Source organism: Rhamphochromis longiceps, linkage group LG19, assembly GCF_057381845.1.
Source record: "Rhamphochromis longiceps isolate RC_006_pf linkage group LG19, R_longiceps_female_GT1.1, whole genome shotgun sequence".
NCBI classification, from domain to species: Eukaryota; Metazoa; Chordata; class Actinopteri; order Cichliformes; family Cichlidae; genus Rhamphochromis; species Rhamphochromis longiceps.
In genome coordinates, this window is record NC_140575.1 from 2403314 (window position 1) to 2691671 (window position 288358).

At 41.8% G+C, this 288358-nt stretch overlaps 3 protein-coding genes and 1 long non-coding RNA gene across 10 annotated transcripts in view; 1 reads left to right on the forward strand and 3 right to left on the reverse strand.

Annotated features, from left to right (window-relative positions):
• Positions 1–9233: 9233 nt before the first annotated feature.
• LOC146646001 (uncharacterized) lies at positions 9234–12006 on the reverse strand. The gene is made up of 2 exons (XR_014908784.1): positions 11927–12006; positions 9234–11795 (listed from the first exon to the last, which is right to left on the reverse strand). It is a non-coding gene; the product is annotated as an uncharacterized LOC146646001 (long non-coding RNA).
• On the forward strand, positions 11581–21535 carry dio2 (iodothyronine deiodinase 2). The gene is made up of 2 exons (XM_085391477.1): positions 11581–11805; positions 18902–21535. The coding sequence occupies exons 1-2, from the start codon at positions 11584–11586 to the stop codon at positions 19460–19462; spliced, it is 783 nt and encodes a 260-aa protein (XP_085247603.1). The 5' UTR covers positions 11581–11583; the 3' UTR covers positions 19463–21535.
• Positions 21536–28899: 7364 nt separating this feature from the next.
• Positions 28900–234052, reverse strand: nrxn3a (neurexin 3a). Its single transcript, XM_085390811.1, is given in 27 exon segments — positions 28900–30973; positions 30975–31187; positions 31189–31331; positions 31334–31441; positions 42764–42851; positions 47525–47832; positions 48571–48660; positions 55931–56102; positions 56922–57103; positions 87157–87276; positions 93141–93314; positions 95227–95417; positions 95674–95934; positions 96020–96140; positions 96423–96542; positions 99804–99830; positions 101564–101767; positions 113982–114365; positions 114598–114745; positions 120971–121264; positions 144796–144957; positions 147534–147578; positions 147901–148202; positions 196335–196361; positions 197459–197482; positions 221397–222509; positions 233637–234052. Coding segments are annotated over 26 exon segments (5052 nt in total). The 5' UTR covers positions 222082–222509; positions 233637–234052; the 3' UTR covers positions 28900–30514.
• A 42443-nt stretch (positions 234053–276495) lies between these two features.
• adck1 (aarF domain containing kinase 1) overlaps positions 276496–288358 on the reverse strand; it is a 170823-nt gene continuing 158960 nt past the window's right edge. For 6 of the 7 annotated variants that reach the window (XM_085391119.1, XM_085391118.1, XM_085391115.1 and 3 more), the window contains 2 exons: positions 283077–283270; positions 276496–281896 (listed from right to left, as the gene is read on the reverse strand). In XM_085391119.1, coding sequence (XP_085247245.1) covers positions 281752–281896; positions 283077–283270 — 339 coding nt within the window. In that variant the 3' untranslated portion in view covers positions 276496–281751. Of the gene's footprint in view, positions 281897–283076; positions 283271–284856; positions 286064–288358 lie in introns of those variants that run through there. The other variant, XM_085391120.1, reaches the window with a different exon arrangement.

Here is a 288358-nt window from a genome sequence, read left to right on the forward strand (position 1 = left end):
GAAAAGCACTTTAATAAGAACCAGTCCATTTACCATTAAGAACGGGAAACTGGGGGATTCTTTTTGCCTTTTTTAAAATTATATTTCATTTTTTATTTTCATTATTGTTTATTTTTAACATCCTTTTTCAGCTCTGGGGAGAATACACTGTATTGAACACCTGTGCAATGACAAATAAGGCATTCTAATCTATTCTAACTCTCAGCATTTATAACATGTTCACCATTGTCTGACAGAAATAAAGTCAGCAGGCTGAATCTAAAGCAAATACCACTTCAAAAATATTTGAAAGGTTTCTTTTTGCTTGGTTTGAAGCAGGTGTTGAAGCAGATTTTCAATGCCCCTCTTCTTCTCTATTTTTCTTTCTCTCTCCATCTGTTCACTCTCTTTCAAACTTCTGTTTCCTTTTACAATCCATCCTGATTGTTATAACTTAAAAATTTTAAAAATTAAATAAAAATCGAATAAACTATGACAATCAAGTGGACAAACGCTGTAATGATCCACTTGGAAAAATAAATCTGTTGATCATTTTTCTTGGCCTTCAGATAATAGTTATGATTGCTGCAGTGCCAGACAGGACAACCAAAAAAAGAAAAGATTTGAAAGGTAACTCATATTTTTTAAAATGAAGCCTATTTAGCATGTGACTAAAAGACAACAAAACCCTAACCCTACCTCTAAGTGTTTCACCAGTGAGTGGATGCAAAGGGGTTAAATGACATTGATAAGAATCATTGACAAGGTCACAAAATAGCCAAACAAGCAAACATGTGAATGAACTCCAACTCAGTCTTTCGTAAAATTATATAAGATTACGCCACTTGCCCAGACTTACACATTGTTACATATTTGCCCAGTTGAGGCTTGAAATCCTGTTTCTGGTAATAGAGTTCAGCACACTGTGCCACATCTATTGATCTCTTCTCCTCCACGCACATTCTCTATGTGTGCGCAAGACTTCATAGTTTCCATCTGGGCAGTGGAAAAAAGAGAAACATACATAACACACTGATTCAGTATGAAATAAAGTGACCTGACCAATTTTTCTTTTTTAAATATACACTGGTTTGTTAGTATATGCTGTTTGTAATTAACCTTTTTAATTAGCCTTATTTCACATGAGATTAACGGTTGAACTGGTTGAACCTTACCTTAATTTTAGTGGAGCCCACCAATAAAGCCTGTAAATATACCACTGGGTTCACATAACACATGTTGCTCTTTATTCAACATTGCATAACCACACTGTCTAAACAAATCCTGCATATTTCTCCTCCCAATAGCAAAGACCAGTCAGTTGTACCTGACTCGGGAATGTAGAAGTGACACTGAATAGCAATGACCTTCTTCTTTGGAAGTTTTAATCCGATAACTTTGGTCTTCATGTGAAACTTCATGGTCCTCATTTAATAATTAATACTACCTTTAAACAATTAGGACTTTTTTGGGGGGAGACATTGTTTGCCACAACTCACACACATTCAGTATATCTGTCTGACTTGTAGCCGAGTATATTAAAATGCTAACCCAGTTCTGTCCGTCTGTAAATTCCATTTAAAGGGGTAGAAGTGAACCTAATCCTACACATGATGTTGAGGGGTTAAACAAACAGAGTGAGATGTTGTGGTTGGTTGCTCTTGTCTGGCTTTAAATATATTTTTGGAAGACAGTCAAACATTAACTAATAACAGCTGAGTAAACTTTGTTTTTTTTGGATTCTACTCATGCAGCATTGCCTTTATGTTTCTCAGTATTATGACTAACACTAAGGCCCAGTGCTTAATATGGGGATGAGTGTATTTTTCACATTATTATCGTACCTGGTGGTGTATTCTGAAAAAACAACATTTTGCATGCAACGGTCGACATTTTGGTGAGTACTTGATATACCAGCACAGTCAGTCAATGTCTGTTTTTACCCTAATAGTGGCCTATGACCTGTTTACTGAGTAAACATCTGGCTTTGATATGGAGGTTTGTGCTCTAGAACATTCTAGTTAATGCATTCACAGAATACTGGGAACCTGAGCCATACAAGGAATGGGAAGTTGACACAACAATAATTTTCATCTTGATGGTCAAAAGGGATGTAATGATTGGAATCTGTGCCTTTCAAATCTGGTGGTTGAAAAACATGCTTATACCAAGTACTGATCCAAGCTGTGTTCCTCACTGGAAGTAAAAGACTGAAGTCATTTGTTTTAGGCAGCACCAGGTTCAAATTAAAAATGAAGTTTTGAGCACATCTGGATTTCTAATATGCTATTACAAACTGAGCAAGAATTGCTCTATTCGCTATTTAAAAAATAAAAACAATGGGACCATACACAAAATTAAACATTAAAGAGGCCAATAAGTATTACACCAAAGATAACTAGAGTGAGTGTAGGAGCAAGAGACAGAGAAGCATCTGAGCCTTTGAGTTGTATTAAGTGGATTTGAAGTGTGTGTATTAATGTGCTTATAGAAGAAATGTTAACCACACAGCTGCTCAGCTAAGTTACACATTACAGACTACAAATTTAAGCTGACATTTACCACAGTCAGCTGACGCCAGAACTCCTGTGAGTCTGAATCCAGCAGATAGTAGAACAGTGCATTGACTAGTAAGGTTCATTTGTTCCTGAGAGATACAACAATGTATCTTGGAGGTCCATGTTATATTGTGCCTTTAAATGGTAACTAGACTGGTTCTTATATAGCACCTTTCTCCTCTGAGCATCCAAAGCACTTTACACAACTTGCTCCATTACTTTTTTAATAGTTTTTTCTTCGCTCTGTGTGCTTTCTAACATTCACGCACATTAATACTTGGGATACATGGTGGACACACGGAGCAGCTTCTCTCTGTCCCGACAAAACAGTGTTCCCGTCCTTGTTATGCGCTTTTTCTTGTTCTTTTTCACAAAAACACTCATACAGTTGTGAGCTCCTGCTCAAAATCAACAAAAGCAAATCCACCAACTTTTCATACGTGGACGAGCTACAAATTACACTAAGGAACTGCGAACTGCTTCAGAGACATTTACCACAGTGGAAATGTCTCAGGCGGTGCAAGAGGAAACAGAAGAGGGGTAAATGTGGAGGCATCCAGAGCAGGCTAGCGGCTAATCCACACAAACCTGCTATTCCCACCAACCTACTGTCCAACATGCGCTCCCTGGACAACAATCTGGATCATGTATGGTTACTTTGGTCCACTTTGAAGTCAGCGAGGGAGTATTGTGTCTTCGTGTTTGTAGAAACATGGCTTAATAATAGCATTCCTGACAGCGTCATTCGAGCAGACAGAGCTCTCACTGAAGGGTGTAGGACTTGCAGGTGCCTGGTGTCATGATGCTGTTCTGGCTTGCAAACACTGTTCACCTCTGCTGGAGCTTATGATCGAGTGCAGACCGTTCTACCTACCGAGGGAATTTTCAGCATTACTGCTTGTTGCTCCAATAACAACAATGGGAGTGAGGCACTGAATGAACTATATCAGCATGTCAGTGAGCAGCAGACGGCCCACCCAGATGCTTTTCTCATCCTAGCGGGTGATTTCAATCATGCAGACCCAATGACTGTGCTTCCCAAACTGCACAAACACATTATGAGGTGAGCCTAAGAACAGCATGGGCAAAGCTGTCACGTGGCATCAGAGAGGCAAAAAGGCAATACTCCAGGAGGATTTCGCAAAGCTTTAGCGACAGCAGAGATACTCGGAGGGTGTGGTAAGGAATACAAACCATCACAGACTACAAGCCCACACTGCAGACCACCATCAGTCCCATCTCTCTACCAGATGAGCTAAACAAATTCTTAGCTACCTTTTAGGCACAGAACTACACCCCCACACAGAAGACTCCACCTTCATCTCTTCCCTCCAACCTGGATCCATTTCAGTTCGCATACTGGTTCAACTGCTTAACCAATGATGCAATTTCAACTGCCCTTCAGTCAGCCCTCACACATCTGGACACTACAGACTCATACGTCACCATTCCCCAGCAACTCATTAACAAACTGGATCTGCTGGGAATCAGCACCTCGTTGTGTAACTGGCTGCTGGATTTCCTGTCAGGAAAACAGCAGACAGTACGGGTCGGCAGCAACACCATCATCACAAGAAAACTGAATACGGGGGCTCCCCAAGGATGTGTGTTGAGGCCCCTTCTTTTCACTCTGCTGACCCACGACTGCACACCATCACACAGCTCCAACCTTTTCATCAAGTTTGCAGATGACACAACTGTGGTTGGTCACATCAGCAACAATAATGAGACCTACTACAGTGAAGTTAACCATCTGGCCTAGTGGTGCAGCAACAACAACCTTTCCCTGAATATGGAGAAGACTAAGGAGATCATCATAGACATCATAGAACTCGCACCCTGCACACCCCACTAACCATCAATGGTGCTGCTGTGGAGAGGGTAAGCAGCACCACGTTCCTGGGTGTGCACATCTCAGAAGATCTCTCCTGGTCAAAGAACACAGCTTCACTGGTCAGGAAATTTCAACAGCGACTCTACTTTCTCAGTAAACTGAGCCTCAATCCCCATTATGAGCACCTTCTACAGAGGCACTGTTGAGAGGATCCTCACCAGCTGTGGTGAGAGTCATACCACACAGGACCCTGCACTGGGTCCTGCCAGAAAAAGCTACGAGTAGTGAGAGCAGCGGAGAGGATCGTGGGTGTTTCTTTTCCCCTTACTCCAGGACATCTACTGCACCTGCCTCACCCAAAAAAGCTCTCTGCATTACAGGTGACTCCACTCATCCATCCAACAGCTTTTTCAGTTTGCTGCCATCGGGAAGGAGACTGAAGAGCCTCCAGGCTAGAACCAGCAGACTGAGAGACAGCTTCATCCACCAGGCTGCCAGGATGCTGAATTCTCATCCTGCTCTGTCCCGCTCGACTCTCACACACACAAACTCAACCAGGGTTGTACTAACGAATAAACTCAACGATCCAGTGTCGACTGAAGCTTAGCCGCACAGTTAAGTAGGGAGGCTTTTGGCGATGAAAATCAGCTTACAAAAGCAAAACAAAACTGAACATGCTGGGACATGGGACCATGACAGACATCTTGCCCAAGTATACTTTAACATGCAGAACGGAGTAGCCAGGAAGCAAACCACTGACCTTCCAATTGGTATATGACTCACTCTAGCAAGTGAGACTCTTATGACACATGTTATGCCTGCAGATGAGAGAATATATTCTCTTTCAAAATTTCTTGAATGCCTTATTGCCAGCCCACCCAACCAGGAAACACCAGGTGTCAACCTTGACATAGAGTAGCTTGTATAAAAGGTTCATGTTAAGGATGGTATAAAGTTCTGAAAAAGAGGAAAATTCAAGGGCCAGTTGAGAGATATAATCCCTCCAGCGTGTACTGGGTCTGCCCCGCGGCCTCCTCCTGGTGGGACATGCCCGGAACACCTTGCCTAGGAGGTGCCCAGGAGGCATCCTTATCAGATGCCCGAACTACCTAAACTGGCCTCTTTCAATGTAGAGGAGCAGCGGCTTTACTCTGAGCCCCTCAGAGTACCTGAACTTCGCATCCTATCTCTAAGGGAGAGGCCAGCCACCCTTCGGAGGAAGCTAATTTCCTCCGAAGGGTGGAAATTAGGATGGAAATTTCTGCCACTTGTATCTGCGATCTCGTTCTTTTGGTCACTACCCACAGCTCGTGACCATAGGTGAGGGTAAGGACATAGATCGCTCTGTAAATAGAGAGCTTCGCCTTTACACTCAGCTCTCTCTTCACCACGATAGACCGGTACAGCATCCACATCACTGCAGCCACAGCACCAATCCGTCTGTCGATCTCCCGCTCCCTTCTCACTTGAACATGACCCAGAGGTACTTAAACACCTCCACTTGGGCCAGGAACTCGTCCCTGACTCAGAGTGGGCACTCCACACTTTTTCAGCTGAGAACCATGGCCTCAGATTTGGAGGTGCTGATTTTCATTCCCACTGCTTCACACTCAACTGTAAGCCATTCCAGTGAGGCTGGAGGCCATTGCCTGATGAAGCCAACACAACCACATCATCTGTGAAAAGCATAGATAAGATTCTGAGACTACCCAAGTGGAAGCCTTCCACCGCTTGGCCACGCCTAGAACGAAACCAGGAAACTGCATTGTTCCTCCTGTATCCAAAGTCCAACTATCGGACGGACTCTCCTTTCCAGCACCCTGGCATAGACTTTCCCAGGGAGGCTGAGGAGTGTGATTCCCCTGTAGTTGGAACACACACTCCAGTCCCCCTTCTTAAAGATAGGAACCACTACCCCGGTCTGCCAATTCAGAGGTATCGCCCCTGATCTCCATGCAACTATAACACAGAGAGCCTTCAGGAACTCAGGGCGAACTTCATCCACCTTAGGGCCTTAGGCCCCTGCCACCAAGGAGTTGTTGAACTGCCTCAGTGGCCTCACCCCTGGAGATAGATGAGTTCTCCCCCCATCCCCTGCTTGCTCCATGGAGGACATACCAGTGCAATTAAGGTCTTTAAACTATTCCTTTCACAGCCAACAATGTCGGGTGTATCTCTTTGAGGCAGTCTTTTTCCATGGCCTCTCTGAACTCCTGCCACACCTGAGTTTTTGATTCAACCTCAGCTGTGCTCCGCTTGGTACCTATTGGCTGCCTCCAAGGTCCCATAGGCTAACCAAGCTCAATAGGATTCCTTCACCTCTGGTGTCCACCATTTGGTTCAGGGGTGACACCAACCCCAGGCACCAACCACCTCTGGTGTCCACCATATGGTTCAGGGTTTACCACCACCTCAGGCACCAACCACATTGTGCTACGTCTGTCCAACATCCTCCCCCGCCACCACGTCAGGTGGCAGGATGGTGATGGACTGTGCTGTCAACTGAGGTGGTAATCAGTTGACAGCTCAGCGCCCCTCTTCACCCGAGTGTTCAGAACATATGGCTGCAGATGTGATGATACAATTACACACACTGGTGCCACCCGAACTTATGGATACCCTTATGTTCGAACATGGTGTTTGTTATGGAAAAACTGTGGTTTGCATAGAAGTCCAGTAAGAGAAGAGGTTTAGATCTACCAGGCCATTCCTCCCAGTCACGCCCCTGCAAGTCTCACTGTCATTACCCACATGACCATTGAAATCTCCCAGTAGGACAACAGAGTCCCCAGGTTGAGCAACCTCAAGCACCCCACCCAGGGACTCCAAGAAGGCTGGGTACTGTGAACTGTCATTCGGCGCATAAGCGCAGATGACAGTCAGAGCCCATTCCACGTCCCGAGCAGGGAAAAGACCCTCTCGCCTACCGGGTGAAACCCCAACGTACAGACAGCAAGCTGAGGAGATACTAAGATACCCACCCCGGTCCGCTGCCTCTCACCAAGGCCAACTCTCCAGGAGACTGGTTCCAGTGTCCAACCCATGCGTTGAGGTGAGGTGAGACTATATTTAGCCGGTATCTCTCAACCTCAGGCAGGGTGAACTATTCCCTCGATCTTCTGCTCATAGGGATTTTTTTGTCTGGTCTCTCACCCATGACCAAAAGCCCCCGGACACACAAACCCCTCCACCACGTTAAGGTAGCAATTCAAATTTGTTTTTACATTCCAGAAAAAAACTAATTTCTCATTTGATTCTGTCTTGCCACTTCCTGTCATTGCAACCCTGTTCTCCACCACCTAAGAATGTCTGTCTTACTACCACTACGTGAGAAGCTTCCATGTTAAATATAGTGGTGTGAAAAAGTGTTTGCCCCCTTTTTGATTTCCCCCTTTTTTGTATGTTTATCGCACTAAATGTTTTTGATAAAATCAATTTAAATATTAGACAAAGATAACACGAGTAAACACAAAATGCAGTTTCTAAATGAAGGTATTTATTATTAAAGGGGGAAAAAAATCCAAACCTGCATGTGAAGTAGTGACATGCTGGCTCCTTTTGCTGTGCTTCTGGTCTCCCTTGATACTCACCTTGTGTTTCTTCTTGCATTCTTGTATTGCTCTTGCAGTTTTTCACTTGAAAACCTCACTTGGAACATGTCTGTTTGGAACGTCACTTACATGTAGCCTTTGGATGCCTCCTTTAACTCAGCTACCTGCTGCAGCAAGAACATTCACTTGCCTGTTCATAACCTGCCTACCCACTCTCCACCTGTCAGCTGTCTGGAACTCTCTTGCTGACTGTGTACTTTCTCCATGCTCAGCTGACCTCTCATTAAGTAAGACAAAATCAGGTTAATCTACAACTAAACACTACAATACCTACCTGTTGGATGTTTGCTAAATTAAACTCTCTTCTCAGGCAGAGCCATTGTGATTCCTTCTGAGCTGAGGTAAATTGTAACTCCCAGTTACCTGTTTGCTGAGAATTCTTAATTTTTCAGTAGAACTTTGCTCCAAATCTATTCTTTGGGTCCTGCCAGAACCAAACCATAACAATATTTAATTAGCAGGGGAAATTCTCAAGTGTGCAGGGCTATACTCCTTGCTCGGATCTATCTACTTAGATTTTTTCCTTATTTTTGCTATGTTTTTGCAAATTTTCTATACTTTTAACATTATCAAATTATTTTTAATATTAGACAATAAATAAATAAATTAGCTGTTTTCGAGCATGATTGCATTATTAAGGGAAAATGGCTATCCAAACCTACCTGGCCCAATGTATGAAAGTAATTGCCCTGTAAAAATGGTAATTTGTTGCGCACCCTTTGGTAACGAATGGCGAGAATGCCAACGAAGCATTGGTAATAACTGGCAATGATTTTTGTTTTTTTACATGGCTGTGGAGAAAATTTGACCCACTCTTATTGTTTTGTCTTTTTGGTTAATTTGACCACATTCAAGGATTTTTGACTGTTAACTGTCATGACACCAAGTTTGCGATGACTCACTGGCAGGACGCAGACCAATCAGAGTTTACAGAGTTTATTAAACAAGTTTGGAATCAAGGTAGAAAAAAATGAGTAGATTGAATGGAGGCTAGCGAGCAGGGCTGAGGCAGGCTGGATCACAGGGACTCACTACACAAACACAGTAGCTTGGAAGGCCTCCTTTACGCTAAGCAGCCTGCACAGAAGCACAAAGAAATAATCCAGGAAAGACCAAACATGAAATTGACAGCAAAGCTACTGAACCTGAGATGTTTCCACAGGTGAAGCAATGACCTGGTGGCAACTGAGGAAAACCTTCAGCCTTAAGCAGACTAAAGAATTCATAGATTACACATGAGCAAGGTGAGTAAATCGGCCTAATCAGTAAATCAAGTTTTCTCTTTTTGCACTTTTCATGCAAATAAAGCAAAATGGTACCGCTAAGGGAGAACACAGCCACCCTACAGAGGAAGCTCAAATCCGCTGTTTGTATCTGCGATCTCCTGCTTTCCATCACCAACCAAAGCTCGTGACAATAGGTGAACATGGTACATCTGAAACGTTATCGTTGTTTACAAAATACTTGTGTTATCACTCACAGTGTAACGTCTTGGCACTCTCCTGTGGATGCTGGAGAGTCTGGATGTTTTTTGTAGTGAGTTTCTCATCCAAGGTTGACAGATCACGTGTGCCTTGTCCTCCACCTGTATTCTTCTTTTTCTTGTAGTCTGTTAGTATTTTTCACTTTATCAACTTTGATTCCAAACTGACACGTGTTGAAATGATATTCACGTCCACATCACTTTGTATTTATTTATTTAGACTGTCATTTTTGGAAAGCTGTGCCTCTTCTGGCTTCCTCCTTGGGCCTCAGACACAGACTACAGTCAGACTTTAACATTATCTTTTGCTGTCGAGGTGCAGGCTTCTGTCTTTTTCTGTCTCCACCGGGAGGTAAATGTATCTCCTTATACAGAGAAACTGGGGTCCGGCAGTATGCAGATAATATGGAAACTGTTTGCACAAGACTGTTGCCTCAGAATAACTCCGATTTACTAACATTATTACTAACTTGCGTGTGGTGGTGAACAAGATAGGCCGTACACACGTTTCATAAATCTGACTGTGGTTTTGCAAACTAATTTTTTCACAGGGTAAGTTTGATAAAACTTGGCTGAAACTGGATCAAACAGTAGGATTGAAAGCAGACATGCGAGTTATTCAAAAGAATTAAGGTGTTGCAATGCCCTGTCAAAGGCAATGACTCAGCCTGACTGAAATGCTCAAAAACCATAATAAACTGAAACAATGTCTCAAACAAGAGGGAGGAAGTTTTTTCCATAAGAGCTCAGGATTGTGGAGTCACGATTGCAATGCAAGCCCACATTTATAAAGAAACAGACATAGAGGTTACTTTGCGGTTTGAAATGAACAATGGTGAGTTGCTCAGTTCTAAAATGAAACAGTCATGCATAAAACTGGAGAAAAGCCCCTTTGGGAATGTGGTGAGATTTTTGTCCTTTCCAGCTTGGAAGCAGCAACAAGGAGATGAGATTGTGCAGCCAACAATGCATGTCTTGGATAAAAGTTAGAGGAAGAAGCAAAAACATCACTTTCAATCACATTTTGAAAAATCTGTTGTGTGACCGCAGCGGTTTTACTGGTATGCCACCATTACAGCAGATTTAACCGTTAAGGTTACATGTTATATGGGTGTTGCTGTGTTACAGAGCTTAGATGTGGGCGTTATCTTGACTGTAGCTTGTGGCAGCATAGATAGAACGACAGAAAATATTTAGATGTGTTTGTTTGTTTCTTTTTTAAACAGTTTATGAACTATGACAGTGTGATCCTGACCGTTACGCTTCTGGCACACATCAAACTGTTGCATGGTTAGAGGCTGCATCGCTAATGCAAAAATGTCTTTATGTTTTCAGAAACCAGCTTATGAAATGCAACAGTGTGATTGTGAATGGGTACACAGACATTAGAACATTATTTAAATTGTATTTATATAGCACCAAATCATATCAACAGGGCACTTTCTGCTGTAAGGTAAAGACCCCACAATAATACAGACAGTCAGCAAGCCCTTGGCAACAGTGGGAAGGAAAACTCCCTTTTGACAGGAAGAAATCTCTGGCAGAACCAGACTGGCTGGAGGAAGACGAGACAAAAAAGAGAGCAGCAGATTAAGAAGAGAGATTAATAATAAGTAATGAGTAAATGCAGAGTACCCACATATTGAGTAAAAAAAGTTCCCACTTCTTTAAAGCATAGTCACAACCGGATCACTGGAATACTCTGGAAGAGTATGGAAAGTATAAACATTTCATATTTAGTCGATGTAACATGGTAAAAACAGTGAAAGCGTCGATCTGCAGCTTAGTGCAGCCGCTACGCACGAAGCTGCGGGGGAGAGGAAGGAGGAGGAGGAGACAGCGATTGCTCTATTTCTGACGTCAGAATCTTGCCGCAGAGATAAGCCGCGAGGCTTAATATTAACTACAATGTTCCTTCTTTCAAAAAGAGCGACAGCGCGCCAAGGGATTGTCGAGCTGATGAACAGAGACGCTTTGCGAGACGCATTCCAAACACTTTTCTCGTTCTGCGCACCGACTCTGGCGCAGTGCACGAAACAGAGCCCAAACTATGAGCTGAGCAGATAAGAGCTGTGGTGGAGGAATTGGCCAGCGGTCGTGTAAACGCACAAACGGAAGATGGGAACGGCGGGCGAGGATCTGCTCGTGACACTCCAGATACTACCCGGTTTCTTTTCCAACTGCCTCTTCCTTGCCCTGTACGACTCGGTGGTTCTGCTGAAGCGCGTCGTTTCGCTGCTCAGCTCTCGGTCCGCCGGCTGCGGAGAGTGGCGCCGCATGCTGACCTCGGCGGGACTGCGCTCCATCTGGAACAGCTTCCTCCTGGACGCCTACAAGCAGGTAAACTTTTTATTTGGGTAGGGTCTAAGTGCTTCGAGTGCCTCGATGCAGTGACGTCATTCAAGTGCACTCCAAAGTGGTGTAAAAGACAGGAAGTGTTTCTTAGCGTCTGCTCGCTCACCTGCCTACACGGCCGTGTGCACGAACGTTTGCGGCACGCCCTCGGAAAACTTGGTTTTTCATTGTCTTCGCGCAGATGGAGCAGAACTTGTTTTTCGCGTTTGGAGCTGTGCGTGTGTGTGCGTGCGCGCGGAACAATACAGTTTACACAAAGGGCTGGCCAGAACGAGAAGCGTTACAGAATCGCGTGGCCAAATAGTTAATGTTTTATCACTACAATACTGTGTAACACGAGTATTATCAGAGCAAATACAGGTTATCACGTTAATCGCGTTGGATAGAAACTGGTTGCAGTTCATGTGGAGGTGCAGCAGATGGCCCCCGTCCTCACAGCTGTGTAACTTTCTGCTGTCAGGAGGCTGCTGCTACAAATTCGCTGCTAATGTTTCAAAAAGCTGATTTTGTTACGTCCTGGTGATACTGTGGCGTTTATACTACAGAGATATGTGGATACATCACAACCTGCAAAATGAAACAACATCTGTCGTTCAGCTGCTCTGATCAGACAAAATTACCAGAAGACAAATATTTTACCCACAAATTGTGTTTTTGTTTTGTTTTGTTGTTTGTTTGTTTTTTGGGGGGGACTCCATAGTGCCCAGTGTCTCACCAGTGCCTCCTGTGGAACGAGAAACCGCAGAGTGGGAGTCTTTGATTATATAAGAAGTTCTCTGCATATTAATTTATATTACAGTTATTAATAAGCTCACACTATAACAACAGCTCTTGTCTAAAACTGGTTTAGCAAAAAAGTTCTGCTGGAAAATCATTAGTTACTGTATTAACTATTCGTATATGTCTATATGTCTATACACAAGTGTGTGTGTGTGTGATAGCCGGACTATAGTGTGTGTCCCTTGGCTTTGTGCCTTGGACCCACTCTTTTAGCACAACAGCCTGGGCCTGTGGGTATGTAGGGGCCCCTTCTCATGTTAGCACACATCAAAAAAACGTTGTATCTGAAATGAACTGTGCACTTTTCAAAGTGTACAACTTATTGTGCTATTGTAATGTAAAGTATGACAGAGGCTTAGCGAGGACCCAGGTTCCTCTATGCGTCCACTGTGCTATTAGTTAAAAAAGAAGCCACTGACAAATCTCTGGGGATTAACATGTTCTGTTAAGCCTCCGCACAGCTGTGGCACATCCAGGTACCACGGCTGTGTGCAGTTTTCCTTTCAGGCCTTCGTTTACGATTACGCAGTCTACGCCTGACTGGCATCTGTCAGCGTTTCTGTGAACTGTAAAATGTTCAGGAATCTCCTTTAAATCTTACGAATAAGGAATTAATAAAACGTACATGTGGATACTGCACAGCACGACAGCTCCAGCCTGAACGTCATGATTGAGGAGTTCCTATTGGCAGTATTCATTCTGGGAAATATGTCACAAGAGATTAACTTTGGGTCTGTCTCCGTACCCACATTTTCCATCTTGTAACTGCCAAAGGCCCACTATAAGACCTCGAAGCCTGTTTTACCTCCAAGCAGTTCTTGGCAGATATGCCGCATGGTTCGTTCCTGCAGTAAAGACAAAAAAAGTACTTTTCCTGTGCCAAAGCAAGAACCCAGTACGTAAACATCACAGTCTGTCTATCTGTCTGCCTACATGTTTCTTTCAATGTTATTACGTAAAAACTGACAGGCCAAACTTGGAGAGAATGTGGTGTGCAGCACGCAGGGATCGGGGTCGGCATAGTGCACGTGGTCCAAGGAGCTCTTCAGAGAAGCTTCTTCAGAACTGAAGAAGCTTCTCGGATGAGAGGTGAAACGTCTTCAAGCAACTTAAAAAAGTCCACATATGTATTTTAGCTTGATGACAGTATAACAAACTGCTTAGTAGGGCTGCACGATTTTGCATAAAATGAGAATCACGATTTTTTGGCTTAGAATTGAGATCATGATTCTCTCATAACAATAAATAAACATAAAACAACAAATGTCTCACGTTTTGTTGTTGCAGCAAAATGTTGTCCTGCTTGAAATTCCGTCTCCACCGTTGCTCGACGCTGCGTGTATAGAGCAGGTAGTGCAACAATAGAAAAATAGTTGCGGGACGGCACTGTGTAGCATTTGTCTAGGGTGTTGATCATTTTCCCAAATCCCTCATTTTGCACAGTGTTGATGGAGCCATATCTTTGGTCAGGTGATAAGTGATGGCCTCCGTGATTTCTTTGTGCCTGCGGGAGGTCGACGGGTATAGGGAAGCGCTGTATAAGGTTCCCGTTATTGATGTTTGGGTGGTTGACCGGGACTGATTTTCTCCTGTCACTTTCTTGGCCTTTACAGCTTCGTCATCTCTCACGTGCTCTCCGTTGTTTTTTTCCTGCTAATTTTAGCAGCAAGCTGGCTTCTGTATCACGTGGTATAAGGCTCCGCCCTTGTCATTTGTTGAGCAGGAAGAGTGAGCGCTTGTTTTCATGCAGATTACGTCCCGGATCAAAATGCGGTACAATCGTCAACTTTAATTATTAAGTAACGCGTTACCTTAACTACGTTATTATTGTGGTAACGAGCACGGTAACTAGTTATTATGCCAAAACCAGGAACGCGTTACTCGTTACTGGGATTTAGATAGGCTCGTTACTCGTTACTTCATGTGGTGGCATCGCGGAGCTTCCACAGATTCAGTAACATTAGCAAGTGGTGGAGGCCAGCAGGTGGATGAGGGAAAGGGGAGGCAGAAGGAAAAGAGACCTGAGGCGGCCGCCGGTCCAAGTGTGAACTGAACTTCAGGTAAGAAGTTATGACCTGCAGTCTCTCTGGGTCAGATATGAACCAAGTTTAGGTGGAGTTTATTTTCGTTGTGCTGACTTTTTTGTACTGCGTGCTAGCTAGCATGACGGAGTTTCTATACAGCTGGGTGGTGCTATGATGTTACTTTATTTTATTCATAAGGTTCGTTAGTAGAGTTTCCAACCATCCGGTAAAAAACAGAATCGTCTGGTATTCAGAGAAAATATTACGCGTTTCTTATTGAGGTGAAAAGGAACAGTTTGTCCCGGACTTCAGCTACAATGAAAAAGGCACAAAGCTGCAGTTATTCTGTGTCTTTGCTGCACAGCTGCCTCTTCTCCTCTCATCCTCTCCCCTCCCTCTCCTGTTGCTACTTCAATCATGAAACTGATCAATGATCAGCTGATTGTCTTTTCTCTCTCGTTTGTTTATCGCCCACTTTGCACTAGAAAGAGGAAACCAGCGGTTGTCGCGCTAAACAACAGCAGCACGTTTAAGCTTGATCAGCTGTTGTTAGAATTTATTTAATATTAATTTCTAGTATCAGCTGATGTTTGCTGGAGCCACAGCTGTAAAGCTGCTGGTCATGATGTTGGTTTGGATATGTGGTGAGAGGGAAACATGAAGATGAAACCAGGAGATGTCCTTACTGGATCATCAGAGCTGTGATGGAGAAACAGGTTTACCTTTTAGGTGACATGGATGAGTTGAAGTTATGAACTGTTTCTGAGAGACAAATAACACCAGGATCCTTTTCTAAGTAGCTGACAGCTGGTAACTGTGCAGGGGCGGGTCTAGCAAAGTGTTGCCGGGGGGGGCAGGTAGGGCATTAACAGGGAGAGGGGGGCACAAAGACATACTTTTCTTTCTTATTCTCATTTAAAATGTCTCGCTGTTATTAAATAATTATCTGAATCTTACAACAAACGATTGATAGATTGATGCATATATACTAGAGCTGGGCGATAGAACGATAACGATATGTATCGCGATATAACTTTTACTCGATAGAGAAATTAAGCTATCGCGATAGACCTCGCCGCTCTTGTCCTCTTAAAAAAAAAAAGAAAAAAAAAGGTCAGCCAATCCAAATTAAGTAGCGCAGAGCCGAACCAATCACAGCCGCAGCGTCACGTCGCGTGACTTGTTACGTACAGCACAAGTGCCAAGCCGCACGTGTGTTTGTTTGGGAAGCAGCCAGCGGGTAATGGAGGAAATGAGTGTGCCGACTAGAAAAATCAACCGAGCGTGACCGAAGAGAAAACAGATGATGGTTCCAATGCCGGAGAGATTGTCGAACGGAAGAGCCAGAGAAGTTCCGTAGTGTGAAGGTATTTCGGCTATTTCAAGTCTGACAAAAAACAGAGTAGCGTGCACTGTAAATTGTGCCGAAAGCAAGTCTGGAAATACAATAAACTGGTGCATGCGTCACACTGTGCGCCACGTTATTGTTTCGGTGAAATGAATTTCTACAATACTGTTAATTCTACTCTCTGCAGTGTTTAAAAGCTTACATATACACACAGTTACTGTCCCTCCACACATACGACTCGGTTCTGCTTCTATGCCCCAGCTTTGTTTACTTTTTCCCACCGAGGCTTCTAGACTTCTGATTGGCCAACATTTCTGCACGGTTAGGAATCTAGCGCCACCTGCTGCTTTGGCATGTTCATAGCAGCGTTTTCCTTCATTTCTGCCTTTATGTGTGGACGGGATTATTTTTTAAAACGAAAACGGAAAATCTCCGTTTTCAAAAATACCCGTGTACGTGTGGACGTAGCCTCAGTCTCTGACTGGAAGCGCTAATTCGTCATTCGGCTTTTGTCAGACTAAAGTAACTGTTAAAACTGTTTGAAAAGCTCAGCTATACAACAAGGAGAGATTGAGAATTTCCTTTTAGTTCTCAGTTTATTTGATATTGACAAAAGTTAGTCAGTTTTGTCTGTTCTTCTGTAAAACAAACTAAGATTTATTTTTAGAATTAATATTTTGTTTCTAAGTGGAATTGACAGTTTAGTCTGTTTCGTTTGTTCTATTTTGAAACTTAAACGCTTTAGCGGCTGCCTTTTGTGTAGTTTGCAATATTTGCCTTTATTTATCTGAAAAAGTCTCATGTTCCTTAAGTACATCTACCCTGTTGAACTTATTATGGGAAATAAATATTTAAATCAAAACAAGCTGCTGATTATTTCACATTTTACTTGTGAGCAACGGCACATTTAAATCTTACAAATATAGTTATTTGGCTTATATCGTGATATATATCGTTATCGCCTGAAATGAAAAAAACATATCGTGATATGAAAAAATCTCATATCGCCCAGCTCTAATATATACCATCAGAACAGTGTACATCACTGTCACAACAGTGTTTGTTTTCATTCAAAGGCTTTATGATATTTGATATAATGGTGGGCCAGTCTCTAGTCAAAACGCCCGGGCCAATTTTTTGTCCCAGTCCAGCCCTGTATGCAGCTCAGCTGCAGTCTGGTGTTACCTACATCTTCCTATTCAGAAGGCAGAATTTCTGAGTTCTGAGTACAATCAAAGCACCACGACTGCAGTTTTTGTGTTGGATGTAAAAGGCGCACATGACGCTGTGACATAGGCTAGAATCATGGCGGCGGTCAACGACGGTCCAGGCGTGGGACTTCTCTCGTGGAAATATGCACATTATCTTTTCCTTTCTATTGGTAGGTGGCACAGTGCACTGTGGTAAGTAAGCAAGCTGGAAGACTGGCAAAGTTATGGAAGCAACACATTAACAAGAGAATTCTGAGTAAAACCAAAGTTACTTTCCCTAGTAACTAGTTACTTTGAAAGTAACGAGTAACTTGAAGTAACTGAGTTACTTTTGATAGAAGTAACTAGTAATGTAACTAAGTTACTAATTTTAAGTAACTTACTCAACACTGGACATACTGGATTCATTTTGAGAAAAGTGTTCTGTGTAATACATTACTTTTTTTGAGTTACAACCCCAACACTGGTCACAACAAAGTGGGAAATGAGCTCACAGCAGGCGATTAATCTGCACGAATGTTGATTTGCTACTGACAGATGGGAGGAACTCTCAAAGCAAAGCCAATGAGAATCAATAGGCAATATCAATAATGGAATTGGAATCACCAAATTCCTATTTTAATTTTCTTTGTTCACTTACTCAGCAGTTTTAAAGTGTTTATTTATTCATCTTTCTTTATCCATCCATCCATCTTCATCCGCTTACCTGGGGCCGGGTCACGGGGCAGCAGCCTAAGCAAAGAAGCCCAGACCTCCCTCTCCCCAGCCACCTCCTCCAGCTTATCCGGGGGAATACCAAGGCGTTCCCAGCCAGCCGAGAGATATAATCTCTCCAGCGTGTCCTGGGTCTGCCCCGGGGCCTCCTCCCAGTGGGACATGCCTGGAACACCTCAGCTGGCTCCTTTCGATGTGGAGCAGCAGCAGCTCTACTCTGAGCCCCTCCCGGATGGCCGAACTTCTCACCCTATCTCTAAGGGAGAGGCCAGCCACCCTTCGGAGGAAGCTCATTTCCGCCGCTTGTATCCGCGATCTCGTTCTTTCGGTCACTACCCACAGCTCGTGGCCATAGGTGAGGGTAGGGACGTAGATCGACCGGTAAATTGAGAGCTTCGCTTTTACACTCAGCTCTCTCTTCACCACAGCAGAGGTGCAGCGTCCACATCACTGCAGCCGCTGCACCAATCCGTCTGACGATCTCCGGCTCCCTTCTCCCATCACTCGCGAACAAGACCCCGAGATACTTAAACTCCTCCACTTGGGCCGGGAACTCGTACCGGGCACTCCGCATTTTTCTTTATTTGTGTATATTAGCTTATTTAGTTGTATTTACTCAAAATTACTTCTGTAATTTTCTTTCTTACAGGCCAGTGGGTGCAAAGTCGACTCTTTGACTTGTTTTAAATCACAGCCTCCTATTTTCAATACCAATGCAGAAATGCCTAATCATAGGCAGATATATATATATATATATATATGTGTATATGTATGTGGGTGTGTGTGTGTGTGTGTGTGTGTGTTGTAGACATAATTATAACATACTGTCAAATCTAAATCAACCCCATACTGAAATTCCAGCACAATGCCAGATGCTTTGCAATAGCAACAGTTAAACTACACCAGGCCCAATATGCCAAAACAGCAGAAATGCAAATCCCAGTTCTCCTTCTTCATGTGCACACAGTCTACATTAAGTGTTCGTCTCTATTTTACCTCTTTAGGTGAAACTTGGCTGTGAGGCACCCAATTCCAAAGTGGTGAAGGTACCTGATGGCCCTCGGTGGAGCAGCACCATCAGAATCCAAAATGGGGGTGAGTGCAGACTTCTGGATTTTGAGTCATCAGATCGCCCCCTGGTGGTCAACTTTGGCTCAGCCACCTGACCCCCCTTCATCAGCCACCTGCCGGCTTTCCGGCAGTTAGTGGAAGACTTCAGCGATGTGGCTGATTTCCTGTTAGTGTACATTGATGAGGCTCATCCATCTGATGGCTGGGTGGCCCCTCCCATGGGTTCTTGCTCCTTCAGTTTCCGGAAACACCAGAACCTGGAGGAAAGGATGGGAGCGGCACGTCAACTCACTGAGCACTTTTCTTTGCCGCCGCAGTGTCAACTAGTTGCTGACTGCATGGACAATAATGCTAATGTGGCTTACGGTGTGTCCAACGAACGGGTGTGTATAGTGCAACAAAAAAAGATTGCTTACCTGGGGGGCAAAGGGCCATTTTTTTACAATCTGAAGGATGTGCGCCAGTGGCTGGAACAGAGTTATGGTAGACGGTAGGAGGATTAAAAGTGCCTTTTTAAAATTTTGAAAACAGAGATTATTTGGTTTTGTAAGAATGTGTTGTGATGGTATTCTTTACCATAAAGCTGTAACAAAGGGTCCCTTTTACCAAAAAAGGGGGGGAAAGGGCAAAGGCAAGAGACAACTCAACCAGCATCTTAATCAAGTCAACCTCACCCTCCTCACCTCAAGCCTTACCTCCTGAACTAAAGTCAAGTCTTTTCCATACAAATATTGTGCATAAACGTGCGTATTTATTTCAGATTTTGTCCGAATTACTTACTGTCAGCAGATCAGACATGCGACCCTCCCGTCCCCAGACAGCTGACAAGAGCAGTGAAACAACAACAGCAGTAGCTGGGATGACGTTATTCCAGCTACACACAGAGAGGAAAGATGCTGAGTTTTAGTATTTCTTAGTTTGGTAAAAATGTTATTACATCTCACCTGATGAATGTGTTATTGAGACTGAATCTCTAGAAGACTGTGAGTCAACTGCTTTGAAAACCTTGAGATAACAGCCACATTAAATCTAGTAAATCTAATTTGATAATGAGCACTGAACGCAATCCAAAATATGACGTGTAGGCACAGTGAATAAGTACATACACAGATTATTGTTCAAAGCATCGGATCACGACTGCACATGTACTTTGCATGTAGACACAGACTGAAGTGAGCCTTGTAAAAATCACATTTAAAGTTGATTTGCATGGTTTGCAAAGGAAGAAGCACTTTTGTTGACTTTATGACCAGATCTTTTTCCAGGAGGTTCCGTGGGCTGGACTGCATGGAAAACTCTAGGCAGACGCTCAGGGGGATGATGGGTATTACCAAGTGCAAAATTTATTGTCAGTAAGTGAAGCGTGTATCTTTCCGAATGTTGTGTACTGAATGTTCGATGGTTTGGCCAAGTCTTGTAAAGTGATGGTTTGGTTAAACTCTTATGCCACGAGTAAACTGCTGTGGGTTAAGGTTAGGTTGCATCTAGCTACATGCTCAACATTCACAATTTCACATGTAACTGGAAGTCATTACCTTTCAAACCAAGTCTTTGCTTTTGGCTCTTTGTTATAAGATATCCATTTAGATATGTAATAAAGATGAACAGTTCAATAAAGCGGTACTAGTAAACCTAACCCTAGCCCCATACTTCTCATTGGTGGCTCTGTGGATGTTAATAGACCTGCTGTTGCATCTATGTCACTTCCTTTAAACACTCTGAGAAAAGGCTTAAAAGGGTGATCAACTTTTGGTTGAGCATTTCATTTGAAGTTAAATAAATAACTGGCAGTATTAATGGAAATGCATCAGACTTTGAGCACATTACAAACGTGGATAAAATGACTGTTATCCAGCTATTACTCTGACAACAGGGGAGATGCACTGGGAGCCTTTAGCTGTGTGTGCCTATAAACAAATCAGTCACCTAAGCTTTGTTCATGAACTATCAAGTGATCTGCACCTTCGGTCAAAAGTACACCCCCTAACTAACAGAAGAGCTCTGTTTTTGTTTTTTAATTAATATCTTTTCAAATATTCATTGATAAAATACAATTTCTTCACATTAGCACAAATGTTTTGTTTTAGAGTCAGATCTCTCCTGCATACAGCTCTCTCTCTCATGTCTTGTGAAGAATTCATTTCATGAAGATTTCATTTGTAAATGCATATTTAACAGCTAAATGTAGATGTAATTTCAGATTTAAATTCATATTTCTCAAAATATGAACAGTGGAAGTTCAGTAGCTGTTCGGGTGATTCTTTTCAAATGAAAGCTCCTTCGAACAGATGCTTTGTTCTGGTCACAGTGACAAAGGTGTGCAAATGAAAACCTTTGACGAAAGAGTCCACAGCTCAGTCTCTGGTTGGATAGAGAGCAGCACCTGGTCAACGTGACGCAGATCCAAAGCATCTGTTTTCATTGTCACTTTGCTAATGTCTCAATGACTGATATCAATAGCTCTATTTTCCATTCTCTTTACTGTACTTTGCCATTATTTGAAGCGTAATGTATATTTTTATATGTCGAAGGAAAAATAAGTGGAAAATAAACATGAATGTGTTTGTGTGGAATTCTTTTATATGTTGTCTCTGCACCCAGTGCACAAAAAAGTCCTTTGCTTCAGCATTTCAAATAAACAGTATAATGTGTTTACTGCAAAACTTCAAAAAATAGAGTAGTTTACATCCAGGGATCGAAGATGCATCCATCACTTTCCTCTTATCCTCGTCAGGGTCGGGGGGTGGGGAGCATGTCCCAGACAGGCTACACCCTGGACGGGTCGCCAGTCTGTCCCAGGGGTGGATCGAAATTCTCCTTTTCCAGAAATCCAGAAAGGACATTTTATAATGTTTTATTTACTTTCAGTGGGACTTTTTTTTACTCTCCAAAAATAAATATGAATTATGAACTCGTACTGTGAAGCTGGCCATGCAGATAAATAACTGCAGGAGCCATTTAAAAAGTCCACACACCAAGAAAGTTGTTAGACAGAGGGGATTTTTTTCAAACTTCTATTTCCTAATTTATTGAGGAATCTTAGCAAACGTATTAACTAAAACTAAAAAGTAGATGTGTGATATGTTGGTAACATGCAGCAGGTTTGCAAAATGAGGTGAAATCTTGCGGACACTCACCTGATCTACTAAAGCACAATCTTGAGAAGTCATTGATCCACGTTCTTCAAAACACTGTGTGCAAATCAACCTCTAATATTCTCTTCTGATGATAATGAGTCCCTCTCAACATCAAAAGTACAGCTTCATTTGTACAGCTGTCGTCAGCAGCCTAAAGTAATAATTATAAGAAATGCTTTCATATAACAGCTGCTCCACCACATACTGCAGTTCTGGTTTTGTAGGTCAGGTACAACACTGACACCATGAGGTCAAGTGGGGTCATGTACAAACCTGGTTGTTTTATTTTTGTTTGATAAGAACATTTTCTTAATCTTTGTCATTTCACCATCTGACAGAAGTTTATTTCTTATAAAGGATGTTTTACACCTATAGATGAGCACAGCCAGGTGTCAAGAATTAGGAGTTTGGTTGTTTCTGCTCTTGATTCACTTAAAGCTTGTGTGGTGAACATACAAACCTGACAAGCACACATTGTTTGGGCCTTTTAAGAATGTTGTTAGCATGTTTGGATAAATGTCAAAGACTTCAAAGACCGGGCTCTAGGCGTCAAGGTCAAGGTCAAGGTTCTTTATTTGTCACATGCATAGTTATACAAGTATAACACACAGTGAAATGTAGCCTGACACGCTCCTCGACATGTGCAAAAAAATTGGGGGGGTGTAGAGGAAAAACATTATATATATATATATATATATATATATATATAAAAAAACACACCCAGCACGCCCCTGCGGGCGGTTTATCCTTCAAGCTCGGGTCCTCTACCAGAGGCCTGGGAGCTTGAGGGTCCTGCGCAGTATCTTAGCTGTTCCCAGGACTGCGCTCTTCTGGACAGAGATCTCCGATGTTATTCCCGGGATCTGCTGGAGCCACTCGCCTAGCTTGGGAGTCACCGCACCTAGTGCTCCGATTACCACGGGGACCACCGTTACCTTCACCCTCCACATCCTCTCGAGCTCTTCTCTGAGCCCTTGGTATTTCTCCAGCTTCTCGTGTTCCTTCTTCCTGATATTGCTGTCATTCGGAACCGCTACATCGATCACTACGGCCGTCTTCTTCTGTTTGTCTACCACCACTATGTCCGGTTGGTTAGCCACCACCATTTTGTCCGTCTGTATCTGGAAGTTCCACAGGATCTTAGCTCGGTCATTCTCCACCACCCTTGGGGGCATCTCCCATTTTGACCTCGGGACTTCTAGGTTATACTCGGCACAGATGTTCCTGTACACTATGCCGGCCACTTGGTTATGGCGTTCCATGTATGCCTTGCCTGCTAGCATCTTGCACCCTGCTGTTATGTGCTGGATTGTCTCTGGGGCATCTTTACACAGCCTGCACCTGGGGTCTTGCCTGGTGTGATAGACCCCAGCCTCTATGGATCTTGTACTCAGAGCTTGTTCTTGTGCTGCCATGATTAGTGCCTCTGTGCTGTCTTTCAGTCCAGCTTTGTCCAGCCACTGGTAGGATTTCTGGATATCAGCCACCTCCTCTATCTGCCGGTGGTACATACCGTGCAGGGGCCTGTCCTTCCATGATGGTTCCTCGTCTCCCTCCTCTTTCTTGGGTTTCTGCTGCCTGAGGTATTCACTGAGCACTCGGTCAGTTGGGGCCATCTTCCCAATGTATTCTTGGATGTTCCTTGTCTCATCCTGGACTGTGGTGCTGACACTCACCAGTCCCCGGCCCCCTTCCTTCCGCTTAGCGTACAGCCTCAGGGTGCTGGACTTGGGGTGAAACCCTCCATGCATGGTCAGGAGCTTTCTTGTCTTTATGTCAGTGGCTTCTATCTCCTCCTTTGGCCAGCCTATTACCCCAGCAGGGTACCTGATCACGGGCAGGGCGTATGTGTTGATGGCCCGGATCTTGTTCTTACCATTCAGCTGACTCCTCAGGACTTGCCTGACCCTCTGCAGGTACTTGGTGGTTGCAGCCTTTCTAGCGGCCTCTTCATGGTTCCCATTTGCCTGCGGGATCCCCAGGTACTTGTAACTGTCCTCTATGTCTGCAATGTTGCCTTCTGGTAGTTCAATCCCCTCAGTTCTGACTACCTTCCCTCTCTTTGTTACCATCCGACTACACTTCTCCAGTCCGAACGACATTCCAATGTCATTGCTGTATAGCCTGGTAGTGTGGATCAGTGAATCGATGTCTCGTTCACTCTTGGCATACAGCTTGATGTCATCCATGTACAGGAGGTGGCTGACAACTGCTCCGTTCCGTAGTCGGTATCCGTAGCCAGTCTTGTTAATGATCTCACTGAGGGGGTTCAGGCCTATGCAGAACAGCAGTGGGGACAGAGCATCTCCTTGGTAGATCCCGCACTTGATGGTAACTTGTGCTATGGGCTTGGAGTTGGCCTCTAGTGTTGTACGCCACATCCCCATTGAGTTCCTGATGAAGGCTCTTAGGGTCCCATTGATCTTGTACAATTCTAGGCATTCCAGTATCCAGCTGTGGGGCATTGAGTCATAGGCCTTCTTGTAATCAATCCAGGCAGTGCACAGGTTGCATATATATATATATATATAGTATATACACTGGGTGAATGTGCAGTAGTAGCAGCAAGCAGGTGAATTCTGTACATTAATATGAATAGATATCTGACTATTTTACAGGATAGACAATATAAACATATTTAAAATTAAAGGAATTGAAATGTACATTGTGCCTTGGTTTAGTGTCTGGAAGAGTCCTGACTCAGTCAATTATAGATGATGTGAGAGGGCGGGTGTGTGTGTTTAGGGCACGGATGGCTTGGGGATAGGAGCTCCTCTTGAGTCTCTCTGTCCTTGCCCGGAAGATGCGGAACCTTCTACCAGATTGCAGAAGTTGGAACAGTTTGTAACAGCTGTTGGAACAGCGTGTGACAAAAGCTGCAGTCAAGACTAACTGCTTACAGTGAGCTTCTGTGTGTACACTCACATCTATTAAAGCACATCCTGGTTGAATCAAATATTAATGATCCTGTTTGTTCAGCTTCACTTATTCAGTATTATTTAGTAGCATCTCCTTATTTTCTTTTCTCATTTCATTGTATCTATAGTGACCCAAATATTCTGACGAAGCTTACATATAATGTCATAGAAGTCCAAATGAATATATACTGATTATATACAGGACATATTGTGTTTATATATTGGACACATTTATGGGCACACTGCTAAAAGAATGTGGTTGTATACGACTCATAGTTTTAGATTAAGATTCAGGCTTTCATGGTCCCGGGTCTTCTCTTGTTTTCTTGCTTTTTCTCCCTCATGTCTGTGTTGTTGCACACGTGTTTGTTTACAAACGTTCCCACATCCTTATTAGTTACCCACCTGTCAAAAATCAGCTGATTAACTCACCTGCTCCTCATTGGGTCGTTGTGGCAGCTATTTCTATTGGTATTCTATTGAACACGACACAAAGCCATCTTTGACAGGCACGTTAGAAGCATCTCGACCTACTGTGGTTTTGTACAATCCATCAAATCCACCAAGTTTTTATCAGAAGCGATTTTGGTTGAAAAATGATGTCCTGGTTCAGCCAAAGAGGATAGATAACGTTTGTTGTACCAACTCTTTGTAGCTCGATCAAGTCTTAAGGACTGGCTCTGGCAGTGATTCTCCGTGGATTGTTTCCTCCAGCATGGTGGTAAATTGCCTCCTCTTGTTTGATGTTTGCCTTCATATGTTCTGCTTGGTTTTCATCTGGTCTCTGGTTGACTATAGAACTTACCTGCCTTGTCCCATGGCAGTTCTGTTCACTGCTAGACCCAGTCCTTGTTGTTCTTGCAGCTATCCACCTCACTCTAGTAGATACTACGCTTTGGATAAGCAGTAGAGAGTGAGCACTGACAGTCCTCTCCCTCTCAAGTACCCTCCCTGGACCTCAACCTCAGACTCTTCATTTATAGTAACGGAAGCTGATGAAGGCCTCAAGTATAGCAATGATTTAGAAATACCTTAGCTTTCTCTTATAATGAAGAATGCATTTCTTAAAAATATGACTGTTAGCATGTTGTATTTCCATAAAAGCAGAGGTTAAAGTGGACCGGCACAATCTGGAACAGCCTTCCAACACATTCAGGTAATGAGCAATTAAATCTGATAGGCAGGTGAATGCATACTACTATTGAATTAATTTTTCATGTGCTGCAGCTTAGCAGCCCTTCCAGTGATAGCACTGAGATACATCCTCTGTAAATAAGAAAGTAATGACATCCCACAGCTAGCTTACACGTCCAATGCACCCTTTGTTCTTCCCCCTGAGGTGCAGATATAAATAAATTTGAAGTCGGAGTATTTCAGCATTTAGCTAGTACTACAAAATAAGAGCAAACATAAGCAGAGTAACATTTTTTTTAGAGCGTCAGGTAATTTCAAATGTAACTTTTCAAACATCTCAACAAATGCAGCCAGTTTGGCACAAAAAGTATGTGTTAGCCAATGTTTAATGCTGCTCGAAAAAAAAGTGCAACAGTGAGAGATGAAGAAAGACAGGACAGGACATTTACTGCAAGCTAAAGTGGTTAGTTTGCATTACTGTGGTGAAATGCACAGCGATGTACTGTGATGGGACTGGAGCAGGAGCAGGCTGTGGCGTTCATGGTCAATATTAAGTTACATCACGGATAACAGAAATCAATTTATACTTAAGGTAAAGACCAAGATGATCCAAATGTTACCTCTGGTAGTACCTTTATGCTCTCGGAAATCAGTCATAAACTCATGTAACATGTGGTTACATCTTGTTCAATTCACTTGCTTGAATCCACAAAGAGCAGTGAGACGGGAGTAACAGAAAACTGATCACAGCGTGAACACAAAACTCTGCTTAATCTCACAAAGAAGTTGTTAGGACTTAATAAATGTGACGGGTTTTGCCCCCATGCTGCACTGCATACCCAATGTTAAGGTTAAACAGGTAAAATGTTAAAAACAAGCGACCTATTCTCCAACGATATCTCCAAGAAGTTTCACCCTCAAAACAGTGATTAACCTGCAACACTGAAGACACCATGAAATAATAAATATGGAGTTTTCTGTGAGTTGAATATGATTCGACCTAAAGCCACAGTTGAGTATCTGTCAGCACATCGAGGGCTGATCACCTTTAGCGGGCCCGCCTTGAGACTTACTGGGTTGTAATTTTCCAAAGGCTCATATGTCTACAACATGTGGATATTGTACTGTGTACCTGTCTCACGGTCTCCTGGGGCCTGTACTGATAATTATAAGTTTTTCAGAGGAGAACTGCAAAAATGATTTGGTAAGCATACAGTTAAAGGTTTAGTGTCATCACTAATGATCAGTTAAACTGTGGGTTTTTTAGAGGTAACCAGAAGGTGTTAATTTTAGCTAATAGAAAAATTAAAGATAGATTCCTTGTCAAAAAAAGAAAATTACAGACAAAAATGACATGAATAAAAAATTTTTTCGATGCCAGTAACTTCTTTCAGCATTGTTGTCATGACAATTTCAGTGTCAAAGAAATGAAACAAACAAAAAACCAAAACAAATATACAACATAGATGATGATTCACATAGAATGCTCAAAATGCGTTGTCTCCTTATTTTGCCAGGCACTTTCACAACCTCAGTCTCAGTTCTAATTTCCTATTCGTCAGAAGAATGTTAAATGCTTATTGACAGTGGACTCATCTCTGTGCTTGTCCTGCTAGACCTCAGTGCAGCGTTCGATACTGTCGACCATAATATCCTATTAGAGCGATTAGAACATGCTGTAGGTATTACAGGTACTGTGCTGCAGTGGTTTGTATCATATCTATCTAATAGACTCCAGTTTGTGCATGTAAATGGAGAGTCCTCTTCACACACTGAGGTTAATTATGGAGTTCCACAGGGTTCAGTGCTAGGACCAATTCTGTTTACACTATACATGCTTCCCTTAGGCAGCATCATTAGAAGACATAGCATACATTTACACTGCTATGCAGATGACACCCAGCTCTATCTGTCCATGAAGCCAGATAACACACACCAATGAGTTAAACTGCAGGAATGTCTTAAAGACATAAAGACCTGGATGGCCGCTAACTTTCTGCTTCTTGATTCAGATCAAACTGAGGTTATTGTACTCGGCCCTGAAAACCTTAGAAATATGGTATCTAACCAGATTCTTACTCTGGATGGCATTACCTTGGCCTCCAGTAACACTGTGAGGAACCTTGGAGTCATTTTTGACCAGGACATGTCCTTCAATGCACATATTAAACAAATATGTAAGACTGCTTTCTTCCATTTGCACAACATCTCTAAAATTAGAAATATCCTGTCTCAGAGTGACGCTGAAAAACTAGTTCATGCATTTATTACTTCCAGGCTGGACGACTGTAATTCATTATTATCAGGAAGTCCTAAAAACTCCCTGAAAAGCCTTCAGCTGATCCAAAATGCTGCAGCAAGAGTACTGACAGGGACTAGAAAGAGAGCGTGTACATCACCCATACAAGGCCTTGTCTAAGAGGAATAGTGCTGTATTAGCCCCACAGAACAGTTTACTTGTGGTTCGTAAGACATTTGAAAGTAGAGGCAGAGCCTTCAGCTTTCATTTGAGGAGAAAAGCTAAAAGTTTTTATAGTTTTTAAACTGTTTTCCTCTAAGAAATAGTATGCCTGATTCTGTGATGAGATTTGTGGTAAATGTCAAAACGGTACAGTATTTTAGTGAAGACTAACGACAGTGAAGACTAACCATATTTACCCAACGAGTACAGTATAACGTCTGAAGAAAAAAAGTTTTATTTGTTATCAAACTGATGGAAAAAGGTTATGAAAAGTAACAATTGTGACAAAAATGTGATTTCTAAGAAAAAGACTGCACCTGGTGACTTAATGACAATGACAGGTAATGGAAACATAAAAGGACAATTGAGCAATGATTTATGGTCCCACAGAATTTGTCTTTCCAAACTTTGAAGGCCCATTCTTTTGTTGTCTCTTTGTCATAAATCTGATGTTGTTCTCTCCAAAAAACTTAAAATGAAACTAAACAAATCAGTACTGTCACCCAGAACAAGAAAGTCATGGTACAGAAGAAAGGGCACGTTGTATTTGTCGGACAGTAATTAAATATTCATGCAACTTTAGAAACATCTCTTTTTAGATTTCTAGGCTAACAATACATTTTATTCTTTATGAATAGCAATATGATTCTTCACATTCTCGTTAGAGTCTTTCTCCATGTAAATTAATAACAGTTAATAAATTTCTCATGAAATCTGTTGATAAACCATGTGTTTAGTCTGTACAATAGTGGTACTAAAAATTACAACTGTCATGGTATATGTACAATTTACTACCTACAAAGTACAACAGATAGCATGTAATAAAATATGTAAACAAATTTCTTCTTTTTTGACACAGTTGACTGCGATAGCAGATAGAATTCACACTTTCAACATTAGATTTATTTCTGTATACACATTTGTTAACAGTGTTGTAGTACTGCATTTGTCTTCTTCCTGACACCTCCATAAAAAAGAGAATGATACGCAATGAACCAACACACAATTTTGCAAAGAGAGAAGACCACCACTAGCTATGCGTCGATATTAGACCTTTTTCTTTTGCAGATTTTTCAGCAGTTTTCAGGGGCTCAGGGCAAGTCCCAATCTAATGATGACGTTTTGGCTTGTGCATTAAAGAGAACGTGGTCCAAGTCGAACACTGCATACTGGACTTGTGCTATACCATATGAATCAGGATGGCATGCATTTTACAATCACGTGTTTCTTACCGAGAGAACTGGCAAGCTCTCTCCACAAAGCTTCACTGTGTCAGCCAGACAATGAGAATAATTGTGTTCTGAGGTATGCCCTCTCCATTAGTTTATACACAGAAATCATTTTCTTTTCTTGCTGTTCTTTTGTTGGTTTCTCATTAGCCTGGAGCAAAAATAGTTAAGACACAGCACTTATTTATAAACCATAAAAATTGGTAATATTTTGATACAAGAGTCCTTTATTTTTACAACCATTGTGTGCCTGACCCCCTCTTGTTAAGCACTATGTTGTTTACATGCTGAAAAGGTGTAATTTTATGAGCCTTTTGTAATTAACAATTTCACAAAAAATTGTTTAATGCCAAGGATCACGTAGCTCTAAAAGTCACTTAGGAGAATGATGCTGTGAAGTATTTCTCTACCAATAATGTCTCTGACCAGATAGAAGAGTAAGGTCTCTAAAGTTGCTATTTAACCTTGTCATTAAGCTTTTGCTTAATAGTAAGTGTGCTTTATGTTACAGTACATATCATCAGTTCAACTACTCAGCACAGTATAAGAATTTTCAAGTTCCATATTATACCATCATTTGTCATAGCTCCTCACGAGGAAACTGATAAGTAAAAGTTCTCTTAGTGCTCTCTTTCTTCGCTCTCTCGTGTACACGAAAGTCTCACAGTCACACATAATACTCCTTATCCTTGTTTTTCTGTCTCTTGTTGCTGCCTTTCAAGCTTTGCTGTTTGTCCTTCATGACAGCGCCATTGCTCTGCACAGCCGAGTTGGTTATGTAGTTCCTGCTCTCGTCCACCTGGTAGGAGCCTTCATCCCTGTTCCTGTACTTATACATGGCATATAGAAGGATGAGGATGCACAGGGCAGCGGCCGCCACTATTCCGATGACCATCCCGGTGGTGCTGCTAGATTCGCGGACCACTTCCGAGGGCCCTGGAACTCGCCTGACGCCTGGCTCTGTGGGAAGTGCTGTGGGTATATTACGGAACATTGGGGAGGTTATTAATGGGCCCCTCAGCTTGGTGCTGTCTACCTCAAAGGATGTGGGCAATGGAAGCAACGCTAGGTCGGGCCGGGGTTTTAGCTCGCGGTTATTCGTTTTGCCAGCTGGCTGTTTGGAGGGTTGCGGTGGAGGCAGAGGTGGTGGTGGTGCGGCTCTGGTCGGCGGTTCGTGCTATGGCGATAGTGGTAGTCCTACTGCGTCTGGAGATGGAAGGTTTGTTACGTATAAAAGTCTTGGTTGCATTTGCTTTGTAGTCACCTTGAAAGCCTGACGTGGACAAGGTCTTATCTGTTACCAAGAAGAAGGTTGAGTAAAAATCTTCATCATCAGTAGGGTGGCAGCTTAGACTTGAACGCTTTCCCAGAGCCATACCCCGATATCACCAAGCCATCATCATCACAATCATCGCTGCCTCGGTCCGACAAGCAAGGTAGCCCCGCCTCAGTGGCCTTGGACAGGGACTCTTTGGTGGTCTCAAAATGGTGAGGAGTGGGTGGTGGGTTGAGGGAGTGGGAATGAAGGGTGTACAAGGAGCTACAGAGGGGTGCACTAATGGATCCTCAAGTATTTTGACGACTAACTCATCTCCTGGGGTTAGAGACACACATGTAGACACGTTAGAGGGCAACGTTTTATTAAGACAGTGCAATGCATTTGACACACCTGGACTCACAACACCTCATCTCAAATCAATGATCATGACTTGGCATATCGGTTTCTAATAAATCAGTCAAAAGTGATGCACATTTATCTTTGAATCCTGCTCTAAGTTCCAAAGGAAGTAAAAATGCATGACTTATCTATCTTTGTTTAACAAACTGAAGAACAAGTTATTTCTGCAACAAGAGCAGGTAGGTGCTGTTTGACGCATATACATAGAAGATACCGTTAATAATGTGTCCTCAAAGGTGATTTCTGTCAATGGAGAGAAATGATCCACTTACTAATAGGGATGGGTACCGGTATCCGGTGCCATGATGGCACCGGTTCTGACATAAACGGTAGTAACCAGACCAAAAAGCAGCGCACATTTCGGTGCTTTATTTCGGTGCTTTTTTTCCCCTGAGACGTCACACACTTTAGATTCTAGCCAATCATTTTACCTTTGCAAGCGTAGTAGGCGGGCCCAGGTATGTACGTTCTTTTAGAGCAGAGCTACAGATTAAAAATGCCCAAGGCGAAGCGGTCAAAGTCTGGCTGTACTTCACAGCAAACGATGCAGACTCAGCACCCTGCAACAAGTGCTTTAAGGTGATACTGTGCAAAGGAGGTAACACCTCGAATCTGATGAAACACCTAGCGATGTATAGCGTTTTGTTAAAAGCCGAGAAATGCGCCGTATTTGATAGCTTGAGTGCGGGTGTGGTGCCTGTTATCAGACCCGGAGTTAGCAACATCTCCCAAGAATCCGAAGAGGAGAGTCCTGGCCCCTAGCCCTGCCAGTGTAGCAGAAATGATGAGGATGATGATGCAGCAGCAGCCGTTCTTCTCTGCATGAGTAGCTTAATGTTGTTCGAGTGTAATTTACGTTGAGTAGGCTAACCACGTTATTACATTAATGCATGTAAGGTGAACTAGCAAACACCATCATAGCTACATGCGGCTGTCTTCTTGTTTGATGGCAGATACTCCCTTCACCCTGACTAAAAAGGCTAAAATGACCAAAGAAAAAGAGGGAAACAGCTAAACATGAGAGGTTTTTAGACAAAGTTTGTGTTTTTTCCATTGTTTAAGCACCGATTCGAGCACTGTTTAAGCACCGGTATCGGATAAAACCTAAACGATACCCATCCCTACTTACTAACCACATTTAACAAACTCTCCGGTCCTCAGATGTAATCCATTACATTTTGTCATGCTAAATTGTGCTAAATGCAAATTACTTAAATCATATTTAGTTGAGTCGTTTTATAAGATACAGTTTTTTCCTAAAGAAAGTAAGGTAAACTGATATATCAAGCCAAAATCATTTTATCGCACATGCAATAAAAATAATTTTGATAAAACAGATGATGCCACTATATTTCCTCCTGAAAACATTGGGAAAGGCTGAAAAATCTAAATAAAAACACAGTACAATGATTTGCAAATTATTTATAGTATATTAAAATATTCACTTTGAATTTCATGCACTTCAAGATTGGAAAAGTTGTTGAACAACAACAAAAAACGAAACAAAAACACCTAATCAGGTTATCAAGTAACATATGACTGTGTATGTAAATGACTGTCTTGGGCCCACACTCATTTGAAATAAATGCAAAGTGGAAAACTGTGCTCTGGCCTGACTGCTTAACAGTTCTTTTTGGAGAGAGAGGCCATCTAGCTTGTTATCAAGCACAGCTAAAAGCCAGCATTTGTGATTGTGCAGGCATTGGCATTGGTTACTCGCACTGTAAACATGTTTACAAGGTATGGCATCAACCAGGCAATATTTATTACAGGAAGTCTTGCTTATTTCAACAAGTCAGTGACCACACACCTTGCACGTTTTGACATGGTGTACCAATTTTCAAGAACGAGCTGATGAAGCTCGGCTACAAAGTGGGGTGAGGATCAGTGAGAAGACCTGAGGTATTTAAACTAACCTGAGGTGTTAGTATTAGAAAGAAGAAGGAAAATGCCAGTTTAAACTGTTTGTTTGTTTGTTTTTCATTGTTGTTGTTGCAAATCATTGCATTCTGTTTGTAGTTACATTTCATACAGCATCCCAACATTTGCAGAATTGAATTTGTACAAAAATAGGACTGATAATATTTTACACTTTGTATAAAAGAGTTTGATGTACTTATCATAGTCTGTAATCTAAAGCTGGCAACAGTCGGAGTAAACATCGAAAATGCGACTGTTACACTGACATAAAAAGTCTCCATGCAGTAGAGCACCTGTATACAGTTGTTGATGCACATACCAAATTAGATGTCAACTAAAAGCAGCAAGTATGCAACTCACAAATAATCACAAACACAACATCCACAAGCACAAAATTTAAGATGATCATTTCTATAAAACATATCCAGGGTTAAGAGATGCAGTTTGCAAGATTTTAAAACCAAAACCTGTCCTTAAGATCATTAGCTTCTAAAAAGTGTTACTACTGTATATATATTACATACACATATTCACCACTAATCAGTTATTTCTTTGGATGAGTAGTAGTACAATACCTGCATTTTAAAAGTCATTTTAAATTTATTAACGCTTATTCTGCATGAAAGTATTCTACAACCACGAGGATATTAACCAAAAAGGGAAATTTACACTAATGTGAACCTAATGCTTTGACTCTATCCAGACGTGAGAAGTAATAAAGTATACCATTTTGTTACTGTACTTGAGTATTTATTCCTCTGAAACATTTCTGAACACTTTCCACATTTTCAAAACAGGCTTGTTACTTTTTGTTTAAGATATCTGAAGGGTTTTACTTCATCAAACAAACTGGTGTGAGCCTAAACCGTTAATGAAAGGCAGTCTTTCATGTCACGTCATGTTATGTCAGTTAGACTAAGTGTGTGTGTGTGTGTGTGTGTGTGTGTGTGTGTGTGTGTGTGTGTGTGTGTGTGTGTGTGTGTGTGTGTGTGTGTGTTGCATGTTAACAAGTATAAGTGGCTTTTACGGGGCATCAAAATAACAATCCAATATGGCTACATATAAAAGGCTGTTGTCATAGTTTAATTTACTTATATCCCTAAAGGATATATATCGAAAGGTTTCTGAGAGCAAGTGCCGGCATAACAGCTGATCGATACTGTAATGCAGAATAAGAAACGAATAAACTCTTTAAAATGACTAAGATAGGATAACCTTTATTAATGCCACACGTGGGAAATTTGAAAGAGCCAGTAAGCTACTAATACGGATGGAAGAAAGCAGCTAATTCCGAGTATATTAATGTAAAATGTCACCTTGCCAGTAGTCTGACACACCTAAAATGAAACATTGGGAAAAGCCTCACATTTTACAAACTGCATCTTTGAAAATCAGTGCAAGGAGAAAACGTACAGACTGGATATCGTCAACTTACATCAACAAATTGCCCACGTGAGTTAGGCATGAGGAAAAGAATTTACAAAGGAAAAGTTGGGTAAGACTGTTGGATAGCCACTGTTAAAGGTCATTTTTATCCATTGTAGATTGTGTTCTATCTTAAAACGTGACGGTACAGGGAGGCAACAACACATACAACCACACCACATAACATAAAAAATAAACACCATAATACTGTTTTTTATCTTTTGTTTTTTCCTGGTAAATAAGTTGTTTTGTACAAAAAAATCTGTGTATCTTTTTTTCATTGCAAGAGACTTCAGTGACACCTAAAATCTATTCATGTTATAGTTTTTGCTTAATTTGACATATGTTCTTTAGAATGGATGGATGACTTTATATTGTAAAATCTCTAAAGACAAGGGAAAGGGTGAAGAGGGATTGGGACCTACGAACATATTACATAGGAAATGAGGATGATGAGGGTGACAGTGTAAGTCAGTTGCCATGTCCATGTAAAGGCAGTACGAAGCGGTCGGGCGGCATTAGAGCTTTGGGCTGTAAGGAAGGGATGGGGATATACAAACAATGAGCAATATACATGCCCATCTACAGAAAAGAACAGAAAAACTCTAACACTGACATGTCTCACAAACCCTAAACTGCAACTTCTTAGCCATGCAATTCATTCGTTTGTTTGTTTGTTTGTTTCATTACAGTCAAAATATTCTTTCTTTCTTTTTTTTCCCTCTTTTTTGTGAAAAAAGATTGTAAAAAATCTGAAAAATGGAAGAAATGTGACAAGTGGATGTGGAACTGCTTCACCTACTAATTTGTGAGTTTCTGAACAGGTTCAAACAAGTCGGACTTTTTTGCCATCTTTTGAATGTTGCTTTCATTGTGACTTAGGAGAGCTTAGTGCTGAAAGTAAAACACACAAGCTAGTCGCTGTGAAGGAGTTCCAAAGCCCAAAAAGTTAAATTATATGGAAATTGTTCACAAAATAGTAATTTATGTATTATCTGATTTCAAAAAGAAAAACCATAAAAGAATAGAAAACAGACTTGTAAAGCCAAAAACATATTCAAAACCAATTGGATAAACTACCAAAAATATGACCAGTTAAAAACTATCAAATGAAAAATGTTAAGATGGAAGAACGAAGCCATTTAAAATTTTGCACACACTACAACCAGATGCACACAATAGAAAACAGACACTGCTGAGAAAGGTGCTCGACTGGACGACGGGCTCCTCTCTCGTGTGTTTCTTGATGACAAATCTATTTGTAATGTTAGTTTTTAAACATGAACCGGCCGTGCAGTCTGGGTGTACATCGGAGAGCGATGGTACTGGCTGAAAATGGGTTGTTATTAGAACTCTCCTTTGGTTTCGTTTTAGTTGTACTGCAGGATGTTGATGCATGCTTAAAGTAAGTTGCATTTAGGGAAAGTAGAAAAGAAACGACACAGCAAACTGGGCGCAGGTAGGACTGACCGATGTTAGAAGAACAGGAGACAGACGCTGTGTCCCAATCTCATAACCAGTGAAGTTTAAACAGGAGTTTACACTGAAAAGAAACGTGTGCTGCAAGGTTGCACACAGCCAAGCTGCAACTTTGGAAAGCCATTAGCAGTTCCCCGATGTCTGTTCATTCAACGTCCAATGTATCCAGGACGCAAACTCACATGACGAGTTTGTCACTTTAAACAATCCCAATAGCCCCACCCCTCCAATCACCAAAGAAAATAGTTGTATAGAGTATGCAATTGGGACACAGCTCACGTTGAACTAACAGCAGTGTGTGAGAAACAGAAACAAGTAACATAAAACATACATTAATAATGTTTTATTAAATGTGGAATGCATTTCATTAGAATTTAAAAGACAAGTATAAAGCTGATATCCATTAGACTGTGCATGTTGCAAAGGTGTTCTCCAGAGGGGGAGTTTGGGATAAATTGCTGCCAAGCCAAAACTTATCTTATTAGATCAAACAAGGATCTTAAAGTAGCAACTTGGACAACTTTGGTCCATGCTGGGTCAGCACTCCAAATGTTCTCGTGAGAAAACAGGTGAATTCCTCAGTCTAGTTTAGGAATTCTGCCTCGAGTGGAGGACTTCAAATATGTCTTGGTTAGCTTCATGAGGGGGGGAAGAAAGAGCATCTGTGCTTATGTGGACACTGTAGCAGACAGGTGTGCAGAGAGAGCCAGGCTTTTGCACGGTTTTTGATTTAGAACAGATTCATGTTACACTCGCACCTATGTCCACCAGCTGTGACTGAAAGAATGCAACTGTGGGCACATGTGGCAGAAAAGGATTTCTTCCAAAGGGAATCTGGCCTTTTATAGAAGCGCGAGAAGCATGTTGAAAGGTGTGGTCATTCAAGCAAACACAGCTCCTTTTCATTAAAGCAAGAGCCGGTTGACGTGGTCCAGGCATCTGACTAGCATGCTTCCTACTCCTTGTTGAGCTGTTTCATTCATTTTCTATTGAGACGATAGGGTGGTGAGATTATGTCTGACAGCTGGCTTGGGCCAAGAATGTAAGGTCTGGGAATCTCTGATTAGACTGGTGCCTCTGTGACCCAGACCTGATGAGGATGGTAAATCAATATATGAACAAAACACTATGCATAACTTGTCTTCTTCCATCACGACTTTTTGCTGCACTCACTGTGAGTTTAAACTGTAGAGCATAATGAAAGTTGACTTGTTGTTCCTAGAGTATTTAAAAGTAGAATGGGAGGCAGAGCCTTCAGTTTTCAGGCCCCTCTTCTGTGGAACCAGCTTCCAGTTTGGATCCAGGAGACAGACACTTCACTGTTAGGGTTAGTCACTCTTTCTTATTCACTGTGGGTTTATACAAGACTTTATTCATTTGTTATTATTAATCTCTGTCTCTCTTCCACAGGATGTGTTCTTTCCCGTCTTCCTCCCCTCACCCAAAATCAGTTGGGGCAGATGGCCCCGCCCCTCTGTGAGCCTGGTTCTGCCGGAGGTTTCTTCCTGTTAAAAGGGAGATTCTCCTTCCTGTGGCCAGGAGCTCGTTCTTAGCGGAGGTCAACTGTGTTCTCTTTTCTATGAAAAGTCAGCTCATGTTTCCCTGCTTTAATGTTTTCAAGATGAAGACGCAGCAGTAGGAACTCTTTGGTTTACATTAGCGTCAGCAGTAACTTATTTGCTTCTTTCTAGTTGTGTTGCTTTTGACAGACAGATTGTACTGCCGCAAATATAAAAGCAATCGTTTCATCAGTGAGCTTAAGGTTTAGTTACAGTTGTGTTACTTCTAGAGACTTGAAACAAAAATCCTAGAAACTGTTACTTTAAACCTTAATAAAGCATAAAACTGTAAATGTTACTATTGAGAATAGTAACATTTACAGTTTTATGACTGCAATCTTGGTTTAAAACTTTATTTATTTAATGAACGAAACCACTTGTTTTAATTGGGATATAGTTTTTGTAGTGTCAGAATGTTTGTTGTCCTGTATCAATATAACTACAGTGAAACAGAAAGTACAATATGTTTCCGTTTTAAGGTTTGATATATCAAGACATTAATATCGTAGGTCTGTTCTGAATTATCCCCATATATCATCATACGGTCCTCAGTAGATTCTAAAATTATTTAAAGTCAGATGCACAACAAAACGTGACATATTATACTGTGCTATTAGTTATCAAAAACTAAGCAAAGTGCAGAAGCAGTGTGTGAAAAAAGTACACCCAGTGATTCAATACACCTTCAGTAACAACTTCCTGTGCAGCTTTATCAGTCTCTCATATTGTGATGGAGGAATTCTGGCCCATTGAAGTTTTTAAACATTAGTTTATACATAAATAGTGTGTGAATGTGAGAGTGAATAAATACTGCAATTGTGAAGCGCTTTGAGGGCCCCGAAAAGCGCTTTGTAAAAGCAATCCATTATTATTGTTATTATTATAAATCTCTTGGCACAGCCTTTCAGTGAGGAGTTGTGGCGTTACGCTGGGCCGATTCGAGACCTTTGTTCCCATCTTCTGTTGAAGGAATACTTCATTTTCACACGCTGCTTCTGCATTTTAGCTCAATTTGCACAAAATAAACAATGATATAGTGTAATATGTCATCTGATGACATTTATGTCTTTCACTTCTACATATCGTTTTACGTTCAGAAACATCCTATTGTCATTGAATAATTGCAGCATTTAAACATATATAATTGTAACTTATTCTACAATTCTCATAAATAGAAATGATTATCATTTGATGATACAAAAAATAAGGATATCAGCTTTAAACCTGTAGTGTCATCTGATATATGAGTCAGTATTATAACTACATGTTTTTCCATGTAGGTCAAAATTGAATTCGACATGAATTCCATAAGATGGCAAATCTCTGATTAGCCTGAACTAAATAAACAATGTCAGAGGTTGTAGGAAGTCAAAAAAAAAATATTATCATGAGTCACGCTTCAGAAAATGGTCAACACCTTTCTGTGTGTGATTTGTGTTTGAGTGCACATCCAGCATATAGTCTCTAAACCCCTCCCTTATATAATAATTTACTTTAAAATGAACCCTTTAAAAAAAGGAAATTATCATTATTATTGTTAAATTTATGGCTTTGCTTTTATCTGTTACTTTCATTTTTATCACACTGGTTGATTATGGGTGAAATCCATTGCATAGGTTGCTAAAACCTATGTGGAGCCACAGGATAAGAAAGTAAAGTCACTAGAATAGCAGTTATCTGAAGACCACGAGAATTTCCCAAAGATCCTACATTATACTGCAACAACTACCCTAAGGAAAGATATTTTTCTGTTCATAGGCCAAAGACGACTTCATCCTGGTAATAACTGACAAACCTTTGTGATAATCAAATTAAAGAGAAGAAGGAGCCTAAATATCCAAAAGCAAGTTTGATGCAGCCAAGATCCCCCAGATAATCAAAACATCAGAAGAAAAGGAAATGCTTAAATTGATAAATACTGTCTCCAAAGGTAAAACCCATCGAGACTTGCTGGGATGTACGGTCTTAAAGTACAACCTATTTTTGAGCCAAACTTTCCTAAATGTGTTGTATGTACAAAAACACTATTTAACATTTTATTTAATATTATTAAATAATACTTAAGAGTCAAAGAGATTTTATTCTGTATAGTTCAGTAAAAACTAGAGAAGAATAAGGAACCCTATGACAGAATGTAAATGCATCTTTAGCCGAACCCTGCAATCACAAACTAATATTATATGATCCAAGTTATTTTTTCTCTACCCTGTTTGATAAAACAATTATTGTTGCAACATTTTTGGCATTTTTCATAAGAACAACTGGACAATTAACTGAAAATGCTTCTCAGATTTGATCTAGTTAGACATGTTGAGTCAGAAGTTTATGTTTGTCTCTAGTGCAGTCTCATCAGTGAGTGATGCTAGCATCTTACAGGATTTAAATGAAGGATTAGCACAATATTTGTTACTGGTTGTTGGCCTTTTTCATGGAAAAAATGTAACCTGCTTATTTGCACACTGAAGGTTTTTAATAGTTTGCAGTAAAACCATTTAAGAAGCCCTTTTAGTTGCCATCTTATGAAATCAACTGAAAGAAAAAAAGGAAAACGGAAAATTTACAACAGAGAACAGAATCACTTGATAAATTCTCTAAACAAACCAGACAGACAACAGCCACACGAAGAAAAGAAAAGGAAAGAAAAAGAAGAAAAACACTGCGTTGAGTGAGAAAGATGACCATTGATGATGATGCAACCACAAAAAATGGCTTCCAACGTAAACAGAAATGCAAACAAAACAACCAAGTTTGTGTAATTGCAGGCGCATGGTATCAGTCAAAACACATGCAAGAAACGATCTTCCTGAAGTCAATGATTTTTAGAGTTTATCATACCATGATAACAATGATCGCTTAAGAAAAGAAAATGAAGAAAGCAGAATTTGTGGCAAAAAGTCCTTTTTTGCCATCAGCACCAAAACATGTTCAAATGTAAAGCAGCTTTAGAAAGGAAGTCAAAGCAGGACGGCAGACTGGTTCTGCCGTCAGTCTCGTGTGGACCTCGGTATGTTCAGGATTAAAACGTTGATGGCAAGAAAAGTTTCTTTTTTCTGCCTTTGTAGCTGCTTTGAAATAATAAGGTGATGTGTGTGTGTTTTCTTTTTTCTTTTTTTTTTAACAGCTGGAAACAGTTGTCACCCACCAAAACGTCATGCCACACATGATGAGGCCAAAATACAAAAATGCATTTTTAGACAACTGGCGAAAAGGCGGGAATGAAGTCTTGGCAACAAAACTTTAAAAAATGCAAAACAACCAGAAAAAAGCATCGACTTAGAAAAAGGAGCAAAAGAAAAGTAAAATCAAAGCATGCAGCTGTCAACGTCAACGTGATGTCCGGGTTAGAATGATGTGAATTTCTGTGTAAACATATGATTGGATGACTGGGGCCCTGTCTTTGTCTTTCTTCACAAATCCCCCTGGACCTGACCGTTTTAAACCCATTTAACAACAATATTTCACATACTCTGAAAAAATTTGGGAATGACCTTCAGTAAGGGCATATGTTGTGATGAACATCATCTTTCCAGATTAGGAATCACACTATATCCATTTCCCTAAAGGGAACTTAAGAAACGGCGTAAATGTTTCTTTATCACACTATCACCTCCAACATTTGTGATTTTATAGATATCTCGACTGTTTTGGAATTTGAATATTTTAACATGCAGTTCACACCCATAGCTCCACTTTGGTGGCATTACGTTTACTATTTGGGTGAAAATCAACCTTCGCATCGACGATTGTGCTGTAAATGAGACACAGAACCTCCACCTATTTACATCCACCAGATGACCTGTTTGGGTGTTAAAGGTAGAGTCAGGTTTAGTGTTACAATAAATCTTATCACAGAAACACTTTACTTGAAAAGCAACGTCTTTTCCATTTCTGAAAATACTTTTTGGTGTGTGGCTAAGATGTAGCTTACCCCAACTCCTGAGTGACCTGGTGGATGTTCCTGTGATCATATTAAAACTAACAACTTTCAACTTTTTATCTACCTAAGAAATACGTGTCTATGCTTTTGTGCCATAGCAAAAATATATCTGTTAACTGTCCACTACAAAAACTGAAATATGGAAATTCCCAAACTCTTTCAATTTGAGTGTTAAGTTATCGCAACATTTTATTTATTTAGTCGTTTATTTTAAATATTTAGGTACAAAAAAGACAGAATAACAAGTACACCTAAAAGCAAAAGTGTAACCCAAAAAAAGAAAAACCTGTACACAGAAATTCAATGATATCTGTTCTCTAGCACATGTACCAATGCAAGCCTCTAAATCTGGGAAAGCACAAATAGAAACCAAAATTAAAATACATTGATGTAAACTAGACAACACTTTAGCTGAACACAAAATCTAAAACCAAAAACTGTTCAAATGTACTGTTTGAAACTTAAAATCAACAGAGCAATGAATGGCAGAAGCAATGGACTCAAACATGATGTTATAAGTTCAGCATCAGTACAGAGAACATGGTTCACCATCATACAAACTCGGCATACTGGTGATGACATGGACTAACCCTCATTTTCCCCCTTAGCAGACAACAATTGAATGTACATTGGTGACCATGTTGACTACTTTGTATAACCCCATGTGCAAGTGTAGCTCATGACCTTGATACATTAGCACTGTGCTAAATTAAGATTCTGAATGTACAAATACATTTGAATACCCAGTTTTCTTACATTAAGTATTGCTGAGGAATTGGGCTTAGCTTACTGTTACCACCTTGGCCATTTATTAAGATACACTTTGACTGACCATGGGGGCGTGATGCTTTAAGGATACCTCGATCCTCTATTGCAGATGAGTGACAGCACATAGAAAGCAAGCAAATGCAAACTAACCTAGCCCACCTGTACGGCTAGTTTCACACTCCTCCTCATCTTCATCATCACTCGAACACTCGGCAGATGACCCAATGTCCTCTTGGTGCTTCAGGGCCAGAATGTTGGTCATCAGAGACACAATATCCATAGCAAATATACCAAAACAGCAAAGAGCCACCAGAAGACACAAAGTAGCGCATAAAGAGAGGAGAAGAATATTTAAGACAAGTTAGAAAGTGAATGCCAATCACAGGAGCACAACAACGAGCAAAAGATCTTAAGTCAAGGTTCATCGTTTTTCAGAGCTTTCAGTTTGTTATAGTTTTTTCCATGGCTCAGCTGTTATTTACACTATTTTGTTGGTGGCGTTCTAATTAAGATGGTCTTTGGTGTCGAACGCAAATACCCTCTTTCATACTTCTCCAAACATCTACTGTCTCCCAAATTTATTTGGACTTTTGATGACTTTAGGGTCTGCCCCGTCTATTGAATGCTTTGGAGTTATGCTAAGTCTACACTGGGTGCAAAGTCCTCTGCTATTAGGTCAGGCAAAGTTGCTAAATGTTATTTACTTTCTGTAGGCTCTGGGTGTTATATACCTGACATATACACAGAATGACCTCAGCTGGTGGTTCCACACTTGAACCTTTCTTCTGTTGCCTGCTTGCCGGGTAATATAACTTCGGAACTGGTTCAGTGCTAGGACCAATTCTGTTTACATTATACATGCTTCCCTTAGGCAGCATCATTAGAAGACATAGCATACATTTACACTGCTATGCTGATGACACCCAGCTCTATCTGTCCATGAAGCCAGATAACACACACCAATGAGTTAAACTGCAGGAATGTCTTAAAGACATAAAGACCTGGATGGCCGCTAACTTTCTGCTTCTTGATTCAGATCAAACTGAGGTTATTGTACTCGGCCCTGAAAAGCTTAGAAATATGGTATCTAACCAGATTCTTACTCTGGATGGCATTACCTTGGCCTCCAGTAACGCTGTGAGGAACCTTGGAGTCATTTTTGACCAGGACATGTCCTTCAATGCACATATTAAACAAATATGTAAGACTGCTTTCTTCCATTTGTGCAACATCTCTAAAATTAGAAATATCCTGTCTCAGAGTGACGCTGAAAAACTAGTTCATGCATTTATTACTTCCAGGCTGGACGACTGCAATTCATTATTATCAGGAAGTCCTAAAAACTCCCTGAAAAGCCTTCAGCTGATCCAAAATGCTGCAGCAAGAGTCCTGACAGGGACTAGAAAGAGAGAGCAGATTTCTCCTGTTTTGGCTTCCTGTTAAATCCAGAATTCAAAATCCTGCTCCTCACATACAAGGTCTTAAATAATCAGGCCCCATCTTATCTTAATGACCTTGTAGTACCATATCACCCTATTAGAGCACTTCGCTCTCGCTCTGCAGGCCTACTTGTTGTTCCTAGAGTATTTAAAAGTAGAATGGGAGGGAGAGCCTTCAGTTTTCAGGCCCCTCTTCTGTGGAACCAGCTTCCAGTTTGGATTCAGGAGACAGACACTATCTCTACTTTCAAGATTAGGCTTCAAACTTTCCTTTTTGCTAAAGCATATAGTTAGGGCTGGACCAGGTGACCCTGAATCCTCCCTTAGTTATGCTGCAATAGACGTAGGCTGCCGGGGGATTCCCATGATGCATTGAGTTTTTCCTTTCCAGTCACCTTTCTCACTCACTATGTATTAACAGACCTCTCTGCATTGAATCATATCTGTTATTAACCTCTGTCTCTCTTCCACAGCATGTCTTTATCCTGTCTTCCTTCTCTCACCCCAACCAATCACAGCAGATGGCCCCGCCCCTCCCTGAGCCTGGTTCTGCTGGAGGTTTCTTCCTGTTAAAAGGAAGTTTTTCCTTCCCACTGTCGCCAAAGTGCTGCTCATAGGGGCTCATATGATTGTTGGGTTTTTCTCTGTATCTATGAAGCGCCTTGAGGCGACTCTTGTTGTGATTTGGCGCTATATAAATAAAATTGAATTGAATTGAATTGAATAGATGTTGTAATGTACAGATGATCTGAGTTCAACTGAAAGGCTCTGCAATAGAACCTTGAGTTGAGTTTTTTTTGGTTTGTTTTTGTTTGTTTTTTTACTAATAAACAAAACTCATATAAACATTTGAAAAATAGTAGTTCTACCAATATTATCTAAGGGTTCCTAACATTAAATACATTCAGATGGTTTTACATTTAATATCAAAGAGCAGCTATTCCATTTGCATCAGCTGACATAAACCCAAGCAGGGCAGTAAGAGCAACAAGCAAAGAGTAGTTCGGCTGTTATCCTTGCCCCAGTTTCTTTTTAATCTTTTACACCTAAATTTGGCACAAAAGACTCTGGAATCTACCAAACCATGCCAAGCTGTGAATGCCCACGTCTTTAATATTGTGTAACGGTAAACAGATACTTTTAACATAGGTTAACTGACAGATGAGCTCTTTGCATTAATGCAGTTTTTACTTTTATTTCTATAGTGCTAAATCATCACAAGTAATCTTCACAGCAGTTGCTCTGAATCATATTAAATCATTAATTCTTTTTCATCAGAAGAAAAATCCTTTAAAAATATTCAATATTTAAAAATATTTCATATTCTAAAATCTGTCAAGATACTCCAGTCGGTCTTTCCCTTCTCTCCCTAAAATGGGAACAGCAGATACACAAGCGAGATAATCTGATACTACAACACAGCAATGAGACATTCACTTTCAGCTGCTACTACTTTGTATTAGGTTCAGATAACGTGTAAAACCTTTGAAATTGTATCCAGACTATAAGCTGCACATAAAGCATGAATATAGATTCGAGTCTGTAAAGTAAAGCCGGTGGAAATGCAATAAACCTACATTCTTTTTAATGACCAGTAGGCGCTGACTCTTCTGGTTTCAAAAACATTAATAGTTGTATGATATCTATGGGAGGTGGGCTTTTGACTTTTTTGCTCTGTGGCCTCAGTTAATATTTTCCTTATGTTAAGTTTTCTTCTTCCAGCTGCACCTTTTAGTGGTTGCCACAGTGGATCATGTGTTCACCTGCCCGTTTCATAGTTATATTGAATCTACCTTTTTAAAAATTATGGTCATTATTGGAGTTAGACACGACTACACTGCTATAGTCGCTCGTCAATAAGCATTTGATTTTTTTTAATAAGCATAAATAGAAGCAGCTTGCAAAGAGTTGGCTGGCGGTACGTGGCAGACTGCTGCCTACATTCTACTCTAACTGCTAACTTTAGCCACCATTTGCATCCTTTTTGGCCTCATAGAGCCATGCTTGCATAAACCAACGGATTATACCAATACATTTGGAGTCAAACCCATATTACAGCAACTGCTGCAGGACTGCAAGGTATGTAAAACCTTTTTTATTCCTTAAGTTATATTTAGCACCATGTGACTTGTAGTTATTAATCTATGTTACATACTGTCAACTTACACCACTAACAGAGTAGCTAACAGCAAGTTAGTAGCTAATGTTAGCTTAGCTAATAATACTTAGAGTAGTTCTAAAAACTAAGGTTGCATAAAAGTGATGCTGTCATGAAATAAGCTGATCATTAATATTGTAAATATGGACAGACAACTAGATGTGGTTAGTTATACTTTCAAATAAGACATAGTCACCAAAAAATAAAGCACTCCAGTTTTCAACAGTTTAGGGTGGTTTAGTGTACTCAGAATATAGCTATCCACCCCCAGCTAGATCTATGGATGGCAGTGCAGGGCGATGGTGTTGCGCCCCCCCCCCCCCACCCTGAATTGTACAAGCAGGGGAAGATGGATGGCATCTTATTTTTGTATACAGGACATTTTAAAAATGTGCTCCACTTTCTTTCCTTCTTTCCTGAAATAGATTGACCGTATTATGTGTTGTCATCCATGTGAAAGAGCGTTATCTAAACTCCAATACGAGTCTAATGTAATCATATGTGTTATTCTTTTAAACTGAATTATTTGCATTTTGCACAAGTGTTTCCGGTTCATTACTTATTTCCTAATGCTTGTTTTAATTTACGATCATGACCATGGTATTAAACTCCTGCTTGTTACACAAAAGCTTCCACAGGTGTTTCCTGGTAGTCATTACTATTCTTTAAGTTTGCTTTAAAAGGTTATTACATGGTTATTAATATATTATTAAATGGAAACAGGCAGTTATGCATTTTGCAGCGCTGTTTCCTGCTTATTACACAGAAACTAATAGCAATATTTCCAGGTAATAATCACACTTCTTTAAGTTAGCCTTAATGGGTTATTCATATGTAATTAATTGGAAACAGGTAATTTGCATTTTGCAGCTGTTTCGTGCATATTACACAGAAACGACCATGGGTAATTGAGTGTTAATAACCACACAATTGCATTCTTGTTTCTTCCCTGATACCTTACTATTACCACTTTATTACCGAGCTGTATTTCCACATTATTACCCTCAGCTTTTGGGCTCTTATCATCCAATTACATAAATTTGCATGTAATATTACTCAGTGTGAACACTGTTGCTACCAGACTAATATTACTTGGATACTAAGTGGTTATTACTTTGGCAATTGCATGGTAAAAACTTAGAAATTACCACATTATTACGTTCTTGTTTCCGCTTTGTTACCCTACTATTACCACTTTATTACCGAGCCGTGATAGAAAGTGCAACCAAATGTTAATGCATCAAATCATGAAGGTTGAAGAACAACAAATATGACTCTTGCTTCCTGTATGTATAGTCATAAGAACATACATACCTGTACAGTTGAGGAAGATCTGTGTTTCCGTGTGGTCGTAGTGGACATCATGGTAGTAGTCTCAATGAAGGACGTTGTCATCTCTGGAGACATGGCTGTGGTCCTGGCTGAACCTGGCACACTAGGTACATCGCCTACCAGCCTTACACTGCCATTAATCTTGATGTTTGGGTTGCCTTCAGCTGCCATGTTCAACACCTTTAGGCCATTGTAATAAAGGCCCGAGAGCTGACCTTGAAAGGGCCGGCCACGATCACTACCACCAATTGCCACTGTTGCTTGTGTGTTGAAAATTGTTAACTGCCGCCCTAGAGAAGACATCCAGAGTAAGATATTGTCAACAAAGAAAGGACCTTTGAATAAAACAAAAATGCAAACACCCAGGTGCAGTGCCACTAAAACCCAATACTAAGCAAACTGCAACAGTGCGCACAGTAGCCAACCTCAAACATTACACTACACATATTTAGCTGTTGATTCCACCTTACAATGACAAAAGTAATTCATTTATCTTGACAGTGTGAAGGACAATACATAATGTATTCCTTTATTAAAACTGAATGATATTATATGTACTAAACTGAAACATAGATTTCTCACACAGTGGCATAAAACTGCATGATGAATTTTACCAACAGAACATAAAAAGAACCATTAACAGCACATCATTTGGTGAAAATAAATTAGTAAGGAATGAATCAGATGTGCTTGATCTCACTACTGCGTAGTGGAGACGCTGAAAGGCAGATGTGAGCTGCATAAGTGCAGCGGTTGTAGGGAGATGACATCTCCTCTGTGGACGAAGTTTGTGTACACACTCGCTAAATTAAAAACACAACCTTCACAGTTATTGCTGCTCTGTTTCTATAACTTTCAGTGACATTGCTTTTGTACAAATTCATTCACTTATCTAGTTCTTTGGTGAGTTCTCATTTTTAAGCGGTGTGTGGGTTCACATTCATGTTCAGAGGTTTTCATGCTATTCTAGAGGTTACAGTTAACTTTACATTAGCACAATCAGATACATCAGGTTGATTTGAAATTACCTTTCTCTTGTAGCCATTCTTCTACTGGTCTGGCAAATTTAAAAGGAATTTTCTTATTGGCCATCTGATAGCGTTCAATGTCGCTGTTCCCTTTAAAGTTTAAAAACACATGTATTAAACACAGATCGATGACCGGAGTCACATCATGAAGGAAATATCAATTTCTAGCTACATTTACAAAATAAATCTGAATTTAGCAGAAACATTAATTTTGGTTGAAACTGTTGTTGGTTAGAGGATGCACAGGGCTCATCATCTTTGGCTCTTTGGCTGTTACCAAACATTTTGTTTACAATCCTGACTTTTTTCTTCTTCACATTGTGTAGAGCAGTGTCTCCGACTCCAGTCCTTCAGAACTGCTGTCCTGCAGCTTTTAGATGCATCCTTGTTCCAACACACCTGAATCAAATGATTGGCTTGTTATCAGGCCTTTGCCCAACTTGATGGGATGCTAAAGAGGTCATCTAAATATACCTGTTGAAGCAAAAATGTGTGTGTCTGGTAAATATCCAAAGAACTGTGACTTTAGCACCAGACAGCTAAAATTAATTGACTTTGGCCTCCTGCAAGCTAGGCGCTTAATATCTTTGTATTGGAAGAAAGTGGATGTACTCTCAAGTCATATGTGGGTGAAGGAGATGGCATCATGTATTGTATTGGAACGACTTACTTATATTGTCAGAGGAAAGGGAGTAGATTTTGAAGAAATATGGTTACCTTTAACTGAGTTTCTGAGACATTATGAAGGGAATTAATTTAGAAAGTGATACTTGGTGCTGAGTTTTGGGTTTCTTTGTGTGTGTGTGGTTTTTTTTTGGTTTTTTTGTTGTTTTCTTTGTTATCTGTTTCTTTGTTTTTGTTGTTTTTATTTTTCGTTTACCCATGCTGTGCATCGGTTTTGTTTTATTTTATTATTTATTTATTTTTATTATTATTATTGTTGTTTCTTTTAATTTATATTTGTTTATTTTGGGGACTATGTTCTTTAATATAAATCTCATGTTAACTGTACTGTTATTCTTTGCTTGTTCTGTAATATAAAAGTCAATAAACATAATGTTTAAAAAAAAAAAAAGAAAAAAAAAGAGGTCATCCAACCATTTGATCCAGCTGCGTTGGAGTAGGGATGCATCTAAAAGCTGCAGGACAGTAGCTCTTGAGGACTGGAGTTGGAGACTCCTGGTGTAGCGTATGCACTGATGTCACATTTAATGCAAGATTAGTTTTCTTACTATGGAAATCATCACAAACACTTTAAAAACTTGCCTAATCCTATGTGTTCCGAATACCAAGTTATATTCTAATGAAACTGTACAATCCCTCCTACCAGTCAGGTTTGCCTACCTGGTAGGTAATGTCTTAGGGGTAACTTTTTCATGCAATGAAATTCATTCATTATCACTTTTTGTCACTGGATGTATCTTCACAAACCTTAAAAAATAAGATCTTTCAAGACTCGCTAGATTTCTTTTAACAGCCTGTGACGTGAAAAACTCAGGTAAAAATTTCCTACAAAGGATGTAATAGATGCTTGCTCCAGAGCAACTTGCCTTACTCCTTTTACACTTACAACATCAACAGTAAGTAACACTACCAAACATTACATTAGAAATTGATAATAATCAATCACTAAAATTCAACAAATGATCATCTGTAGACATGAAAGACTAAATGGGGAAAAACTGGTTATTTTGCAAGTCAAAATGTTGTTAAGCAAGCAAGTTGAGATGAACCTGATAGCTGTTATGTAATAGCTAGCCATTTAGTTACACAGCATGTACAGTATCTGTTTGCTCTGTTGTCATGACTGATACTCAGATATACAGTAAAGTGGGATTTTATGAAAGTCTCAACACTATTTAGGCCCATGCAAACTCAGGCACATTTAAGATTACAACAAGCTGTGTGGAAATGTGAACAAGACTTAGTGCTGCTGGCCTTTCTCTTCCACTGCTTCTTGCAGGTGACAGCAAGCAGTGTCTCATCTTAAACAATCAAGAGTCAGTGTTCAGAAAGCCAGTGAGCCTGATGGCATACCTGGCAGATTGCTAACAGATTGTGTTTATCTTGACTGACATTTTCAGGCTTTGACTCAGTCAAGTGTACGATCCAAGGTTAAAAAGGCTACATTTATTGAATGACCATAGACGAGTTGGACTGATTTCTGTGCTTTGAAAAACTACGTCACTCAGCAGCCGTGTGTCATCATTGAAAACGAGTTCCCTTAGGTTATGCAGAGCTCATTCAAAGTTCTTAAAATGATCACGCTCTTCTCTGACAATATTAGCTTGCCCCAAATCTTCATTAAATATACAGCACATATGATGTTTACACAGAGAAATCCTCAAACTGCCTTCCCACTTCAGTAGCTGATGTGCATGTTTGTGTTTATTCCAACTTTCTCCACATGTATTTGTTGCTGTGATACCAGAAGACTTTTTAAAATAAAATGTTTCGATCTTTTCATCACTTTCTATACATTTTCACTAGGATTTGTAAACGTTTTCCTCTTGTACAGGTATAAATAGTCCTGTTATCTAAAAGTAACCCAGCACCCAAAGCACAAAAGGTGGTGCCATATTACAATTGTGAAGTTGGATCTTTCTGAAAAAATAAACTTGGAAATTATCTTTAATAATATTGCTTCTATTTTTTCACCTTCACCTGTCTGTTACAAATCTTCAACATCTCAGTTTGACTTGACTCAATTTTAACCCCTAAATTGTATGATTCATCAAATGCACACTCTCTGTGGCTAGACCAAGCTTATTTAACTGATATGAACAGTGCTTTCATTCAATCATGCTAAAATTACATTTTAGTGACAATCAAAATGATTAGATATATCTTCACCGTATAAGGTAACATATATTTCAGCCAATACCAAAGAGGATGAGCCCGAGTAAAATGAAAATTTTTCAAAAGACTTCTGGGCTGTCATTAATGTAAAACAACAAAGTAAAACAGCATAAACCACAAAAAAGGGCCAATCCAAACACAATGTGTAGTTCACTGGGCAGTAGAGGTGCAGCGGATCACGGTTGATCCGTAATCCGATCCCACTCCACGGTTCGGTGCGCGCGGTCAGTCTGTCAAGCGATAGTTATGGTCAGCGCTAGCGGTCCAAGTGGAGGAGCGGAGGAGTTTTCGGTATTTAAGCAGCCCTTTGCTGCCCAGTCCGACCGGGCTAAAGCTATTACAGAAGCTACTGGGGTGTTTAGCTGCAGACGTTGTGCAAAACAAGAGGTTTAAACTATGATGAACGTGCTTGAGCCACGCTATGATATCCCGTTCGCGTCCACTTCAGTGGCAAGATCGTTCCAAGCATGTATGAGCAGGAAAAGATTTAAGTTATGGCTGAACTGTCCCAGGCATCTTCTGTTGCCCTAACTGCTACAAACGGGCGGAGCTCCAGGGCAACGGAAAGCTACGTGACCGTGACCGCTCGTTATATCACAGCGGAGTGCGATGTAATGAGCGGTGTGTATTATTGTAGGGTCTACCTTACAATATAAAGCGCCTTGAGGCGACTGTTGTTGTGATTTGACGCTTTATAAATAAAATTGAATTGAGTTGAGTGGTAGATACAAAGACTGTACTGCCCTATTATATTTTTTTAATAATTGTATGGAATGAGTCTTGAGTTGAATGTTTTTAACAGGCAAAAAAACTTCAATAAGTAAATAAGTAAATAAGTAAATGTTACATTTTTGTCTTTTTTCTTTTTTTGCTGATCCGAACCGTGAGATTTTTGATCCGTTGCACCACGACTGGGCAGCATGTGTAATTATGGACATCATATTTTAAAACTACACAGGATTATGTAAATGACGGTTTAAAATGAGGACTCTTAACGAGAGATTTGCAGTATGTCAAATCTATCTTGTTCATTTACAAACAAGCTATCATTCTCAAAAGTGAAGGGTGAATTGGCCACTGTGGGGTGGGAATTAGATTCTGGATGAGGACATCAAATCATGGGTCTTATCCATGATCGGGGGAAGAACAACGTGGATCATGGACAGATGGATGGGTACAGCTTCTGTTAAGCAAAGCTATTGCTCTGTGTCTACTTTCACTTATGGCCATGGACTCTGTCTTGAGACTGAAAGAAAGAGAAAGAAGACACAACCAGCAACAATAGGTTTACTGGTGAGGATGCCTGGCTTTCCCTTTGACATGCATTATATTGCCAGAAGTATTCAATTCAAGACAATATTTTTATGGACCGGCCTTTAAGATGTCGCGGTTTATTCAAAACACACGGGAAAAGACTGTACTGTCAGACACTAGTGCTCAAAGCATAAAGACATGGAAGAGCTGGTGTCTGAAGTCTGGTGTGGAAGAATCTGCCTGCACAGAGTCTTGGCATCAACTCAATACAACACCCTTGTGATAAGAGCATCATCACAAACAGCAGAGACTGCAAAGCAGGGCTTCTCCTCCAACATCAGTATCTGATCCCACAAATGTGTTTCTAGGGTGAAGAATTCCCATTAACACACTTCTAAATTTTGCGAAGAGCCTTTCCAGAAGAGCTGAAACTGTTATAGCTTCAAATAGTGGGCCCTATGGATTAAGCATGGAATGTTCCTCAAGTTCATATGTGTGTGAGGACAAATGACCGAATAGGTCTCCTGATAAGCTCAGAGAAACATTGCAGACACTGGTTACACATAGATTACCCTCCAGCAGAGTTTATAGATTATAAGATATTACCCTTCATATAAACTGTCTTACATAAATCTTATTCTTATATCTAATAGAATAAAAAAATTTAACAGTTTAAAATATTACAATTTGAAGAGATGAGTTTATAGGAACAGGCACAGGTTTACAGGACAAACTGAAGGCCCATCCCTCAGCACTGCACCATTCTTTGAACACCTCACTGCTCCACTACTGCAGCCTTGTGAAAAGACTGTGGAAGGCTTGTGTACATCATGTATCCATCCAGGGCAAGTGCCAGGAAGCGCTGCCAAATAGTTCAGTACTTGAAAGCTTGTCTAACAAAGAGTGCCACACTGAATCACAAAACATTATACTCAAAGACCCTTCCTGGAGGCAGAAATGTTGTTGGCCAGAACAGCAGAACAATTTGTCCGTTACACTTGCCTCAAACACACTGTTACCAAGACTCCAGGGTGCTGGTTACCCATGGGAAACTGAATCAATGATCGAAAGCACTGAAGCAAATGATGGCGCAGGCTAGTAGAGGAGGGTGCCAGAGTGGATTCTATTTGACTTAAGGGATTTTGTCTTGGACATGAACGTGATGGAAATTGTTCTGCAGTCTGCACAAGGCCCTGCAGCCAGACGCTCTCTAGAGTCTGGATTTAATTTGTCTGTAGTTTCTGGGGTAATAGTGACAATTTTGTATGTTAATATAATGTCACACAAAAACAGTCATCATCCAGTGACAACCCCAGCTGACAAACCTAGCCCTATGTGACTTAGACCTCACAGAACAAGGTCCAAACATGGTTACACACAATTAATGGGCATTTCTATAACACGTTTTAAACGTGATGTTCAAAGCTCCACATGAAAGCTCTGTATTATATCTATATCTGTTTCCACCTTACCACCACTTATCACCAGTTAACCCTGTGAAGTCAAAGTCATCGTCAATGATGACCCTAAACATAACTGTATGCTTTTACATGTGTTCATTTAGTTCCCACGTGAAACTGTGCTCCAGGGTTAACCTAACCTTCTGACTATGGGAGGAAACCAGAGCAATGAGCCAGGCACCACTAAGATTCAAACCCAGAACTTTCTGGCTTTTCTAGCTGTGTGCTTTCATTTCGTTTAGGTTAACCCTGTGATGTCTAAGTTCTCATCACTGATAGCCCTAACCTAATCATGTGTGTCAGACAGGCAGATATACCGGACATATCTCCAGAAGGTAGGCCAGGTACTGAGACTCCAGCTGAAGTCTGCCACAGTTGACAGGAAGTTACAGACTGACCTCAACTACAGAAGGTATACCACAGCTGTGATGTGGAAATCCCAGTGGATAGTAACTTCAGGAAGAAGGAGTACAAAAAATACATAAGTACCAGGGCCCGAAGGAATAACTGGAGCAAATATGGAAGGTAAAGTCTAAAGTGGCCAAGTGGTAATAGGACCAGTAGGAGTTGTGAGCCCGTAACTGGAAGAATGGCTCCAGCAGATTCCAGGCACATCAGAGGAACAGCTAAGATACAGCAGAGCCCTCAAACTCTCAGAGGACCCAAGCTAGAGGAACAAATACCAACACCCAGGGGATGAGGGCAATTATTTTTGTCATTATTTAAATTTCTCCCAAGTCTTTTCAGCTGTGAGATTCTGTATGGACATAGATGGAATTTACCTCATATCTCTGGCATATGAGGTGTGGATGTGGTTCATGCAAAGACTATTTATTGATTCAATATGTATCAGATTTTCAAAACACAACTGATAATATACCTTCCTTACTGTTCAAACTACTTTGACTACAGGATAGAAGAGACACTGAAAATACTTCAGCTGACAGACTTAACCCCTTAACTTCCACCAGGTCACTAGTGAGCCACATAGGTGTACAATTAATGTTAGGTTGCATTTCTGCCACATCCTAAACAAGCACAGTTTCAGAAACTAGAACATGCTATCCTCAATCTATCCATAACAGGTCACTGGTCAGAAGACTTTATGTTGACTCTTACAGCTTTCTCCTTCCTCTCAGTATTTCCACAAACACTTGATCCTCATTGTGTCAGTATGATAAAGTCACCATAGTTCCATTATACCACCCCATGGTATGTGGGTGTGTACTGGGTTTCGACAGGCTGCACGAATCACAGCAATCATCATTTGCCAATCTGTGCTTTTTCAAAGTGCGATCTGGGATATCAAATTATCTCAGACAGTTGGAGCAAACACAGGAATAAAAAACACTACTGCTAACAGAGTTCTGCTCTTCACTCATGTAAAAGGGTTACAAATGAAAGGAGATTTTTGTAAACCATCACAGCAGCAGGGGCCCTGAACTTTAGCACTAATACAGCAATCCTCCGAAATCCTGATGGAGGCTTGGAACATCATTCTTTTTGTCTTTACTTTTAGGACAACGCGTCTAACATGTCCATCCAAAGTCTACAGAGTTACATCGTAATCCCTAATGCAGTATGGTAGTACGTAATGTGTTTCGCTCCTCACAGATAAATCCCACTATGTTAGACACCGTTTTATGCTAGAAATTAAAATCTGATGTTACTGAAGCACATGCTGCCCAGTGATCTCGTATCATAATGACACAACCCCACTGCATCATTATTACCAGTTAATACCAGTTGTTTTTCTTTAACAGCTGACAGATTTATTAATACTGTACCTGGTGGGAAATGTTCATTGATAGACCAGTTATCCACCTGCAGTGTAGCATTGCCACCATTTCTGGTGAAACGGACAACGTGATACTTCCCATCATTCACTGGGGTGCTGCTTTCCTGCACGCTGATATCCACTGTGCCGATGTTGAAGGTCACTCCAATTTTGCCTTGTTGCTGAAATGAGAGTAAAGAGTTATTAAACAGGACGTGAAACACTACACATATAAAGGCTAATTTACATCACGGACCCCTGCTCTCAAAATCTGACTGTTTGGCTAGCTGCACTCCAACGGTAAAATCCGCCTGTTAGCCATAATGTTTGGGTTTGTAAAGCACTTTATGAATGAGGACTGTGTGGAGGAGAGCCTGTTTGAGCCAAACAGTACTACATAACAGGTTACTACATGCATATCACACCAAAGCTGCGTCTTACCAAAGACGACTGGAAATCCTAACATTCCATCAACATGTCTGCAGGGGAAAAAGTCTCCTTGTTACAGTCGGGCTTCGGATTTCTTAAATTGTAATGAGAAGTAATCCAGTCAGTGAGATGACGTGAGGGAGGAAAGTGCGGCATCTCTTCCTTTGAGCCTTCTCTTTTTTTTGGCTTGTGTTTTTGGGCCATTGCACACATTGACCTATTTTCCCTGCTGACATACTGCTGATGGGATTCCCGGTCCAGCTTCACAGACAGTCTTACATCTATGTCAGTTTTTGAGAGCAGGGCTCAGTGATGTTAATTTCTATCAGTTTAAATATTTAGTGTTTCATTGTCCTCTGTGTCCCTCTCTTTTTCACAAGTAATGAGTTCTTGTATACATAGTCCTGTGTCCTTCTCTCTAAAATCCACATATTGTGACAGCTGAAGCCCGTGGAACATGCTGGGGGATAAAACTATGAATCTACTTTACTGTAAAAAAAGGAACCAAAAACTCAATAAAAGGACAAAAAAATCACAAATTATTCAAGGACAATATTTTGAGTTGAACTTACTATATGCAGCATGAGATAGTCCCCTAGACCAGGTGCACTGTCAATTCTGACTAAGATGCCATCTTTCAGGGAGGTGCTGAAGCCGACAGTCAACCTGTCCGTCCTGGTGCTTGGTCTCTCATTGGCTGGCCAATTGAATGTAATGAGGCCCCCACCTTTGCCAAAGATGTATGTTGTCCCCGCTGAGCAAAACAAGGAGAAATCATGAATTAGAAAATAAAGACCTGCTAACTGTAGATCTGCATCTTTTCACTAAGTGTTGTAAATTGTATCGTGGTAGCTTTGAACAAGAAGTTGAGGTAACTTAATGACATGTTTACACTAAATAGAAGCTCAGCTTCAACGTGCTTACTAATGTACAAAGAGTGCCCACAGGTTTGATTGTCAGGTCGTTCTGTCACAGTCTGGCGAGAGCAGACTGTATGAATTGAGAAAAGGACCCAAAACGCAGACTCCAAGGAACAGGGAACAGAACTTGAAATGTTAACAAAAGGCGAGCCGTTTAATATGGCTGGTAGAAAAGGTACAAACAAAGGGCAAGGCAAACTGAAGCAAAATTAACACAAACCTAAACTGGGGAATCTAAACAAACAATAAGAAAAACCTAGACAAGAAACTTGGAAGCATGGCATCGGAAACATGGCATGGACAACAGACAACCTGACAATCACACACTGACAACAGAGGACTTAAATACACAGGAGGTGATTAGGGGAAGTGGAGACACATGAGGAAACAGCTGACTAGGATAAACATAATGATGCACAGGCAAGAGTAAAACTAACCGCATGAGCACAGAACACAAGACCCCTCTTCAAAATAAAACAGGAAACATGCAGACTTAGACACGACAACCAGAACTTGACAACGTAAGACACAGACATGAAACGCATGAAGAGCAGGGGAGATTTAACATGGTTGGAAACACGAGGGGGAAATAATAAGAACTAGAAACACTTAGGCATGATAATACAAACTTGATAACATAAGACACGCAGCATGAAACACGAAGGGTGAGGGGAAGCTTAAATACAGGGGAAGAAAACACAAGGAGTCTAATAACCAAATGAACTTAGATAACCTAATGAACAAAATAAACTCAAACTTAAAACGCTGGGTCAAAAGACCCAGGACCATGACACAAATGCACATAAAAACACTGTCATGTCAGGCTGGTAGTTTAATTGTGTAGCGTGTACTGAACTTGCGCTTTGGCTTAGTGAACCACAATTTCATCATCTCGGCTTGAATTTCATAGTCTATTTGAAAGTACAGTATTTGCTTGTCCATCTGTTGTGCTTCAGTCATACCAGATTAAATCTAAGACAGTGTGGTCTGATTCAGACTTGCTGTGATCATTAAACAGAGTAGCGAAGGCAATGCTCAGTGGCAGACATCCAATTGTCCAAGAATTGGACAGCACCAGGCCCTGACATGGTTCACGTCTACTGGCTGAAGAAGGTGACTGCACTCCATGACTGTCTGGCAGTACACATGAACCAGCTGCTAGTCAATGAGAGACACCCAGAATGGCTAACTGAAGGCTGGATAATTCTGATTCCCAAAGACCCCCAGAAGGGACCAGTCCCAACAAATACCAGTCAGTAACCTGCCTCAGTACCACATGGAAGCTCCAGTCAGGCTGCATGTGCGCCAAAAAGAACAGGGAGACACGTCAGGGACAAGAGGAGAAAAAAGAACTCTTTTCGACTCCTGACTGGGAGACCAGTTTGATGACAGTACAGAAAAATGCCTCTGCACAAAAACACACTGCTCATGCTGATGTTAATTATACAATGTGATTTGACCATGGTATTCTACAGGAAGAAAACAAGTACTTTTACTTATTGAAGACAAATTCCTAAATCACATATTGCTCAGAAAAATAGCGATGACGATAAAGTGGAAACACCTTTGTCTATCTCTTTCTTCGTTTTGCATTTGGCCGTGTTTTCTGTGATGTCTGACTTCTGTGACAGGGGATGCTGAAGTCTTGGACCTAACAGTATATTCTGTATGATGTACATGACCTTGGTATGTATTTGTGGATAGAGATTTATTTATAACATTTGTGCAAAAAAGTAGCTAAGCAACAACCTAATGTGCAGCTTGTTATAGATCTTTGAATTGTATTTACACATTTTTAATTGTGAGGCTTGAGGAAGTTTTTTTCATGTAGGCTGGAAACCTGAGTGTCCATGATAACAGGAAGGAGAACAAGAACTATTCACTATACTGCTAACTGATGGCAGCCGTTCATACTAGAGTTTCACATTTTTACTAATACATTTGAAATTGAATTCCCTGTTCTTTGAATGTTATTGTGCTGTTTTTTGATACTCACTGTGACCACCCTTTAGCAATAGTGGAGATCTATATATGGAGACGGGTGAAGTGGAGTGGTGCCTTGCCACCTCTAAGTGTAGCTCCTCGGGGTAAGCAATCAAGCCTTTTTCCACCCGAGGTCTGGTGGCGCTCCTGGAGTTCTCTAACCTCCCTGATGGGGATGAACTGTGTTTGGAAGGTCCAGCAATACATCCCAGAATGAGCCATCCTATCCAGGCACTCTTATAGAGAGCAATTAGTCCAGAGGCTTGGGATGGAAACCTTTTAATGGGACCCCGCGAAGGTAACAGGTCAGTGGGGCACATGATTCCAAACAGTTCACGTAGACATAAACTGAAACACGGCTCTAGACAGCAAAACTGTCATGACTGAGAAAATTTAAAAAACTAAAAGACGATACCTCACTCTCAGATCTTTCAAAAGACATCTGAGAGATGCAATTGGTTGACCTGAGAAAAACAGTCACAGAGAAACAGTTTTAATCCTCAAATGCAGCAAATAAGGACTCAAACGAATGCAGATAAGTTGATTCTGCTGATCTGGACGTAGCGTTTTCAGTGGGAGAAATGTTTCGTTACTCATCCAAGTGAGTGACGAAATGCAAATGAATATCTTTTGCAGCCTCTTCTGAACGCAACTTGCAGATTAGCTTGTGCAGCCCTTTTCCAACTCAGCACCTGCTCCTCATGTGCTACACTTTAGTCACTGCCCATCTCTCTGACTATCCCTTCATCTCTGCTTTTTCTCTCGGAAAGGAATTTCAAAGTCACAGAGAGAAAGAGAACTGTTCCCTGCCTCTTGATCTTCTCCAGTTTGCAGAGAGATTTGGTCATGTGTGGTCCTCTTGATTTTGTTTCAGTTTCCTTTCCTCAAAGATTTTGTGTCCAATAAATTACAATTTAAAGAAGAAAATCCTTTCTGCTGTTTACCATTGTCCATCTTAGTGTGGACCCTTCATTGATATTTGCCTTTCAGTGAAGGCGGCAGCAATGATCTGTAATCTACGTGCCAGAGCATCCCAGAGTGAGAGAGCGAGAGAGTGAGTGAAAGAGATAAAGAGGAAATGGGGTGGAGGTGTTGGAGGGGTGGGTGTTTTAGAGGTGCTGAGAGAGATAGCAAAATTAAAAGAGAGGTAAAAGAGTGATGTCAGGACAAGAGCATGTGGAAGCAAATGCAAATATAGAAGTGAACAGCCTGTTGTAAATATTGACAAAGGCCGTAAAAAGAGATAGAGGGTTGAGTTGGAATGGTAAAAACACAACAGCAAAAGGCAGGGAGTGTTTATAGTGAGGCAGAATGTAAATAAAAGAATGGCAGGAAGGCAAGAAAGACAGACGTGGCAGAAGAAACATAGACAGGGTAAAATAAGAGAGACTGTCGAGATTCTAAGAAACCCATTCACCTTTAAATTTATGAGTCACTTTTACCACCATTAGCAAGTACTGACATATAGATATTAGGGGTGCAACGATACACAAAATTCACGGTTCGGTTCGGTTCGATACTTTGGTGTCACGGTTCGATGTTTTTTCGATACAAAAAAAATGTTCATGCCTTTTTAATTTGTCATTTATTAAAATTATAAATATATATTTTAACTCAAAAGTACAGTTTTTAAATTTAACCCTAACCCTTGTGCGTGTTTTTTATTTTGACAGCGAATGCGCACCTGCGGACCACTTATGTGCAGCCCTGGTTATTTAGCTCATCATATTGCAGTCCATGAAACAAAATAATGTCGTGGCGATCGTGGCTCAAGAGTTGGGAGTTCGCCTTGTAATCGGAAGGTTGTCGGTTCGAGCCCCGGCTTGGACAGTCTCGGTCGTTGTGTCCTTGGGCAAGACACTTTACCCGTTGCCTACTGGTGGTGGTCAGAGGGCCCGGTGGCACCAGTGTCCGGCAGCCTCGCCTCTGTCAGTGCGCCACAGGGTGGCTGTGGCTACAATGTAGCTGCCATCACGTGTGTGAATGGGTGAATGACTGGATATGTAAAGCACTTTGGGGTCCTTAGGGACTAGTAAAGCGCTATATAAATACAGGCCATTTACCATAAAGCTGCACTTTCTTTTTGTCTGATTTGTCATAACTTTTCCGTTTTGTGGTAAGCAGAGAATCAGCGATTCTCTGCTCGATCAACCTCTCACATGTTTAAGCTGCGGGAGATTTCACTTGTCATGTTTGCATAGTAAGCTAACGATTAATAAGACAACGTCAGAGGAATTGGTGCACAAATTATCATCACTCACAGATCAGTGCTGTCGCTCTCTATACACAGTTCGTGCGATTGCAAAGTGAAAGCAAAAAAGCGCAAATTCAAACGCGATTTCAATATGTCACATAATGACAGTGGCTCACCGATGCCAATGACATAATTACACAGCTACATTTCTGAAAGAATGCAAAAGCATTGACATATATTTTTCCTTCGGGCTATTGTAGGAAGTTTAGAAATGACCTTAACGCCACAACACGGCAAATCTCCGTTAACGAGCTACCCCTGATCGCCCCGTGCATGGGGCTAGACGGCCAACACGTTAACGAGCTAACTGCGCTAACACACTAGTTCCCACCCATGTAATTGAGCATTGCGTGGCACATCCAACATACTGTTTTACTTTAGTCCATGACGCGCTTACCTTCAGGGTCATACGTCACATGAAAACCAAAATAATTCCAAACGCCAGATCTGAATGAGGGTGGGGGAGGTTCAATTTGCCATGTTGCAAGGAGAGCTTAACTTCTGTCTCGCTAGCTTGCCCTGCACTCTTCCTTCTGACGATGCTGTCTGTGTTGAGCGCTCAGTGGATCTGCGCTCGACAGTGCAGCCTAGGTGGAGTAGTCGAACGCAGATCCACTGAGCGCTCAACACAGACAGCATCGTCAGAAGGAAAGTTGATAAAATAAAAATTTTGTATTGTTCGATACATATGCGTACCGAACCGAAAGCACTGTATCGAACGGTTCAATATCGATACGAATATCGTTGCACCCCTAATATATATATATATATATATATATATATATATATATATATATATATATATATATATATATTTATTTCAGACCACCGCTGCAGTCTCTTCACCACCAGTTCATCAACTTACCCACGTTAGTAACAGGCTTTCATGCTTCATGTTATTATCCCAAACCTTTGTATTTACCTCGTTTTCTCGTGTTACAGTTCTCTGGTCAGCTCGCCCCTCGGACACTGAGCTATACTCACTACTGACTACACTCACTACTGTTCATGCTCCATCTCCTGGGAAGGATTCCAACCATACACCTGCCTGCCCTCTTGCCACCACTGCACACAGTGGTGCCACCCTGCCTTGGAACTCAGGTCATATCTCTACTCATCTCACTCGGACCTTCACCTTCTCCTCTCAATGCACCCTCTGACTCCACCTGCAACATAAGCCATACCCCTCTGTTAAATCCATGTACACCTGGAGGAGTTCTGGAATACGCCAACCCCTTGTTTGTCCTCTCTCCTCAGCGCAACCACTCTTGTATCCAGCCATGCTTTGTGCTTGCCCTTAGACCTCCATGCTAGAGTCCCTAGGCATGAATCTCATGCTGAGCAAAATTGTATTTTGTGTCATCCTAAACATTGTGTCACGTTCCCGTGCCAAGTTGATACTTTGTGCTTTGGCACAAAGATTGCGTAAAGTTAACTGTCTCCGCACCTTTTCCAGCACTTGAGCCATGTTTTGGTACAGGCCAAGTGCAAGATGGACTCAGCGGATTCTGTGCGGGCGGCAATCGCCAAGCAGGTAGCAGTCCTGGGGAGTCACGAATAGGAGTTGCAGGCTTTAGGCGTTCAGTGCAAAGCCATCAGTGACACCCAGTCTGACATCTTCTTGTCCATTCAGGCTATTCAGGCTAGCTTACCTCCCACGCATGTACGCTCCCTTCATACTCCAAATATGTGACCCCGACAACTGCGACAGTTTCCCTGCCGTCGTTCCAGGTTCTGTCTGTTCCGGTAGGGTCGGTGTTTCATGACGCTGCGTTCCTGGATCCTGAACCGTATTCCGGTGCGCAGGGTCAGTGGGGGACCTTTATATTAAAATGTTCACTCATGTTCGCCCATTCTCTGACGTTTTCCGGACCATTTTAGGTCAAGGTCAAGGTCAAGGTCAGATTTATTTATATAGCACATTTCCAACAGCCGATGCTGCACAAAGTGCTTAACAATAACAATAAAATTAAAAACTACAGTGTAATACAATAATAACAATAGAAACAATAAAATAGAAGAATTGAAACAATACTAACTAATTCAGATAAATCCAAAATGCTTGGGTCATAATGTGTTAAAAGCCAGAGCGTAAAAGTGTGTCTTTAGTAAAGATTTAAATTGCTCAAGAGAGATTTTAGAACCACTCAATCCTCCCATCCCTGTCACCACATGAAATAACCAAGTGTCTTCACTTATTTCTTACCAAACTGGCCCCATAACTCTCGTCACGTCAGGTAACCACCATGAAATCATCTCCCTCACATCTCTAGACTCACCCCTAATTCTAGGTTTCCCCTGGCTAAAGAAACATACCCCCCATAATGATTCTCTGGTTGCCAGTTGGAGTCTATTTTGCCTAGCTAACTACTTCAACTCAGCTCTTCCATCTGAACCCATTGAAACTAAGATCACCGAACCAGTTCTTCCTGATCTCACGACTGTTCCTCAAGAATATCACGACCTGCAAGAAGTATTTAGTAAGCACATAGCACTATCACTTCCACCCCATATTCCTTATGACTGTGCTATTGATTTCCTCCCTGGTGCCCCTTTGTTCTTGTCTGCTGTTCAACATCTCTAAGCCTGTAACAGAGGCTATGGAAAAATATATCAGAGTCACTGGCCGCTGGAATCATCCGGCTGTCCCTCTCCCCCGTGGGTGCTAGATTTTTTTTATGTGGCTAAGAAAGACAAAACCCTGGACTACAGGGGACTAAATTAAATAACAGTTAAAAACAAGTACCCACTTCAATTAATCAACTCCGCTTTCGAACCCCTCCATGGCACCACCGTTTTGACGAAGCTCGACCTCCATAATGCCTATCACCTGGTCGACATAAGGGAGAGGGGTGAATGGAAAACAGATCTGCTCCGGGTTCCTCATTTCCCTGTGTGTGTTGTTGTGTCAGTTTTGCTGCCCCACCAGGCCTGGAGAGTCCCTGCCTTTGAGCCAGCCACACCTGTGATAATCACTCACCTGTTTCCGATCTGTCTAATCAAGGAGCTCTACTTAAGAGAGCAGTGGAGCAGCAGTTGGCGCGGGATTGTTAAACTAGAAATAGAGTTAGTGCTCAGCTCGTATGGTCGTGTTTTCAATTACTCTCTTGTTGGAATGGTTAATGTGTTTTGTCGGCCGGTGGATGGGACGGTACGCATTGAGGCATCCCTTGTTTCCATGGTGATTACGGAAACATGTGGAGGGAGCAGTACACTGTTGAACACAGGCACCGAGGACGACGAAACACTAGCACGCATCATGGAAAGGAATCACGGCACGGGGAATTGGGAAAGCACAAACTGTGGACTGTTGGCACAGTTTTCTCTGTAAATAAACACACTTTCTCCATTCTAAAAGTCCAGCATTTGGGTTCTCCTTCAGCCAACCTTGACATATAACCTGAAATGTCTCATGGAATACCGGCTTTATGTATAGGCTGAAAAATGTGAGTTCCACTCTGCTTCTGTAACTTTAGGTGGGCAGGTGAAGACCTACCCAGGTAAGGTTCTAGCTGTCAAGGAATGGCCAATACCCTCATCCTGCAAACAGCTCCAACTCTTCCTTGGCTTCACCAATTTTAATCACCATTTCATACGAAACTACAGCCAGGTAGCTGTTCCACTCACCACACTCACCTCCACCAAGAGACACTCTCACTGGACACCTGAACCTGAGTCAGCTTTCAATATGTTCACCTCAGCTCCTGTTTTGGTTTATCCTGATACCACTAAACCGTTTATTGTGGAGGCTGATGTGCCTGATGTTGGGGTTGGAGCGGTGCTTTCACAATACTCTGGACCCCGTGCTGCGCTACAACCCTGTGCACTCTTTTCACGCCGTCTGTCTGCTGCGGAAAATAATTATGATGTAGGAGACAGAGGACTGATAGCTATAAAACTAGCCTAAGAGGAGAGGTGTCATCTCGAAGACAGGGCTGAACATCCATTCACCATAGTCACCGATCATAAGAACCTCACTTACCTTAAGCCAGCTAAGCACCTGACCACCACCAGGCGTGTCTCTGCCCTTGGTGTGTATCCCTGACTGTATCAGTGGCATTTTTGCCCAGCATTCTATGTGTCTACATAGCAAAATTGGTATGGCCCAGATCTGGCCCACATAATGTGCTTACATATGGCCCACATACCGCAAAGAATGATAGCCCTTTGGTGGCCCAGATCTGGTTTTCCAGAGAGGATCACACATGTGTTACGTTTCGGTGTTGTCAGTGTTTTGTTTTTGCGTGACTGTCATGTGTTTCCTGTTTTACTTTGAAGGTCTGTTGTTATCTTAGTGTGTTCAGTTTACGTTTCCTTGTCTCGTCAGGTCTAATTTGCCCCAGCTGTGTTTCCCTCCTGTGGTCCATTCCCTGATTGCTCCTTCTATGTATTTAAGCCCTGTGTGTCAGTTGGTCATGGTCGCAATCTCCCCCGTGTTGTAAATAGTTTGGTGTTTTGTTGTAAATAAATAGTTTGTTGTAAATAGCTGTAAATAGATTTGTCGATACTTTCATTTTGGGATTTTGGTGGTGAGCTTTAGTGGGGGTTTTTTTGTGTGTTTTTTTTTTCTTTATTTTTACTTTTTTCGTGTTGCACTCCGGTTGCCTAGGCCGGGGTGTAACACATGGGCCAGCATAGGACCACCAGTGTGTCTGCAACTGGCCATGTGCTGGCCCATGTGTGGGCCACCTCTGGCAAACCTGATCTGGGCCACCAAAGGGCCATCATTCTTTGCGGTATGTGGGCCATGTGTAAGTTGTGCGCAGCCACGGGCCAGTTGCAGACACGCTGCTGGCCCAGAACAGTTTAAGTTCTGGCCCCAGATGTCAGCCTAATGTGTACCTTAATCAAGCCATGTAGTAACAACATGTGCCGCAACATAATAGTGCAAAACTGGGTGGGAAACTTCACTAGATTTTGGATAAAGCATATACTCACAACCCTGTCAAACCTGCATTTGAAACGTTGGCTACCATAGCAGTATAGTATTGCAACATGGCATTTGGGTCTTCTAACTAATAGGAATACAATAGGAACACAAATAGTGCCATCATTGGCATACACCCTGCAATGACACCAGTCAGTCAGAAGTGCCAGCTTGATGCCAGACCAGGGCCAGACCTGTTTTCTATGGGCCTGGGCCACATAAACCAAACCACAATCAGGCCAGATGTGGCATGCCATCACATAGACAGTGCCATCTATGCCAGGCCTGGCCCATATCTGGAAGACATACCACTTACCATGCCAGAAGTCAGCCAGCAGTGCCGGCTTAACACCAGATCTGGGTCAGACCTGTCTGCTATGTGGCTGGTAGATCATATTCTCACAAAATATAAGAGTTTATTCAGTAAGCATCAGAGTCCAACAATGTTATGGTCAGCATTTCACTTTTCGGTCACAAGTTGTTAAGTAAGTAACATTTATTTATTAAGCGCTTTTCATAGACAGGCAGTCACAAAGTGCCGTACACGAAGGCTAAAATAAACAGACAATATAAACAATACAAAAGGTTAAATGTAAATAAAAGTTTAAGATAAATAAAAAGAAAATTGGATAAATAAAGTTTTAGTATGTTAAAACTTTGTATGTTAAAACAAGAATTTTAAAATTAATTCTAAAATCTATTGGGAGCCAATGTAAAGAATATAAAATAGGAGTAATGTAAACTTGCTTGGCTGCTGCATTTTGTATAGCTTGGAGGTAGGGCTGGGCGAAATGGCCTAAAATCCATATCGCTGTATAATTTGAAGCATGTGCGGTAATGTTATATATCGCGATATAGTCTTTTCTTTGGTATACTGTATTTTCCGCACTATAAGGCGCACTTAAAATCCTTTAATTTTCTCAAAAATCGATAGTGCGCCTTATAAAACGTGCTTCGTCTCTTCACTATTACTGTCACCTGGCATAATTTGTAGATGTTGCTTGCATTTTTCATTTTTTTATTCCATTACACCTAAAATGAGTGACAAAGATTATGAACTAAGAATCAGAAGTCCATGTTGCTAATTACACCTGATAATGGAACAATGTCATGAAATTATAGTGTTTGTTTTTGGGGAAGTCTGTGTGATAGGGATGTCCATGATTATGTCTGTGATCAAAAAAAAATCCAAGGACGTCCTGTACTTCTAATTCAGCGTGGTTAAAATATCAGAGGTGGCTGTTGATACAAACAGGAAAGTTCCATTAAAGAAAAATGAAGAGCCACAAAGATCATGCCTCAGCAGGACTATACAGCATACCCTGTCCCATTAACATAAAGCATGGTCCTGAGAAATTATAAGCCTCCCTAATTTCAGGAACACTCAGACACAGCATTGCACTGTTCAAACGACCTGTCCACTGTGATGCACGGTTGTTTTTTTCCACGCCAGCTCCACCACCACACACGTCTTTATTTCTCCACATTCTTTATTTCTGTCTCACTCTTCTTGCACAGAACACATGCAAGGGAGAGCAGTGAAGGACATAGATGACACAAACAACACTCATACAAGACCAGTAAGATGAAGGTCAACAAACACATCCTCCGCTTATCAAGGGTCTAATAACACAGCTTTCCCCCTACTGCATTATACTGAAACAAACTAGGCCAGCCTCACCTATCAGCACCAGCAAGGGAGGAAGCAAAAAGCTGACACCAATATAATGACATTAACTCTTATTTTCTGCAGTTTTTCAAACTACTGACACTCTGAAACCCATCCTATCAGAAACAGCAGGAATGGATGAAGAGCTGTTCCAGGATGTAGGCTGGGGCTACTGGGCAACTTTATGGCATGCACATGGACCTGATTATTAGGGGATCAATGGGAATGATCTAGCACATAGCAAGATAGATATAAAGATCACTGAAGGGAAAAATAGAGTCTCTCTCAACCTCTCTGATTTGCTGCCAGATTGCTCAGTTGTGACCAGCTGGCAAATACATGCAGAGTGATCACCTGTGAAACCTTCCCCAGTGGATCTGCCCCAAAGATATACAGGCTATGTTTCTCATTCATTGACCAATATATTCCAAATCTTTGTCCTGCCAAATTACAGCTTTGGGTGGACAGAATTTCTCCAAAAGCTGGATTTCTGAGTCATGTTAGTTAAGAAAAAAAAAAAATATATATATATTCCATCTGCAATAATTCATATTTGGTTCAATAGCACTATGTCTTGGGACCTCCCCGCCCTTCCATGTGCATATACGGGAAGCTAAAGACCAGAAAGAGCAGAGGGGGGCAAAAAAAGCATGGATGGATTGCAGAGCAACTGTGTACACATTGAAACTTGAAGTAACACTATTTTCAGTTTGATGGCATACTGAGTGGATACTCAGTATCAGTATCATTCATGCCATCATTCTTTAACGTTTGTTTATATCTACCTGATTATATTTGCTGACTTAATACTAAATAACTAAAAAGCAAAGACTACAAAACATCCATGATAATTAGCCGAGGTTACAGCCCGCCTGAAAGGGCCCTATTCTAAGATTTCCCATTAGTATTTGATTTTCCAGTTGTACTTGTAATACAGTTAATTGACTTATTTACTTTCATCCTCAACACATCTCCTGACGCCCTGCTCCCCTACACAAAAAAAAGTTCCATAAGGAAAAGAATGATTATGAAATGGAAGTTATATTGTATTGATTAATTCTGCAAATAATGTCAGAAATACTTACAACCTACCATAAAAAGTAACATAGGTTAAAAAATTACAGAGGCATTGTACTTCTATATGCTATATATTACAAACCAGGGTGTCACCAAAAATTATTTACTATTAGCCCAAAATGACAAATGGTGGAGGAATGTCTCAAAACCAAAACACAATGAATGTACCTCACTACACATGAAACTGCATTATTGGAAAATCGCAAAAGTACTGCAAAAAACATATTAAAATAAAAACAGGTATTCATTAGAAAAACGTTCCCCATGAGTTTCAAATGGATTAATATAACTGCTGCATATGTTTAAGACTGAGCTCATTTTAAATGCATTGAATACGGTTTAATGTCCTGCATTGTCCAGCATTCAATAAAGCATATGTTTGCACCAGCAGAGAACCACACATCTACAGTGGGGCAAAAAAGTATTTAGTCAGCCACCGATTGTGCAAGTTCCCCCACCTAAAATGATGACAGAGGTCAGTAATTTGCACCAGAGGTACACTTCAACTGTGAGAGACAGAATGTGAAAAAAAAATCCATGAATCCACATGGTAGGATTTGTAAAGAATTTATTCGTAAATCAGGGTGGAAAATAAGTATTTGGTCAATAACAAAAATACAACTCAATACTTTGTAACATAACCTTTGTTGGCAATAACAGAGGTCAAACGTTTACTATAGGTCTTTACCAGGTTTGCACACACAGTAGCTGGTATTTTGGCCCATTCCTCCATGCAGATCTTCTCGAGAGCAGTGATGTTTTGGGGCTGTCGCCGAGCAACACGGACTTTCAACTCCCGCCACAGATTTTCTATGGGGTTGAGGTCTGGAGACTGGCTAGGCCACTCCAGGACTTTCAAATGCTTCTTACGGAGCCACTCCTTTGTTGCCCGGGCGGTGTGTTTTGGATCATTGTCATGTTGGAAGACCCAGCCTCGTTTCATCTTCAAAGTTCTCACTGATGGAAGGAGGTTTTGGCTCAAAATCTCACGATACATGGCCCCATTCATTCTGTCCTTAACACGGATCAGTCGTCCTGTCCCCTTGGCAGAAAAACAGCCCCATAGCATGATGTTTCCACCCCCATGCTTCACAGTAGGTATGGTGTTCTTGGGATGCAACTCAGTATTCTTCGTCCTCCAAACACGACGAGTTGAGTTTATACCAAAAAGTTCTACTTTGGTTTCATCTGACCACATGACATTCTCCCAATCCTCTGCTGTATCATCCATGTGCTCTCTGGCAAACTTCAGACGGGCCTGGACATGCACTGGCTTCAGCAGCGGAACACGTCTGGCACTGCGGGATTTGATTCCCTGCCGTTGTAGTGTGTTACTGATGGTGACCTTTGTTACTTTGGTCCCAGCTCTCTGCAGGTCATTCACCAGGTCCCCCCGTGTGGTTCTGGGATCTTTGCTCACCGCTCTCATGATCATTTTGACCCCACGGGATGAGATCTTGCGTGGAGCCCCAGATCGAGGGAGATTATCAGTGGTCTTGTATGTCTTCCATTTTCTGATGATTGCTCCCACAGTTGATTTTTTCACACCAAGCTGCTTGCCTATTGTAGATTCACTCTTCCCAGTCTGGTGCAGGTCTACAATACTTTTCCTGGTGTCCTTCGAAAGCTCTTTGGTCTTGGCCATGGCGGAGTTTGGAGTCTGACTGTTTGAGGCTGTGGACAGGTGTCTTTTATACAGATGATGAGTTCAAACAGGTGCCATTCATACAGGTAACGAGTGGGGGACAGAAAAGCTTCTTACAGAAGACGTTACAGGTCTGTGAGAGCCAGAGATTTTCCTTGTTTGAGGTGACCAAATACTTATTTTCCACCCTGATTTACCAATAAATTCTTTACAAATCCTACCATGTGGATTCATGGATTTTTTTTTCACATTCTGTCTCTCACAGTTGAAGTGTACCTCTGGTGCAAATTACTGACCTCTGTCATCATTTTAGGTGGGGGAACTTGCACAATCGGTGGCTGACTAAATACTTTTTTGCCCCACTGTATAAATCAAACAACGGTTCAAGCCACACACATGATTTTTCAAAAATGATATTAAAATAAAATTTTAAAAAAACAGTTGAATTAAAGGCTTGAACTGTATTACATGGTTAGCTGTCGATATCTACGGCAGGATTAAAATATGAAAAATGAATGCAGAGACTTGGCAAGACAGCTGATTAAACATTTTACATTCAGATATTTTCATACCGTAGATGCTAATCTGAAAGTTATGATGGAATATAGGGTCACATCAAGAAAAATAAGTTTTGATCATGTTGAGAATAAAGTTGAAACTTCAAGATTAAACTATACTATTCTGAGAAAAAAAGTTAAAAAAAAAAAACAATTTTGAGAATAAATGTCAAGATTACAGTTTTGGTTTTAAGTCAACCAACTGCCTCATACCAACTTTACAGAATGCTTGGTGTTGATGAGTTAGTGAAACAACTTGATCAGCTGCCTTATTGTGTCTTGTGATGCAGCATATACCCTCTTTAAGCGTGTAACCATCAATATCCTTGAATCCATTGATAACTATTTCATTTTGCACAACTCTTCCAAGTTTGCATGGTTTTTACTTCTGAGCAGAGGCACCATGTCTTCAACAACTTATCTACACTATTGTTTAATGTGAAACAACAGCTTTAATCTCCACCGTTCAACTTTATTCTTAAAATATTATTTCAACTTTAGTCTTGAATTTTCCTCAAAATAGTATTTCAAGTTTATTCTTGAAATTTTGACTTTATTCTGCTCCATTTCTCTATGCAAAGTAATAAATTATTCTACTGTAGTGCCACATTCACTACTAAGTCTGGTTGGGTAGCCGTCACGAATTTGTCCGTCTGTATCTGAAAGTCCCACAGGGTCTTAGCTCTGTCAGTCTCGACCACCCTAGGGGCGTCTCCCATTTTGACCTCAAGACTTCCAGGCCGTACTTGGCACCAGAGATGGGCAGTAACGTGTTAAGTAACATGTTACTGTAATCTGATTACTTTTTTCAAGTAACGAGTAGAGCAAGGGATTACTATTGCAAAAAAGTAATTAGATTACTGTAATTAGATTACTACTTTCCCATAAGCACGCTGTTACTGCATTATTAAACCATGATTTTGTTTGTGAGAGTGTCTCATGACAATGACGTAGCAGCATGTGACATCTGTGGTAGCAACAGACACGTGTGTAATATCAACAACTGATAATATGGAGTGTGGGAGAGAGTACGGCCATGCAGCATTTAAAGCTGGGAAGTGCTGACATTAATTTGTGTTTCATTGTGGAAAAAGTGACAAAAACATTAGCGTCCGCTGTTCACTCCTTGTGGGAAGAAAAGTTCTTTCTACAGTGAAAAATTCCACTTCAAATCTGAGCACACTGCCACGGGAATGTGAAATTCACAGAGAAACCCACTGACATAACCACTGCGGCTACCACATCCACTTATACTGGACAAACATGCTAAACAGGTGAAAACAGACTAAAGAGCAACAGGTCTTAGTGTTGCTGAACTGAGGAAGCTCTTTGCTGGCTATATCACCAAGGAAATGTTGCCGATTTCCACTGTAGACTCTGAATCATTCCGACGCATTGCAGAAAAAATACAGACTAAAAGCGGTGTCAAGCAGTCCCAGAGAAAGTAATTTGTAGGATACCTTGAGAGAGAATACAACATGGAGACTCTGCTGGGCCTTCTTTAAAACAGCCGAGGTGTTTGAGCTCCATTGGAGGTCTGTGTCTATGTGCACACCAAGGAACCTGGAACTGGACACCCTTTCCGCACACTCCCTGTTAATGCTGACGGGCTGCAGCTCAGACTTCCTCCTTCTGAAGTCGACTACCAGCTCTTTTGTCTTGTTGGTATTGAGGTCCAGCTTGTTGACTGCACACCAATCTGTCAGCCTTTTAACCTCAGCTCTGTATGGCGTCTCATCTCCCCCAGAGATGAGCCCCACCAGTGGGTACTGACACAGTCATGTGTGTACAGAGTGTACAGTAGGGGACTCACTACACAGCCTTGTGGAGAGCCGGTGTTAAGGAAACACTGAGGAAAGATGAGGGCCCACTCTAACTCTCTGTACACGATCTGACAGGAAGTCTCTGCTCCAGCTGCAGGTGGTAGAAGGAAGTCCGATATCCAGCGGTTTTACTATTAGTCTGTCCAGGAGCATCGTATTGAAGGCAGTCAGCAAAGTCAGCAAAGAGCAGCTTGGCGTAACACCCCTGTTGTTCCAGGTGAGAGATGGTGGTGTGGAGCGTTGTAACAATGGCGTCGTCAGCTGATCTGTTAGCTCTGTATGCGAACTTGAGCGGGTCGAGTGTTGGTGGCAGGCAGGACATGATGTGACGCCGGACCAGTTTCTCGAAACGCTTCATTATAACGGGTCTTAGAGCAGCTGGTCGTTGAGGCTGCTAATGTTTGTCTGCTTAGGCAGTGGGACGATTGTGGCCGGCTTTAGGCACGGCGGGATGCAGGACTGGGACAGTGAAGCATCTTAGTGAAGACCCCAGCCAGCTGGTCTGCACATTTTTTAGGACCCTTCCCTTCACCCCATCTGGACTGGCAGCCTTCCTGGGGTTCCATCCCCTCAGTGTGCGCCTCACCTCATATTCCTGCACCATGAAGCTTAGCCACGGCTGCCTCTGGCCCCTTCACCTCAAAGCGTGCAAAGAAGTGGTTGTATTTTGCCCCTCTGGTGTTCCTGCCCATTCCTTTATGTCCCCCACTCATGTGCTGAGCCCTTTTTCTGTTCACCTTAGCCACTATGATTCCTGAAAGCAGCTTCCATGTTGTGGTATGAGGCAGGTTGCTGGCCAGCAGTTGGTTGGGACAGGCCCCCCCCTCTGGATCCTTCCATAATCCATTCTGGGTGTGTCTCATCCATTAGCAGCTGGTTCATTTGAGCTGCTCATAGAGTACATGAATCATGTCAGGGCCTGGTGCTGTTCAATTTCTCATGCTTGAGACTCTTTCTTGGATGTCTGTCACTTTGATGGTTACTGGAGCCTGTCCAATGAAGTTGGTCTGCTCTTAGATCCACTAGCCACTGAGCATGGCTGTTATGGGTTGCATCCTTCTTCCATATGCTCTTCCAGTATTGCACCGTCTCCAGCCTTGGTGATGCTGTTCTCATATTGTTCCCCTGCCACTGAGAGTACACCTTGGACAGTTCAGTGGAGAACAGCTGGTTAATTCTCCTGACCTCTCCTCTCTTAGAGATTCTCCTGAAGGCACACATCAGCAGACTCCTCTGGAGGTGGTGGAGATGACAGGACACCTCAGATTTCTTGGCTGAGGGCCGATGACAGTGACTAGGATCCTCCAGTGATGTAGCTCGGGGCTGGTTAGAGCAAAAGATGTGGATACCCTCAGGCTCAGACAGCACGGTACCCTCACGCTCAAGAAACAACAGGCACACTGACTTGGTCCACCAGCCACTCAGGTGGCACAGGCTCATGCTTGGGCTCAAGTGACACAGGATACACATGGGGTGCAGGATACACAGCTAACTCCAGGAGGCTGTGGTGGCTCAGCAAGGCACTCAGCAAACAGAAAGATAGCAACAAGTCCTTGCATTAATGTTTTCTATTATTCTTCGTGTGGCAATAATGAACCTAAATAAAATACGATAATGCTGTAAGTAGGCAGTGGCCCTGCTAACGAGATATTTATTGGTATAGTTAGTTGGTATGTTGGTAGAATTATCCTGTCTTCATCCCCTAACCCAGGGGTGGGCAATCTCAGTCCACGAGGGCCGGTGTCCCTGCAGGTTTTAGATCTCACCTTGGGTCAACACACCTGAATCACATGATTAGTTTGTTACCAGGCCTCTGGAGAACTTCAGGACATGTTGAGGAGCTAATTTAGCCATTTAACCCTTTAAGACCTACCATAGAACCAAGTCCGCCAGAGCTTACTTTATATTTTTACATGCTGTAGTGCCGTTTTTGGGAGCATTTCAAGTTGCTATACATCAATACAACCATTATAGCCCAGATTTTAATAATATGTCTGCATTAAGTTTAATAGTTTAATAGTTAAATTATTTATATAGCACATTTAATTACAACAGGAGCGTTGACCAAAGTGCTGTACAAGAATACAACATACATAATAAAACAACTTAGAGTACTAAGTGCATAGTAATTACATAAATTGCAAAAAAAAAGTACCTGATGGGTGAGTAGAGGGTCTCTGGGTCGTTAACCCTGACCCTAAGCCTCGGATAAGCTGGAGGAGATAGCAGGGGAGGTCTGGGATTCTATGCTTAAATGGTCCGGTTCATATAGAGCTTGAGGGTCCTGCACAGTATCTTAGCTGTTCCTAGTTCTGCGCTGTTCTGGACAGAGATCTCTGACGTTGTTCCTGGGATCTGCTGGAGCCACTCGCCTAGCTTGGGAGTCTCTGCACGTAGTACTCCAATTACCACTGGGACCACTGTTACCTTCCCCACTGAGAATTGCTGTTATGGTCTTCCAGTATTGCACCATCTCCAGCCTTGGCGGTGCCGTTCTCACATTGTTCCCCTGCCACTGAGAGTACATTTTGGCCGGTTCTGTGGAGAACAGCTAGTTTATTCTCCTGCCTTTTATCGCTCTCGTGTACCTCTTCAAGCAGCTGGCCAAGGCTGTGAGTCTTTGCTTGGCAGTTCTCAAGGCCTCAGGTATGGACAGTTTGCTGTAGTTCTTAGGCACCTTCTTTGTTGCACCTTTCTGCAGCTCTGATCCCTGACCTTGATCTGATCACTGCTGCCGTGGTGTAGATCAGCTTGTTAATCTCGGTAATGGTGGCGGCGTCCGTAGTGCTGCATTCACATCATCTAGTAGATCTTCTGAGGGTACTTCACGTAGTCATGGTAACTGGAGGATAAGGAGGCAGCGGAGGATCCAGGTTTCAAGCTTTGCCATGATTCTGTCTTTCAGGTCAGTTCCTCCCGCATTCAATGATCCTTCTTCTATTGCACTTGGGGTTAGGTACCCAATCTCGGGTGGGGGTGACTAGACAACACTAGAGGCCAACTTCAAGCCAATAGCACAAGTGACCATCAAGTGCGGGATCTACCAAAGAGATGCTCTGTCCCCACCAATGTTCCGTCTAAGCTGCGCACGTGCACAATTGCGCCCTGATGGCACGGTCTCTGCGCAGAGAAAATCTGCACACAAAAAAATTCTAACCTGAATTGAAATTAAAGTAAATATGTGCCGACACCGGTGCTGATGTGGAGTGAAGCCACGTTAATGACAACGTGTACAACCATTGGAGATGTGAGCAGGACAGACGGAACAACTGACGGGAAAAGTGTGGACTTTATACCAGTTTTTAAATTGTGTTGATCGGCCACGTAAAACCAGAGTTATGATAAAATATCTGCAATGTTTGGTTTTCTTCCTGAATACTGTCGTTGTTTATAGTTACTGCAGGAAGAAACGGTAAAAACGGCGTTTTATAAGAAAAATGCTCGAAAGCCTGTGAGCAAAAACAGCCCCCCTCCCTCAGCCTTTCCTATTGGTGGAAAAATGTACCATGTCGACCAATCAAAACATGATATGGCAACATGGCATTTAGTTGTTAAGGGAGGGGGAAGTTTTAGGAGTGACGGCGGTGTTTTGAGATATTGTGAGAGATTTCAGACGTTTCGCACAAATCTTGTGTAGTTAGTGTGTAGTCTAGTCAACAGTTTTGTTGTGTGTGTCGACTGTTGAGGCGACTGCTGAGTGTTACAGGTGTTACAGCAGTGACACATCTGCTGCTGTCAGGCCTGCAGGTATCAGGCTGTTGTTCTCCTTCATCTCATAGTGGACAGAAATTATTTTTTGGAGCGGCACAAATAATTTGTGTGGCATCAGATTTGATGCAGAACAGCTGATTGTTCTGTAAATAGTTTGTTTATTTAAAAAACGCCTTGGCTGCATTTTTAGGTAAACAGCTGCAAAACACTTTGTTTGCATAACTCAGTTACTTTTTTGAAGACGTAACTATATCATTAACTGCCCAACATTGGTCATTATTTACTGTATTTTGCAGACAGAGTTACAGACTCTCTCCCAGACCACAGACTCATAATACAAGTCAGAGCTTTATGAAAAGAAAAAAGAAAGTTGTGTTTTCAAAATTGGAGTTCAAGTTATTTTTACTTCCAATAGTGTTAACATGCTGCACAGGTCATGAACAAGATTGTTTTTAATTTTCATTGTAAGTGGGCTAAAGCAGTTAATTAAAAGTAGTCTAACAGAAATGTAAATGCTGTAATTTGATTATTTTAATAAACATGTAACTTGGATGGATTTGATGCTGGCGTGACCACAGTGCACACGTCTGCTGTCGCTCACAGTGGTCCAAGGGACGCTCAGGGAGTTTGTGTGTTCGCTCAGACACATGAAACATTAGAGGGAACACTGGTCGCCACTGCTGTTCTGCATAGGCCTGCACTGGCCTGAATCCTCTCAGTGAGATCATTGACAAGACTGGCTACGGAAACTGACTGAGGAATGAAATTATTGTCAGCCACCTCAAGCTGTATGCCAAGAGTGAACAAGACATCGATTCACTGATCCACACCACCAGGATATACAACAATGACATCAAAATGTTGTTTGGACTGGATAAATGTAGTTAGATGATAACAAAGAGAGGGAAGGTAGTCAGAACTGAGGGGATTGAACTACCAGAAGGCAACATTGCAGACATAGAGGACAGTTACAAGTACCTGGGGATCCCGCAGGCGAATGGGAACCATGAAGAGGCCGCTAGAAAAGCTGCAACCACCAAGTACCTGCAGAGGGTCAGGCAAGTCCTGAGGAGTCAGCTGAACGGTAAGAACAAGATCCGGGCCATCAACACGTACGCCCTGCCCGTGATCAGGTACCCTGCTGGGATAATAAGCTGGCCAAAGGAGGAGATAGAAGCCACTGACATAAAGACAAGAAAGCTCCTTACCATGCATGGAGGGTTTCACCCCAAGTCCAGCACCCTGAGGCTGTACGCTAAGCGGAAGGAAGGGGGCCGGGGACTGGTGAGTGTCAGCACCACAGTCCAGGATGAGACAACGAACATCCAAGAATACATTGGGAAGATGGCCCCAACTGACCGAGTGCTCAGTGAATACCTCAGGCAGCAGAAACCCAAGAAAGAGGAGGGAGACGAGGAACCATCATGGAAGGACATGCCCCTGCACGGTATGTACCACCGGCAGATAGAGGAGGTGGCTGATATCCAGAAATCCTACCAGTGGCTGGACAAAGCTGGACTGAAAGACAGCACAGAGGCACTAATCATGGCAGCACAAGAACAAGCTCTGAGTACAAGATCCATAGAGGCTGGGGTCTATCACACCAGGCAAGACCCCAGGTGCAGGCTGTGTAAAGATGCCCCAGAGACAATCCAGCACATAACAGCAGGGTGCAAGATGCTAGCAGGCAAGGCATACATGGAACGCCATAACCAGGTGGCCGGCATAGTGTACAGGAACATCTGTGCCGAGTATAACCTGGAAGTCCCAAGGTCAAAATGGGAGACGTCCCCAAGGGTGGTGGAGAATGACCGAGCTAAGATCCTGTGGGACTTCCGGATACAGACGGACAAAATGGTGGTGGCTAACCAACCGGACATAGTGGTGGTAGACAAACAGAAGAAGACGGCCGTAGTGATCGATGTAGCGGTTCCAAATGACAGCAACATCAGGAAGAAGCAACACGAGAAGCTGGAGAAATACCAAGGGCTCAGAGAAGAGCATAAATGATCTTTAAAAACTGATTATGAGAACATATTGTAATAAAAGCAAAAGCTGACATCAGAATGTTGTAGTAAAAAAATTATAAAACAAAGTTATTGTATACTCATTGCCCTCCCTTAACCAGTACATTTTTGAATAGTTCAACGAGCCCTGTTTCAGATGAAATGATAAAATTGTGGGATTTTATACAATGTTACCACCTTGAAAAGGCATAGAATAGTAGTAATGACTCAGCACTACTTTAACTTAGCACAAACCTATAAAAAAACTATGCAATACTTTTCCTGACAAGCAAGCATCCAAGATGGGGAAGTTCTTCCACCTTAGGAGAAATTGCTCAAACTTCTGGAAGAGGAATTTAAAACCAGGTTAAGGATATTCAAGATTTAAAAAGGAAAGTGCCACTCTTACACAACTGACAAAACTTACAACTACACTTTAATATAATCAAGAGCTGAAGTACTGAAAAAAGAAACTCAATTCAAAAAACAAAAAGAATAACCTTCATCACTGAATTTAACCATAATGATCAGCAACTTAAGGATATAGTTAAAAGACAATGGCAGATTCTAATGGCTGAATCATCTGAAGCAAAACTACAGATGTGACAAATGCATGCACATAACAAAACTGTATATTTACTACTATTACTATGTGTTTTTTTTACTTTTCCACACAGTGGTAAGAAGTTTCCTGTTAGACAGTTCATAAACTGCAGCACAACATCACAGTCGACAAGCTCAAATGCCCCTGTGCTCAAGGTTATATTGGACAAATAAAGAGAGCACCTAAACAACCTCTTTGAGAAGACAAAAAAGTGTATGTGACAGCCAAACACTATCGTGAAGCTAACTATGGTTCTTTTGCCACTCTGAATTTTATCGTTTTTTAACTCAATGCAACTCAGTTCATCTGATTTGATCTCTCATGGAGAGATGCTTTGGATTTCAGTGCTCCATACAGTGACTCCTGCTGGCCTGAGTGAGGTTTTTCTTGTAAAATGCATTTTTGTGAACAAGCTTATGATAAAACTTGAGAGAACACTTCAATTGTAAACACACTAATCTGTTTTTTTTTTTTTTTTTTTTGAACTTTTAATTGCAAAGCAGGGAAACAGCAGTGACCAGCATATACACACACAGGACAAAGATGCATCTACATGTATAGCAGGACGTGGGAGGCAGAAAGAGAAAGCCAACAGCAATATTCATAAACAATGAAAAAGGTTAACAATCGTCCCTTTGTTGCCAGGCTAAATCCCATAAGCCCGATTTCAACCTCTGAGCAGAAGGAGTGTTCAAGTGGGCCAAAAAAGGGTCCCATATGCGATAGAAAAGGAAAGGTTTGTCCTTAAGTGCTGTAGAGAAGGCTTCCATTGGCATGATACATATCACAGACTGTAGCCACTGGTTGACAGATGGGGCCTTATCAGAAATCCACAGTACCATAATGCACTTTCGAGCGTAGTGTAGCAGTATGTGAAGGAGATCTTTGCTGCGAAAGCCGGCAGGTAGCTCATCGTTCAGTCCAGGCAAGTCCTTGGACCCAGATGCAGTCGGCAATTAAATATAGTACATAGCTTGTCTATGAGTGATCTCCAAAACTGTAGAATAACAGGGCAGCTCCACAGACAATGAAAAAAGGAACCAACAGCAGACTGACATTTGTTACAGAGATTAGGCAAAGCTGGAAACATTATGTGTCTCTTCTCGGGTGTAATATAAAGCCTATTTATAAGTTTAAACTGCCTTTCCCAAATAGAATTAGATGCCAAGGCTTTAAAAGGACGACAACACAACTCATCCCAAGCTTCAGCATCTATAGCGCCTACGTCTGATTCCCATTGGCCCTTGATTTTGTTAGAATTATCCATTCTAAGATCAGACAGAATGTTATAAATCTTTTTAGTGATACATTTTAGTTGGGTAGTTTTTACCATGAGTGATTCTATAGGGGAAAGACCAAACCCTCCATTCAAATCCTTCAATTTAGAAGTAATATAGTGCTTTACCTGAAAGTACTTCAAAAAATCCTTATTGGTCAGACCAAACTTGCTTTTCAGTTGATTAAAAGTAAGAAGAGAGTTCTCATGAACAAGATCACCCACTGTATTAATCCCTTTTTGAGACCAGTCCTCAAAACCAGCCCGAAGACCAGGTAAGAAGTCAGGGTTTTCATGAATAGGAGTAAGAAGGGAGAAACAATTAAAATATCCTTCCAGGCGCCTGACTTTGCGCCAAATAACGAGCATATTCTTTAGCACCATATTATCTTGTGTTAGAACTGTGGCTTTACCTGAGGAAATATATAGCAGGTTCCGCAACGGAATGCCCTTTAAAGAAGTGGACTCAGCGCTGAGGTAAATGGAATCTGGATCGTCCATAAACCATTCTGTAAGAAATTTAAACTGTGCAGCCAAGAGGTATTGTGGGAAGGAGGGAGCGGCAAGACCACCTTTCTGAACAGGCAAACACAGAAAACTGTATCTCAGCCTAGGTCTTTTCTTATGCCATATAAAAGAAATAATTGAACCATTTAATTTTGACAAAACCTTTTTGGACAGAGCAAGCGGTAACATCTGGAATAAATACAAGAGGCGAGGGAGGATATTCATCTTGACCAGATGAATACGACCTAAGAGAGACAGAGGGAGGCTGCACCACCTACCCAAATCGCGATTGATGGTCTGAATTAAAGGGGTGTAGTTCAGACTATCCGGTTGTTCAGTGATGACGCGACGAATCCTACTTCCGGGTCTAAAGTAGCCTGTGTTTAATATGGCTTTTGTGTTGTTAACATGTTTAATGTTATGTATTTTCTTCTATTTGATCTCAAAAAGCTCCTAAAACAGTCAGTGATCCCTGTTGACCTCCCTCGGCTTTTATTACCGCTAATCATTTATTTAAGCTCAGTTTTTAAAACCTTAGGATGTAACTACAGCCCAGCCCATGCAGCAGTATATGAATGACTAACCTCGTATTGTGGATGGATTATCTCAGTTGTTCTCCTGGCTGAAGTTTGGTCCTTTTACAGCATCCTGCCATGCGATTACATTTGTTCCTGACCACCGAGAACACTCACGGTAACTTTTATCGAGTGGAAAAAAAAGTTAGCTTGTTTATATTATGCTAACATAGCTGTTTCGCTAGCAGTCACGTAGCACATCATTATATACCAGCTAGCCCAACTTCAGTAACCCTACAAACGTCACTGCTGTTTAGTTTTCTGTCTTCATTTATGTTGGAAGTGATAGCAGAGCTGTACGTTTTAATTTGTTTCCAAAACCCCGCAGTCAGGACATGCTATATTGTATTTAGATAGAAGCTAGCGAGCTAACTCCCTGCTAACTTCTAACTCCGTTAAATGTCATAAATTCCGTTTTCATGGATGCCTGGATGTTAAACTCAATTGTTACACCTGGTAGAGCAGAACGCTGATCATTTTATTAAAGATGAAAGACTTTAGACAGTTTTTCAACTCTCAGTAATGCCATAGTGATCGTTTGATATATGGACCTGCAGCGGAGTTTAGACCCAGACACGGCTAGTGACGTCAGACTGAACAACCGGATACATTTCTTTTAGATTCGGTGAAATCTTTACCCCTAAATAAGTGAAACCGGAGGGAGACCAACGAAAAGGCTGAGAAATGTTTGGATCAACCTCATTTAGAACAGAGAGGGGCATAGCCTCACTTTTAGAAAAATTGATCTTGTAGCCTGAGAAGGAAATTAACGCAACTAATCTAGGAATTTGAGTGAGCAGGAGAATTTAGAAAAATTAAGACGTCATCTGCATAAAGTGAAATCTTATGTTGAGAATTCTTCAAACAGAGTCCTTCAATAGCAGCATCCTTCCTAATGGCTGTGGCAAGGGGTTCCATAGCCAGGGCGAATAACAAAGGGCTCAGCGGACAGCCCTGCCGACTGCCACGTTCAATACTGAAATTGTCCGACCTATAACCATTGGTAATCACTGCCGAAAGAGGGGAAGTATAAAGGATCTGAATCTATTTAACGAAGTTGTCACCTAAACCAAATTCTTGAAGTGTGAAAAGAAGAAACGGCCATTCCAGACGGTCAAAGGCCTTTTCAGCGTCAAGTGAGATGACTAGAGCCTCAGGGTTAAACAAAGATGAGTGCTGAATAATGTTAAGTAGGCGCCTCACGCTATGTGTGGAATACCGCCCTCGTATAAAACCAGTTTGATCATTCTCAACGATCGAAGGTAGTATTGGCTCAAGACGTACAGCCAGGACCTTAGCAAGTATCTTCAAATCAAGATTTAAAACAGATATAGGCCTATAGGAGGCGGATTCTTCTGGAGGTTTCCCCTTCTGCAGAATTAGCGAAATATTAGCCTCCATTAAGGAGGGGGGGAGAGTGCCTGCCTCAAAAGAGGACAGAAGCATCTTATACAGTGGGGAAGTCAGAATCTTACTAAATTTCTTAAAGAATTCCCCCGTGAACCCGTCTGGACCCGGGGCTTTGTTATTTGGAAGCATCTGAATAACTTTCAAAATTTCACTTTGCGTTATAGGTTTACATAAATCATCCCTTTGGATTTCAGTAACTTTAGGTAAATTTAGTCCTAAGAAGAAGTGATGCATACCTTGTTCCAATGTTGATTTAAACTGGGAGGTATATAACCGCTTATAAAAAGTTTTAAAAGTATCATTAATAATTACATTGTCATATTTAGGTAAACCAGATGAGTCTCTAACACATGGGATATTACAACCAGCACCCTTATTATGAAGAAGATTGGCCAGATAGCGGTTAGGTTTATTAGCAAACTCATACAACCTCTGCCTCATGAAGAAAAGAGATTTCTCAGCCTTTCTTGTCAATAGTGCCTCCAAAGCTGTTTTAACCACCTGAATTTCATTCCTTAATTGCTCTGAAGGTGATTCATTATGTTTAGCTTGCAGTTCGTGCAATTCCAGTTCTAATATCCGTTGTTCCATCTGATTTTTCCGCTTCAGGCCTGCTGAATATGATATAATCAGTCCACGGGTGTAAGCCTTCAGGGTGTCCCAAAGCAGGCCTGGAGAAACTTCAGGGGTTGCATTGACCTTTAAAAAATGTTCAAGCTGATCATTTAAAAATGTTTCGAACCTTGGGTCGTGAATCAAAAAATTGTCAAATCTCCAGGTATGAGACCGAGGGACAGGATTTAGATCGCTTAGCTGAACAAAAACCGGCGCATGATCTGATATAATAATATCGCCTATTGTACATCTCAAAATGTTTCCCAGTGATCGTTTGGGGGTGAAAACGAGATCGATCCTACTACTTGTTCTATGAACACCGGAAAAAAAAGTAAATTCTTTATCGTTAGGATGAAGAGTCCGCCAGGTATCAACCAGATCAAGTTCGTTACAAGTATCTAAAAGTGCTTTGGCCCTTGTAGACATTTGAATTTGTTTAGGAGGGGATCTGTCCTTAGTTGTAGAAAAATAACAGTTAAAATCACCGGCTATCACAGAATTATCACAAACCCAATCAGAAAAGGAAGAGAAAATATGAGCAATAAAGTCGCTAGACTGTACTGGCGGAAAGTAAATATTCAGAAATGACACCGCCTGACCACCTAGGGTGCCTTTTAAGGAAACATATCTACCAGACTTATCACAAATTGTTTGGTCAACTGTCAGCGGTAGGTGTTTATGTATTAAAACGGCTACACCGCGGCTCTTACTCGTAAAGGAGGAACTAAAAACTTGACCGACCCAATCACGTTTCAGTTTTAGATGCTCCTGAGGAGACAGGTGAGTTTCTTGCAACAAGGCAACATGTACATTCTCCCTCTTAAGAAAGCTCAATATTTTTTTCCCGTTTAATAGGGTTATGTATACCTCCTACATTCCAGGAACAAACATTTAACATTGAATTATCACTTATCATACAACATTTTAAATAAGCATGGAACCACGCTCAGGTGACCAAAGCATAGCTGATATGTAGGGCTCCCAAACACTGCTCTACAACACCAGTGGCAAGTAAAATACACATAGAAAAACAAACGTACTGCTTTGCTAACAATTAACAAAAAACTATTTACAAGAAACAGAACCGTCAAGAAACCAGTGAGTATGGAGGTCAGACAAAGGTCTCCAACGCCCAGCAGGGGGCGCAAGCAAACTTTCCAACTTGGACATAGAACGATGCTGGACCAGAGTACGAGTCTTTTCTCAATCAGTAACGTGAAACAGTTGCCCGCCCGCAGCTAAAACAAGGATTCGGATTATAAATGGCTAAATAAAATAGTCTATGTGTATGGGGTTATTATCTCCACACAGACCCGAAAAGAAAAAAAAGGAACCAAACAGAAAAAATAACAATAATAATAAACAGGGAAGGAAGAAAAAAAAAAAAAAAGGAGGAGGAGGAGACGAGGGATTGGCGAATGCCTCAGGTATGGGACAGGAGCACAGATCAACAGTCCACTGGAGCCACCGAGGATGAGCGCGGCCCCGCCCCTTGAGGTACGTTATCCAGGTAAGCTGAGACTGCTTCTGGAGATCTAAAAGATTTCTCCTGGCCATCGATCTTGATCCTAAGGACAGCCGGGTACATCATAGCGAAGGGGACACCCATCTCTCTAAGGCGTTGTTTGACGTGGTAGAATCCCTGGCGTTTCTTCAGAACAGCGGCGGAGAAGTCCTCGAATATCATAATAGGAATGCCATTATGAAATAAGGACTGCTTCCTCCTAGCCGCTTGCATGATCCGTGCTTTATCCTGGAAGTTGTGGAGCTTTATGATGACCGCGCGGGGTCGCTGGGCACTGGAAGGGAGGCGTGCAAGCACCCGGTGGCAGCGATCGATTTTAACAGCGCCGCCCTTGAAACTCACAGCCACCAACTCCGGTAACCACGTTTTGAAAAAAGACACAGGGTTGGTACCTTCACTGCCTTCGGGTAGCCCAATAACACGTATGTTACACCGTCGGCTCCTGTTCTCCAAGTCATCAATCTTATCCAAAGCGGCCTCCAGCTTGAGCTCCACTTCAGAAATCTTGGCGCCATATCCCGCTGTAACATCTTCCTGCGTTGATATACGTGCCTCTGCCTCCTTCATTTGAACATCCAATGCAGAAATGTTAGCTGCGCATGTTTCCAGTCTTTTCAGAACTGGATCAATCTTCTTCTCAAAGGAGGCCTCCACCGCCCTCAGCACCTCCACCGATATCCTCTCCACCAATTTGTCGACGTCCATTCGGTCGAGAAGTGGGAGCGACTGGGCCTCCGCCATAACCGCTACAGCATGATCGCTGAGCGGAGGGTGATTTCCTCCGGATTTGCCCGGTTTCGACCCAAGGTTGAGCTTCTTCTGGGTGCTTGGCATCGTACGAAGTTTAAAAGTCGAAATAAACAGAGACTTTAACCAAATAAGACATATAAAGGCCTAAACAAATGCCAAGCTGCGGGAGCGGGCGAGAAACACAGCTACTCCGCCATTGACGTCACGTGACCCCCCCACTAATCTGTTTTAAGATTAATAAGAGAATTAGCAGCAGACTATTTGGTTTCATACTGATATGTTAGCGTGTTTGCTGGCACGGTCAGATGCACTAGTGTGTTTGACAGTTTTGTTCTGTACCCTAGCAGCACTGGAGTTACATTATTTTGGTTTAGCACCACGGATGAATGTATTGGGAAAGAACATCCTCTTCAGAGACTGAATGAGTTTTTTTTTACAACCGACTCTTTCATCTATTCACCACTTGTGAACACAACTACAAGACTAGGAGTTTGCTCTACTCAGCTTTTCTCAGCAGCTTGGAAATTGTTCTTTGTGTCTCACATCCACACAGATACTGTTCAGCAATTTCACAGAGCTTGTTGTGGAAATGTCTTCCCAAATAATTTTGCTTAATATCTTGCTGCACATCAAGCACACACGCAAGCCGGTAAACAAAGAAACATGTCCACACAATGTTAAATCCTTCATTTTTGTCCATGATTTTTCTTTGTAATTGGAATCCATAGCTAGGAAGACTTAATACTAAGCATACATCAGTGCCACTCACCACCACTAAGGTTCAGCTAAATTAATATTTAGTGTATAGGCTACATATTTCTAAGAATATAAAGCTGACTTGCAACATGTGTATTAATATGCAGTCAACACATTGAATGTTCTCCATTTTAATTTTTTTCTTGAATCTCACATTTGTCACTCACTGGTCACAAAAAAGTGATATTGTATGAATGTGACATTAGATTTTACTCACGGTCATTGCATTGTGTGCCGGTGTATGAAGTCATGGAGCAGTCGCAGGTGTAGTTCTCCCACTGTTGAATGCAAATGCCCATGTTGGCACAGGAATCCTCTTGGCAGGTAGTGCTGGGTCCTGGGGATCAGACAAAAGAAGCAAACACAAAACTGGCAAAACTGGCTTCAGTTCAGTGTTGCAGCTCAAAATATGTATATGATTCTCCTATACTAAAGAATGAGAGGAACGGTTTATGATCAGGGTACAGAAACAGTGGTACTGAAGAGGACTCATCTTCTTATGGCCACTGACAGAGGACTCACCTCTGTGCGTGTGCTGCCTCAATGCAGCATTCATTACCACTGACCACAATACTTTAGTACAGAGATTTGAAGCAAATCTATTGAATAGTTTACATTTTGTACATGTAAATGGGAAGTCTTCACACACTCAGGGTAATTACGGAGCTACTCAGTGTTTTGGTCCTGGGTAATTTAAGAAATACTTACATTAAAGCTATGTATCAGTTAGTTTTGAGTTTAGTAGTCCATAGTTTTTTCATTTATATTTTAAGTTCTTGATTCTCTTCCGTGCCCAGTCTGTCCCATTCTTGTCTTTGTCTCATCATCGGTGTCTCCTGTGGAAGTGATTTGTGTCCCCATGTCTCTCTGGTCTCTCCCTGTTCTCTCTCCATACTTATCTAGTTCATAAGCCTTCCTAAAAATCCCTACAAATCTTAGAAATGTGGTTTTTAAACAGATACATACTTGGCATTAGGTTTCACTCTATTATTGCTGGGTCTTTATCTTAAAATATACAGTGATCAGGCATACCATTATGATCACCTGCCTAATATTGTCTAGGTCCCAGTCCAATGAAATGGTGTGCATGGTCTGCAACAATGCTTAGCAGGACCCAAGGTCTCCCCAAACATTGCCCAGAGTATCACACTGCCACTGCTGGCTTGTCTTCTTCAGCTGTCAGGTGTTCCCCAGGTAAGCAACACACGCACCCGGCCATCCATGCAATGTAAAAGGAAACATGATTAATCACACCAGGCTACCTTCTTCCATTAGTTAGGGGTACAGTTCTGATGCTCGTGTGAACATTGTTAGTGGACAGGGGTCAGCATGGGCATGGGTCTGCAACTATGCAGCCCCAAACACAGCAAACTGCAATGGACTGTGTATTCTGACACCTTTCTATAATAATCAGTGTCATTTTTCAGCAATTTGAGCTACAGTAGTTGATCGGTTGGACTGGAAAACATAGGCCACCCTTCATTTTTCATGCACATTAGAAATATCCTGTCTCAGAGTTACGCTGAAAAACTAGTTCATGCATTTATTACTTCTTGGCTGGACTAATGTAATTTATCCTGTATTGGCTTCCATTCATTGGCCCCAGATCTAAATGCTGCTCCTCACATACAAGGTCTTAAATAATCAGGCCCCATCTTATCTTAATGACCTTGTAGTACCATATCACCCTATTAGAGCACTTCGCTCTCGCTCTGCAGGCCTACTTGTTGTTCCTAGAGTATTTAAAAGTAGAATGGGAGGCAGAGCCTTCAGTTTTCAGGCCCCTCTTCTGTGGAACCAGCTTCCAGTTTGGATTCAGGAGACAGACACTATCTCTACTTTCAAGATTAGGCTTCAAACTTTCCTTTTTGCTAAAGCATATAGTTAGGGCTGGACCAGGTGACCCTGAATGACCCCTTAGTTATGCTGCATTAGGCTCCTGGGGGATTCCCATGATGCACTGGGTGTTTCTTCTTCACTCACTATGTGTTAACAGACCTCTCTGCACTGAATCATATCTGTTATTAACCTCTGTCTCTCTTCCACAGCATGTCTTTATCCTGTCTTCCTTCTCTCACCCCAACCAATCACAGCAGATGGCCCCGCCCCTCCCTGAGCCTGGTTCTGCTGGAGGTTTCTTCCTGTTGAAAGGGAGTTTTTCCTTCCCACTGTTGCCAAAGTGCTTGCTCATAGGGGGTCATATGATTGTTGGGGTTTTCTCTGTATGTATTAGGGTCTACCTTACAATGTAAAGCGCCTTGAGGCGACTGTTGTTGTGATTTGGTGCTGTATAAATAAAATTGAATGGAAATTGAATGCGCATCACTGAAGTCTTGGCTGCCCATGAACAACCTGTCTGTCACTGCTGTTCCTTCCTTGGAAAAACTTTTGATAGATACCACTGCAGAGTGAGAACAAACTACAAGAGCTGCAGTTTAGGAGATGCTCTGACCATATCATCTAACCATCACAATCTGGTCCTTGCACTTGCTCCTTAAAATATTATCTATATATCTCTCACTCAATAATAGGTGCCAGAATAACGTGATCATCAGTGTTATTCACGTTACCTGTCAGTCATCATAATGTAATGTCTTATGGCTGTTAAAGTCCATGTGGTGACTGTTGTTGTATTTGGCATTATATAAATAAAATTGAATAAAACTCAATACTGAATTTTGATTGGACTGAATTGGTAAAAGATCATTCAACTGCTACAGTTATCCCTAAAAATCTTTTTCTCATTGGAATGTGGCAAAATGTAGTTATTCTTTAAATAAACTACACTATTTTATATTTGAAATGAAGCATAGTACATTTCAGTTATTTCTGTTCAGACTTTCTGTTTGGCTGTTCTCTATGCATCAGTTTTAACGGCTGAGCTAGTTCATGTTTACAGGAGAGCTGAAGCCCATTCCAGCTGCCATGGTAGACGCGTGTGGACAGGCCATTAGTCTACTGGACTAACGTGGAGAGACAAACAATCATTCATGCTCACATTCACACTGACAGCCAATTTAGAATCATTAATTAAACAGGCATGCATGTCTTTGGACTGAGAGGAAGGTGGAGTACACAGAGCAGGAGGAGAGGCCCAGCCAGACCTTTGTGCTGTCAGAACGCGACTGTGCCACTATAACAATGTGTCATCGATAACTCTGTGAATGTTAGGATGATAATGACAAATAAAGAGCAACGAGACGTTTTGTTAAACTGCTTTGTGTGCTGTTGTTTGTATACTTTGGTTACTCACACACATTCATTTGTTTGGGAAATTATTGTTTATTTTTTATAACTTGAATGGTTGGTTTGCAATGATACTGAACAAAAACTTATTGTTATTCGACCTCAAATCCGGAGACTTACCTCGTCAAAGGTGCTCAGTTAAAGGAGGTATTCGGGACAAAGTCATGTTGACCGTCGAGGGGGGATTGTTTTAAACGTTAGCTTATAAGAAAATCCTAAAGCTCAGTTTTGATGCTTATTTGCTGTTTGTTAGCAGTGCAGCATCGCCCTCTAGTGACGGCAAAATGTATTGCTGCAGTCTGAACTCCCTAATTACAGATGGGCTTCGATATAGGCAACAAACTTACAAACAAACAAACAAGAAAAACTTTTAATGTGATGAAAGCTTGTAATGAAATTACAAACAATGAAATTTCAAACAGTTTAAAAGACTGTTGAGCTGATCGTGGTGTATTGCAAAAGAAAAAGAAAACCATACAAAAATCATACAAACACACAAAAATGCCATGGACAAGACCAACAAACTGCGATTGATGAAATTTTATTTGGAAAAATAAATTAATCAACCGATACTTTCTTGCGCTGCATACAGTACAATGAAATAACATTGTTTTCATTCTGATTCAGATTGTTATACCAAGGACATATACCGTTTCTTTTCTACTAAAATGAAATGTCAGCTAGCACATTTATTGGTTTAACATGGGGCTCTTTAAATAAATGTTCCATGAAAAACAAAAAGTACAATACATACATTTCCAACTCAATGATATGGCAGGCATAAGAAAAACTGCTGTATAGAAAATGATGTCCATGCAAACAGATTGTGGAAGATGGCCCATAAAACAGCAACAAATAAATAAGTGAATAATAAAAATGCACAACTTTTACAGGAAGATGGAAACATTTTGTCCACAATGACATTTGTTTTCTTGTGCAAAATGTTTCAACGGCCCATTTTGGTGTAGCTACACAGAACATGTTAAAACCTTTGGCAAGTTTGTCTTTGTGAACAAAGGTCTGTGTGAACTGAATACCAAATATAGCCTGATGCAGAAATAATGGCAAGATGTAAAACTGCACATCCTACAAATAAAGATATAAACTATTTTTTGAAGTAGTTACATTGTTATTTGCTTTGTACTTCTGCAGCTGACCATTTGTAAACCCCGGCTACCTCAAACAGCAGTAGTCTAACAAAATAAATGTAATAAAAACAGTGATTCCCATCGAAAGTGCCAAATATTATTCAAAAGAGTCACATAAATTTTGAGCTTTGATTTTTATAATAGATATATAACAGCTTGATCTCTTGGTAAAGTGTGAGAGTCATGAAAAAACAACTTAATGAGAATGTTTTAACCAAAATCAGGACATTGTTACTACGCAACCACAGCCAAGATATTTTCAGTCCAGTTGCCACAGGTGTATCTAATCAAGCACCAACCATCAGATCTGTATTTACAAACGGCAGTGAAAGAATGGGTCATTCTGACAGCTCACCGAGTTCAAGCATGGAAATGCAATCGGATACGAGCATTTGAAGTCAGTTTGTGAAATTTCTTCCCTCCTGGATATTCCATAATGAACTGTGGTGTTGTGATGGTATTATTCCAAAGTGGAATCATTTAGGAATCCTAACAAGTCAGCCACAGAGTGGCAGATCATGTAAAGGTGCCATGCATTGCTGCGTCGTAAGTGTGTAAGAGTCTCTGCTGACTGACTAACAGTTTCAGCCTTGCCCATCAACATCGGCACAGAAACAAAGGCGCTTCATGGCATAGGTTTCCATGACCAAGTACCTCCTGTACTTGTAATGTGTAGCCGCCCCTGTACTTTTCTTCATATGGTCTATTTACATGTTCATGGCAGAACATACACAGTGCAGACATAAAATATGTTTTCTTGTTGCTTAAGTTTCAAAGGCATGTCGACTGTCATATAAAAAAATCTACTTGGGTCCATGTCCAATGTTTCGCCTAATGCTATTCCAAATATAACATTTCCTTGTAACATACTCATTTCAGTGCAGTAATGGGATACATTACTTTCTGTTGTCCTATCTTGTTTGGTGGCCCCAGTGAGGATAAAGATTTTTGCAGATGTAACAATAACCAGGGCAAACACAAAAGTAATGATAGTTATGGTTACTGTAATGAATCATCTATAGAGAGTACAAAAAATGAATAAAGTAATAGAAATGATGATAGTTAATGACCTCAACAATGATGTACACAAAGAAATAGTTGTCATTTTGTCACCATTTATGACAGTGCTCTGAGACCAGAGAGAACTTTATTTACTGTGTAGCATTGTCTCATCTGAATCCATTACTCTGTGGGCTTTAAAGGTTGAAATGGATGTAAACAATGATCCACTCAGGACTGACACATCATTGGCATCGTGACACAGGACAGTGTTCAGCATATGTAGTCAGAAGCATTGTAGCCAACTCTCAGAGTTAGTGTAAGTGAAGAATAACGTGAGTATGTTGAAGGAAATGTAAATGTAGTGACTCTCTCTGTCTTTTGTCCTTTTACTGACATACCTGAGCCAGCACCCATTAGAATCTGTTTTTGTTTTGAATCAGTTATAAAACTTAATATTCATATCATTCAGAAAAAAAACTTTACAAAAGCATCATAGATTAAAAAAAATAAGAGAGGTAATCTTTGCATTAGCAAAGGCTGCATAAATAGTGATGATGAAGGCTCTGTAAGGAGGCGACCGATGTGGCCGATAACTTGGTTTTGTACGAGGAGCTGATTTGATCAGAATTCTAACAGTGAATAAGTGAGGCAACAAATACAGTTAATAAGACGAAGCGCCTTCCATATGGTCTCATGGATGCAGAGCTACTGTTTGCATTGAGCAGGAAGAAAGGGCTGCTGGAGTTGGAGTTGAAGTTTGTGTTGTAGTAGTCTAAATCAGGCTGAGATTTGAGGGACGGTGTACCTTCACATCCACGTTCAATCTGCCCGCTGCGAAACAATGCATCGTTGAGGAGATCCGGAAGACGACCATTGAGGTCCACTGACGCCAAACAGCCCTGGAAGCCGTCTCTGGAAGCCACCAGTTTAGGCAGGTTGCCATACATGCCTGGACCCAGTCCAGCAATGAACAGATCACCTGGGGCACAGAAAAAATGTAAAAGTGCAGGAGAACATTATCTTTAAAAATATTATGGATATTTATAGAAAGATTTGTGTTGAAATCTTTTCAGATCTAAACGACATCAGGACAAACAAAACAGAACTTTTAATTAATCACGAAACCGAACTAAAGAGAGCGCACATATCACACAGGCTTTTCCTCTTGACAGCTGTACACGTACGTGGATTTTTATTGTTGTTGTTGTCTGAATACAACGCTGGCTGATTTGCAAATGTATGCTAATTATTCACCTTCTTATTGCTTGAGCACACAAACTATTTTACTGTTGCATTACTGGGAACACCAGAAAGATCCGTCTGCACTGTCTTGTTAAGTCTGATGCAGTTATTGGGGGAGGTTTTAAAAAATAAATTTCCTCTATCCAAATCGATTTTAGTTTAAATAAAGTGAGATCGATTCACTAAATCCTGAATCAATATTTCAATATAAAAGTATTTTGTCAGAATCTCAGGTTAAAGCTCACAAAACTATTTCAACAACCACCAAACAGCTAAACAGTAAATGAGAGCAGGTAAACAGATTCCACACAAAGATGTAAAACACAAAGCGTGGATCGTTCACCCGACGCCACGTACACCGACATCTCACAGATTCTGAAGCTGCAGGTTTCGTCACTCTCTGACCAAAACTCGCTGAACCATCAGCAAAACAAAATGATCAAAACTACGCTTCATGCATTTCCTCGTACTTTTGCTGTTTTGCTTCCACCACGATAAAATTGCACTTCAGCTTTCTTTCAGTGTACTCACAGACCAGTTTACCATCAAACGTCTCTGTTGTCTCCATCATTCGCTTGCTTATTACGCACCAGTCTGCTAGTGTGTACAGTGCTGCCGGCCGCTGTTTTTTTTTTTTCCTCAAAAATAGCCTCAGGTAATGTTCACATGTTGTATCATAGTTTTCTTTAGGTTTTGTTCTACTGCAGAATATTTTTAAGGTTATAGGCCAGAAAAATCTGCTTGTTTTTCTGTTTTATCCTCAGTTACTTTGACACAAAGGCCTCTGCTGTGATGCTCACACCTCTGATGAAGTCTCAGCTTTGTTTTTATACATAGATATAAAAATATGGACATGTGCTGATAAATCATCAGAATTCTAATATTTCTGACTGTCTGAGTCAAAACTGAATCGAATCGAATCGGGACCGTCGAGTCAGTTATAGAAATCAAAATCGATACCCAGCCGTGGTAGTTGTTCTCTTCAAAAACCAACTCCTTCATTTCACAAATGCAAACCGGCATCAAGGCACGACTGGGGAATAGTCCTGAAGTATTTCAGTGTCAGTATATTGACCCACACTTCCTGCTGACAACGTCACGCCTAGCATCCATGAAAAGATTAAAGGTAAGTTAGAAGTAAGTAGTAAGCTGGCTGACCAGTTGGCATCAAAGGATGTACGCCATGAGCCCATCCTCCACACAATTAGTCATTAATATTTGGCAGTCCTAAACTTTAACTTCAAATTTAACTAAGTCAACAGTGATCATCGTCATCGTTCTGATTTATATCCCCAAGGTTACAGCATGCTCCACAAAGTGTCAAAAACTGGGCTTGAAGGCGCGCTGCACACACAGCTAAGAGGATTGTGCATCTATAGTCCTGAAATTGAAGCAGCTTGAGTAGATCGTAATAAAGTTTATTCATAATAATGATAATAATAATACATTTATTTATAGGCATCTTTTAAAACCCTCAAAGGGCTTGAGGTATGGTTTGTGTGTCTCCTGCCAAAATGAAACCAGGAAGCTTTTGCATGTCAGGTAAAATGTCTTAACCACTATACCACAGAGCGAAACACTCGTTTCTTATCAGTGCAGCAAACAACCACTATATCTAAATGAAAAACTGAGTCATATCTTGAGTGTACCTTTAAGGTCCAGATTCTTGGCACCATTGATACTCTGACTAGTGGCTGTAGCATCTACTTTCAGCGTATGGGTGTTGCTGTTGTCTCGGGTAATAGCCACATTGTGCCACTGATTGTCATTTAGTGCCCTTTCACTTTTTCCCTTGATGAGGTTGGGCCCATTTCCAAGGTCAAAAACATAGTGTATGTACCTACAAGAGAAAAATCACTAGTTATATGGGTTTAACAACAAAAACAAGTGTGAAATAGCAATACAAACATCTGCTATTTGCAAATTAGTAAAAATATAACAGAAAGATGAATTTTATCCTATAATGAAGGTTCGGCCATGATCAGGATATCAGACTTTTGACAAAAATGTGTTTGTTCGTTATTCTTATTGGAACACAATAAAATCAACCAACCATTAACAAAAGTTTAACAGGTATCCTCTAAAGGAAAGTTTACCCTTTAACTAGTTCCACAGCAATGAAATCATTGCCGTCTCCAGAGTTGAAGAGTATGAAGCCATCTGGTGAAGTGGTCTTGAACTGAAAGAAGAGGTGCATGGACGTGTAGGCCTGTAACGTGGCCAGGCTGAGATAGCTGCTCTTGGATTTGAAGGTGACAGGGTCAGCGATAATGGAGCGAATCCCAAAGCGGGCATTGAGCTCACAGTAATCAATGTCACCATTCTTGCATAAGTCAATGTATAGCATGCCGTTAAATCTGAGAAAAAGAAAAGAACATGTGGGCAAAAATAAGGAAACATTTTTAAAAATCTACAGAATATTCATCTTAGAAGTAGAAATACCTTAGGCTCTGGAGGTGACCAATAAAGCTGGATGGGATGCTAGAAACAAATCGGCGCTCTGTCATTATGCCTGTTTCGATGTTATGGAACTCCAGACGAGTGTGGTCACCCACCATTTGGCCTGGAGACGGGGAGGGTGGAGGGGAAGGGTTGAAAGAAAGACAAAAAACGAAAAGAAAAGAGAACACCGTCTGACACTAACACAAAAGGGCTGATTTAAGGAGAAAATTACATTACACAGTATTAGATGAATGCAAACTGACACTAATGGGTACATGTGTACTTGCTTTTTTGGAGCAGAATTACACACTGACTTTAGTGTTTATGGCGAGATGCTGTAGCATGGTGGAATAACACTGACAAAGACATACTAAGAATATTTCCAGTTGATGGAGGCAAGTACCTTCTGCTACATCATCGTCAACCGTTAGCTTGTAGGTTTTGCCACGACGCACCACACGCACTGTATGCCATTCATTATCATTGAGCTTTTGCCCAGCATACAGGGTCTCCGGTCCCTTGCCTGAGAACAATGGTCAGTCACAAAGTTAAGGACATCCTGAGAGCCTAAAACCAAACCTTTGCTTCCCACCAGTGACAATAGGAACATTTACAGGTCTTCCACAACGTGGTTAGTGGTTTAAAAATGAGGGAAAAATTGGATTGAAATTAGATCTGATGGGAAACAAAGGTTTGATATAGTCATTCATTTATTTACACAGGGTAAATGATATGAGCACAGATGTCAAACATCTGTGCTCATATCATTTACCTGACTGCTAAGCAGTAGAAATAATTGCTTTTACTCATCATAGAGTTAAAGAAATCTTCCTGTCATTCCTTCCATGTTCTGCACTGCTTTTTTATCTTCATTTCTTAATCTCCTGCTCCAATAACAAAATGCTATTAACATGACCAGTGTTATATGTTTGTGTTCAGCAAACATTAGGGCTTTATATCAGTGGTGCCCAAGCCCCGGGCCACGGACCGGAGTCGTTTGGTACCGGGCTGCCAGAGTCGAGGCTCAGGTGCGAAATTCATGCTTTTCAGGGTTTTTATCGTTTTTTATCGTTTTCAGTGTTAACAGGGTTTTTTCCCGTGTGAATCAATTTTTTTTTTTTTTTTGGTAACAGTACTGGTTTTATTTTGTTGTATTTATACGCAAAACCTTAAAGGCCGGTCCGTGAAAATATTGTCGGGCATAAACCGATCCCTGGCACAAAAAAGGATGAGGACGGCTGCTTTATATTATTGGAAACCATTTCTTCAGCCACACCTGATCTCAGGGCAGGAGGAGAACTATTCTTTCCTTTTAGAAAAGTATGAAACTACTTCAGGTTAGAAAACAGTCATGAGATTTAAAAGAAATTAGCACTGATGTGGAAAACAGGTTGGTCATACAGTTTTATTCATTTATCTTTAAATTAATTTAAGCATTTTCTTCTTTACATTTACATCATTTACATCAGCGATGCCACACATGGAAATGCAGAGGAAAGTGGGGTAAGGGTAAATTGATGCACCACCTGTATTTTAGCAATCACAGGCAGATTTTATAAAAAGATGTGTTGCATCATAACAATCCAAAACTAAAATTAATATTTTGTATGCATGTGAGACATGGTGGCATTTATGTCACCAGCATATGTCAAAGTCTGTAATTATAGAACTATTTGCAGTATTTTGTGGCAGTCGAGGCGGTGCACTGAAATGTAAAAAAGAAAATTAAAGAAAAGTTTAACTTAGTTTGAGTCTTCAGTCTTACTCTTTCACAACCGTAGACGAGAAACGTAATTATATTTTTCCATGGTTGCTGGACCAACCTATCCTTTGCTCAAGCAGCTCCAAGAATTTGGTGGACCTCATATATTTAATTGTTTATTTGAGTGACTGGAAGTGGATAGCTAACATCCCATCAATGTGTTTAATGCATGGTGCTACAACTTTTGGTATCGATCCAATACCAAGTAAATACACAAGTAATACAGATGCCAACACTGTGAACCTATAAAGACAGATTATGTAGGCAAGTTGGCGAGAAGTTGATGAGATTGATCATCATCAATTTTCAAGAAGCTGTCTGAAACGTGGGAAACAATTGTGTAATATTATCAATATTAATATTAGTTTTTAATATGTACATTCTTTGAGTATTTAAATTAAAATCTAAATTGGGTTAAATCATTTTGATTACATCTTTAAGCTGATCGAATCTCCATTACCCCATTATGAGTAAAAGCAATCGTAGTGATCTTGGAAATGACTGTAAAACAGCAACAGACACACTATAAGTAGAAAGAGCTTAATGATTCATCACAGCTAGCCTGAAAAATGCTTAGAAAGTTCCCTAACATGACAAACTATCCTGCGAACTAGTTTCCTCTGAAAAACACGCTTTCTTCAATAAATAGTCAAATATTACATTTAATTAAAAGACTGTTTGATTTTTCAGTCTTTTGAATCTGGGTTTGTGTTAGGAGTGTAAAGTACACCCGTTGTCAGTCAGTACTCAGCTAGTTGTCATTAGCATGCATATTACTTATGGAAACACAAATTTCAGTTTAAAAAACTGTCTCGTTGTACAGAAAAAGTAATGGACTGAAAATGTCCACCTGATGAAACAACATGTGAATTTTTCCTTGGATTTATATTTCTCTATTAGTGTGCTTTGAAAAATAAGGAGTGATAGCTCCTAGTTCTACATGGGTTTTATCATAGCATTATTATGGATATTATCAATGTTTTAACAAACACTCAAATTCAAAATGATTCACAAAATTCAATTTTTATGGTTACATCGTTTAGCTTGTCAAGTTTTCCCCTGAAATAAGGCTTTAATATTTGGTGTTTATAAATTCCTCACATAAAATCAAAGGTAGTTCATGAGCACTCATGTGCTGGGCATGAACGCTTACACACCTAATTACTTTAGTCCCTTTAGTTTAAATCTGAGTGCTTTCAGTCGTGTTCCACTGAAGACAGAGGCTTGTATGATTTAGTCAAGTTCATCATTTTGGTGCTAACCAATAATGACAGATTAATAATAATCGTTTAATAATAACTTACCTTGTTCAGTGTCATTTACCTACATCAGTGTTAACTTCAGGCTATTACTGCACTCTTTAGAGAACAATATGTACTAACTTACAGCTAAAGCACAAGCTCTACACCAGCAATTTCTATTGGTTTGCTACCACAGAACATAACAGTTACTCATCCTTTTCATACATTCTTACCAAATTTCATATTTATCTTCATCTAATTTTAATTTCCATCTTGTGAGGTAACACCAAAAGGTTGTTCATCTACCGTACCAGTGTCTCCATTACTGAGGCAATATGGTGCCATAGCGCCAAACTGGACGACAAATGTCAGTAGTACTCTGCTAGTATTGGCTCTCAATTATTATTTCCCACTCTGTACCAAAGAAGGTGGCAAATATAGTGAAATATACTGTATTTACTGTATATTCACGTTTTTTCTCCTAAGGAAGGTAAGAGTAATTTAATCTCATAAAAGCTTCTTTAAATATTGGTTATGTAGAGTATAGAGGAAACAGAAGACTGATTTTATCTGTGATCCTCTGGCATATATAAAATGAGGAATTATGTCATCACCATTTAATTTCACTGAGTCTGTTTCTACTGCTTTATGTTGCTCAAACTCACCCTTCAAATAAGAAGATGTTGGATTTTGAAAAATTACATTTCTTTCTTCTTTAAAAAACAAAAAACATCGATATCATTAACAAACAAAACAAAATGAAACTTGAGTGTTAACTTACTGGAGTTACAGTTTATCCTGATACAGTCTAGATGGGGAAGAATAAATGACAGATGAAATTGCATCCTTCAAGGTTACTGCTGCAGACATCCAAAAACAAAAAATCCACCCTTCCGGGGACGTACACATGCAGTAAGGCAGCCATTTCATCCCATTGGTCTATCTTTAGAATGATCTCTAAGTCAAACAATCATGTAATAAATATAACATGTCATTACTCAATACATTAATTTCTGCTCTTTTGTTAATCAACAGTGCTGTAATTAATAATTGTGCTATATTTACATAAAAATGGCCACTTGTAATACCAGCTACATGGGTTTTCCGACCCAACACTATTTGACTTTGCATTTAAATCAAAGCCTCCGCACCAGTGAAATTGCCTCAGTTACTTAATAAAAACAAACAATAATTATAAATGGATCTGATATTCAAACAGATTTTTTTTTAAATAAACGTTTGTAACTGAGAAAAAGCAAGTTCATTATCTGAACTAAGGCCAGAATAACTGCCGCACACTGCGACAGCGAGGGTTGGTCACCATGTGGCTGGTGGTTTCATGTGTCGTCAACCGCAACAGAAAAGTGGGAGCAAACAGCCACGATCCAGTCAGCACCAGCACCGTGCAGAAGCACAGGAACCCCAAGCATCAAAACTCCTGCTATACTGTTCCTGCATGTCGCTACGCTCCATCAAAGGGTCAGGCTACTAACATTAACACTTAGTACAAAACTACATGGATTAATATGGGATAGAAAGTCATATAAAGTACTGACCAATTGGCGCTTCATTTTTGAAATTAAAAACAAGAGTATGCCTCATAAAATTCATCTAAATGGTATACAACTTCCACCGTTAATCAAACAAGACAAACTGTATGTACGATATAGAACAGACAAAATGCAGTTTGTGACTCGTGTTTCTTTGCCATTTCTTCTTCTTGTCTTTTCTTTTTAACATTGGGGTTGCAGCTAGCTGTAGGTTTTGCTGGGCTCTGTTCTCGGGCTGTTCGCCTGACGGGCCGCAGGCTTAAGGCCTTTGAAGGTGTGAATACCATCTTTTGACAAAGCATGATGGGAAATGGAGTTGATGGGAAAACAAGCAAAAGGAAGACGCTGAAAAACCACAAAATTTAATAACAAAAAGAAACTATCATGAGCAACAAAAAACAAAAAGACACCCAGAACAACAGCAGGGTGACACAGAAATTACCTGATGTCAGACACAAAAATGAAGGTCGTAGAAAGAAAACTTGTTCCTTTTATATCCTATCCTGCTGAATGATGGATCAGTGGTTATTCTTACTACGGATTACATCTGAGAAAATCTCAGCACAGTCTGTTCTTTAAAAAAATAGATAAAATAAAAACAACAAAATGAAACCAGATATAGAACCTGTTTATGATGTGTATTCTACTTATTTTGCTTTTACTGTCTCAAAGGTTCTATAAACAAAAGTGAGTACACGTTTCTGGTTCAAAGGTTTCCAAACATATTTAATAGTGAAGTAAAATGTATGTATTTTTAAATGTTTCCAGTAATTGCTGTCTGGTGATTTATGCACACATTAACAGCCATGCAAAAGAGAACTGATTGCTGTTCTAAAGATGGTTGAAATCTTTGAGGGATCACTGTGATGAGTAACCAATGAAAAGACGAAAAAAAAGAGAATAGAAAAGGAGAAGTTACCGCTCGACGGTAAACCATCTCACAGTGAAGGTGGAGGTGTAGTGGCAGATGGCTGGGTGGGGCATACGATACCTAGATTGACCGTGAGTTTGACGCGACTCCCGTCCAACTCCAGCCGTAGCGTGTCGGCTGAGTCTCGGGAGGTAGTGGCCATGAGGAGACCATAAGCCCGCTGGGAGCGAAACCGCAAAGACACATCCTCAGCTTCAGTATGCATGATGGTCGGCATCACAACCTTCATATACATGCTGCCATCATAGGAGAGGATTGAAGCCTCTGGAAGAGAAAGTCGGGAACAGAAGTAAAATACATTTATGTGTTTTTTTTTCTCTTACTATTGTTCTCCCACAGAAAGGAAGTATGATAAGTCCTCGCCATCAAACTGGTCCTACAAGAGAAAGGCACTGGCTGGAAGGAGCATGCCTTTGTAGTACAGACAGATCCCAAAACCTTGCATATCCCCGGACTGCAAAGTATTACAATGCTCATCGGGCCAGGTGGATATTATCCACCTCTACCAGATTTAACCTCAACATTAGCTATCGACCAAGGTCCTGTAACATCAAACCTGATGTGCTGTCCCAGAAAGTCTGGTCCCCTTTCACTGGACTGCATCATTGGTTCCCTGAGTTGGGAGATTGAGTCCCTGCTCTGGGATGCTCAGCTGGATAAGCCTGACACCAGAAATGGGCCACCCAGCTGTCTCCACATCCCTTTAAGGTTTATCCCCAGGTAACACACTGAGCCCATCTGGTAACACTGTCATCTTAACCATCATCAATCGCTTCTCCAAAGCTGTCCATTTTGTTGCTCTCCCCAAGCTTCCTTTAGCTCTAGAAATTGCCTCGCTGCTTACTGACCACATCCTCTGGCTTCATGGAATCCCCTTCGACATTGTTTTGGATTGTGCGCCTCAATTCACCACTCGTGTTTGGAGTGAGTGGTGCACAACTTTGGGAGCACAGGTTAGTCCCTCTCCTGGCTTTAACAGGAATTTGAGCTGCACAGGGGAACCAGACAGGGATGTCACCTGACTCCTATGCTTTTCACTCTGTATATTGAACCACTGGCCCAAATGATCAGGCAAAGTGACTTGATTACAGGAAAAAGAAATGACCAATCAGATAAATACCATAAGCCTATTTTCAGATGATGTTATGATTTATCTGTCAAACCCAACAAACTCCTTTACTCGGTTGGTCCAAGTATTAGATATATTTAGCGAGTACTCTGGCTGTAAGATAAATATTCAGAAAACCCACATTTTCATGTTCAACCGCTTACCAGATCAGGAACTTTAATATAAAGTAAATTGGGGAGCTAAATAACTTAAATATTTGGGTGTAGCTATAAACGAAAACCAGACAAAACTATATCAAACCAACTATGACTATAATGATGGTAACTTTGACATTGACAGATGGTTTTCCTACCAATTCAGATTAAATGATAGAATAAGGGTGATAAAGATGAATATACTGCCACAATTACTAAACCTATTTTCATCAGTGCCAATAGAAGCACCAAAAATTAAATTACAAAAATGGGATGAACTCATCTCCAAATTGGTATTCATTCAGCTCTTGTTAACATATTTGAATATACAATTTCCACGGTCATTTCAGATCCTATACTTGGGTCATCTTAAAGGAAATGTGCATCCAAAGGACGAATACCTGTTTAAGATTCTCCTGGTAGCGGCAAAGAAAACTAATTAAGAAACTATGAAACTATGAAACACAGAGCTATAGAGAATAGGTAACTGTGGTTGAGGAGATCCTGGTTATTGACACATTCACATACAGACTGGAAATAAAATAAAAATACTTTCTAAAAGACTGAATCAAATGGTTGGCATGCAAAGTGAAGGAAGGCCATAGGTAATTAAAATTATATATACATTACTGATGAGTGAGAGAGAGCTGCCTAATGTAGTGGGGGGGATTCAGTGTTGACCAGCCGCTTGAAGATTTGTACCAGACAGATAGAGACCACCAGTATACACCAGCTGTACTCCACCGAATCGTCCAAGGCGTATTCTCAGTGGCAGGGGACCAATATGAGAACAATCCCACCAAGGCTGGAGACGGAACAATACTGGAAGACCATATGGGACAAATGCAACCCATGACAACCATGCTTGTGGAGCTAAGAGCACACAAGGTCCAGCAACTATCACATTGGTAGACATGTCCAGAGCTGGACTGCACCAGGCCCTGACATGATTCACACCTACTGGCTAAAGAAGCTAATTCCACTCCATGAGCATCTAGCAGCACAAATAAACCAGTTCCTAATGGACAAGACACACCTGAAATGGCTAACCAAAGGCTAACCAAAGGCTAACCGAAGGCTAACTGAAGGCTAACCGATGCATCCCCAGAAGGGAATGGTCCCATTGACCTATCGGCCAGTAACCTGCCTCAGTACCATATGGAAGCTCCTATCAGGCATCATCGAGGCTAAGACGAACAGGCACATGGTTCAATTCATTCATTCATTCAAGACACTAGAGGGGCAAAACACAGCTACTGGCAGATATACTGGTGACTCAAAACTGTGAGACCAGACTGACCAACCTGTGCACCACCTGGATTGATACAAAAAAGTTCTAGGAATACCAGTAACTTTACAAGAAATGAGGAATTTGATGGGGATGTGTTGACAAGCCAGCTCCAAACCAATAACACAAGTCACCATCAACTGCAGGACGCAAAAGGAGATACTCTGTCCCCACTGCTGTCTTGCACAGGCCTGAACTCCCTCAGTGAGATCATTAACAAGACTGGATATGGATACCAATTATGGAATGGAGCAATAGTTGGCCACCTCCTCTTCATGGATGATATCAAGCTGTAGGCCACAGTTGTTTATCAAAGTCCAGTGTTGTACTTTATGGTTTGCCTCTACGTATAGATAACAGATATATCCTTTTTACAAAAATCAACTGAAATATCTAACATTTTGTGTACATGCATTCCCTTTGATTGCTTTATTAGTAATATTACTGAATATTTGTAGTAATTTGTCACTGCACAGTCAGATTACATTTAACTTCAGAGTCAAAGTGTTTGAAACAACCAAATAGAAAAACTGTAAAGCTAAAAAAAAAAGAATTTAAATTGCCTAGTTTCACACAACTCTAAACCTAATCTAAATGGGCCACCAGTGATATCATTCTTTATTTCTCTACCTAAAGAAAAATCCATTTCATTGAGCTCACTTTACACTCTTGCTTTCTGTAGTCAAACCTCTCTTTCCTAAACCCTCTAAGGCTGATTGCCATTTTCTTGCATTCTCATTGCATCAATCAGATTACGGTGATTATTTGTCCTGTCACAGTAGCTTAATTTGATAAATGATCTGATAATATGCTGAAGCATTTCATGTCCTCTAAATGCCCTTTGTTCAGTTTATCTGCGTGACTGGGATGCTGTAGTTCTATCACATGGCCACAAGGTGGAGACACAGTCCATCTATCTGTTGGAAAGTCCTGTAGGTAAATTAGGGTGGGTGTGGCTCACTGAGAAACAAATGTGTAAATTAAAATATGGATAATGATTGGATAAAGCTAAGCTGAGGAAAAGTAAAGCTTGAGTAGGTAAAAGGCATGTGCGTCCACACTGATGGAGTCTGAATAAATCTGCATATCACTTACTAAGATCTGATAAAATCAATTACTTTCTCATCTCCAATAGTCTCATGCACCACCTTACTTTTTGCAGATAGGTCAGGGTAACCAAGTGCAATAACAGCTACATTCCCCCATATGCTTATTTTATGTTTATGTTAGAATGTTGAGTCTCTAAAGCCTAAAACATTTCCTGTGTTGTTCCACATAAAGTTCAATTTAAGTTTATTTCTATGGCACCAAATCAGAACAAAAGTTGCCTCAAGGCGCTTTAAAGTGTACAGTAAAGCCCTACAATAATACAAAGAAAACAGAGAAAATCCCAACAATCACATGACCCCCTATGAGCAAGCACAGTGGCGTGAGTGGGAAGAAAAAATATGCATAATAAAGGAGTGATAGACATACTAGTGCAGACCCAGAAGAAGAACTGAAATCATCCTCTTTTCCTTTTTCTTTTTGACACTGGACTCTAGATGAGTTGCTTTACATTATTCACAGTTTTAAAAATGTCTTGCCGAGCACACCCACAAGTTCATCAATTATGTGAAATGAGTTGTTTTAACTCGTGCCTTCTCTGAAGCCAGTTTTCTTCTGATATGCTAGCCCACATTTATACATTTTATTGCCGGAAGTATTTGCTCGTCAACCTTCACGTGAACTTGAGTGACATCCTTATTAATTCATAGGGTTACATATGAGGTCAACCAACCCTATGCAGATATAACAGCTTGAACTCTTCTGGGAAGGCTTTCCACGAGGTTTAGGAGTGTGTTTATAGGTTCCTCTTTCAGAAGCACATTTGTAAGGTCAGACAATGATGCTGGATTAATTCCAGCATCATATTTTTTGTTCCTAGGTTTTGTCCTATATTCTGAGTTTCTGTGTTCTTTATCCAGTTCTTATTATCTGAGTTCTTATTATGATTTCTTTCTTGGTCCTTGTGTAGTTTCCAGTATTTCCTAGTTTAGTAATTCATGTTTCTAGTTCTTAGACTCTTTTCTTAGGTGGTTCCCTTTTTGGCCTTGTTCTTGTTCTTAGCACTGTTTATATAGTGTCCTTTCAAGCTCCCCTGTATATAGTTCTTTATTTCTCCATGTTTGTGTGTTTTACTCTCCATCTGTGTTTATGAGTTATGTTCAGTTTTGCATCCTTTCCCTTTTCACGTAATGAAACAGTGTCCACTGGCCTACAACTAGCTCTTCTGCGTTGTGTTTCCCCGATGTATAAATCATGGCAATCCTCCTGGCACTTAACAGCATACACTACAAAACTCTGTTTGTGTCGGGGCAACCAATTTTTGGCGCAGTGTGTTTTGGGGTTTAAAAGCCAAAGAGATGCAGTGTTTATAGAAAATGTGTCTCAACTGTTACTCCTGACACGTACGGGATCACTACAGGTTTTCTCTTGGGCAGCGGTTGTCCTTCTCTCCTGGATCATCTGCAGCTTTCTTTAGGAGCCTTCCCAGCTTTGACAAAAGTCCAGCTGAGATAACCACATTTACTCAGGGCCTTCTTGATGTTCTTCTGCCTCCCTGGCTGCTGTGTCTGTGGGGATGGTGTTCGCTCTGTGTTGTAGCGTCCTGATGACTCCCAGTTTGTGCTCCAGTGGATGATGAGAGTCAAACCTTAAATACTGATCTGTATGTGTAGGTTTACTGTACACATCAGTTTTAGATGTCCCCCATTACTGATGGAAATCTCACAGTCTAAGAAGGCTAACCTGCCACTTTTCATATCCTCCCTTTGATGTCTTGGTCCACCAAGTTAATGTGATCAGTGAAATTTGGTACGTCCTGAGATTTGATTTTCACCCAGGTGTCATCCTGATACCTGGATAGGGTAGCAAAGCCCTCTTTTCCACTTCTTCCATGTACAAATTGGCCACAATGGATGAAACTGGGGAGCCCATGGCACACCCATGTTTCTGCCTGTAGTACTGACCCTTATATGTGAAATAGGTGGAAGGTTTTTGGGATGTTCCTTTCGAAAGGAGCCAGTTGAGGTGGTTCCGCTGAGCGCCTCCTGGGTGAGGTGTTCCAGGCGTGTCCCACCGGGAGGAGGCCCCGGGGCAGACCCAGGACACACTGGAGAGATTATATCTCTCGGCTGGCCTGGGAACGCCTTGGTGTTCACTTGGATAAGCTGGAGGAGAAGGCTGGGGAGAGGGAGGTCTGGGCCTCTCTGCTTGGGCTGCTGCCCCTGCGACCCGGCCCCGGATAAAGTGGAAAAAAATGGGATGTGGTGTTCAGAGTAACCTACCTACTGGCTGATGATTGAAGCCAGACACTGTGAGATGTTATAGGTAACCGAGTTGAACATTCAGACTTATGATCATTTGAATGGTACTCATGACCAGTCATCAATGGCCATTGCGTGACAATTTGAAGATTAATGATCAAGGATCTGACCTCACAGCCACAGTTCATTCAGTGGGCTGGTTCAGTCATTGTGCAAAGGTGTGTTTATAAGAGTGGGGAAACCTGCAGTCAGCTGAGACTGAAGAAGTCACTTGGATGAGTAACGAAACGTTTCTCCCACTGAAAACGTCCAGATAAACAGACTTTTTGGGATGTTCCTGTATACTTTGCCTGCTGCTTGTTGATGGCCTTCCGTGTATGCCCTGCTTGCTAGGATCTTGCTGTTATATGCTGGACTGTCTCAGACGCATTGTTGTACAGCCTGCACCTGGGTCTTGGATGGTGTGGTAGACCTTAGCCTTTGTGGCTCTTGTGCTTAGAGCTTGTTCCGGTGCTGCCATGATAAGTGGCTCTGTGCTATCTTTTAGTCCAGCATTGTACAGCAACTGGTAGGATTTCTCTATATTAGCCGCTTCTATCTGCCGTTGGTTCATCCTGTGCAGGGACCCGTCCTTCTATAATGGTTCCTCTTCTTTCTCAGGTTTTTGCTGCCTGAGATATTCACTAAGCACACTATCAGTTGCTGCCAGCTTGATGATTTACTCATGGATCTTTGCTGTTTCATCTTGGATAGTGGTTCTGACACTCACTCGTCCTCTGCCTCCTTCCCTACATTTGACATACAGTTTCAGGATTTGGGTTGAATCCCTCTATACAGGGTAAGGCACTTTCTTGTCTTTATGTCAGTGGCTTCTCTCTCCTCCTTTGGCTAGCTTATTACCCCACCAGGGTAACTGATGACAGACAGGGCGTAGGTGTTGATTGCCTGGATGTTGTTCTTCCAATTCAGCTGACTCCTAAGAACCTGCCTTATTCTCTGCTAGTATTTGATGGTTGCAACTTTCTAGTGGCCTCATGATTTCCATTTGCAATTTGCGATTCCAAGGCAATTGTAGCTGTCCTCAGTGTCTGCAATATTGGCTCCATGTACCACAGTCCTCTCAGTTCTGATTATCTTCTCTTTGTTAATATCAGAGTACACTTCTCTAGTCAGAATGACATTTTGATGTAATTGTAATCGTATCATTACATACAGCAGTGGGGAGAGAGGGATGCCAGTGCAGATTGTCCGTGTGTGGGATGTGATGCTCCTCAGCCTTGCCTGCTTCTTCCTGTCCATCAGGAACCTGGTGATCCACTGATAGGTGGAGCCGGGCACAGTACGTTGTGTGAGCTTCTGGTGGAGGATGTCTGGGATTATGGTGTTGAAGGCCAAGCTGAAGTCCACGAGTATCCTTGTGTATGTCCCAGATTGATAAATTGATGCTGGAGGTAGTGCAATTCGATATTGGCTGCATCCTTGGATGGTCTGTAGGCCCAGAATGCAAATTGCAGGGGGTTCTGCGGGGGTCTGCGATGTTCTACAAGTAGCTTAACACCAGTCTTTCACTTTATGACCACAGACGTCAGGGTGACAGGTCTGTAGTCATTTAATCCTGTGATGGCGGACTTTTTTGGGAGCAGGATGATGGTGCATTTGAAGCAGGAGGGCACTTCAAACAGCTCCAGCCTTTCAGACAGGAAGGGGACATACTGTCAGATCCCAGAGCTTTCCTGGTCTTCTGTCTTTGGAAGAGCTTGCACACATCTTCCTCACAAATCTTTAGTGTAGGCATGGGGTCAGAGGAGAAGGAGGTGAAGGCTGCAGGTATTTTTGCCTAAGAGTGAGGTGCAGTGGCGTGACCAGCGGGGGTGGCCTGGACCAGACTGGCCACCCCAGGTGCCACCCCGAAGCTAAAACAATAAAATTCAATCAAATATCAAATGTACGATTTTGTTTTCACGGTGAAGCTCAGATATCCGAGTGTAAGTGAATGCAGCATCGGCTTCTGCACTATGAGCATCACGTTAGCAAAGGTAGGAGAGCCAAGCACGAAAGAGGCAGAAAACAATTTTTCTGCGAAAGAAAATGAGGAGAGAATAAATGTCCCGGTAAGTAATATTAAGTTTGTTGAGTTTAGTAAACTTTAAATTAGAATACCAAGGAAAAAATAACACTTAAAGAATTATTGCAACCGTCGAATATTTCCGACAGTAGGCTGCTGGGGGGAACTAGCATAAGAGTTATGAGTTATAAGATATAATCCAAGTCGTAACATTGCTGTATGGAGCTGCAGATTTGGTTACAGGTTAACATAGCTGGACTGGCCATCGGGCATACCGGGCATTTGCCCGGTGGGCTGATGACTTTTTTATTTATTTTTTTGTAACGGCATGAACAATGAGAGGTGGTGGATTGGCCAGATGCTGGCAGATGTGTAAAATGTAAAAATAACTCGGTTGTTTGGTGGTGGCTATGGCGGAGCTTCCACAGAGGCCAGCAGGTGGATGAGGGAAGGGGAGGCAGGAGGAGCAGAGACCCGAGGCAGCCGCCAGTCCGAGTGTCAGGTGAACTGAACTTCAGGTAAGAAGTTATGAGCTGCAGTCTATCTGGGTCAGATATAAACTAAGTTTAGGTGCAGTTTATTTTCGTTATGCTGACTTTTTACTGTCAGTTACAATAACTCGTACTGCGTTCTAGCCAGCTTGATGGAGTTTTTATACAGCTGGGTGGTGCTATGATGTTACTGATAGTGAACTTTATTTTATTCATAAGGTTAGTTAGTAGAGTTTCCAACGGCTCCTTAAAAAAATGGAATGGTCCCTCATTCAGAGAAAATATTACACGTTTCGTATTGAGCTGAGAAGAGACGCAGTTTGTCCCGGACTTTAGCTACAATGAAAAAGACACAAAGCTGGATTTATTCTGTCGTTACGCTGCACAGCTGCCTCTTCTCTCATTCTCTCCCCTCCCTCTCCTGTTGCTACTTCAATCATGAAACTGATCAATGATCAGCTGATCGGCTTTTCTCTCTCGTTTGTTTATCGCCCACTTTGCGCCAGAAACAGGAAACCAGCGGATGTCGCGCTAAACAACAGCAGCACGTTTGATCAGCTGTTGTTAGAATTTATTTAATATTACTTTCTAGTATCAGCTGATGTTTGCTGGAGCCACAGCTGTAAAGCTGCTGGTCATGATGTCGGTTTGGATATGTGGTGAGAGGGAAACATGAAACCAGGAGATGCCCTTACTGGATCATCAGAGCTGTGATGGAGAAACAGGTTTACCTTTTAGGTGACATGGATGAGTTGAAGTTATGAACTGTTTCTGAGAGACAAATAACACCAGGATCCTTTTCTAAGTAGCTGACAGCTGGTAACTGTGCAGGGGCGGGTCTAGCAAAGTGTTGCCAGGGGGCAGGTAGGGCATTAACAGGGAGAGGGGGGCACAAAGACATACTTTTCTTTCTTATTCTCATTTAAAATGTCTCGCTGTTATTAAATAATTATCTAAATCTTACAACCAAAGTTTTTATCTGACGTAAAATGTATAGAAATCATACATATACCAACAAGACTGTACATCACTGTCACAACAGGGTTTGTTTTCAGTCAAAGTCTTTATGGCTTTAATACCTGGTGGGTCGGTCTCTAGTCAAAATGCCCGGTTTTTTGTCCCAGTCCAGCCCTGCAGGTTAATACTGGCAGTGTCACCGTGTCAGCTGACTGTATTTCATCATCAGCCAGTGTTGTTCTTGATCAATATTACCAAAGTTTACCATAAGGCAGCATAGAAAGTATTTACTTGCTTTCAGGTTTCATTCAAATATTAGTCTTTTCAGTTGTTTCTCCACTTTTTTCCTGTTTCAAAATCAAACACCAGTTTGTGAGAAGATTATCTTCTTTTTTTAACAGGCAGATAAAGTTTTGCATTGGCTAATTTGTCAATTGTTTGTTAAAGATGTTCGTATTTTAATATTCAAAAATGTTTTTGCCCAAAACATATGTGCACTACATGTCAGTAAAAATGCTATGAAAATATTGATGTCCTTGAATGCTGAGTAAGCACTGACAAAGCACTGATTGTATCTCTTGTACTTTATCAACGCAGTATCTAAAAACTTTGCACCGTAGTGGTTAAAATCTCATTCTAATAAGAGTTAAAAGTGCATTTGGTTATTCGGTTTATGGGGTTATTGAATTATGGTTAACGGTTGGTAGATTTTTTTTTAACATTATCTGCCAATTACATCTGCCGCCCTTCTGTGTCCCTACCTGGCCCCCCAACAAAAAATTTCAAGACATGCCACTGGTGAGGTGAGGGCAAGCAGATGGGAGGTGTGAATGGTTGTCTTTCAAATCTGCAGTAAAAAGTGCTTAGGTCATCACTCAGGGTCATTTGTTGAAAAGCAGTTTTTTAGCTCTTCGCTGTAGCTCCTTTTTCCTACCCTGATCTTCTTGCTCTGTTTGTTTCTGGCCTGCTTGTACGGGGCCCAGTCCTCGCTGCTCGCTGCTGTAGGCCTTCTCCTTAGTTTCATTTTACTTTCTAGTTCTTAGGTTCTTGTTCGTTTTGGTTTGTTTCCTTTTGTGGGTCCCTGTTAGTCTGACATATCTATGATGTATGTTAAGTTCTGTCTCCCAGTCGTGTCTCTCCCTCTGTCACTTAGTGTGTGTCTCATGTTTCCTGTTTAAGTTTGTTTTAGGCTTTTAGGCTTTTGTTTCCGTTGTATGTTTCTTTCACAGCAATAAAGCTGCCTCTTTGAGTTTATCCTGTTGTGTTTTGACTCCTGTGTTTGGGTTCTTATCCTGTCTGCCACACAGCACCCCGATGACACTAGGAATACCACTAATGGTTTTAAATGTCTTTTATGTACAGACGATGGGGACTCACTGAGACTTCAATGCTGCAGAAAGTTTTCTGTACACTTTCCAAGATCTCTGCCCTTCTCAGATGTTTACACACAATTCCTTGGGCTTCATGGCTTGGTTTGTTGCAACTATGCAGCTATGGGGCCTTATAGACAGGTGTGAAATTTTCATAACCATGTCCATTCAACTGAATTTTCCACAGATGGACTCCAATCGAGTTTTAAAAACATGTGACAGATGATCAGTGATCAGGATGAACCTGAGTTCAACTTTGAGTTTTGTGGCAAAGGTGGCAAGCTTTGGGAGAGCCATGCCCAACTTATGTTAAAGATGTCACAGTACCATATCACCCCAATAGAGTAGGTTGCTCTCAGACTTCTGGCTAACTGGTGGTTCCTGTGAGATTTAAAAGTAAAATGGGATGCAGAGCTTTAAGCTTTGAGGCCCCTCTTCTATAGAACCAGCTTCTAGTTTGTATTTGTGAGACAGACACCCTCTTTACTTTCAACATTAGGCTTAATACTTCCGTTTTTGATGAAGCATATAAAATGATCTTTTGATTTGGTGTTATATAAATAAAACGAGCTGAAGAGCTGAAAAACTTTGTGTATGTTATATTTGAGTGGCCCTTGAAAATATCTAGAAAAGTATTTAATATATGAAGCTAAAATTTCACAGCAATCATCATTTGAATCATAACTCAGTGCATATACACTCCACACTGATGTCCTGCAAGCACTTCTATAACTAAAGATATAATCAGAACACTGTTCACTGATATGCTAAAAATCAGTTCAAGCTAGCAGTTTGGCTAGGGATGTGGAAATTAGTTTTCATCTCCAATTAGTCTTTATTAACCTGTCTGAACACCATGATGGAAACTGGTCAGAAGGGCAATAGTTTTAATATTGTCTGAATAAAAGTTGAATATTGTTAATTGATTTTTCTGTCACAAGAATTTTGACAGTCTGTCACACACAAAAAGAAGCAAGACAGGAGATAAGGAGAAGGGGAAAGCCCCAAGTTAGTTGAACACCCTGCATCAAATGGTAACTAATTCGGTTTAAATAATTAAACATACAGTAATTATGGATATTAAAGGTTCCTCTTGGAATTCAGTGAGCATGTTGTTCTTTTATGCTAGGCTCAAAGCTACTAAATGCAGGAATCCTGCTAATGCTGCAAATATCTTTGGGCTATATTCAGTTTAGATGTAACAAAGTTCATCTGACTGTTGTCCTCTTTACGGGTAAAATCAACAACATTTTTGTTGATGGTATATCAATAAGGCTAATTCTGCTGGAAATATTAAAATAAATCTCTCTTGTTTGCTCTTTCTGGTTTTATGTGATCTGCTCTACATTGACTGTCAGTTTATTTTCTCATCTATTTAATATAAGATACTAAAACATGTGTCATACAGTACAGATGAGACAAAAGATGGAAATACTCAAGTCAAACTCAGCTGGACTCAGTCCTGCTTATGTTGTTGAAAGTGAAGTTATGCCTTGGTTCAGGTCCAGCCTAGTAAGACATCTATTAACGTAACTGATTTATCAAATGGAATGGTGTGAATCTACCAATCTACCAGCTTGCAAATCTTGCAATCAGAACTTCCTTTATAGCTGTCACAACGATTGTCCTGCTCCAGCTAGCTCCATCTGTTCAGATCGCAGTGTTACAGATAGTATGAGTATGTAAGGCTTTTGGAAGAGGACCGACCGTGTGCACATCTACACATCCACACTTACCTCTCTCACAGGTGCGTGACCAGTAGCCAGTACCAGTGCAGTCACAGATGAATCGATTCCAGCCTTCTTTGCAGACTCCTCGGTTCTTGCATGGGTAGCTCTCGCACTGCTTGCCAGGTTGTTTATTGCATGATGGTTTAATGCCAGCCCCATTTTGTGCCTCAGCAATCTGACGGATGTCCTTGCTTCGACCATCAATGAAAAGGTCACGAATACAGCCCACATAGCCATAGTTGAGCATTGCTGTCCAGAGCTCCGTGGGCAGGATGAGGTTGGTGCGGTCAGTTGGAAGCCCCCCCAAATACATGTCACCCTCCAGGTCCAGAATCTCACTCTCACCACTGGCTGTGAACGGAGTCCTTCTGCTGTTTACAGAGATGGTGCCTGAAGAGAAATTTGCAAATTTCATCATAGTGCTCCTACTCTTTGATCTTATGAGATGTGCCACCAATTTTTATTGATTTTGCCTTTCATTATAAAGGTTCCCTCACTGACATACTACTGGAGTAACAAATTCTTTCCGATTCTGATATTTGAATTTTACATTACTTCAAAAAAGATTTTTTGTATTTGTAGTCCAGTAGACTGTATACCCCATACATCTAGCCTCACTGACCTGAGCGTCCATCCCTCTGGATGTCGACATGATACCAGACCCCATCATTCACCTTTGTTTGGGTGGCCTTAACCTTGATAGTCCCAGAGCCCATATCCAGCAGCAGGTACAGGCTGCCATCCAACAGCTCCACAGCAAAGAAATCCACCTGAGCAAGAGAAAAAGAAGCTCCTTATCTGAAAAAATTAAGACAGTTACTTTTTTCTTTGGGTGCTTCTTTTTCATTTTCCTAAAATCTAAAATCTGTGTGTCAAATAATCTGACAAATACACAAAACACTCAGTTTTGGTACACTCAGGTAAGCATGGATAAAACATGAAGCAACTTCCCAAGTTTGACCTATAATTAAACCATAATTCAGTTTGTGATACCAAGAAGCAACGTTACGTAAATCAGATTTCCTACAGTAGTTTTTCTTTCTTACCCTGTTGCAGTCAGTACAATGTGGCATCACTGTTTAGTTTGGTCAGTACATTTTAAACCACACTCTACCACACCCAGGTTATGTTTAGTGACAGGTGAAATTAACTTAAAACTTCCAAGCAGAAAATTGAAGCTAAGGTTAATCATGGAGTTACACAATGTTCCACGCTAAGGCCAATTCTGTGTCCTGTCATCCTGTCCTTAAAAACGCCTTGAAAGGCCTTCAGTTGATCCAAAATGATGCAGCAAGCGTCCTGATATATTGACATCTTCCTTTGGAAACAAAGCATCCCTCTTGACTTGTCTAAAGTATCCTGAAAATTTAGTTGGGTATTTGGTATACCTAGTGCAAATGTTTGAACCCAACTTATCTAAACCACTTGGAGCATCTATCAGCGCACACATTGTAGTCTCAAAGTTGGTTATACTGGAGCATGAGATATTATGCCTCTAAGTATGAGTATATTCTGAGTTTATGTCAAAAAAGTGATACCAAACGCTTCTGTAGACGCTCATATTTGAAACTAGTATGTAATTGCTCTGTCAGTACTAATTATGTTAGCAGGTCAAAGGGAAATTCCATTATATGTTAGCATTATGCTAGCGGGATGAACGCTAAATCTTTTTTCACTTATTTCTCTTGGTTATACCAGCTGTAATTTCAGTTACTAGCGTCAGTCTATACTGTGTAAGATGAGAAATATATTATGTTCGAAATATATGTTGTAATATACTTTTTTGTTATGTTTGTAGTCTTACAGCGCCTTCATTAGGGAGACAAATAAACCCTGCAATGACAACTGGAAACTTTTGCCTCTCCTTTTGAAGAACTCTTTATCTATCTGTCAAACTGGGCATCGACGTACAGGAAGGGCAGAATAGTAAAACGCTTCATTCTCATGAATCGTAGTGAGTTCTGTAAAAGAAAAGATGGACGAAACACTGGAAATGTCCAGTTCTTTATGCTCCAGCCAGCTTACATCATCATCTACTGCTGTCGACAGAGCATGAGCAAAAGCATAAAGCAGCTGCAGCAGCATTAGCTGAGGCTCAAGCTTGGGAAGCGTCTGCGCTGAGCATCCAACTGCGCTGCCACACCTTTGCCAGTCTTCTGTGCTTTGAGCCCAAAGAAAGAGTCTTGCAACTGGAGTTACGGAGGACAGCCAGCAAATAATGATCAATTTCACCATTCTCAGTCCAAGGTATGGACACCCACACCTGTAAGTGGTAGTCATTCAATTCAATTCAAAATGTATTTGTATAGCACATATAAAAACAACAGAGTTAACCAAAGTGCTTCACAATCATTTAAGAACAAGAGACTGGATGTAACGTCACAAGAAGAGCTAGATCTGCTTTCCAGAGTGTGGTAGTGAAAGACGCCACAGCACTAAACCCCAATCCTCATCCTCAAAAAGCAGAGAGCCATGGGCTAGTGAAGGGCATGTCGGGGAGGAAAGAGAGTCAAGTGTGGCTGATGTTTCACCAAAATGCACAGAAATATGAGGAGACTCGATCAGTTCAAGTTCATGGTCCTTAACCCGACTGCTGTATCCTGCTGTACAACCAGAGAAAGGAGTCGAGATGTCTGCTGTTCTAGATGAACAAAGCAACCGCTCCTTGGCAAAACCATACTTTTTTGACATTTTCAACACTGAAGGACAGCTTGAACCGTGTTCACTGAAAACATCCTCAGGTGCTGTGGAGATAGCAGGGAGGCGAGCCCATCTATTTCATTTTATAGTCCTTTGATGGTACCACTCAGCTTCCCCTGCCTACTCTTACTGAGTGTGACATGATACCTGACAAAATCCCAGAAATTGATTCAGAGGCCAATTTCCTCCTTCTCATTGGCAGAGACATTCTGCATGCGTACAAAGTCAGAGAACAGCATAATTGTGTCCATAATGAGCCACATCATCAGCGACTCAACCTTGGTTGGGTGATCGTGGGAGAAGTGTGTCTGGGAGAGGTGCACAAGGCAGCCAACACTAGTGTATGCAAAACCAACATTCTACCAAATGGATGAGCTTCACTCTTGAGTGCATGTCCAAACAATATGCAAGTCAAAGGTTTTCACACCTCAAACCTAAGTCTTCAAAGCTCTGCACAACACCTGGAAAGTAAGAGAAGCGATCTTGGCAGTCAGGTCTCCAAAAGTTGATTCTGTTCATCTGGACGTAGCGTTTTCAGTGGGAGAAACGTTTCATCACTCATCCAGGTGACTTCTTCAGTCTCAGCTGACTGCAGGTTTCCCCAAATCTTATAAACAGTACATTTGCATAATGACTGAAACCAGCCCACTGAAGGGACAATGGGCTGGGAGGTCACTTCCATCATCATGATTATACAAATTCTCATGACCATTGATCAACAACCACTGATCAAAGATCAATGGCCATGAGTCCCATTCACAGAGAGTTGGGGAATGGCTGCAATCACAGCAGTGTAAGTTGGTGACAGATGTACCCTTAGGCCCCCTCCTCGATTCAGAGATGGTCTTTCCCTTTTCACGTAAATGGCCTCCTTGACTCCGCCCTCAAACCAGCGTTCCTCCCTGTCCAGGATGTTACATCCTCATCATTGAAAGAGTGTCCACTGGCCTGTAGGTGTGAATAGACTGCAGAGTCCTGGCCTGACGAGGTGGCTCTGCTGTGTTGTGCCATCCTCTTAGCCAGAGGTTGTTTGGTTTCCCCGATGTATGAATCCTGGCAATCCTCCTGGCACTTAACAACTATGTTACTCTGTTTGTGTCGGGGGACCCGATCCTTGGGGTGGACCAGTTTTTGGCGCAGTGTGTTTTGGGGTTTAAAAGCCACAGAGACCTGGTGTTTAGAAAAAAATGCTTCTCAACTGCTCCGATACTATGAAAATATTGTTGGGCATAAACCGGTCCGTGGCGCAAAAAAGGTTGGGGACCGCTGTTATAGGTGACCAAGTTGATCATACAGACAATTGGTCTTAAAGGTGCACCCTGATTATGTATCTTCAGTAAACCATACAGACTTGGTGTAAACTCCCCTGGGTACAGCCTGTGGTATGAGGTCCGGTCAATAGCCTTGTCTTGTTCTAACCACTTCAGACAGTCTATCACCCACTTCCCGTAACCACTTCCTGGGTCTCGTTTCAGGGGCTCATAAGTATTTCTGTCACTGAGCAGTGACAAAATCTTCTCATGACAGTTTTTCTGGTTTAGCAATACTGTGCACCTACCCTTGTCTGCCGGAAGGATGATAATGTTGTTGTCATCACTAAGTGATGTGAGTGCCTTCCTCTCCTCCATGGTGATGTTGGATGCTGGGGGCTTTGCATTGCTGGAGACAGGCCAAAACTTTCGTCCGTAGTTGCTCTGCTTCCATGTCTGCAATATTGTTGTTTCAAATTGCTGTTTCTGTGGCTGTGATTAGCTCCACTAGCGGGATTTGTCTTGGCGTGACAGCAAAATTCAACCCTTTAGCAAGGATGTTTTTCTCTGTTTGGGTGAGCTGTCTGTCAGACAAATTCTTGTCCACTTGTCCACATCCTCGGTGTCACATCCTTCTCTTTTCTGGCCACTGAGGACACTCTCCGTATTTTGCTGTGGTTTCCGACATACAACAAGTAGGTCAAACTTCCTTTGTTGCCTGGTCTTAGACTTTTTGTGCTGTGCTAGATGAGCCTTCTCAGTGATGTCAAACACCTTTTTAAGAGTACTCTCATCTAATCGTAAGTCTCTGTTGGATCAGCTCCTCTTGAGATTTTAGCACGTTGATGGTAAAATTTGTTTGCCTCACCCATCCATTAAGCCGCTGGTGCTGTGACCTTCTGGAGGATTTTTGTTGCCTGGAAGCCTTTAACTGAAGAGCTCATTTGCAGACTACAAGAAGGTGAGGAAAGGAAATATTTGTGTTCAATTCAAGTCCCAAACATGAAGGATTTTCTCTAGATGATATACTCCTGAGTAGGGATGGGTACCGGTGTCCGGTGCCATGATGGCACCGGTTCTGACATAAACGGTAGTAACCAGACCAAAAAGCAGCGCACATTTCGGTGCTTTATTTCGGTGCTTTTTTTTCCTGAGCTGTGATACACTTCTAGCCAATCATTTTACGTTTCCGAGAATAGTAGGCGGGTCCAGGTACGTACGTTCTTTTAGAGCAGAGCTACAGATTAAAAATGTCCAAGGCGAAGCGGTCAAAAGTCTGGCTGTACTTCACAGCAAAAGATGCAAACTCAGCAGCAACAAGTGCTTTAAGCTGATACTGTGATACTGTCAAAGGAGGTAACACCTCAAATCCGATGAAACACCTGGCGACGCATAGCGTTTTTTTTAAAAGCCCAGAAATGCGCCGTATTTGATAGCTTGCTGCGAGACCTCACACCGAGCACATCTACTGTGCGTGGGTTGGCTGTTATGCAACATCCTCCAAAAACACGAAGAGGAGAGTCCTGGCCCCTAGCCCTGCCAGTGTAGCTGAAATGATGACGGATGATGATGCAGCAGCAGCCGTTCTTCTCTGCGTGAGTAGCTTAATGTTGTTCGAGTGTAATTTACGTTGAGTAGGCTAACCACGTTATTACATTAATGCATGTAAGATGAACTAGCAAACACCATCATAGCTACATGCGGCTGTCTTCTTGTTTGATGGCAGATGCTCCCTTCACCCTGGCCACAAAGGCTAAAATGACCAAAGAAAAAGTGGAAAACAGTTAAACATGAGAGGTTTTTGGACAAAGTTTGTGTTTTTTCCATTGTTTAAGCACTGCTTCCAGCCAAGAGTGATACCATATATGCCCCATAGCTGCAGAAAAGGCTAACATTGTTATCTTTTTACAAAAAACAGCTGAACATGAGAGGTTTTTGGACCAATTTTGTGTTCTCCATTCTTTAAGCACCGGTTTGAGCACCGGCACCGTTTCAAAAGTACCGACTTGGCACCGGTATCGGATAAAACCTAAACGATACCCATCCCTACTCCTGAGTGGACCTGACTTGAACAACACTCTCACTGGAGTTCTGATCTGCTTCTGTGGGGAACCAATAGCAGCTACAGCAGATAAGCAGCAGATGTTCTACTGCCTCAAAGTGTGCAACAAGCATCTAAACTTTCTGAGGTTCTTATGGTATGAAAACAATGATCTGCAAAAACAGTGAAAGAGTTTCAAATGACAGTACATGCATTTGGCAACAGTCCTTTACCAGCAGTTGCCATTTACTGCCTCAGACCAGCTGCTCAGGAAGCAGATGACTCCACTACCAGTGCATGGAAGTTCATCACATGCAATTTTTATGTGCACGATGGACTTGCATCTTTTCCTAATGAAGCGAAGGCCTTTGGTGTCCTGCGCACTTCCCAAGCAATGCTAGCTAAATCAAACATTAAGCTACACGAGATTGCACTGAACAGCAACAGTGTTATGCAAGCATTCCCACCCAAAGACTTGTAGGACTGAAAGGATTTGAAAGATCTATATTTAGGAATGCAATCACTACCTCTTCAGAGGAATCTAGGTCTAATTTGGAATTTGGAGAAAGAGAACTTCAACTTCTATGTTTCAAAGGAGGAGAAGCCTTTGACAAAAGAGGCATTTTGTCTCCAGTGAACCCTTCTATGGTTAAAGTGATCTGTGATAATCTAATATGCAATGTGTTATTAAGATAAACAGCAAATCTAATTTTAAATGAACTACTCCTCTTAAACAAATGGTCACAAAGCTAGAAAATTTTATTGTCTACAACAGTGGTTCCCGAAGTGGGGATTTTTCTTGTAAAACAAAGAGGGCCCTAGCAAACACACTTTGGGAACGACTTGTCTACAACAGCCTCGCAAACACAGGTGAATTTGTTGGTTTGCCATTCTCACCAGGTGGTGACCTTGATGTCAAGACACATCAGTCCTTTCAAACTGTTTTCAGTCAAGCATTTTTTAAAACAGAAATTATCAAGTGACTGAGGAGATTATGAACTGACCTTGGTGTTCTTTTGGCTCCGTGCAGCATCTTTGCGCTCTTGGGGTTTGCCATGGGTAAAGAGGATGAGTCCATTGGGCTCAGTCGTACGGAAATCGAAAGAGATGGATCCCATCCGCTTGGTGTTCCACTTAGGGAGACTGATATAGGCCTCAGGGGTTTCAAAAGAAATTGGGTCAAGGGTGGCCACATTTTCACACTTGTAGGATACCTCACCCTGGATTTTCATCTTGGGGTCCACAATTCGAGCCAGACGGGACAACTCAAGACGGATGTCATTATTCTTATACACTACCTGCAATAAGGCAAGAGCAGGATTAATGACTCTTTTATTTAGGATTAACATGAGATACACATTTAATAACTTCCAACAATTACTAAATTAATAAAATTAATTCAGTAAAATAAAGACTGTAAAATAAGAAAATCATCAATGTTGTGTCAGGAAGGACATTATTGGCTTTACATATCTCAGTAAAGCTTAGTGTGATAAATTGCAGAATACAGAGTTACTATATACCATACACACATTCCTATTTGGCATGTTGTTATTTAAAAACAAAGTATAAAGGAAAATGTTATTGAGTTCACATAAAATACAGGAACCAAAAATACTGATCATTCAGTTTGTCAGATATTTCGTTTCACAGACTGAGATCATCTCCATGTTCCCAGTGCGTTTCATACTTTACACTCTCAAGTCTCAGAGACAAGGTCAACTGTTCCATTTAACGGATTTCCTTAACGATTTTTATCCACTCATAGTTTGCTGGCAATTCTTTATTCAACAAGTTGTATTTTTCTTTTAATTTCAATTAATGAATTCTCAAAATAAACAACACTAAAATCTAAATCTGTGGAATGATTATTTATCTCTGTTACCACATCCAACCAGTAAGGATACACCACAGATTCAGGTATTTTACACTAGAACTGCAAAGTTATTAAAAAAGTGTTTTTCCAGGAGAATTCTCTCAAAAACAGAGCTATGGTGATGAACTGTGTTTTTCACATATTTAACCTTCTTTTTCCCACCTTCATTTAACATACATTTTGGAGAGACCTCTGTTTGATGGGCAGGCTAGAGAAATCCTAAGTGAAAGAATACAAATAAAATAAAAAATAAAATTCAAAAAAAAAAAAAGTCAGTTAAAATGACAATCAATCTAATTGAAACAGTTGCATGTTATGGACTTGGCCTCAAGGATTCGTAGTTTAGATTTAAAAGCACTTAATGAAATGAATTCAGTCATTTTCCTTCTGCAGTTCCAAGCCGAGGGTGCTAAATGGACAAAAGCTCTTTTACCAAGTTCAGTTCGGGCAAATGGAACAGAAAGCAACAAGTAACCATGCGGACGAAGAGAATACCGACCAGCACGTTTCATTACAAACAGGCAGCAACCCAAGTATCGCCTTATATATAAAACTGTATAAATGAGAGTTCCTCCGACTTACCAAAGCAGGCCGTCCTACCTGAGAGTATAACTCACAGTGGTGAGTCTGAAATTTACAGTTAGTGATGAACCTCAGAGAAGCACGATACACAGAATCAACCATTCGAAGACATTGAGCAGAAGCATTCATATATAGAATATCACCATAATCCAGCACATGCAAGAATGTTGCAGCAACAAGCCGCTTCTTTGTATTAAAAGAGAAACACAACTTGTTTTGAAAATAAAATCTCAGTTTTAACTTCAGGTTTTTCACAAGATTCTCTACATGTGGTTTGAAGGTAAGCGAGTCATCAATTAAGATTCCCAGATATTTATAGGTGTGAACCAACTCTTCAAGAGTGGTTACTGATGGGATTGTTTGGGCTCGTCTCCTTGATTTAGAAAACAACATGAGCTTTGTTTTGTCTGCGTTGAGAACAAGTTTAAGCTGAAGTAATGAGTGCTGGACAGCAAAAGAGGCTTTCTGCAAGGAGTCAGTGGCTTGGACAAGAGTTGAACCACAGCTGTAAATAACTGTATCGTCAGCATAGAAGTGGGATGGCCTAGATCTTCTGAAATCCCCTTTATTTTAGCAGTGTTGAGGTGGAGAACTATATTTGCATGTACAGGATTTTGAGCTGTACACTGCACACTGCACATGGACGTTGCCTTATCATCGATTCAAGCCGAAAACCCATTGAATGGTTTCAGCTGGATGGGCTGCACAATCCTTCAGGAGTCTTGTCACTCACCATCTGGGGCTGCTCCTTTCCCTGGACGCAGTCTCTGAGCTGTGCCCTTGCTTTGTTAGCTGAGAAGGATGGGGGCAGATGGTCAGATGTAGTGGATGTTGCAGTTGCAGTGGTGTTGGGGTTGTTGTGTGCAGGAGACAGAAGATAGTGGTGCTGGAGCAGCCTCTCAAGAGGTGGAGGCATAGAGGTGTCATTGAAACAGGAGCATCAGTTGAAGTAGTCCGAGGGAGGACAGATATTAAAGCACAGCAGGCATTCCTGTGTGGCAACCCATCAAACCAGCTATAAAACAGGTTGAATTGACTGGATTTGCACTCATTGATGGCTGCTCTTCTGTGAGTGACCCTTGATGCTCCCGATTTACTCTCTGCTTCTCTTTTATACTCCACCTTTGGCCGCATCTATCGCCCTTTCAGTTGGTGTTGAAAATACCTTCTTTATCGCTGACTTGAATGTCTGCGTTTCTGGTGAAGGATTTCTTTAATGTCCAGGGCTTATTCTTGGGAAAACAGCAAACAGTCCTTACTAGAATCAAAGTGTCCCTACAGAAGCTGATGTAGGTTGTGAAGGTGTCACAACCAGCACAGTCCAGTCTGTGCACTCAAAACAAACCCTGAAAGACTTGTTGGCCTCTGGTGATGATGTGTGAAAATTCCCTTGGTGCATAGTGCAGTCTAAGAACAACAGCAGTTCAATATCCTGACTGCAGATCACATCGTTCACTGTAACATGTCTGACGTGACACAATCGATCATTTACAAGCACAAATCCAACCTTTGCTTTTGCTACTCATCTTCCGATCTCTATTTGTTTGCATAACAGTGCAAATAGAGCAAAAAATCAACAAAAAGGTAAAAACACAAATGCTAACAGAGATTTTAACCTTTGAAATGCATCAGAAAATAGACTGAGAGTTTGCTGCACGTAATTGAAAATGTCCTGAAATAGAAAAATGCACAAAATCATCACATTTTAAACGATGGAACTCATGAATGTTTGATATATGTGATGGAAAGATATATATGATTTTCCTCTGCTGATAGACTAAATCAGTGAATGAAGTTTGTATTAACAAGTTTAACAGCAGTACAGGATATTTAGTATCTGTTGAGTTTGTTGTCAAAGTACTGAAATTCTGTTGTTTAAACATGTAATGGTACTATTTCTCTGTGCATTTTGTTTAAAAAACAAAAAAGAAGTGATGTGTTGGACCCACATCATTTAATGATGTATGGTCCACAGCTGCAGTTCACTTTATCAGTCCCACAGACAGAAAATAAAACAACCCACCAGATATACAGTGTACATCTTTCTCCATAAGGCGTGTGTGCGACATACACTGTTTCTGCCATGGGCCAGTCTAAATGCTGTCAATAACAATGGGAGGACGGCGTCACGGAGGGGTGTGTGTGAGTAAATTGAAATCTGCTCAAGTGGAAAATTGAAGGCCTTTTTTCTCCTTCTAATTCTCTGGGCAGAAAAAAACACCCTCTGTCTGTCTATATTTTGGCCACATACATACACTAAACAAACACACCCTCTCCTCCATTTCATTCTCCTATATTAATGCTTCTGCTCTTGCTGGTTGTTCGGCTTCTGTTGGATTGTGGAAATGGAGTTGGAGTGGGTGGATTGGGGGGACTGGCTGAGATTATCATTAATCCATAAACAGACATTAGAGTATATCAAGTTGTCCCTTAAGGTGCAGAGGGACTAGATAGAAAACAGTCTGTCTCTCTTTTCATTTGTTGCCTTTCCTCCTCTTTTTGTTATATCTATCCTCCCCTTACTCACCCGAGCTACCTCATCCCCCCATCTCTCAGCAAGAAGCAGCCATTTCTTCTCCCACTCAGACTGAGCATAAATACCTAGAGCCGCTGAACAGGTCGATCATTCACTCCAAAATAAAAGCTTCAATAAAAATAGTAGTCCCTTCAAGCTCACTGACAACATGAAAGAAAAGGCCAAGTGAAAATTTGTCCCCTGAGACTAAGAAAACTTGCAGCATTTTCACATAAATACGAACAAAACCTGCATTGCTGCGTCAGTGCCTTACTGTTGTGATGGTGTTTCATCTTTACTCTTTTTATTATTACGAAAAAAGCTTTGAAGCACTTTATTATTGTAGCCCACTAACAGAAAAGAGACTGTTTGTTTTTTTTAAACCAATACAAAGCATTTAAATTGTGTTACATTGTTTATGAAACCTGAAAATGTATCAAAACTGTGCATCATTTTCTAATGAAAAGAAAGACAGCAAAGTTACTGTTATTTATAGGACTGTTTTTCCATCCACCAGATTACTTGTCTAAGGTTAAATTCATAGTTAGGCCTTCTTCCCTTGACATTACATTTTCGTTAATCTTGAATACCCTAAATAGACACCTTTAAACAAAATAAATACAAATATTCTCACAAATATTTTGCAGCCCATCCAGGACATCTATGCTCCAGTTTTGGTGAGTGAAACTGATTGCATTTCACAAACTAATTACTTAGCTCTAGTTAGCAGGTATAATATGGCCGCAGCAGATGGCCCCGCCCCTCCCTGAGCCTGGTTCTGCTGGAGGTTTCTTCCTGTTAAAAGGGAGTTTTTCCTTCCCACTGTCGCCAAAGTGCTTGCTCATAGGGGGTCATATGATTGTTGGGTTTTTCTCTGTATCTATTATTGTAGGATCTACTGTACAATGTAAAGCACCTTAAGGAGACTGTTGTTGTGATTTGGTGCTGTATAAATAAAATTGAATTGAATTGAATTAATATATACGTCTGTATTCATGATCACTGAGTTTAAAGATGAACAAACCTTTAAAAAAGTGTTTGTTCAGTATTGGTAAGAAAACCAGTATATGCCACATGTTTTGAGCACATATTGGAGTTTTTTTTAGCATCGTTTCCCGGAGGCTCACGGAGTTTCTCCACAAGAGCAATTACATCGATCCCTCAGTGCAGACAGGTGACATTCCTGGAGTACCTGGCTGCTTAGAGCACACAGCTCATTAGAGAAACCCGGGAGAACAGGGATGACTGTGGCTGGATTTGGCCAACGCATATGGATCAATTCCACACAGGTTGGTTGATCTTGCACTACACCGCCACCATGTCCCTGGTAAAATCAAGACCTCGTCCTGGATTATTGTGACAATTTCAGACTGAGGGTCACTTCTGGGGAAGTAACATCCAACTGCCATCGGCTGGAAAAAGGGAGAATAACTGGTTGCACCTCACAATCATGTCTTCCAGTGAAGAGTTTGGGGAAGCTTTTCGACACATCTCTGAACAACTCCACCACCATCCAGAAGTCCACCAAAGAACTGGATAGCTGGCTCACTAAGGTTGACAAGTCAGGCCTGCCAGTAGATTCAAGGCCTGGCTTTACCAGCACTCTATCCGACCGCATGTCCTGTGGCCTCTGCTTGTTTACTCAGTTCCAGTGTCAACTGTGGAGTCCCTCGGGAGGAGAATTAATAGCTTTCTGCACAAATGGTTGGGCTTCCCCCACTGCAGTGCAGCGCTTTATGGAACCAGTAACACCTTGCAGCTCCCATTTAGTAGTCTCACAGAAGAATTTAAGGTGGCATGCACTAGAGAAGTCCTTCAGTATTGGGACTCCAGGGACCAGAAAGTGTCAGCAGCGGGTATTGAGGTGAGAACAGAGAGGAAGTGGAGAGGAAAGAGAGGAGTGGAGGTGGCAGAGTCATACCTCAGGCAGAAGGAGCTGGTGGGGACGCTGGCCACCGGGACAGCTGGCTTGGGTATTTTCCCAAAGACCCAAATGGGGAAGGCCCGAGGGAAGGAGAGACACCAGCTAATTCAGGAAGAGGTCCGATTAAGTAAGACAGTGGGGCTGAGGCAAAGTGGGAGAACATCTTACAGCAAAAGGTAACCTGGACAAACATCACTGAGGCAGACCTCTGTCCATTTCCTTGTTCAGGCTGCATATGATGCCTTACCAATCCCAGTCAACCTCCATGTCTGTGTCAATAGTGAAACACCAGCATGTCAGCCATGCTCTGGAACGGGATCCTTGCAACACGAGAAGCTGAAAGTACAAAGTCCCTGCAGAAAGTCGCTACCGCTGGCACCGTGACCAGGTGCTGAAGGCGGTTTCAGAAAGCATAAGCAACACCATCACTCCTGGCAAACACCATATTGGCCAAAAGACAAGAATTGCATTTGTTAAAGCTGGAGAGGAGACCTGTCAGCAGCAAAGAATACGGTCAGGTCTGCTCTATACAGCCTCAGACTGCCAGCTGCAAGCTGACCTAAGGAAGCAGTTGAAGTTCCCTCAGCACATCACTGAAACATCACTTTGGCCAGACATAATTATTGTCTCAGAGGCAACAAAACAGCTTATTGTCCTCAAACTCACCATGTCCTGGAAGGAGCATATGGAAGAGTCAAATGAAAGGAAATGCGCCAAGTACCAGGAGCTGGTAGAGAAGTTCTGGGAAGGGGCTGGAAGGCGTAATATGAGCGAATACAGGTGGGCTGCAGAGCCTTTGCATGATGCTCACTCTGCAAAGTCCTAAACCAACTGGACCTAACAGGAGTGGCTAGGAAGAGGGCCATCTGGTCTGTATGTGAAGGCGCAGAGAAAGCCACAAGGTGATTGTGGATAAAGAGGGCTGGTCCATGGGTGGCTGCTGCTGGGACGCAGGCTGGGGTCTGATCAACCTTAGCTGGGTTGTCTGGGCGAGACTGTCTTATGTTGAAAGACCCGACACACCCCATTGAGCCCAGGTTACATCACTGATGATGCCTCTCAGCGCATCCAAAAAGGTATCTTGCACACACATATATGTGAACAAGTTCTTAATGTGGTTAATGTTTCCTCTCCTGTTGCACCCTTGCTGGTGAAAAATGTGATCATGTAGGTAGAGGAGAAGGGGGGTGTAACGGGGAGAAGGGGATAAGGATGGAAGGCGTAGCTGAGGATTTGACAAATTACTTTCAGGTCCTGCCACCTCTGAACAATAATACCAAAAAGGCATTTGAAAATATAAAGAGAGCTTTATCAACACACTGCAGATGCAGGCTGCAGGTTAACGCGAGAATGAAGCATAAGCAGACACTGATAGCAGACCGAGGAATACCTAATCATATCAGACATGTGATAAATACATAATATACACACAAGCATATATAAAAATGCTTGAGTATGTTTTAGCTTGACAGAGAGAAAATAATGAAAAATGTTAGACAATGGTTAGATGAAAGGAAACCATCAATGCAGTATCCCCTCCACCAGACTTCCACCGTGCACATCATTACACATGTATGCACACACGCACTTATCAGTGTCTGAGAAAAAACAACATAACACAATATTTAATTTACCTTTTAGATTGCCCGCTAATATAGCTACCACAATTTTCTGGTATCATTCACTAAGAAATACCACAAGATTGGAAGTAACACAATTTTCTCCAAGAAAAAAGAAAACAATTCACAGTAAAACATTATGTATGCTTTCAGAAGCTTACAACAAAGCAGCAATGATGCAAAGGTATACTGGAAAGGTTGGAAAGGCCCAGCTGCTTAAATCTTTTTGGTAGGAGCACAAGCTTTGTGCTAACCCTGGGAAGTGACCGCTGCAATAATGACAGACTCACTGTAAATAAAACCCTGTAATCTTACAGTAAGTTTTACACTATTTTTTAAATACATGAAACTCCTGTCAAATAGACTGTAAGTACACCTTCAAACAAACTGAATCATCTAAACTTTTTTTAGGTTTACATCCAATAAATTCACAATTGTGTGTGACATGACATCTTAATTTGTACTTGATATAATCTGGTGAGGGTAACTGCCTCACTAGATTGCATCTAGGATGAAACAGATGTTTGGCATTTCCACAAGGAGACTGTGGAATAGTGATGAAGTACAGGACAGTACTCAAAGAAAAAGTGAGATACCTATGGCGTTATTTTTGTGCCACTATTCTGAGCGCATGTAAAAACAATTTGCAGGTGCAAGTGTTGCATTTTGAAGAGAAATTTATTTTGAGCGAAGAAAAGCTAAATTTGAAATTAAAAAACTAAAAACTCGTTGCTGCGTGCAAAAAATGTATTTCAGTGTTTGCTATTATCCACACACACACACACACAACAGCAGCCCCTCTTGCTCAGTTTTTGCATTTGCGCTCGCTCGCAATGTGTTGCTCGCGCTCTCAACATTTCTGCCCGTGCGCGCTCAACTCTTTCTCTACACCGTTATATTTGTGCCACAGAAGAAGAAAAAACTACACAATTTATATGCCACAAATCCCACAAAACAAACACTGAAAGAAATTACAGAACTTCAACTCGACAGCATCATTAATAAAAAAAAAATACACAATTTATCTTACAGAGACTGCAATCTAAACACAATGACGAGTCTTAAACAGTACAAGTTTCTCATTTCTCATTACAGCAATTAAAGACTGGACAGGAAACATCACCAACGACTCTTACATCATAAATAACACCTTCAGACAATTTCATTATGAAATATATAAAGATATGATGATATATATGATTTCAAATAAACAGACAAGTTTATCAATAACATCACATTACTGTCACTGTCAAAGGAAGAGGCAGACATCTGAGACTCCCCACTGACATCCACAGAAGATGAGAGAGCAAAAATTGTCAAACAATAAAGCTCCTGATGGATGTCCCCCTGAAATTTCTGTCTCCGCTTTTTGTTAAAATGCCAGATGAAATTAAAAATAACCAGTTCATTCCATATCATGTGAATACAGCACTAATTTCAGACCCTATTCACTGCTCCAGTTACAGAGCTATTTCCTTAATTAACACGGACGTCACAATAATCAGCAAAGCTCTAACAACCCGCATTGAATCAGTTATCTCCTCTCCCATTCACCCAGACCGAACAGACATTCTTTAAATAATACACGTAGACTTTTCAACCTCGTACATCTCTCTCACCAAAGTAACCATAAAACAACGATCTTCTCAGAATGCAGAAGAAGCATTTGACAAAGTAAACGGCACATTTCTTATGGAAACACTCATTTATCCAATGGATCAAAACACTCTACAATTAAACATTGAACCATTAGCAGCAGCAATCCATCAGAACGTTAACATCACAGGAATTCACACCAATAATGTAACACATGAACTAAGTTTATATGCAGATGATGCACTCCTGTTCCCAACAAATCAGTTGAAGAACTAATCCAAATCATTAAAACATACTCCCAAATCATATACAAGATCAATTACTTGTTCACAATGATCCTTATTCAACCCACAACAGCTTTTTTTCACCACTCTGGACACAGTAATAACATCATTAGACTGAAAAAACAAAAAAACTCCCCAGGAGCATCTTCCTTGGAGGGTTCGACCCGGGGTTGCGGTCATGGCCTATTAAGGGCTCTGTTGGCTCTTAGGTGATGGTTTCCTCGTGGCTGCGTGCAGCGGGGCTAGGGGAGGGTCTGTGCTGACGGACGTGGGTTACTGACCTGGTAGCCTGGCTGTCCCTGGGTGGGTCTGGGAGAGGTGTGAGGTTCTGGGGCGCTCCGTCTCTGGGCTGGGGCCCTGGCTGGGCCTTGGGGCTTGGGTCCTGGTTGGTGTGTTGCCGGGGTTGTGGGCGGGTGGGTGTATGGGGGCCCAGCCCTGGCGCAGGATGCCACCAGTGCATCGAGCCACCATGGGGGCTCTTCAACTGGTGGGGGAGGTTGTTACACCTTGCAGGAGCTCTCCTCTCTCCAGGAACTCACTCTGCAGGAGGGGGAGATACAGGAGAGGTGGAGGAAGCTCTCAGCCTGGGCGTCTATTGACTTGTGTAGTCTGGAAGATGAGTGGATGACGGGGTGGGTGCAGTTCTCTGTGGTGGGGTCGGGTGGGCTGTCCTGGGCTCTCTGCTGAACTGGGCCCCGGTCCGGATGGGCCTGGGCCCCCTTTCCCTGGCGGGTTGCAGAGTATGGGGGTGCCTACTGGGGTCAGCGGGGGTCAGCGGTCACTTGCCCCTCCCTTCCTTCCCTCCCCATCTCCAGCTGCCTCCCTCTTCCCACTCCACCACAACCACCCACACATGCAGGGCCTTGGGGTAAAGGTGTATCACCAGGGTGCAGGGGAGGCTACCCCCCCCCCCCCCCCCCTGTCCCCTTCTGGCTGCTTCTGCCTCAATTTTATCCCACAACTTAGACATTCACATTACTCACACTCTCATTACACATACATATAGGATCTTGGGGGTGGGCACGATACACGGAGTCCAAAGTACCATCAGGGTGTACACCCCACCCCTGGCGTTGTTGCCCACCTCTCAATTTTAAATACACGTAGACATTGAGGGCTAGCAGGAGGGACCATGCGCTTACCTGCTGCTCTCTGGCAGGTAGCTCCAAGCCCTCCTGGGTTTTAAATGCACCTTAGAACACACATGCATCAACACTACAATGAGCGGGTGGAGGGAGGTTTGGAGTCTTCTCTCACCCCCATTCTCTGCGGCCTGCTGGAGCGGGGGGCTGGGAGGAGGAGTCAGCCGTCCGACTGCGGTCTGGAGTGTGGGGCCTCCCTGCTGCTGCGGAGTCGGGGTGGTCTGCCTCTCCCCACCGCAGGGAAAAGGGTAACACCACCTGGGTCTGGGTGCAGTTCCCCCCTCCAGGGGCAAGGGTACCTAGACCCGGTTTGTAGAGTACGCTTGGGGAGTGTGATCGTGTGTACAGCGTCTCTTTATGTCTGTCTCCACGTTGGTTGAGTGCTGAGTAATTGCATATGAGAGCATGAGGGTGGGAATGGATGTTTGTATATGTGTGTGCCTGTATGTCTGTGTCTATATGCCAGGTTGGGTATCAGACGCCACCTCTCTGGGGACATCTCAGGGCCTCTAAGGTTTGGAGGCCTATCTCCACCCACCACCACTTCCCCTGCCAGTGGCGGACTCCCTCAGGTGTCGGTGCGTTGGTGGTTCTTTGTGTCCAGGGATGGGCGTCCAGGTACACACCGGCTCACTCCTTGGTGGCTGCTTATCGGGGCCTGGAGCCTGGGGCTTGCTTTTTCTTTCTCAACACGTGATCCAGGTGATTGATAGATGTATTTTTTGTCTGTTTGTTTTGTTTGTTTTTTTGTTTTTTGCCCTTTATCCCCGTCCCTCTTCCCCGCTGTTTCTCTTTCCCTCTTTCTTTCTCCCCTTTCTTTTCCCCAGTCAAGTCTTTACCCGTATTTAGCAAGTGAAAATAAAATAAACAATAAAAGGTGAATCAAATAGACCATTACGGCAAGGCTGGGATGGTCCATTTGGTAAAGTAAATCCGTTGGGCATCTTTCGTCACCTTTAGACAATAATTCTGATGCAAAAGAGCCAAACGGGACAGGCAAAAAAAAAAAGAAAGAAAAAACAAAAAACAAAAAAACTAAAATAAATAAATAATAAATAATAAAACTAACATTACACCAGTCAAAACTCTAAGGAGCCCTAGATGCACCAAATCTCCACCACTACTTAGTCAACCAACTACAACACCTCATCAAATGGATGCATTCAACCCATCACCTTCATCCATGGCTGGACATCGAACAATCTGATTGTAAAGACATATTAATCCAAAATCTACCATTCATCAACAATACAATTAGACATTACAACTGCTTTAAAAGCCCGCCAATAGCAACAACTCTGACAGCCTGGTGGAAGACGAGCAAAATCAAAAAGAACTCAAACACCCATATGGAACAACCCTTCAGTGCAAATGAATGACCCCTGGCAGGCATTAAATGGAAAGAAAAAGGCATCACACACCTCTGCCACATTTGTGATTAGAATCATTTCTTAACACTTCAACAGCTCATTGACAGGAAACAGTTTCTTCAGTATAACCTACTAAAACACTCCATCAAAGCAAAAATGAGTATCAATGACACTCAGCTAAGACAACTACCACTACTGGACAGCATCAACAAAACAGCGCAGACACAAACACACTCTCGAAGCTAAATAAACTAATATCCTCTAATGATAATGCACCTCACACGCCAATCAACAAATGGGAAAAAGACCTGATATACCCCTCTGTCTGTTTACCTCGCAATCTGGAAGAACTAAACATAATGCAGATCAAAACAGCCCTGCTTGTGTCCCTGACTATCACCAAGAACAATACTGCCCAACTGGAAAAACAGGACAAAGATCAGCACATCACAATGGCTAGACCTCACACAACAATCATCAATACATAAGAAAACAATTTGAACATTTCATTCAAATATATTCTACAACTCTACAACTGAGCTGATGCCACAGCATTAGGGAAACAGGGTTTAACTAAAACAAGGAATATTGGGACCCCCCACCCCACCCCGGCCTAAAAAAACCCCCCAAACAAACAGACAAACAAACAAACAAACCAGGAAATAACTGCCAAGAGTTGAAAACAATGTAACCTAACATATAAGCCACATGTGTAACCCATATGTTTTTTGCTTTTGCTGGTTATTTAGTAAATCAGCAGCTCTGCCTGTCTGTACTGCTTTTGTTTTGTTTTGTTTTGTTTTGTTTTGTTTTGTTTTGTTTTGTTTTGTTTTGTTTTGTTTTGTTTTGTTTTGTTTTGTTTTGTTTTGTTTTGTATGCACTACTTGGTGAATTAATGAAAAAAAAAGTTTTATTTCAGTCCAGTTCAGCTGGGATCATTTTTACTGCAGTCACAGAAATCCTAAACAGGAGGGAGAGAAGGAGTCCCACTGCATCACAGCACGTAAATATAAGAAAGTACGGTGGATTTAAGTAAACATGTTCTTGGTGTGTATAACTAACCTTGGTTCCAAACCAAGAACATCCTCCCATATCCCTAAGAACTACAATGCCGATACAAAAGCCAGAAGAGCTGAGAAAAAATCTAAAATAGTACAAATCACCCAGGACTCAATTTAATAGAGCATCAGTGGGGTACACTGGAACAATATCAGTGTATGGAGGCCTCGCTCTGCAACCCACATGACCCAAGATGCCAACAGATGGCACACACCACAGGACATCCCTCATGGTATTCCAAGTGCTGCTAAAAAAGTGCTAGATCGGCGATTGGGCTGCTTTTTGGGTATCGTCTCCAAAAGATTAGACTTTTTTCTGTAAGAATTCAGGGAGAGGTGAATTTAAACTTCCCTTGAAACTCGAAACCCCTGATATTCTAACATTTGTGAGGGGCAGCAAATCAAAGTGGCATCCTCCAGGCAGAGGATGAACTGAAGGGCTGCACCAAGAAGGTAAATAAGGGCGATTTGGATCCATGAATCATGCACATCACCAACTGTAGTACATCCTGAAAAGTTTGTAATAACTTCCCTTTTATAAATTCTACCACTGCAGTTCATATGATTAAGATATCCTTTTCCTTTGTTACTGCACATGCACCAACCAGCATGCTGCCTGCTGTAACCCACAATTTCCTTCAGGATTGATAAAGTATTTTTGATTCTGATATCCAACATTTCCTCCTGAAATAATCTGCAATGAATTCGACCAAAGACGACCCACGAATTGTTCAAAAAGTTGCAACCAGTGTTATCCATCTCTGGTTAGCTTTGGAACCTTTGACATCTATGTATTTAACGCCGTGACCAGGCTTCAGTCAGCGCTGGATCATTAGACTAAGCTCGTTAGTACAGGTAAGAAGATCGTGTGCTCTTTCAGATGCCCTTTTGGTTACCTTCTCTCTCCTTTGTTGTCTTTTGCACCTGGAGGTGGAGAGGAAAACACAGGAGCTGAACCACGAGCGGGGAATTAATGCACAAGTGCAGAGTGTCGCCTTTTTTCACATCGCCATACAGCACTATCGGGAGTCGGGAGAAATGACCACGGGGAGCCACGGCCTAAGGATTTCACACTGAACTGTCATTGTTTTTGCACTGTAAATAAATTTACTGTCTCATTGCAAAGGAGATCTGCGTTCAAGTCCGCTCCATCCACACTCGATGACAACACCAGATTAATTTACTGCATTATCTGGCTTGCTCTCACTCACAGTAGAGAATTGTCTACAATTATTAAAGACAAAATTATTATTTTAAACTACATAAAATTAGGGAAAAAAACTTAAGTTCAGAAAGAATATAATAAATATAATAGCAATGTGTAATATAGCTGTTATAACGTGATTAATTAGAGTAACAAAGACATATTTCCACTGGAAAATACTGTCATTGCTGATCCCATTCAGTGCTCAGTCTGTGAGCTCATCCTTTGTGTTTCTTTCTTGGCTACAGTACACGGGAAAGCCAGAAGCCTCCGTGTGAGTGGTTGAGGAGGTGTAATGACAACGACAATTATAGCAATTATGTGTTATTGTAGGCCATTATGTATTTTGTAGGTTTTGAGATGTAGGCTTTCTTTGTAATTGCTGGCTTATAAAAGGCATAAAAATAATAGTCCCCCCAGTTGCAGGAGCTACCACAGGCAACCAGTACCTGGTGCCATGGTAACAAAGCATTTATCCATAATGCTGCTCAGTGGATGGCGAGGACAAGAGCATCGGGAACAGGCAAATTAGCATTAATGGCAAGGAGTGGAGGACAAGAAGGTGCTGGACAGCAGACAGAGGGAGAGCTGGTGGGTACTACAGATATGTGGGTGGGTCTGTGATTAAGAGGTGGGCAGAATACAGAATGCATGTGACTTTATGTCTTTCCTGTAGTTCAATTCAATTCAATTTTATTTATATAGCGCCAAATCACAACAAAAGTCGCCTCAAGGCGCTTCATAGATACAGAGAAAAACCCCAACAATCATATGACCCCCTATGAGCAGCACTTTGGCGACAGTGGGAAGGAAAAACTCCCTTTTAACAGGAAGAAACCTCCAGCAGAACCAGGCTCAGGGAGGGGCGGGGCCATCTGCTGTGATTGGTTGGGGTGAGAGAAGGAAGACAGGATAAAGACATGCTGTGGAAGAGAGACAGAGGTTAATAACAGATATGATTCAATGCAGAGAAGTCTGTTAACACATAGTGAGTGAGAAAGGTGACTGGAAAGGAAAAACTCAATGCATCATGGGAATCCCCGGCAGCCTACGTCTATTGCAGCATAACTAAGGGAGGATTCAGGGTCACCTGGTCCAGCCCTAACTATATGCTTTAGACAAAAGGAAAGTTTGAAGATTAATCTTGAAAGTAGAGATAGTGTCTGTCTCCTGAATCCAAACTGGAAGCTGGTTCCACAGAAGAGGGGCCTGAAAACTGAAGGCTCTGCCTCCCATTCTACTTTTAAATACTCTAGGAACAACAAGTAGGCCTGCAGAGCGAGAGCGAAGTGCTCTAATAGGGTGATATGGTACTACAAGGTCATTAAGATAAGATGGGGCCTGATTATTTAAGACCTTGTATGTGAGGAGCAGGATTTTGAATTCAATTCTGGATTTAACAGGAAGCCAAAACAGGAGAAATATGCTCTCTCTTTCTGGTCCCTGTCAGGACTCTTGCTGCAGCATTTTGGATTAGCTGAAGGCTTTTCAGTGAGTTTTTTGGACATCCTGATAATAATGAATTACAGTCGTCCAGCCTGGAAATAATAAATGCATGAACTAGTTTTTCAGCGTCACTCTGAGACAGGATATTTCTAATTTTAGAGATGTTGCGCAAATGGAAGAAAGCAGTCTTACATATTTGTTTAATATGTGCGTTGAAGGACATGTCCTGGTCAAAAATGACTCCAAGGTTCCTCACAGCGTTACTGGAGGCCAAGGTAATGCCATCCAGAGTAAGAATCTGCTTAGATACCATATTTCTAAGCTTTTCAGGGCCGAGTACAATAACCTCAGTTTGATCTGAATCAAGAAGCAGAAAGTTAGCGGCCATCCAGGTCTTTATGTCTTTAAGACATTCCTGCAGTTTAACTCATTGGTGTGTGTTATCTGGCTTCATGGACAGATAGAGCTGGGTGTCATCAGCATAGCAGTGTAAATGTATGCTATGTCTTCTAATGATGCTGCCTAAGGGAAGCATGTATAATGTAAACAGAATTGGTCCTAGCACTGAACCCTGTGGAACTCCATAATTAACCTCAGTGTGTGAAGAGGACTCTCCATTTACATGCACAAACTGGAGTCTATTAGATAGATATGATACAAACCACTGCAGTGCAGTACCTGTAATACCTACAGCATGTTCTAATCGCTCTAATAGGATATTATGGTCGACAGTATCGAACGCTGCACTGAGGTCTAGCAGGACAAGCACAGAGATGAGTCCACTGTCAGAGGCCATAAGAAGATCATTTGTAACCTTCACTAAAGCTGTTTCTGTGCTGTGATGAGCTCTGAAACCTGACTGAAACTCTTCAAATAAACCTCTGCAGATGATCTGTTAGCTGTTTGACAACTACTCTTTCAAGGATGTTTGATATAAAGGAAGGTTGGAGATTGGCCTATAATTAGCTAAGACTGCTGGGTCTAGAGATGCTTTTTGAGTAAAGGTTTAACTACAGCCAGCTTGAAGGCCTGTGGTACATAGCCGATCATTAGAGATAGGTTGATCATATTTAAGATCGAAGCATTAATTAATGGCAGGACTTCTTTGAGCAGTTTTGTAGGAATGGGGTCTAAAAGACACGTTGATGGTTTGGAGGAAGTAATTATTGAAGTTAACTCAGAAAGATCAATTGGAGAAAAAGAGTCTAACTTAACATCAATGGTACTAAGAGTAGCTGTAGATAATATTACATCTGTGGGATGATTACTGGTATTTTTTTCTCTAATGGTTAACATTTTATTTGTGAAGAAGTTCATGAAGTCATTACTAGTTACCGTTAAAGGGATGGTTGGCTCAACAGAGCTCTGACTGTTTGTCAGCCTGGCTACAGAGCTGAAGAGAAACCTGGGGTTGTTCTTATTTTCTTCAATCAGTGATGAATAGTAAGATGTTCTGGCTCTGTGGAGGGCTTTCTTATAAAGCAGCAAACTATTTCTCCAGGCTAAATGATGATCCTCTAGATTTGTGACACGCCATTTCCTCTCCAGATTACGAGTCGTCTGCTTTAGGCTACGTGTTTGAGAATTATACCACGGAGTCAGGTACTTCTGATTAGAGACCTTAGTTTTCACAGGAGCTACAGTAGAGTCGTACGTAGTGAGGAGGTGAAATTATTAACAAGATGATCGACCTCTGTTGGAGCAGCGTTCAGATAGCTGCTCTGCTCTGTGTTGGTACAGGGCACATTCATTGAGGAATGTACCACTGAACGACACAGGAAATGATTCCTGCCTGTGACCTTCTCTCTGTACAATTCATCCAGTTAAAGTACAAGTACACGCTACAATAGTTACACTGTTAATATCTGCACATCCTCTACAGAGAAAATTACAGTTAATGTGATAAAAAGGACACCTCATTGTCAATCTTATCTATTTAATTTTGTGTAATATACTGGGATATTTATAATTAGAGCCATTTGGATTTATTAGAGCTATTTTGTTATCATTTGTAACATTTTTATATATTGTAATATTCAATTTAGTTTAGGGTCTGTTGTTGCTGTCTGGGAGCAACTGTGACCACATCATTTCTTCTGGGATTAACTAAGCATTCTGATTCTGATAAACTGTAGTCAACAGGATGTATGAAATGATTATATATATATATAATAAAGAAATGACCTGTTTTGAAAGTGTTTTTGTTGTTTTACCTACATTACACTCAATCCAGTTCTTTTTAGCTACTTAAAGTATTTTTATAGAAATGTAATGCGTTGTTTGTTGTAATTTCTGCTGTCCTCTTGGCCAGATCTCTCTTGGAAAAGACATTTTTAATTACACTTTGTTACCCATATAAATAAAAGCTATATAAAAGCCTTTTCGCCAACAAAGTATTTACAGCTTCTGCATTATAACAGGAATGATGTTTCTGGCTTAAAATAACTTAAAATGCTACAGAGGCTTTCACGAAAGATATGTTTGACAAGTGTTTCACAGGTTGTAAGACAACAAGTCATTTAAATAAAATATAGTGATGGGATTTCCAGCTCATTTTAGAGAACCGGCTCTTTTGGCCCCCAACCAGCTCTAAAGGTTGTTTTGTTGCTTTAATTAATTTATTATTAACAACAATATAAAATTATGCACAAAATGAATTACTAATGTAAAAAAAAAAGTGTTTTTATTTATATATGTTTATATATAAATATATGCGATGGCCCCTAGAGACAAAACACATACAAACTCCAAAACACATTTCTAGCATGAACTGAACTGATAACGACTGTGTTTAGTCTGTTCCTTCCCATTCCATGCAAGGCCACCTGGGTTGGCTGGAAGACTGTTTACTTAGCCTGGCAGGGCGAAGGACACTGTCTCAGCTGAACTATGGACACACACACACATACACATACTGATACTGATAAGCACTCACTGACGCATCACCCTCCCTACCCTGGATCCAATGCCACCTCCAACGCTTACCTCCCCTCTGATGTGGACATCGGGTCAGTTGGATGCGCAGTCGAAAGATTGCAGCGGTCCCAGATCAGATGTACACACTGGAACACTTTCCCATGTTGCTGTCTGTGTTTATTGTGCTATGGTGTGTGCTTTTTTTGTGCAGAGGAGTTTTTTTGTTTCCTGTTCTCGTGCTGTCCTGCCATGGAAGCACAGCATGAGTGGAGGTCTCTTTTTTTTTCCTCTTGTACCTTCCCGTTGTTATGTACCTTTCAGTGTTTTTCTGCAACGCTACCGATCTCCGACTTGTAATCCCATGTGATGTCTGTGTTATGTGTGTAAGGTCGGGTGGGGGGTCCCAACCTGCATGTGACAAATAAAGCTTTGATTGATTGATTGATTGATTGATTGATTGATTGAACTTTCAAAACAGAGCTACCTAGATCACTTAAATTACACAATTGAAAGCATATGTGTATTGTTCGTGTATTTATACACAAACACTCACATATATTGAAATAATTTAAAAAAAAATGTTCATTTACCTGTTACTACCACACACCAAATCCGGTCGTTGGTACTTGCTGGCTTGTGTAGCCACTAGGTAACAAAAGCTCAACACTGCCCCCTAGCACCCTGGAGCACTTCTTCGGAGTTTGTACGTGCTTTGTCTCTAGGGGCCACCGTAAATATACTTTTATTTATTCACTCCACATAAAATGTAATAAATAAATCATATAATACAAAAACCAACTGTTCACATTTCAACTTTTAACTATTTAAATTTTCAGTTTCTTTCCTTTTACACAAATTTAAAGTGAAACAACACAAAACGCTGCAAACCACAACACAATTAAATATGAATATGAAAAAATATGAAAACAAACAGAAGATGCACATTCTCTGTCATATGGACCTGCATGAATAAACTTTCTGAATCCTTTATCATCTGCAACTAAAAATACTTGTGGATGATTACTATACCTTTCTAATCCCTGGCTCTCTTTCTCTCCCCCCGGTCTGTTCCTGTACTACTGCGAGTGTAGCGCAAAGCACAAGGCTTGCGTGCGGAGTGAAGTGGGAAAAAAGTGAGAGAGGGTGAGAGAAAGAAGAAAAAAAAAACACGGCTCCCAATAAGGATCCGGCTCACGTCGTTCACTTCAAAGAGTCGGCTCTAAAAGCCATTTCGTTTCGCGACCGACACATCACTAATAAAATAAAGGCAAAAACTTTTTGGCAAAAACCAGAAATCATTTTTAGGCAGATGATCACTTTTTGGCACCATCAGCTTAAACGGCCAGCACCGACTCCTCAGGCTCCACTTCTAAGTTTTCGGTTCTTCATACAGTGGGAAAGCTGAACAATGTGCAGAGTGGCTGCTTTCAAGTAATATTTAAATATTTTAAATATAAGGGAAAGATGAGGTAAAAAGGTAGTTGCATGTGCTCAGATGTTTCTTTTGTGCACATGCAGGTACATATCCCTGTCTGCAACTGGACACTTCTTATGTTCTTGGAAACTAAGACTGTGATATTTGTCCGTTACTCTCATGTATAATATCACAGGAACAACGTTTTCTTGTCTCTCTAGGTAGTGAATGGACCTATGGGTCTGTGGGACCTTACATTTCCGTGTGGGAGTACACACGGAAATGTAAAGAAATATATGAAGAGACAATGTAAAATGATTCTACCAGCAAAGGTTATAGAGCAAAACATAGCTTGGAGTATATTTTAGTTGTGCCAGTTACAGCTCTTGATCCGTTACTGCAGGAGTTACACTATTTGTTGACCATTCCATTTGTTCTGATCACCTTTAACAGCTATTCTTCTCAAAAGCCATAGTGTTCATGTTTAGAGTCGGTTCAAGTGGTGCACAAATCTGGTCCTTCAGCTAAAGCCTTTGCAAAACATGGCCCCTGACTACAGCTTACAAAAGAAACTTGCTGTTGACCAATACAACGCTCACATTAGCAAAGAAACTCCACCAAATGATTGTGGACCGTACCAGTGTTTCCCACCCTAAATCAAAACTGGAAGTAGTTAATGTTCCTGCACGTCCTGTGGATGTACAGAAAAGGGAAATAGTAGCAAACCTCAGGCAGAGATGCTCAAAGATAAATCAACCACACAGTGCTAACTGCTTTTGGTTAAACTGCTGATCTGCCTGTTTCATAAAATTCTTCAAATCATGTTAAAAACAGCTTCAGCTTTGTGTTCAGAGTATTGTGTGCTTAGTATCATGAGCACTTTATGACTTAAGAGTCGACCATATATCCTAATAAAGAGGTTGCTTTAGTTTGCACTGAAGACATAACTGATGCTTATCCACTCCACTCTTATACTGATGTCTGTACACTGTGGTCGACGTATGGTTACACTGAAAAGCCGTATTATTGTCTAAGGTATGTAATGTTATTTTTCTTTCTGACTAACCCTATAAAATACACACACACAAAATGCACTTATGGCTGCAACATATATACCTTATATTGTGTGTGCATCCAATTTCTGTTAACTCGCAGTTAAGTGAGTTAACAGAAATTGCCTACATCCCTAATACAGAAACGTACTGTAGTTAAAACTATTTGCTCCTTGTGCATCCCACATCGTTTACATGTAAAACTTGATTTATAAAGCTATATGCAGCCACACTGAGTTAACAATTCAAGATGGCAACAGTGAACATAAACAGTGGTTAAATGTTTAAGCTCTCCTGCCACTCAATAAAAAAGCACTGACACATCTGTGTACATGTCTCAGCACTGACTTCAAACACACACAAAAAGCACTGATCTATATTGCTAGTAAAGCCTTGTAAAGCTAGTAAGACCACTGATCAGTGGCCATGAGAACCATTCACAGAGAGTTGGGCTGCAATCACAATCACAGCAGACAACATAAGGCTTCAAAATAATTTAAAAGAACTAGTATGCAAAATATAAGTAGACATAATAGCAGAAATTTACTGTAGTATTCATAATTAATTTCATAATCATTAATTAATCATTCATAATTATATTTCCATTACTGTATAATCAGTTGGTATCACACCAACAGTCAGCACAGACAGACTGCTCAAGGAGGTAGAGCTGAATTATGACTTTCCAAGGTATTTATTATTATTATTAGTGTAACATGAGGCTTCATACCTATATATCGAGTGCATCCTGTTCCATGTTAGTGGCCAGTGAGCCAAACCATTACAGTGATGGCCACTGAAGCATCATCTTTGTGTCTGTGACCCGATGTCTGAGGCAGTTTGATGTGACGACCTGAGGACGTCCTTTACACTGTAATACTGCGGGCTGTGTTCTGCTGTTGTTACCTTATGCTTTGATCCTGTGTTTTCTGATGGAGAATAAAGGTTTTGATGATTTGGTTTATTTGTGAATGTGTGTGTCTGTCTGTCCCTGTGTGTACTTGTCGAGAGTGGTTAGTACAGAGAACTGCAAACATGACCAGCGTGACACAGAGCAGGAAGTAGGCCAGAAGGGGATTAAATAACTACTGTGCCCCCCCATCCCCCACCCCCTTCTCCTTGCAGACATATGTGTATTCTGTGTGTGTGTGTGTGTGTGTGTGTGTGTGTGTGTGTGTGTGTGTGTGTGTGTGTAGTTGGTGAACACTGACAGAGAAAGCCAAGCCCCCACTGCCATATTACTCTTCCTCCAGTTAGTGCTGTGGTATGACATCACCTTAAGCAAACAATATTTGCAAGTGTATGTGACAAATACGTGTGTGTGTGTGTGTGTGTGTGTGTGTGTGTGTGTGTGTGTGTGTGTGTGTGTGTGTGTGTGTGTGTGTCAGTTTTTCTGTCTATTCTGCAAAATGTACCAGTAATCTACAATTTAATCATTTTTTATATAGTACCAAATCACAACAACGTTTCCCTCGAGAAACCTTGTTGTAAGGTGAAGACCCCACAGTAACACAGAGAACACGGCAACAATCAGACAACTGCCTTTGTGCAAGAATTTGGCAACAGTGAGAAGGAAAAACTCCTTTTTACCACAGCACAGTCAGACTCAGGCAGGGGCTGCAGGGTGAGGGAGGGAGACAGTACAAAAGACACGCTGTGGAAGTGAGAGAATGTGAATTGAGATGACTGAAGAAAAAAAACACTCAGTGCATCACGGGAACTCCAGGCAGCCTCGGCTTACCAGAACTGATCCAGCCCTAACTATGCTTTACCAAAAAGGAAAGTTTCAAATTTAATCTTAAAAGTAGAGATAGAAGAAGGACCTGAAAGCTGAAGGCTCTGCCTCCCATTCTACTTTTAAAAGCCGAGGAACCAGCTGAAGGTCTGCGAAACTAACTGTTAAACGAAAAAGGGGGTTGGGGGGAAGCTTTTAGTTAAGCTGATAATAATGAATGACGATACTCCAGCCAAGGAGTAACACTTGCATAAACTAGTTTTTCAGCATCACTCTCAGGCAGGATATTTCTCACTTAGAGATGTTGTGCAAATGCAAGAAAACACCTTCTAAAAGTAGCGGTGATGCTCTCTCTGTCTTGAACTTTATATTTGAAATAAAAGCAGTTATCCTGTTTATAAACAAGATTTGTTGCTTACACAGAGGGAAACAGGAGTAGATGTAGATGTTCGTCCCCCTGGTGAAATGAAAGCAAACTGGAAGCAAGATTTTGATTTATTACAACCTTTAAAAAGACTCTTAATACAAAAATTCCTAAATGTAAAAAAATTTAAAAAGAAATATGTGTTAAAGTGCATTTTGTACACACTGGTCTTGCAATGCAAACACATTTAAGAAGACTGGACTTAATTAAAAGCAGGAAATGATGTCATCAGAATTATGGCTAATATAGCAGTCAATTAAGTGTGCTCCTTAAAAGTGCTACTGCTATTTCATTTAGTGACAGAACTTCAGTGCTCTGCTCTCTGTAGGTCAAATATATCCAATCTGTAACTAACTGACTTGAACTAAATGTAAATAACATGAAAGTAAAGCTTCAAAACTACGTCTGCTTCTTCCAACAGCATTCAGATTTAAGAACTACGACTACATGTTGTTGGTCTCTTTTGTCATGAAACTCAATGATCCCTGAAATCTAATCTTTAGTCTAAAAAACAAAATAGAAATTAATTATTATGTGAACATGGAATCCAATAAACAGTCCAAAAAGCCAAAACTGAGGTTTAAGGTCTTTAAAAATTGCATTCTTCTGATGTCCAGCTTTAAATAATGTATTTGCATAGTAATCAAACTGAACTGTGAGCGAGGTATTTACCTCCTTGAGACAGCCCATGAAGTTGTTGCTAACTGGAGAACCAGGCAGGTCAGCTGTGCTGGGGCTCCCACCCACATAGAAGAAGTCATCGGAGCCCAGCATGGTGTAATCTTCCTGGGTGTAGCCTGTAGTTGTCAGAATCCCATCCACTGATATTGTCACCTGGCAAAAAGGAGTAAAAGCAAGGTGAGGCAGAATTGTTTTGTTTTGAGTGTAAGATAGAGCGGTTGCTGCTATTTGAGAGCACACTCAGGTGTTTAATTATAAATGCCAGACCTGGTTTATCTGTGTTACTGATGACATGAGACAGATGATGAGAAAATTGTGCCAGACCATTTGATTTCTCTCTTTTTTTCAGTTAGTAAATTTCTGTTTGATTGAATATTTCTTTGTTGAAACGATGTTTCTTATATCACTAGATTTGTGGATTCATTTGTGGATTGAGCATCAGAGTTGAGAATGTGGATTAGCACAAGACAAACTTGCCAAATCTTCTCTGCCAAGGCCAAACAGCTTATTCTGTGACTGACTCTTGCGCTGAGCTTCTGTTACCCCAGGTGCAGAGCTGACAATCCAATGCCTGATGGGCACTCGATTAGGAGCACCTATGAGCATGGACCTAGTGATCAGCTGATATCTGCTCACATCTGACTGAGGGCCAGTGCCACAGGGCATCATCAAGCTAGTGTATCGAAAGCCAAGATTCATATAGCAGAGGATGTCAGAGGTGTGCCAAAATGATAACACAGGAAGAAAGTGGTTTGAGCCGAGGTTTGCAGGATGATATGGCTGGTGGCTCTCTACCCATTAAAATTTGTGAGAGACTGAACAGTCAATCTCCAGACTCTAGAGCAGCCATGACTGTCCTTTACTGTGTACTATGTACATATGGATGTACTATGGAACCTGCACATGTGGAGGAACATTATGTGCAGCAATGAGTCCAGATTCTGTCTACAGCAGTTGGATCATATGGTGATTGTTGCACTGATAATAGATAACTGCTTTTAGCGGAGGCAGTGTGATGTGTCGGACGTCATCTCCCTCACTGATAATAAAGGCTTGTCATCATTGGAGGGGAGGCAACTTCAATGCAGGGAGATAGCGAGATAACATCTGTAACCAGTGGCTATGTATGGTTCTTCCACATGATACTGCGGCCCTGTTTGTCAAATGGATCGACTGTTAAATTCCCAACATGTCTTGTTTCTTCAGACTTCAATCATCCGATGACACCAACCAAGAGTCAATAGCACAAAGCTGCTTGGCATTGGCAGAGAAGATTTTCTCGGGTGCAGCTCAGATACTCAACTCTGCTGCTCAACCCACAAATCAAATTTCCCTACAAATGTGGCACCATTTAAACAGGCTTATCAACAGTTTAAGGTTTGCCAAGAAGCACTGTTACAACAAAGAAATAATTGATCAATCACTTTTTGTCCTAAGTTTGCTGTCTGTGTAAAATAGTAAAACAATATGTTAACTGACTGGATTTAGCTTCAAGCAACAAAAACATGCATTAATATTCATATGTAACTAGTAATCAAGCAAGCAGATGATTTGATTTTCTGTTGCATGTAAATATATATAATAAATATAGAAAAGAAAATAATGAGGATATTGTGGCAACCAAGAGCAGATGAAACCAACCAACCAACAGGAAAGAAATGCTGAGCGCACAGAATCAAAGAGTGCAGGCCACATCGCAGGACATGGGAAAATGTAGTAATATTGTAATAATAAGGAATAAAGTAATATTGCTGTGAGGACCTCTGGTTCTACTGGTAAGATTTATGGTTTAAAAAGATGTTACCAGAGAACTCTACACTTAAATCTTCCAGCTGCATGTCTTGCATGCCAATAACTCAACTGCCAAAGCATGTAATATATGAAAGGAAAACCAATGAACCTGGAGTTTGACTTTGTAAATCCAAAATATCATCATCATCATCTGTGATCCTTTTTGAGCTTATTTCATAATTAGCAGAAGAATTCTTAAGATATGATCAAAAATGTGTTTTCAAAGGTCACGTTGATCTTCGACCATCAAAGGAGAACATTTGTGCCGAAGTTGAAGAAAATAGTATTAGATTAGGCAAGCCTCCAGCTGCTTCTTTAGCATGCTAAAGCTCACGTCCAGCTCAGGTAGTGTTGTTTCCAGAGAGATATATTTTCTTTGAAGACTCCTTTTCTCGTATTTACAAGTCTGTACAATCAGTGTGTAATTACCTCAAAGCCAGTACTCTTACTGCAACGGGTACTTATCTATTATGCTCCTGCATCCTGCTCTATTTCATATTTTCCATATAATTTTACGGGATATAAACAGTATACAGTAAACTATTATCTGAGTTGTAATGTGGATTAGTCTCTGTTTCAGCTTATATCTTTCCTTACAGTTTTTCTGTTACAAGATTTGCCATTTGGTTATTATACCACATAGGTGAACATTCAACATAAACGGGTCGATGTCAGCCTAGTCTTAATCAGGTTGATGTTAAGAGGTTAACAAGAAATTCAAAAATGAAAAACAAGTTAATTTAAAACAAAAGGAAGAAGAGACTAAAAGGAAAATGAAGAAGTGAGCAAAGGAGCCAAAGAAAGCCTAGATCAGAAGAGCAAAATGAACCTGCTCACTTATTTTTAGAGGAGTGCTATCTAAGGGTACAAAAGGCAGAAAAGAGGAAAGATCGAAGTACACAGCAAACCAAAAAGACGATAATAAGAATGATATCTACCATACAATGGAGTTTGTTTATCACACCATATCCAATGCCTGTTTGCTTTGCAGAAAGATGGGGTGGGTAAGACAAGTTTATATGACTGAACAGAGGCTTTGTTCATACAAAGTATATCCGTTGATAAAAGTGGCAAAGGACAGAATCAGGGATGAGTGTAAAAACCACCCACAGATGCATTCATGACTTAAACTCATAAGTAGCTTTGTTGCTTCCTAGTGGCAGTCAGCAGGATAACTAACAGCCCGTTTGCAGCTGTCAGTGTGCTGTCGTCCTTATGTTCTACAAGGTATATTCAGCTGCTGTTGAATAATCCTGACCAAAACACTGACATGTTCATATCTTAAAGTGCACCTCTGTGCCTTACCTGCCGGAGGTTGCGGGTCACTTTGACATCGTGCCACGAGTTGTCATTAAACTTCCCATTGACCGGCTCCACAATGGCTTCAAAGGCTCCAGAGCCCAAGTTGATAACGAGGGAGACAGCTCCGTCCTTTAGCGCCAGATTGACATAGTCAGCTGACTTGCCGGTGTGAAGAATAAGGCCGTTCCGCTGCCACGTCTTAAAGGAGAGTGTAATTTCATCGCTACTGCTCTGGATTGGGTTCTGGGAGAGATCGTAGCAGAAGTACTCTGAGCCACGGAAAGTCGCCACATTCTCTTCTCTTGCTATAGTAAGAAAAAAAGATTGTAGTGAAGAATATGTTTCAATAAAGGTTAACATCTTAATCTTTTTTACATTATATAACATATAATATAATGAATATATATATTATATAATAAAGATATAATATAATAATATCTTTACACTTTATCATATCATATTTGTATTTACAGGATTTTTTTTCTTTCTTTCTTTTTTGCTTACTGAGCAATTGGGTGAATATAAAAGAAAAGAAAGAAAAAAACAGGTTGAATAAATTAAGATAGGTCAGTTAAACCAAGAGATACTCTTAGGTGAATAAAAGGAATATCAATGTGATAACTGTATAAATATGACCCTTCAAAAATATCGGACATGACAGAGCAAAAAGCAAAACCTGCAAAACCAGGTGCTGAGAGGAACCGAAGAAAAGGAACTGGACAGCTGAGGGATAACACATGTAAGGTGTTATCTGCAATTAACTTTCTGTCTCTAAAGCAAGAATGCTGGACACTTTGATCAAACAATATAACCACAGGACTCCAATGCAAGGAGCTGCACGAGTACAGGTTTCATCTATTTCATTGGGGGTGTTGTTTAGAAACCATATGCACACTGATTTCATCATCATCATCATCAAAATAACAACAACAACAATAATAATAATAGGTTAGACAGTGAAACATGCAAACATGACAAAGGAAGTATGAGCCACCTGTAATCTGTTAATAAGGAATTTTTTAAAAAGCATTTTGGGATAGATTTACTAATGTGTTGTGTCACCACAAAATTGGCTTGGTGTAAAACAAAAAAATACTGGTGATACAGTCCCGATCAAAAGTTTAAGAACACTTGAAAAAATGGCAAAACATCATATTTTGCATCGTTGGACCTTAAGGTTCCAAGTTGAGCTTCAACATGCAACAAGAAGAAATGGGAGTGAGACAAAGCATTTTTCTAAGCATGCAGTTCATTGAAAACAATGCTTGAATACAGAGGAGAGGAGAACGTGCACAGTGCTGAGGGGCTTCAGTGCTGATGCACTCAATGTCCAGGATGTGCTCAGTCAGTTTCATGAGCGTGTCCATGAACCATTAACAAACTTTGGCGCGGAGGAGAGCAGCTTTTTCAGAATGCTTGCTTAAGTGCATTGTGGACAGTCTTCTAGTTTTCAATGGGAGACTGACAGGAGATCGGCGTGCTAGAAACGTTGCCAATAGCTCTGCTTCCACTGCTTTGATATCACTTACATTTATTGTAAACATGCAGTACACAATTTACTCTGTGATTTATCGTCTTAACCGATACGTTTTTTTAAAGTTTTTTCTTTTAATAACTAATTCAGCACAAGGAAAGTATTGATGATACTGTTGTGGTACTGAGTTTATGACCCAGTGTTTCTGTTTCTTGTGCTCTCATGTGGCATTTAGCTTGAGTTTAGTTTCTAGTTCTTAGGTTATTGTTCATTTTAGTCATTCATGCCTCCCTGTGTAGTTACCATGTAGTTACCAGGTTCTGTCTCTATGTTTATTCATCTGTTTCCCACACGTATCTCTCCTTCTGTCTGTTCCCTGCATTCATTCAGTCCATGTCTTAGTGTGTTTCTGTTTGTTTCCTGTTTTATTTTGATAGTCTCCTATCCTGTGTGCATTATGTTCAGTTATTTTCCTGTCCCGTTAGTCTGATTAGTTCCAGCTGTGTTTCCTCCGTTTCCCATTCTCTGGTTATCCTCTGTGTGTTTAGTCCTCTGTCTTCCTCTGCTTGTTGTCACGTCGTCCCTCGTTGCTATGTAGTTTCACTGTGCTCCTCAGTTTCCTCATAACTCCCAGCTTCTAGCTTGTAGTTTTCCCATTTTAGGTTATGTTTTTTTGTATCTAGTACTTGAGTTTTGAACTGCCAATAAAGCTGCCTCTTTCAGTTTACTCCCCTTGTGTGTGAGTCCTCCATTTGAGTCCAACTCCTGCCGCTGCCTGTCACACAGCGATCTGTGACAGGATCTCCAGTTTCATACAGAGGTATAAGCTCAACCAACATTTTCAGATTAACATCAACAGAACCAAAGAAACAGAGTCCAAATAGAACAGAAAACCAGTCCAGAGGGTTGGCCTGGCCAAGGGGCAAAATTGAGGCCACGTAGCGATTAAGGGGACTGACGGGGAAAAACAGTTCTCGGGGTCAACCATGGAGCCAAGGCAAATGTTGACAGAGACAATGGTGCAACTCAGGTGGCAACTGCGAGGGTCAACGTTAATAGAGAGGAAGACACTTTTGACAGGAGGTCAAAGATGGCAGTGAAGACACTCAGGTGGCATGGCTGGAGGCGGAGTGGCAGAGGAAGGTACCCCTTAGGTGGTGAGGGCGAGGGCAACGAGACACTCCTGATGACCACCCCTGATGACCATCTCCAATGAGCCCTTCAACTCTTACAAGACTTTTAGTAGATCCCCCTATGGTATTGATTTCAAAATCCCACATTGCCTCATTCTCAAGTTATCACATTCATGTGTAAATGCTGCCCACCTGCCACTAGTGTGGATGCTGTGATATCAACGCTGAATGGGTAGGTTTTAATTTAAGTTAGTGTGTCGTGTTGGTACCTCGTTTATGTCAATGTTTGTACGGTAATGTTTATGTTAGCTTAGCTGTCAGAAACTTCTCATGGATGATGCTTGCTAAGCTAACACTTTCATCTTTGTTAGCTAATGAGTGAAATACATAGTAAACCAGTGAACAGGAGGGGCTACACTGTCTCCTAGTTTTGTTTCTCACATTAATATTACTGTTTATTCTGAACAGTAAACCTCTCACTCCGGAGCATGTCCACTACATAAATTCATGAACTAAATCATATGTAAACTGACTGGAAATATAAAAACTTTTATTTTAGTTTCAAGCTTTATTTAAACTTCTGGACAGAAGGCATTTTTAGTTTAGGTAGTTTTTTTGTTTAAATACTATTAGAACTTAGAGCCGGTTGGGTACTGGACCCTAGAACAGCAGGTTTGCACACAGATGGTGGAGATAAGAGTTATTAAAGTAACTGTTGACTAATCGACTAATTAAAAACAAGAAGATTATTCTACTACAAAAATAATCTTTAGTTGCAGCTGAACATGGTCCATTCAGACCCAGTGTCCCCAGTCTTCCTCTGAATGCTGTTGAAGCTCTGTCAGAGGTGAGAGATCTCATAGTGGTGACTTTCACTAACATTTACATTTAGAAGATAGACCTCATCACTCAGATTTTTTTACTGCCAAATTGGCTACCAGCTTAGCCTGCAAACTGCCTCACATGGTGAGCCAAAGGCACAATCTCACAACGATAACTAAAAAGGCATTCAGACTGTTCATGGACTCTCCCTTCAAACACTGAGCACATACATGACAATAAAGTTCTCCATTAAGATCAGTTAAAGAAGTCAGTTACCACAAAGCTGTAAATCAGGGGTCTCCAACTCCAGGCCTCGAGGGCCGGTGTCCTGCAGGTTTTAGATCTCACCCTGGGTCTACACACCTGAATCACATGATTAGTTCATTCCCAGGCCTCTGGAGAACTATAAAACATGTTGTTAGGTAATTTAGCCATTTGAATCAGCTGTGTTGGATCAAGGACACATCTAAAAACTGGTACAAGTCAAGAACAGGGTCCCAGGGGCCCAAGAACCACCCGGCACACGAATGGCCTTACACAATATAACGTGTAAGACCAGGACGTACAGGTCTACTTCCGGAAGGAGCGAGCTAGCAAACAACTGGCTCAGTAGGCACCCCCATTCCCTACACCAGGCCACAGGACTACGCACCATTACGGACTACAAAGCCAGGGACACTGCGCCGATCAACGCCGACTCTGCATTCACCAACGAGCTGAATCGGTTCTACGCCCGTTTTGAGGTTAGCCAGGCGGCTAATGCTATCTACCGCCTGACTACCGAGGACAGTGACGTCATCAGCGAGAGACCGGTGACCAGCATCGCGGAGCATGACGTCCGAGCGGCACTGAGGAGAGTGAACACAAGGAAAGCGGCGGGGCCAGACGGCATCACCGGCCGTCTGCTGCGCTGCTGTGCTGACCAGCTAGCAGGTGTGTTCACTTACATCTTCAACGAGTCCCTGGCGAAGTCTGTGGTCCCCACATGCTTCAAAAGATCCACCATCATCCCTGTGCCCAAGAACAGCAAACCCTCATCCCTGAACGATTACCGGCCAGTTGCACTGACCTCGGTAGTAATGAAGGTGTTTGAGAGGCTGCTGAAGAACATCATCTCCTCCTCCATCCCAGACACCAATGATCCGCTGCAGTTCGCCTACAGATCCAACAGATCCACAGAGGATGCCATCGCCCACGTCCTACACACCACTCTCAGCCACGTGGACAAGAAACAGGGTAACTATGTGCGAATGCTGTTTGTTGATTACAGTTCAGCGTTTAACACAATAGTGCCCTGCAGACTGTTCACAAAGCTGAGGGATCTGGGAGTTAACAGCCGTCTGTGTGCATGGGTGTTGGACTTCCTCACTGGCAGAACTCAGGTGGTGAGGGTGGGCAGGTGCTTCTCCAACAGCATCACCATCAACACAGGAGCACCTCAGGGATGTGTCCTCTCGCCACTGCTCTACTCCCTCTACACTTCAGACTGTGTGGCCACCCATGGCTCCAACACCATTGTGAAGTTTGCTGACGACACAGTGGTGTTGGGTGCCATCTCCAACAACGATGAGGCGGCCTACATGGATGAAGTGAAGAATCTGGCATCGTGGTGCCAGGACAACCACCTCCAGCTGAACGTCAGCAAGACCAAGGAGCTGGTGGTGGACTTCAGAAGGGGTCAGCACAGAGACTACAAGCCCATCATCATCAATGGAGCTCCAGTGGAGAGGGTGCAGTCCTTCAAGTATCTTGGTGTCCACATCTCCTCAGACCTGACATGGGCTGCCCACATTCAGGTCCAGACCAAAAAGGCTAGGCAGCGCCTGTATCACCTACGACAACTGAGGAAGTTCAGGGTCTCTCCAAAGATCCTCAGGATTTTCTATACAGGCGCTGTGGAGAGCATCCTCACACAGAACATGACATCGTGGTTCGGGAACAGCTGTGTGAAGGACCAAAAAGCTCTCCAGAGAGTGATCCGTACAGCAGAACGCTGCTGCAGGATTGCTCTCCCCCCGCTTCAGGACACCTACACCAGGAGATGCCGGACTAGAGCAGATACTGAAGGACCCGTCCCATCCTGGCAACAAACTGTTCCAACTTCTGCAATCTGGTAGAAGGTTCCGCATCTTCCGGGCAAGGACAGAGAGACTCAAGAGGAGCTTCTATCCCCAAGCCATCCGTGCCCTAAACACACACACCCGCCCTCTCACATCATCTATAATTGACTGAGACAGGACTCTTCCAAACACTCTAAACCAAGGCACAATGTACATTTCAATTCCTTTAACTTTAAATATGTTTATATTGTCTATCCTGTAAAATAGTCAGATATCTATTCATATTAATGTACAGAATTCACCTGCTTGCTGCTACTACTGCACATTCACCCAGTGTATATACTATATGTATGTATATATATATATATATATATATATATATATATATATATATATATATATATATATATATATATTCGGAGCACTAGGTGCGGTGACTCCCAAGCTAGGCGAGTGGCTCCAGCAGATCCCAGGAACAACATCGGAGATCTCTGTCCAGAAGAGCGCAGTCCTGGGAACAGCTAAGATACTGCGCAGGACCCTCAAGCTCCCAGGCCTCTGGTAGAGGACCCGAGCTTGAAGGATAAACCGCCCGCAGGGGCGTGCTGGGTGTTTTTTATATATATATATATATATATATATATATATATATATATACATATATATATATATACATATAAAACACCCAGCACGCCCCTGCGGGCGGTTTATCCTTTCAAGCTCGGGTCCTCTACCAGAGGCCTGGGAGCTTGAGGGTCCTGCGCAGTATCTTAGCTGTTCCCAGGACTGCGCTCTTCTGGACAGAGATCTCCGATGTTATTCCCGGGATCTGCTGGAGCCACTCGCCTAGCTTGGGAGTCACCGCACCTAGTGCTCCGATTACCACGGGGACCACCGTTACCTTCACCCTCCACATCCTCTCGAGCTCTTCTCTGAGCCCTTGGTATTTCTCCAGCTTCTCGTGTTCCTTCTTCCTGATATTGCTGTCATTCGGAACCGCTACATCGATCACTACGGCCGTCTTCTTCTGTTTGTCTACCACCACTATGTCCGGTTGGTTAGCCACCACCATTTTGTCCGTCTGTATCTGGAAGTCCCACAGGATCTTAGCTCGGTCATTCTCCACCACCCTTGGGGGCATCTCCCATTTTGACCTCGGGACTTCCAGGTTATACTCGGCACAGATGTTCCTGTACACTATGCCGGCCACTTGGTTATGGCGTTCCATGTATGCCTTGCCTGCTAGCATCTTGCACCCTGCTGTTATGTGCTGGATTGTCTCTGGGGCATCTTTACACAGCCTGCACCTGGGGTCTTGCCTGGTGTGATAGACCCCAGCCTCTATGGATCTTGTACTCAGAGCTTGTTCTTGTGCTGCCATGATTAGTGCCTCTGTGCTGTCTTTCAGTCCAGCTTTGTCCAGCCACTGGTAGGATTTCTGGATATCAGCCACCTCCTCTATCTGCCGGTGGTACATACCGTGCAGGGGCCTGTCCTTCCATGATGGTTCCTCGTCTCCCTCCTCTTTCTTGGGTTTCTGCTGCCTGAGGTATTCACTGAGCACTCGGTCAGTTGGGGCCATCTTCCCAATGTATTCTTGGATGTTCCTTGTCTCATCCTGGACTGTGGTGCTGACACTCACCAGTCCCCGGCCCCCTTCCTTCCGCTTAGCGTACAGCCTCAGGGTGCTGGACTTGGGGTGAAACCCTCCATGCATGGTCAGGAGCTTTCTTGTCTTTATGTCAGTGGCTTCTATCTCCTCCTTTGGCCAGCCTATTACCCCAGCAGGGTACCTGATCACGGGCAGGGCGTATGTGTTGATGGCCCGGATCTTGTTCTTACCATTCAGCTGACTCCTCAGGACTTGCCTGACCCTCTGCAGGTACTTGGTGGTTGCAGCCTTTCTAGCGGCCTCTTCATGGTTCCCATTTGCCTGCGGGATCCCCAGGTACTTGTAACTGTCCTCTATGTCTGCAATGTTGCCTTCTGGTAGTTCATATATATATATATATATATATATATATATATATATATATATATATACATATATATATATATAATGTTCTTCCTCTACACCCCCCCCCAATTTTTGCACATGTCGAGGAGCGTGTCAGGCTACATTTCACTGTGTGTTATACTTGTATAACTATGCATGTGACAAATAAAGAACCTTGAACCTTGAACCTGAACCAGGATAGGAAGTCTAGGGCCTACAATGGCAATGCCCTGGAATGCCACCAAGTCTGCAGCAGCACCCACCACCCCCACCACATAGCGGATACTGGAGTGTGCAAATGAGTCCAAAGACTCATCTGCAATTCAATTCAATTTAGGTAGACCCTACAATAAATCATGCAGAGAAAACCCCAACAATCATATGACCCCTATGAGCAAGCACTTTGGCGACAGTGGGAAGGAAAAACTCCCTTTTAACAGGAAGAAACCTCCAGCAGAACCAGGCTCAGGGAGGGGCGGGGCCATCTGCTGTGATTGGTTGGGGTGAGAGAAGGAAGACTGGATAAAAGACATGCTGTGGAAGAGAGACAGAGGTTAATAACAGATATGATTCAATGCAGAGAGGTCTGTTAACACATAGTGAGTGAGAAAGGTGACTGGAAAGGAAAAACTCAGTGCATCATGGGAATCCCCGGCAGCCTACGTCTATTGCAGCATAACTAAGGGAGGATTCAGGGTCACCTGGTCCAGCCCTAACTATATGCTTTAGCAAAAAGGAAAGTTTGAAGCCTAATCTTGAAAGTAGAGATAGTGTCTGTCTCCTGAATCCAAACTGGAAGCTGGTTCCACAGAAGAGGGGCCTGATCTGCACACTGCGTCACAACACCACTCAGCTATAACAGACACATACAGTAAAGGGATGATATAAACTGTTTTGTGTGTCAGACAAGCTGCACCAAAAAATGGTTGCTCGCTCACCTGAATGCCCCACCCCACCCAACAAGCCCTGGAGGCACAGACATCCTAACATGGGTCGACCCACCCGACATGCCAAGGTGGTCAGGGGGGTCCAGACCACCCTCGCACAAGGAGGGACTCAGTCAGAGACCAGGCCCAGCACCTGCCTCCACCAGGATGAGGCCACCTGCCACCACAAAAACCCCAGACCCCACATCCTCCACGGTGACCAACCAAGGCAGACATACAGACACTCCAAAACAGCAACCACAGCTCTCCAGCCCCCAGGGGGCCGCCATATACCAGTAGTCCCAGAGACCATCCCCACCCACCTGTAAGGCAAATAGGGAAACAAGACTACAGCTGACTCCTCTCACTAAGTAATGGAATTGATCAATGGGGACCAGAGAGAGACAAATTCATCCAGTTGGTTTTATAAAGAGGCAGACATTCTCTCCGGACTAATGTGATCAAAACTAGCAGCATGGCCTCTTCACCTGTCCACCCTGCATTTTCCTGCTCTTTGTGTCAGGTGTTTAGTTATTCCTCTGCCTCCTTTAGCAGTAATGATACTTGACAGTGAGGAGTAAGCGCAGGCCTAAAAAGATGCCTCCAGTTCACCACCAACCCATTCAAGTGCCTAACTGTCTCGCCCCACGCGGTGACACACCCACTGTGGATCAAACTCTGGTAACTGGCAATTCTGTTCTGAGACATGTGAAGCTAGAGACACCAGCAACCATAGTCAATTGTCGTCTAACGGCAAGAGCAGGTAACACTGAGGCAAGTTTAAAGCTGCTGGCTAAGGATAAATATCTGCAGAGGCTTATTTGAAGAGTTTCAGTCAGGTTTCAGAGCTCATCACAGCACAGAAACAGCTTTAGTGAAGGTTACAAATGATCTTCTTATGGCCTCTGACAGTGGACTCATCTCTGTGCTTGTCCTGCTAGACCTCAGTTTTTGAATGCGTTTGCTTGTTTTTGAATAACTATTGTGATTTGGTTCATAGTGATCTTGGTTCTCCCTCCCTCAGTGTTTATCTTCTATATTTAGTCAGCCTTTCTCTCCTTGTTTGCTTTGGTTTTGCTCCCTGACTCATTGTGTCTGATTAGTCCCAGCTGTGTTTCCCTCTGTCTGTTGTTGTGTTGTCCCATTTGCTGTTTGATTTTTCACTGTACCTCGTGTCCATCACAACTCCTAGCTTTTAGTTTTCTAGTTTATTAGTTCATAGTTTCTTGGTTCCTAGTTTTTAGGTGTTGTGTTCTTATATCCTGTATTTGAGTTTGGCTCTAGCACATTAAGGCTGCTTCCTCTATTGTTTATGAGTCCTGCATTTGGGTCCTCGTCCTGCCTGCCACACAGCACCATACATGACAGTTTAGAGATTTGCCAATCATTGCATTCTGTTTTTATTTAGTTTTTACCCAGTGTTGCAGCTTTTTTTGCAATTGGAGATGTGTTTAAAGCATAGTTTAAAAAAAGTGTTTGGATTGTATGGATAGTATCGCATTTCATAGCAAATGTATCTCCAAAGGGTTGCCTACTAATTGGAAAAGTCAGCACTGTGATCTCTGACTTGTGGTGACCCAGATGTTGAGACTTTATAATGCAGTCTGACATGGAGTCCAAAGCCAGTAGGTGGCTAAATCCTCTCTGTATGTTTTATGTTGTGTGTATCTGTGCTGTCAACTTTCACACAAAGAAAATTTCACATATTTGGTAACCCAAGTGGAATGGCAGAATAACAGTAAGGCCAAAGAGCATAGAAGACACTTGGTTAGACAGAAAGGAAAGTGTTATAAGTCTAATTTTAGATTTTTAGTTGTTTGTGCATTTTCTTTGACAAACAAGCTAAAAACACACCAGATAGGCATTAATTATATCACAACATATTATACAATAACTGCTATATGACTTTTACTGCTGACTTCTTCACTAACTGGAGCAGGATCACCAACAGTGGATGTGAATGACAGAATAATAGCAATAGGGGTGGGAATAAATAAATAAAAAAAATAGGCGAGAAAATCCTCATCCCTCTGAGCTGAAAAAGCTTATCTGAGGGGAGGCTGATTGGTGCAGGATGGCTGAAGGAGGCAAAACAGAATAGGCTGAAGGGGAGTTTGTGACGATGAAGGGGGAAGGGTTTGGAGATAACCATCAGTAATTTCAGCATGCTGGTGGGTTTCCATTTGTTTGTTAGCTTGACCAGTGGTGCGTTGGGATGTCTGAACCAAACAGCATTGTGGGACTGAAACACCGAAGCGACAGGAAGGGGGGATGGAGCCTGTCAGGCATTAGCTCAACAACAAAAAGAAGTCAGTACTGCCATTTTGGTGGTGTCCAGAGAGTGGAGGCTGAGCTGCTCAGACAATAGGGTCTTCAATATTTACACACACAGAAAACACATGTGGCTAAAGATTAAACATCACTTTGTAACTGATGTTCACTTAAAAAAGAGAGAAAATTAGAGCGACTGTATGGCAAAAATCGAAGAGATTAATATTATAATAAGAAGCTGAGTGGCAAACATATGGCCTGCATTATGCGACAACAGGAAATGGTGATAATATTCTATAAAATCATATGCAGAATGACCCGGAAGGGCAAGCAGCCTACTGGAAATAGACCACTAATTGTGGAGCATATTTCCCACTCATTCAGCCCTAATAATAACCATATTGTAGTACATCAAAGCTCCTGGCACTCCCCTGGGACTCCTTCATAAACGCAGAGGGGTGGTGCTGGCTCAGATGGGCTGAAGGGAATCGGACGTTTCCTGGTTCCCTGGCTCCTCCAGCCTGCATGCCTAATATTTTTAGGCAAGAAACTCCAAGTTATGTGTGAATGTTAGGTAGAAAACAAAAGTGTGAGTGGGTGTGAATATGTCAATGACATATATTGTATAAAGCACTTTGAATGCTCTATATAAGAATCAGTTTATTTACTATCCGGTCTTTAAGTGATGACGTGATGAAACCTGCTTCCGGGCCCAAACTACTCTGCATTTAATAAGGCTGATGTGTTTTTAGCATGTTTTAATGCTTTGTATCTTGTTCTATTTAATCTCAACAAGCCCCTAAAAACAGGCAGTGATCACTGTCTGCTTCTCTCGGTCAGACTTAAAGACCGGATAAGTGCCCTTGTTACAAAATTGCCATCGTACCCAGAAGCACATCTGTGTTGGCTTTACACTGGTTGGATGGTTTCTCTATATACTGTGAGATTAAGGGCAAACTTAATTCATACATGGCATCAAAATGCCATGTATGAATTTCATCCCAAGATGTCCTGTCATGGTCGCCAGCCTCCAGCGAAGCCTCTGCAGGGTCAAGGTTTGTCTTCTTCTCTTCTTCTGCTTTCCCTCTTCAGCCTGCCCTCTGACTGTTCCTCCTGCGTCAGTCTGCTCCTTTAAGTTTTGGACTTTTTTCTTGTTTTTTAGTCCCAAGGAGCAATTCACCTTTGGGTCCTTTCACATATAAATCAGCCAAGTCTCAGAAATCACCTTTCTCCAAAAGCTGTTTTAAAATAAAAATAATAATAATAAAAAAAAAAAACTAGTTTTTTGCTTTTTAATATCCTCAATTGTTTTTGCTTATATCCAAAATTACTATGGCATACTTATTCTAAGAAGTCCACAGTACAAACCCCAACCTTTAAAGGGATGCTTTTTGGGGACGGAATGATATGTAATGGGAAAAAGGGAGCTTCCACCAGACTCAAAGCTTTGTTAATTTTGTTTTTCTATCTAGAAGGAAACGTGATAATAAAAACAAACAAACCTTAATGACAAATATTATAACAGTTATAACAATTTTTTGGGGGGGAAGGAAAACTAAATTCAAACCAAATCAAATGAGTCCCTACGAGCAAGCACTTGGTGACAGTGGGAAAGAAAATTCATTTTGAAAAGGAAGAAGCCTCCAGCAGAACCAGGCTTAGGGAGGGGCGGGGCCATCTGCTGCGACTGGTTGGGGGCTGATGGAAGGAACACAGGATAAAAGGGATTGATAATAACTGATTATATATAAACACCATATAGTGAAGAAGAAATACTCAGTGCCATAAGGTAGCAGACTATTGCAGCATAACTAAGGGAGGATTCAGGGTCACCTGGTCCAGCCCTAACTATATGCTTTAGCAAAAAGGAAAGTTTGAAGCCTAATCTTGAAAGTAGAGATAGTGAATCCAAACTGGAAGCTGGTTCCACAGAAGAGGGGCCTGAAAACTGAAGGCTCTGCCTCCCATTCTACTTTTAAATACTCTGGGAACCATGTCAGGTGACCATATCATGAAGCACACTGAGAGAAGGCCAAGGGTTTGCAGCAGTGTCAACAAAGCAAGGAGGGAATCTAAAATATAAAACGTATTTAGAGTTATTTATCATTTTTTTCTTTGCTACATAGTTCCATATATCTTGCTTCATATATTTGATGTCATAAGTATCTACAGTGTTGAAAGTAGTAAAAATAAAGAAAAACCATTAAATGAGAAGCTGAGTCCAAACCTTTGACAGGTAGTGTATGTATCTGCCGACCTGGTGCCAATCCAAACAGACCAAACCTCCAGCTTACCGTCTCACTCCTATCTCCCTGTACCCACACTCCTGACACTGAACCAGCGCCACTGATGAGTCTTTTATGTCGAAAAAATGTGCAAGAGGCTCCCTGGGAAATGTATTTGTTTTTCTACACACTATTTATTTTGTAATAATAATACACGCTCAGTATAACCCACATAAACAGAAACATGTTCCTCTGCATGCATTTTGCACAGTCCCTATGACTGTTGCAGGTGCTGACAGATTTCAGTACTCTCAGCATAGAGACGTATTTCAGTCGGCTACACTTTGTTTGAATAATGACTAAGTCTAAGTTATATTTGCCAACACTGCCAATAATTAATATTAAAAATAAAAATGTTTAAGCAGTAAAAAAAAATGCAAGTTTAAATTTATTTCCAAAAGTTAACATTTGTTTTATTTGTATTTAGTTTCAGGTTAATGTAAAGGGAACAAACGTCATAACATTATTATTAAAAATATTAAAATGTGGAAAATGACTTGCACATAGCTCATCAACCTTGCACAAAATTTAAAAAAAAGCCTATTTATCTAAGCAGAACACTGAGTCATGTCTGTACAGCCTTTTAGGTTTTTTATAAAGCAAACTCTTTTTCCTAAATAAATTAGTGAGATGCAATTTTCTTTCAAGCCTACAGATGATCTGCTTTAAGGTGAGTGTTTAAAAGTTATACCAAGGATTCAAGTACTTCAGTTTGAGGCTTTCTTCAGAGGAGGAGGAGCCACAGTATCCAAGATTGTTTCAGTGAGGATGTAACACTATTACTGAGATGATCAACTCACAAGAGTTTAGGTAGCTGCTCTGCACTGTGTTGGTACGTGGTAATGAAGAGAGCAACAGTGGAGGAATTATGTCTTTAAATGTAGTTACAGCACATAACAAAAGACATCTACTGTAATGAAATGTACTCTCACTGCTGTGTATTTCATTCCTGCAGATTTCAATGTTATTATAAAGTGATTAGAAAAAGAAGGAATGCTAATGACTGTTTAGTTTCCATGATGTATTTCAAGATCTAAAGAGTGATTATAGTGGGCTCTTTAAGATTTTAAGAGAATTCAATTGAGTAAAATAAAATAAAATAAACTAAAATGTGCATGCATGATGGTTGAAGGTTCCAAGGGCAGGCGCTGGTGCCTTAGTTTAACAGTACCAAGTTTAAAAAAGTGAACCAGTGTAAGATTACAGAACTCCAGAGATCAGCAGAAACAACACTGAAGTGGCAGGTTATGCCATTCGACTTTATTCGCCATCTACTTTCTGTAGGCTAAAATATTAATATGTGGGATTAAATATTATTAATGATGACTTTATTATTGTTTAAAGTAACTATTTATTAAAGTGCAGTGATCTATTAATTCCACAGTAAATTTATAATAGCATTGCTATATATTAGTTATAACTAAAACGACACTAAAACAGATTTTCATATTTTCAACTTCTCTCATTTTATTTCTTTTATCATTAGTCTACATTTTGATTTTGCTCTTTTTATATTTATTTTGCCAAATTTTAACCTTTCTTTCTGTATTTTTTTTAATATATTATTGTAGTAACTGGTGATGTTAACAACTGCTGACAGCGAGGTTGAGCATGTTTGACAAACAAAGCTTTGACTTGTGACTAGTCTTCATGGGCCTTTGTCTCTGTGAGTCCTTCCTCACAGTGTCGGTGTGTAGATGAGGCATACGCGTGTGTAAAACTGCATGTGCATATCTTCCCACATAAGTGAAGTGAAGGATGACTCCAGCCACGCTTACAAACACACACACGCAGACACACACACACAATTTACTGAAGCATGACAACAAGGTTGACTTCGTCCCTGCAGGCTTTTCATTTACTGCCCAGCATAATGCCGCATCCCTACCCACCCCCACCCCCGCCCAAACACACAATCACGCACAGCTTCTTATTGGCTATTATCTGGGCTGTCGGAGCCTGTGTTGATACCTAATGAAGGGCCACGGTTGCCATTTTTCAGCTGATGGTCACCAAGGTAACAGGAGTGTTGGGGGGGAAAGGGGGCACTGGTGAGGGTGGTTTTGATGGGGGATTATTACAGGGAGTAAGGAATAAAGGACGAGAACAAGAGCTAGTTCAATGCAGAATCAGATTTGATTTAGTTGTTTTCGGTCATTGTTCTGGAACACAAACAAACCATTTTCGTCCACACCAGAAAGAACAAAAGTCATTGTTGAACATGTTTCATATTTACTGAAAAGCCCTTTCTTTTCCTGACCCCAGTGCAGTTAGTGGGGTCAGGTTAACTGGTGATTCGAGATGTCACCCTGTGTCAGCCGATCTGTCCAAGGTGCTTAAAACTAGAGATGGACCGATCCGATATTACGTATCGGTATCGGTCCGATACTGACCTAAATTACTGGATCGGATATCGGAGAAAAATAAAAAATGTAATCCGATCCATTAAATATCACGAAAGCACCTCACAAAACTTGCAACACGCCGTAACTCACCTCAGCACGTTAGCACGTCGGAGCAGTATGCATCACGTGATAGAGCGGCTGTGGCATGCGGGACCTGTCGGTGGTCTGGATAGCATGTGGAGCTTTGCTAGCAACCCGGCATTTCATCTCCGACAAAGTTATCTCCGAGAGAAGTAAAGCAAGTGTGTAAGTCCATCTCTGAATGTTTGTAAAGCATTCCTGCGTTAAGCTTAACAAGCGACTGCCTCTTCTTGCTGCTACTTCAATCATGAAACTGCTTAATGATCAGCTGATCGGCTTTTCTGTCGCGAGTCCGTGTCTCTAGTTTGCTTTTGGCCCACTTTGCACCAGAAAGAGGAAACCAGCGGCTGAACAACAGCAGCACGTTTAAGCTTGATCAGCTGTTGTTAGAATTTATTTAGTATTACTTTCTACTCGAGGATCTTTTTCTACGTAGCTGACGCTGGTAACTGTGCAGGGGCGGATCTAGCAAAGTTTAGTCAGGGGGGCCGATAGGGCATTAACAGGGAAAAGGGGGCACAAAGACATACTTTTCTTTCTTATTCTCATTTAAAATGTCTAGCTTTTAATAAATAATTATCTGACACCCAAAGTTTTAATTTGATGTAAAATGAATAGAAGTCAATTACTGTATATAGTGACTGTTAAGTCTAATATATATACCCTAGTAAGCTATAGTACTTTTTCCTTTGGGAAGGTACCATCTGTGCAGTCTGCAATTTTGTTGAAGAAAGATGTTGAATCTATTTAATATTTCTTGAAAAATAATTGATTTCTATGCATTTTTTTTCACACTGCATCAAATTAAGGTTGATTACGTCGATTAAGCATCATGAGGTGGAGCGTGAGGGGTGGTTCCCTATTTTTTATTTATTTATTTTTGTTGTTGCTGGGAGTTGGAACACTATTAGTTAGGTTGCTTAATATTTATGCTAAGTACTCTTTAAAATACCAGAATAGGGAGGATGGTGTAGGTTTAAGTTTATTAGATTGATCAGTATTGCTGAACTATGAAATTTTTTTTTTTGCATACAGGTATAACAGAATAGCTTTAGTGTAGTTGTTGTTTTAAACTTGAGTATGAACTTATACAAAATGCAGCAAGATATTTAAAAAAACAGTTTTGTTGATTAAAACACACTATATCGGATTCATATCGGTATCGGCAGATATCCAAATTTATGATATCGGAATCGGTATCGGACATAAAAAAGTGGTATCGTGCCATCTCTACTTAAAACAGCATTGAGCACTAGCTTTTATTTCCAATTGTGTCAGATTTCAAATTGACAAATGATCAGAGGTGCAAGGCAGAAGGAAGCCGATGTATATATTCTAAAAACACACATGTTCTGGAATTCTCTCGATGCTGGGTGATGTGAACATTACAGTAGCAACACTGGTTTAGATTTGAAAACCCTGAACACTGAAACTGAAACAGTTTATTCGGCCTCCTCGTTTTCTTTTTTGGGTCGCTCCTTCTTTAGTCTTGTTTCTGAATTCCTTTCTGTCTCCTAAATACAACGAACATATCTTCCCAATACACTCGCTCCTCTTCCACTGCCACTCATCATTTTTCTCATATTTGTTATCATGCTCGGCTGATGGACAGTTTGTCCTTTAACTAAAAGACATAATTGCATTTTGAGAGGGACGGATGACACAAGGGCCAGATTAATCAAAAACCTAAACTCATTCCTGAAGGACACTGGTAAGGTGGCAATTCCACACACTGTCTCCAGGCAATCTGCAACAATGAGATGTGGCAGGTCTAATACTCCATGCTCACTCTGACCTAATGAAAAGACAGTCCAGTCAGGATTATGAGATGCCTGCGAGCTTCAGCTGAGGACTGCAGCCTCTGTGAACAGCAACAGGCAGCCTGTCTGGGTCGTGATGGATGAATCAGACTTTTAAATAAAGTAATTTGTAAACTAATGTCACGATTATTCTGAATTAAAAGAATAAATAATTAGAAATATTGTATCATCTCACTACAGCAATATGTCAATACTTGCAATTTTTAACTGAATGTTTTAGATTGTGTGACAAATTTATTGATTTATAATAAATAAACGCTGGTTCACCTTTTAGTAATATAAGTTCATGTATATATGCTCTGATACAGCACTACAGACACTCTGTGAATGTCTGCATGTGAAGATCTGAAGTGTTCGTCGCCGTGACGTCTGTGATGGGTCCGCAGCGATGTTGCCTGCTCGATTCCTGACGCTCAGTTTTTACAAATCCTGAATCATGGGCAAGTGGGCACCAATGTTTGTTTTTCTGTAGAGCTCGCTGTCCTTTCGAGTCTGCTCTTCTTTGGTGGTTCACACCATGCAGAGTTGGATGAGCAGACTGCAGACTGGACTGCGGTGTTGAATTCAATAAAAAGATCCTCAGGCATGTGGAACTTCTGGGAATTATGGAGTTTCAGTAACAGATTTAATAGATATGCTATACTATCTGTATCTATTAACCCAAACCCGAGTTGTCTAAAGGCTTATGTCTAATCTCTTCCATACACGGCAACACCCAGAACAAAAAGACCACACTGAGAAAAACACATTTTGGTAACTTTAAATGTACAAATAAAATAGCTGTTTCTATACTATATAGTGCACCTCACTGTTGACTTAGGCCCTCTCATCATTACATATGATTAAATAATAATAAGAAGAAGAAGAAGAAGAAGAATGATATAGATAATGAGATATTGCGCTGCACTGAAGTCCACTGTCAGAGGCCATAAGAAGATCATTTGTAACCTTCACTAAAGCTGTTTCTGTGCTGTGATGAGCTCTGAAACCTGACTGAAACTCTTCAAATAAACCTCTGCAGATGATCTGTTAGCTGTTTGACAACTACTCTTTCAAGGATGTTTGATAAACACAAACCTTCTCTATTTTACGCTGTTATTTAAAACACACATGCAGGCCTGTGTGTGTGTGTGTGTGTGTGTGTGTGTGTGTGTGTGTGTGTGTGTGTGTGTGTGTGTGTGTGTGTGTGTGTGTGTGTGTGTGTGCGACTTGACAAAAACAGTAAGTGATTTTGGCTCGCCACAGAGAAGCATATCGCATTATCACTCTCAGAGCCACACACACACACACACACACACACACACACACACACACACACACACACACACACACACACACACACACTCATGTGCACTCACACAAACACCCACAATGGGCCTCTGCAAGCCTTCCTGAGGCTAAGTGGCATTAACCTCTTTCTCTCATGGGGCCCAGACAAAAGCCCCCAAGGAAGGCTAATAATCACATCGCTATCTGCCCCTCCTCCTCCCCCTACAACACAACAGCTCGCCTCACGTCGGAGCTTCACGCCACCGAAAAGGAAATTTCAACACAAAACTGAAATGCAGAATAAAACCAAGCAGTTTTGTTAAATACTGGTTTGAAAAAAATGTCAGTGTGTTACTATCATACATTTATAATTAAATGATAATTAATTCAATTTGATTTATATAGGGTCAAATCACAGTTTCCTCAAGGTGCTTTATATTGTAAGGTAAAGAGCCTACAACAATACAGAGAACACAGAGAAAACCCTCAGATACTGGAGGAACAATGTGACTCTCCGCAGAACACCAAACCAGCCCTTTATCCTCACCAGGATATTTGAGGGTGCATAGGAGGTAGCCAAACCAGTGTACATGTATTTTGTGGACTTGAAAAAGGCATTCAACCCTCAGGGTACCCTGTGGAAGGTTAACCGATGTTATGGGTCATTTGGCCCCTGGGTAGAAGTTAGGCTATGTTAGCTAAGTTAGACTTGTTTCTGGTGGGTGCTGGACTCTGCCAGGACTGCCCTTCGTCACCAATTCTATGAACAGAACTTGTAGGCATAGCCAGGTGGTTACCTTTTTGTAGATAATTTGGTTCTGTTGGCTTCACCTTCAGCTTGGTCTGGCCCAGATCACACCCACGCGTGAAGCAGTATGAGTCTGAGACAATGATGAAGTGCTCACTCCAAGTCTTGGAGTAGTTATTGCCCCAAGTGGAGGAGTTTAACTATCTCGGTGTCCCGTACAGAAGTGAGGGGAGATTCTGCATGAGACTGACAGATGGACTGGGGCAGCATCCACAGTGATGCGGCATTTCTGCCTTAAGCCTTCATTCTTTTTAATAGCCAGCAGGAGGTAAATCATCTGAATGCAGAAAAGCTGGGCAAACAGCTGAGTTTCTGTAAGTGCATTTCACTTAATGGGTGATTCTAAATTGGCCAAATGTGTGAATGTAAGTGTGAACTGTTGTCTGCTCCTATGTGTCCCTGTGATAGACTGGGAACCTGAGTGTGCCCTCTCTCTCACCCTGTGACAGCTGAAAAGTCTCAGATCACAACCTTGAACTGGATAAACAAAGAAATGGATGAACATTATCAAGATATCCAAGAAAACATCATGTCCAAATCCCCAGAGTAGAATAAGCAGGCCAGTGAGCACACAAAAGATCACATGATCTATTTTTAACTGTTTGTTTGTGCTGTATGTATAGGATTATACAATATCTATTTTGTAAAACAATTTTCTATTTTCTGTTCATCACAAGGACAAATAAAAAAGAAGACATGACGTATCTGTTGTTTTCTAAGACCAGGTAAAGTCCCAGACTGCTGGCCTTGGAACAGGCCTCCTCCTCCTCAGTGGTCCTACTGTCTGTCTGATCCTGTCTGTCAGTCACTTCATGTCTCACCTGATCCAAACCACAAATCTTTCCAGAAGACAGGCTCCCCAAAAGAAAACTCGGCTTTTGACATTTCTCTTATCATCCTGTCTGTGTTGGTGCGTAACTTTGGTCAGTATGATATTTGCTCTGTGAGCCAATCAGAATTAAACATACTCTCTCTCAGCGTGTTCACTAAGTCTCCCTCCTCGTTTTACAGCATGTTGTATATTCTAATAGAAAAAAGAAGAAAATCTCTCTTTGACCTTCCTCTTTGGTCAGCGTGTGCTGCATTTGGACCATTAAGCATTTTTTAAATGTGAACCAAGTTGTTTGCACACCGTTTTCCACCTCGCCGATCTGTTCTTCTGCTTCCTCAGTTCTTTGACTGCTGAGCTTAATGTCACTCATCTGACAGTTTCATTACCTGTGCTCCATGTGGTCCTTTCACATCATTGTTTGATCATTTTTTGACTTTGTTTTACTCTCGTTTCCATCATTGTCCTGCTATCTGCAAGCTTACAGTTCAGAGTGGGGTTTGTTTAGCTTTAACAGGATAAAATAGATAATATTTCAAAGAAAGAAATCTAGTATTAGTTTTGCCATTTTTAAAACTTGCTGGACTAACGGTTACCTTTGTTATAAATACTTTACACTTGTCTCAGTGGCCTTTTTTTTAACTTGTTTAAAATTAAATAAAAGGAGCAGTTTTAACAGGCAAAGGGTTTCAAGCCTAAAGATGAATAGGAAAGCAATCATGCATTAACAAGGGTGGGGGGTGGGGACAGAAAGGAATAAATGTGAAGGGGCACCAGGAGTGGAGGGAGCGGGGTGGGGGAGGTGAGAGTGTAGGATCTGGACAGAAAGAGATAACAGCGCTCTCTCTCTTTGAATTGTCATGTGAATAGTGTGTCACAGCGAGCATCTGGTTGATAAAGATAGCAGGGTCCACTGCAGTAATCTACTCTGCACACATCGCACGCGAATCCATGAAAACACACTTTATCATGATTAAATGTTGTCCGGTAAAGTGTTCATCAAAACCTGTACACTCAGTAAACGTACACCATTACCACAACAAATCACCATCAATGATTCTTTCCAACAGTATTTGTTTGTTTTGTTGTTGTCGCTTCTTCACATAATGACGACGCCTGCAGGAAAGACCAACAACCAAAATAAACTTTTGGGTAATATGACGGAAAAACCAATGAGACATCATTTTCTACAGAATGAGTTGGAACCAGGAAGTGTGAGGCAACAGAGTAATAATGTGGTAAATGGATTGGTTCTTATGTACTTTATTATATATTCAACTATACCTGAGCATACAAGCACTGCTTTTTCTATTAACTGCATTTACTTATTTGTAAAATGCTCTCAAAATATTTATATTCAGTCACTTTTCTTGTAACCGTGCAAAATAAATTCCTTGCTATTATTACTCATCTATACCATTGGTTATATTAATTTACTATGTGATTATTACCTATTTATATTATTATTGTTGTTATTATCATTTATAGGTGCTTTATATTGTAAGGTAGATCCTACAATATTACATACTGAGAAAAACCCAACAATCAGATGAGCCCTTATGAGCAGCACTTTGGTGACAGTGGGAAGGAAAAACTCCCTTTTAACAGGAAGAAACCTCCAGCAGAACCGGGCTCAGGGAGGGGCGGGGCCATCTGCTGTGATTGGTTGGGGTGAGAGAAGGAAGACAGGATAAAGACATGCTGTGGAAGAGAGACAGAGGTTAATAACAGGTATGATTCAGTGGGGTGATATGGTACTATAAGGTCATTAAGATAAGATGGGGCCTGATTATTCAAGACCTTGTATGCATCAAATTATTACTCTACTATCATGTGTGTTACTATGCTGTCATACATATGATAGTGTTTTCAAAAATAGAATAAGGATTTTAATAGGTTTGAGAATCAATAGTAGTTCAGTGTATAGAGTCATAACTGTAAATGATCTCAACCTCTTCAATCACTGTTGGATGGTGTGCTACTGAAGTGGAAATAACAGGCAGCAGTATTGACAGCAGACAGCTGTTGTTTTGTGGTTAACTACAGTGAGATACAACAATAATGAACTCAGACTAGAATCAATGGACTTTTTTAAACATGACACTAACACTGCTGTACATGTGGGAATAGCTCAACACGTACAAACTTAGTCAAAGCTTGCTCCAATCAGTTAACACTCTGTTTCATAATATTTTTGTGTATGTACACACTTGGAACAACAAAGTCAACACAGGAAGCAAACCCCTGACACTTTTGCCACACGCAAACACACAAATGTCAAGTTATGCTTGCAAGCATCGTGACATGAAGATAATATCTATAGAACACTGGATCCTGTCACTGCTCCCTCACTGCAGCCTTTAACACAAGATGAAGCCACTGATAGAGTCCACAGAGGCTCACTGAGGACTGAATAATGACAGGACAATAAAGTGGGGTTGTGTGGTAGTGACAATGGCTGACACCGTCATGCACAGTGGGACGATGGTAATGAGGAGACGAGTTTCGTTGCATCTTGGTAAGTTGTGTAGCGTCTACAATAAATATGAAGTTGAACAAAATATACTAATTGGACTTTAATGGGACACATGGAAACATTAGAAAGCAATTACATTGAAAGAAGAGAAAGAAACAGTGTGTGAAAGAAACACACACAGACAGTGTTTTCTTATCTTTTTACACAACCTAAAACTGGTTCTCAGATGACTTGTTTTAACATCATAATTTGGACATCCGCTGTGAGACCATATAGTTCTTGCACAGAGCAGAATGGCCACATTCAGGTTTGTAATATTGTTGCTTGGCTTTTTGGCCAAATTGATACACTTTTACTTTATTGTATCTTCAGAGATACACCAGCATATCATTAACCTTTTACAGAAAGTTGCCAAAGTTGGTCTCCAGTTTCCCCAGCATCCTCCTCTATCACAAGGCTGACTATTAGTTAAAGTAGGAATTGACGGGTGGGGGAACCCTCTCTCTTTTATCGTCTGTACTGTTATCTATTACCTAAACTAAGAAAAAACACTAAATACTACAGCCTAATAGGACTACTGCAATACACTGTATTTTTTGGACCATAAGGTCTGTTTTCATTAGTGCTGTCAAAATTAACACGTTAACGCAAATGAATCCGCCATCACGGTCACGTGATTAAAATCTTTAATGCAATTAACGCATCTGGAGTGCAGAATGATTCAAAATCCCCGAAATGTTTCTGTCAACACATTTCGGGCAGTTTGTCCAAGTAGAGTTACCTTCGCACGTGTGCTAATGGCTGAATCAATCAACTCAATATGGAAAATGATAAACGCACTTTGGCTCTCTCGATGGGAAATTTGAGTATTAAAAAATAACAAATAAACAAACAAATAAAAGTATTATGCACATTGTGCAACAAGGAATTTCCTTTTCACTGAAGCACAACCATCTAAAAATATCACATTGACGTGAAGCACACGTTAGGCTGCTAGCACTTTGGCTAACGTCTCACACAGCTTGGACAAACCACTCACGGAGCATCGGGGACGCAGTAAGTCTAGCTTGGACATATTGACTGACACAGTTGCCAAAGGGATTGCAACAAACTGCAGACCTGTTAATATTGTTGAAAACATGCACTTTACACAGCTTTGGTTCCTCGTTTCAAGGACTTGAAGTGCCTCCCCAGAGTGACAGACAGAGTGGATAAATGTTTACAGAGTTTTTTGTTAACATGAATGTGCAAGATGTTCAATACACATATTTTAACTGTTTTCTCAAGTCTGTTTACTCATGCAATATAATGCGATTAATATAGAATAAAAATGAATATTTAATCGTGATTAATCAAAATTAATCTACAGTAACCCTGTGGTGAATCTGATTAAACATTTGAATTGTTTGACAACACTAATAAATATTATATATTAGTGTATACTTATTAGTACAGGGCTCTAGAGAGAGACCAATTTGGTCTCAAATTTCTCTGTCTCTGCTTTCTCACCCGACGGCCCGTACACGGACACACCGTTGGGGCTGAAAGCCGACAGCTCACTGATTCTGATGCGACGGCGGGTCCGCGCTTTGCGTTTGTGTCTTTTTTATGCTAGATTCTGAGCTGCAGGTTTTATCTCTCTCCAACCAAAATTGCCTGAACCAGCAGCAAAAGAAGATCCAAACTACGATTCACATTTGTTAAATGTCGTCATTAATTCACTCTTACTTTTGCTGTTTTGCTTCCACCACAATAAAATCACACTTCATGCACAGCTGTCTCTCAGCTTCCCATCTCAAATCTCTGTTTTCTGCATTACTCATTCACTTATTAAATGGCCTGCATTTGTATAGCGCTTTTCTAGTCCATAGGACCCCAAAGCGCTTTACACTACATTCAGTCATTCACCCATCCACACACACATTCACACACTGGCGATGGCAAGCTACATTGTAGCCACAGCCGCCCTGGGGCGCACTGACAGAGGCGAGGCTGCCGGACACAGGCGCCACCGGGCCCTCTGACCATTACCCATCAGTCTACCGTTGTTTACAGCGCTGTCGACCGCTGTCTTTTTTTTTACTTTACTTAAATGACCTCAGACAAGAAAGACTTATTTCTGCTGTTCAATACTGAAGAAATTTAAACTTTTTCAAATTATGCAATATTGCAGAATATTTTTAAGTTTCTCTGCTATAAAAATCCAGGCCAGGAAAATCTCCTTCATGTTTTTCTGTTTTATCCTCAGTTACTTTGACACAAAGGCCTCTACTGTGATGCTCACACCTCTGTTAAAGTCTCACATGTATCAGTTCTGATAAATGATCAGAATTATAATATTTCTGACTGTCTCAGGCAAAACTGAATCGAATCAGGACCTTGTGAATCGGAGACGAATGGATTATAGAAATCAGTGATGATGCCCAGCCCTCATGAGCAGCCTAGGCCTGACAGAGGGGATGTAGCTGTGGGTAATAAGAAAAGATGAAAAGAACTATTGATACATTTTTTGTTAAGTTAAGGCCTGATCTGTCTGAAATTCATAGCCAGCTCTGACACGGAGCCATCAACCTCTGAATGCTGAAAAAGCACAGTGTATCCAGGAAACACATTATATGCTGCGATAACTGCCCAAGTGTCCCCTCTAACACTGCCTTTCAGCGGCAAGCAGGTCGTCAGAGGAGCCGATGTGATGATTAAGTTTAACATTGTCTACAATACTGCCAAAGAGTGCCAACGCACTTTAAGCACAAGCACTTTTTCAGTAACTTATCTTTCCTTAGAAATGTGCTCTAAATAAAGAACTTTGTGTTGACAACATTGTTAGTGAATCATTTACAAGTTAATATTGTCTGTGTGGACAGCATGAGGCTCCTGACTACGGTAGCCGTAATGCTCCAACAATCCATCAAGCGGGGCGACTTCATAGCTTACCAAAGTCGTACTACAACATTTTTGACAGATTTCTGCGCACCGTGTAGCACGTAAAATCGGTTCCAGGTCAGTAAGCACAACCGGAATTCATACATAAGGCGCACTGTCGATTTCTGAGAAAACTTCAGAATTTTAAGTGCGCCTTATAGTGTGGAATATACGGTAGTTTATCACTGTTAAATGAATCATTGTAAGCTACCCAGTTTACTCCCGTTTAAACCCACCCAGTCCAGTATAAACTTATAACATTATTATGATGGGATTATTATTAATGTATTACGGGATTATTATGAATTATCACATCAAATCCAACATCATATAAAAAATATAAAATGAGTAAGGATTTACACGTAAGCGTTAAATTTCTAGATTACGTAATGCCACTTTGAGTAGCCTTTACTTTAGAAAAGAAGCTCTCATGTTCCTCTTCTGTCCTCTCTTTCTTACACTTTTTATCTCCAGAGTAAAATTGTTACACACTTTTTACTTTCCTGTAAATGACTGTCATTGGACCTGTAGCAGAAAGACTGACTGCCAAACTTTACAGAAAGTGTTTGCGTGTTGAAAAGTTGTATTTAAACTAACAGCCAGAAGATTAAACTCGGTTTATCTTTAATATTTCTTCTTCCTCTGTAGCACAAAGACAGCTTCACATCTGAACCTTGAACCTTGAATGCATCAATGATGGGGCAATGATGAAAAAACGAATATTCAGTGTATCAACCTGCCTAGATTTATGTACTCATATGTAATATGTAAAGTTTCCTCTTTCTCGCTCTCCATCTGCCTATTTATCTCTCTGTCTTAAAAAAGGCAACACAACTTCACTAAAACCTGTAAAGTATCTTGTATTAAATGGAACATGAAGACTAGGCCAGACCTTTTTCATGGCTTTTGTTGGGGGGGAAGTAAGAGAAATAATATTGCAGGTAAAACAGATACTGGATACTTGCGTCTTCGGTTGTCAGGGCAGTCTTGGCATTAGGTCCAAAATCTACCATGACTGTCAGCTGCCAACCCTTGGATTAGCTTGGGTGACATTGCACTGAATGACTCAACAACTTTAAAGTTAACAGCAATATTTTCATTCTGAATTGGTTAAACAAAAATGGATGGCAAATCTATGTGTAAACAAACAATACCACCAAATTTAAAGTCTTTTTAATGCGGTCCTGACAAAAATATGCTCAGCTTTTGTCTCTGAGATCCATGACCTATATCTGATGGTTAAACCAAAGTCCAAATCTCCCAACGGTTAACATTTCTGTAGAACACACAATAAATACACTTAAAAAAATAAACATTCAGTTTAAACAATTACATTTAAGATAAATAAATAATAATGTCCACATTCAGAAACTACTGGATGTTTATTTCTTGGTAAACTGTACTATCAGACCAACATTTTTTTAGATTTGACTGGAATCAAAGAATCAGGTTGGACAGCTATATGCAGCCTGAGGGCATACCGTCAGCATACATAATATGACGTGTGTCAGAGTAAACACACACAAACACACACTTCAAGTGTAGTACACTCAATAAAACAGTCAAAGGAGCTTGCAAAGAAAAGCGTCTGGACTTCTTTAAGTTGCTTGAAGACGTTTCACCTCTCATCCGAGAAGCTTCTTCAGTTCTAAGGTCAAATGGTGGAGAGTCCCAGATATAAACCTAGTGGGAGTGACCCCCCACAGAGGGACAAAAGGACCCCCTGATGATCCTCTAACCGCCTGAGCCAAGGTGTGAAACTGGGTGTGGGTCCCAATCAGCCAGAGTTTTGGGTGTGTTCATTGTGAAACCTGGCCCCACCTTATCATGCGAATTCCTGAGGTCAGATGGCCCAGGATGTGAGTGGGCGTTAAGGCGTCTGGGGAGGGAACTCAAAACTGGATTATAGATGGCAGAGAGTTGGTGTCGTAAACCCCCGCCTCTGTTCAAAGATGGTCGCTCACAGTGGACATAGATGCTTCTTTCACTCCTCTTTCAAACCATCTGTCCTCTCTGTCCAAAATGTGAACATTGGCATCCTCGAAAGAGTGTCCTTTATCCTTAAGATGCAGATGGACTGCTGAGTCTTGTCCTGTGGAGGTGGCTCTTCTGTGTTGTGTCATGCGCTTGTGAAGTGGCTGTTTGGTCTCTCCAATGTAGAGGTCTGAGCATTCCTCGCTGCACTGTACAGCAAACACCACATTGTTAAGTTTGTGTTTTGGCGTTTTGTCTTTCAGGTGAACCAGTTTCTGTCTGAGCGTGTTGCTGGGTCTGAAATGCACCGGGATGTCATGCTTGGAGAAAACTCTCCTGAGTTTCTCTGATACACCGGCTACATAGGGGATGACAATGTTGTTGCGTCTGTCCTTCTTATCCTCCCTCGCTGGTGTCTGGTCTTCTTTTCTGTGCCTCTTTGCTGACTTTAAGAACGCCCATTTAGTTTTGAGTGCTTCCTTTACATGTGTGTGTTCCTTCTTTTTCCCTTCAGGCTTAGAGGGAACACGTTCTGCCCGGTGTTGTAGGGTCCTAATTACTCCAAGTTTGTGTTCCAAAGGGTGATGGGAGTCAAAGAGGAGGTACTGGTCCGTGTGTGTGGGCTTCCGGTAAACTTCGATGTTGAGTTTGCCGTTCTCTTCGATGTGCACAGCGCAGTCCAGGAAAGGCAAACAGTTGTCCTTTGTGTCTTCCCTGGTGAACTTGATGTTTTTATCCACAGCGTTAATGTGCGCAGTGAAGGAATCCACTTCTTGTGTCTTGATTTTGACCCAGGTGTCGTCCACATATCTGTACCAGTGGCTGGGTACTCTTACTTTGAAAGAGCCAAGAGCCTTCCTTTCCACTTCCTCCATGTAAAGGTTGGCTACAATAGGTGACACGGGGGAGCCCATGGCACAGCCATGTTTTTGTCTGTAGAAGCCCTCGTTGTATTTGAAGTATGTAGTGGTGAGGCAGAGGTCTAACAGTGTGCAGATCTGATCGGGTGTGAAGTTGGTCCTGTCCTCCAAGGAGCTGTCTTCTTGTAGTCGTTTTTTGACAGTCTCCACGGCCTCCGTGGTGGGTATGCAAGTGAAGAGAGAGACTACATCAAAGGACACCATGGTTTCATCTGGATCCAGGGCAAGTTTCTGGACCTTGTCAGTGAAGTCAGTGGAGTTCTTGATGTGGTGTGGGGTGCTCCCCACGAGAGGAGCAAGGATGGTAGCAAGGTGTTTTGCAATGTTATAAGTAGCTGAGTTTATGCTGCTGACTATGGGTCTGAGTGGGACAGCTTCCTTGTGGATTTTAGGAAGTCCATAGATGCAGGGTATGGCATCCCCTGGGTAAAGGCGGTGATATGTAAGGCGGTCAATGATTTTGTCCTTTTCAAAGTCTTGAAGGCAAGCTATAACTTTCTTTTTGTAGCTGCTTGTGGGGTCTCGCTTTAAGGCTTCGTAGGTATTGTTGTCACTGAGGAGAGTAGTGATCTTTGTATGGTTATCTGTAGTGTTTAGGACCACGGTGCATCTTCCCTTATCAGCTGGTAAAACAGTGATGTTGTGGTCTTTGCTCAGGGAAGCGACGGCCTTCTTTTCTTGTATTGTGAGGTTGGACGGAGGGACTTTGGCACTGGAGAGGGTGGCTGAGACTTTCATCCTGATTTGCTCTGCTTCTGTCTGTGATCATTTATTAATCCGTATGGCGGATTCTGTGGCTGTGATGAGGTCCACTATGGGCATCTGGGACTCCCCACCATTTGACCTTAGAACTGAAGAAGCTTCTCGGATGAGAGGTGAAACGTCTTCAAGCAACTTAAAGAAGTCCAGACGCTTTTATTTGCAAGCTCCTTTGACTACGATGACCTGGATGACTGAGAACCTTCACAGACACTCAACAAAACAGTGGAAATGTCAGTGTAAAGAAACTGAGATAGTAAAACTACATCTGCTTGGTTTTCCCAAATAGGATGTCATGTAGTAGTCTGGATCACACAGCGGCCCAGAGAGTTCAAATGCACTGCAACTTAGGAAAACACCAGCAAATAGAAAAATGCTCCAAAAACACACAAAACACAATGGAAGCTGAATAAAGACAATGGGTATTAGACAAACAAACAAAAACCAACAACGACAGAAGTTGAACAGGAAACAGAAAAAAACACAGCAAACGTTCACAAAAACCTCACAAAAAACAGAGTATTTTCAATAATGTGACAGAACAGTGTGGAAGTGACAAGCTAACGGTAAATGGCTAAAAGCAAACATCGGCAGCGTTACATGAATCATGCAATCAAAACACATGTGACTTTGCACCTCGAAATACTTTGACTGTTTTGATTTCTGTCACTTTTACAGCTGTTTTAAGAAATTTTTACTCCCCTTGTGTTTTATTCACCTTACATTATGTTTTGTTTCTTTCTGCAGTCTTTTTCTATTTACTGGTGTTTTCTTAAGTTGCATTTAAACATTGGGCCATTGTAGGATTAAATAAAAAGATCCAAAATAGAATAGAATAGAACAAATGGCCAGTGTGACTCAGTGGTAATTTTTCAGAAAACAGAGAACATTACATTATGTTTAAAACACAGCTGTATACCTCACATATATGCACTTAGTGTGTGGACACATAAATTTGGTGTTCCATTTCTTGCCCAAGAATAGTTCAACGTGTAAAGTAGAGTAGGTACCGACTGACAGACTTCCAGTGGTAGCTGAGCAGCACTACTTCCTGAGCTGCACCAGTTCAGTGTTCAACTTTCACTACTGAGCCTTGTTAAAATCTGAAACTTTCATATTATTTTTCTTGGTATATTTTAAAAACTCATGACCTCATGACCAGAGCTCTTACTGAGGCTGACCACAAGAGTGATGACTTTTAAGATTTTTGCTGTTAATGTCACGTGAGCAGATTAGAGTGATTCTTCGAGTGGTGCACCTAAAGATGTAAAATGGGCTGTAAAATCAGAACACTGCTGCTTGCTGGCTTAGTTGCTGTTGTCTGCATGTCACAGGGTTGCTTGGCAAATCACTGAACCCCAAATTACCTCAATGCATAAATAAATGCATAAAAGTGCACAGAATCTATATGAATGTGGCTTGTACTGAAAAAGTATTAGAAGTATTAGAAGCTCTATATAAATACAACAACAGTTAACATATTATGAGCATCATCTCATATAATTAGCTTATTCTAATCTGATGCCCAAACCACCTCAAAGTATCTGACTACGTTGTCTGGGTGGGTACTAACACAGTCATGTGTGTACACAGTGTACAGTAGGGGACTTAGTAGAGTTGGATGTCTCGAGACCACTTATACTTGGTCTTGGTCTCGGATCCCTCGGTCTCGTCTTGGTCTCGCTGTCTCGGTCTTGCTTTCTCAGATCGACATAGTGTTCGGGATATCTGGAGTCAACCATTGGCAGAGCGGGGGGGGGGGGGGGGGGGGGGGGGTGGCTTACTGGGCTTAAGCCCGGGTCATTTTGTCAGAAGCCCGGGGTCTTTTGGAGTGTCATTTGTTTCATAGTTAGATTTAAACCTTACATAAAACTATGTCTGTGAAATTTTCTGTTGATTGTTTGAAATAAAAAAGTGAGATAAGAGCCCAGACAAAATTCTTCGGGAGGTGCAGCCGTTAGGGGTGTGGTGGGGTGTGGGGGGTATTTTCAATCCATAGCCATAACTAACTAACTAACTAATTATATATATCGTGTTTGACCTGAGTAGCAAAAGAGTGCAGGGGGGTTGAATACAATAAGCCAGGAGTTAGCTGTGCTCCTGGACTCTATCAAGCCTTGACCTCCCGGTCAGCTATCGCGCTGGTGGATAACAGAGCTCTCCGAAAACGTGGAAGCACTTTTGCAAATATGTGATATTTTGATAAATTAAGTAGATATTAGAGCATTACACAGCTACATTCTCGCCTGAAAATATCTTAAAAGGTTATTTTGTGACCCAGAAAGGGTAGTCTGGGGAAAAGGAGGATCGCATTTGTCACCGGTTGTCGGAGCCTGTGCGTACTTGTAAGCGCGGCAATGGCGGAGGAGCGCGGCTAAAAAACGTATTACTTTTTCTGGGTCACAAAATAAACTTTTAAGATATTTTCAGGCGAGAATGTAGCTGTGTAAAGTTCAAATATCTGCTCAATTTATCAAGACATCACATATTTGCAAAAATGCTCCGACGTTTTCGGAGACGTCCATTTTTTTCATGCTTTGTGGCAGCTTTTGAACATCTGTGGCATCTATTAATGTCAAATCTAGCCTTTATTTAACAACATAAGCAAACTCTATGTTACAATGATTGCACAGCCATTAAGGATCAAATCAGTTTCTGAAAAATGTTCTGTTTTTTCTCCCTCTGCTCGGGAGGCTCGGGACCAGCACTCCTGCTGTTGGACAGAAAGACATCAACTCAGTGGTAAGTATTTTGGTTTTCCAATATATTAACAACTGTCAGTGACATTTATATTAATCAGGCTGAACTTTAATCATTCTTTAGACCAGCCTGTTTTACTTATTGTTTTATTTGTGCTTTGGTTTGGGGAAGTTGTTTCTTTACTGATCATTTCCTGTCTTCTGTTATTAGACTTGAGATATGACTGCACTATGCTGTTGCTGGTGACTCCAGTTAATTCTACAAGACATGCTGTGTAAGTAAACAAACAACAACAGTTTGGTCTGCATTTCTTGAAAGATCACATCCCCCAAACTTAGTTTAGAGGGTCTACACTGGGTATATATATATATATATATATATATATATATATATATATATATATATATATATATATATATATATATATATATATCACCAACTTATTGCAAAGGAGGGATTTGTGTCTCCCAGTGATCTAAGGAGGTATGCTGGTTTGGTCCCTCAAGGAAAATTGATCCTGGATAAGGAAGAATGAGTCAGGTGACCCTATGAAGTAAGGAAAGACGAGGAACCACTTCACCCTACCCAAGCTCGGTGGGCAGGACCCAGTCAATGCTCATTAAACCTAGAAATGTGTGACTCAGAGGAAAAGCCTGCACAATCTGAACCCAGTGGTGTCCCAGTGTGATTGGACTTCAGTGTCAACCACAGTCCGTCCCTAACAAACACCAACTTCAAACATAAAGGTGCACGTGGCACCAGGACACCCTACAGGTCACAAGTAAATCGTCCTAAACACACGGCCAAGGAAACAAGAAAATAAACTCCTAGAATGGCCCAACCAATCACCTGACCTGAATCCAGCTGAAACTGTTTCTGTGGAGGAGGCGTCATAATCATCAAAGGCTTTTATATGAAGCATTAAATAAATTTCAGTAAGTGTGTTCAATAAGTTTTCCCTGTAATTTATTACTACATTATTATTACACAAAACTTAGTTTATTAACATCTAGGGTTTAATTTCTTCACATGTGTGGATTGAACGGGTTTTTACCAACGTCTGGCTAGAACTTCATGTTAATAGCACCTAGTGAATTCAAGTGTTATTTCCCCCCCTATATATTAAAATAAGAGGCATAAACCATAATTGCCAGGTTATGAAAGCAAAAAGAGAGTGCAGTAAATATATTTTTTTAAAACAGATGAAAAAAAAAAGGCAAAGAAAGGGGAAGGGGGGGGTGAGAAAGATGATTGATGCCATCTAAATGAAATGCTATTCCCAGTAATGGGAAAAAGGCGATGCCAGAAAGCAGGTCACTTAAACTGCAAAAGAAGTACTTAAGCAGTGCTGCCTGGGGCACAGTGAGCTTGACAAATATGTTAACATTAACCTTCCAAAATCAAAACTGGAGGGATGACACATGGAAGGAAAGGGAAGCCGGGAAGAATATATCAGCTTTTATCTGCAACCTGTGGCCTGACTCCTGAAACTGGGGTGGTATCTCTACTGGCAAACTGCGGTGGGTGCACACACACAATAAAAAGCATCCATGCAAACAGATATCTTTCCAAATGTGCACTATTCTATCTTTCCATGCATATCACATGTTTTTTTGTTCTATCAAACTCTGTACCTAAAGTATAAGCCAAATTGAGTCTGACATCTGCACATTGTTTCTTAGAGCTTAGCTTGGTTGCACTTTTTAATTAATGTCTCGCTAGTTTGTTGAGTGCAATAGTCTCATCAGCCATGAGCAAAAAGCAAAAAAAAGGAAAATGCTTCTGAACCAGCATTACAGAGCAGACTTTCCCTTTGAAATACACACAAAGCCCCTGGCAGAAATCAATAGGAGGAGCATAAAATCCACTTGCATTTAATTAAGATAACTAGCACATTCTCGTTCATAATCTCTCTCTTTCCTCCTCCATCTTTCTCTCACTCAATTTCTCTTCCTGAGCTGCTGCTCGTGTCAGTCCCCTCTGGGGGGTGAGAAATGTTGTTGGTAGGAATCTGGATTTAATCGTTTCCCAGATCGACACTATGTTTTTCTTCCCCTGAAGCATGTTTCATTCACCCACCCCCATAACCTCCTCTTTGAAATGTTGTCTAGGTTGTGCTCTGCAGCAGAAAAATGTTTGCTTTACGGCAAATGGACTACTGGGACTGAAATCTTAATGGGTTGCAATCCACTGTGTGGTCTGTGGGACAGTGTCAGTGTTCTGCTTCACTGTTTGCAGATGCATTCTGCAGCTAAATAAAAAACTGTTAGACAATTCCTGATTTTCATACTCTACTCTTAATAGTGTTATCAGAACAATAGCAAGCTGTAAGTTATAGACTGCTTTAGAACTCATATGGCAGCGTCTTGTCTCAAATACACTGAAACAATTAGGTTGAAATATTCAATTTAAAAAAAACATCTGCATTTGTTTGCATTATTTCAAATTCATCATATGCAAAAACAAAAGAGACCTTGATGTTGTATGGTTGACACCAGCTTCAAGTGTTTGCAGTTTGCAGTCAGTGCAGAGCCTTGAAGAGCTTTCAGAGAACACCTTCATCAACTGAAAGTGATTTTGATTTGAAAAATAATCTTACCTTTTCTTCACCAATGAAAAAAAAACTTCAGTTCAACTTTACCTGTATAGTTCCCATTCACAACAGTCATTACAAGCTGCTTTATTAAAGGCTAAAGACCCTTTGTATTTTTATATTCTTACATTTATATATTTTTTAGTTGGATAAAGTAAGAGAGAACGAGTATTAGTTACTATATAAGCACACAGGGATTACAAGGCAGTGTCCCAGCAGGGCACAAAGTTATGAGACAGATTTAATGGTGTTTAGTTAAAAGCTGTTCTAGGTGCTTATTGCTCAGTAGCACCTTCCAGAGGGCGGCAGGCACAAAACCACGAAGGGTAATATGTTTATTAAATGAAGCCTTCGTGAACCAATGTTTCAAATATTTCTCTCTCTCACACACACACACACACACACACACACACACACACACACACACACACACACACACACACACACACACACACACACACATTTGACACGGTAAAAATAAGGTTTTAGTCAGCCTTGACATATTGCACTGTGTCATTGTTTATTTAGCCAAAATAAGCCAAAATGCACCTGATTAACTGATGATCAGCTAATCAGTGCCAAGAAAGGATGACATCAGCAAGCTGCCCTTCAGTCTGTGAATGTTTACGAGGTCATTTGTAAACAATCTGAAGTCTACAGTGAGAATAATTATTCAAAGTGGAAAACATTTAAGACAATTACCATTATTCCCAGGAACGCATGTCCCATCACATTCACCAAAAGGTCAGGCCGTTAGGGTCCCAATAAATATCTTAATACACACCCCAACACTTAGCACATCTTAATACAAAGTTATTCATAGTTCATCGCATCTGAAATGACTTAACAAACAAAGTGGAGATGTTTGGCAACGATGCACAGCGCCACACAACGACAGCATGTCAGCATAAATACCTCATACCGACTGTCAGTGGTGGAAGGATAATGTTTGGCTTTGTTTTGCAGCCACAGGCCCAGGCGTGCTGCAGTCATTGAATCCATGATCTCTTCTGCATGCCAAAGTATTTTAGATTAATATGTAAGGCTATCTGTCTAAACGCTAAAGTGTGCTCCAAACAGGGAAATGCAACAGGACAATAATCCCAAGCACATCAGCAAATTTACAACAAAACAAGAACAACAAGTGTTGCAATTTCACAGTGATAACAGTGAAGATATCAGCCGTTCTGACAGGAAATGAAAGAACTGCTCATAAACAAATGTCCACAAACCTCAATGGAACACTGAAGCAACACTGTAACAATTATATGACCAAAACTGCACAACAAGAGAGCACTAAAGTTAAACTGTTGAATGATGGGGTGCACTTTCATACGCTGCTTCTGCATTTTGCCTTAGTTTTGCAGGTAAATTGTGTGGGCTGGTACCAGAGAACCCAAGAGAATTAAGCTTTGTCAGTGTTTGTGTTCTCTCTCTCTCAGTGTGTGTTTTGCCTCTATTTTTGTTGCCACTGCTGTTTGTTGACACGTGACCTGTGCCAGTAAGGTACATGGCACAGTATGGCCCTGCATGAACAGCTTGGCTGTGAGTAGCTCGCCAGTATGAATCACATGGCAAGTCGTGTAGTTCCTAGAAAACGTATTATTCATTGTATGGTGCGTGTGACTTTTCAAAATGTGGTAACATATAAGATCACAGGGTAATAAGATGAGATGCGCTTTTTCATCTCAGCACACCGCAGACCACGGCCTCTCTGTGTGAGGATCTAAACGTATTCTACACTAGATTCGACACAGCGAACACCATGAGACCGGACAGTGTGCGCACCGCGGATGACGTCAGTGCGCACACTGTGTCTGAGGAGGATGTGCGGAGGTGCTTCAGGAAGGTGAACGCACGCAAAGCTACTGGTCCGGACGGGATTCCCGGCCGCGTCCTCAAGTCATGCGCGGCTCAGCTGGCTGGAGTGTTCACGCACATCTTCAACCTTTCCCTCTCTCTGTCTGTAGTCCCAGCCTGCTTCAAAATGGCCACCGTCGTCCCTGTACCCAAATCCTCCACCATCTCCTCACTGAACGACTGGTGACCTGTAGCCCTGACCCCCATCGTAAGCAAATGCTTCGAGAAGCTGGTCAGGGACTTCATCTGCTCTGCACTACCCGACTCACTGGACCCTCTACAGTTCGCATACCGCCACAACAGGTCCACTGATGATGCCATAGCCCTGACACTACACACTGCCCTGTCACACCTGGAGAAGAGAGACACGTATGTGAGGATGCTGTTTGTAGATTACAGCTCAGCATTCAATACCATCGTTCCCTCGAAGCTGGACAGGAAACTGCAGGATCTAGGACTGAGCAGCTCCCTCTGCAGCTGGATCCTTAGCTTCCTGTCTGACAGACGCCAGGTGGTCAGACTGGGCAGCATCACCTCATCCCCCATCACACTGAACACTGGTGCTCCACAGGGGTGTGTACTGAGCCCTCTCCTGTACTCACTCTACACCTACGACTGCACAGCCACTAACAACTCCAACATCATTGTGAAGTTTGCGGACGACACTACAGTGGTGGGTCTTATCACCAACGGTGATGAGACGGCTTACAGGGAGGAGGTCAGCGCCCTGACCCACTGGTGTCAAGACAACCATCTCACCCTCAACGTCGCAAAGACAAAGGAGTTGATAGTGGACTTCCGGAGGTGCAGAGAAGTACACACCCCCATCACCATCAGCGGCGCTGCTGTGGAGAGAGTGAGCAGCTTCCGCTTCCTTGGTGTACATCTGGCTGAGGATCTTACGTGGTCAGTACACACAAACAAAACAGTGAAGAAGGCGCAGCAGCGCCTCTTCTTTCTCAGGAGACTGAAAAGATTCGGCATGAGCCCCCGCATCCTCAGGACCTTCTATCACTGTGCCATTGAGAGCATCCTCACTGGATGCATCACCACCTGGTATGGCAACAGCACCGCCTACAACTGCAAAGCTCTCCAGCGAGTAGTGCGGTGCTCTGAACGGATAATTGGAGGTGAGCTTCCCTCCCTCCAAGACATCTACAGGAAGCGCTGCCTGAGGAAAGCGGGGAGGATCATCAAGGACTCCAGTCACCCCAGCCATAAACTGTTCAGACTGCTTCCATCAGGAAGGAGGTTCTGCAGCATCCGGTCCCGTACCAGCAGACTGAGAGACAGCTTCTTCCACCAGGCCATCAGACTGCTGAACACGTCATAGACACCTCAGCTTCACTACTGGAACTTTAACATTATGCACTCCATACTGTACAGTAACGCCACTGTTTTGCACATATTCAACTCTGTATATTTTATATATTTTATTTATTGTTTACTCTATTTAATTTGTAAAATATGTGTACACACACACACACACACACACACACGTAGAAAAATATTTAGTATACACATGCAGTAATGCATATACTATTATATATTGTACATATATTTATTACTTTCAGATGTAGCCATTCTTATATTTTGCTTGTTTTACGTTATTGTATTTTTGCACAACTCTGTTGCTTGTGAAGCTCGCACACAAAAATTTCACTCGCATGTGCTGTACCAATGTACCTGCACATGTGATGTGACAATAAAAGTGATTTGATTTGGGAAATTATTTGTTACATCATTTAAAAATTACATTAAAAACAACAAACATATAACAAATAGCAAATAAGTAGAATGGCACATAAGATCTCTGGGTCCTAGAGCCTGTCACATCTGCTGCCAGTCTGTCACAAAGATAACAGTCAACCATTCACACATTTTGGTCATTTTAAACCTTTCGGAATAACCTGGAAAGAACCCACGAAGGCAAGGGGAGAACATGGAACATGTAAACATCGTTCTCCACCTTCCTCCAAAGACGGCCTGGGTTTGAACTCACCAGCCTGATGGAAACTTTCTGTATGAAGTTTGAATGTTCTGCCTGTATCTGCATCAACCCAGGTACAAACGAAACACCAAAGTAAGAGTGGAAAAAAATAAAATGAATTGTAACATGTACATGTGTATTCACAGCTTTTGCTCAATACTTTGTTGAAGCCCCTTTGGCAGCAGTTACAGTCTTTTTGAGTATGACACTAGACAAAGTTTCTTCTTTGCAGAACCTCAGAAGCTCCATCAGCTTGGATGGAAAACGTCAGTGCACAGCCATTTTCAGATCTCTTCAGAGGAGTTCCATTGGGTTCAGGTCTGGGCTCTGACCACTCAAGGATGTTCACATGATCCTGAAGTTAATCATTTGTTATCTTCACCGCGTGCTTCGGGTCATTGTCCTCTTTAAAGACAAACCTGTCGAAGGTCCAGAGCGCTCTGAAGCAGGTTTAGATCAAAGATGTCTCTGTACATCGCTGCAGTGATTAGTCTCCCAAAATGCTTTTGTGTATTCTTTTCAAATTCATTTAAAAACAAACAAAGACGCTTTTTCTTAAATTCACAGAGATGAGGGTTATCGTGTTATCTGCAGTAATAAATCTATAATCTATAATCAAAATATGCGAGGGATCATTTTTTTGGTTTCAGCAGATGATTCTGCGAGTTGTTAAAAGCAGGTCTGCAGTGCTACCAGTGTTACAGAACATCAGTACAAAAATACATCTCACAGTGCTGAATTTGGAAATGAATACTGACATGGATAAAATAAATAAAACTGGGACTAACACTGATCCAACACCAAGTAACTGATATAAATGTTTTAGAAGTGCAAGCTGTAATATTGCTGCTTTGTTGTTACGACTTTAACTAAGCCAATAAAATAACTGCTTTCCAGGGTGAACTAACAGCATATTTCACCCTGATTCCTGGATACACTCATAGGCCTACTCATCATCTACCTGCTGTCATTGATGCATTGATATTATTGGCTAGCCTCAGAGTCTGGCACACTTACCAGAACTCAGTCAAGCACAGAAAACCCAAATGTCCAAGCATCCCCCACTCCCACATCGCTGTGTCCATGACCTGATCTAACAGCTTCACAGGATTTTCAGATTTATTTTAGAGGCCAATTTTACTCAGCACTGGATCAATGTGTGTACTTGAATATCTGTATTGATGGGCTTTCTTCAAGGTGGCACCCATGTTTGGTTGCCGCTGCTGGTGTAGTTTTTTATTGCCGGCCATCGCCATTTGCAGCGTTATGTTTTTCTTTTGTATGCTGTTTGAATTCATGATCGACGTACATTACGGATTCATTGGACAGCTAATGTGACAGCTGGAGCAACTACAGCAAAGCCTTTCCTCCGTTCTGTGTTCCTCAGTGGAGTGTTTGATACTGTACACAACACACAGAGTTATTATCGAGGTGAAACAGGCAGCATTGGAGGCTAGCTTCTTGGCTGTGGGGAGACTCCCAGCGCCTGTGGCCAGTTCCTCTCCTGTCACTTGGCAGGCACACTGCCCTGCTGTCTGTGGCTCTGGGTCCACGGCTCGATGGCAGAATGGTCATCTGGGTCTGTTTCACTGGTGGCAGCGATGTCCTCTCATCAGTGATCGTTTTATCTGTTTTAGGAGTCAATGCAGGTTCGCAGATGTGTACAGGTGTTGAATTCCAGTGAGCTGCTGAATGTCCCAATCAATGGTCACCAATCCAGTTTGCCCTGTTTAATGTTTACATTATTTATTCTAAATAATCTCTTTATTAAGGACTCTGTAGAGTTGATGTTGCTGACTCGGACGTGGCAGCGACATATAGATTATATTCACTTCTCTGGCTGCTCCGTCAATGGAACGTCGTGTCTTTTGAGTCATAGCAGAGGACTTGCTGCCTGATGAACTCAAACCGGTTTTCTTCATTTGAGTTACAGACGATTAAGGTCGGTTCTCCGAAAACCTTTTATTTTAATCTATTACCTGCTGGCATTGCTGGACTCTTTTTTAACTGAATTTAATGACCTTTGTCATTTATCATTAGATGGATGTAACACTGGGAGATTTTAACCTTCATATTGACGAACTCTTGATTGATGGACTCTTGTAGGACAGCTGCTGATCTCATCATTATCACAGAGTATTTTAACTTTCAGCAACATGTTTCTGGCCCTGCACATATAATAATCCCCACATTTCATGACACTTTTCTTTCATCCTTTGACTTTCAATCTATTCAGGTACAGGAGCAACTCTGAAACAAAATATTGTCCAATGGTAACATGCTTGTCCTTGGATAAATATTTGTCATTTTATGAGATATTGTCACAAGTTAGAACATTTATGGGTGGCCTCCTCACCTGATGCAACAATATTGTCTCTTCCAATATTCCACATGCACCAGGTCTGAGTACAATGAGTTTTTGAACAATTTGTAAATTAGGTCACTGACATTAGTATTTCTCCATCACTGTCTCAATAATGTCCCCCAAATTCAAGCCCCCTCGATGTCCTTCCTACTTTTGTTTTTAATTAGTGTGTTTGACTGTGTTTGACTGTGTTGGCCACTGTATCATGGAAAGGATTATTGCTCAGTTTCCAGCTCAAACAAGCTGCTGTTGGGCCAAAGAAACCACAGTAGACGCACCTCTGTCGAATAGTTACAGACCAGTCTAGAATTCTGTGTCAAAGGTTTTGGAAAAAGAGTAACAGCAGAGCAGCTGAACTACTTATTAGAGAAAGACAATATTATGGATATGTCTCAGTATTGTTTTCACAAACTGCACTCTATCGAAACTGCTTTAACATTTCGGTTTAATTGTATATTAGGTTGATACTTTATTGCAGTATCTTTACAAACAAGCTATAGGCTCATGTACTATCTATCAGAGAGATTTTTTACTGTTTGTATGAATCAAGTGATGTCTGAAGCAACAGCAAGATAACATGCATGGTAGTGATATTGTTCACTCATCGTCATAAACACCAGTGGAAACAGAAAAGTGCATCCTCACAGGCAACAAAACTGAATACGGTTTTATCTCAGGAAAGACTTTACAACTCAGAACTGTTCACATTACAAACTAGTTTCAGCTACGATTGCGACAGCTTTATTGCCAGTGTGCATTTTTGCACACACTCTCTTAACTGCTTCATCACAACGCATAGGCTTATGTAAATGAGCAGAAGGTATACAAAAATGCAATAAAAGAAAAAATACAAACAGAGAACGAAGCTAACAAAAACTGATGAGCCAAAGAAAGAGGGGCAGGCAGTGAAGGAAAGACAATAAAAGAGGAGTAAAAAGATGCAGAGTAAGAAAGCAAAGACAGATAAGTAGAGCAGAGAGGGTGACTGACCATGGAAATAATAAAAAGACAAAAAGAGTCTGACCAGATATCTGAACAAGATGAGGACAGAATCGCTTTATGTCAGCCCAAAACATCAAGAAATGTGACTCCACAACTGCAGACGCACCAAATTTTATTATTCCTTTCTTGCTCTGCTATTCTGCCACCAGTGAGCTGCCATGCAAATGGAGCCAGAACAGAGCCTCTTGTCTGCCTAACACGAGACAACAGGGAGCCTGTGTATGTGTGTGATACCTAATAATGTCTACATCTTGCTCAAGGATTAGACACAGTAACAAGAAAAACCGCACAGGTGGTGAGGGAAGAGGAATCTCCAGGAGCTTACACAAGCTTTTTCTGTGAATGGGGGAAGCCATCACAGGTGTACACAGCGAGATCCAGCCAATCACAGCTTCTCAGGACAAACACCCGACAATCTTTTTGCACTGAAGACTTTGTACCAACACCTACTGCAGCTCTTAAATTTCCAAATGAATTGGCATGCTGAAGTATTATGTGATCATCAAACATAGAGTGGCACCAACTGTACATGCAGTGGAACAAGTCTTTTTAAGTTCAATTAATACTTTATAAAATTATAACAGACGGGAGGCTTTCTGCTTTATAAATCCAGTACACTCTATACTATCTAGAATTTCAGTAGCACATTTACAATCACACATATTAAAGATGTGTGATTGTAAATGTAAAATTGTAAAAGCAGTGATTGCTGGACTCTGGACAGGATGGAATGCTGGTGGATCCGAGTTTTAAATCTACCAGACAGGCCAGATTTGTTGACCTTGGTAAGCCACTTTCCAAGTTCTTGATTTAGCTTCTGGATTCTTTCAGGCTTACCCAAACTCTTGACTGGTTGCTCAATGATGGATGAGATGACCGTCCCTAAAATCAGCCAATTCAACTTCCCTTCCTTCAGCACCATGGGCCATTACTTGGAGGGCTTGAAAATTATCCTAGCTCACGTGATGAGCTTAGAAGGATGCTTCCAGGACTATTCTGAGTAGACCAATTGGCAGGTTTTCAGAGAGGCAGCAATTCATGATGGCGGCAGTGGCGTGTCCAGCGGGGTGGCCTGGGGGGGCACAGGCCACCCCCCCAACCAGACTGGCCACCCCAGGTGCCACCCCAAAGACAAAACAATAAAATTCAATCAAATATCAAATGTCCGATTATGTTTTCACGGTGAAGCTCAGATATCCGAGTGTAAGTGAATGCAGCACCGGCTTCTGCGCTATGTGCATCACGTTAGCAAAGGTAGGAGAGCCAAGCAGAAAGACGGCACTGCAGGAAACAATTTTTCGGTGAAAGAAAATGAGGACAGAATAAATGTCCTGGTAAGTAATATTAAGTTTGTTGAGTTTAGTAAACTTCGGTGAAATTAGAATACCAAGGAAAAAATAACACTTAAAGAATTATTGCAGCCATCAAATATTTCAGACAGTATGCTACTGAGGGCAGCTAACATAAGAGTTATGAGTTATAAGATATAATCTAAGTCGTAACATTGCTGTATGGAGCTGCAGATTTGGTTGCAGGTTAACATAGCTGGACTGGCCGTCGGGCATATCCCCAGTGACTTATTTTTTATTTTTTTTTGTAATGGCATGAACAATGAGAGGTGGTGGATTGGCCAGATGCAGGTCGATGTGTAGAAATAACTCCGTTGTTTGGTGGTGGCTATGGTGGGGCTTCCACAGAGGCCAGCAGGTGGATGAGGGAAGGGGAGGCAGGAGGAGAGACCCGAGGCAGCCGCCAGTCCGAGTGTCAGGTGAACTGAACTTCAGGTAAGAAGTTATGACCTGCAGTCCATCTGGGTCAGATATAAACCAAGTTTAGGTGGAGTTTATTTTCGTTGTGCTGACTTTTTACCCTCAGTTGCAATAACTCGTACTGTGTTCTAGCCAGCTTGACAGAGTTTATATACAGCTGGGTGGGTGCTATGATGTTACTGATAGTGAACTTTATTTTATTCATAAGGTTAGTTAGTAGAGTTGCCAACGGCTCCTTAAAAAAATGGAATGGTCCCTCAATCAGAGAAAATATTACACGTTTCGTATTGAGCTGAGAAGAGACGCAGTTTGTCCCGGACTTTCGCTATAATGAAAAAAAGACACAAAGCTGGATTTATTCTGTCTTTATGCTGCACAGCTGCCTCTTCTCTCATTCTCTCCCCTGCCTCTCCTGTTGCTGCTTCAATCATGAAACTGATCAATGATCAGCTGATCGGCTTTTCTCTCTTGTTTATTTATCGCCCACTTTGCACCAGAAAGAGGAAACCAGCAGATGTCGCGCTAAACAACAGCAGCACGTTTAAGCTTGATCAGCTGTTGTTAGAATTTATTTAATATTAATTTCTAGTATCAGCTGATGTTTGCTGGAGCCACAGCTGTAAAGCTGCTGGTCATGATGTCTGTTTGGATATGTGGTGAGAGGGAAACATGAAGATGAAACCAGGAGATGTCCTTACTGAATCATCAGAGCTGAACAGGTGATGGAGAAACAGGTTTACCTTTTAGGTGACATGAATGAGTTGAAGGGAAGTTATGACCTGTTTCTGAGAGATAAATAGCACCAGGATCCTTTTTCTACGTAGCTGACAGCTGGTAACTGTGCAGGGGTGGATCTAGGAAAGTGTTGCCAGGGGGCCAGGTAGGGCATTAACAGGGAGAGGGGGGGGCACAAAGAAATACTTTTCTTTCTTATTCTCATTTAAAATATCTAGCTTTTAAAAAATAATTATCTAAATCTTACAACCAAAGTTTTTATCTGACGTAAAATGTATAGAAATCATACATATACCAACAAGACTGTACATCACTGTCACCACAGGGTTTGTTTTCATTCAAAGGCTTTATGGCTTTACTACCTGGTGGGCCGGTCAGTAGTCAAAATGCCCGATTTTCTGTCCCAGTCCAGCCCTGCAGGTTAATACTGGCAGTGTCACCATGCCAGCTGACTGGATTTCATCATCAGCCAGTGTTGTTCTTGATCAATATTACCAAAGTTGACCATAAGGCAGCATAGAAAGTATTTACTTGCTTTCAGGTTTTATTCAAATGTTAGTCTTTTCAGTTGTTTCTCCACTTTTTTCCTGTTTCAAAATCAAACACCAGATTGTGAGAAGATTATCTTCTTTTTTTAACAGGCAGAGAAAGTTTTGCATTGGCTAATTTGTCAATTGTTTGTTACAAATGTTTGTATTTTATTATTCAAAAATGTTTTTGCCCAAAACATATGTGCACTACATGTCAGTAAAAATACTATGCAAATATTGCTGTCCTTGACTGCTGAATAAACACTGACTGATTGTATCTCTTGTACTTTATCAATGCAGTATCTAAAAACTTTGCACCGTAGTGGTTAAAATCTCATTCTAATAAGAGTTAAAAGCGCATTCGGTTATTAGGTTTATAGGACAACAAAAATTTTCTAGACACGCCACTGGATGGCGGGGTGGACTTTAAAGTCTTTTGCTTGCTCAGATTGTGGATACATCAGCAAGTGCAATGTGTAACACAAAGGTTATAATCATCTCTCCTAATCAGAAACCCTGGCTAAATGTGGAGGTGAGATCTCTGAAGGATACAGGGCTCAGCGTTTGCATCTGAAGATCCAGTGGCACTGAGAAGAGCAGGGAGGGAATTGGATGCAGATATTAAACTGGGAAAGGCAACCTATGCCCAAAATATACATGGTCATTTTTTCACCAGTGGCCCTTGAAGCATGTGGAAGGAAATAAAGAGCATCACTGGGTTTTAAGACTGTGTGCTCAGGAACTCACCATGGTGTTGACAATTTTAACATCTCTCTCTCTCTGGCTTTGGTCCATTGTTTTCCCAGTGCCCAAAGACCCAGCTGAGAAAGCCATGAGTAACTATTGCCTGGTGGCTTTCACCCCACTTATCATGAAGTGGCTGGAATGGCTGCTTTTGGCCCCATTCAGGAGTCAGTTGACATCAGTGTGGGTCCACAGCAGCATGCATACAGGAAGAACCAGTCTGTCATCCACTCTGCTCTCATGCATGTGTCAGCCTGCTCTTTCTGAACTCTGACTCTGTATTTAATACCATCATTCCACAGACACTAACCAATAAGCTGTTACTGTGTGTAACTGGGTGCTGGACGTCTTGACAGGCAGGCCATCCTCCACCATCAAACTTAAAGCCAGCTCTCCACAACGGTGTGTATGGTGGCCTCTACTGTGTACACTTCTCACGTGATTACTCAGCAAAGTATCCAGGCAATCATATTCTGAAGTTTGTAGATGGCTGTTGTTGGTCTGATCTCTGATCTCTACGTACAGGAAAGAGGTGGAAGAGCAACCTCACATGGGCCACGAATTCAGCCAGTATTATGAAGGAAGCTGATCAATGACTGTTTTTCATGAGGAGGCTGAAGTAGCTGATCTTGGGGTACCGTGTTCTGGTGGAGAGTGTTCTGACTTCTTCTATAATTGTCTGTTATGGCAACTGCTCTGAGGCTGACAAGACGGCGCTGCAGAAATCTGCCCAAAAGGTCACCAACAGCAGTTTCCCTTCTCTGGAGCACGTTTATATTAAGAGATGCAGAATCGGGTATTGAACATCAACAGCATCTATCTAAAAACTAAATTACTGGAAAGCTTAAATGATCTGCTGTTCTGTATCAGTGGTCTGTTTGCATGATTTTGCTTGATAAGATGAATTATCAGTAACATAAATAAACTAAATGCACCTACATTGTTCTCAGACCACAACACACTGGTTACATTTTGAGCATTGTTTAAGGACAACCTGCTCTGTCACTGGTTCCATCAGCCAGGAGAAGATCCTTTATTTTCTCCTGGTTGTTCTGTAAACTGCCCCACAGTGACGCTTGTTCTTTTAACATGTGCAGCTTCTGCACAGGTGTACTGTATACAACTCAGATCAAATTACAAAACACATGCACGCTTTTATAAACAAGCAGAAAGCAACACAGTGTGTTTTTTTCCTTCTTCAATTAAAGTTGGCTTAATTACTTGCTTACTCCAAGCACTCTCTGTGAAAAGCCATTACACAAGAGAAGTGAATACAGACAAATACACACCTTTAAAACATCAAACACATAACACTGCACTGCTCTTAAACACTCACAGAGCAACCGTCGCTTTTCATAGAGGTGGAAAAGGAAAGATTTTGAAAAAGCTGTACCTTTGCTTTTAGCTAGAAGAGCAGGGGAGGCGGAGACAGCACAGAATCCACAGCCAAGAGTGCCCAGAGAGGGGAGAAGAAGAAGAGGGAAATTTAGTCCAAATTATAGCAGACACCAACCATATCATGTCATAGAATTCAATAATGCACAGCACCATCTTTGATGTAACTGTACATCTCAAACACATGAAAGCCACGAGCAGTAACTACTCAAATAGAGGACTTCTGGGAAAAGGGGCGGATAGAACACTCATCAGGAAAATGAGGAAATTTGTATAATATCTAAAAGTAGAGATGCATGCATGAAAATAAACTTACAATATATATTACATGACCATGCAGAGCTGTTTCACTAATTTACCCTTTCATTCATACTCATGCATTTTGTCCCGTTTCTACTGACATTCATTCCTCTTCTTTCCACTGCATACTTTCACCTCTCCGGTCTTCCTACTCTCACTAGACATCTCAGTGTGTCTCTCTTGACATTACGACACGTTTTCTCCAGATAGAAATAGTGCAGCCCTTCTGACCTTCTCTATACTTCTCCATCAACATTCTCAGAGCAAGCATCACATTTGTAATTCTCGTTCTGCTGCTCACTGATCATCGGGTCACTTTAAAAACTCTTTCTCATAGCTTCATGGTATGGTTCCACTCCCTCTGTAGCCATCAGTACCGGCACAGCTCCTCTCTCCTAGACATCTACACACCTGCACCAGTGTGTGATGTGGACCAAGTGCCTTTCACTCTCAATCCCTTTTTAAAGCTGCTCACTTCCTCCTTATTAATTCTCTGCACTTTCTGAATCACTAACTTTCCTCCATCCATCCTAATCTCTCTCTCATCTTTCTTCATTTATCTGCTTCTCAGAGTACTCCTCCCATCTTCGTACCACACCTGTAACTTGTTACTACATTTCCATCTCTATTCCTTTTTTTTTAGTGTGCGCAGTGAACACCCGTGTCCATCTCTATCACTAATCACCCTGACCTGTTTCACATTGTTTCTAGCTCAATCACTGCCAATCCATCTTTCTCCTTAGTGTCACGTTTTACATACAAACCAATAAAAGCCTTTTTCTTTGCCTTTCCCACTCCTTCCTTTGGGAAATGCCTTTTCTGTCCTGTGCATCCTCATTCCACCAAAAGACAATTGTCCTTGTCTTCTTTCCTCTGTCCACAGTATAAATCATACACCTCCTTGGCTGTTTCTGTCTCACTTCATCTCTGAACTTCCTCCTTCAACTTCCACCCTGTAACGCTTGGCTCTGCCCGATTTCCAGAAACACTCTACAGACTACGTCTGATGCTGCCCACTGTAGCTACAGTCTCTCCAGGACAACACATTTCAGGAAAAAAACAAGCTTTGTTTGTTACAGTTTTCTTAGGACAGTAAAAAGAAGGAGAGAGGGGAAATAAAATAACATCGTGTATTGAACAACACCATCAAAAACAACCACAGCACAGCACAACAGAGTCACAACCAAAGATAGACTTGTAGCAAAGACATAAAGAGAGGCATACCTTGCTCTGCCATCATATGTGCAAGGCCTTAAGAAAATAGGAAAGGTATAAAAGAGAGGAAAGAGAGAGAATATTTCAGCAAAGAGAACACTTAGTTTCAATACCCTCTGGTATTGTGATGATTCATGCTTTTACCCATAGTGAAAGCATAACATCAGATCACACAGGTGCCACAAAGCTTCCTGTGCCTGAGCAGGAGGCTTCCTCGTAACGAGTATAACACATAAAAAGCTCATGTGTGCTTTTTACGTTTGTGTAGCAGAACTCAACTGACCTGCTGTACAGACATAAAAATGCGATTTCTGCTCTTTGCTCTTTGGCTGTTTGAGGCAGCAAACACAAATTATAAACACATTATTGAAATGTCTTCAGTTTATTAGTTTATGTCCCTGTCACGCTAACACACAGCTGCTTATTTAAACATCCAGTTGATGGGAGTGACATGTCTGTTTTTCTGTTTCTGGTTATTGTCCAGTTCTATTTTTTGGTTTAGTCTTTTTTTAGTATTATAGCTGCTTTAAAATGAATTGTGACAGAATATATAATATTTTAAATATGATTTCCTGAAGGCCAGCTCGTGAGCTGTCCAAGCATTTGACACACCATGAATGTCCTGTGAAGTTTTAGTCCACAAGAACTGAATTTCATCACTTTTGTGCAAAGACAGTAAAATAATGAGAATTAATGCAATGCTCTAGTTTAATAAATTCTTTGTTTTCAATCAGATACTTAAATATCTCTATAGAACTTGTTAGAGGTAAGTAATCTGTAACTACTGGTATGATGAGACAGCCCAAGAGGCAGGATCCTATAATCTGTGTTGAAAATCAGATTTCTGAAGGAATAAACAGAAATATTATGGACATTTGTAACTGAAAGATAAACCTAATATCTGCACATGGTTGAATAATTAACACATAGTGTCATAGTAATAGTCTTAGTCATTTGTCCCTCCTTTGTAAAAGAAATATCCCATTTCAGGGAATGCAATGTGAATTATGTTAAAGCACAGACAGGAACATTTCATTAAGCTGGAACAGTAGCTTCACATTGTCGTCACCAAGTCTGTTTGCACTTGTCTGAATATCTGCTTCCATCTGACATTATTCACTAAAAACACTCACCTGGCATGTTGTTGCTGTTGATTTCTAGAGCAAAAAAAAGGAGACAAAGAAAACAAGCAAAGGTAGTATTAGAAACACACTTGTTTCTTGCATGCTGACTATCATGCAAATAATTACACACATAGTTCATACAGAGGGCTGGCAGTACACTCAGCCTTTTGCATGTTCTTTACAATGCAGAATGTTTCAGCAAGTAGCACTTAAAGCAGCAGCACTTTGAACCACAATCACGACAGGAAATACAAAGAGAAATGTTCAGCACAAAAAGGCATTTGTTCTCACGCATGTGTGCATTTCCCCTTATCCTGCATTGAAGTCACATTACCTCATTTATTCTGTAATAGTATACTGTTACTACAGCACGAAGACATGCAAAGAAAAAATAAAAATGTCAAATGTTAAAGCCAGAAAGGCCCTAATGTCAAAGATCTACGGTTGTGGTCTGAGACTCATTATGGGCATCTTTCAGGGTGGAGTAACTGTACAGGGGCGATCGTGGCTCAAGAGTTAGGAGTTCGCCTTGTAATCGGAAGGTTGCCGGTTCGAGCCCCGGCTCGGACAGTCTCTGTCGTTGTGTCCTTGGGCAAGACACTTCACCCGTTGCCTACTGGTGGTGGTCAGAGGGCCCGGTGGCGCCAGTGTCCGGCAGCCTCGCCTCTGTCAGTGCGCCCCAGGGTGGCTGTGGCTACAATGTAGCTGCCATCACCAGTGTGTGAATGGGTGGATGACTGGATATGTAAAGCGCTTTGGGGTCCTTAGGGACTAGTAAAAGCGCTATATAAATACAGGCCATTTACCATTTACAGAACAGATCTTTATTTAAGTATTAGGTGCAATCCCCAACCTCAGTATAAATACAGGATCTACATGTCTACATTAATCCCCATGAATATTTGGTGAAATGTCCCTTAGCAAGTTGAACCTTAACAGGATACGTTTGTATCAACAAGCTTGTGACAAAACTCTGGTTGGATAACTGACCACAGTTCTCTTTCTTAGCTCTTGGATCTTCAGGCCAATCAGAAGAGTGCTGCCAAACAAATTATGCTGACAGAAAGAAGTCAATCATGATCACTAACAAAACGTTTAACAGGCCTTGGCCTTGTCATGTTATAAAACATCCATCCATCCATCCATCCTCATCCGCTTTATCCGAGTATAAAATAATAATGCAGAATTCAGCTGACTGCAGTGAGATTTTACACACTTTATTTATTTGAGCCTGTATATGCACTTTTGACCCACTGGTGTCAAGACAACCATCTCACCCTCAACGTCGCAAAGACAAAGGAGTTGATAGTGGACTTCCGGAGGTGCAGAGAAGTACACACCCCCATCACCATCAACGGCGCTGCTGTGGAGAGAGTGAGCAGCTTCCGCTTCCTTGGTGTACACCTGGCTGAGGATCTTACGTGGTCAGTACACACAAACAAAACAGTGAAGAAGGCGCAGCAGCGCCTCTTCTTTCTCAGGAGACTGAAAAGATTCGGCATGAGCCCCCGCATCCTCAGGACCTTCTATCACTGTGCCATTGAGAGCATCCTCACTGGATGCATCACCACCTGGTATGGCAACAGCACCGCCTACAACTGCAAAGCTCTCCAGCGAGTAGTGCGGTGCTCTGAACGGATAATTGGAGGTGAGCTTCCCTCCCTCCAAGACATCTACAGGAAGCGCTGCCTGAGGAAAGCGGGGAGGATCATCAAGGACTCCAGTCACCCCAGCCATAAACTGTTCAGACTGCTTCCATCAGGAAGGAGGTTCTGCAGCATCCGGTCCTGTACCAGCAGACTGAGAGACAGCTTTTTCCATCAGGCCATCAGACTGCTGAACACGTCATAGACACCTCAGCTTCACTACTGGAACTTCAACATTATGCACTCCACACTGTATATAAATGCCACTTGTTCTGCACATATTCAACTCTGTATATTTTATATATTTTATTATTTTTTTTTTTTTTTTTTTTTTTTTTTTACTATTTAATTTGTAAAAATGTGTATACACACACACACACACACGTAGGAAAATATTTAGTATACACATCCAGAAATGCATACACTATTATATATTGTACATATATTTATTAGTTTCAGGTTGGCCATTCTTGTATTTTGCTCGTTTGTGTTGTTGTGTTTGCACATCTCTGTTGCTTGTGGGGCTCGCACACAAGAATTTCACTCGCATGTGCTGTGCCAGTGTGCCTGCACATGTGATGTGACAATAAAAGTGATTTGATTTGATTTGATTTGATTTGATTTGACCCTGCGTGGGTTAGATGATGATGATTGGATGTGAACTTGTGATCACAACTGCATGTTTGCATATCCACAGATACAAATGTGGAAATATGGAGCTATTTGAGCTTTTGTCACAGATGCAAGAAAACTGAGCTTCTATATGAGTTTCAATCTATTTTTTACGTACAAATTTACTTACATTAGCAAAATAATCCACTAAGACAATGATGGCAACAAAAAAATAGATCTCTGTATAACTTAGTTTGCTACACAGAACTCATACTGTATGCTGTTAAAAGCAGTACAAATTATCATTGCAACTAATATTTATTTACCTTGAACACAGGCTTGGAGAGAAACCCAACAAAATCAGTGATTTAAAGCCACTGGAAACCAATTTTAGGTGGAACATTGTTTGTTTGCTTGCTTCTTAATCCAGTTAACCTGTAAATCACTTAATTCAAGAAATGAATAATTGTGGAATCTATAAAGAACAAGTTAGCAAAGAACAAATTTTAGATTGTATTTCTCTGCTATTGTTGTTCCTGGGAGCCTGTCACAACAGCATGAAATATCTTTCCATGTGTTCAGTTGAAACTTTGAAAATGCAAACTTCACACATAGACTGGGACTACATTTCAACCAGTGGTGCTGAGGATCTTGTCAAAATGATAAACGCAGAAAAGTACCAGCAGATTGTGATCCTCCATGCTATAGCATCTCAAAAGCATCACATGTACTGCTTCATTTTTCAGTATGTCATTAATCCCAAATAGGCATAGCTGGACTGGCCATCGGCAATTTTTCTTTTTTTCGTTTTTTTCCCGGTATAAACGGTATAAACAATGAAAGGTGTTGGATTGGCCAGATGCTGGGAGATGTGTAAAAATAACTCAGTTGTTTGGTGGTGGGTATGGCGGGGCTTCCACAGATTCAGTAACATTAGCAAGTGGTGGAGGGCAGCAGGTGCAACACGCTGGCAGGTGGATGAAATGCAGGAGGAGCAGAGACCCGAGGCGGTGAACTGAACTTCAGGTAAGAAGTTATGACCTGCAGTCTCTCTGGGTCAGATATAAACCAAGTTTAGGTGGAGTTTATTCTCGTTATGCTGAGTTTTTACAGTCAGTTACAATAACTCGTACTGCGTACTAGCTAGCATGACGGAGTTTATATACAGCTGGGCGGGTGCTATGATGTTAATGATGTTGAACTTGTTTTGTCTTATTTTATTTATAAGGTTAGTTAGTAGAGTTTCCAACCGTCCAGTAAAAAACAGAATCGAAAAGACAATATTACACGTTTCGTATTGAGGTGAAAAGGAACAGTTTGTCCCGGACTTCAGCTACAATGAAAAAGACACAAAGCTGGAATTATTGTCTTTGCTGCACAGCTGCCTCTTCTTTTCTCATCCTCTCCCCCTCCCTCTCCTGTTTCTACTTCAATCATGAAACTGATCAATGATCAGCTGATCGGCTTTTCTCTCTTGTTTATTTATCGTCCACTTTGCGCCAGAAAGAGGAAACCAGCAGATGTCGCGTTAAACAACAGCAGCACGTTTAAGCTTGATCAGCTGTTGTTAGAATGTGTTTAATATTAATTTCTAGTATCAGCTGATGTTTGCTGGAGCCACAGCTGTAAAGCTGCTGGTCATGATGTCGGTTTGGATATGTGGTGAGAGGGAAACATGAAGATGAAACCAGGAGATGTCCTTACTGAATCATCAGAGCTGAACAGGTGATGGAGAAACAGGTTTACCTTTTAGGTGACATGAATGAGTTGAAGTTATGAACTGTTTCTGAGAGACTAATAACACCAGGATCCTTTTTTTTAATGTAGCTGACAGCTGGTAACTGTGCAGGGGCGGGTCTAGGAAAGTTTTGCCAGGGGGGCAGGTGGGGCATTAAAAGGGAAAGGGGGGCACAAAGAAATACTTTTCATTCTTATTCTCATTTAAAATGTCTCACTTTTAACAAATAATTATCTGAATCTTGCAACAAATGTTTTCATCTGATGTAAAATGTATAGAAATCCATTATTGTACATAGTAATTTTTTTAGGGTCCTATCATAATTTAGTTTAGTTTAGTTAGTCCCAACACTGCTGACAACTGATCCATTCTGTAGTTGGTATCCGTAGCCAGTCTTGTTAATGATCTCACTGAGGGGATTCAGGCCTATGCAGAACAGCAGTGGGGACAGAGCGTCTCCTTGGTAGATCCCTCACTTGATGGTGACTTGTGCTATGGGCTTGAGGTTGGCCTCTAGTGTTGTACGCCACACCCCCACTGGAGTGCACTCCAAACTGTACGGCCTCAAGGTTAATGCCGAGAAGACCAAAGTCCTGACCACCGACGGCTTACCAACGATCATCCATCTCGACGGTGTGCAGATCAAACAAGTCCAACAATTTCAATATCTGGGGTCCCTCGTCGAGGAGAAGAAAGTGGCATCATCAGTGGAGAGACGCTCCAGAATTGGGCAGGCGGCGGCAGCATTCGCTTCCCTGCTCTGGTGCATCTGGAAGAAGAACAACATCTCATTGGCGACAAAGATCCGCCTTTACCGAACCCTAATCATGCCCATTCTACTTTACGCCGCAGAGACGTGGACAATGCTCAAACACAACCTGAGCAAGCTCAAAGTTTTCCAAATGCATTGCCTTAGATGCATTCTCGGCGTTTCCCTTCGCGACCGTCATTCGAATGACATCTACCTCACCAGCTGCGGCAGCCAACCGACGATCGGCCACCTAATCCAGCGCCGCCGATTTCGTTGGTTTGGCCACATTTGTCGAATGGACCCGAGCCGCTACCCCCATGGCCTACTCTGGTTGACCCGCCCCACCGATTGGAGGGTGCATCGAAATGCACCAAAGAAGACATGGATGAAACAAATCCCGGATGATTTGAAGGCCCTTCGACTTGACCTCGAGCAGGCAAGAACCATCGCCCTAGATCGAAAAGCGTGGAAGATAATCGTTGGTCAAGCAAGAGAACCTGCGGCACCTACAGCAGCGTACTGGTTGCGCGGCAGACCACCACCGCTGGTCACCCGCTAAGGACAAGAAGAGAAGAGAGACACCCCCACTGAGTTCCTGATGAAGTCCTGTTGATGTTGCATAGGTCTAGGCCTTCCAGGATCCAGGTGTGGGGCATTGAGTCATAGGCCTTCTTGTAGTCAATCCAGGTGGTGCACAGGTTGGTCAGCCTAGTCTTGCAGTCTCGGGTGACTGCTCCATCTACCAGTAGCTGGTGTTTTCTGCCTCTGGTATTCTTGCAAATTCCTTTCTCATCTATTGAGCCATGTTCATCTTAGCCGCTATGATGCCTGACAGGAGCTTCCACGTGGTGCTGAGGCGGGTTATTGGTCGGTAGTTGGAGGGGACCGGTCCCTTCTGGGGGTCCTTGGGTGTCAGGACTGCCCAGCCTTCGGTTAGCCATTCTGGGTATCTCTCATTGACTGGCTGGTTATTAGCTGGTTCATATGTACGATGGAGTGCAGTCAGCTTCTTCAGCCAGTAGGCGTGAATCATGTCAGGGCTTGGTGGTGTCCAACTCCTCATACTGGAAAGCCAGTCTTGGATGTCTGCCTGTTCAGAAAGGTTGCTGTGGTCTGATATTAGGTCCACCAGCTACTTGGCATTGGTGTAGTGTAAGTAACGGAACCCCATAACTAAGAAGATTCCTCATTTACATTAACAACAAATGGAAGTCTGTCAGATAGAGTCGAGTCACACCATTACAGCACAGTTCCTTTGATACCAATTGTGTGCTCTAATCTATATAATAAAATATTATTGTCAAGAATATCAAATGATGCACTGAGGTGTAGCACGATAAGTTGCCTCAAGGCACTATATAAAATAACACTGAATTGAATTAAACTGAATCGAATAAGTCCACTTTCTGAGGCAATGTAAAGATAATTGGTAACATTCACTCGTGCTGTTTCTGCACTATAGTCTGAATCCTGACTGAAACTCCGCAAATAAACAAGTTCTTTGCATACACTTGTCCAGCTATTTTTGAACTATTCTTACAATATTTTGTTAATAAAATGAAGCATAGAAATTGGTCTATACAATAATTTGCTATGACAGTAAAAGCTTTTTTAAGTAAATAATTAATTGCCGCAATCGTAAAACAGGTCTGTTTTAATAAAGATAAACTGATCATATTTAAAACTGAAACATTAATGAATTGTAGGAATTAGACTTATTGATGATTTAAAGGAGAAAATGAATGAAAATAAGTAAATAAGGATAGGAGGGTAACAGTACTAGCAAACATCAGCGACCACTACAGGCACGTCTGTGGGAAGGCGACTTTTAAAGAAATGAGTGAAGTCATCACTAGTCAAAGCTAAAGCAATAGCTCAACAGAGCTCAAACTCTCTATTAGCCTGGGTACAAGGCTGACAACCTGGCAGGTTCCCATTTTCCTCTTTCTTACATATGGTAAGATGTCCTAGCTTTACAAAGACCCTTTTTTTTTCTTATAGAGCAATTATTTATCCAGGCCAAATGAAGATCTTCTAAATTAGCAAGGTGTCATTTCCTCTCCAACTTATGAGTTCTTTACTTGAAGGCTCATATTTGTGGGTTGTACCAGGGAGTCAAATGTCTCTGACTGGTTGCTTTCTTTTTCAGAAGAGCCACAGTATCCAGATTTGTATGCAGTCATGAATTAATACTGCTGCAAGATAACGGACTTCTGTACATAAAGTACAATTTAGGTAGCTGTTGCTCTTTGTTACTATTGCAAGTCATTCCCTTTTGTCTCTACTGCAGCTATGTTTGGTCTCTTCCTGTTAAACTGAAATTCTTCTATTAACTTATCAATTCTCCCAAGTGCTTGCTCATAAGAGATCATCTGATCATTGGGCTTTTCTAATATAGTAAGGCTTGCTTTGAGACAGCTGTTGTTGTAAACTGGCATTATAAGACTGAACAGAACAGCTATCTAACTTTTGTTGACACCGGTGATTTACAGGTAACTAGGGAAATATTGAAATGTGATCTGCCACACCATTGTCTTGAGAAATATGGTAGTCTCAAAAGCAAAATGGGATGATATTTGAATTAGTGTTAATTCACTTTAAGTTTTTTAATCAGGTTTTCTAACAGGCCCAATTTAATCAAAAACATTTTCTGAACCAATCACAGATAGAGCAGGGCGATATGGCCAAAAATATTTATCACGATATATATTTGAAAATTTGCGATAACGATATAACCGACGATATAATTGATGCGAGACAAAATACAACTCCACAACATTACTAGCGCAAAAAGACAACCTTCCATTTATTTTCACTTAAACAAGAAGCTGGTTTTTATGTACATTAAAGCTTTATAAAAATGTAACAGTGCAAATGCAAATTCCTTGCTGAAAGTTTAACCAAAAGGCATTTCCAGTAGAAATGGGCTGACATATCCTGAGCATAACCATGTATAATATCCACTGAAGTTAAAAAGAGGTGCTTTGCAACATTAAACTGCAGTGTGCAGTACGCATTTTTCGGACCATAAGGTGCACGGGATTATAAGGCACATTAAGCGAAACAAAGCAGTCAGATAAATCAAACTTTATTAAACTCATTCTTCTTGCTTCCTCCACTTCTGTACCATTGATTCATTAATGTTGAATTCTCTGGCAGCTGCTCTATTCCCATGTTGTTGCAGTATATTAATGACTAACCTCGTATTGTGGATGGATTATCTCAGTTGTTCTCCTGACTGAAGTTTGGTCCGTTTACAGCATCCTGCCATGCGATTGCATTTGTCTCTAACCATGAAGAACCTTCACGTTAACTTTTATAAGTGGAAAAGTGTTAGTGTTCGTCCTCCAGCTTCACTGTTTATGTTATGCTAACATAGCTGTGTCGCTAGCGATCACGTAGCACATCATTATATACCAGCTAGCCCAACTTCAGTAACCCTACAAACGTCACTGCTGTTTAGTTTCCTGTCTTCATTTATGTTGGAAGTGATAGCAGAGCTGTACGTTTGATTTTTTTCAGAAATCTCTCAGTCAGAACATGCAATATCATGCTTAGGTAACTAGCGAAACTAGCGAGCTAACTTCCGCTAGCTTCCTGCTAACTTCTAACTCCGTTAAATGTAATAACTTTTGTTTTCATGGATGCCTGGAAGTTAAACTTTATAGTTACACCTGGTAAAGCAGCAATGCTGATCGTTTTATTAAAGATGAAAGAATTTAGACAGTTTTTAACTCTAAGTGATGCTGCAGTGTTGTTTGACCTGAAGAATACGGAGTTTAGGATCCAGATTACTCCCAGATTTAAGAGCATCTTAGTCCGACAAATACGACAATAACGACGGCCGCTTGCATGCTCTGCAAAAAAATGTGCTTTGTTGTGTATCTGACGGACAAACACCAAACCAGTTCCACATCACAGAAGTTGCACCATTTTTACAAACCAATTCTGGTTCATCTGTTTCACTCAACAATCGGCCATGTGCGTATGAAAACAAAGGCACTGCGCATGCGCGTTTTACTCCCATTCTATCGCGATATTTCATTTTCCTATCGTTGCCTAACATTATACCGGTATTACCGTGAACGGTATAATATGGCCCAGCCCTAATCACAGATATATAAACTAGTTTGATTGATTTTTTTATTATCTGCATTTTGAAAAAGTAAAAGACTATAGACAAGTAAAGCAGTGTTGTTATGTTAACCTAATTAAATACACTCAATTAGGTTACATTTAATTAAATATTTGACCCAAACTTTAGCTCTTATCCATTATTACTGACAGATGAGTCAATTCTTATTTATCAAATACAATATATAAAATATATTAAAAAGGTAAAATGGTAAAAACAAAAAAAGAGAAAGAAAAAAGTCATGCAAGTGAGTTATGACAAATTCTAGCTGTCACGAATGCAAAGATATTTTGCAAAAACAGACTAGTGAGTTTATTCTGGAGCAGCTCATAGGTTTAGTTAGCAGCAAAAGATACAATGTTCTTGGTTAAAAACCAATTCTGCTCTTAGATCAGTGAAGAATATCTTCCTGTATTCGTTTGGGCCACTCACAGAAATGAAGCAATGGTGTGACTGACTTGCGATCCATTAAATCCTCTTAGCATGGACAAATTGGGCATGTTAGGGAGTTAACACGAACGCAGGCAGATGGAAGTCAATCTGATATACATTACATATTAATTCAGTTTAAAGTGAAGACTGTCAACTGTGCTCAAATGTCAAACAAGCTGATCCAGTGGTAATCAGGGGGAGGAAGTGTGTGTGTGTGTGTGTGTGTGTGTGTGTGTGTGTGTGTGTGTGTGTGTGTGTGTGTGTGTGTGTGTGTGTGTACACAACAAGCTGTAATAACGACATATTTCAATGAAAGTCTCGGCAGTATTGAATATGATGGCACACCAGTGATTACCAACATTTGACTGGTTAGTTTTCATTTCCAACGTTATGGTGGACGTTCTGGAGTCGATAGATAAAAAAACGATCCAGTTTTGATGCATGTCTGTCACTACTTGAAATTCTCCACAAAGAGTTTCAAGCTTTCTGTAATTCAGTGAAGCAGAGCACAGCCTTCGGAGAACTGGCAGAATCATTCACAGAGGGAATGACGTGACTCTCAGAAGAAGACAAAGAAAGTTGGAGGAACCATTGGTAGGTTTTAAACCCCTTTATGAAGTGCTCCAGCTAACAATGGCAATAGCAATGAATTTCAGTATCATTTTCTGACATTGTTTTCTAATGTTACATTTTGACAGCTTGTCTACTGAAGACAGTAAAAGTTAGAATAAAACAAAGTTTTAATGTCTTGATATAAAGTGCCTTGAGGTGACTGTTGTTGTGATTTGGCACTATATAAATAAAATCACTCACTAAGAGGCATTGTGTGCAGGCTTATCATTAGTAAATAAGATGTGTTGGTGCAGTAGAAAGAAAGTCAAAGGTTCATTTCATGACAGAAATCAGTGATGCAGATTGAAAACAAACATTACCTGAAACACTAGCAAGCAAAAGTGCAAAAACGCAGAGTCATTCATATGACTTAGAAGTGTCTGTTTATGTAGACTTGCTCTCTAAACAGTGTTAAAACGTTAGCTAACATTAGCCAACTTTAACTGTAACTTTAACCTTCAGTCTGCTGGCCAAGGAACTGATGTACTTTATTGTCTTCGTTTGTTACAGTTTCTTAATGTGGTCAAACTGGGCTTAGGTGATTGTTTACAGTACAGTTAGATTAGAGCTGGGCGATAGAACGATAACGATATGTATCGCGATATAACTTTTACTCGATAGAGAAATTAAGCTATCGCGATAGACCTCGCCGCTCTTGTCCTCTTAAAAAAAAAAAAAAAAAAAAAGGTCAGCCAATCCAAATTAAGTAGCGCAGAGCCGAACCAATCACAGCCGCAGCGTCACGTCGCGTGACTTGTTACATACAGCACAAGTGCCAAGCCGCACGTGTGTTTGTTTGGGAAGCAGCCAGCGGGTAATGGAGGAAATGAGTGTGCCGACTAGAAAAATCAACCGAGCGTGACCGAAGAGAAAACAGATGATGGTTCCAATGCCGGAGAGATTGTCGAACGGAAGAGCCATAGAAGTTCCGTAGTGTGAAGGTATTTCGGCTATTTCAAGTCTGACAAAAAACAGAGTAGCGTGCACTGTAAATTGTGCCGAAAGCAAGTCTGGAAATACAATAAACTGGTGCATGCGTCACACTGTGCGCCACGTTATTGTTTCGGTGAAATGAATTTCTACAATACTGTTAATTCTACTCTCTGCAGTGTTTAAATGCTTACATATACACACAGTTACTGTCCCTCCACACATACGACTCGGTTCTGCTTCTATGCCCCAGCTTTGTTTACTTTTTCCCACCGAGGCTTCTAGACTTCTGATTGGCCAACATTTCTGCACGGTTAGGAATCTAGCGCCACCTGCTGCTTTGGCATGTTCATAGCAGCGTTTTCCTTCATTTCTGCCTTTATGTGTGGACGGGATTATTTTTTAAAACGAAAACGGAAAATCTCCGTTTTCAAAAATACCCGTGTACGTGTGGACGTAGCCTCAGTCTCTGACTGGAAGCGCTGATTCGTCATTCGGCTTTTGTCAGACTAAAGTAACTGTTAAAACTGTTTGAAAAGCTCAGCTATACAACAAGGAGAGATTGAGAATTTCCTTTTAGTTCTCAGTTTATTTGATATTGACAAAAGTTAGTCAGTTTTGTCTGTTCTTCTGTAAAACAAACTAAGATTTATTTTTAGAATTAATATTTTGTTTCTAAGTGGAATTGACAATTTAGTCTGTTTCGTTTGTTCTATTTTGAAACTTAAACGCTTTAGCGGCTGCCTTTTGTGTAGTTTGCAATATTTGCCTTTATTTAGCTGAAAAAGTCTCATGTTCCTTAAGTACATCTACCCTGTTGAACTTATTATGGGAAATAAATATTTAAATAAAAACAAGCTGCTGATTATTTCACATTTTACTTGTGAGCAACGGCACATTTAAATCTTACAAATATAGTTATTTGGCTTATATCGTGATAGATATCGTTATCGCCTGAAATGAAAAAAACATATCGTGATATGAAAAAATCTCATATCGCCCAGCTCTAAGTTAGATGGACATTAGCTATTGTCCAACAGCCCTTATTCAATATTAGAATATTGCTATAAACCTTATTGGACTGTAAATCTGTTTCCCTGTTCATTTTACCTTTTGAGTGACAGAGGACGATAGTGAAGGAGAGGAGGAAAAGAAACAAGCAGCGATGGACTTGTAGTGGTAGTGGTCAGACCAGGTCATCATCACGGATGCCTCCGTACTTTGACAGCCCCTGTAGCCCCTGTTTGAGTATGTTCACTGATTATTGGTTATTACTGGTTATTTCACATAACTAAGCAGTGTGTTATGCTGTTATCAAATGTGCATATGCAGTGAGAACCAGGTGAGAAAATAGACTGATAATGAAGTTGGGTAGAAAGCAATAACTGCTGAACAAAGAAGAAAGAAAAAGAAAACCAAGATGCGTTTCATGGATACTTTGTACCACACTTAAAATACTGTGGGACATTTTAAATAAAACATATTCTTTAATATGAATGGTAACAGTTAACAGCCTTCAGAAGTAAAGCATGAGGGTGGCAGTATCATGCTGTGGGGAAGACTTTCAGGAGCGGGATCTGAGAGACTATTCAGAGTCAAAGGTTCAATGCAGCAGCGTACAGAGGCATCCTTGATGATGACCTGGTCTGAGCGCTCTGGCGGGGCAAAGGTTTATCTTCCCACAGGACCACAACCCCAAGCACACAGCCAAGATAAGAAAGAAATGGGTTTGGGACCTCACTGAGTGTTTCTGCATGGCCCAGCTGGAGCCCAGACTTGAACCCAGTTGAACACTGGAGAGATCTGAAAATGACACAGATGCTCCACATCATACCTGGTGGAGCCTGAGAGGTTCAGCAAAGAATATTTTGAGACAATAGGTGTGCCTGGCTTGTAGCATCATACTCATAAAGACTTCAGGCTGCAATTGTAAATCTCTAAAGGTGCTTCAACAAAGTACTAAGCAAAGGCTGTGAATAATTATGTACATGTTATAATTTTTGGTTTATTATGTTTAAAAACTGTTTGTTTAACTTTTTTAATTTAATGGTAAATGGACTGATTCTTATATAGTGCTTTGCTACTCTCCTGGAGTACTCAAAGCACTCTATACAACATGCCTCATTCACACAAGCACTTCTAAACACAAGTGCAAACTGAACTACATTCACACGATGAACGCATCGGAGGGCAACTCAGGGTTAGTATCTTGCCCAAGGATATTCAGCATGCAGACTGGGGAAGCCAAGGATCGAACCACCAACCTTCCGATCAGTAGCTGATCTGCTCGACCACCTGAGCCACAGCCACCCCAAAGTCCATTTTGGAATAAAGTTGTAACATGACAAAATGTGGAGCAAGTGAAGTGCTGTGAATATTTTCCAGGTGCACCGTAGTCTTGGAACTGATGACCTGTGTTGAACCTGCACAATAAAGAGAGGGTTTGCACAAATTTGAAAACCAGCTCTCTTAACAGTTTGCTTCTTGTCCAGGTGTGTGGAGCAGCAGTCTGATTGCATCTGTACTGAATAACTGCTTTAGTTGCTTGATGATTTGGTGGACTGTCTCCATGTGGTTAGGAGACCAAAATAACCTTGTGTGTATTTCTCCTCTTATCTACTATATTACATTAGTAGTATTAATAGTTCTTTAACTTACTTTTGAAAGTTCTGATTGTCACATTTGATCCTTTGCCTCATGTTTAATGACTAAAGCTCAACTGTAAAAGTCTTGTAATATACTGAAATCCAAATAACGTTCTTTTGAAAGTAGCATTGTAATGTGTACACAGCTAAACTTAGATGAAGAGAACTGGTTAAGAGACATGACCAGAAACTGACAGGACAGACTTCAGTTTCAATGACCAGCTTCCTCAGGAAATTCTGCAGAAACGCATGGTCCTGTTCCCAATTCAAACACAGACACACCCATACAAGACAGACATATATCAACATACAGCACACATCCACTCAGACATGGAGGGTACCCACAGAAGAACACACACCCATACACTCCCATTACAGCATCTTCAATAGATGGTCACATTATCGCTACAGTAACCACCAGACTCCTCCATGTTATTTCCAGCAATCACCATGAGCATGCAATCTTTTAGATTTTGCAGCCTGTTTTGTTCATCACATTGTCTCCAGTCTGCTGTTCCACCTGCTAGTCAGAATCCAGAGCAGCCCACCTATCCTTGGTATCACAAGCATATCATGTTCTCCAACAGTCTTCAGTAAAGATAAAACACTCTCTCCCACCACCTAGGATTCTTCCATAGATCTCCTTCTTGTACTCTGTTGCCTACAGCAGATTATGTAACTTCTATCACCTTGAGTACATACCATCCTCTTCTCCTGTGGTTGCAGGATTCTTCTTTGTCGCTTAGAAAGACAACAGTCTCAGGCCATGCATCAATTACCACATTTCGGACCAAATTACAATAAAAAAAAAATCAACTCCCTCTGAAAGTTCAGCTTTCTAATAACTTCAAAGGGCCACTGTTTTCACAAACCTTACAAATTGTAAGTATTTTAAGTTTCTATGCCCTTTGGACTCACAAGCACCCTGCAGTGTTTTAGCCACTAATGCTGTGATTTCCCTTATCTCTTAATGTTTGTATATCTCTACAATATCCTAAACTTTTCCAGAAGTCTGAAGAAACACCATGTCCATTTGTGGCATGTGCTACAGAGTCTACTGGAGAACTCGTTATATGTTAAAGCAGAGAAATGTGAGTCCCATGGGTCACCTTACTTGGTTTTGTATTTGAGGGTGGGCAAATGAAGACCAATCTGGAGTAAGTCAAAGCAGCCGTGAACTGGCACACCCTCACGACTCAGAAGCAGTTTCAGCGCTTCCTAGGATTTGCAAATTTTATTACTGAAGTTGACGCCTCTACCTCTGGTGTTGGTACACCCCTCTCCCAACGGTCCACTCTAGAAAGTAAACTATAGCCTTGCTCTTTTTTTCCTGTCATCTAACTGTTGATGAGTGCCATTGTAATGTCAGAAAATGGGAGCCGCAAGCTGTAAAGTTAGCATTAGAGGAGTAGCAACATTGTTTGTGGCAACACCCAAACACCCATTTGTCGTTTAGTCTGTTCAGAAATATCTAAATCAGGGGTGTCAAACTCAAATACACAGTGGGCCAAAATTCAAAACTGGAACAAAGTCGTGGGCTAACATTAATATTTATTGAAAAAAAAAAAATCTTCCTCCAGATATAAGAATGAATCTTTTCTTATGGACTCAAACAAGTTTTGCTGAAAAACTGAATATGGAACAAGCAAAGCTTAATACTAAACAATATATATATTAGCTGTATAATACCAGTAGGCCAGCTCTAATAGTAATTTGGTATGGCTTCGCGGGCCAAATGTAATTAGGCTGCGGGCCAAATTTGGCCCGCGGGCCAGAGTTTGACACCTATGATCTAAATGATTGAATTCTCATCAGGCTCCATGGTCACTGCTTTTTGGATATTTTGACTTTGCCTCAGAGGATGAAACGGCCGAACCAGAAAACATCCTGCCATCCACATGCTTCATTGGCTCCCTCACCTGGGAGAAGGATCACCAGGTATCACCAGCTTTCAAGCCTTGGAAGCTGGTGCTACTAATTCCTACAGGTGTTCCAACCTTTCTGGATTACTTACAGCCCCGTCTGTCTGCATAAAGCAGTGTTGGACACACTGTGGTACCCTCGTCAGCATCAGCTGAACAGTACTGTGCTGCAGAAAGCAGTGTGTTGGTACAAACAGGGTGAGAAAAAGGCAATTAACAATGGAAGAGAGACGGACCATCATAACTCTTATAAATGTAGGTCTGTCCTACAGAGAGACTGCAAAGAAAGTCAAGGTGTCAGTGAGTCCAGTTTCCTTCTGCACTATGAAACAAACTGTGACAGGAAGAGTCTGACAGACCCAGAGACACGACTAAATCAGGTCATGTGATGGCGGCTCACAGGACAACAGCTTCAAGCAGCTTAACAGTGCTCGTAGTAAGAAAGTCTGTTTCAGCTGTGAAGAGAAGACTTCAAGCTGCAGGTTTGACAGGATGAGTTGCAGCGAGAAAGCCAGGCAAGACAAAGAGGCTTGTCTGTGCCATGAAACACCAACACTGGACTGCTGAAGACTGGAAGAAGGTATTATGGACCGATGGATCAAATGTGAAATCTTCAGTTCATCACACAGGATCTTTGTCGTCGAGTAGGTGAAAGGATGGTTCCACAGTGTGTGTCATCACCTGTCAAACATGGAGGAGGAAGTGTGATGGTCTGGGGCTGTTTGCTGGATCCAGGGTCGGCGACTTGTAGAGTGGGAGGCACCATGAACCAAAACAGCTACCACAGCATTCATGCAGCACCCTCTGGTATGGTGCCAACTAGGTCGGGGCATGAACCCGACCATTATCTTGCCTCATGATGAAGCAAGATAATGACCCCAAACATAAGTTGAAGCTGTGCCAGAACTACCTCAGGAATAAAGATGGTGAGCTTGAAAACATGGAGTGTCCAGCACAGTCTCCAGACGTAAACCCCATCGAGCTGGTTTGGGATGAACTGGACAGAAGAGTGAAACCAAAGCAACCTACAAGGTCCACATTTATGGGAACTTCTGCTACAGATATGGGAGAATATCTGATTTCTGTTGTAGACAGAAGCCACAGGTGTGTTCAGCTGTTATATCTGCCAAAGGGGCTACTTTGATGAGTCAAAAGTTTAGAAGGTCTATAGGTTATTTGTACTATGCTTTCATTGTAAGTGAATGAGATATTAAAATAAAAAATAAAAAATAAAATGTTTTCAATAAAAAACTGGATAATTGGGGTGTTCTAAAATGGTAGTGTATAGTGTATATACGATTTCCTGGTATACCGATTACACATCAGAGCTACAAAGAATCAGAAGAAAGCGCTTTATAATAATAATGGATTGGATTTATATAGCGCTTTTCAAGGCACCCAAAGCGCTTTACAATACCACTATTCATTCACACACTGGTGGAGGCAGCTACAGTTGTAGCCACAGCTGCCCTGGGGCAGACTGACAGAAGCGAGGCTGCCATATCGCGCCATCGGCCCCTCTGGCCAACACCAGTAGGCAAGTAGGGTAAAGTGTCTTGCCCAGGGACACAACGACCAGGACAGAGAGTCCAGGGATCGAACCGGCGACCTTCCGGTTACAGATGCGATTCCCAACCCCCTGAGCCACGGTCGCTTTGCCAGGACCGATCGGAGGCAAACTTCATTTCAATACCACTGCATACCACGAAGCACTTTAACATTACGTTACCATCTAAATGCAAAACATGTTGCAGCGAGCACAAACTGTGGGAGCTGTTAGCGCTAGCAGTTAGCGTACCAAAAAAGGTGTCAGCAGCCCAAACTTGATGAAATAACTGGCTTCAGGAGCACAATTTGTTAGTCAACATCGGACAAACATACAAATTCTCTCACAAAGTAGATTGTTCTGGACTGTAGACCACTATCAGTGGTACAAGATAGGGGGTTAGAAAATGTGCTACAGTAGCATCAGGTGATCCAACTTTCCAAGTGCCGAAAGACTATTTCAAGTAAAATTCAACAACTGTGTGTGTGTGTGTGTGTGTGTGTGTGTGTGTGTGCACCTGTGTGTGTGCACCTGTGTGTGTGTGCGTGTGTGTGTGTGTATGTGTGTGTATGTGTGTGTGTGTGTGTGTGCATGTATGTGTGTGTGTGCACCTGTGTGTGTGTGTGTGTGTGTGTGCATGTGTGTGTGTGCACCTGTGTGTGTGTGTTTGTGTGTGCATGTGTGTGTGTGTGTGTATGTGCGTGTGTGTGTGTGTGCACCTGTGTGCGTGTGTGTGTGTGTGTGTGTGTGCATGTATGTGTGTGTGTGCACCTGTGTGTGTGTGTGTGTGCATGTGTGTGTGTGTGTGTGTGTGTGTGTGTATGTGTGTGCGCGCGCATGTGTGTGTGTGTGTGTCTGCAGCAAAGGAGAGACACAGAGAAAGATGTGAACACATACATTTTTGATGAAGGTTCCAGTCAACAAACCAGTCAAACACTCACAGATGTCCACTGGGAGCCTCGTAGCATTTAATTCAATACAACTACCGAATCAGGAACCTTTGAACACTCTCTGTTTTCTCCAGCTCACCTCAGAAATTGCTTTTTACAAATTACTTACTAAACACTTTGAGGTGATTCACGAGGACTTTGACAAATCTGTTTATTCATCAGTGGATACACAGCTACCAGTAAGGTTGTGCTGCTTTTAATTCAGTACCCGAAAGGTGACGTGAGGATAGGAGAGGATTAGAGCTGAAAGTGGATTACTTAAAGGGATGATTCATGATGTACAGGAAAAAGTGTGAGAGCGCAGTGATTAATGAGGCATTCAAAACCTACTTTCTATCATCATTGTTGGCTAACTGATTTTTTTTCTGCAAATTAGAAACACAAAAGGTAAACCAATACACTGACCACTTATCTACACACACATTCACCATTCAGGGACCTAAAGAACTAAGTTTCCACCAGCCGCCATGGTTCATGTTCATATGAACACACAGCTGAGCCGTGCAGCAGAAGCTACCTGCTCATGTCCAGGTTCAGTACAGCTGGTAGCTCAGTATAATGAAATCACTGTTACCTGCTTCTTTTAGTTTCTCAAACAACGCTTGTTTGGTATGTGGCTAAAATGTGGCACGACCTCTGAGTTACTGGTTTCTCAGTAACCTGGTTGACTTAAAGTGGTTAAACAATTAGCGCTGTTTTACTGCATCGCACATTCCTCAGATACTTTTAACACACAAAGGTGCATCTTTGTTTTAATGAGTTTAAAACCAAGTGCACATGCTTCTAAATAAAGTACCATCGATCAGATGTCGGTTTTTTGTCACAGCAAAGAATCAGCTTATCTTCTGCCAAACCTAAACAGACATGCCGAAAAACTAATATTGAATTTTAAGAATTTTTATTGAAGACTTAAACAATGACCATGTATCTATCTAATGTATCCTATTAGCTTACTGTTCCCAATATGCTGGAAAAAGTGGAAAGAGCTAGTAAAGTTGATAAGTAGGCATATCCAGCTCTTAAACCTCACTGGCAGAAGTGGAGACAGCAGATCACCTGCTCTGTCAGCTGCTAAAACTAGCAAATGTGACCACAGACATGTTTGTCACAATTATATTACCTCCCGAAGTGCAAAGTGGTATTCCTTGCATACCTGATGGCTTGTATGTTTTGCACATGGCACTTGTTCATAGATATTCACTTTATTGTTTGTGAGTAAACTGGCTGCTAACTACTACAGTACATCTCTCCTGCTTTGAGTCTCCTTCTGCTTGGGATGATGCATAATTCACAAAGACAGAGTAGAGTGAGAATGAAAGGCTAAAGCACAAATGAAAGTGAAGAGGAGCGGGGGGAGCGGGTTAGCTCAGTGCATTGAGCCGGCGCCTACATGCCATATGGCTGAAAGCGGCCAGCCTGAGTTCAAGTCTGACCTGTGACCCTTTGCCACATATCTGCCCTGCTTTCCTGTTGTTGCTTCACTGATCTGTCTGATAAAAGCTGGAAAAGGCCAACAAGAAACTTGACAAAGATTGGTTTCTGATATTTATATTGTAAGATTCTTTTTAGTTGCATTTTTTAATCACATTGGTCATTATCTCTAAATAATTTACACGTGTTTTAGAAGAATAAATTTAGAATATATGCTAAAAGCTGTATTTGTTTACTTTCAGTAAGATATCAGTTTCTCTCCATAATGTATTCAGAAAGCAGCCAATCGACCAATCCATACCAGCCAGCCTCATTAAGCATGTCATTTATGCCTTAACAAAAATTAATCTAAATTCTCTCTGGTTTGGAAGAGGCCCCTGCATCCCTCACCTATCACTGCTCTGCAGAAGGCAGCCAGGCGGATCGGCAAAGGAGGGAGAGCCAGACATAAATCAACAATGGGAATGGGTCCCAGCATGGAGGCTCCAAATCAAGGTCGGGAGAAAGCAGCCTATCAAACTACAAGGGTCAATAGATAAAAGGTTGTTAGGTGTGTGTGTGTGTGTGTGTGTGTGTGTGTGTGTGTGTGTGTGTGTGTGTGTGTGTGTGTGTGTGTGTGTGTGTGTGTGTGTGTGTGTGTGTCGTTTATCTTTAAATTAATGATAATCTTTTAACGTACATTTTTTAATTATTATTATTTCTGTTTGCTTGCATTGCACATTATGTGTCAGAGCAGCCTGAGCTTTTGGCTTCACATTAGCTGTTCAGACATCGGTGTCATTATTTCGGAAACACTGCATCAGAATATATTACATAAGGCTGAGGTAAACAGTAAATGGACCTGTATTTATAAAGCTTTTCTACTCTGCGCACTCAAAGATATACATAAACAGTCCACTTTAACCAGTACACACACCACATGACTGATAATGGGTGACTACTAGTCCCAAGGATTTATTCTATAGTCCATTCATCATACTTCTGAGAATACAAATCCATAAAAGTGCTGAGCATGTTAATATTACATTCAATACATACAGAGAATATGTGGAGGAGTAGCAGCTCTACTCTCCCAAATAGCAAAGTCCTCAGTTTATTTATAAAGGAGATGCAAGCCACCAATGTGAGTGAGTGCGGAGGACAGCTTTGAGTGCTCAGAGTAGGAAAGCACAATATAGGAACCAGTTCATATACACAAGTATGGTCTGCGTATAATAATGCAACAATAACAGGCTTAACAAAGAGAGTAACAGTTATGTTGGGCCCATCTAGAAGTAAACCCACCTGCCTGCCCACTATTACACCACCTATTACACCACCTATTACACCACCTATTACACCACATATTACACCACCTATTACACCACCTATTACTTCACCTATTATACCACCTATTACACCACATATTACACCACCTATTACTTCACCTATTATACCACCTATTACACCACATATTACACCACCTATTACTTCACCTATTATACCACCTATTACACCACATATTACACCACCTATTACTTCACCTATTATACCACCTATTACACCACATATTACACCACCTATTACACCACCTATTACACCACCTATTACTTCACCTATTATACCACCTATTACACCACCTATTACACCACCTATTACACCACATATTACACCACCTATAACACCACCTATAACACCACCTATTACACCACCTATTACTTCACCTATTATACCACCTATTACACCACCTATAACACCACCTATTACACCACCTATTACACCACCTATTACTTCACCTATTATACCACCTATTACACCACCTATTACACCACCTATTACACCACATATTACACCACCTATAACACCACCTATAACACCACCTATTACACCACCTATTACTTCACCTATTATACCACCTATTACACCACCTATAACACCACCTATTACACCACCTATTACACCACCTATTACTTCACCTATTATACCACCTATTACACCACATATTACACCACCTATTACACCACCTACTACTTCACCTATTACACCACCTATTACACCACCTATTACTTCACCTATTATACCACCTATTACACCACATATTACACCACCTATTACTTCACCTATTAATTCACCTATTACACCACCTACTACTTCACCTATTACACCACCTATTACACCACCTATAACACCACATATTACACCACCTACTACTTCACCTATTACACCACCTATAACACGACATATTACACCACCTACTACTTCACCTATTACACCACCTATTACACCACCTATAACACCACATATTACACCACCTACTACTTCACCTATTACACCACCTATAACACGACATATTACACCACCTACTACTTCACCTATTACACCACCTATTACACCACCTATAACACCACATATTACACCACCTACTACTTCACCTATTACACCACCTATTACACCACCTTCATGTGTTTTAAAAACTAGAGAAACGCTTTGTTAATTGTATGTTTTTTATGTTCCAACGTGAGAAGTTCTTTTTTGTATTCAGTGTAGCCTGTTTTTATGTTTCCCTTCGTCTTTTTCTCTCTTGTTTTGTTAACTTTATCCACAATTGTTCAATAAAAATATTCTGAGTAAAAAAAAACTAGAGAAACTTGTACCTGTGTTGATCTGCTTCTGTTTCCTGAAACTGTGCCAGTTTTGACAGATGGTTAGATGGTAACAGATTCAAAAGTGGGCTCTCTCTCTTACAGCAATATAATCTTCTGACGTCACCTTTATCATATTCATTATCTTAAGTTACCATCATTTTTTTAATCCATCAGTCTAAAGACAGAACAAACTTGGACAAATGCTTCCCTGAGCTGAGACTACAGACATGTCTTTATAGGTTTCATTCTATTCATGTAAAAACCATATTGTAGGAAACGTCAGCAAACGCATCCCAAAGAATCAGGCTTTAAGACAAAAAACAAGAAACTAAATGGAAACTAAACTAAATTCTGAAAGATCCCTGCCCAAATGTCCCATTTAGAATTGTTATAAATCTTCTAAATAGTAAAGGATGAAGGCAAATAACAGGTCTGATAGCAGGATAACAAAATGTTCTTATATATTGGACTGGCTCTGGGAGCAGACAGGTCAGTATACAGAAAGTGTGGCTTCCCCTCTCAAGCAGACAGTCCTCCACTCTGCACATGATGTTAAACGTTAGGCAGTCTTCTCCAGTTCTCAAAAGCAACCAAAAGACACGAATCAATGCACAAACACTTCTTCCCTCCATGTGAGTTAAATGCCTTCCTTCAATCAGCTGTACAAAGGCAAAGCAGCTGAGCTACCACCAAGACAGAGAGAAAAAGGAAAGCCCTCATACCTCCTCCTACCTCGAAGACAGATTAAAAGAGTCTAATCTTTAAACTCCAGATTCCCTGGCCTTTGTCTGTGTGCTGGGGATGTGGCATCAGCCCAAATGGGATGGAAATTCTATATTTGTGAAAGGTTAAGAGAAGCACGCCAAAGTCTATGAAACACGGAGGAAAAGAGAAGAATAAATGTATTTAAATGACATCTGATCTAAATTAATTAAACAAAAAAAGAGTCCAGGGACTTTTTCATCTAAGTGGTATTGATTATCTTATAAGGAGTCAGATTATTGTGTCTACTTAGTAGCTGAAGGATGGTGGTTTGGACAAATGTGTATTGATTGTGAATAATTAAATTCATGGAAAGAGTTTTCAGCGCACATAAAAGGAGAGGTGCTGGGATCTATTTCATGTACCAGTGGTACTGTTCACAGAGAAAGAAGCGAATTTTCGGAGCTCAGGATTTATCAAATGACAAGAAGTTTCTATGTAAAGTCAATCAACGTGCCTTTTATTTGGCCTGTAGGGAGGAAATAAGTAAAGGAGGTTTCTTTAAATAGAAATCAATTTCACCCTGGCTACATACATCTGTAAAGCAATTGAAACACAGCTCCAGCAAAATTGTCAGCACAAAAGGATGTGATATAAAGCACCTGCCATCGTGTGATTGGGTAAAGAAAAGGGACTCGGGGGGGCCCGTTCTCTGGAAAGACATCCTTATCACTGCCTGCAGGGCCGATGTCATTAACCTGGACTTCACTAACTGTGGCTGGATTAGATTCTGATTTTATGGTGTAATCATACAAAAACACATCCACACGCTCGCCCAGATTCCTGCTGTGACAGCGGAGGGAAAAAAGCCAAGTTATGTGCAAAAGGACAATGTTTTAACATTCTTATTATGAAGTTATTTTCACTAAAGTCGGCTATATACTGTCCCAGCTAAAGCCCATTCTTATTTGAGCTAGTTCAGCTTTGCCTCTTAGAGCGAAACCACGTAGGAGTAAGAATATAGGCGGGGTTACACTGCTTATTAGCCACATGCTAACACAAACGCTGTTTCAGAAACAGAAGATGTCAGAAGATCTTTCAAATAAAGTCTCATTACAGTAGAAAAGGGGAACATAACTATACCCTGGAAGACGTCGCTACCAACCGCCAGGATACTGAGAGGCTGACACGCCAAGTTTAAACTTTTTAGCAGTTTTAGTCCTGTCTAAATCCTTCAGGATCAATAGCAGCAGGATTTCTAGGTGTTTTACCTTCGCTGCAGAAGCGGCCCTTGTATTCTGTTTTGGAGCAGTCACAAACCGGTTCTCCGTCCACCACTGTGCACATCCCACCATTCTCACACGGGTTCACGGTGCACCATCCTTCCGACTCCAGCGGCACGTTAAGGCTTCCTAGGAACAGGGGCTGTGAGATGCCGTATTTGAGGTCTGCGATTGTGCCACTGAAGGGCTGCATGTTTCGCACTGTAGGCAGTGTAAGTGCACCGCTGCGGATATCCTGAGGCACTCCACCTAGGAACAGGTCGCTGACTATTTTCATGAACTGACGCTGAGGCTTTACCTCGCCTGCTTTGGCTTGGCCGTCCAGCACCAGCACTGTGCGCAGGTTGTACCTGCTCAGGGTGGCAAAGTGCCAGCTGCTGTCATCTACCCGTCTGTCTGACACAACAGTGGTCTCAGCACAGTCGATGCTGAAGCGCAGCCGCAGTAGTCCCTCCGCCACTGAGAGCTGTAGAAAGTCACAGTAACCTCCATCGTCAAAGTACAGCAACAGTGCGTCTGAGGCCTCTGTCTTAAACTGGAAGCTGAGGTCACCGCGGGTGCTGGCATCCCAGCGGAGGTAGCGTGCCCACTGACCTGGTGTACCTAAAAACTCCAGTCCCAGGCATGTGCTGAGGAACACATGCAGCCTGATAGAAAAACCTACAAGATCCATAGCTGTAAGTAATTTCTTAATCCAAAAAAATGTCTGACGAGAATTCGGTTAGATTCAAATCTCAGGGACTGGACTCAGTTTCAGGGTTCCACAGTTCAATCTTCAATATAGATATATTTGGATAAACATTTATTATAAAAAAATATGTCTTTAAAAGAGGGAAAGGGCAATAGCAGGAGAACAGTCGTTGTAGTTAACAGTCGTAAGGTAAATTGTCCAGGTGTTGCAGGGCAGTGATTGTTGTCCTTTTAAATGTTACCGAGCAAGCTGACAGAAGGAGGAGACCTTTAAGACGTCGCCCTGCTCTTCAGACCGGACGAAGATGGAGACTTGTGGTGCGAGGTCATGTGAGTGGAATTTCCTCCTTCATTTTGTCTGCTGGGATGTGGAGCTGGCAGGGGAGCCGCTGGCCTTTTGCAGTTACATCCCTGTCACAAAACAGAAGGCACATGGTTACAATGAGTCCACTATGCAGCACACATGCTAGACCACTGCAGCTCTGTTCCAGGCTGTTCACATGGATGCAGTTTCAGTGGCAGACACAGACACAAAGTGGAGCACTAAAATGCATCTGTGCACATAGCAGCTAGGAAAACACTTGTTGTAAAAAATGCAGTTTTGTTTATTAGAATTTCATCATCTTTATTTCATATTCAGAGATGTGCAGAGATAATCAGAGGGAAAAACCAGGTTACACACTCAGCTGTGAATGGTCCACTAAATACATTCAACCTTTTCTTTCTAACCTGCACGCTGCAGAAAACAATCCTGAATAACAGTGCCTGTGAAATCACTGCATTTTTCCCTCCTCCACAAAGGTTGTTGGGAGTTATCGGTCATCTGCTAGGGAAATTAGTCTCATTATTCTCATGGCAGTGCATGACTATCAGTCAGCCAGGCGCACTGCCTTTATCTGATGACCAGCCTGGAGAGACAGCTTTCAGCTTCAGCTTTCAGCTGAATAAAAAGAAGCACAGAAAAAACACAAGCAGGCACGGATCCACTAGCTAAATACTATTTTATTTAATAAAATCTCAGTTTATATATTTTTTAATACAGACAAATTGTACACTCGGTCTTTTATATTCCAAAAAATTATATTTATGCTTTCTGTATGAACTGTCAAGTCCTTCCACAGTACTATCCAAACATCTTGAGACACCTCTCGTTGCTTTACTTATTTCTTGATTTATTCACGTCCAAGGACAAAGAACAACGAGCTTACAGTGAGCCTGAGGTTCAATAGTTTTTCATCATAGCTGCTTTTCACTCATTTTCAATCCGGTCCATTTTCAGAGCTGTTTGCTTTTGTTTTTAGTTAAGCTTCCCAACACTAACCTATGAAGCACTCAAGCATCAAAAAGCACCAAACTCAAGAGAGGACAGCATAGAAAAGAACTCATTTTAAACTACATCGTCTTTAGTCTAATCTATAAAAAACAAATAACAAACACAACACAAAGATAAGCATCGAATGGTCTTTTTGCACCAATAACTTGACATATCTCAGAACACATCTGACCTTTAAGAATTGAAGGAAACTGGACACCTGGAGGACAAAAGAAGAAGTGTCAGGCCTAAAAAACTACACACAGCAGATAATATCTGAAAACCATGTCTTTAAGAAACAGCGAAACATTTAAAGACACAGAGGCTAAGACTTGCTCCTGGACCCTCAGTTCATCCGGCTTGTGTTCACTGGAGCGCCGTTAGAAAGGTCTCACGTAGCTGTCATGGAGCCGATCTTAAGGAAGAAAAAAAGTGATCTATGCCAAATTACACAAGCACTCGTCTACAAACATCTGTGGCAACTGGACTTACAGTATGATGAATACAAGTATTGAAATTTGTAGGTGAAACTGTCAGAAAAGCAGCACAAAAGTAAGTGTGTACAGCAATGTGTAAGCCCCGGTGGAGGCTCTGTTATGGTTCGGGGCTTCATTTCAGCCAGTGCTGCAGAGGAAGTGTTCAAAATTGGTGGAGTTATATTTTCTACACCACACTGCTAAAAATAAAAAATAATAAAGGAACACTTGGGGAAAAACTGGCTATCTGTACTGATATGGACTGGGTAGCAACTAAAAGATGCCACATCAGGGCAGGGATGGAAAGTAAAAGTGGAAAAGAAACACAGGAGGCTAGTCTGAAATGTCATTGCAGCAACTCAAAATAGTACCCAGTAATTTGTATGGTCCTCATGTGCTTTTATGCATGCCTGACAACATTGAGCAGGATGGTGTCCTGGGGAACTCCTCCCAGATCTGGACCAGGGCTTTACTGAGCTCCTGGACAGTCTGAGATGCAACCTGGCAGGGCCAGATGGACCGAAACATAATGAACCAGAGATGTTTTTTGGCTTCAGGTCAGGCAATGGAGTCCTTGATCCTCTAGGAAGTCCACATGAGACCAGCCACTGCATAAAGAAGAACCCCGACAATGTGTCAAGTCTGACGATCTGTCTATCATCCCGATACCGATCAGGTGCCTCTGTGTAACCTGAAGAGGTCTGAGCGTCCCTCTATGGTTATATCGCTCAGACCATCATATGGCCACCAAACCGGTCATGCTAAAAAAAATTACAGGCAGCACAACCTTCTTTCTCCGTGTCTGTCACATGTGCTTAAGGTGAACCTGTGGTAGACCTGCTGATTCTGATATATATGGCACATCCCAGTCGTATTCCACAGTGTGGGGCAGTGATCACAAGCCCCTCTAGAGGACGGTGGGTCAACCTCATGAAGTCTGTTTCTGATTGTTTGGTCCGAGACCTTCGCACCTGTGGCCTGACAGAGGTCATTTTGTACGGCTCTACCGATCTTAATCCTGTTGTAAGAGGCCCCCGCCTGTAAAACCATTCTTGTTTTGTGGCTGTCTCTTTGACTACGTTGACACTGCAGGTCTTAATGCTCAATTCCGATTTTTTGATCAAATCCAATTTTTTTGTCTGCTTGTTCACACTACAAATAAAATGCGACAGCAAACGTGCTCTAGTGTGAACGCTCGATGCGGCCCGCATGCGCAAAAGAAGATGTCATACACAACGCGCTCTGTTTAGACCCAAAGCAAACAATATTGTTTGACTGATGGCCCTTAATAGAAAGACTTCGGACTTTACGTTTCCCAAATTTTGCTTTAAGTTATTTTGTTATTTACATAATAATGTAAATAACCTAATAATGATCCTTATTGCTGTTTTAGAGAGTAGCGGTGCTTCAAAGGATAGTTGCAGATTTCTGTCAGAATCTGCAGATTATATAGTACAAATAAAATGTTCACGTTGTCTTCCCAACAGTTTCACTAACATCTACACGGGATGGCCAGGAAGCGTTCGCGATGTCTTCTCGGGCGCTTCCCCGGCGCTGATAATTGGCGTCTGTCTTGTGTCAGTGACGTAAAAGACGGATTTAATGCGACTTGACCGTTCAAACAGCAGTCGCTTTCTAAAACATCTGATATGTATCGGATTCAGGACCACATACGAAAGTGACCCAGATCGGATTTGAAAATATCGGATTTGTGCCGTTCACACTGTCACACCATGATCGGATATGGGTGGCATAGGGTCAAAAAAATCGGATTTGATGTGCTTTGCCTGCAGTGTGAACGTAGCCTTAGTTGCTCCTCTGTTGTCTCATTAACACCAAGGCACCTCAAAGTGATTAGCAACACCTGTTACCTGCAGTGCATCTGGAAAGTATTCACATTTTGTCCCGTCACAGCCTTATTCCAAAGTGGATTCAATTTGTTTTCACCTCATAATTCTTTGCATTATAGCCCTTAATGAGAAGATGAAAAAACAGCTTAAATTCCTGTAAATGTATTAAAAATAAAGAACAAAAATGTAACACGTACATAAGTATTCACAGCTTTTGCTAAATATTATGTTGAACCACCTCTGACAGCAATTCCAGCCTTCATGAGTGTGATGCTAGAAGCTTGGCACGCCTGTCTTTGGGAAGTTTGTCCCACTCATCTTTGCAGAAGCTCGATTGCTCCACCAGGTTGCATGGTGAGCATCGGTGCACAGCCATTTTCATATCTCTCCAGAGATGTTCAATCAGGTTCAAGTCTGGGCTCTGGTCTTGCATCTTAAGGACATTAACAGAGTGGTTAACATTAAGGATGTCTCTGTAAATTCCTGCATTCATCTTTCTCTTGACCCTGACTAGTCTCACAGTTCCTGCTGGGCCTAAACTTCTACTACTCACCTGGGTTTTTTGAGGAGGTTTCACCCTAGTAGGGAAACAGCAATAGTAGGATAGAGAATTTTGTTTCTCGTGGTCTGGGAGTCCTTTGTCAATTTCAAGACCCTGCTTCTTACTTTCATCCTCCACTTCCAATTCTGAGTGTCAGGACAGAGACTGAATATTTATGTACATTTTTATTCCTTTTAATTTTTAATACATTTGCAAGAATTTCATTCAAACATTTTTCACTTTGTAATTATGGGTCATTGTGTGTAGAATTTAAGGTGAAAATGAATTGAATCCATTTTGGAATACTTTCTGGATGCGCTGTAACTGATCGGAGCAAGATCACAGAAGTTTAGTTGACTTAATGCTACACTCTGAATAAACAGGGTTCCTTTAACTGTTTGGATCAGTGAAATTTCCCTAAAATTTACTAAATACTAAAATGTGTAAAAAAAAATTTAAAAAAAAATTGGTGCCTTACTGAGTAGTTTTTGTGCACATAATGAATCAGACGAGGAAATGTATACAGCTGTACATTTAATTCACCAGCAGGTCATGTCCCACTGTGATCTACAGCAACCAGTTTTTCTCACCATCGCAGTAAAATAAATCTTTCTAGAATTCAAAGTTTCCCGACATATTCCGACATGGAGCCATGAAATTGTGAACACGGGTAAGGGCGGATAAATTACAGCGAAATTATAAAATCAAAGAACGCAGGCCAACCTGAGCGTGGAGGAGGCATGTAAACATAATAATAATCCATATCTCCACTGCAACAAGTACGTCCTCCACTCCTGAGTGATAACTGAAAACAATATCTTTGAATAATCAACATGAAGTTCGACTTTTTCTGTTCTGTTCATGCGCACTGCTCCCTGTTATATAATAATCAGGGTAATATTTAGCAGGCATTGTTACAGGCCTGCACCGAAAAGTCATTAATATTAGTGTTGGAACTGGCAATGTTTCCAATACATATTCTGTCGTGCATACAATGTTTCTAATATATATTTGTGTACAATATTACTACGTAGAATTATTACTGCTGCATTTTCTCTCTCAGTGTGTGTGTGTGTGTGTGTGTGTGTGTGTGTGTGTGTGTGTGTGTGTGTGTGTGTGTGTGTGTGTGTGTGTGTAAAACCCCATTATAAATAAGACATAACTAAAATTAAGCTCTTTTTTTTCATGCACAGCATTAGGATCAGTTAAACTTCATAGTTGATCATGATGAAGGACTTTGATACATTTTCACATGACAACTTTACGTTTAAAGACTTTTAATTTGGTGTCACAAACTGACAAAAATTATACAAAAATGTTACCTTCATGACTTTGATCTAAAACAGTCTTCTAACATAAATGTAATAGTGACACTTACAGCAATGATGTGGGTTTTTTATTTGTACACACAGTACTGATGTATTTTGTTGTTGTATGTGATAATTATTATTAAATGTATGAAGATCGGCCGACCAGAGTATTTCACAAAGCTTCTTCTGTACACGGTCTACAATAAGAATAAATCATCTTTTTAAAAATGAAACCGTAGATCAGCCCTTTGAATATTTACACTCTCGGTGAGTTTATTGAAACACCACCCGAATCCTTTGCTGTGTCTCGGGGTGGGAGCTCTGGCGAGATGTCATGTGACAACTGTTTGGGTGAAAAATCTTCACCACTCATTTTTCAGCTCTTTTGAAATGTGGGCTCGTTATACTGTGGATCATGATTAATTATGAAGTCTTAACCAGATGTCACTGCAAATTGTTTTCTGGGCTAAACTGTGTCAACTACTCATACAGCCTCAGTATGTGCCCAGTGGTACGAGTTATGCAAACCATTTGCACAGGAATGCTCACCTCTGTGAACACACCAGTATAAACATGCAGTGCAGTCGTGTTAATATCGCTGGACACTTTTCAAGTATAAACTGAGAAGTGAAATCAAGAAATATTTTAATATACTGTTTTACACGGACACACATAACATTTTGTTTTATGTTGTTGATCATTACTTGGTTGTTTGCTTGGGTTACCATGGTAATACAACTTGATGTAACCCAGTAAAGTAAAGCAGCCAAAAAAGGCCAAACTGGCATTACTGACATAAATTAAGCCATTTTTGACGGAGAGAGTCTCTGCAGTGTCTGTTTAGCAGAAATAACAGAATTCAAAACGAAACCAGAACAGAGACAGCCACGGATGTTTGCATCATCATATCACTGAACCTCCAAAACGATCCTCGTAAGACTTTTACGTGTTGTGTGATGATTGTGTCATATGACTCTATCAGCACACACAATGTCTACAGTGGGCTGGTTCTTTTAGAGCACCTTTCACTCAGACCACTTTATAGAACATGTTTCATTCACACAAGCACGTTCCACATCTAAGTGAATGCACACAGCGTGCATTCATACTCCAACGAATCCGTCGGGATCAGTTCAGGGTTCAGTAAATTGCCCAAGGGTACTTCAGCATGCCGACTAGGGCAGCCAGGATTTAAAATACCAGCCTTTCAATTAGTACACCTGCACTATCTCACTGTGCTATGCTGAACCCCTCAATTATCAGCTGCTCCACTCTTGGAAACACTTCTCTTCTTCATTAATGCCAAAGATGATTATTAAATGTTGCATTTAGAAGCAAACTTTATCATTTCATTTACTCGGATATTAAGGATGTTAAGAATGTGCATTTTATATTACTCGAGTAGCAGCCATCATCTACAAAACATTTTTGCATCACTTTAATACGCATCCCAAAAAATTAATTACATTTTTTAAAAGACCTGCAGGATGGTGAGAACATAATGTTTAGCTGATTTACTGAAAACAGGAACTTCCAGCTAGCAGCACAGGCTGCAGGTATAGTTCAAATCCTTTGAAATCTTCTATGAATGTTCAAATGAGTAAAATCTTGATTTTTAAATGTTCTGTGGTTGTAGTCGTAATTTGCATTATCAGCCCCACATGGGCATCGCAGTATTAGGCAGTAAGAAATTGAGGATGCAAGTCTGCAGTTTTGGTTTCAGGATGTGTACACTCTGCACGACGCGTGTGCACACGTGTGTGTCTTTTGTTGCTGTGTGAGAAGTGTTGGGGGTTAAAAGGCTAAACGGCATGGATCATTGTTCTCGGTAAAAGGCTCCTTTGACGAACCCCACAGGGACGAGTCCACATACACTCACTGACAAAAGGCAGCAGCACACTGAATCCTATTAAGAGCCACACGGACTGGAGTGAAGCGTGTGTGTGTGTGTGTGTGTGTGTGTGTGTGTGTGTGTGTGTGTGTGTGTGTGTGTGTGTGTGTGTGTGTGTGTGTGTGTGTGTGTGCAAATGCAGATGAAAGCGACCAATCGGCTGGCCTCTTGTGTTTAAATTGATGCTACTTGCCAGTAATTTTACAGCAGGTGCCCTGATCACAAGCGTAACCCGTTGCACAAAAACACACACGCATGCGGTAATGCTGTCCAGATGCAGAGACAAAATGTCCTCCATAGCTTAACGATAATATCTCAGGCTACAGATTTTTGGGACGCGCTTATCTCACTGAGAGTAAAGCCTCCAGATACGTACAGAGACACTGGCCATTTTGCATCTCACAGCGGATTCAAAGAAGTGCCATTTTCTTTGCTGGCTTTATTGCTGCAGTGGTACAAAATCATTTGAGCAGCACATGCATGCTGACAGTGGCGAGGAGGAGGAGGAGAGACAGCAGAAGGAAAGATGAGTGGAAACAGAGATGGAGGAGGGAGGGATGTTCCACCTCATCCATTCCCACTCATGCATTTCACAAAACACCCTAACACTATTCTTCATCACACTGCAAACACATACTTCAAGTCTGTAACAGACCTTTCCTGGTACACAGAGCAGCACTGATCCACCATTTTAGGCAGATGCATTTGGGCTCAGTTCTTCTACACAGACTGGATGTGACGATGTGCTGTGATGTCCTGAAACCTCTGGACAAGCCGCTGAGATAGCGTGTATTTGTTCCTCAATAGAACGTCTCTTTGCTTCTCTGTACTCGTGTGTTTATTCCTTTGGCATGAAATGAAACATGAAATTACAGATGAGATTAAGAGATGGTCAAATGATCATTGTTCAGCTTTTTTAGACAGTAATAATGTTTTTTGATAATTCTAACAGACATGAAAATCATGCCATGAAAATCTCATATGACGACAACCTAACAATCCATCATATGTACCAAGGTACTGGCAAAATGTGCAGAATCTCTATTAGAAGTCGACTAAAATAAATCATTTCATCTTTTTAAGGTGGAAATTGTAATTTGTTTGACTGAAAACATTGTTGGGTTTTGGTTTTTTTTTTGTTTGTTTGTTTGTTTGTTTGTTTGTTTTTTGTTTGTTTTTTGTTTTATATTTTTATTCATACAATTATCAAACAATTCAACGTATCAACAGAGAAACGTCGTGGAAACCAAATATATTCATTATTAAATTCTGACCCTAAAACCTTCAGCATGAAATGAGTCAACGTTCAGTCTCATTTTCTTTGCTGACCTGTTAAAAGCTTCCATATTTTATTACTGCAGATTGTTCGTTTTTAAATAAACTACAAGTTCATTAAATTAAATAACAGCAACATAAAAGAAAGCTAAGCTGAGGGACGGTGTGTGTGTGTGTTTGTGGAGCAAAGGAAGGGAGAGAGCGGGAGGGGGGTGTATTTGGCAGCGGTTGCGCGTGGGCACCGTGTTGTTATCCAGCTTCTCAGCAGGCAGGACACGCCTTCCCTGGGCTCCGTGATTTCTGCTGCAGCACCCTTCACGGCATTACATCACCCAGTCAGAGAGCACCCAGCACCCCACAAACTCCCACAGCCTCGTGCATGTGTGCTCAACGACACCACAGACGCCTATACTTTACCAACGGCAGTACACGCAACACGCGAGCGCACGCGTACAGCATACACTCCATAAGTCTAATCACGAGTGTGCACGTTCGAATAAAAAGAATAAACGACTGCACGTGTACGCGACAGCCAAAGCACGGATATACACCTCTCAGCCACACACACACCGCCACCACCCGTTTACGTAACACCAGACAGCCTAATAGCTGAGGACTTTTTTCATTTGATTGAAGGTATTTTAATCACCTTATATTTCTCATGTTATCCAAAAACTCGGTTATTGAATTGCCCATCATTAAGCCTAAAACCTTCATCAGAAATAACTTGTATTTTCAGGCTGACACATACAATTTTAAATGATCAGTTGTTCACAAAATTGAGATTTTTTATGGCCCAACTATGACACACTCACAACGAAAAAATGCAGAAAACGACCAAACTAAAGAAAAGAGCATTCTCCAGAATGCTGCGTATTATTTGACTCTCCCCGCCCAGTGGGATTAGTGGTACCTTGAGAGCCCTTGGCTTTTTACACTTGATTTGTCAGCGTAGTTAATCGGCTGCCAACCACGGGGGAAAAGGGACAGCCAAATTACCCGAATCACCCCCACCCTCCACACTACCACCACCACCCTAACCTTAAATTAGGATGAAGGAAAATTAAAGGGGTGTTTTATATTTCTGCATCAAACACGCGTCGTATTCTGAGGCGTTTTTCAGTATATATCAACCCAACACTGGATCACATGTTAATAATGAACACACATTTACAATCAGATTTAACACAACCTGCCGAGAAATATTTAAAAATAATCAAACGAAAGATTTTTTTTCTTCCTAGAACTGTCAGCCTCGGAGAATATTAGCCATTTAAAGTGTAGGTGATGAGACATCATTGGGCCCTTTGCAGGGGAAACAGACGCATTCTCTAGGTTTGGGTTACGCCCATCCACAGAAGCGTTAAAAAATCCAGATTAGGAATTCCCCGTGCATAAAAGCACACAAAAAAAATCTAATCCTATTAACTCTACAAATCCGACACATCGAAATATGCACTGCAGCGGCGAAGAAAAAAATATCTAATTGCCATCCGCCTGAACTCATTTTCACTCTTGTTCATGGGTTCGAAGTAGAGCTGATGTTAGACGGCGTCAGATCGAGGCCTTGATTGTTATTTTGCGGCAGACGGTGGATTCTTATACAAGCGCGGGGCCTTTTGTTTTTGTCCTGTGGAAAACAGTCAGATTTGATGTAAATGAGACATCCTGCATTTGCCGCAGTGTAAAAAAAATGGTGTAAAAGGGGGAAAACACTGTCCAATTAAAATGACATTTTATTTATTTATTTATTTATTTTGTTGTTGTTGTTAAATGAATTCGAGTTGATCTTATAATCGGGCCCAGTTAAAACAGGCCCCTTCAGCAAATGTGGAGTGATGCAGATGAAAAAAAGTTGTAAGCTTATTGTGCGCCATGAAAGGCAGTTTGCTGAGAGGAGCAGTCAGCAAACCTCCCTGCTGTTACTGCGGACGCCATTTGATCCACAGGGGGAAAACCAAAATCCAAAAACTCCTTTTACGGAAATGAAATTTTCCTCACATATAATCGCTATGCTCCATTTCAGCGGAGCACGTTCGTTTTCCAAGCAAATGCTAAAACTGAACCGGCTATTATTGATCTTGATAGAGTAATGTGAAGGCTTTTAAAGAATTCCGTTGAGTTGCGCTTAGCTTAAAAAAAATCAGAAAAATGGGGGGTGATTGAGGAATGTGGTGGTTATTTCATGGCGAGGAAGCGTGCAGCCTGCCGCCGCGCGCTGTCCATCTCCGGAAGGTCATGAATCAAACTGCTCAAATGACACGAAATGACATGAAGCTAAATGTAAAGATTGTAGGCTGGGTTTGTGGGGCCTAAAGGGCGTCGCAGTGTGTTTGACATTCCAGCATAAAAGCTGCAGACAAGAACAATGCGCGGACACTGGACACCTGGCGTTCACCTCATCTATTATTCATCATTTTAAAAACGAGTTCTGCAGGTTTCCCTCAAAGCCCCGTTTTTCATATTCAACACGAGCATGTTTATTTGTGTATGTGTGAAATATAATGAAACGAAAATTGAGCATTTCTGTTGTAAACACCGAGAGAGCGGAGGGGGGTGTAATTCTACACCCGCCAGTCACTGTGCGTCTGTTCCATCAGACCAATTTAGAAGACAACATGGCAGAAATTCTCATTTTCAGCCCCTCAGACGCGACTTTTCCTTCAAGGAGACTCGGCACATTCGCCGTTTCGGTGCGTAAAAATTGTGAGTGAAGGGGAAACTCCCGTAAAAGTGGCTAGTCCCGTGGTACCTGTCCGTCAGGAGTGGAAACTCGATCCGCCTCTTCCCCATATTTTCCCTGGAACATGCTCCTGTCTCAGTTCAAGTCATACGTGGATAAATGATATGGACAGACTAGACTACACAGACGACGTTACTGACCTTAGTTAAACAGACAGCCAAGAGTATCCAACTGCTAAAATCCAACTCCACAGAGATCTTTTTTCCTCTTCTAGTCCAGACTTGTGTTTTTTTTTTTAAGCAGCAGTGTTTCCGGCGCCGGTGGTGCTGATGTAGAGACGGTACAGTGACAGCTTTATCCTTCCTTACAGGTGCGACGACCACGGTGCATCATGGGCACAAAAGCCGCTGTTAGCTCGGTGCCACTTGCAGCGGCTGCAGGCGAAAGGCGCACACGCGCGCGCCACCCAGGTCCGCCCTCTCCTCAGCACCAGTACACGCCATTTAAAGGCATACTGGTTAATAACGGCCCGCTCTTTCGCACTCACACACCTCTAAATATGGTCTTTTGCGCTTTAGGCTGGTAATAGGCTTTGTCAGGAGGTGTGGTGCTTCACTTTATCACCGTGGGTCAGCAGCATACCAGATCTTTCGGGCTTCACATGTGGAGAAGAGCATGATGTAAGGTGTAGCTGCACTCAGCCATTGATTTGTGCTGTGTTTACAGTGTAATCGATATTACTGATAACCTGACTGGTTATGCATTACATTGTTTTTGTTTTAACCATAATTGAAGAATATGTGACAAAAAAGTTTTCTTTAAATTACCTTTTTTTAATAACTCCCTTTATTGTGGCCTTTCTCTGTAGCTGAGATAAGAAGATCTTCACTAAAGAGAAGCTTTATTAGAGGAGGAGCCTGTCAGCAGCAGGCTAACAGTGCTGCTATCCAAGGTGCTGAAATGCCCGCAGACACCTCATAAAATGTTTCACCTTTATTATCTTTTGCAGTGCTCACTGAGGGAAATTAATTCATCACCTGTATAATAACATGCTTCAGATTATTGGGTAGTACATATATTTGGTGAGAGAAAACACACGTTTAACAAAATGTGTGTTCCTGTTAAGACTCATGAAGGACATCCAACACTGTCAGTGCAGCAAACAGACCCACTGTTTATAATTTACTTTCTTCATCTTACTACAAGGATAAAATGACTTTGACATTATCAGAAATAAAAAGCAAACCATCCAAAAATGAGTTGAACAGCAAGTTCTAATCATTTCAACTGTGGGAAGACCTGCCCGCAAAAGCCTTATTGTTAGATGAATAGATTTGAATAAACAGAGGTAGGCATGACATGGACAATCTCCCTGTGTAACCGCCTCCACACACACACACACACACACACACACACACACACACACACACACACACACACACACACACACACACACACACACACACACACACACACACACACACACACAGTCAAGCACCTGCTTTCCACCTGGATAAAGTTACTCAGGGAAACATATGCTGCTTACCTTATTGTTTTTCATTCACACTAAATGACATCAAAGCTCTTGTATTAGATGTTCCACATTTCAGTTCATCACACTGTGTCCTACAAAGGTTCCCAGATGTTCTTTTTAACTCTACTGAAGGTCTTCCCTTTTCTTTCTGCAACACAGTGAAATGGAGCTGAATGGGCCGTCCACAGCTTTCCTGAAAGCAGTTTTTTCAAGCTCTGAAAACAGCAGGACTACAGTTTTTTGAGCAAGTGACCTCTTGTGGTTGCAAAGAAGAAGTAGAATGATGTCACTATCTGATTACAACCTCGATGAAGACGTCAACAAAACAAGTGATTTTATCTCCACTATTTTCTTTCCTTACATTAAACATGTTTTCTTCAAAGTCCTTGAAGCAAGTTTTACATTTGCAAACTATCTGTAAACACCTTTAAAGCTAAATCTGCTCAAACACATTTAAGTATTGAAATTTCTTGTCATTTGCCGACAATCTTGTTCCTTTTATTTTTCAATACAAAAACAAACAATGCTAATTCTATGAAAACTGAGGGATAAAAAACACGCAATCAAACTTTTCAAAATCATATTAAATCATTTGTTTGGCTCTGCACTTTTAAAATTAATCAAATATAATTTCATAATATTTCACAATATATTTTGAAACATTAACTAAATTAACCTAAATGAATTTAATGTGACTGGTTGTAAACTGTGACAGACTGGAGAACTCTTCTGGGTATACCAGACTTGCCCTTTGTAAGCTGGGATAGTGTTTCACTGTGTTGACAGGCTTTTGTTCTATTGTCTGTCACAATGAACCCACAGAGCTTCAGTTATGTTGAGGCTCTGGACAGGCCAATCCACGACCGATAGTTTTCCATTGTGGATTTTTCCTGTTATGGTTTTAACACATTGGCAGTTTCTTTGGGATTCTTGTCATAGTGAAAAGTCGGTGCCATGTGGAAAGATGTTTTCAGATGGTTTTATATGGTTGATCAAAATCTGACAGTATTTTTTTGCTTTCAAAGTTCCATCAATTTTAATAAGATCATGAGCACCACTTCAGCCGGTTTCCTTGCCTTAAGAATGTAAGCCACCTTTCTATTGAGGCCGTTTCTCAGTGAGTCTGTCACCTTCGTGCCAAACTTTATTGCTTCATTAGGAAATATAGTCAGGTCGCCTTAGTTGTGGTATACCAGTGATCAGAAATACCATTATTACTTTAGTATTACTTTAACACAAAGTCAGGGCTGACCCAGGACCAGTGCTGTGAGTCACACTGCGCCGCAGAAGTGCTGTCGCTCCTCCATCTCCAAAACCTTCCAGGACCTGATGCTCAGCAAAGTGTCCTCCGGCAGCCAAACCCATCTGTTCTCTGATTGGATTGTTAAATTTGTGATTGACATGACATTAACCAATCAGCTGAAAGGAAGAAAATCCTGCAGTCTGAAGTGCAAAATATTTACGACCACAATGTGATTCCATAGTGTTATTACTGTTCATAAAAACAGCTAAATGTCATACAAATTCTTTCCTAGCTGTCCCAAGTGATTAACCAAAAGGTTTATTTGAGTTCATTCCACATAAAAACAAGAGTAAAGAATGTAACACAATTTCAGTTTAGTGACCTGTAACGGGGGAAGAACATCAATGAATGCTAGAGTTACATGTTTGTATGGAATGAATGATTTACTCTTTACATTATGGAATCAAGAACGCTTTGTAAGTGATTTACTCCACATTTATAAATATTCTATAACAGGTCAGGAACAAGCACCTTTTTCCTGCTGCACTTGTTAGTCCAGACAAGTAAATGACAGCTACAAACTTCAGGGACACACATGAAGTTTTTAGCTGCCATTTATTTGCATTTCAGGGGCTTTCCTGGAACGTCTCACACACTTGTCACAAAACCCAAGTGGCTGATGAGCACAGTTTAAAAATGTTCTTTGACATTTTAGATCAATTATACATTTAATATAATTTGCTCAAAAATGTAAAATGATCTTGATCATTTTGTACCCTTAATTGGTAAATATATCAACAAACAAGTCAGATACTTATCATTTACTGCTGACTTCTTAAACATTTCAGTTTAATTCTTATTTAATTTATTCTTATTTCCATAGTGCCCAATCACAACAAACGTCCCATCAAGGTACATTATACTGTAACGTTGCGTTCAGCTGGTGCCCACCAAAGCCTGGCGTATACCTCCATTGCACCTTAGTGGACAGGAGTGTCTCAGGTGTCTCAGGTCACCCTCCCCCAATCCAGAAGGGATGTACAGCATTCCACTAAGGTGCAATGGAGGTATACGCCAGGCTTTGGTGGGCACCAGCTGAACGCAATTGTGATCACTAGTTAGACCCTCTGTTGTTTACAGTGTGGGAGGTGCTCCAGGCCATGTTCAAGCCCAGCTAAAAATGAGAGTCAATATGTTCTGGGCCTGAGGGCAAAGCTGCACACTTTGGGGAGATTGTCACGAGAAAATTTGTTCCAGGCCCAGGAACGTCAGCAGTGCCTGTACAACAGAGGGGTTAGGCAGTTTTCACTGGGAGATAGTGTGCTTGTGTTACTCACTTGTTCGAGTGTCCCTTCGTGGTCACACTGCGAGTGGGGGACGTAGACTATGAAGTGGTACAGTCGGACAGGGGAGGACCCACACAGGTATATAACCTCAACCTCCTTAAAGCATGGGAAGAGGCTGAAACCGTTTTTCTGGTGAGCATGTTTAATGAAAGACATGAGTTGGTGCTGGAGGTGCAATCGGCAATTCCCACCTCCCTCCATTGTGATGACCATCACACAGGCCTAAAGAGCAGATGCTGCTGCATTGCAACAGCAGTTTTCAGATGTGTTCTCCCCCCCTGCCCAGCCATACCAATCTCATAGAGCACACTGGGTGGTGTGATGCTGGGTTCATGGCCCTACAGGTTAGCTGAGCATAAGATACAAACTGCTCAGAGAGAATTGGCTGAAATGCTGAAAATGGGTCTAGTAGAAGAGTCGCACAGCGCTTGGTGTAGCCCCATAGTTCGTGTGGTAAAGAAGCATGGGTCTATGTGGTTCTGTGTCGACTACCACAAAGTGAACGAGGAGTCACAGTTCGATCCTTATCCCACGCCCTGAGTTCATGGCTCAGTTTTTTAGGGCAGCCCTGACTGAGCCCATCACCCACCAGGAACGAATCCGACTTATTGCCAGCTAGGTGGGCCAATCTCTTGCAACGGTTGTATAGGGATCGAATGGCCCATAGCAATGGGCCAGACACCGCATACTCCCAGAGAACTCCCCACAGGACCCCCCAAGGGACACGGTCAAATGCCTTCTCCAAGTCCACAAAACACATGTAGACTGGTTGGACAAACATGCGCCCTCAAGTATCCTTGAGAGGATAAAGAGCTGATCCAGTGTTCCACGACCAGCACGAAAACCGCATTGTTCCTCCTGTATCTGAGGTCCGACTAACGGACGGACTGTCCTCTCCAGCACCCTGGTGCCAGTGGACACATGCTGACAATTTTCTCAGTTGAAGTCAGCAGCATTCCACCCGCACTATACACAGTGCAGGTAGAGCACCGCTTTCCCCTCCTGAGACCCCTGACGGTTTGCCAGAATCTCTTCGAGGCAGTCCGAAAGTCTTTTTTGATGGCCCCTCCGAACTCCTCCCACACCCGAGTTTTTGCTTAAGCCACTGCCCTAGCCACGTTCCGCTTGGCCTGTCGGTACCTATCAGCTGCCCCCGGAGTCCCACAGGCTAACCAAGGCCGATAGGACTCCTTCTTCAGCTTGGTGGCTCCCTTCACCAGAATATATGGCCAAAGGTCTGGTGATACGATTACAAAATCAGTCATCAACCTGCGGCCTAGAGCGTCCTGGTGCCCCATGGACTTGTGGACACTCTCATGTTTGAACACGGTGTTCGTTATGTACAAACTGTGGTTTACATAGAAGTCCAATAACGAAACACCGCTGGGGTTCAGATCAGGGAGGCCGTTCCTCCCAATCACGCCCCTCCAGGTCTCGCTGTCGTTACCCACGTGAGCATTGAAGTCTCCCAGTAGGACAACAGGGTCCCCAGGCGGAGCACCCTCCAGTACCCCACCTAGGGACTCCAAGAAGGCTGGGTACTCTGAACCACCACACAGCGCATACGCACAAACGACGGTCAGGACCCGTTCCCCGAGCCGGAGGCGAAGGGAAGAAACCCTCTCATCCACTGGGAGAAACCCCAACATACAGGCAGAAAGCCGAGGGGATACCAGGATACCCACCCCAGCCCACCACCTCTCACCAGGAGCAACTCCAGACTGAGACAGATTCCAGTCCCTCTCCAGGAGACTGGTTCCAGAGCCCAAGTCGTGCATCAAGATGAGCCCAACTATATCTAGCCGGTACCTCTCAACCTCACGCACTAACTCAGGCTCCTTCCCCACCAGAGAGGTGACATTTCATGTCCCAATTGCCAGTCTTGGTAGCTGGGGATCAGTCCACCAGGACCTCCGCTCCTGGCCACCGCCCGGCACACAATGGTAAATGGTAAATGGCCTGTATTTATATAGCGCTTTACTAGTCCATAAGGACCCCAAAGCGCTTTACATATCCAGTCATCCACCCATTCACACACACATTCACACACTGGTGATGACAATGCACCCGACCCCTACGGTGCCTCCTGCGGTTGGTGGACCTGCAGGAAGATGTCCCTTTTTCGGGTTGTGCCAGACACTCACTCTCAGGCACCCTCCCCTGGCTCCAGGGCAGGCCCCAGTAACCCTATCCCGGGAAGGGTGAACTGTTCCTTTGATGGTCTTCTCATAGGGGCTTTCTGAATCGCTTTTTGTCTGTTTGATTTGCTCTTTGTCTGGTCCCTCACCCAGGACCCAGGACCAATTTGCCATGGTTTGATTACAGACACAAAAAACCATGGTAGGGTTTAAAAAACATTGTCAGTTTTTGGTTATCAGTTTAACATCAAAAAAATCTGTTTATTCAGTGATTCTCGAGATAAGGGACAAAACATGTCCGGCAGATAAAACCCAATTTTGTGGTTAAAAATATGCATACAAGTGTTACCCAACTGCCTAAAAGACAAACCAAGGCAATGTTTATACAACAAAAGTATGATTTAGCATTTTTTATACATATATATTTATTTTAAGTGGTACAATACATTACCAGTACCTTAAAAATCCATTGTCCAGAAGCAGGTGTGATAATATTAAAATACAGAAAAAAAATTAAAAGTAATGTTAAATTAAACATCATGGCTCTGTTCATTAAGTATTTAAGTTAATACTTTATATCAAAATATGCAATTGAAAATTTATTTTTAAATATTTTTTAAGTGATTAAAATCGTGTCCAGAGTTTTTGTGAACACCGTCAGATATTTTTAAAAGTACAAAAAAATCAGGAATTATTGTGGGCAGCTTACACTCTGAGGACCCCTTTACCACTTCCTGTTTGATACACATGCCATGAGGTCACTGCTGTGATAATGTTTTTATTTTTATTTCATTTATTGCACACCTTTCTGATAAAGCTCTGTGTCACAACCATAGTGCGTCAACACCACAGTTGATGTAATCCAGGATTTAATTATTTTTTCTTGTAAAAAGAGCTTAATTTAGGTAGATTGTAGAGGCCATAAGTAAGTGATGAAAAACAAGATGGCTTCTGTCAGAAAAACATGTGTTATGAGAGAAAGTCGGGTATTGTGTCAACACCATCAGGATTTTTGTCTGACGGTGTTGACCCTTTTTCTAATGGTGTTGACAAATGCCACAAAAGTGTGCTATTCACCATTTATATTAAGTTATTTTTTACTAATATTTCAGTCATATTACTTCCTGTGTATTTTACTGATATTTCTGCTTCACAGATGTGTCAAATATAATCAAATTTGCCTTATATTGAATCTCATTGTTTATGTATACATTATTAATCCTGTAGGAACATGCTTAGTCCTCTGCATTTAACCCATTCGCTCAGTGATGCAGTGGGCAGCTACCAATCCAGGATCGCCTCTGTTCGTTGGATTTGAACACCCAACCTTCCGATCATGTGGCATCTGCTGAGCTAGCTGTGCCCGAGAGCTGTTCTTTAATTGATGATGTATGAATCCTGCTTCTGGGCCCAAACTACTCTGTGTTTATTAAGGCTGTTGTGCTGTTAAAATGTTTTAATGCTTTTTATCTTGTTCTATTACATCTGAACAAGCCCCTAAAAACAGTCAGTGATCACTGTCAGCCTAACCATTGCGAACCTTCACGTTAACTTTTATCAAGTGGAAAAAAGCGTTCATCCTCCAGCTTCACTGTGTTTATATTATGCTAACACAGCTGTGTCGCTAGCGATCACGTAGCACATCATTATATACCAGCTAGCTTCAGTAACCTGACAAACGTCACTGCTGTTTAGTTTTCTGTCTCCATTTATGTTGGAAGTGATAACAGAGCTGGTGTTCAGGTGGAAACAAGCAATCTAACTTCTAACTCTGTTAAATTTCATATATTCTGTTTTCATGGATGCCTGGATGTTACCCCTGGTAGAGCAGCCACACTGATCATTTTATTAAAGATGAAAGAATTTAGACAGTTTGTAACTCTCGGTGATGCTGCAGAGTTCCTTTGACTTTGGGATCTGCAGCGGAGTTTGGACCTGGAAACGGCTAATGACATCAGACTTAATGGCCGGATAGCATTTCTATTGCTTAATGCAGCGGTCCCCAACCGCAGCGGTCATTTGGTACCGGGCCGCGAGAGTTGAGGCTCAGGTGTGAAATGTATGGTTTTCAGGGTTTTTATCGGTTTTCAGCGTTATTTTGTTATCGTTTTTATCGTTGACTCTGTTTTCCTGGGTCTTTTCACGTGTGTTATGAATAAATCTTCTTTTTTTCGGTACCAGTACTGGTTTTATTTTGTTGTATTTATCCGCGACACCTTAAAGGCCGGTCCGTGAAAATATTGTCGGGCATACACCGGTCCGTGGCGCAAAAAAGATTGGGGACCGCTGCCTTAAAGCATAATTGTGTTGTGAATATTCATCCTTAATCTGTGAAAAAGCATAAGGTTCAGAAAAATTATAGTAATTACAAAATGGTACATTTCAGGCTAGAATAGCAAAGGGGAACCTGTCAGTAGAGGAACGAAAGAGAAGGAACAGGGAGTATCAAAAAAGAAGGAGAGAAACAATTAACATCCAGCCTGAGTTGAAGAAAGAGTTTCTCATAAAGGGAAAGATGGAGAAATAGAGTGAAAGAGGGAAAAACAAAGAACATCAGTGATCTGAAAGGTTTTGGAAACAAGCACAGAAACAAAAGGAGAGAAAGTCCAGCAGCGTCTAAACACACAACCACAGAGAACTTTAGGAATCAAGGAGCAGTAGGCAGCTACTTGCTGGTGAACTATTAAGATGTAGAACTTGACATGTGCAAAAACAGAATTGTTATGATGCGTCTTGTGATATTACAAAGGTTGTTAAGGTTTAATGGTCATTTTGAAAGAAATAATATCTTGTTTTCTACTAGTGTGTCACCACCGTCAGCACCTTGTCAACTCCATAATATGGAGTTTTTCTTTATTTTTCTCTTTTGGAGAACCATATAGTTTCCTCCCTCATGATCTTACAATAAAAATATGTAATTTTCTCAATAAATGTGTAATTTGCAAGCTGCTTAATATGACTGTTTCTTATACAGATTAAATACAAGCTTCTGAAAATATGTATGACTGTAACTCTAATAATAAAAAGCCAACACAATCTTACTTTTAAATGTGGTATAAGTACTTTGAAAACATATGTGCATAAACAATAGAATAGAGAATGACCTCCAACAAGGAAGCCTAATGTCTGCTGTTCAATACCGAAGAAATGTAAACTTTTTAAATTCTGCCAAATTACAAAACTCGTAGTTGTGTCTGTAATCAAACCTCTGTAACTTTGCTCTGCTTCACTTCAACATGGTTTTCTTCAGTTTTTGATCTACGGCAGAATATTTTTAAGGTTATCTGCTATAAAAAGCCAGGCCAGGACCTAACCAGCCCCTTGACTGATTTTACCTGAAAGGGTGCCCCAGATCTAGTCCAGTGGGCAGAACACTGCCAGGTGGTATTCGTGAGCTCATTTCCCTTCAGAATTACCTCCTCGAACACTCATCACCCTCTGCTCAGACCACGCCCCACTGCAGTGACTCCACCACATGAAGGATGCCAATGCCCGATCACCAGGTTGTATTTGACTTTACAGCCCTTTAAATTCAAGGCAGTCAATATGCCTCACGCTCAGGGAGGGGTGGTGCGCCAGGCTCGAGGGGCAGTGCTAGGGAGGCTGGTGGGCTGCTGCACCTCGTTGAGTAATCACATCTCCCCCCTTTTTCAGTGACTGTGTGATGTCGGCTGGGAAGCTGTCTAGTCGGAGATGCTACAACCGTGCAAGACAAATATGCTCTTTTGTAAAAAAAAAAAATCATCATAAACCTCACCAAGCTGTCAAGAGTCATGACTAGGGTTACAGATATGTTATGCCTTCTAATAATATGGCTTAAGGGAAGCAGGTAAAATGTAAATAAGCACATAAGGAAAGCGATTAATAGATCACTAGATGTTATCATATTACATGACAGTTACATACATACCATAGCTGCCTCCACCAGTGTGTGAATGTGAGAGTGACTGAATAGTGGAATTGTAAAGCGCTTTGGGTGCCTTGAAAAGCGCTATATAAATGCAATCCATTATTATTATTATTATTATTATTATTATTATTATTATTATTATTATTATTATTATTATTATTATTATTATTAATAATAATAATCATTCGGTTTATGACTGACTTTCAAGTTATTTGTTAACCATTTACTAACAGAGTTTTATGGCCAACTTCAAGGTTTACTAAAGGCTTATGAACAAGTTAGAACATATTAATTTTTCTAAAATAGCAGCTACCAACCATCTACAAATGTCTATTCATATTTTTTGAAAAGTAACTGACTAATAATGTAAAAAAAGTAATGTTGCACTGGAGCCTTACAGTGATTCGTTTCTCCTGTTATCTTGCCAGCTGACACGCCTGCTAATAAGATTGTTGTGGCACTCGATGGCCTTTATCTCACCTTAAACACTTTGTAGGTCCGTGTCTGATGTCAGTGTATTCAGATTGCGTCCTCCCTCCTGTGTGTATTGATAGTGTGTAGTCTCTTGTGCTCATCACTGGTGCTTCTGTATTTCCGCGTAGCTTCCTGTTTTCCTCTGTGAGTCATCCAGTGTTTCTCACTGCATGTCATCCTGTGAGTTTAGGTTTCAGATTCATTTGTTAGATTTTCCCAGTTTAGGTTATTTCTTAGTTCCTGTCCTCACCACCTCTGCTCCTGTCTGTATTTTCACTACGTGTAATTAAAGCTCACTCATCGCATAAAAGCCAGTACCTGCATCTCATAACTCCACACCCCTGCTGCTATGACATTTAGTGCTTAAAGTTAAAGTTTTTATAGCATGTTTATTGACATTGTGCCAGTACAGGACATGACCTCATCGGGTTGGTTTGTTGGTTGCGGTCTTACAGTAGTTAATGTTAGCTGACTAGAACCCCTGGCTCTAACAATGAGTTTCATGTTAAGAAACCGAGGATATTTCACTGTCTGTCGCTTAAGCAGTAAGTGGTTTTATGTTGTCTTCATAATCCACCAGAAAATGATTCTTCCTCGTGTGATTTGATTTGATATAACTTTATTAGTCCCACAAGAGGAAATTTCATAAGGCTGCCGACCTATTGCACGCAATGGCGGCGCCATCTTACCCTCTGACCATACATACATTACACAAACATCACATGGGGAAGACAGGTCAGAGAGGTATAACAATGGAAAATGCACCACATGAGGAAAGATAAGGAGAAAAAAATAACTCCCCCAGACTGAGCTCCAACAGGGAGATCAGTTTGAGAACAGAAAAAAACACCTCTGCACATGAAAAACTCTTAATACACCAAAGAAACACATGACAAGTAACAGGGGGGTAAAGGGTGAGAGACAGCCGAATTAGACAGTACTGCAGCCTGTGCGCTGGTCTCCTTGATCCACCGTCAGCATCGGAAAGGAATAAGCGTCGAAGGCGTTTGGAAAGGGAGGGGGGATGAGTGTGTGCATATCAGTGTATATGTATGTGTGTGCGTGTCCAGAGTTCAGCTGAGACAGTGTCCTTCGCCCTGCTAAGCTAAGTAAACAGTCTTCCAGCCAACCCTGGTGGCCTTGCATGGAATGGGAAGGAACAGACTAAACACAGTCGTTACAGGGCTACTTTATTCAATAAAATAGTGTCTGTTTTCCCAAGTACATCCTAACAGGTTAATACATGCACATCATACCACACACAGAGCTATGTTTCACACACAATAGGGAATCCTGACATCTACATGTCTGCAGGAACAAAAAAGAAGGCAAGTCAGGTCGATGACGTGAAGATAAAAAGGTCTCCGAAAGGTGTAGCATCTCTTCCTTGGAGCCTCCAAATTCTTTTATTGCATATAACAACCTGTTTTCCCCACGGACATGCTGATGGGATTAACAGGTGGATCTTTCTGTTTCTATGCAGCCAAACAGCAGGGAACCATTGACTGCTCAAGAGACACAGAGAGGGAAAGTGGACTGTATGTCCTCAGCAGAGATGGGCAGTAACGCGTTACTGTAAAGTAAGGGAGTAAAGTAAGGGATTACTATTGCAAAAACGGTAATTAGATTACCGTTACTTTCCCGTAGGAACGCTGCGTTACTGCGTTACTAAAACCGTGATTTTTTTTGCGAGAATGTCTCATGACAGTGACGTAAGCGAGTGCGCCGTTCGTGACAACAGCTGTGTGCAGATCAACAATGGATCACATATCGATTGTGGGAGAGAGTATGAGCGTGCAGCGTTTAAAGCGTGGAAGTACTGACCTTACTTTGAGTTTGATTCCATAAAAAGTGACAAAAACATTAGTGTCCGCTGTGCGTGGGAAGAAAACTTCTTTTTACAGCAAAAAACCCCTAAACTTCCGAACAAGCACCGAGTAGCTACGACGTAATGGGAAACTCACAGAGAAACTCACAGATTCTTCCACACCTGCACCAGGGTAAACCTCCGCCTACCCCACTCCTGCTTTACAGGTGAAAATAGATCCAACAGGACCGCTGAGTCTTTGACTTTATTTATTTTCTGCTGTGTTTTACTTGCATCTGAAAGAGTGAGTGTAAACACAAAAAAAAAAAATTATGTGCTGTAATCTGCAGAAAATAAGTTTAAATGTTAAACTAATTTCTTCCAGTCAGAGAATGTTGCAGATAATTAAATTTTTGCTTGATGCATAAAGTTAAAAGATTAAAACTAATAAAACAAGTTAAAAAAAGAGACTTTTCCATTTGATTACATTTTGTATGATGGATTATGCAGAAAAAGTAGAATTGGGCTGAAAGATCTATTGTTTTATCACCTCTTCAGGTTGTAAATCGTGTTTTTAAAAAGTAACTAAGTAACTAAGTAATTAATTACTTTTGAAAATAAGTAATCAGTTAAGTAATGGGATTACTTTTTGGGGAAGTAATCAGTAATTAGTTACTGATTACTTTTTTCAAGTAACTTGACCAACACTGGTCCTCAGTTTCTTAACATAAAACTTACTGAAAAAAGTGCCGTTCTGAGTAGAGAAACGATGTTTTCTAAAACCTGTCTCAGAGGCCAGGGGTTCCAAATGTAAGTTATTTTAGTCATATGATTGTTGGGTTTTTTCTCTGTATCTATGAAGCGCCTTGAGGCGACTTTTGTTGTGATTTGGCGCTATATAAATAAAATTGAATTGAATTGAACATTTGTTTTTATAATTTATCGACATGTTTACAATACATTTTACAGTTTAGCTCTTATTTTCAAAAATAAATGTTTCTATTTCTGCTTTATGATGTATTACTTAAAGTAAATGCTGAGCAGTGACTGTAACAATGTAACAATTATTACATTGCTTTACAGTTTGTGTGTTAGTTTCATAGTGTTTTATAATATATTTACATTAAATACAGAAATATCCATGAATAAGCAGATGTACCCAAACTTGACCTGTATTTTAAAGTAACAGGATTTAATTCCACTTAATCTGTCCGTTTGATTTCGTGATTGCTTTACACGATTCTTCTGACACTGCACAGTAAAGAGAATCCAATGATCCTCTTAGTACTCAAACTGCTTGCATCTGAGGAGTCCCTTGCATTTATTGGCTGTACACCTGTAGAGAGCATTTGTATTGAAGTGAAGCAGCTATTAGCCCCTTTTCACCACCCACGTTACAAAAAAAGGTCCTTCGATGTTTAATCACAAACAATGAAGCAATAAATTCTGAATTACATGTACAAAAAGTTTAATAAATGGTGCAATTTTTATTAAAATATAATTACTATTTCAATAATGTGTTACAAATGGTACAATATCTCCAAATGTCATTTGATTCATTGTTAATTCTTTCCTGTGAGGGTGATCATTCTGTAGATCACATTCTGTTGACTTAAAATTTGTGATTTAGAATTCAAAAACCTTCTTACTTGTAGTGACCCGTTATGCAACCCCTTAGTTCAAGCTTGTATGTAGCAGGAAGATCTTTTCGGACTCCTTCCACTCTCTCCAAAGGCTATAAAGGCACACAAGAGCAGTGGGGGGTTCACACAAATTTCCGTTTCTTAACCCTTTCACACATAGTGGACAGCTATTCAAAGGCTGCTGTCTTGTATTTGTGTCAGTGTTGATGGTTACTTGCACATAAACACAACACATAGTGTATATTATTTATTCGTTTGTCAAATTCAAGTGGACATGTAAAAACTCTTTGAAGAGTACATGTTAAGTTCAAAAGTCTTTTTTCATGCCTAAAGATGAATAAAAATACTTAAGAAAAAATCCTGATTAAGGTTGTTATAATTCATGCATGAAAGGGTAAAACATCTATATTCACTTTAAACATGTGAGTGAACAGCACCAGCAGCTCACTGAACAACAAGCTAAGCAATAACTGTTGCATTAAAGGTTTTATAACCTTTGTACATGCTCTGTGTTTTTCATCAGTGTGTCAGGGCAGAGTAACAGTTGGAAATTATACATTCAAAACTGCTTAAAGACAGTAATTTTGAATTTTAATTTAGACTCAAAGTGAACATTTTTACTGAGAGTCAGTCCAAACTTTGGATCAAAAAAGTCTGAATCAAAAGTACTAAAGACAGAAAAATTCATAAAGATATATAAAGATAAAAATAAATAAAGTCTACTTTTACAAACTCTTTAGGGACTGAACTCTATTTATATTCTTGGATTAGAATAATTCACAGTATAAAATAAGTAATGCATATTGTGAAGTGGTCGGGACCCACGCAGTGTTCAGGTGACAGTTTCCAGTGTTTTTATTTATATGACAGCGTTCTTTTTTTTTTTTTTTTTTTTGATGTCGGGTCAGTCAGCTTCCACCTGCTTCCCCACTCCATACTCCTCTCTCCCCTCAGGTTCCAGTGTCACTGAAAAAGGGGAGCTCATGATTACTAAATGACAGCAGCTGCCCTACCTTGGCACTGCCCTTTGAGATAATAACCAGCCAGCCTCACCTCCTTTTTATTCTGGGACACGGGCAGGATGCAACAGCTCCTGTCTTCTCCACCTGTGGGCGCACCTGTCCACCCCCCAAGTGGTACCCCAGATTCTGTACCTCCCTCCATCCAACCGCACACTTCTTCGGGTTGGCTGTGACACTGCACAGCCAACCCCGTCAGTCACGCGCTGCACATGCACATGCACATGCATATGCAGCTCCGAACAAGCCAAACGGAAGTGTGACGAATTGGTTAAACCGTACAGAGCAGAGAAGGCTGTTTTTTTCTTGGAGTCTGAATCTGTCAGTAGTCCTTGGTTAAATTCAGCGTCGTGAAAATTGAGTGGTGCCTAACCGGTCAAGGAGCTCGTGGACCCGGGGCATGGGGTAGGCATGAATATGGCACCTCCAAACACAACTCTCTTTCCTAAACCAGGCTCTCCAGAGAAGCATTTTCAGCTTTGCTCTCAGGTCCATGCCGTACTGACTAGGGATGGGTACCGGTATCCGGTGCCATGATGGCACCGGTTCTGACATAAACGGTAGTAACCAGACCAAAAAGCAGCGCACATTTCGGTGCTTTATTTTCCTGAGCTGTGATACACTTCTAGCCAATCATTTTACGTTTCCGAGGATAGTAGGCGGGGCCAGGTACGTAGTTCTGTTAGAGCAGAGCTACAGATTAAAAATGCCCAAGGCGAAGCGGTCAAAAGTCTGGCTGTACTTCACAGCAAAAGATGCAAACTCAGCAGCAACAAGTGCTTTAAGCTGATACTGTGATACTGTCAAAGGAGGTAACACCAAGAATCCGATGAAACACCTGGCGACGCATAGCGTTTTTTTTAAAAGCCGAGAAATGCGCCGTATTTGATAGCTTGCTGCGAGACCTCAAACCGAGCACATCTACTGCGGGTGTGGTGCCTGTTATCAGACCCGGAGTTAGCAACATCTTCCAAAAACCCAAAGAGGAGAGTCCTGGCCCCTAGCCCTGCCAGTGTAGCAGAAATGATGAGGATGATGATGCAGCAGCAGCCGTTCTTCTCTGCGTGAGGAGCTTAATGTTGTTCGAGTGTAATTTACGTTGAGTAGGCTAACCACGTTATTACATTAATGCATGTAAGATGAACTAGCAAACATCATCATAGCTACATGCGGCTGTCCTCTTGTTTGATGGCAGATGCTCCCTTCACCCTGGCCAAAAAGGCTAAAATGACCAAAGAAAAAGTGGAAAACAGTTAAACATGAGAGGTTTTTGGACAAAGTTTGTGTTTTTTCCATTGTTTAAGCACTGCTTCCAGCCAAGAGTGATACCATATATGCCCCATAGCTGCAGAAAAGGCTAACATTGTTATCTTTTTACAAAAAAACAGCTGAACATGAGAGGTTTTTGGACCAATTTTGTGTTCTCCATTCTTTAAGCACCGGTTTGAGCACCGTTTGAGCACCGGCACCGTTTCAAAAGTACCGATTTGGCACCGGTATCGGATAAAACCTAAACGATACCCATCCCTAGTACTGACTTTCATTTTTTGCCGGGCTTGGACCTTCCTCCCAGTTTTCCATAATTAGGGCAAATATAAGTGGACACTAGGTGGTAGGTTGAAACAGAAGGGAAACGGGAGAACGGGGAGAGCAGTGGAGGAGCAAAGGAAGTAGAAAATATAACTCACGTTGTTAATTTAGTTACATAGAAAACCCTAAAATACTCTGTCCAGGCAGAACATGAAGTTAAAAACATTAAAACAATACAGCCAAAATCCAATGGCCTCAGCCACGAAGATAAAGTCCAAACGGCGCAGAGACTGGCAGCATTGTCGCCGTCCTGTCTGCCTCTTCGTTCTGGTGCAAACTAAAAGGAGAGAGGGCCTCCTCTCTCCCTATAGGGCTGAGGGCACGGAGGGCACAGAGGCCCTATAGGGAGAGAGGAGGCCCTCTCACCTCTGTGTCGCTATGCCAGGCCGTCGCCAACCCCGGTCACCACGCCATGTCTCTCCCCCTGTTTCTCACGCTCTCTCTCCCTCTTATTGAATAGCTGTGGCGAACCCTGATTGGTCCCAGGTGTGTCAGGTTAATGATCAGGAGGGGCGGTGGAATGGGCATCCCCCCAGAACAAATCACATATCAAAATAAAAAGCACGCAATAACCACACAAAAATAAAACACTACACGCTAATAAAAGAAGGGTGGCTGTAGCTCAGGCAGTAGAGCAGGTCATCTACTGATCGGAAGGTTGGTGGTTCGATTCCTGGCTTCCCCTAGTCTGCATGCCAAATATCCTTGGGCAAGATACTAACCCGAAAATTGCTCTCCAATGCATCCATCGGAGTATGAATGTGTGTGAATGTTACTTAGAAAGCACTTAGAACAATGCGCTTGTGTGAATGGGTGAATGCACAAGTTGTGTAAAGCGCTTTGAGTGCTCAGAAGAGTAGAAAGGCGCTATATAAGAACCAGTCCATTTACCAACCAGTCCATCTAAAAGATCAAAAAATAAAACACAGCACTACATGCAAGGAAATAAAAACACCAAGTTAAACTTGTCCATTCCGCCCTGTGACACCAACACCCCCGTGGCTTCCTGATAACAGCAGTTGAAAAGGGAAAAAATTCCATGGAGGCCTGGGGCATCTCCTTCACTGCAAACAACAGAAGGTCTAAACAGCGATCCCAATTGTGTTCGTCCTCATGAATTTACGAATCATGGACATTAAAGTCTTATCCGGCCGAGGGTGGTAGACGCTGGTCCGAATAGATTTAATGCAGAATAATTTGTACAGTTCTTTTAGTGTGCGACACATGAACAACGTGCCCTGATCAGTCAGTATCTCTTTCAGGATGCCGACTCGGCAGATGACCTGAAACAGCACCTGCGCCACACTCTCTGCAGAAATGGTACTGCACTTCACTGCAGCAGAGCCAGAGACCACACCCCCGCCCCCTTCAAAGCCACAGTCTCTCTTCTCTCTTGATGGAGTCAATCGTAGAAGAAACTGTTGGAAATTGTTTAGAGCAGCTGAACTACAAAAAAGCAAATGCGCTATGGCCAAAGTCTACACCCAAAAGCTCACTCAAAATAAAATTGACATTTTAAACACTTAAGTGGGATGATGAATGATACAAATTTCATGACGAGATTTTTGTTTACTGTAACATATCATGTTTGGTTCTTTCCTTAGTGTCTTGAGCCTTTTAGTTCTTATAGTTTCTCTTTGTAATTACTGACCAAGTAAGCTCCTTGAGTGTTTCTCTCCATGTCAATCTACAATTGTAGTTTGCTTGTTTGGAGAGACAAGTATGTAACCTGGCCTAAAGGTTCTCTGATTTAGATACTCCATGATCTTTTCTTGTGCCATCAGTCTCATGCCCATTTGGTGAATGGACTGATTCTTATATAGCGCTTCTCTACTCTCCCAGAGTACTCATAGCACTCTATCTACATTCACTCAGTCACACAAGCACTGCTTTCTAAGTACATTCACACATCGGAGAGCAAGTTGGGTTAGTGTCTGGCATGCAGACTGGAGGAGTCAGGGATTGAACCACCAACCTTCTGATCAGTAGGTGACCTGCTCTACCTCCTGAGCTACAGCCACCCCTAACTTGGTGAGCATATTCATGATCCCTGAAGAACATACATACTTCAACATACAACACATTTTGGTTTTAACAGCACTGGCTGTATATAGATTTGAATTTACAATGGGAACAAAATAAGAGTAGCATACGTTGTTTCACCCAGTACAGTACATTAATGTGTTTGTCTGAGCTCTGTGATAGAGTGAGAACAAGTTGTTTCTCTGCATTTTACATAAATACTGAATAGAAAAATCCCTGCAGTGAGGTCAAATGAGTGATATATAGGGCTTCTGGTGAGTTTTAAGGTGATCCCTCTGGGGGACTTATTCATCTTCTCTGCAAAAAAATAATTAGTGCAAGAAAAACAGACAGACAGAAAGAAAGACATTTAACTGCAGAGGGTCTAGTACTGAGGGATAGCGATGGTGATAAAGATAAAGTGAAATAAAGAGAAAGAGAACGGAGCGTTTTACTGCCCTCTAACAGTATATATACTAAGGATGGGGAACAGGGAGTGGTTGTGAACAGAGCTCTATTCTTCACACTACTTTGTTATCTCCTTCACCTCAGAGTATATAAATCATGCCTGCCCACAAGGAGCAAGGAGGGGGTGTGTATGTGTGTGTAGATATGTGGTTCTTTGCTGCATACGTCTGTCAGGGGGTGGCGCACATACTGACAAAAGAAAGTTGACATGCCAATGACCAGCAATGTCAAGTGACTGAAGTGGTCCATAATAGTGTTAAACAGCAATATTCATTCACTCTGGTAAGCCCATACTCGCCTTTGATATGCTCACACTGTCTCAGAATAAGCAGAAGCATCCTTACAAAGGCTCTGTTTCCCAGTAAGCAGATCCGTCATAAAACATAAGACCACTTAACTGATTGCTTTTATTGACATCTGTAGCTTAAATAAGTAGTAGATAAACTTTTGTTGTTGCACCACAAATATTTGACCAGTGGCACTCTATAACACTGATCTATTGGTAATCTGTAAGTTATTACCAATAATCAGTGTCTCAGTGAAGAGGTCTGCACCCTGATTAAAACAGTACATTAGCAGTAACCAGGGCATTGTAATGCAACATTGTCGCAAAGACCTATAGTCACAAGCTTTACAACAGCGACATAAAAATAGGCTGTATTTATCCTGCACAGTATTTTTGGTGTTCCTAGGACTGTGCTCTTCTGGACAAAGATCTCAGATGTCATCCCTGGGATCTGCTGGAGCCATTCACCCAGTTTGGAAATCATTGCACTGAGTGCACCGAGTACCACAGGGGCCACTGTTGCTTTCATACTCTGCATCTTCTCTAGTTCCTTTATCAAACCTTGGAATTTCTCAAGCTTCTAATGTTCCTTCTTCCTGATGTTCCTGTCAGTTGATATAGATACATATGTGACTAAGTCTTCTTCCTCTGCTTGCCCACCACTGGTTAGTCATCAGAAGTTTGTCAATGTTTATCTGGAAGTTCCACAGGATCTTAGTGGAATCCCATTTTGACTGCGGGACTTCAAGGCCATACTTGGCACATATGTTGTTGTATACTATGCCAGCCACTTAGTTATAGCATTCCTGTTAGCATCTTGAAGCGTGCTGTTATGTGCTGGAATATCTCAGGGGCATCTTTACACAGTCTGCACCTGGGGTCTTGCCTGGTGTGGTAGACCCCAAGTCCCAAGGTCAAAAGTAGTTGAGAATGACCTGAGAGAATGAGCAATCAATTCAGTTCAGTTCACTTTTATTTATACGGCACCAAATCACAACAAATCACAACAACAGTTGCCTTGATACAAGGTAGGGTCTGCGTTATATTGTAAGGTCGACCCTACATTAATAGATACAGAGAAAACCCAACAATCATATGACCCCCTATGAGCAAGCACTTTGGAGACAGTGGGAAGGAAAAACTCCCTTTTAACAGGAAGAAACCTCCGGCAGAACCAGGCTCAGGGAGGGGCGGGGCCATCTGCTGCGACCGGTTGGGGTGAGAGAAGGAAGACAGGATAAAGACATGCTGTGGAAGAGAGACAGAGGTTAATAACAGATATGATTCAATGCAGAGAGGTCTGTTAACACATAGTGAGTGAAGAAGAAACACCGTCGGCCTGCGCATCAAGGATTCTGATAGTTTATTGTCTGTTTGGGAGCTGACACAGTCTCTGTGGAGATGAGTTTTGGGGGGGTAGCAGGAGGAGAGAAGCTGCAGAGAGGCGTGTAAGACTGCAACTCTGCTTCCTGGTCCCAACTCTGGATAGTCATATTTTGGGGGGTTTAATAAATTTGTCCATATTCCTAGAAATGAGAGCTGCTCCATCCAAAGTGGGATGGATGCCGTCTCTCCTAACAAGACCAGGTTTCCTCCAAAAGGTTCCCAATTATCTATAAAGCCCACACTGTTTTTTGGAGACCACTCAGACAGCCAGCAATTTAAGGAGAACATGCGGCTAAACATGTCACTCCTTCAATATTGATTATGGTGACCTCCGACTGGCCTAACCGGGTGTCATTACTGCCGACAAGAATTATAATTTTACTGAATTTACGTTTACCCTTAGACAGCAGTTTTAAATTTCCTTCAATGTCGCCTGCTCTGGACCCTGGAAGACAACTGACTATGGTTGCTGGTGTCTCTAGCTTCACATGTCTGAGAACAGAATCACCAATTACCAGAGTTGGACCCCCGGCGGGTGTGTCGCCGAGTGGGGAAAAATGGTTAGATATATGAACAGGTTGGTGGTGTACCTGGGACTTCTGTTTAAGACTTCCTCCTCGCCGTCACCCAGCCATCCTGTTTCCCCAGCTGCTCAGGACAGCTAGAGAGTGTCCCCTCCAAGAGTATCCAAGAGAGTGCTTGGATGAAGCACATGAAGATTACACTATGAAATAAGAAGTTATATCTATAAGGTTTTAATTAAAGTTTTAATTTAATTAAATTGCTACGCAGATAAGCTACACAAAAACACCACTGTGTGTTCGAACAGGAACAGGAAGGGATACTCTACCACAAAAAGAACACCAAGTCACTGTTTGAGTATACGTCCAAATACAGATCGACAAACTGGCAAAACTACCAAATGGAAAACTTTGAGTTACATGTAAAATCTGTAACCTGGCTGGGATATGTGTTTGAGAGTCGGCAGGTGAAGACTGATATGTAAAAGGTAAAAGCTGCAGCTGACTAACCCCTACAACCCTGAAGTTGCTCCAGCGCTTGGCTTTACCAGTTTCTACTGAAGGTAGTGTTTCAGGGCCTGAAAAGGAGATTTATGTCAGCACCTTTCTTGATACAACCAGACCTGCATTAACAGTTCATTGTTGAGTTTGATGCCTCTGAGAAATGTGTGCTTGCTATTGCTAGCTATAAAGCTAGCTTTTGAGAAATAGAGACATTGGTAGGAGTTGCCGAAGATCCATTTACTGTGTGGATAGACCACAAGAATTTAGCCTACCTGCGAGCTAGGTACTAGTTATCTTTCGGTAGATACAGCTTCACAATTTCCCTCGCCAGTTCTCCTTCACCTGGTTCAAATTATAAATGGCCTGTTTTTTGCCCCCAGATTTTCTCATTTTTGCTAGCATTTGATAAAAGTCATCACCTTCTCTTCTGAAAAGTGAAAAATTCATTGTTGTCCCTTTTTAAATGTCCTATAATCCCCAAAGGCCTCTCCTTGTAGGATCTTTTGTAGTTTCTGCTTCTTTATAAATTTAGAAGTTTATTTACATATTTTTAATTAATTCACTATCTTCATTTGGCAAAATATCTTATTAATGGTGAGTTTTTTCTCCCCTTTCAGGCGTTTCCTTTTTTTAATTACTAAAATCTACACTCCCTTTAAAAACGATAAATTTCTTCTCAGTATTTCTCCCTTTCATCCTCTAAATAGTTAACGTGCTGAATCAGACAAACTCTAATACTCAGCCAGTTTACTGAAATGCTCTGCAGATGCTAGAGGAAGGACAGATCACATGGCTCTTTACATCATATACTCATTGCTTTTTCAAAAGCTCAAGCACACACAGTATGAATGACTTTGGGCACAGCTGCAGGTGCTTTGCCAGGCAGTATTGGGTGAAACTGTTGATATTGCTGGGTCTTTAGAAATGTATCATTTAGTCACCTTAAGGTAGCATGTAAGTGGCTGCAAGAAAATGGAAAAAACACTGCAAAATATAGCCAAACCTACTTCAGAATAGAGTGACAGTGCATTATGTTATGTTATGAGTAATTTATGATTTATAGGCTAAAATCACAAATTGGCAGCAGAATTTAGTGCAGAAAATGAGACACAGTCGAAGCTTTGAGCTTTTGACAATTCATTAATAGTTATAGCTAGGGATGAGAATTGATAAGAATTTAGTTATATTGATTCCATTATCAGTATCACTTATCGATTCTCACTGTGTTCTCGTTGGCTCTGCTTTGAGAGTCACCACCACTGCTAAGACATTACATTTGTTCAAACTAATTGCATGCCGTGTGATCAAAGGTTTGTGCATGTTGGAGGTGTTTCCCCTCTTTGTTGTGATCAGTGCTGGCTTCATTTCTCCAAAAAATTAATTAATTATTACTCATATTACAGAGAATACTGTAGTTACTTAATTACCTCTGTAAAATGAACCGCATTGTCTCCTAATTACCATTCAATGTAATAAACCTATAGGCTACAATCCCACACACCAATATATATGGAATTTATATGATTAACATTTGACTCTAACCTGTGAACTTTGTGATTTGCTTTTTTACTGTAGAGTGTGTGCAAATGGGTGTAACTATTACAGTGTTTACAGTGTGTTAGATGGAGTAGTTGTACAGGGGGATGGTCACGGGCAGGAATTACTTCCTCTGTGGTGCGTTTGGGTAATCTCAGTCTCTCACTGAGTGTGCTCCTGTGACTGGCCAGCATGTCATCGAGTGGGTGGGAAGTATTATCCAGGATTGTCCTTATCTCAGACACCACCTTAAGGAGTCCAGCTCCATCCCCACAACATTACTGGCCTTACAGATCAGTTTATTGAGTCTGTTGGCATCTGCAACCCTAACCTTCTGCCCCAGTATGCAACAGCATAGAGGATAGCACTGACCACAACAGACTCATAGAAAATCCTGAGCATTGTCCGACAGATGTTGAAGGACCTCAGGCGCCTCAGAAAACAGAGACGACTCTGGCCCTTCCCGTAGAGTGTAGTGGTGTTTTTAACCCAGTCCAGTTTATTGTCTATGTGTACTCCAAGGTATTTGTAGTCCTCCACAATGTCCACGTTGACCCCCTGGATTGAAACAGGGGTCTTCGTTCCACTCCACACCTCTCTCATGCTGATCTGCTGTAGTTTCCACTCCAGATTCCTCCTGTAATTGTCCTTAGCCTCTCTGATCTTGTCCTTTAGTAACACCTGTACCGTTCTCACCTCCTCTTTATTGCCCCCTCTGAAAGCCCTCTTCTTGTCATTGAGGAGAGCTTTGATGTCCTTAGTCACCCACGGCTTGTTATTTGGGTAACAATGAACAGTCTGAGCTGAAACAATGGAATCAGTGCATTTATGTAGTCAGTAATTGACTCAGTAAGCCAGTTGATGTCCTCAGTGTGTCTCCCAGTCAGTCAACTCAAACCAGCCCTGTAGTTCTGCTAAGGCCTCATCTGACCACCTCCTAATGCTTGTCGTCATCACAGGTTCCCTCCTCACAATCGGCACATAGCGCAGGACATTAGCATACAGTAGGTCTAGGATTCTCTCCCCCCTGGTGGGATAGACCACATACTGTGTGAATGTTGGTAGTGTATTGTCCAAGGTGACATGGTTAAAGTCACCCAAGATCACAGTGAAGGCACTTGGGTGCTGATAGTGTCACATGCAGCTGTGGGGTTAGCAGAGGGAGGAACATAAACAGCCACCAGGATCACATGGGTGAACTCCCTGAGTAAATAATACAGCCTGAGTCCAACAGCATACAGTTCAATGTCCGGGCAGCAAATCCTTTCTTTGATTGTTATGTAGGCAGGGTTACACCACCAGTTGTTAACAAGAACAACAAGCCCCCCTCCTTTCTGCTTACTGCTAGCGGCGCTGTCCCTATCAGCCCGAACAGTGCGGAAGCCTTCCACGGATGCGTTGTCTTCTGGAATATCCTGGTGCATGCGTAATTTGATGAACCAATCAAGCTACACTCCCGGTATTCCCTCTGACTCCATGCTAGTGCTGTTAGTTCACCCATCTTGTTTGCTAGCAACCGAACGTTCCCCGTTATAATAGGCAGCAGACATGGTTTGTACCTCCTTCTCTCTTTGAGGCTCTGCTGTCTCACCGTCTCCTTCCTTTTCCTTTTCTGTTCTCCACCTCTGCATCCTGCGTGTTTTCCTCCAGATCTGACCAATAAGCTAGCCGACATCAGGGCAATCAGCTGATCTCTGAAGTAAACAACCTGTGCGGTGTGTAGGGGCTTTTACACAATAAAAGTAACAGTTCCGCGGCCACAAGCAGAACAAAACTCTCTCAATCCACATGAATGAAAGGTAAGCTATTAAAACAGACGGGCACTCTAATTACAAAGAAAAGGACAAAGAAATAAGTAAGAAAACAGTTAAACTAAAGCGAAAAAGCAGGAGCAGCTGTAACAGGCTGCATGCTGGCTGATGGATGCGCACGAGGGGCACATATATGATCTTCCTCACAAATAAAATAAAATAAAATAAAATAAAATAAAATAAAATAAAATAAAATAAAATAAAATAAAATAATAACAACAAAGGTCGATCAAATGGACAGATATGGCAGAGCCGTGATGATCCACTTGGTAAAATAAATCCGTTGGGCATCTTTGTTGGCCTTCAGACAACAATTTTGATGGATAAAGGACCAAACGGGACAGACAAAAGAAGAAAAAAAATGTATGAACACAAAGGCGACAGCACAAAGCAAAGATAAACACCAGCCACTATTTTCCTGAAACATGATCTAAAATCAGCTGATTGTAGCACAAGTACAAGTGACTTTGAAAGGCAAACTAACAATTCCAAGGAATTGACCTACTGGAAACTCAATTCCAATCCCTATTTTTAGCCAGAGCCAGACTGTTAATGTGGCATATCAGGAATTTGACTGGGGGCTGACAGACTTTTGGGTCGATGGGTCAATTGAAGTACTGGCTGTGCACCAGCCCTATAATCTCTGAAAGCAGTCCATTCAATTACTTTCATTACTGACACTGTATTGCCCAATCAAATCTCTTAACATAGCTGTTCCCTCCCCTACCTTTGCTGTGCACTCACGCAGCTTGTAGAGCAGAATGTAGTGTGGAAGAAATGGCAAAAATTGTGCAACTGAAAAGCTAAGAGACGTGTTATACATGCTAGATGTCAGGGCTGCTGTGTAGAAATGTCTAGAACTGTACAAGATTAACGGGACCCCAAGACCCTTAATCAGGAATTCAATGGACATGACACAAACAACACTAAAGGCCAACTTCAAGCCAATTGCAGAAGTCACCATCAAGTGCAGCATCTACCAAGGAGATGCTCTGTCCCCACTGCTGTCCTGCATGGGCCTGAACTCCCTCAGTGAGATCATTGGCAAGACTGGCTACAGATACCAACGACAGAATGGAGCAATCGTCAGCAACCTCCTCCACATGGATGACATCAACCTGTATGCCAAGAGTGAATCATCGATTAACCGATCCACACCACTAGGATCTACAGCAACATTGGAACGTCATTCGGACTGGAGAAGTGTAGTTGGATGGTAACAAAGAGAGGGAAAGTAGTCAGAACTGAGGGGAATATACTACCAGAAGGCAATATTGCAGACATCAAGCACAGCTACAAGTACCTTGTGAGCCCACAGGCAAATGGGAATCATGAAGAGGCCGCTAGAAAAACTGCAACCACCAAATACCTGGATAGAGTCAGGCAAGTCCTGCGGAGGATACAAGATTTGGAAGAACAAGATTTGGGGCAATCAATACCTATGCCCTGCCAATAATCAGATACCCTGCTGGGATTATAAATTGGCCAAATGTGGAGATAGAAGCCCTCTCCGTGAATCGCTACCTTATCGCTGTGGAGGGGTTTGTGTGTCCCAGGGATCCCAGGGGCTTTGTTGTCTGGGGGCTTTTGCCGCCTGGTAGGGTCTCCCATGGCAAATTGGTCCTGGGTGAGGGACCAGACAAAGAGCGATTCAGAAGACCCTTATGAAGAGAACATCAAGGGAACAATTTACCCTGCCCGGAATAGGGTTACCGGGGCCCCGCCCTGGAACCAGGCCCGGAGAGGGTGCCCGAGGGCGAGCGTCTGGTGGCCGGGCCTTAGTCCATAGAGCCCGGCCGGGCACAGCCCGAAAAGGAGACATGGGCCCATCCTCCCGCAGGCCCACCACCCGCAGGAGGCGCCACAGGGGTCGGGTGCATTGTGGGATGATCTGATATCGTCGTGTTGGTGTTGTTCCCAGACCATCATGAAAATGTTGTTCCAGAATCAACATTGCAAGTGACCAATCACATTGTTGTGATGTTATTCTTTGACGCGCCAAGCCATTTGTGCATTTATGAAATTCCAATGTTGCAAGGACAATATTAATTCTGCTTAGCGTTTATTAAAGGGTCAGGGTCAGGGTCCGTTGATCGGCGGACAGAGGCGGTTTCTCGCAGCTTAAGTATAGTTTTTAGTTTTACAGCGTTTTTTCCCGAAGTCGCAAAAGTATGACGTCACAACATTCTGATTGGTCACTTGCAATGTTGATCCTGGAACAACATTTACTATGTTGATCTGGGAATAACACCAACACGACGATATCAGATCGTGCGTGCATTGTGTGCCGGGTGGTGGCCAGGAGCGGAGGCCCTGGCGGACTGATCCCCAGCTGCTAAGACTGGCAATAGGGACATGGAATGTCACCTCTCTGGTGGGGAAGGAGCCTGAGTTAGTGCGTGAGGTTGAGAGGTACTGGCTAGATATAGTCGGGCTCACCTCTACGCATGGCTTGGGCTCTGGAACCAGTCTCCTGGAAAGGGGCTGGACTCTGTCTCAGTCTGGAGTTGCCCCTGGTGAGAGGCGGCAGGCTGGGCTGGGTATTCTAATATCCCCTCGGCTTGCTGCCGGTACATTGGGGTTTTTCCCGGTGGATGAGAGGGTTTGTTCCCTGCGCCTTAGGGTCGGGGAACGGGTCCTGACTGTCATCTGTGCTTATGCGCCGAGTGGCAGTTCAGAGTAGCCAGCCTTCTTAGAGTCACTGGGGGGGGGGGGGGGTGTGTGCTGGAAGGTGCTCCACCTGGAGATTCTGTTGTCCTGCTGGGAGACTTCAATGCTCACGTGGGTAACAACAGCGTGACCTGGAGGGGCGTGATTGGGAGGAACGGCCTCCCTGATCTGAACCCGAGCGGTGTTTTGTTATTGGACTTCTGTGAAAATCACAGTTTGGCCATAACGAACACCTTGTTCGAACATAAGAGTGTCCATAAGTGCACGTGGCACCAGGACGCTCTAGGCCGCAGGTCGATGATCGATTTTGTAATCGTATCACCAGACCTGTGACCATATGTTCTGGACACTCGAGTAAAGAGAGGGGCTGAGCTGTCAACTGATCACCACCTGGTGGTGAGTTGGATCAGGTGGCGGGGAAGGACGCTGAACAGACCTGGTGCACCTAAACACGTAGTGAGGGTGTGCTGGGAACATCTAGCAGAGGCCCCAGTCCGCGAGATCTTCAACGCACACCTCCGGCAGAGCTTCAACAGCATTCCGAGGGAGACTGGGGACATTGAGTCCGAATGGACCATGTTCAGCGTCTCCATTGCCGAAGCTGCTGCATTGAGCTGCGGCCGCAAGGTGGTTGGTGCTTGCCATGGTGGTAATCCACGAACCAAATGGTGGACACCAGAGGTGAAGGGAGCCACCAGGCTGAAGAAGGAGTCCTATCGGGCTTGGTTAGCCTGTGGGACTCCGGAGGCAGCTGACAGGTATCGATAGGCCAAGCGGAATGTGGCTCGGGCAGTGGCTGAAGCAAAAACTCGGGTGTGGGAGGAGTTCGGAGAGGCCATGGAAAAAGACTTTCGGACTGCCTCAAAGAGATTCTGGCAAACCGTCAGGCGTTTCAGGAGGGGAAAGTGGTGCTCTACCTGCACTGTGTATAGTGCTGGCGGAGCGCTGCTGACATCGACTGAGAAAATTGTCAGGCGGTGGAAGGAATACTTCGAGGACCTCCTTAATCCCACTGACACGTCTTCCGAGGAGGAAGCAGAGTCTGGGGATGAGGGGAATGACCCGCCAATTTCCGGGGGCGAGGTCACTGAGGCAGTTAAACAACTCCTTGGTGGCAGAGCCCCTGGTGTTGATGAGGTCCGCTCCGAGTTCCTGAAGGCTCTGGACGTTGTGGGGCTATCCTGGTTGACACGTCTCTACAATGTTGCGTGGAGATCAGGGGCAGTACCCCTGGGAAAGTCTATGCCAGGGTGCTGGAAAGGAGAGTTCGTCCACTAGTCGAACCTCAGATACAGGAGGAACAATGCGGTTTTCGTCCTGGTCATGGAACACTGGACCAGCTCTTCATCCTCTCAAGGATACTTGAGGATGCATGGGAGTTTGCCCAACCAGTCTACATGTGTTTTGTGGACTTGGAGAAGGCATTCGACCGTGTCCCTCGGGATGTCCTGTGGGAGGTGCTGCAGGAGTATGGGGTGTCTGGCCCACTGCTACGGGCCATTCGATCCCTATACAACCGTTGCAGGAGCTTGGTTCGCATTGCCGGCAATAAGGCGGACTCATTCCCGGTGGGTGATGGGCTCCGCCAGGGCTGCCCTTTGTCACCGATTCTGTTCATAATTTTTATGGACAGGATTTCTAGGTGCAGCCAAGTGGCGGGGGGCTTTCACTTTGGTGGCCTCAGAATCTCGTCTCTGCTTTTTGCGGATGATGTGGTTCTGTTGGCTTCATTGGGTGATGGCCTCCAGCTCGCACTGGAACGGTTCGCAGCCGAGTGTGAAGCAGCGGGAATGAGGATCAGCACCTCCAAATCTGAGGCCATGGTTCTCAGCCGGAAAAGGGTGGAGTGCCCACTCCGGGTCGGGGATGAGTTCCTGCCCCAAGTGGAGGAGTTCAAGTATCTCGGGGTCTTGTTCACGAGTGATGGGAGAAGGGAGCGGGAGATCAACAGACGGACTGGTGCTGCACCTGCAGTGATGCGGACGCTGCACCGGTCCGTCGTGGTGAAGAGGGAGCTGAGTGTAAAAGCGAAGGTCTCAATTTACCGGTTGATCTACGTCCCTACCCTACCTATGGCCACGAGCTGTGGGTAGTGACCGAAAGAACGAGATCGCGGATACAAGCGGCAGAAATGAGCTTCCCCCGAAGGGTGGCTGGCCTCTCCCTTAGAGATAGGGTGAGAAGTTCGGCCATCCGGGAGGGGCTCAGAGTAGAGCAGCTGCTGCTCCACATCGAAAGGAGCCAGCTGAGGTGGTTCGGGCATCTGACAAGGATGCCTCCTGGGTGAGGTTTTCTGGGCATGTCCCACCGGGAGGAGGCCCCAGAGCAGACCCAGGACATGCTGGAGAGATTATATCTCTCGGCTGGCCTGGGAAAGCCTAAGTGTTCCCCCGGATAAGCTGGAGGAGGTGGCTGGGGAAAGGGAGGTCTGGGCCTCTCTGCTTAGGCTTCTGCCCCCGCGACCCAGCCTCGGATAAAGCGGATGAAGATGGATAGGAGATAGAAGCCACTGACATCAAGACAAGGAAGCTCCTTGCCATGCATGGTAAATCCAGCACTCTGAGGTTGTATGCTAAGCAAAAAGAAGGAGGCCGGGGACTAGTGAGTGCCATAACCCCCATCCAGCATGAGACAATGACCATCCCCATGAGTACATTAACAAGATGGCGATAATAGACCATGTGCATAGTGAACATCTCAGGTAGTAGAAACCCAAGAAAAAAGAGGAGCAAGGAGAAAAACCAGTGGCTGACATCCAGTAATCCCACCAATGGCTTAAAAAAGCTGGACTGAAAGACAGCACAGAGGCACTAATCATGGCAGCACAGGAACAAGTTTGAAACACAAGATCCATAGAGGCTGGGGTCTATCACACCAGGCAAGACCCCAGATGCAGGCTGTGTAAAGATGCCCCTGAGACAATCCAGCATATAACAGCAGAGTGCAAGATTCTAACAGGCAGGGCATACATGGAGCACCATAACCAAGTGGCCGGCATAGTGTACAGGAACATTTGTGCGGAGTATAACCTGGAAGTCCCGGGGTCAAAATGGGAGACGCCCCCCAGGGTGGTGGAGAATGACCGAGCTAAGATCCTGTGGGACTTCCAGATACAGACGGAGAAAATGGTGGTGGACAAGCAGGAGACAGCCATAGTCATATGTGTAGCTTAACTGAGTGACAGCAACATCAGGAAAAAGGAACATAAGAAGCTGGAGACATACCAAGGGCTCAGAGAAGAGCTCCTCTGTGGGGAACACTGGGAGTGATCCCCAAGCTGGGCAAGTGGCTCCAGCAGGCCCTGGCCAAATATCAGAAATCTCTGTCCAGAAGAGCGCAGTCGTAGGAACAGGAAAGATACTGCACAGGATCCTGAAGCTCCCAGAACTCTGAAAGAGAGCCCAAACTTGAAGCATAAATACCCCCCTCAGGGCAAGTGGGGAATTTTATATGTATTAAAAAATCCCCTCTCACCCCAGCTGCAGTGCTGCATAGGATGCACCCTTGCAACAATTCAGTTTGAGAAATGTTCTGCTTTCCTGATATTGATCAACTGGTCTTGTTGCAAAGTGGAAGTGTTTAGGAATCACAGCAACTCAGCCACAAAGTGGCAGCCGATGTAAAGTTACAGAGCAGGGCTGCTGAGTGGGCCGGGCATTGTGTGTAAGACTCCAACACTCCGCTGACTCAATAACTGCAGAGCTCCAAACCTCCTCTAGCATCGACATAATTATAGAAACTGTGTACCAACAGCTCAATGGCACTGGTCTCCAGTGGAGAGTAGTTCTTACAGGTAAATGTCTAGGTGGGCCACTACTTTTGTCGAGTGCACACTGATGAAAGCTTTTCTAAATGGATGAGTGAAAGTGAGGTAAAGTACAGTGCTGGAATCAATTCAGCCAGGTTCCTCCAATAGACAGGAAACGTCACATTGATTAATTCTACCATAAATTTCAAATCAAACGAACTCCATCGCATATGTCATGCTGAGGGAGGACCACAGTGAAAGGCATATTGGATTTTTAATAAGAAGAAAATATCAGCCTCGATGTAACTAAGAAGACATTACCAAGAGGCTTCAGTGAGTGAACTTTCTGTCAGGTGACTCAACAGAAGAAAGCCAGAAGGAGACAGATGGGAGGGAAGAAAAAAACACTTACCCTGTAACCCTGTTTTACATCAGCGGCTATTGAGACAGAGTGTGGTCTGTGCTGCTGTGCTGTGAACAGTGTGGGCCAATGGATAGTGACACCTTATTTATTATCCTGAAGAGGAATAATGATATTGCTTTGGCCTATGATGCAGAGCAGGCCAGAGCCACAAAGTTGGGGTTGGGTTTACGGTGGCCTTGAGAGCCTAACAGAGTCTGACTTAAAGAAGCCAGAAAAAATCTCTACCAGACACGTGATGGTGATCTGTCAAGATATAAGAAGTTTTATTCTTTTTTCTTTCATACTTAATGTGATTTGTTGAAACCAAATTCATTATCAGTGCATTGGGTCATTGTTTGTTGATGAAGATGATGATCTCACTTATGCACAACATCACTCACAGTATAATGACCCACTGATTCATTTAGCTGTAGTTCAGTTGAACGTGAGCTTACTTTGACCACAGACTGTATAGAAAGGATTGAAATGGCCACCACATAATCCACTAGTTAGTGAAGGTTTATTGTAGAGTGTGTTTGAAACCAGAGTGTGAGCCACTGAAATCTGAAACCTATACTGGGCCTTGTGGAGTCTTTACCCCTCTATCTAATGAGGTCCAACTAACTGAAGAGGTCTGAACAAAGGTTTGGTTCAATTCAGTTCAGTTCCATTCATAAAGGAAAATAAACAGTAGCTCAGTTTAGTGTTGGCTTCTGATCTCAGACCTGCTTCTGTAACTGAATGTCGTCCGCTGCATGAAGAAAACATGACATTTCTCTGACAGCAGTAAATAGAACTTGATAAAGGTCAAACGTTTTTTCTTGCATGTTGAACTAAAAACTCATCTAGAATTGTGTCAGTGTTTTTCTAATAGTGTGTGCTGTTTGAGTTTATTTAGAGTCATTCCTACATGTTTATGCAAAATGTGTATAATTTTCTGCAGGACTGAATAGAGCATCATTATGTTTAACACAGTGCATATGCTAGAGGCTAATGTATGGCGTTATTTTTGTGCCACTATTCTGAGCGCACGTAAAAAAAAATTTGAGCGCACGTAAAAAAAGTTTGCAGGTGCAAGTGTTGTATTTTGAGGAGAAATGTATTTTGAGCGAATAAAAGCTGAATTTGAGTGAACAAAATTCATTCCTGCGTGCAAAAAATGTATTTCAGTGTTTGCTATTATCCACACACACACACACAACAGCAGCCCCTCTCGCTCAGTTTTTGCACTTGCGCTCGCTCGCAAAGTGTTGTTCGCGCTCTCAACATTTCTGCCCGTGCACGCTCCACTCTTTCTGATTGGCTGTTCTGGTCTCCAATCAGCTCAAAATGATGAAATGCAATATCCCAGAATCCATTTCGTCCAAAACTCAAACGAGGCAGTGGTGGAGGAACACAGAGTGGCGGGGTTTGAAATATTACTCTTTCTGGGTCACAAAATAAACTTTTAAGATATTTTCATGTGAGAATGTTTCTGTGTAAACTTCAAATACCTGCTCGATTCATCAGGACATCACATATTTGCATAAGTGCTCTAACGTTTTCGGAGCTGCGCAAATGCAAAAACTGAGTGAGAGGGGCTGTTATTGTGTGTGAGTGTGGATAACAGCAAACACTGAAATACAGTTTTTGCACACAGGAATGAATTTTGTTCACTCAAATTCAGCTTTTCTTTGCTCAAAATAAATTTCTCCTCAAAATACAACACTTGTACCTGCAAACTTTTTTCACGTGCGCTCAAATTTGTTTTACGTGTGCTCAGAATAGTGGCACAAAAATAACGTCATACTAATGTACCTAATAATTTAACAAACAGGAAGTTTTGGCTCTAAGTTTGTACAATGGGAGGAAGGGTAGCCTCATCTTTTATATAGTCATTGTGTAGCTCTCTCTGTGTCTGAGGGCGGGTCTGTCTCCTGTTAACAATGACTGCAGCTGGGAAAGCTGAGAGGCTGGTGGTTTGTGCACGGGCATTGTGGGTAAACCACTATTCTGGCCACAATCTGATGGGCGAGCAACATAGGAGGCAAGCTGCGCTGCTTTCACTGCCCTGAGATCAGTTACAACCTTCACCTTGTATGGAAACAGAGCTAGCAATAGCAAGTAACTGACCTTAAGTGATTCAGAACTGTAACGGGTAAGTTTCATCTTGGCCAACATGTGTCATGTAGAGAAGATGGAGTGTAAAAAAGTTGTTAATAAGTCCTTTAGTACATTAGTAAGGAAATCCATGACAGTGATGGAGGGGACTACAGCTCAGACTGTGTCTGTTGTAATAAAACAGGCAGGTTGACTAGGTGCAGGCTCAGCAGCACTTTCAGATTAGCATCTATGAGAATGAGCGAATCTAATATGTTTAAGCTATTTTTCCAACACTTCATCTTCATTTTTCATTAATATTTTTAATCTCCTATGTAGATATTAGCAGTTAACCATGTCACACACTGCTCAAGCCTTTTAATTGAGATGATTTTTTTGCTATTACTATTTTAACATACTAGACCTTTCAGTGATTCTCCCAGGACAGCCACTACAGCATGATTACAGAATCTGATGCTGGACATTAAACACAATATTAAGTATTTAAAATGAGCTCAGTCTTATACATATTATATATAATATATTATTATATATTATATTATATATATTATAATGTTATAGTAATGTTAATGACTGAAACCATTGTTCCTTCAGTGGTGCTAGTTTCGGTCATTGTGCAAATGTGCTGTTTATAAGGTTGGAAACCTGCAGTCAGGTGAGACTGAAGAAGTCACCTGGATGAGTGATGAAACATTTCTTGCACTGAAAACGTCCAGATGTGTGAATCAACGGGTATATCCACCTTTTGGGATATACCCGTTGATTCACACATTGGCTTAATTTGCATCCGTTGGACTGTGGGAGGAAGTTGGAAGACACCCACAAAGGTACAGTTAAAACATGCAAACTCAACACAGGAAGTCCCCACTCGACCAGGAGATCTGACGCATAAAGCTTCCACTGCACCACCATGCCAGACATCAAACATCACAGCCCTCCCAGAATCTGATAAGGAACCCCAGGGACCAGCAAATGCAGCACATCACACCAGTTTGTTTTATTCTTTAAAGACTCCAAACAAAGACAAGATGGAACAAGTGGCTTTTAACTTATATATATAAATTCTTTTCCTCTGAAATTCAGGCCACACTCTGAACATCAGCCTGTCATTTCCCAGGGTATAATCCCTGCACCAGCCAGTCTCAGAGACACACTCACTACTCAGTCTGCTGATAATTTGTCTGTCTGGGCAGTTGACCCAGCCAAACTGCATAACTGTAAAAGTGTCAAAAGGGAAACAGTTTCTGGACAAGACACTGAACATCCAGTGGCTGTGCTCATTTGCAATGCCCTGTGAGGTGAATTCAAATGTGTGTTGATTTTTTGGCATTTCCTCTACATGTCAGGGGACAAATTTTCTCCAAATGTGTCAATCTAGATTCACCCAAAATCACACAAAAGATGCAGAGGTGCTCATCTCCCAACGGTTTAGCATTATAGTGTTTTCTCAGACCAGTGTGTTTGTGTGTTTGTCTGTAAGAGATAAAGACCAGCATGACTGCACTAGATATATTGTATAGTGTGTGTGTGTGTGTGTGCGTGCGTGCGTGCGTATACTTGCCACAGGAGGACCATCCATCTCTATCACACAGAGCCACCCAGGGATGCCAATGCTAATAAGAGCAGCTCTCTCTTTCTTTCATGGAGAGAGAGCAGAGACGAGCCCTCCCGTGGTGGAAGAGCTCTGAAGGAGTATGAGAGGTCATCCATTTACAGCACATGTTAATTCAAAGTGTGAGGAAATTGTGTGGATATACCTTAGTGGTGTTCTGCAGGTATCACAAACCCTTAGGGTTAAGGGTTAAATATAGTACATATAATATAGCACCATTATGCCAACTGGATTTTTTTGGAAAACTGTGTATCAAGTAGCTCTGACTTTTTATTTTCAACATGTTCAAGCATCTTAGGTTGTTTTGGGCTCTTCACATTTTCTCCCATCTCTCTGAGAGATACTATTTGTAGCTTAAAGCTTGTAACTTGTAACAATATAACATTAGTTCAGTCATGCAGTCTTGGGAGATCAGCTGAATGCAAGGACACGTCAGCTGATGGTTCGGCTTATACAATTATATCCAGTTGTCTGTTGTATATAAATGAGACCATGACATGTTTGCAGTGGAGGGATCAAAAACAGTAAAGGTGGTCAAAACAGTAAAAACAAATCTTGTCAAATAACTAATCATTCCACCTTTAGTTATGTGTATGATCTAAGGTGACAACAGATATGACATTTGATTAAGTCAGAGATAATATGAAAGGAAGAGCTGGAGGTGGCTGGCAACACCACAGCAACTGAACGCAGGTAAAACCAGCCCAAGTAGTGTGACATAAACTCTGTGTCACAGAGTGTGGGCTGTGTCAGGGTGATTTATGGCAGGATAGCAACAAGAGTGAAAGGGAAGGTTTACAAGGTTGTTGGCTCTCGACCAGGCACTTCCAATACAAGAAGGTGTGAACTGGCTTTTTGTGAACTGGCTATTACGCAGCGTCTCCGCAAATTGCTACCTTATCATGGTGGAGGGGTTTGTGTGTCCCAGGGACCCCAGGGGCTATGTTCTCCAGGGGCTTCGGCCACTTGGTAGGGTCTCCCATGGCAAATTGGTCCTGGGTGACGGACCAGACAAAGAGCGATTCAGAAAGCCCCTATGAGAAGGCCATCAAAGGAACAGTTCACCCTGCCCAGGATGGGTTACCGGGGCCTGTCCTGGAGCCAGGCGCGGGGAGGGTGCCTGAGAGTGAGTGTCTGGTGGGCACAACCCGAAAAGGGGACATGGGCCCAACCTCCCGCAGGTCCACCACCCGCAGGAGGCACCATAGGGGTCGGGTGCATTGTGTGCCGGGCGGCGGCCAGAAGCGGAGGCCCTGGCGGACTGATCCCCGGCTACCAAGACTGGCAATTGGGACATGGAATGTCACCTCTCTGGTGGGGAAGGAGACTCTGTCTCAGTCTGGAGTTGCCCCTGGTGAGAGGCGGCGGGCTGGGGTGGGTATTCTAATATCCCCTCGGCTTGCTGCCTGTACGTTGGGGTTCTTCCCAGTAGACGAGAGGGTTTGTTCCCTGCGCCTTTGGGTCGGGGAATGGGTCCTGACTGTCATCTGTGCTTATGCGCCGAGTGGCAGTTCAGAGTACCCAGCCTTCTTAGAGTCGCTGGGTGGGGTGTTGGAAGGTGCTCCGCCTGGAGACTCTGTTGTCCTACTGGGAGACTTCAATGCTCACGTGGGTAACGACAGCGAGACCTGGAGAGGCATGATTGGGAGGAACAGCCTCCCTGATCACCAGACCTGCGACTATATGTTCTGGACACTCAGGTAAAGAGAGGGGCTGAGCTGTCAACTGATCATCACCTGGTGGTGAGTTGGATCAGGTGGCGGGGGAGGACGCTGAACAGACCTGGTGCACCTAAATGCGTAGTGAGGGTGTGCTGGGAACGTCTAGCAGAGGCCCCAGTCCGTGAGATCTTCAACGCACACCTCCGGCAGAGCTTCAACAGCATTCCGAGGGAGACTGGGGACATTGAGTCCGAATGGACCATGTTCAGCACCTCCATTGCCGAAGCTGCTGCATTGAGCTGCAGCCGCAAGGTGGGTGGTGCTTGCCATGGTGGTAACCCCCAAACCAAATGGTGGACACCAGAGGTGAAGGGAGCCACCAGGCTGAAGGAGTTCTATCGGGCTTGGTTAGCCTGTGGGACTTCGGAGGCAGCTGACAGGTACCGACAGGCCAAGCGGAATGCGGCTCGGGCAGTGGCTGAAGCAAAAACTCGGGTGTGGGAGGAGTTCGGAGAGGCCATGGAAAAAGACTTTCGGACTGCCTCGAAGAGATTCTGGCAAACCGTCAGGCGTCTCAGGAGGGGAAAGCGGTGCTCTACCTGCACTGTGTATAGTGCTGGCGGAGCGCTGCTGACGTCGACTGAGAAAATTGTCAGGCGGTGGAAGGAATAATTCGAGGACCTCCTTAATCCCTCTGACACGTCTTCCGAGGAGGAAGCAGAGTCTGGGGATGAGGGGAATGACCCGCCAATTTCCGGGGGCGAGGTCACTGAGGCAGTTAAATAACTCCTTGGTGGCAGAGCCCCTGGTGTTGATGAGGTCCACTCCGAGTTCCTGAAGGCTCTGGACGTTGTAGGGCTGTCCTGGTTGACACGCCTCTGCAATGTTGCGTGGAGATCAGGGACAGTACCTGTGGACTGGCAGACCGGGGTGGTGGTCCCCATCTTTAAGAAGGAAGACCGGAGGGTGTGTTCCAACTACAGGGGGATCACACTCCTCAGCCTCCCTGGGAAAGTCTGTGCCAGGGTGCTGGAAAGGAGAGTTCGTCCGCTAGTCGAACCTCGGATACAGGAGGAACAATGCGGTTTTCGTCCTGGTCGCGGAACACTGGACCAGCTCTTTATCCTCTCAAGGATACTTGAGGGTGCATGGGAGTTTGCCCAACCAGTCTACATGTGTTTTGTGGACTTGGAGAAGCCATTCGACCGTGTCCCTCGGGGTGTCCTGTGGGAGATGCTGCAGGAGTATGGGGTGTCTGGCCCATTGCTACGGGCCATTCAATCCCTATACAACCATTGCAAGAGCTTGGTTCGCATTGCCGGCAATAAGTCGGACTCGTTCCCGGTGGGTGATGGGCTCCGCCAGGGCTGCCCTTTGTCACTGGTTCTGTTCATAATTTTTATGGACAGGATTTCTAGGCGCAGCCAAGTGGCGGAGGGCTTTCACTTTGGTGGCCTCAGAATCTCATCTGTGCTTTTCACGGATGATGTGGTTCTGTTGGCTTCATCGGGTGAGGGCCTCCAGCTCGCACTGGAACGGTTCGCAGCCGAGTGTGAAGCAGCGGGAATGAGGATCAGCACCTCCAAATCTGAGGCCATGGTTCTCAGCCGGAAAAGGGTGGAGTGCCCACTCCGGGTCGGGGATGAGTTCCTGCCCCAAGTGGAGGAGTTCAAGTATCTCGGGGTCTTGTTCACGAGTGATGGGAGAAGGGAGCGGGAGATCGGCAGACGGATTGGTGCTGTGGCCGCAGTGATGCAGCACAAGAAAAATGAGCAGAGAATCACCTGATGTCCAGCCACACCCTATCATCCTCCCTCTGTGACCTCACTGCAGCACAGCCTAAAATAAAGTTTAAACTTTAAAATAATTTCCTTACATTTCTCTTGTACTTTAACATGATTTATCAGTAACTACATGAAGATACTTTTCTTCATGTCTCATTAAATTTATGCTGTTTTATTATTAGCTTAATCACACATGGATATCCATTTCAACATAATCTCTTGTTAATTGTGCTCATCAGATCAGAAGAGAGAGAAATGAGACACATGCATCACAGTATCAGTGTCCTTGAATTTCATGCAGCCTCTGAGGAAACAAAGTTTGAATCACCTTAGAGGGACTCTGATGACGCACTTTGTAGTCTGTACAGGTCAGATACAGAATCATTATGCACAATCACCAGATAAACAAAAATAAAGTCCAGGTTGCACAAAAACAAAATATCTCTGTAAATTTCTAAATTAGAGAAATACTCAAAGTGTTTTTGTTTCATTTATTTTGTGAAGACATGCCAGCAGTGACATGATCAAACCTATTGGTTTTATTTTAGTTGGTTTTAATACTCTGCTAGGAGCCACATGTCCTTTAACATGTATAGTGATGTGATATGCTAACTATATACAGTTTATATAATGACACTGATTACAGCTTAATGTTGTAGGACACTCAGAACTTGGTGGAGCTTGAAAGGCTGACACTGTGAAAGTCATGAGTGGGCTTACTGCAGTGGGCTGGCCCTGTCGTCCTGGTTTGACCTGTTCCTTTGCCTACAACCTTACAATATATATATTTTACACACAACTAAACTTTGCTTTTGTTAAATGTTCACTTTTGTTTTCCCAGATAGCTCAACCTGAAACACTGAAGTTTGAGGACCAGTTCCTAAATACCAAATTGCCTGATTGACATAAGGACAACGAATTATAATTCTTCTCACTGGAATATTGACATGTTTACAGCAGATGTGTGTAATTGTACCTGTCTGCGATATTTCAATTTTATTTTGAACCTTGTTTTTCCATTAGGGTTAGGGTAATTATATACATATATACATAATTATAAAAGGTGTTCCTGATATTGCTGTCATTTGGAACCGCTATCACTACGGCCGTCTTCTTCTGTTTGTCTACCACCACTATGTCCGGTTGGTTAGCCACCACCATTTTGTCCGTCTGTATCTGGAAGTCCCACAGGATCTTAGCTCGGTCATTCTCCACCACCCTTGGGGGCATCTCCCATTTTGACCGCAGGACTTCCAGGCCATATTCGGCACAGATGTTCCTGTACACTATGCCGGCCACTTGGTTATGGCGTTCCATGTATGCCTTGCCTGCTAGCATCTTGCACCCTGCTGTTATGTGCTGGATTGTCTCTGGGGCATCTTTACACAGCCTGCACCTGGGGTCTTGCCTGGTGTGATAGACCCCAGCCTCTATGGATCTTGTGCTCAGAGCTTGTTCCTGTGCTGCCATGATTAGTGCCTTTGTGCTGTCTTTCAGTCCAGGATTTCTGGATGTTTGGATGATTATTGAATATGTATGTATTTTCTTACAGTGCAGGACCTCCTGGTAGAGGACTCAAGCTTGAGGAACACAAACATATCACCTAACAGCGGGGTTAGATGAAGATTTTCATAGATACAACCTTTAGTAACTCATATTTGGTAAATGGTAAATGGCCTGTATTTATATAGCGCTTTACTAGTCCCTAAGGACCCCAAAGCGCTTTACATATCCAGTCATCCACCCATTCACACACACATTCACACACTGGTGATGGCAAGCTACATTGTAGCCACAGCCACCCTGGGGAGCACTGACAGAGGCGAGGCTGCCGGACACTGGCGCCACCGGGCCCTCTGACCACCACCAGTAGGCAACGGGTGAAGTGTCTTGCCCAAGGACACAACAACCGAGACTGTCCAAGCCGGGGCTCGAACCGGCAACCTTCCGATTACAAGGCGAACTCCCAACTCTTGAGCCACGATCGCCCCGATATTTGTCACTAATTAGTCTTGTGATATTCCAAAACTGAACCTTTAGAGTTCTGTAATGAAGAATTTCTACCTGTGTCAAAGTCCCCTGATGAAAAAGATGAATGTGTGGTAGAAAAAGAAACAGAGTAGATCCATCAAACATACGGGTTCTTCAGTGTCTGTTACACTGCTGCAATACCAATTCCCCTTAGGAAGAAGTAGAGTACTTAATTTACCGAATGATGGATTGATTATGCATGGCTGCCATTCACTGACCGTGTCACTGGAAGCACAAAGATAAATGCAGGAGCAGTCTGTCTGCTCAGAACTCAGCTGAAGCCCATTGAACATGACATCATCATTAAGCACACGCCAATCCTAAATACATATGGACAGCATTCAAAAAGCTGTAGAAGGTGAAGTGTTCTGCCTGTCCAAAGTTTGGTGTTTATTTATTGTTTGGTTTGTTTGTGCCAGCTGATTATTTCAGACGGATGATCTGATATCCTCGTGTCGGTGTTGTTCCCAGACCATCATGAAAATGTTGTTCCAGGTTCAACATTGCAAGTGACCAATCACATTGTTGTGACGTTATTCCATTCGTGCATTTATGAAATTCCAATGAGGCAAGGACAATATCAATTCTGCTTACTGTTTATTAAAGGGTTACGGTTAGGGTTAGGGTCAGGGTCTGTTGATCGGCGGACAGAGGCGGTTTCACGCAGTTTAAGTACAGTTTTTTGTTTTACGCCGGTTTTTCCCGAAGTCGCAAAAGTATGACGTCACAACATTCTGATTGGTCACTTGCAATGTTGATCCTGGAACAACATTTAGTATGATGATCTGGGAACAACACCAACACGAGGATATCAGATCAACCATTTCAGACACTGTTGCATAAATGAATGGAAACACACTACAGCGTAGGTGTCCAAGATAATGAAGTGTGACTGTTACCCATTTATCAGTAACAACAACATTCTGTGGCACAGAAGGAATGAAACAGGAATCACAGTGTCGGGCCTTCAAAAACACTGATTAGTGGGATACAGGTATAGTGTTTTATATTTTCATTTGATTGGTGGCAACTGCACATGATATGACTCAATTTAAGAGTAACAGCCGGAGATAATTATCAAAATAAATAATAATCGCCAATAATAAAACGTAAAATGAATGGTTAAATAAACTTTTTTTAAAAAACGTACCATCATATATATTTATATGATAACTGGAGTCAACTACATTTTACATTTAGTTAGCTTGTAACACTCAAGTTATTTTTTTATACAGTTTGTTACTGATCAGTGAGTAAATGGTAAATGGCCCGTTTCTACTTTAGCACTCAAAGCACTTTATAAAACATGCCTCATCAACAACTTGGGGTTCAGTATCTTTCCCAAAGATACTTTAGCATGCAGACTGAGGCACCCAGGAATTGAATCCCCAGGTTCCATTTACCACCATCCAATCAGTAGATCTAATTATGGAATTGACCGTGCTAGCTCCTGAGCTACAGCCTACAAAATTTTGAGTGGAAATCTTGTTAATAAAACTTTATCAACATCATTCGATGTCACAGTTTAACATCCTCTGATTAGTGTGTACTTTTTGGATGCAACCTTAACTTTACAATCAGACATATTTTGAGTCTAAATATAACCAAAGAAAAAATAAGACCAGTTTCCAGGTTAACAGTCTTGATTTAAAACAGTCCACCTGCTAATTATAACGTTCCAAACAAACGTGATATTCATTATGATCATTTCATTCTTTGTTGTAGTGAAATAATTTGTAAAGGCTTTTGCGTTTTATTAACCATGGTTATTGTATTTCAATAATAAAGTCAAAACACGCAGTGGTTGGTTTTCAAAACACACAAAATCGTTTAATTTTTAACAGGACAAAAAAAATAAAAAAATACAAATAAAATAAACACTCCATGCTCAATAGATAAGAATAATAACATAACAATAAGCAGTCATTACCTAAAATGATAATTACTTCAAGCCATGGCACAAGGGTCAGTGCTGGATCATTTCATAGAAGAATCAGTAAAGTCTCAGATAATCTCCGTCGTACCAGCTGTTTCAAAGACATGTGTAGGATTTCCTCATTATTTGCACATGCTAATTCTAAGAAGTGCAAAGTACAAACACTGTGGCCTGTGTGCTCTAACACGGTGGTGAACTGTGAAGATGTCATTGAACTTCCACTACACCCAAAGCCTTTTCTATTTGACTTGGATCCAGAAGTAAAGATGACAATAAAAATAGAAAAACTTTAATGAACATCAGTTTTTTTTTTATGCCAAACACTAAAATAATATTTTCTCCTCATAAATCAAAAGTCATCCACTGAATAAGATGAAGCGAAACTTCTGCATAAAACAATAAAAGACATGAATGTCACAGAAACAGAAATGGAGTTCCTGTCTGTTGTAAACCATCCAGTGTCTGGTTTCTTAAAAATTATGAATAAATACTAATATCATAATTTTTATGTGAATTTGCGATGCTCTCCAGAACTGAAGCTGTTGATTTACCAGTCAGTCTGCATCCCTACCCTCACCCAGCTTTGGAATGAGACTGTGGATACAAGGGGCAGGAACGAGCTTTCTCTGAAGCTGGACTCAGGCTCAGAGATGGTGTGAAAAGTTCAGTCTCTGTCATCGCTGTACCTGTTATCTGTCAGCTCAGACAGCTTCACAGTCAGTAACACAAACTGCTGCGCTTAAGGGATGAGTGCCTAGTATTTGACCTAAGATCAACAGTACTCTGAAATGGTAAACACGGTCAGTCACATACTATAATTCTATCATAAGCTATTTATCCATCAGATGCATTCACCATCAGCAGAAACCTGTGATCTGATGGAAACATCTTTGAGGTATTTTGTAGAGGAGCAGGAATGAGTTAGAAATACTGTCAGGACTGAGCTTCGTACAGGTTGTTCTTCTAGTTCTCAGCACCCTTCATCACTTTGTTGGCTCATAGCATTGAAACAGCATTTGTATCTGTGGCACTTTGAAAAAGGCTTAAAGATGTGGCACTTGGCTGCTTCACTGTTTTATTATTATGACGTCATTTCCTTTACATGTTTGTTTCGCTCCAGCAGACCTTTTTGAAATTTTAGACCGAAACATTTGACGATAATTATGAAATAATGTTATGAGTCTCTTGGCCAAGTCAGGGCTAAAAGGCAGCTTATGATACTTCCTGTCTCAATATCAGGACTACTGAATTTCATAACATGACCGGTAATGAGAGCTAAATATTCTTACATTCATTTGGAAGCTCTGCCATCCAGAGTAATCACCGTGTGTTTTAAAGGTGCAGTATGTAAAATATGGTTCCAGTCCTAAGCCCAAATAAAAGGGGAGGGTTGTGTCAGCAGTGGGATTCTGCCAAATCAAACATCAACAAGAATGAGATTTCTGTATCGGGTCAGTCAGAGCTTGGGTTAACAACTACAACCTCCGGTGTGTTGGCAAGCATGCTGTCCAAGGAAACTGTGTGCTGTTGCCCCAAACATAGGAGGAGAGGGTGAAAACCTTGGAGGCAGGGAGAAAGAAGGCAGGAGTGTGGAGGTAGGGACTTTACATGTACTATGGGACTGGTAACTGGAGCAGATGTTAGTAGACAGAGTTTATGAGCAGATGTTGGGTAGACATGGGTTAGCCCAGGGGTCTGCAACTTTTAACACCAAAGAGCCACTTGGACCCGGTTTCCACACAGAAGAAAACACTGGGAGCTGCAAATACTTGTTGACATCTAAAATGAAGATAACACTGTATATATTGTTTTTAACCTTTATGCTTTGTGTGAACAACTAAGGTGTGCTGCTTATGAAATCCATGAAGTGCTACAGAGAAAATTACATTTTATTTAAGTAATTAACACATTTTTAACTCTTAAAGAAATATAACAAAAGCAAAGACACCCAGCTGAACTAAAATGATCCAGCAAACAAAAACTGCTGTGAGCCACCCTTATATCACCTTTGTGCTTTTGGAGCCTTGACCTGACTTTTAAAAAATAACTGGGAAAAAAGCTCTATGCTGCTAAAAAAAAGAAAGAAAAATAAATATTTACAAAATTCTAAATATGTATTTTACCTGGTTAATGTGTGTGGCGGGGCGTGGTCTGCAGCGCCGCTGCAGGGGAGGCGGACGCACCTGAGCGGCACCCGCAATCACGCCTCGCCGCCTTAACGTCTGTGCGATCTATGCTGTTGTGTTGGTGTGTGTCGGGCTGTGAGCTGCAAAGCTACAGCCGGCTGTGTGCGTACGGCAAGGTCTGCCGTGATATGTTTACAACGGGACTTCTGCTCCTGAACCTCTGCGCACAGCGTCTTCAAATCGGGGCTGTACGAAGTCACTTTCATCTTTACGCAGGACTGTAAGCTGTCGTCTGTGAGGCGTGAGCGGTGTTTGTTTTAACATAGTTCACGGTGGAGCTGCTGACATAATGTGGATCCGAAGATCCATAATTGGCCAACCTGGGGTTGAAAGTCTCGATAAATTAATGGTGTTTCGGCGAGTACACCGGCTCCCGCGAGTGTGACGCTTATTTTGAGCAATGAAGAAATAATAGAATATAATTGTATTTTTGTATTTCAACATCACAATAATCTAACAATTTAGAACTACAAGTTAAAAAAGAACTAACATAAATAAAATACACTTCAGCTAAATACTTCTAATTTATTTTCCCAAACCACGCGGAGCCCCACTGTAAGGACTAAAGAGCCGCAGGTTGCCGACCCCTGGGTTAGGGTATACTGGTGGTGTGTGGGAAGGCAGAGGTAAGTACTAAATGGCAGTAACTGAAGAAAGAAGAATATTATCCAGGAGGAGCTGAGACAGGTTCTGGGTTTTAGGGACGAGTTACCAGATGACTGGGAAAGTAAAGCCCAAGTGGTGAGTGAAACAGTCAAGAAGGTATTTAGTGTATCTCGTGGACAGAGGAAAGAAGACAAGGAGACCTCTCTTGTGGTGGAATGAGAAAGTATAGAAAGGTATCTCAAAGAGAAGTGGAATAATCAGGGAAATGGAGAAAGCAGACAGGAGTGGCGGGATGTCAGGTGTCCAGCAAAGAGCGAGGTTTTACAGCAAAATAAACTGGAAACGAAAAGGCTTATAGTTGTATGAGTTATATGTGATCCCGGACAGAGAAAAGGACATGTACTGATTGGCTAGGCAGAGAGAGGAAGCTGTAATGATGTGACGTGGGTTAAGACTAAGGATAGACAGCAGAGTACTAAGACGTGTGTTTCATCTTTGTAACACACTGTTGAGGAGTAAAAGGAATACGCTGAGGGACTAATGAATGAAGAACATGAGAGAGAATCAGGAAGTGATGATTCGAAAGGAGAACGTGAGGGCAGCTACGAAGCAGAGTGGGAGGCAAATGGTCCGATGACACACCTGTGGAGGTATAAAAAGGTCCAGGAGAGACTGTAGTGGACTTTTGTTAACAGAGAAGTATACAGAAGGTCAGAAGGAAATCTAGAGAAAACATATGCTAGGGTGCCTGAAAGTAACTGTGGTACTACGTTAGGAAGTCAGGAGTGGCAGAGACATATGTGAGGGTGGTGCAGGACATGTATGAGGACAGACACTGAGGTGTGAGGTAAGAGTTGTGTTTTATTGTTTGGACAGTATCTGTTAAGAAGAGTCATTATAGACAGCAAGCTTCATTTAAATCATCTACAAAGATTTTACTGCAGTTATGATTCAGAGAGAAAATATGTTTTTGACTAATTATTTTTTAATGGGATTGTACCAGTTTGTGATAAAACATGGGGAATGGTCACTTACATCATTTAGTTGTCCACTTTTGACATTCTTGCCAAGAACATTTGTAAATAATGAGTTTAGGACAGTGTGAGGTGATTTTCATTGAACGAGTGACTGAGGGATAGATGCAGACTACTGTATACTGTATGTAGGAAATCTGTAACTGATCTGTATCAGACTTACATTAAATTGACATTCAAATATAAACCATTTTCTTATCATTGAGAGGATCATATGACCCTAACGGTAAACGTTTTATACATGATCCAGGGGTCATGATTCGTTTCCTTCGTTTTCTTTTTCCGTCTGTCGGGTTCATTCTGTTTGACAGCCTGACAGCATTCCAAGAGAGGAACTGGGATATTATATGAGGAAATTAGGAGTGGCAGAGCAGCAGGTGAGGGCTGCACAGGACATATATGAGAACAGCAAGGCAGCGGTGAGGTGTGCATAGGAGTGACAGATGGGATCAAGGTGGGGGTGGAACTACACCAGGGATCAGCTGTTGGTTGCAATGGTGATGGGCAGGTAAAGAGATGAGCTCAGGCAGGAGTCCTCCTGGCTATGACGTGTGTGGATAAAACTTTTATCTGTAGTGAGAGTGGGGGAGCAGGTGGAAGAAAGCCTGCAGAGGTGGAGGTATGCAATGAAGACAAGAGGAATAGAAGTTAATACAGCAACATTTATGTGACGTTCTCTGTCACAAATACTGTCTCACGTGCTTCTCAGAGGCGATCAAACCATCAGCCTTCCCATTGAAAAACAAACCCGCTCTACCTGCTAAGCCACACCCACCCTCATGATGATGTCATGTTTGGTATGTGCCACCATGTAAAAAGATGACAAAAGCACAAATTTGCTGTTGGCCAAACATTTAGGCTAGCTGCTCAGTAGATATCTGCAGGTGAGTTTTATCAGGTGTTGGTAAGAGTTACTATTTTTCCTGCTCTATTGACCATCAATTTTAGATAATGCACCTTTAACAACTAATTAATACTAACTAATAACTAATCCGTTTGTATTTTGTATGTGTTATTCCCTACCGAATATAAACTGCGATATTTCATTTTTAAGCTAAAATTAAAAGTTCAGGTTTCCAGATGTCTCGGAGCTCATGTTGTAGGATCCATCTCTGCACTACAGAACCTACAGGAGAATGTTTTTTCACGTCATAAAATTCCCAACAATAGTGACCTGCTGAAAATGCAATGTACAGCATACTGAGTAAATTACAGATAACGATGTTACAATCATTATCTGAACACTAATGAGTGGACACTTGAGGTAAAAGATGAATTTAAAACAAGGTTGACATCCAAATATGTCTCAGTGTAGTAATGGCATCAGAATGGTCATGGATCCTTTCAGCCACAGAAACAGTTCATACATGTAGAGTTTCCACAGGCTGAGAGACTCGGCCAGCGTGATCTGCACACGCCTTCTCCTGCTCTGAGTTTTAGTCCTCTTGTGCCTGTCAGACAAAGCAGAAGAAAGAGGAAGTGGTTATGCCTTTGGCACAGTCTGGGTCATAAAATCAAGATTTCTCTCAAAAGCCATTTCTCATGAGTTTCACACAAAATCACAGACAATTGCACGAGCCATCATCTGTTTACCACTGTGGGAATAGTGAGGACGTTTGCACTGTGATGCACAGAAGAATGAATCAATGTGCTCTGTACATGTTCAAAGCGTTAGGAAAATACATTTTAAAATGTTGTCAAAGGAGCTTGCAAAGAAAAGCGTCTGGACTTCTTTAAGTTACTTGAAGACGTTAATTTAAAGAAGTCCAGACGCTTTTCTTTGCAAGCTCCTTTGACTACGATGACCTGGATGACTGAGAATCTTCACAGACATTTTAAAATGTTGTTGCCAAACACACAAACAGAATATGGTGCAATCAAAAGAAACCACATTTATTTGTAAAGTTTTGTTGTTTTTTGGATGACAATGGTAAGATGTTAATGAACACACAAATGAGAATTTACTTTCATCAGCAGCCCATGGAGCCCTTCACTTCAAGCCCAGGTTCTCATACCATTAGTCATGGATAAATTGGTATTGAATATTTGGATTCTTGACATTGTTCATCTAAATGGAACCAACCTGCAGCCCAACTGGACCTTTGGGTAGTTTCATAGATGTAGTTTTCTTTAGCCACATTCCCTCACTATCCTCTGTTCATTTAAGCTGCACAAACCCAGTGAGATGTGCTGTCCACATTGGAGAGTCCATTTGGTTCTTGGGTGTCCTATTTCAATTTTTAAAAACTGATGCAATTAGAACAGGTGATACCACATTTTATCAAAAGGTTTTTTCAGTGCTCCAAAGAGCACAAAGAATATTTCATTCACCTCCATTACATGTATGAAATCTAAGTCTTGGTCAAACTGTCACTCAAAGTAACCTCCACATGTTTGCAACATACAGCAAACAAAACACCCTGGTTATTATATTTGATTCTTTTTCCACCTACCATAAAGCAAAAAGTTTGCAGTTTGAAAACAAGGTAACCTCTAAAGAGCCGTCACTCATGTAAATTCTATGTTACCAGTGAAACATGTCAAAACTCACAGACCAGCCAAGACTTTGATATGTTAACAGATTCTTATGTCATGTCTTATGTCACCTCTTTCTGAAAGTACATTTCTTACCTGGCTATGGCTCGTATGCAGCAGCGGGACATGTTGATGAAGGATGAGGATGAGGCCCTGGTCTGTAGCGTGGTCTCAATGCCTCGCAGCAGGTCATTGGTCTTCAGCAGCAACAGCATCTGCCGGGGAACTCTGTTCAACAAGTCGCTGATCTGGGGCAGGTACAGGCCTGCATTGGTCCTTATCTCAATATCCTGCCAAGTAAGACACGCAACAGGAAAAATAAAACTCAGGTTGCATGTATATGTGTAAGTCCATCAATGGCTGCTTATACCCAGTGAGTGTGAAAAAGATAAAACACTTGAAGTGGACAGAACAAGGAGAAGGAATTGGCTGATCTTATCAAACTGTAATATTTTCATATAATCAGACGAAGCAGGCCCCCGGGTCAAAGTACTGTTACTGACTATTAATAATGGCTCGTGGCTACATACGACAGATGACACTGACAGTGTAGGCTGATCAGTTGCTTCAAGTCACTACTTTGGCTCTCGGAGGAGGCGGACGCACTTTTTCTCCTCTCCCTTATCTTCCCTGCTTATGTCCTTGTCTTGTCTCGTGTGTTTTTTTGTATTACTTTCCCTGGAACACTCTCTCACAGTCTGTTTCTAAAACCTAAAGAGAAGTCTGGGCTCAGGAGAGCCCGAGTGCCCTGGAGGTACTTTCCCTGCCGGATACACGATGGACGGGTGGCAGACATGGAGGATCGTGTGCCTGGCGGGACTGTCGATCGAGGACGCTGAAGATATCTACCTATTTGGAACCATGATAACAGGGTTCTTGCTGATCGGAGCTGGCTTGGCCCTGGCTTATCGGAGAATTAAGAAAGCCGAACCGGCTGTTCAAACCCCCCCCCCGAAGGCTGCCCGCTGGGATTGGAACGATGGGACAAGGCGCAACTTCTCAGAAAGGGCTCACTGAGTGCAGCATGGTTAAGAGCTTGGAGGCGCTAACGGCTGCAGTGAAGGCTCAGAATAACACCTCTGGGCGGAAGCTGGATTACATCGCGGATCAGTTGGCTGCGGTCGTGAGGTCTCAGAATCTGCTCTGTGAGCAAAAGCCTGAATAGACCACGGAATTGAAGGTAAATAACATCATGGAGAAACTCGCAGCTATTAACGGGAGATTGAGAGACCAGTGTCGGAGTGTTAAAGAACAGCTTTGAAATTCTCATGAGTTGTTGCAAAAGACAAACCACCATCATAATGCGGCTATCCCTTCGGCGCCAGCTGTGGGCTCAAGGCTGGAGCTGAACAAAAACTCCCTGATAACAACTGTGTTGAGTCTGTTCCTTCCCATTCCATGCAAGGCCACCTGGGTTGGCTGGAAGACTGTTTACTTAGCCTGGCAGGGCGAAGGACACTGTCTCAGCTGAACTATGGACACACACACACACATACATATACTGATACTGATAAGCACTCACTGACGCATCACCCTCCCTACCCTGGATCCAATGTCACCTCCAATGCTTGCCTCCCCTCTGATGTGGACATCGGGTCAGTTGGAGGCGCAGTCGAAAGATTGCAGCGGTCCCAGATCAGATGTACACACTGGAACACTTTCCCATGTTGCTGTCTGTGTTTATTGTGCTGTGGTGTGTTGATATCTGTGCATTCCTGTATTATCCTTCTGTGTTACACATTTCAATGTTTTTTTTCCTCGCTACCTAGCCTGACCTGTCTCCCCAATGTGATGTTTGTATTGTATGTACGGTCGGCAAGGTCTGTCATCTCGGTTGTGGGCAAAAGACCTGCAACTGACAAATAAAGGCCATCATCATCATCATCATCATCAACTTTTAATCGCCACATGCAGTAAACTGCAGTGAAATGAACCCGCCCCCCGACCTTACACACACAACACAGACATCACATGGGGATACAAGTCAGAGAACGGTTGCATTACAGAAAAAACCACTGAAATGTACACTACAATGGGAAAAGTACAAGAGGAAAAAAAGAGACCTCTGCTCATGCTGGGCTATAGAGGACAGCATGAGAACAGGAAACAAAAAAACTCCTCTGCACAAAAAAGCACTTAAATGTCCACAGCACAACATTATAGAGCACGTGACCAGCAACAGGGTTGGGTAGGGGAAAGGAGTAATCCCAGGCAACACAGCAGCCATCCTGCCACTGCGCCGACTCACCAGCGCGGGCCCAGACCCGCCTCGTGTTCCCAGGAGGCAACAAGCATCGAAGGCATTGGAAGGGGAGGGGGGATGTGTGAGTGCTTATCAGTGTAAGTGTATGTGTGTGCGTGTCCATAGTTCAGCTGAGACAGTGTCCTTCACCCTATCAGGCTAAGTAAACAGTCTTCCAGCCAAACCAGGTGGCCTTGCATGGGATGGGAAGGAACAGACTCAACACAGTCGTTATCAGGGAGTTTTTGTGCGGCTCCAGCCTTGAGCCGTGCAGCTGGCGCCGTGGTGTTCGCATGTTGATGCCGTTGATTTTTCTTTTATGCGAGCAGCTTAGGAGAATTTCAAACCTGATCTTTAACACTCCGACACTGGTCTCTCAATCTCCCGTTGTAGAGCCGCGAGCCTCCCCAAGATGGTATCAAACTTCTGGTCCGTGGTGTTGTCATTCTTGTGATTCTGAGACCCCACAACTGCAGTGAGCCGTTCTGCGATGTGATCCAACTTTTGCTCAAGGGTCTCATTTTGAGCAGGCCTCTCTCTGATGTATCCCATCATATGCTCAATGGTGTTATTTTGAGTCTTCAGGGCAGCTGTAAGCGTCTCCAAGGTGTTAACCATGCTGCGTTCGTTGTGAGAAGTCGCGCCTCAACCCATCGCTTCAATCCCAGCGGGCAGCCTTGGGGGGGTTTGAACAGCCGGTTCTGCTCTCTTAATTCTCCGATAAGCCAGGGCCAAGCCAGCTCCGATCAGCAAGAACCCTGTTATCATGGTTCCAAATAGGTAGATATCTTCAGCGTCCTCGATCGACAGTCCCGCCAGGCACATTTCTACACACAAAAAACTGCAAAACAGTCACAAGTTTAAAACAATTTCACAAATATGTTTATTTAAAAGATTAAACTGTTAAATTCTGTTGTTATGCTGTAAATACATAACTAAAATTTGACTCACTTATTATAATATGACATGCAAAAGTGATGGGACAAAAGCTATGAATGTTTTTTATGAGTACAGAACATCTGGGAACCAAAAAGGTGCTGCTGAACTAGGCCCCGGTCCGGATGGGCCTGGGCCCCCTTTGGCGGGTTGCAGAGTATGGGGGTGCCACTAAATTATTGAAGTTCAATAATTTATGTTTTTTTAACACATGACAGTGGTGGTGGGAAGTCTGTTTTTTGTCAAGTAGTTTTAAACTTCTTTTATAAATGTTTTCAATAGTTTTAAGTGTTGTTGGACAAGCAAGTGACCAGGATGTCAAACAATCCGGTCGTTAAGTGATGACGTGACGAATCCTACTTGCGGGCCTAAAGTAGTCTGCGTTTAATATGGCTTTTGTGTTGTTAACATGTTTAGTGTTATGTATTTTCTTCTATTTAATCTCAAAAAGCTCCTAAAACAGTCAGTGATCACTGTTGACCTCCCTCGGCTTTTATTACCGCTAATCATTTATTTAAGCTCAGTTTTTAAAACCTTAGGATGTAACTACAGCCCAGCCCATGCAGCAGTATATGAATGACTAACCTCATATTGTGGATGGATTATCTCAGTTGTTCTCCTGGCTGAAGTTTGGTCCTTTTACAGCATCCTGCCATGCGATTACATTTGTTCCTGACCACCGAGAACACTCACGTTAACTTTTATCGAGTGGAAAAAAAGTTAGCTTGTTTATATTATGCTAACATAGCTGTGTCGCTAGCGGTCACGTAGCACATTATTATATACCAGCTAGCCCAACTTCAGTAACCCTACAAACGTCACTGCTGTTTAGTTTTCTGTCTTCATTTATGTTGGAAGTGATAACAGAGCTGTACGTTTTAATTTGTTTCCAAAACCTCGCAGTCAGGACATGCTATATTGTATTTAGATAGAAGCTAGCAAGCTAACTTCCTGCTAACTTCTAACTCCGTTAAATGTCATAAATTCCGTTTTCATGGATGCCTGGATGTTAAACTCAATTGTTACACCTGGTAGAGCGGAACGCTGATCATTTTATTAAAGATGAAAGACTTTAGACAGTTTTTCAACTCTCAGTAATGCCATAGTGATCGTTTGATATATGGACCTGCAGCGGAGTTTAGGTCCAGACACGACTAGTGACGTCAGACTGAATGACCGGATTGTTATTTTTGTATGTGCCCTGGTTACACTCCGCGTTGATTATTGTAATTCTGTCTTTTCTTGGTTACTTCTCCATAGTCGTCAGCTGGTCCAAAATGCAGTTGCTCGTGTAACTACCAGAACCGCTTCTGTAGAATATATTTCTCCTGTCCTTCAACAGCTTCACTGGTTGGCTGATTTTGAGAGATAATATTGGACCTGCTTTTCACTCTCCCCTCCAGCTCCTCCATGTTTGTCAACCTGCCTGTGTATGCACTGTGCTTGAAACGTTGGGGGAATTATCGCTGTTTGTTCTTTACTATGGTGGTGACAGATTTTGGATTTCTGCTGCAATATTCTAATGATAAGATCAGAATTTGGATAAAAACATGCAAACATTCATCCTGTCTTGTATCAACGGTTCAGTCTGGTTGTAGTGGTGCAATGGTGCGGAGGATATTGTATTGGCACACTTTGGGCCCAGTAGCACCATGAGAGCATTGTTTAAACACCATTGTATGACCATGTCCATCCCTTTAGTACCAAAGTGTACTCATCTTTTGATGGCTGCTGCTATCAGGTCGCAATGTAACAAAGCTCAAATAATCTGAAACTGGTAAATTCACTGTATTCAAATACAACAACTGCATCATTTCAAAGTAGATCAAAATCTCGGAGGAATGTTTTCACACCTTGTTGCCATGAGCGATTAAGGTAGTGCTAAAGGTAAAAGGAGGTGAATCCCAGTACTTTGAATGTATACCTGATAAAGTGTCCAGCAGAAAAGGAAGAGTAGATTCACACAAATAGGCTTTCAGGTATTGCTTCAGTACAAACAGTAAATGACGGTACACAGAAAGAAGTAATGACAAAGGAATAAGGGGACGGAGGGATGATGTTTACCTCCATGGCAACTATTTGTTCTCTTTGATGTTGAAGATGGCTGCTTGAGTTGCTGCATCAGTGTCTTGCTCTACTCTACTTCAAAGGACTTTTCCTACTGCACATCAATGCAGCTAAATTACACCATTAGTCATGG